The sequence below is a fragment of the Aspergillus piperis genome, assembly GCF_003184755.1.
Source record: "Aspergillus piperis CBS 112811 unplaced genomic scaffold BO85scaffold_27, whole genome shotgun sequence".
Taxonomy (NCBI): Eukaryota; Fungi; Ascomycota; class Eurotiomycetes; order Eurotiales; family Aspergillaceae; genus Aspergillus; species Aspergillus piperis.
This window is the reverse complement of record NW_020291617.1, coordinates 1-254,895: the sequence shown is the minus strand read 5'-3', so window position 1 is coordinate 254,895 and position 254,895 is coordinate 1. Positions and strand designations below refer to the sequence as shown.

The 254,895-nt window shown below is 50.2% G+C and overlaps 88 protein-coding genes across 88 annotated transcripts in view; 38 read left to right on the top strand and 50 right to left on the bottom strand.

Annotated features, from left to right (window-relative positions):
* The window catches only part of BO85DRAFT_453616 (putative chromosome segregation protein (Pcs1)), a 2,096-nt gene extending 2,041 nt beyond the window's left edge, over positions 1-55 (bottom strand). The window contains exon 1 of the mRNA XM_025661093.1: positions 1-55. This exon is cut by the window's left edge and continues 942 nt beyond it. The gene's annotated coding sequence lies outside the window, so the exon portion shown is untranslated.
* Positions 56-209: 154 nt separating this feature from the next.
* On the top strand, positions 210-1,911 carry BO85DRAFT_430627 (protein-degrading AAA family ATPase MSP1). The gene is made up of 2 exons (XM_025658296.1): positions 210-421; positions 478-1,911. The coding sequence occupies exons 1-2, from the start codon at positions 356-358 to the stop codon at positions 1,657-1,659; spliced, it is 1,248 nt and encodes a 415-aa protein (XP_025510879.1). The 5' UTR covers positions 210-355; the 3' UTR covers positions 1,660-1,911.
* BO85DRAFT_169925 (uncharacterized protein) lies at positions 1,846-2,611 on the top strand. The gene has a single exon (XM_025654279.1). The coding sequence runs from the start codon at positions 2,031-2,033 to the stop codon at positions 2,478-2,480; it is 450 nt and encodes a 149-aa protein (XP_025510878.1). The 5' UTR covers positions 1,846-2,030; the 3' UTR covers positions 2,481-2,611.
* Positions 2,612-5,018, top strand: BO85DRAFT_169954 (putative LysM domain protein). The gene has a single exon (XM_025654280.1). It carries the CDS (start codon positions 2,742-2,744, stop codon positions 4,656-4,658), a length of 1,917 nt encoding a protein of 638 aa, XP_025510877.1. The 5' UTR covers positions 2,612-2,741; the 3' UTR covers positions 4,659-5,018.
* A 752-nt stretch (positions 5,019-5,770) lies between these two features.
* Positions 5,771-8,074, top strand: BO85DRAFT_492620 (putative triacylglycerol lipase (LipA); the record flags this gene model as incomplete). Its single annotated transcript, XM_025663787.1, has 9 exons — positions 5,771-6,315; positions 6,370-6,484; positions 6,543-6,661; positions 6,714-6,781; positions 6,838-6,928; positions 6,994-7,247; positions 7,321-7,616; positions 7,708-7,843; positions 7,932-8,074. 9 exons carry the CDS (start codon positions 5,771-5,773, stop codon positions 8,072-8,074), a joined length of 1,767 nt encoding a protein of 588 aa, XP_025510876.1.
* Positions 8,066-9,169, bottom strand: BO85DRAFT_453612 (FKBP-type peptidyl-prolyl cis-trans isomerase). Its single transcript, XM_025661092.1, has 5 exons — positions 8,985-9,169; positions 8,754-8,818; positions 8,623-8,683; positions 8,444-8,506; positions 8,066-8,364 (listed from the first exon to the last, which is right to left on the bottom strand). The coding sequence occupies exons 1-5, from the start codon at positions 9,110-9,112 to the stop codon at positions 8,337-8,339; spliced, it is 345 nt and encodes a 114-aa protein (XP_025510875.1). The 5' UTR covers positions 9,113-9,169; the 3' UTR covers positions 8,066-8,336.
* Positions 9,170-9,814: 645 nt separating this feature from the next.
* BO85DRAFT_453609 (histidinol-phosphatase) lies at positions 9,815-11,282 on the bottom strand. Its single transcript, XM_025661091.1, has 3 exons — positions 11,100-11,282; positions 10,854-11,012; positions 9,815-10,784 (listed from the first exon to the last, which is right to left on the bottom strand). Exons 2-3 carry the CDS (start codon positions 11,010-11,012, stop codon positions 9,996-9,998), a joined length of 948 nt encoding a protein of 315 aa, XP_025510874.1. The 5' UTR covers positions 11,100-11,282; the 3' UTR covers positions 9,815-9,995.
* Positions 11,283-11,501: 219 nt separating this feature from the next.
* BO85DRAFT_453608 (holo-ACP synthase) lies at positions 11,502-12,210 on the bottom strand. Its single transcript, XM_025661090.1, has one exon. The coding sequence runs from the start codon at positions 12,152-12,154 to the stop codon at positions 11,687-11,689; it is 468 nt and encodes a 155-aa protein (XP_025510873.1). The 5' UTR covers positions 12,155-12,210; the 3' UTR covers positions 11,502-11,686.
* A 434-nt stretch (positions 12,211-12,644) lies between these two features.
* BO85DRAFT_453606 (ATP19 family protein) lies at positions 12,645-13,233 on the bottom strand. Its single transcript, XM_025661089.1, has 2 exons — positions 12,864-13,233; positions 12,645-12,768 (listed from the first exon to the last, which is right to left on the bottom strand). Exons 1-2 carry the CDS (start codon positions 12,980-12,982, stop codon positions 12,720-12,722), a joined length of 168 nt encoding a protein of 55 aa, XP_025510872.1. The 5' UTR covers positions 12,983-13,233; the 3' UTR covers positions 12,645-12,719.
* Positions 13,234-14,112: 879 nt separating this feature from the next.
* On the top strand, positions 14,113-15,418 carry BO85DRAFT_382659 (mitochondrial fission process 1 family protein; the record flags this gene model as incomplete). The annotated part of the gene is made up of 3 exons (XM_025656477.1): positions 14,113-14,249; positions 14,441-14,987; positions 15,056-15,418. The coding sequence occupies 3 exons, from the start codon at positions 14,113-14,115 to the stop codon at positions 15,416-15,418; spliced, it is 1,047 nt and encodes a 348-aa protein (XP_025510871.1).
* Positions 15,419-16,099: 681 nt separating this feature from the next.
* Positions 16,100-19,668, bottom strand: BO85DRAFT_169590 (putative mucin family signaling protein Msb2). The gene has a single exon (XM_025654278.1). It carries the CDS (start codon positions 19,548-19,550, stop codon positions 16,593-16,595), a length of 2,958 nt encoding a protein of 985 aa, XP_025510870.1. The 5' UTR covers positions 19,551-19,668; the 3' UTR covers positions 16,100-16,592.
* A 1,173-nt stretch (positions 19,669-20,841) lies between these two features.
* On the bottom strand, positions 20,842-21,531 carry BO85DRAFT_453603 (uncharacterized protein). Its single transcript, XM_025661088.1, has one exon. The coding sequence runs from the start codon at positions 21,081-21,083 to the stop codon at positions 20,859-20,861; it is 225 nt and encodes a 74-aa protein (XP_025510869.1). The 5' UTR covers positions 21,084-21,531; the 3' UTR covers positions 20,842-20,858.
* A 1,930-nt stretch (positions 21,532-23,461) lies between these two features.
* On the top strand, positions 23,462-24,221 carry BO85DRAFT_332344 (uncharacterized protein; the record flags this gene model as incomplete). The annotated part of the gene is made up of 3 exons (XM_025655442.1): positions 23,462-23,590; positions 23,916-23,962; positions 24,080-24,221. Coding segments are annotated over 3 exons (318 nt in total), but the record flags the coding sequence as incomplete, so codon positions are not given.
* Positions 24,222-24,611: 390 nt separating this feature from the next.
* On the bottom strand, positions 24,612-25,728 carry BO85DRAFT_453600 (L-PSP endoribonuclease family protein). Its single transcript, XM_025661087.1, has 3 exons — positions 25,314-25,728; positions 25,082-25,231; positions 24,612-25,026 (listed from the first exon to the last, which is right to left on the bottom strand). The coding sequence occupies exons 1-3, from the start codon at positions 25,476-25,478 to the stop codon at positions 24,922-24,924; spliced, it is 420 nt and encodes a 139-aa protein (XP_025510867.1). The 5' UTR covers positions 25,479-25,728; the 3' UTR covers positions 24,612-24,921.
* Positions 25,729-26,291: 563 nt separating this feature from the next.
* BO85DRAFT_505504 (uncharacterized protein) lies at positions 26,292-28,331 on the top strand (the record flags this gene model as incomplete). The annotated part of the gene is made up of 4 exons (XM_025664334.1): positions 26,292-26,625; positions 26,726-27,032; positions 27,108-27,249; positions 27,324-28,331. 4 exons carry the CDS (start codon positions 26,292-26,294, stop codon positions 27,909-27,911), a joined length of 1,371 nt encoding a protein of 456 aa, XP_025510866.1. The 3' UTR covers positions 27,912-28,331.
* Positions 28,245-30,927, bottom strand: BO85DRAFT_169561 (uncharacterized protein). The gene has a single exon (XM_025654277.1). It carries the CDS (start codon positions 30,625-30,627, stop codon positions 28,411-28,413), a length of 2,217 nt encoding a protein of 738 aa, XP_025510865.1. The 5' UTR covers positions 30,628-30,927; the 3' UTR covers positions 28,245-28,410.
* Positions 30,928-30,934: 7 nt separating this feature from the next.
* BO85DRAFT_430595 (ESCRT-II subunit protein VPS36) lies at positions 30,935-33,143 on the bottom strand (the record flags this gene model as incomplete). The annotated part of the gene is made up of 3 exons (XM_025658295.1): positions 30,935-32,712; positions 32,765-32,900; positions 33,043-33,143. The coding sequence occupies 3 exons, from the start codon at positions 33,141-33,143 to the stop codon at positions 31,078-31,080; spliced, it is 1,872 nt and encodes a 623-aa protein (XP_025510864.1). The 3' UTR covers positions 30,935-31,077.
* Positions 33,144-33,589: 446 nt separating this feature from the next.
* BO85DRAFT_169511 (SAC3/GANP domain protein) lies at positions 33,590-35,428 on the top strand. The gene is made up of 3 exons (XM_025654276.1): positions 33,590-33,742; positions 33,800-35,057; positions 35,111-35,428. Exons 1-3 carry the CDS (start codon positions 33,670-33,672, stop codon positions 35,325-35,327), a joined length of 1,548 nt encoding a protein of 515 aa, XP_025510863.1. The 5' UTR covers positions 33,590-33,669; the 3' UTR covers positions 35,328-35,428.
* Positions 35,429-41,185: 5,757 nt separating this feature from the next.
* BO85DRAFT_442762 (phosphatidylinositol-3-phosphate-binding protein BEM1) lies at positions 41,186-43,657 on the top strand (the record flags this gene model as incomplete). The annotated part of the gene is made up of 4 exons (XM_025658851.1): positions 41,186-41,191; positions 41,429-41,557; positions 41,911-42,666; positions 42,743-43,657. The coding sequence occupies 4 exons, from the start codon at positions 41,186-41,188 to the stop codon at positions 43,655-43,657; spliced, it is 1,806 nt and encodes a 601-aa protein (XP_025510862.1).
* A 903-nt stretch (positions 43,658-44,560) lies between these two features.
* BO85DRAFT_524028 (AFG1 family ATPase) lies at positions 44,561-46,510 on the top strand (the record flags this gene model as incomplete). The annotated part of the gene is made up of 4 exons (XM_025665393.1): positions 44,561-44,921; positions 45,054-45,498; positions 45,557-46,073; positions 46,157-46,510. The coding sequence occupies 4 exons, from the start codon at positions 44,561-44,563 to the stop codon at positions 46,508-46,510; spliced, it is 1,677 nt and encodes a 558-aa protein (XP_025510861.1).
* Positions 46,511-47,199: 689 nt separating this feature from the next.
* Positions 47,200-51,516, top strand: BO85DRAFT_492607 (putative di-, tri-valent inorganic cation transporter; the record flags this gene model as incomplete). Its single annotated transcript, XM_025663786.1, has 10 exons — positions 47,200-47,391; positions 47,458-47,883; positions 47,941-49,323; positions 50,201-50,245; positions 50,298-50,445; positions 50,494-50,574; positions 50,626-50,735; positions 50,789-51,017; positions 51,067-51,146; positions 51,205-51,516. 10 exons carry the CDS (start codon positions 47,200-47,202, stop codon positions 51,514-51,516), a joined length of 3,006 nt encoding a protein of 1,001 aa, XP_025510860.1.
* A 783-nt stretch (positions 51,517-52,299) lies between these two features.
* Positions 52,300-54,298, top strand: BO85DRAFT_382733 (fatty-acid amide hydrolase; the record flags this gene model as incomplete). Its single annotated transcript, XM_025656480.1, has 7 exons — positions 52,300-52,575; positions 52,631-52,729; positions 52,783-52,856; positions 52,913-53,012; positions 53,073-53,494; positions 53,548-53,671; positions 53,732-54,298. 7 exons carry the CDS (start codon positions 52,300-52,302, stop codon positions 54,296-54,298), a joined length of 1,662 nt encoding a protein of 553 aa, XP_025510859.1.
* Positions 54,299-54,573: 275 nt separating this feature from the next.
* Positions 54,574-57,774, bottom strand: BO85DRAFT_382704 (chitin synthase B; the record flags this gene model as incomplete). Its single annotated transcript, XM_025656478.1, has 4 exons — positions 54,574-55,477; positions 55,535-55,701; positions 55,762-55,946; positions 55,998-57,774. 4 exons carry the CDS (start codon positions 57,772-57,774, stop codon positions 54,574-54,576), a joined length of 3,033 nt encoding a protein of 1,010 aa, XP_025510858.1.
* A 107-nt stretch (positions 57,775-57,881) lies between these two features.
* On the bottom strand, positions 57,882-58,302 carry BO85DRAFT_382942 (uncharacterized protein; the record flags this gene model as incomplete). The annotated part of the gene is made up of 2 exons (XM_025656488.1): positions 57,882-58,017; positions 58,064-58,302. 2 exons carry the CDS (start codon positions 58,300-58,302, stop codon positions 57,882-57,884), a joined length of 375 nt encoding a protein of 124 aa, XP_025510857.1.
* A 1,500-nt stretch (positions 58,303-59,802) lies between these two features.
* BO85DRAFT_492603 (DUF1774 domain-containing protein) lies at positions 59,803-60,926 on the bottom strand (the record flags this gene model as incomplete). Its single annotated transcript, XM_025663785.1, has 4 exons — positions 59,803-60,023; positions 60,086-60,525; positions 60,622-60,832; positions 60,917-60,926. The coding sequence occupies 4 exons, from the start codon at positions 60,924-60,926 to the stop codon at positions 59,803-59,805; spliced, it is 882 nt and encodes a 293-aa protein (XP_025510856.1).
* An 872-nt stretch (positions 60,927-61,798) lies between these two features.
* On the bottom strand, positions 61,799-63,401 carry BO85DRAFT_168949 (inositol monophosphatase family protein). The gene has a single exon (XM_025654275.1). The coding sequence runs from the start codon at positions 62,960-62,962 to the stop codon at positions 61,904-61,906; it is 1,059 nt and encodes a 352-aa protein (XP_025510855.1). The 5' UTR covers positions 62,963-63,401; the 3' UTR covers positions 61,799-61,903.
* On the bottom strand, positions 63,402-65,371 carry lap1 (putative aminopeptidase). The gene is made up of 3 exons (XM_025654274.1): positions 64,955-65,371; positions 64,135-64,881; positions 63,402-64,075 (listed from the first exon to the last, which is right to left on the bottom strand). The coding sequence occupies exons 1-3, from the start codon at positions 65,147-65,149 to the stop codon at positions 63,842-63,844; spliced, it is 1,176 nt and encodes a 391-aa protein (XP_025510854.1). The 5' UTR covers positions 65,150-65,371; the 3' UTR covers positions 63,402-63,841.
* A 1,133-nt stretch (positions 65,372-66,504) lies between these two features.
* On the top strand, positions 66,505-68,615 carry BO85DRAFT_453587 (uncharacterized protein). The gene is made up of 3 exons (XM_025661086.1): positions 66,505-67,318; positions 67,435-67,945; positions 68,008-68,615. Exons 1-3 carry the CDS (start codon positions 66,901-66,903, stop codon positions 68,228-68,230), a joined length of 1,152 nt encoding a protein of 383 aa, XP_025510853.1. The 5' UTR covers positions 66,505-66,900; the 3' UTR covers positions 68,231-68,615.
* A 2,229-nt stretch (positions 68,616-70,844) lies between these two features.
* On the top strand, positions 70,845-74,045 carry BO85DRAFT_463453 (uncharacterized protein; the record flags this gene model as incomplete). The annotated part of the gene is made up of 3 exons (XM_025661930.1): positions 70,845-70,867; positions 72,749-73,786; positions 73,868-74,045. 3 exons carry the CDS (start codon positions 70,845-70,847, stop codon positions 74,043-74,045), a joined length of 1,239 nt encoding a protein of 412 aa, XP_025510852.1.
* Positions 74,046-77,133: 3,088 nt separating this feature from the next.
* On the top strand, positions 77,134-77,739 carry BO85DRAFT_463451 (uncharacterized protein; the record flags this gene model as incomplete). Its single annotated transcript, XM_025661929.1, has 3 exons — positions 77,134-77,194; positions 77,302-77,361; positions 77,585-77,739. 3 exons carry the CDS (start codon positions 77,134-77,136, stop codon positions 77,737-77,739), a joined length of 276 nt encoding a protein of 91 aa, XP_025510851.1.
* Positions 77,740-79,578: 1,839 nt separating this feature from the next.
* On the bottom strand, positions 79,579-81,652 carry BO85DRAFT_453583 (putative MFS transporter). Its single transcript, XM_025661085.1, has 9 exons — positions 81,514-81,652; positions 81,325-81,457; positions 81,203-81,278; positions 81,073-81,154; positions 80,926-81,028; positions 80,470-80,873; positions 80,249-80,418; positions 80,108-80,192; positions 79,579-80,044 (listed from the first exon to the last, which is right to left on the bottom strand). Exons 1-9 carry the CDS (start codon positions 81,574-81,576, stop codon positions 79,727-79,729), a joined length of 1,434 nt encoding a protein of 477 aa, XP_025510850.1. The 5' UTR covers positions 81,577-81,652; the 3' UTR covers positions 79,579-79,726.
* Positions 81,653-82,463: 811 nt separating this feature from the next.
* On the top strand, positions 82,464-85,441 carry BO85DRAFT_442749 (uncharacterized protein; the record flags this gene model as incomplete). Its single annotated transcript, XM_025658850.1, has 9 exons — positions 82,464-82,544; positions 82,610-82,860; positions 82,921-83,004; positions 83,085-83,405; positions 83,453-83,510; positions 83,558-83,635; positions 83,682-83,869; positions 83,921-84,055; positions 84,352-85,441. The coding sequence occupies 9 exons, from the start codon at positions 82,464-82,466 to the stop codon at positions 85,439-85,441; spliced, it is 2,286 nt and encodes a 761-aa protein (XP_025510849.1).
* A 74-nt stretch (positions 85,442-85,515) lies between these two features.
* On the bottom strand, positions 85,516-86,756 carry BO85DRAFT_168603 (AN1-type zinc finger protein). Its single transcript, XM_025654273.1, has one exon. The coding sequence runs from the start codon at positions 86,542-86,544 to the stop codon at positions 85,591-85,593; it is 954 nt and encodes a 317-aa protein (XP_025510848.1). The 5' UTR covers positions 86,545-86,756; the 3' UTR covers positions 85,516-85,590.
* A 9-nt stretch (positions 86,757-86,765) lies between these two features.
* BO85DRAFT_453578 (histone deacetylase hosB) lies at positions 86,766-90,449 on the bottom strand. Its single transcript, XM_025661084.1, has one exon. It carries the CDS (start codon positions 90,259-90,261, stop codon positions 86,944-86,946), a length of 3,318 nt encoding a protein of 1,105 aa, XP_025510847.1. The 5' UTR covers positions 90,262-90,449; the 3' UTR covers positions 86,766-86,943.
* Positions 90,450-91,104: 655 nt separating this feature from the next.
* BO85DRAFT_168563 (uncharacterized protein) lies at positions 91,105-91,864 on the bottom strand. The gene has a single exon (XM_025654272.1). It carries the CDS (start codon positions 91,639-91,641, stop codon positions 91,279-91,281), a length of 363 nt encoding a protein of 120 aa, XP_025510846.1. The 5' UTR covers positions 91,642-91,864; the 3' UTR covers positions 91,105-91,278.
* A 2,229-nt stretch (positions 91,865-94,093) lies between these two features.
* On the top strand, positions 94,094-95,240 carry BO85DRAFT_453575 (YggS family pyridoxal phosphate enzyme). Its single transcript, XM_025661083.1, has one exon. The coding sequence runs from the start codon at positions 94,182-94,184 to the stop codon at positions 94,998-95,000; it is 819 nt and encodes a 272-aa protein (XP_025510845.1). The 5' UTR covers positions 94,094-94,181; the 3' UTR covers positions 95,001-95,240.
* Positions 95,241-95,411: 171 nt separating this feature from the next.
* BO85DRAFT_463444 (AP-2 complex subunit alpha) lies at positions 95,412-98,262 on the bottom strand (the record flags this gene model as incomplete). Its single annotated transcript, XM_025661928.1, has 3 exons — positions 95,412-97,357; positions 97,414-97,748; positions 97,811-98,262. 3 exons carry the CDS (start codon positions 98,260-98,262, stop codon positions 95,412-95,414), a joined length of 2,733 nt encoding a protein of 910 aa, XP_025510844.1.
* Positions 98,263-99,299: 1,037 nt separating this feature from the next.
* Positions 99,300-100,323, bottom strand: BO85DRAFT_453573 (putative copper resistance protein Crd2). The gene is made up of 3 exons (XM_025661082.1): positions 99,888-100,323; positions 99,701-99,796; positions 99,300-99,646 (listed from the first exon to the last, which is right to left on the bottom strand). Exons 1-3 carry the CDS (start codon positions 100,045-100,047, stop codon positions 99,570-99,572), a joined length of 333 nt encoding a protein of 110 aa, XP_025510843.1. The 5' UTR covers positions 100,048-100,323; the 3' UTR covers positions 99,300-99,569.
* Positions 100,324-101,508: 1,185 nt separating this feature from the next.
* On the bottom strand, positions 101,509-103,432 carry BO85DRAFT_382866 (homeobox domain-containing protein; the record flags this gene model as incomplete). Its single annotated transcript, XM_025656483.1, has 4 exons — positions 101,509-101,879; positions 101,937-102,574; positions 102,639-102,776; positions 102,834-103,432. 4 exons carry the CDS (start codon positions 103,430-103,432, stop codon positions 101,509-101,511), a joined length of 1,746 nt encoding a protein of 581 aa, XP_025510842.1.
* Positions 103,433-112,520: 9,088 nt separating this feature from the next.
* Positions 112,521-114,971, bottom strand: BO85DRAFT_481499 (THO complex subunit THO1/HPR1; the record flags this gene model as incomplete). Its single annotated transcript, XM_025663062.1, has 7 exons — positions 114,660-114,971; positions 114,491-114,569; positions 114,320-114,438; positions 113,576-114,262; positions 113,373-113,522; positions 113,004-113,317; positions 112,521-112,953 (listed from the first exon to the last, which is right to left on the bottom strand). Exons 1-7 carry the CDS (start codon positions 114,897-114,899, stop codon positions 112,521-112,523), a joined length of 2,022 nt encoding a protein of 673 aa, XP_025510841.1. The 5' UTR covers positions 114,900-114,971.
* Positions 114,972-115,084: 113 nt separating this feature from the next.
* Positions 115,085-119,962, top strand: BO85DRAFT_453568 (RNA helicase aquarius). Its single transcript, XM_025661081.1, has 4 exons — positions 115,085-115,418; positions 115,483-115,583; positions 115,638-119,108; positions 119,176-119,962. Exons 1-4 carry the CDS (start codon positions 115,183-115,185, stop codon positions 119,628-119,630), a joined length of 4,263 nt encoding a protein of 1,420 aa, XP_025510840.1. The 5' UTR covers positions 115,085-115,182; the 3' UTR covers positions 119,631-119,962.
* BO85DRAFT_453566 (PaaI family thioesterase) lies at positions 119,881-121,311 on the bottom strand. Its single transcript, XM_025661080.1, has 10 exons — positions 121,219-121,311; positions 121,106-121,146; positions 121,009-121,021; positions 120,779-120,844; positions 120,688-120,730; positions 120,552-120,623; positions 120,452-120,498; positions 120,349-120,367; positions 120,217-120,295; positions 119,881-120,147 (listed from the first exon to the last, which is right to left on the bottom strand). Exons 1-10 carry the CDS (start codon positions 121,243-121,245, stop codon positions 120,066-120,068), a joined length of 489 nt encoding a protein of 162 aa, XP_025510839.1. The 5' UTR covers positions 121,246-121,311; the 3' UTR covers positions 119,881-120,065.
* Positions 121,312-121,330: 19 nt separating this feature from the next.
* Positions 121,331-123,388, top strand: BO85DRAFT_524004 (TFIIH/NER complex subunit TFB2). Its single transcript, XM_025665392.1, has 3 exons — positions 121,331-121,650; positions 121,709-121,796; positions 121,864-123,388. Exons 1-3 carry the CDS (start codon positions 121,524-121,526, stop codon positions 123,083-123,085), a joined length of 1,437 nt encoding a protein of 478 aa, XP_025510838.1. The 5' UTR covers positions 121,331-121,523; the 3' UTR covers positions 123,086-123,388.
* Positions 123,250-124,220, bottom strand: BO85DRAFT_505424 (uncharacterized protein; the record flags this gene model as incomplete). The annotated part of the gene is made up of 1 exon (XM_025664333.1): positions 123,250-124,220. The coding sequence occupies one exon, from the start codon at positions 124,218-124,220 to the stop codon at positions 123,528-123,530; it is 693 nt and encodes a 230-aa protein (XP_025510837.1). The 3' UTR covers positions 123,250-123,527.
* Positions 124,221-125,111: 891 nt separating this feature from the next.
* BO85DRAFT_472297 (fibronectin type III domain protein) lies at positions 125,112-129,055 on the bottom strand (the record flags this gene model as incomplete). The annotated part of the gene is made up of 11 exons (XM_025662546.1): positions 125,112-126,522; positions 126,582-126,812; positions 126,861-127,253; positions 127,329-127,601; positions 127,670-127,794; positions 127,855-127,926; positions 128,009-128,078; positions 128,134-128,154; positions 128,207-128,468; positions 128,540-128,611; positions 128,791-129,055. The coding sequence occupies 11 exons, from the start codon at positions 129,053-129,055 to the stop codon at positions 125,112-125,114; spliced, it is 3,195 nt and encodes a 1,064-aa protein (XP_025510836.1).
* A 1,915-nt stretch (positions 129,056-130,970) lies between these two features.
* Positions 130,971-131,705, top strand: BO85DRAFT_382852 (uncharacterized protein; the record flags this gene model as incomplete). Its single annotated transcript, XM_025656482.1, has 2 exons — positions 130,971-131,177; positions 131,220-131,705. Coding segments are annotated over 2 exons (693 nt in total), but the record flags the coding sequence as incomplete, so codon positions are not given.
* A 189-nt stretch (positions 131,706-131,894) lies between these two features.
* Positions 131,895-133,392, bottom strand: BO85DRAFT_524002 (uncharacterized protein; the record flags this gene model as incomplete). Its single annotated transcript, XM_025665391.1, has 1 exon — positions 131,895-133,392. One exon carries the CDS (start codon positions 133,390-133,392, stop codon positions 131,959-131,961), a length of 1,434 nt encoding a protein of 477 aa, XP_025510834.1. The 3' UTR covers positions 131,895-131,958.
* A 446-nt stretch (positions 133,393-133,838) lies between these two features.
* On the bottom strand, positions 133,839-135,231 carry BO85DRAFT_472295 (uncharacterized protein). Its single transcript, XM_025662545.1, has 2 exons — positions 135,223-135,231; positions 133,839-135,096 (listed from the first exon to the last, which is right to left on the bottom strand). The coding sequence occupies exon 2, from the start codon at positions 135,024-135,026 to the stop codon at positions 133,863-133,865; it is 1,164 nt and encodes a 387-aa protein (XP_025510833.1). The 5' UTR covers positions 135,027-135,096; positions 135,223-135,231; the 3' UTR covers positions 133,839-133,862.
* Positions 135,232-135,622: 391 nt separating this feature from the next.
* tof1 (putative DNA repair protein (Tof1)) lies at positions 135,623-139,506 on the bottom strand. The gene is made up of 4 exons (XM_025657348.1): positions 139,363-139,506; positions 139,061-139,298; positions 136,884-139,007; positions 135,623-136,834 (listed from the first exon to the last, which is right to left on the bottom strand). Exons 1-4 carry the CDS (start codon positions 139,450-139,452, stop codon positions 135,777-135,779), a joined length of 3,510 nt encoding a protein of 1,169 aa, XP_025510832.1. The 5' UTR covers positions 139,453-139,506; the 3' UTR covers positions 135,623-135,776.
* Positions 139,507-139,675: 169 nt separating this feature from the next.
* Positions 139,676-141,212, top strand: BO85DRAFT_406896 (3-hydroxyacyl-CoA dehydrogenase family protein). Its single transcript, XM_025657347.1, has 3 exons — positions 139,676-139,903; positions 139,972-140,071; positions 140,135-141,212. The coding sequence occupies exons 1-3, from the start codon at positions 139,775-139,777 to the stop codon at positions 140,863-140,865; spliced, it is 960 nt and encodes a 319-aa protein (XP_025510831.1). The 5' UTR covers positions 139,676-139,774; the 3' UTR covers positions 140,866-141,212.
* BO85DRAFT_168241 (BRcat and Rcat domain-containing protein) lies at positions 141,119-142,665 on the bottom strand. The gene is made up of 3 exons (XM_025654270.1): positions 142,313-142,665; positions 141,714-142,244; positions 141,119-141,651 (listed from the first exon to the last, which is right to left on the bottom strand). Exons 1-3 carry the CDS (start codon positions 142,573-142,575, stop codon positions 141,372-141,374), a joined length of 1,074 nt encoding a protein of 357 aa, XP_025510830.1. The 5' UTR covers positions 142,576-142,665; the 3' UTR covers positions 141,119-141,371.
* Positions 142,666-143,703: 1,038 nt separating this feature from the next.
* Positions 143,704-145,619, bottom strand: arp6 (actin family protein). Its single transcript, XM_025654271.1, has 4 exons — positions 145,015-145,619; positions 144,231-144,939; positions 144,109-144,171; positions 143,704-144,028 (listed from the first exon to the last, which is right to left on the bottom strand). The coding sequence occupies exons 1-4, from the start codon at positions 145,508-145,510 to the stop codon at positions 143,890-143,892; spliced, it is 1,407 nt and encodes a 468-aa protein (XP_025510829.1). The 5' UTR covers positions 145,511-145,619; the 3' UTR covers positions 143,704-143,889.
* Positions 145,620-146,375: 756 nt separating this feature from the next.
* On the top strand, positions 146,376-147,736 carry BO85DRAFT_453559 (uncharacterized protein). Its single transcript, XM_025661079.1, has one exon. The coding sequence runs from the start codon at positions 146,442-146,444 to the stop codon at positions 147,546-147,548; it is 1,107 nt and encodes a 368-aa protein (XP_025510828.1). The 5' UTR covers positions 146,376-146,441; the 3' UTR covers positions 147,549-147,736.
* BO85DRAFT_168032 (uncharacterized protein) lies at positions 147,676-151,036 on the bottom strand. The gene has a single exon (XM_025654269.1). It carries the CDS (start codon positions 150,785-150,787, stop codon positions 147,803-147,805), a length of 2,985 nt encoding a protein of 994 aa, XP_025510827.1. The 5' UTR covers positions 150,788-151,036; the 3' UTR covers positions 147,676-147,802.
* A 1,924-nt stretch (positions 151,037-152,960) lies between these two features.
* BO85DRAFT_492572 (60S ribosomal eL13 domain-containing protein) lies at positions 152,961-156,573 on the top strand (the record flags this gene model as incomplete). Its single annotated transcript, XM_025663784.1, has 5 exons — positions 152,961-154,367; positions 155,507-155,540; positions 155,647-155,693; positions 155,839-155,997; positions 156,139-156,573. 5 exons carry the CDS (start codon positions 152,961-152,963, stop codon positions 156,571-156,573), a joined length of 2,082 nt encoding a protein of 693 aa, XP_025510826.1.
* Positions 156,574-157,122: 549 nt separating this feature from the next.
* BO85DRAFT_453554 (uncharacterized protein) lies at positions 157,123-159,695 on the bottom strand. Its single transcript, XM_025661078.1, has 2 exons — positions 158,503-159,695; positions 157,123-158,447 (listed from the first exon to the last, which is right to left on the bottom strand). Exons 1-2 carry the CDS (start codon positions 159,390-159,392, stop codon positions 157,478-157,480), a joined length of 1,860 nt encoding a protein of 619 aa, XP_025510825.1. The 5' UTR covers positions 159,393-159,695; the 3' UTR covers positions 157,123-157,477.
* BO85DRAFT_453553 (oxidoreductase-like domain-containing protein) lies at positions 159,246-160,669 on the top strand. Its single transcript, XM_025661077.1, has one exon. It carries the CDS (start codon positions 159,688-159,690, stop codon positions 160,456-160,458), a length of 771 nt encoding a protein of 256 aa, XP_025510824.1. The 5' UTR covers positions 159,246-159,687; the 3' UTR covers positions 160,459-160,669.
* Positions 160,670-160,925: 256 nt separating this feature from the next.
* Positions 160,926-162,028, top strand: BO85DRAFT_406868 (DUF3245 domain-containing protein). Its single transcript, XM_025657346.1, has 2 exons — positions 160,926-161,146; positions 161,296-162,028. The coding sequence occupies exons 1-2, from the start codon at positions 160,962-160,964 to the stop codon at positions 161,810-161,812; spliced, it is 702 nt and encodes a 233-aa protein (XP_025510823.1). The 5' UTR covers positions 160,926-160,961; the 3' UTR covers positions 161,813-162,028.
* A 144-nt stretch (positions 162,029-162,172) lies between these two features.
* Positions 162,173-165,024, bottom strand: BO85DRAFT_167712 (HSF-type DNA-binding domain protein). The gene is made up of 6 exons (XM_025654267.1): positions 164,294-165,024; positions 164,077-164,175; positions 163,945-164,012; positions 163,539-163,882; positions 163,396-163,465; positions 162,173-163,333 (listed from the first exon to the last, which is right to left on the bottom strand). Exons 1-6 carry the CDS (start codon positions 164,641-164,643, stop codon positions 162,534-162,536), a joined length of 1,731 nt encoding a protein of 576 aa, XP_025510822.1. The 5' UTR covers positions 164,644-165,024; the 3' UTR covers positions 162,173-162,533.
* A 986-nt stretch (positions 165,025-166,010) lies between these two features.
* On the top strand, positions 166,011-168,121 carry BO85DRAFT_167955 (F-box domain protein). Its single transcript, XM_025654268.1, has 4 exons — positions 166,011-166,323; positions 166,435-166,600; positions 166,693-167,069; positions 167,155-168,121. The coding sequence occupies exons 1-4, from the start codon at positions 166,244-166,246 to the stop codon at positions 168,038-168,040; spliced, it is 1,509 nt and encodes a 502-aa protein (XP_025510821.1). The 5' UTR covers positions 166,011-166,243; the 3' UTR covers positions 168,041-168,121.
* A 364-nt stretch (positions 168,122-168,485) lies between these two features.
* Positions 168,486-170,278, bottom strand: BO85DRAFT_442719 (succinate--CoA ligase (GDP-forming) subunit beta; the record flags this gene model as incomplete). The annotated part of the gene is made up of 8 exons (XM_025658849.1): positions 168,486-168,620; positions 168,688-168,980; positions 169,033-169,079; positions 169,140-169,685; positions 169,745-169,844; positions 169,914-169,986; positions 170,055-170,138; positions 170,225-170,278. 8 exons carry the CDS (start codon positions 170,276-170,278, stop codon positions 168,486-168,488), a joined length of 1,332 nt encoding a protein of 443 aa, XP_025510820.1.
* A 640-nt stretch (positions 170,279-170,918) lies between these two features.
* BO85DRAFT_453547 (SDR family oxidoreductase) lies at positions 170,919-172,331 on the bottom strand. Its single transcript, XM_025661076.1, has 6 exons — positions 172,209-172,331; positions 171,905-172,129; positions 171,845-171,852; positions 171,640-171,791; positions 171,487-171,581; positions 170,919-171,418 (listed from the first exon to the last, which is right to left on the bottom strand). Exons 1-6 carry the CDS (start codon positions 172,250-172,252, stop codon positions 171,049-171,051), a joined length of 894 nt encoding a protein of 297 aa, XP_025510819.1. The 5' UTR covers positions 172,253-172,331; the 3' UTR covers positions 170,919-171,048.
* Positions 172,332-174,487: 2,156 nt separating this feature from the next.
* On the top strand, positions 174,488-176,126 carry BO85DRAFT_463419 (putative C4-dicarboxylate transporter/malic acid transport protein; the record flags this gene model as incomplete). Its single annotated transcript, XM_025661927.1, has 4 exons — positions 174,488-174,873; positions 174,925-175,230; positions 175,302-175,712; positions 175,778-176,126. 4 exons carry the CDS (start codon positions 174,488-174,490, stop codon positions 176,124-176,126), a joined length of 1,452 nt encoding a protein of 483 aa, XP_025510818.1.
* Positions 176,127-176,794: 668 nt separating this feature from the next.
* Positions 176,795-178,427, top strand: BO85DRAFT_430470 (xanthine phosphoribosyltransferase). Its single transcript, XM_025658294.1, has 5 exons — positions 176,795-177,090; positions 177,309-177,415; positions 177,479-177,791; positions 177,863-177,975; positions 178,038-178,427. Exons 1-5 carry the CDS (start codon positions 177,058-177,060, stop codon positions 178,084-178,086), a joined length of 615 nt encoding a protein of 204 aa, XP_025510817.1. The 5' UTR covers positions 176,795-177,057; the 3' UTR covers positions 178,087-178,427.
* Positions 178,428-178,877: 450 nt separating this feature from the next.
* BO85DRAFT_463417 (dolichol-phosphate mannosyltransferase subunit 3) lies at positions 178,878-179,367 on the bottom strand (the record flags this gene model as incomplete). Its single annotated transcript, XM_025661926.1, has 2 exons — positions 178,878-179,234; positions 179,320-179,367. 2 exons carry the CDS (start codon positions 179,365-179,367, stop codon positions 178,878-178,880), a joined length of 405 nt encoding a protein of 134 aa, XP_025510816.1.
* A 496-nt stretch (positions 179,368-179,863) lies between these two features.
* Positions 179,864-185,234, top strand: BO85DRAFT_472277 (ABC1 kinase family protein; the record flags this gene model as incomplete). The annotated part of the gene is made up of 10 exons (XM_025662544.1): positions 179,864-180,622; positions 180,708-180,842; positions 180,900-181,019; positions 181,076-181,210; positions 181,265-182,448; positions 182,509-182,605; positions 183,213-183,565; positions 183,628-184,967; positions 185,032-185,172; positions 185,216-185,234. Exons 1-10 carry the CDS (start codon positions 180,262-180,264, stop codon positions 185,232-185,234), a joined length of 3,885 nt encoding a protein of 1,294 aa, XP_025510815.1. The 5' UTR covers positions 179,864-180,261.
* An 868-nt stretch (positions 185,235-186,102) lies between these two features.
* Positions 186,103-188,754, bottom strand: BO85DRAFT_463415 (holocytochrome c synthase CYC3; the record flags this gene model as incomplete). Its single annotated transcript, XM_025661925.1, has 4 exons — positions 186,103-186,343; positions 186,406-187,079; positions 187,135-187,185; positions 188,122-188,754. The coding sequence occupies 4 exons, from the start codon at positions 188,752-188,754 to the stop codon at positions 186,103-186,105; spliced, it is 1,599 nt and encodes a 532-aa protein (XP_025510814.1).
* A 670-nt stretch (positions 188,755-189,424) lies between these two features.
* Positions 189,425-192,899, top strand: BO85DRAFT_430453 (Yip1-domain-containing protein). The gene is made up of 6 exons (XM_025658293.1): positions 189,425-189,500; positions 189,588-189,704; positions 189,812-189,998; positions 190,056-191,259; positions 191,679-192,039; positions 192,142-192,899. The coding sequence occupies exons 1-6, from the start codon at positions 189,468-189,470 to the stop codon at positions 192,742-192,744; spliced, it is 2,505 nt and encodes an 834-aa protein (XP_025510813.1). The 5' UTR covers positions 189,425-189,467; the 3' UTR covers positions 192,745-192,899.
* Positions 192,900-193,037: 138 nt separating this feature from the next.
* BO85DRAFT_382957 (putative ubiquitin fusion degradation protein (Ufd1)) lies at positions 193,038-195,365 on the bottom strand (the record flags this gene model as incomplete). The annotated part of the gene is made up of 2 exons (XM_025656490.1): positions 193,038-193,778; positions 193,836-195,365. 2 exons carry the CDS (start codon positions 195,363-195,365, stop codon positions 193,038-193,040), a joined length of 2,271 nt encoding a protein of 756 aa, XP_025510812.1.
* A 648-nt stretch (positions 195,366-196,013) lies between these two features.
* BO85DRAFT_442710 (uncharacterized protein) lies at positions 196,014-198,000 on the bottom strand (the record flags this gene model as incomplete). The annotated part of the gene is made up of 4 exons (XM_025658848.1): positions 196,014-196,064; positions 196,130-196,222; positions 196,276-196,323; positions 196,381-198,000. 4 exons carry the CDS (start codon positions 197,998-198,000, stop codon positions 196,014-196,016), a joined length of 1,812 nt encoding a protein of 603 aa, XP_025510811.1.
* A 4,286-nt stretch (positions 198,001-202,286) lies between these two features.
* Positions 202,287-203,620, bottom strand: BO85DRAFT_492554 (proteasome regulatory particle base subunit RPT6; the record flags this gene model as incomplete). Its single annotated transcript, XM_025663783.1, has 3 exons — positions 202,287-202,545; positions 202,622-203,297; positions 203,386-203,620. 3 exons carry the CDS (start codon positions 203,618-203,620, stop codon positions 202,287-202,289), a joined length of 1,170 nt encoding a protein of 389 aa, XP_025510810.1.
* A 953-nt stretch (positions 203,621-204,573) lies between these two features.
* On the top strand, positions 204,574-208,643 carry BO85DRAFT_167014 (calcium/hydrogen antiporter). The gene is made up of 6 exons (XM_025654266.1): positions 204,574-204,925; positions 204,983-206,823; positions 206,888-207,820; positions 207,883-208,046; positions 208,130-208,396; positions 208,468-208,643. The coding sequence occupies exons 1-5, from the start codon at positions 204,781-204,783 to the stop codon at positions 208,392-208,394; spliced, it is 3,348 nt and encodes a 1,115-aa protein (XP_025510809.1). The 5' UTR covers positions 204,574-204,780; the 3' UTR covers positions 208,395-208,396; positions 208,468-208,643.
* Positions 208,644-208,820: 177 nt separating this feature from the next.
* BO85DRAFT_472269 (FGGY-family carbohydrate kinase) lies at positions 208,821-211,159 on the bottom strand (the record flags this gene model as incomplete). The annotated part of the gene is made up of 4 exons (XM_025662543.1): positions 211,060-211,159; positions 210,620-210,890; positions 209,974-210,534; positions 208,821-209,876 (listed from the first exon to the last, which is right to left on the bottom strand). Exons 2-4 carry the CDS (start codon positions 210,839-210,841, stop codon positions 208,821-208,823), a joined length of 1,839 nt encoding a protein of 612 aa, XP_025510808.1. The 5' UTR covers positions 210,842-210,890; positions 211,060-211,159.
* Positions 211,160-211,707: 548 nt separating this feature from the next.
* Positions 211,708-212,413, top strand: BO85DRAFT_382899 (uncharacterized protein; the record flags this gene model as incomplete). The annotated part of the gene is made up of 2 exons (XM_025656486.1): positions 211,708-212,267; positions 212,350-212,413. 2 exons carry the CDS (start codon positions 211,708-211,710, stop codon positions 212,411-212,413), a joined length of 624 nt encoding a protein of 207 aa, XP_025510807.1.
* Positions 212,414-213,114: 701 nt separating this feature from the next.
* On the bottom strand, positions 213,115-217,846 carry ptpA (putative protein tyrosine phosphatase (Pyp1); the record flags this gene model as incomplete). The annotated part of the gene is made up of 4 exons (XM_025661924.1): positions 213,115-213,932; positions 214,062-214,675; positions 216,106-216,350; positions 216,416-217,846. The coding sequence occupies 4 exons, from the start codon at positions 217,844-217,846 to the stop codon at positions 213,115-213,117; spliced, it is 3,108 nt and encodes a 1,035-aa protein (XP_025510806.1).
* A 2,063-nt stretch (positions 217,847-219,909) lies between these two features.
* On the bottom strand, positions 219,910-220,401 carry BO85DRAFT_463405 (cytochrome c oxidase assembly protein COX16; the record flags this gene model as incomplete). The annotated part of the gene is made up of 2 exons (XM_025661923.1): positions 219,910-219,990; positions 220,042-220,401. 2 exons carry the CDS (start codon positions 220,399-220,401, stop codon positions 219,910-219,912), a joined length of 441 nt encoding a protein of 146 aa, XP_025510805.1.
* A 177-nt stretch (positions 220,402-220,578) lies between these two features.
* Positions 220,579-224,302, top strand: nic96 (linker nucleoporin NIC96). Its single transcript, XM_025661075.1, has 6 exons — positions 220,579-220,694; positions 220,791-221,262; positions 221,318-221,966; positions 222,015-222,996; positions 223,054-223,769; positions 223,830-224,302. The coding sequence occupies exons 2-6, from the start codon at positions 220,856-220,858 to the stop codon at positions 224,154-224,156; spliced, it is 3,081 nt and encodes a 1,026-aa protein (XP_025510804.1). The 5' UTR covers positions 220,579-220,694; positions 220,791-220,855; the 3' UTR covers positions 224,157-224,302.
* A 179-nt stretch (positions 224,303-224,481) lies between these two features.
* On the top strand, positions 224,482-226,973 carry BO85DRAFT_453525 (RibD family protein). The gene has a single exon (XM_025661074.1). It carries the CDS (start codon positions 224,704-224,706, stop codon positions 226,663-226,665), a length of 1,962 nt encoding a protein of 653 aa, XP_025510803.1. The 5' UTR covers positions 224,482-224,703; the 3' UTR covers positions 226,666-226,973.
* Positions 226,974-227,429: 456 nt separating this feature from the next.
* Positions 227,430-229,572, top strand: BO85DRAFT_505349 (Ran exchange factor Prp20/Pim1; the record flags this gene model as incomplete). The annotated part of the gene is made up of 3 exons (XM_025664332.1): positions 227,430-227,486; positions 227,538-228,317; positions 228,377-229,572. The coding sequence occupies 3 exons, from the start codon at positions 227,430-227,432 to the stop codon at positions 229,202-229,204; spliced, it is 1,665 nt and encodes a 554-aa protein (XP_025510802.1). The 3' UTR covers positions 229,205-229,572.
* Positions 229,573-229,638: 66 nt separating this feature from the next.
* Positions 229,639-230,530, bottom strand: BO85DRAFT_492544 (Chromosome segregation in meiosis protein 3; the record flags this gene model as incomplete). Its single annotated transcript, XM_025663782.1, has 3 exons — positions 229,639-230,166; positions 230,226-230,304; positions 230,358-230,530. 3 exons carry the CDS (start codon positions 230,528-230,530, stop codon positions 229,639-229,641), a joined length of 780 nt encoding a protein of 259 aa, XP_025510801.1.
* A 474-nt stretch (positions 230,531-231,004) lies between these two features.
* Positions 231,005-231,855, top strand: BO85DRAFT_430413 (putative NADH-ubiquinone oxidoreductase 21 kDa subunit; the record flags this gene model as incomplete). Its single annotated transcript, XM_025658292.1, has 5 exons — positions 231,005-231,083; positions 231,150-231,166; positions 231,220-231,425; positions 231,490-231,692; positions 231,775-231,855. The coding sequence occupies exons 1-5, from the start codon at positions 231,024-231,026 to the stop codon at positions 231,853-231,855; spliced, it is 567 nt and encodes a 188-aa protein (XP_025510800.1). The 5' UTR covers positions 231,005-231,023.
* A 201-nt stretch (positions 231,856-232,056) lies between these two features.
* On the bottom strand, positions 232,057-232,954 carry BO85DRAFT_382947 (nucleoside deaminase; the record flags this gene model as incomplete). The annotated part of the gene is made up of 5 exons (XM_025656489.1): positions 232,057-232,139; positions 232,201-232,298; positions 232,357-232,565; positions 232,716-232,820; positions 232,877-232,954. The coding sequence occupies 5 exons, from the start codon at positions 232,952-232,954 to the stop codon at positions 232,057-232,059; spliced, it is 573 nt and encodes a 190-aa protein (XP_025510799.1).
* Positions 232,955-233,567: 613 nt separating this feature from the next.
* On the top strand, positions 233,568-242,475 carry atrA (protein kinase MEC1; the record flags this gene model as incomplete). The annotated part of the gene is made up of 26 exons (XM_025658291.1): positions 233,568-234,215; positions 234,265-234,890; positions 234,947-235,251; positions 235,306-235,701; positions 235,756-235,908; positions 235,967-236,063; positions 236,144-236,623; positions 236,678-236,920; positions 236,980-238,209; positions 238,277-238,817; positions 238,868-239,348; positions 239,409-239,712; positions 239,766-239,863; positions 239,927-240,019; positions 240,075-240,236; positions 240,335-240,431; positions 240,481-240,675; positions 240,730-241,012; positions 241,063-241,260; positions 241,330-241,454; positions 241,513-241,595; positions 241,657-241,779; positions 241,835-241,922; positions 241,982-242,066; positions 242,117-242,235; positions 242,281-242,475. The coding sequence occupies exons 1-26, from the start codon at positions 233,630-233,632 to the stop codon at positions 242,473-242,475; spliced, it is 7,386 nt and encodes a 2,461-aa protein (XP_025510798.1). The 5' UTR covers positions 233,568-233,629.
* Positions 242,476-242,762: 287 nt separating this feature from the next.
* BO85DRAFT_430406 (RNA-binding domain-containing protein) lies at positions 242,763-244,009 on the bottom strand (the record flags this gene model as incomplete). The annotated part of the gene is made up of 3 exons (XM_025658290.1): positions 243,486-244,009; positions 243,319-243,424; positions 242,763-243,265 (listed from the first exon to the last, which is right to left on the bottom strand). The coding sequence occupies exons 1-3, from the start codon at positions 243,819-243,821 to the stop codon at positions 242,763-242,765; spliced, it is 945 nt and encodes a 314-aa protein (XP_025510797.1). The 5' UTR covers positions 243,822-244,009.
* A 324-nt stretch (positions 244,010-244,333) lies between these two features.
* BO85DRAFT_492540 (putative AAA family ATPase) lies at positions 244,334-246,638 on the bottom strand (the record flags this gene model as incomplete). The annotated part of the gene is made up of 2 exons (XM_025663781.1): positions 244,334-245,062; positions 245,112-246,638. 2 exons carry the CDS (start codon positions 246,636-246,638, stop codon positions 244,334-244,336), a joined length of 2,256 nt encoding a protein of 751 aa, XP_025510796.1.
* A 1,316-nt stretch (positions 246,639-247,954) lies between these two features.
* Positions 247,955-248,704, bottom strand: srgA (Rab family GTPase srgA; the record flags this gene model as incomplete). Its single annotated transcript, XM_025656481.1, has 3 exons — positions 247,955-248,277; positions 248,352-248,619; positions 248,675-248,704. 3 exons carry the CDS (start codon positions 248,702-248,704, stop codon positions 247,955-247,957), a joined length of 621 nt encoding a protein of 206 aa, XP_025510795.1.
* A 1,073-nt stretch (positions 248,705-249,777) lies between these two features.
* BO85DRAFT_463392 (NCA2 family protein) lies at positions 249,778-251,904 on the bottom strand (the record flags this gene model as incomplete). Its single annotated transcript, XM_025661922.1, has 4 exons — positions 249,778-250,018; positions 250,077-250,202; positions 250,251-251,831; positions 251,888-251,904. 4 exons carry the CDS (start codon positions 251,902-251,904, stop codon positions 249,778-249,780), a joined length of 1,965 nt encoding a protein of 654 aa, XP_025510794.1.
* A 1,349-nt stretch (positions 251,905-253,253) lies between these two features.
* Positions 253,254-254,537, top strand: BO85DRAFT_453515 (sterol desaturase family protein). The gene is made up of 2 exons (XM_025661073.1): positions 253,254-253,513; positions 253,572-254,537. Exons 1-2 carry the CDS (start codon positions 253,407-253,409, stop codon positions 254,134-254,136), a joined length of 672 nt encoding a protein of 223 aa, XP_025510793.1. The 5' UTR covers positions 253,254-253,406; the 3' UTR covers positions 254,137-254,537.
* The last annotated feature ends 358 nt before the right edge of the window (positions 254,538-254,895 follow it).

Below are 254,895 nucleotides of genomic sequence, written 5' to 3'. Positions count from 1 at the left end.
TGAATATAAAAAGACGGCGTGACGTGAATTGTGGGGTGAATGGACGCGACGAGGGTCACACTGAGCTCCGCGTGCGCGCGAGCTCCTCCGCCGCCCGACCGCAAACAACAACACTGTGGCAGTGAAGCATGTGACGGCGTCGGCAAAGCCACGTCTCCGACCGCTCGGCGCCACACCTGCGCTCGCTGTCGCCGACGGCCGTCCGACCCCCATCGCATGCATCGTTACAGCTTTAATCGATAATCTGCCGCTGCTGGACTCGGGGCATTCACTAACAGACGATAGCGTTGCGGATATATATATTAGATCTTGGAGCATCTTAGTGATCGGACATTTGCTCCGCTATCCTGTCGTCATGGCTTCAGCGCGCGGTCCCCGATGGCAGCAGTTCTTGCAGGAATTGGTGATGGTTGCGGGCACCGTGAGTCCAAATGCTCTGGCAGATTCGTTTTACGACTAACTCGTCATCGCTATCAGTCGGCGTCTGCATACTTCCTCATCCGATATCTCCTATCCCGCCTTGACTTCGACCCGGAGTCTCAAAAGAAAGAAGAACAAAAACGCAAGTCGGCCGCCATCCTACGGAAGCTTGATGGAGGAGACGAGTCAGATGAGGACTCACCGCGTCGCGGAGGAAAAGGCGGACGCCGGCCAAAGAGAGGGGATCTTGTCCTCAACCAATACGAACAGGCTATTGCTATGGACGTAGTCGCTCCAGATGATATTCCTGTATCATTCGAAGACATAGGAGGTTTGGACGATATCATCGAAGAGTTGAAGGAGTCTGTCATCTACCCTCTCACAATGCCCCATCTCTACGCTTCGACATCATCGCTTCTTACTGCCCCATCTGGCGTCCTTCTATACGGGCCGCCTGGATGCGGAAAGACCATGCTTGCGAAGGCGCTCGCTCATGAGAGCGGGGCATGTTTCATTAATCTACACATCTCTACTCTGACTGAGAAGTGGTACGGCGATTCCAACAAGCTGGTAAATGCCGTGTTCTCGCTTGCCAGGAAGTTGCAGCCCTCGATCGTTTTCATCGATGAGATTGATGCCGTGCTGGGCACTCGACGAAGCGGAGAGCACGAGGCCAGCGGTATGGTCAAGGCCGAGTTCATGACTCACTGGGACGGTCTTACTTCGGCGAACTCGATGGGCGAGCCGCAGCGAGTGGTTGTCCTCGGTGCCACTAATCGCATAGGCGATATTGACGAGGCCATCCTCCGGCGGATGCCTAAGAAGTTTCCTGTCGCTCTACCCCCTGCAGCACAACGGCTTCGAATCCTCAGCCTGGTTCTGAAAGATACCAAGGTTGATCGGGATAACTTTGACCTCGATTATCTGGTCAAGGGCATGGCGGGTATGTCGGGTAGTGATATCAAGGAGGCTTGCCGGGATGCAGCCATGGTGCCGGTGCGCGAACTCATTCGCCAGAAAAAGGCGGCTGGACAACAAATGACGGCCGTTGATCCCAAAGAGGTCCGGGGTCTGCGTACAGAAGACTTCTTCTCGCGCGCCGGGGGTGTCCGGGTTATTCCCCCAGCTGCCCAGCTGGCGAACAAAGCCAACTCGGAGAAGGAGTGGAGTACTGAGTCGGAGGCAGCGTCCGAAGCTGAAGCACGAACACCCGCGGAGATGGCGGAACCTCCCGAGTAGTTGCTATCAGCTTTCTTTCCAATAAGTATTGTATGGCTTTGCAGATTATCACACGTCCCTTTTGACTCAGTACTGCGTAAAGGGCAAGGCGTTGGGATTCTTGTTTGCTTTCTTTTTTTTTCATTGTGGATATACTATCGGGATTTAATGGCTGTGATTTGTATGTGGCTTACGTCCTCATTGGGGATGTAGAGAGTCGATATACCCGCTGATGAGATCAGGATTATGAATTTCACCATCCAGCCTGTTAGTACTGTATAAAGTAGATAGAATCCAATTCGTAACCAACCAGCAAGATCATGAACTGGGTCTACGTGGCCAGTTAAATAAGCCAAGTTTCAAGGCAACGCTGCCGATCCGTGGAGGTGGTAATGCCATACGGTAACTGTACATACTGTGTACTCTGGGCGTATCGGGACGCCACCGGCCGACGTCAAGAAGAAACAAATTACGGCCCTCAGCGATGGACTTCAGGGCACCGCTTCAGCTGGGAAGGCATCTTGCCGATCAAAACCCATTGCCCACCAATTTCTTCTTCTTCTTTTCAATTGCTGCAGTTGCCCGCTGAATTATCCGCAAGCACCGAAAATCCCCGGTTGCTTTCTTTCATCTTGTTCCGACCGGAGCATGAGACAGCCACCCCGCCCTGCCGACGTCTGATCTGCCGACTTGAGTCGTCATCACAGGAGGCTAAACTCCATACTTCTTCCTCTTCCTTATCCCGCGCCTCCTCCCACACATCCTCCTCACCCACCCCCAACCTCCCCCCCAAACCCGCCTCAGTTCGTGGTCATCCATCCCCTGGGTTCAAAGTTGGATAATCCTGCGGCTGGAATACTTCCCCGGTTCATCTACTCGAAACACTGGTGATCTCGCCGTTCCCTAGATCCCCGTGCTAGCTCCGAGCTTCAGGACACGGATGCGATAACTACAGCGCCCGGATGACGAATGGTCTGTCGTAGAGACCTCCGATGGCAAATTGTGCCTGGGCGATCTCACACACAACACTGAGCTTCTGCCGGTGACCTGACGACTCCCGCCCCTCCTTAAATCTATCTTATCGCCCCCCTTAGTCGCCAGGGATGAGTTCCAACGGCGGCTTTGCCGACCTCTTCAGCCTTGGGACCGCGAGCACGACAAATACCGGCCGAAGATCCACCTCTACCATTCGATCGCGCAACCGCCGTCTGATCTCATTCACAGAGGATGATGTCGACGAGAATGGCAAACAAATGCAGTCCTCCGGGTTGTCGTCGATGCTATCCCCCGATAACTCCGCTGTTCGCTCCCGCGGTGCTACACCATCGCCTAACCCGTCCCGCGGAGTGTCCCCCATACCCATGAGACATCCCTCTCGAGCAACGGAAGCGGCCAACCGTAGCAAGGGAAATAGCTCCTTAGGTGGGTTCTGCCGTGAGGAGGAAAGTGGAATGATGTTTGCTGAGTCGTCGCGAGCCGCTGTAGACTTCTTTGATGCATCATGGACCTCGCTTCAAAGTCTAGCCTCGTCGGTACTAGGGAGCGATATTGCACGACCGGCCACCACCAACGGAAGTACTAGGACGCATGTGAGGAAGCCCTCCCGTCCAGATCCTTATATGAGGCCCCCTGCACGAACGTCGACACCAGCAACCTGGGGTCCCTCTGCCCCATCTACGCCGGAAATTGGAAGCGGAACCCAGGAAGAGAGACAGGCACTAGTGCAGGCAAAGAAAAGGGAAGCCCTTTTATTAGCAGACACTGGCCCGGCTTGGAGTACAACCCCGCGACACAAACGGCGGGATTCCAGCGATCGGACGGGTCATTCGAATATTGATCCTGACCTCGACGAGGATGCCTTAGCTTATATACATCATGTACAGTCCACAGATACCATCACCGGTGTTACGATACGATATGGGTGCCAGCCCGCGGTATTCCGCAAGGCCAACGGCTTCTGGCCTAGCGATAGCATTCAAGGCCGAAAAACCGTTCTTCTGCCCGTTGATTCGTGCTCGGTCAAAGGACGGCCCATCCGACCTAGAATGGGAGAGGACCTTCTAAAAGATGGTCGCCAGGAAGGCGAGTCTTTGGAGGATATGAACGGCAGCTCAATAGCACCCACTCCATCGTCTACGTCTGTCGAGGGTGGAACATCTGCGTCTCCTGCGGCAGAGATTGAAGGTGACCGAATATGGAGGCACGAGTCGTGGGTACACATCGAGGGCTTTCCTGCGCCGGTTGAAATTGGCCGCGTCCCCCGCAGAGCATTGGGATTCTTCCCACGAACGCGGCGGAAATCGGTTTCGTATTCGGACTCGGTGTCGTCTCCATTATCTGGACGAGGCACAACCGCTCCCTCGTCGCCTTCGCCAATCGACTCGGGATTTACTCAGCCAGTCATTCCCAAATGGAGTCGCCCGCATGCCGATTCGTCTGCGTCACGTACCTCTTCCAAAGGCAAGCCGGGCATTCGCCATCAACGCCAGCGCAGCAACATCCATTTGTCGGGACCTGGCGTTGGCACTCTCGACCATGATTCAAATGCACCAGGCCCCGCCATGGACGGACTCAGCAAATTCTTTGCACAGCATATGCCGAATCTTGCGCCCGTGGCTCGCCCACCGAATTTCGAAAGCTCGTCGGAAAGTGCGTCGACGGCGGCCGCGAACACACCAACCAGCCTGGACAACCTTGGCGGAGCAGTCGAGTCGTGGGTCAGAAAAATGACAACTCGAGCCAAGGCCAGCTTGAATGAACTGCAGCAGACGCCTGGCCCGGCAACCCATGACCCCGCACAGGCCGTTGGACGACGCGGCAACGGCGATCTCATCGAGTTGAACGACGGGATGGAGTCTCGCAGCTCGTCGAATGCGATCTCCGAGCCTCGGTGGAGACCCGATTTGCTACGGTCGGGATCAAGCCTTCACGAAGGAACAGCGTTGCGGGGGCGTTTCCTCAGCCCTTCACCTGGGACGAGCCGGACTCGTTCTGGAGGGGACAGGGCGAAAGATGATTGATGGGCAAATACGCTCCGAGCGCGCCATCTCCGTGGCTCGGAAGCTTGCTCCTTGATTTGTTGTTTCATAATACTTATTTTTGCTCTTTCGCCCGAGTGCAGTGGTGGCTGCATGTCGGGCAGGTATTTAACTTGGGCGATACCAACTACACGTGTGCACTTGAAGCATAGCACGGCGCGGCGGGGATGCGCCGTCTTATGACTATAATTGATGTGGCCGACTGACTGTTTGGTGTTAGGGATCTTGTGCTAGTCTTGGTTTTCTGTATTTAGAAGAGAGTGCCGGTGGCATTGTGATTGATATAACTAGAGCAAGGCGTGTCTCCATTCGCATCCTCATCGGTCATCCCTTATACCCCGATGGCGCTGAAGGGTGAGATGTGGTGATAGCGAGAATAATATTCTGTGTATAATCTATCCTCCTTGTGCACTGCAAAGTCAGCCGATCAGCTCGTCATCACGATCATCCCCACTCAATCCTCCACTTTTGATCTTTATCCGAGACAAACTACACCCATCTCAATTTCAGCCCGAGTCCATAATCGTCCACCAACACCCCACAGCCAGGGTACAAACCAGGGTCTGTTTTCCGCCGGAGAAACTAGCACTTAGCTTCTCATTAGATCAGCCCATCGCGTCTTGGCTCCTCATCACCAACTTTCCACCTATAATCTGCCATCGACATGCTGCAAAGCCATGACAGCTGCTGGCAGCTGCATGCACCCCAACATTAACCCCGCAAAATACATCCATCCCTGAGTCAATCAAGCTTGACTGTCTTTTATTTCTTCGGAGATACTAACCATGAGCAGTCAGATTATCATTCCAGATGACATCAATCCCACTGATAGACGATCCCATCCTCCTCTATACCATGGGACGCCCCACGTCCATGTAAGAAAAGGCCTAGCTCTGCTCGGCGTTAATCAATTATGATTGCGAGTTTCACTTCCTTAGTCATGTATTATTATTCTTTCTCTCGGAGAATTGATTCAGCTGCTCATTGCCACCCCTAGGTCTCTAATAAAGGTCATCATCACTCGTCTCGTAGCTAGCTAGCTGGCTTCCTCTTCCAGTGACCGAGTCGATTGACAAGCCAGCAAAGTAGCAGCCATGGCGAGCGCACTCCTCTGGCTCTCCCTGCTAGGGAGCAGCACCCTATCTTCCGCTCTAGACACCAGTAATACCCCTACCATTAAGAGAGCAGACACAGGCAGCAGCAGCAACACCACCTCCTCAATCCCAACGGCCACCCTCAACAACACCGTCTTCGTCGGCCGTTCCCTGCCCGAATTCGAGCAGGAGTTGTTCCTAGGAATCAAGTTCGCAGATGAGCCCGGGCGATTCACCCCCTCGACGTTGAAGACTGCCTATCGCGCGAACGACAGCGACAACGGGGTATACGATGCCTCCTCGGCATCAGGGCTGCAGACTTCCTCAGGGACAGTGCTCTACAACGCCACCGAGTATGGGTATGATTGTCCCGGGTACGGATCCGACGAGACAGAGCTGGCGGAGGAGGGATATGCGCGGTTCGACGAGAACTGTATGAATCTGAATGTCATTCGGCCCAAGAGGGAGAACGAGGATGAGTTGTTGCCGGTTATGATTTGGATTTTTGGTGGTGGTTGGGTGCAGGGTGCGACTGCTGATCCGAGGTATGATTTGATTTTCCATGATTGTTGTGTGAGCCGATGCTGATATTGTGCAAGATACAATATGAGCTATATCGTTCGCCAGGGTGCGTTGAACGATAAGCCCGTCTTGGGTGTCTCGATCAATTACCGTGTGGCTGCGTTTGGATTCCTTGACTCTGTCGAGGTCATGGTGCGCTACTACCATCACCTTTTGAGTATTTGACTTTCAGCTGACATGACATCTGTAGGAATCCGGCAACACGAATCTAGGACTCCGTGACCAGCGCGTCGCCATGCATTGGGTTAAGCAGAATATCAAGGCGTTTGGTGGTGACCCGGACAAAATTACCATCTGGGGAGAATCAGCGTGAGTATACCCATATTCCATATATACAACAGCATTTAACATCCATAAATAGTGGCGCCTACAGCGTTGGAGCCCACCTCGTCACCAACGACGGCGACAACGAGGGCCTATTCCGAGCCGGTATGCACCTCACCCATCCTCCAATCCAGTCCACCCACTGACCACCCGCATACTAGCCATCATGGAATCCGGCAACGCCGTGGGACCCCCATACAACGGCACAGACTGGTACCAGCCGATGTACGACCAGATCGTGAACGCAACCAAGTATGCCCCATGCTCCAAGACAACACCTAACCCCCAGTAGTAACAATTGTACTAACTAAATCCAGCTGCACCACCTCATCCAACACCCTCCAATGCCTCCGCGAAGTCCCCTTCTCCACCATCTACACGGCCGCCAACCTCGGCCTAGAATGGTTCGCCACCATCGACGGCACCTTCATCAAAGAATACCCCCAAATCAGCTACACAGAGGGCCGCTTCGCCAAAGTCCCCATTCTCCACGGGACAAACACCGACGAGGGCGTGAGTTTCGGTACGACGGGCGTGAACACTGATGCTGAAGCTATTCAGCAGTTGACAGGTGAGCACCCCCTCCCCCGTTCAACCTCCAAACTATATCTAGTATGATACTAATGTAAAATGATGTGGGAAAGCATCCAAACGCTGGGTCCTAAACGAAACCCAAGCCACGACTCTCCTCTCCCACTACCCCAACATCTCCGCCCTGGGTTGTCCCTACGGATGGGGTAACACGACGTGGCCGAAACTCGGATATGAGTATAAGCGTTACGAGTCGATGGCGGGCGATCTGTGCATGGTTGCTCCGAGGAGATTGCTTTCCCAGAAGATGAAGGAGTATGATGATGAGGGGCAGCAGGTGTTTGCGTATCGGTGGGATGTGGCCGCGTTGAATGATTCGAGTACTATTGGAGTGGCGCATTTTGCGGAGGTAATTACCATCCCAACCGATCCCTTTTATTGAAAAAAACCTTATATATGATATGATGCTGATGATGGTATGTGTATATTGGGATGTATAGATACCATTTGTGTTCGCCAACCCCGTGCAGAACATCACTCCGTTGGGAAGTGATCCATCGAGACTAGAATTGGGTAATTTGGCCGCGAGGATGTGGACGGCTTTTGTGACGGATTTGGATCCGAATGGACATGGTGGTATGTATTCCTTCCTTCTTTCTTCCTCCCCTTCACTTTTCGTATATGCCGTTTATGGTAGTGTTGATATCTGATAATGGTGACATAGTCTCCGGTATCCCCACCTGGCCGAAATACAACCTCTCTGATCCTCAGGACTTTGTGTTCCGGGTACCGCGGAATGAGAGTTACGTGGAGAAGGATACGTTCCGGACGGAGGGGATAGATTATATTAATACGATTGTGCGGTAAAAACCATGATGATATTATCAGCATGATATATAGGGTAGATACTACTATATCAGGGATTAGACTAGTACCATCGACATACACTGTTCAACTACTACTTGGATAAGATAGGAATCCATTTCCTCGACTGATCGATTTGTATTGATCTAGTAAGTAAGTTGAGTAGTAGTAATGTAAAATCGACAAAAAAAGCCGCCGTTTTAAAAACCATTTATTTGATTTGCAACCCTGCTATACTATATGAATAAGTAATAGCTTGGTTGGTTTAGTTGATGCCGAGCAGCTCAACCTCGCTAGTGAGATATCAGTATTCCCTTCTTCAATGACAATGGGGGACAATGATAAAGTGATAGAGGGTAGAAGGTAACTTACAAAACGAGAGTCGAGTTAGGGGGGATCAAGCCGGGGAAACCACGGGGGCCGTAGCCGTAGTCACTGTACAAGATATATTAGAAGAAGACTTCATATTGTTGACTTTTGGGTAGTATATCCAATCCGGGGGATAGAAAAATCCCAAGAGATAGAGAGAAGAAAGAGGGAGGAAAACTCACGGAGAAATAGTCAGGATGGCCTTCTCGCCAACGCTCATCTGGGGGACGGCCTCATCCCAACCTGGAGATTAATTAGTTAGTCCATTTCATCTACTCAAATCTATATATATAGTCAGAGGCGATGAACATACCCTTAATGAGACTACCAACACCGATGGCAGTCTTGAAGGCACCGCGATCACGGGAGCTGTCGAACCTGTTGATTCAATTAAATTAGTATGATGTCAGATTCATTCTCTTTCATTTTCCTGGACCATTCAGAATGTCCATATAGCGAGGTACAGCCACTGCCATGGACATCTACTTTAAAGGCTGGAGAGAGAGAGAGAGAGAAAGAGAGAGAGAGAAGGGGAAAAACGTACTGCTTGCCCATCTTGTTAGGCTTGGACTCATCATACAAGCAACCAGTGTAGTGCATGGAGATCTGATCACCCGGCTTGGGGAACTGCTGGCCGTTGCCAGGGGAGATGATGGTCTTGGTGACACCCATTGTGCTAGATTGATTTTCAGGAAAATGAAATTTGATGGAGAGAGAGAGAGAGGGGAGGGGGAAAATAGAAGAAGAAAAGTGAAGCAGAATGGAAGGTAAAGAGAAAACGAAGAAAGAATCGGGCCAAGTGGGGGCGGGGAGGGGAGAGAGGGTCAGTTGGTTTGATTTATACTTTGGATTGATTTCAGGGCGAGAACCAATTACTACTGAAATTAATTTACTTTGGGTTGGCGGTGTATCTTTTTTACTGCTATTATTATTATTACTAGTATTTCTACAAGAAGAGGGGAGGGTGGCAGGGAGGGGGCAAAAAGGATAAGGTTTGATATATTGGGGGAAAGAGAAAGGGCATGCGATGATGATTGACTGATGATGATGGAAGACTCGCGCCGCCTGTGTGGGTTCGCTTGGCGCGGAAAACTCCAGTTAAGTTACGTTACTACGTTTACTTCACTACTTACTTATTAATTGCCTTCTCGCTGTGGCCTCATTGCCCCCCCGTCTGCAGGTCTGCAGCTAAAAAGTGCTGTTCCAAATGGAAGGGCTACTTGGATAGTACTGGCTGCCGCCTGTGCCGCCTGTTTTATTTATTATTTATCTACTACATGAATTGATTGTCTGCTCTACTAATTAGTATTGTACTTAGCTGGCTGGCTGGCCGCTCATCGACCACTACGGAGTACTTCATCAGTAATCAATCCATCAACATCATCAATCATTCACATTTATTTCTTCCCGTGTGATATCTCAATGGGGAAAAGCAAAAAACTAAACCTAACCAACTGTCAACGCATGCAACCCCAATCCCCGTGCATGTGATGCATCCTGTCAACTCCCCCCTCCCCTCAAATCAATTCATGACTTCGTGGCTCTGCTCCATTCCTTACCCCCAAAACGACATCTTCTTCACCTCCTCCAACGACACCTCCTTGATCTGCGTCCTCGGAAACCGTGCATCAACGGGCGCATCATCATCATCACCATCACCACCACCCGCCCCCAATCCCAGATAATGCAGCTTTGACACACCCACCTGCTCCAAGAACGGCACCACGCGATGGAAATTCAGCCCAACCTGCTCCAATCCATGACTATCATCCGACAGACAAAACCTGCCCCCGCGAGCCAGAAATTCCTGACAAATCTCCCCGTTCGGATACGGCTCCTTCATGCCCTTCCTCAACGCCGCCGAATTCACCTCCAACAATCCCCCATATCCCGCCACGTAGTCCAAATTCCGTAGAATCTTCTCCCAGACCCGAGGATACTGCTGAAAGCTCCGATCGGGATCATCGCTCTTCAACCGGATCAGATCGAAATGCCCCACTACTACCGGCTTCACCTGCTTCAGCATATCCAGTTGCTCATCGAAGTATGCCTCGAAGAGCAACTCGTCCGTCCCACCGGCTAGCGTACGCGCCTTCTCGTACAGCGGCCGGTCATAGTCAATAGGGACGGTGAGCGTGTGGTGCACGGAACCCATGAAGAACTCGAACGGGTGCCGCGATAGAGATTCCTCGATTAGCTGTCGCGAGCCCGGCCGGATCCAGTCGATCTCGAACCCGATGAGGATGTTGATTTGACCGGCGTATTTGGTTCGGAGGCGCGTGGCTTCGGCGAAGTAGGCTGCTTCGTTGGCTACGTGGCTGGATTCGGTGTCGCCGGCTTCGATCTGAGTTGGTTAGTTATTTAAATGGCTATAGGGTAAGATAAGACAGTATATTTGGGGGAGATGGTATACCTCTTCTGGGTAGAAATCTTCTTCATGGCGGGGCATATGCTCCGTCAAGCAGAAGGTGTGGAATTTCTTGGAGATGGCCAGCTGGATGATTTCTTCCAGGTTGTCTTTGGCATGGCCGGGGCAGAATTGCCCGGAGTGACTGTGGTGAGAGAAGGGCATCTGGAGAGATATATTAGCAGGTGAAGTAGACTTGGAGTGTAGATGTTGTGATTGAAGTCGTGATATGATGCGATGAGTATCACTTACCGCGGCCGGTTACCCCGCGATGGAGGGGTTGCTGTTGTTGTTGTTGCTGGTATATAAGGGGAAGCAAGCCGGAGCTCGTGAGTGTCAGGCTGATTATAACTGGTCAGCCACTGACAAACTCGCTTAAACGTGAACCTGAACTAGGGTGGTGAAGAGGACCGTGTGAAGAAACAAGGAAGTTGTTCGCGGCGAGTCAATCTGGACGGATGATGTTCTGCTCGACCGGCAGCTCCGCCAGCATCTCCGACTCCAGATACGAGATGACGATCACGCTGTCTACAGACTATATTCCAATATATATGCCATTTAATATGCATCCATTACTATTGTATTCTAGTATACATCTATTGATACACTCCAGTGCGCACAAAAGCTAGCCAGCTAGCTTTGTATCTTGCCCCTCCCACCAAGCAGGGCTATCTTCACACTTCCTCTATCCAAATATTACCCCATCGCAGCTATAGCCACTATTCAACCGTCTCAGCATCTCACTGAACTGTCCAAATCCCGTCCCAGCCCATTAACAACCAAATAATCACCCCACGTAAACCCTTATGAAAACCCATATACCCCTAGAAGGATAAACCTCACCCCGCCGCCACCACCATAGCAACCACATACTCCCCATCATGCGATATGGACAATTTCCCTACCCTCCCAGCCTCATCCCCATCCCCATCCCCATCTAAATACACCACCTCCGGCCTCCCTCCCTCCTCCCCCACCGTAACCACCACATCCTTCCAGCTAATATGCGCCGCGCCACGGGGCGCCGCTTTCCGCGCTGCCTCTTTGGCCGCGAACCGGCCGGCGAGCCACCGCGTCATGTCGGGGGATATACTTATGCTTGGAGTAGTTGGAGATTTGGCTGGGATAGAAGAGGGCATTGGAGGGAGGGAGAAGCGGGTGCGAAAGTCTTGTTGTTCGCGGGCGTGCAGAATGCGGTGTGTGAAGCGGGTGAGGTAGTTGGGGCGGGCGAGGAGGCGGGTTATTCGCGGGAGGTGAACGATGTCGGTGCCGATGTTGAGGGCAAAGGGGAAGGGGGTCGGTTTCATGGTGGTTGTGTTCGTTGGGTGGGTTGGTGGGAGTGGTCAAGTTGTGGTGGGTTGGTTGGTTGGGATTGTTATTGTGAAAGGTTGGATATGGTCAGGTGACTGGTTGGCTGTGTGACTGGTAGGTATTGAGTGATTGGTGGGTGTGGTTTACTACAGGCACATATTGTAAGAATATGTAAACCAGGATCGAATTGTAGTGGCCAGTGGTGTTTATTCCCAGTCAGTACTGGATACTCTTGGTTGTAGTGATCTGCTGGCTGTTACACGCATGCTTACTTCTACACCGATATAGGCACCTCTTTGTAAAGATTTTACCAGTTCCAGACACGGCAAAGTTGGAGAACAAACGTTCACGGTGTATACTCTATATGTACAGATTCACACCTCCCGTGGAACCACCAAACCGTCCCAGCAGGCAAGACTTCAAGGACACACACTGCCCGAGCCCGGCAGGGTAGAATCCAGACCACCCTGACCAAAGACCCATTCGGTCATGGATATCATGCATCGAGCATCTTCAATTAGGTTGTTTGTCCTCGACCGATTCCCGTATTAAAGCGGTATTCTAATGGTCCTTCTTTTTCTCGTCTCCGTTCACTTGTTTCAAGAAGTCCCTATATTAATCATTAGCTTGCGTTCCAGCACCCCAACCAGATCATGCATAGTATTGATTGCAGATATGTCCATCTGTCTCAGAGGTGAAACGTACTGGATGAAGGTCTCCTCATCCTTGGAGGAAGCCTGGATGGGAGGGGTGGCAGGCTTGGGCTGGCCACCACCACGGGTAGCAAGACCAACACCGCCGAAGAGAGCACCGAGAACGCTCATGGCGAGCTATACAGAGTCAAGTAGTCAGTGTGAGAGTTCCCAGGCAGCTGGCAGGGTGTGCCATCGGCCGATGTTATGACCTCGGCAGAGATTGGTCCCGGGACAGGGGAGAATTGCAACGGGGCGGCAACGGAGACGTACAACGTGGGAGCCGACCTGCTTGCCGGCGATCTGGTAGTAGACGACCATGATGACGGATTGGAGGAGAGAGTTCAATGGAGAACGGTCAGGTCAGAGCGGCGGATGTAGCGGTGCAATGCGAGGTCCAGCGGGAATCAGTCGTTGGACGGCAGCGATGGAAGTTGCGGCTATGGTCCTTGCCTTTTTGGGACTGGCGTGAATGCTGAGTCAGAGATGAGTCAGACACGTCCAAAGCGACTTGCTAAGTCAGTAATGAGTCAGCCTAGTAATGTGTCACGCGAGCTAGCTTGCATTTCACGTGATGTCCCGGAAGTGCCCGACACGTGAGGGTCCCGGGAAGACATCACGGGATATGATGGCATGATTAGAGATGCCCTGAAAAGAAACGAAGAGTTGCGGTATCACAACACCTGCAGATGCAAATACAAAAGCTACAGCCAACGTCTGGCCACCGAGGACTTTGTACACCGTAGAGGCTAATTTACCCACCAACCTGCTCAACTATCATAGTATGTGGCGGTGTCATCACAGCTCTCTCTCCAGTAAACTTAGTTTATAGTTGGTAGAAGCTCCCCCCATCCGAACCTCGGGGGAAGTGAAATCATCCCTGGACGAGACGTGGAGATTTGCCCCGGCTATGAGCTGAGAGCTGCTGCTGGTCGGTTACTGCTGGCGGTTATTCTTGCAGCGAATCGCCGGTGCTATAAGATGCTGCCAGTCCATGGTTTCTTTCGGCCCTGGATTTGCTGGAGCTCCTGTTGACTTTCTAGCTGTCTGCATTTGAAGTCACCATCTCTTGCTTCTTCTGTTTCTTCCCCCTTGATCTACTACTTACTACTAATCTCCATTCCTCGCTTCAAACTCCCTTCCACATTTTTTCCAGTCTGCTAGAAATTCATTCCTTCTTCTCTCTTCCCTTTTTTTCTCACCTCTCATTCAAGCGCTTGTCATTACTCCAACCCACCGCATTTTATCCCATCATCCTCATCATGTTCTGGGGAAAGCATCACGACGACACGCCCGAAGCGGCCCAACAACAGCCCATTCCTCGCAAGAAGCTCCCTTCACATTTGCAAAAACTAGCCGACAACGACGACAGTTTTTATGATGACATTTATTCCTCATAGTAAGCGTGACACTTTCCCTTTCCCAACTTTAGTGTCGATGTATCGGGAGGAAAGAAAGGCACTCTTTGCATCTCCGCGTTGTCTCCCCGCATTTCCCGATCCCCGCAAGAAAACCACCAAAAAAGCAACTCTCATCCACACCACCATCCCCAAATAATTCCCCATGGCATACTAACACCATCAACTCCAGCTCCGTAGACTCCACCGAAACCCCCTACCGCTACGCCGGATACGCCAACCGACTCCGCACCGTCTTACTCTCCGCGCACCGCTACGTCGCCTACACCTCCGACATAGGCGAATCCTTTCGCCCCGTGGCGCATCCCTGGCTAGTGCGATCCGCCTACGGCATTTCCTGGACCTATCTAATCGGCGATGTCGCCCACGAAGGCTACAAAGCCTACCTCCGCAATCGCCGCGTCCTAGCGCCTCCCTGCGAGGCCTACAAAGATGCCAGCGACCTTACCCACGAGCAAGTCGCCAAGGGCATGGTAACCGGCAACATCGCCGGCTCTTTAACAGGCAGTAGCAGCAGCAGCGATACGCTGATGCCATGGCCCACGACTCACGTTCCCCTAGCTGAGGACTACCGCACGGTTATGGCCCAGCGCGCCGTGTTCCAAGGTATCGCCAGTATGGGTCTTCCGGCCTTTACCATCCACTCCGTGGTCAAGTACTCTGGGCGCATGCTGAAGAACTCCCGGAGTGTCTTTTTCCGTACTTGGGCGCCTATCGGGGTGAGTCTGTTTCTCCAATTGTGGTATAGAATTATATTCCGCTGACAAGGGCAATAACTACTTACTAGCTCGGTCTCTCCGTCGTGCCTTTCCTCCCATACCTATTCGACAAACCCGTCGAAGAGGCCGTCGAATGGGCCTTCCATACCGGACTTCGTGCCTATGCCGGTGAAGATGCCGTCCGTCCGTTGCCTCAGGCCGTGAGGACGCCTCATGACGAGGAGACCTCCCTCAGCCATTTCCTCCGGGCCCAGGCTGAGAAGAATAATGGCGAGGTCATGGGCTACGACGCTAATGTCTCCTGGGAGAAGTATAAGGAGGAACGCCGTCGAGCGAAGGAGCAGCGCATGCAGGAGCGTGAGCAGCGCGGCGAGAGGGGTCCGTTGGCGTTGTTGGGTTTCGGGTCGAATTCGAAAGAAAAGAAAGAGTGATTGAGTGATTGATCCCTTCCTACACTTTCGTCCCAGTATCTGTTCATTTTAACTCTGTTTTTTTCTCTTGCCCGGGGTTTTCTTATGTCATTGGCGATGGAGGAATGGAGGGATGGATGGATGGATGAAATGGTTCTTCTGACTTCAATATTATTCGCCTCTCTCCGCTGCATTTTTGTACTGTACATAATAGTTGTCTCTTAGCGTTTTTTCTGCTCTCCTTTCAGCCAAACATCATCAGTCATCACGAACCACATCATTCAAGGGCCAGGTCAAACGCATCACTTGCTACTTAATGGTTCCTCCGCATTTGCCTATCAACAGAAACAATCCCTACCAAGGTACCTGTGCAAAATACCTGCAGACCTCAAACCATCAAACTACATCCTACATCTCTACAAAAGAATCAACCACATTTGAACATTTTCATTCAGCCCAACCCAACCTAGTCAGATTTAATCCAAACTAGCTGGGCTAAGCTAAATAGCTAGCTTTGCATGCTTGCATTTCGGTCTACTTTGATAAAAATAAGGAGAAATATACATCTGTACACATAGCGAGATATAAAGAAAAAAGGACGGACAAAGAGGTAGATAAACAAAACGCGGGGTAGGAGAGTATAGCACGGCGTTCACTCGTCACAGCAGATACCTACCACCCAATCATTAAAGAAAAGCGTAGGGGAGAGGGTGAGTTCAGTCAGGAGGAATAGGTAGGATCCATGCCTGAGGGAAGATGGATGATCATAGGGAGAGGATGGAAAGAAAATATAGAAAATGGGTTAGAAGAAGAGTAATAAAGTGATTGCGGTGGCAGGTCTTTTTTTCTGTGTCACCATAAGGAGAGTAAGAATGGTATGGATGAAAAGGTAGTGGATAAAATGGCACAAAACGTGTGGGGAATAAGAAGAGTAGAAAAGAAAAAGAAAAAGGATATAATCAAACAAATGCCAGGGAAATGAGGACGCGATGGCATATCAAGATAAAATGTGAATACAGTTGGGAACAAATGGCAACATCAACAACGCTTGGTATGTATTCCACACAGATTAGGGGCCCAACGCCCCCAACAACCTCTCTAGAGCGTTGCGTCATGGCTTCGGCTTATATTTTGGCCCTGTCTAGTATTGAACAAAGTACACGATCCATGGTTTATAGGAGAAATACTGATGGGCTTAGTTCCAGCCGAGCGAGTTCTCGGCCATCACCGGCGCGCTGATCATCTGGGTGCGGCCAGTGCCCCGGCTGTTCTGGCTGTTGCGGGAGAGACGGCCACCTGCGCCGAAGACGGACCCAGCGCCGCGACCTTCGCTCATCTGGTCGACGCTCGAGGGGGAGCGCTGGTGCAACTGGCGCTTCTTCCGGTACCGACGCGCAACCCAGAACATACCAGCACCATATGCTGCAGCACCGGCCACAGCACCACATCCGATACCAACGGCACTAGCCTTGGTGGTTCCAGATGAGCTGGTACCAGCATCGCTTTGGTCGTAGCCACCGTCACTGCCATCGCCGTTGCTGCTGCTGCTACCCGATCCACCGCTGTTGGACGAGCTGCCACTGGAAGAACCCGAGTCGCCCACCAGAAGAGGGATGGAAGGGTCGATCATGGCCATCAATGTCTTGACCGTCTCGTTGGGCTGCTCGTAGAGCCTCGAAATGGGGTTGTGGAGCATCTTCCTCAGGGTGTCAACGTCATCCGAAGGGATGTACATCAGCGCAACGGTAGCAATGTAGCCAGTGCTTGCCGAGTTGTCGTAGGGTTGGAGGTCGTACATGACCACGTCAGAGTCATTGAGCTGCAACGCGTAGCCCATACCCTCGGGAACATACATGAAGATCTGGGAGGAAGACAAGGGTGTTGTGGCCACAAAGCTCCAGCGCAGTTTGCCATTGAATCCGATTTGGACCAAGGTATCGTTGGCCGGCTGTTCGGGAAGACCACCAGAAGGAGAGATCGATCCAGGAAGCTGAGGAGCAGCAGTGCTGGTACTCGAATGGGTAGCTGTGCCCGTGCTCAGTGACGTAGTAGTCGTGGGCTCAACCACGAGAATGCTTGACGGCAGGTAGTTGTCAGAATCGGAGGTGGTCGTGGTCGGTTTGGGGGCTACAGTCGTCTCAGCGGCCGAGGTGGTCGTCGTGGTGGGTTGGGCGATAGGCGTGGGCGTTTCCTTGCTGGTAGTGGACGGGGCATAGGAAGGCGTCGCAGATACCAGACCCGAGGACTCCTTGGTGGAAGTGATCAAGGGTATCGAAGAGGCAGGGCCAGAAATGGAGGTAAACTTGGATGCAGAGCTGGTGCCAATAGCAGAGCCTGAAACGGATCCAGAAGCAGATCCCGACACAGATCCAGATGCAGAGCCAGGAGCCGATGTAGGAATAACACCTGCAGATCCCGAAACGGATCCAGACGCCGACGTAGGGAACAGTCCCGCAGATCCAGATACAGACCCAGATACCGATGTAGGAATGACGCCTGCAGATCCAGAGGCGGATTCAGAAGCCAATGAAGAAGATGCTGATTCAGAAGTGGTTCCAAAAAGACCCGTCGAGGCAGATCCTGAAACGGAAGCAGAAGCAGATTCAGTCGAAGTGGGCATGATGACAATGCCACCACTGATGATAGGAGTCGAGGCTCCCGCTGAGGAGCTCTGGGTTCCGCTGGAAGCCCCGGGAATAAGAGCCGTCGAAGTGGCCGAGATACCCAGGCTGATAGCCGAAGGTTCCAAGGAAGCGCCTGAGGATGTGCCAAGTAGGGCAGAAACAATATTGACCGATCCAGAAGATGAGGCAGGCGTAACCACAGGAACACTAACGGAGATGGTAGGGAGGCTCAGAGGGAAAGCACTGGAGTCGGCAGACTCGCTTGCACTCTTGCTAGTAGCAGAGGCAGATCCGCTGGAAGTGGTGGTAGTAGGGAAGAGGTCCGAGAGGAAGCCGAGGACACCTCCTGATGATGAGGGCGTGGAAGAAGAAGAGGTCACGTCTTCAGATGCAGACGGGATGAGGCTCGAGGATGCTGACCCAGTAGTCTGAGAGGCTGCGCCTGACGAGGTGGCCTGAACAGATGTAACCTGACTCGAGGAGCTCTGGGTTGAAGACTCGGACTTCGAAGTAGACTCAGCCAGAGGGACCTGAGCGGAAGAACTCTGGGCAGATGCGCTCTGGCTAGTGATAAGCTGACTCGAAGTCTCTGCCTTCGAGCTAGGAGTGGCAGATTCCGACTGCGAAGCCTCGGCAGAAGACTCCGTAGTGGAAGCAGGGGTCGAGGATGCTGGGCTGGATGAGCTTTGAGTGGTGGAATCCTTAGCCGTAGAACTCTCCGAAGTCGTCGAGCTATCGCTTGTAGAACTCTTGCTTGACGTGACATCTACAATGACGCCAGCAGAGCTTGAAGCGGGAGCGGGGGTTGCAGAGCTGGACTCGGCTGGCGATGCGGTAGGGCTGGCCGTGGAGGTTGCGCTGGTGCTGGTAGAGGACCCCAAGATACTTGAAATGAAGCTCTCCCAGGAGTCAGCCAACGAACTCTGGCTAGATGTAGTAGCTGCTGCTGCGGCCGCTGCGGCCGACGAAGAAGCTGTCTCTGCCGTCGTTGCTGCTGCTGACGAAGAAGCTGCCTCTGGTTTCGCTGACGATTCAGACGCGGAAGTGTGCTTCTCGGATTCGGAGGTAGACTTCTGCTTTTCCGAGTCACTGGTAGTTGAATCCTTGTCGGATGTTGTCGCGCTCGCCGTAGAAGTAGCAGCAGCTGCCGCCGGGGTACTCTCTGCACGCTCAAGGGTAGAGCTAGTTGTCGTTGAAGCACCGGGAACGTTGGGTGCCGTGCCCACAATAGTATGCGTAACACCATTGGCGTCCACGGAAATGGTTACAGGAACAACGATAACAGCAGGTGAAGGGTCAACGATCGGGCTTGTTTGTTCATTGTCCGAGGTGGGCGCTGAATCATGCGTGCTCGTTTCGGACCTGGTTGTCAACTCGACAGGCGTAACGGGCTGGGAGGAACCAGGAACGGCGGAGCTAACCTCACGCGCTCCCAAGTCCCGGATCTGTCCTGCCTCCCGGGCTGCGACGAGCTCGAGGCCGCCCAAGGACAGGAACGCGGCCAACAACGAAGTCGTGGGCGCAATCATATTGATTCGAATGGTTGGGTAACAATAGCAGGCGATAAAGAGTGGTCAGGTGGTCGAAAAGACCGTAAAAATGCTGAAATGAATGGACAGAGCGAAGGCTCAGATGGGAACCTCCAAAACCAAATATCCCAAGGCACGGAGTATTCAAACGTCAAGGATCAAAGCCAGTCGTTGAGATTGCTGATGCATGGGGTCGGTGGTTGGAAATTCGAATAGTCTAACCCCCGGGCTATATAGATGTCCTATTCCCGGCGTTTTCGTATATCCACCTCTCCACAATTTGAACCACTTGAAGCGAACTTATCTCAATCGAAGGATGGCGCGAGCGATGGCGATATCCCGAATCGGTCGACGGCTGGGGATGCGATGACAACGGTCGGTAAGCTTCCTGGTATATTGAGTCGAACAACAACCAGAAAGTTTGCAGATATCACAAAACTATATCACCAAAAAAATTCTCCGAATCAAAAATATCGATAGCGACAAGCTCTAGTAGTGCACTGACAGCTGACGGATGGATGTGCGCGCACCAACGGCGGGAGTTCGGTATAAACAAAGCGGGTTCAAAGAGCGGCAGGGGGTGTGGTCGATGAGAAACCAACAGTAACCCCTCACGAAAACTACCAGCAAACAAAACAATAACGAGTGTAGAGGCGGTAAGGAGCGAGCGACAAGATCTAAGAAAGGGATGTTAAGTGAGAAAAACGGCCGTGGAGAGGGGGAAAGGTGGAGGTGGTAATGGTAGTGGAGGAGGGGGGGGTGGGTTGTTATGGTGAACGGCGGTTGGAGGTGGTGGTAGTACCTGAAGAGGGCGCGCGACCGTGGGAGGGGGATGGGATGCAAGGAGAGAAAGGCTGAGGATGAATTGGCAAGTCCCAACGGCTCGTTGACGTAGAAAAGGTGTTCGCAGGTGGGCTACGTCAACGAAGCACCGGCGCTGGCGAAGCAAAAACGGGGCGAAGAGGGGGGAAAGAGAGAGGAAGAGAGAGGAGGAAGGGGGAAAGGATGGTAGTAAAGAATGAAAAAGATAGGCGATGCAAAGTGAAGAAGCAGAAGAAGAATAATAATAATGCCAAAGGAAGGACGGGAAAAATCAAAATCAAAAAAATGGTGGTAGTAATTAGGAACAGTAATAATAACAACAGCACTAAAATGAATGAAAGGAGAGTGAGAGGGAAGGGGAGATTACTTCTGGCTGGCGGTTTGGATTAGTTTGGCTTAGTTGGTTTGCCGGTCCGTGTCATCGCCTTTTTTTGGTAGATTTGATTATTTTGGGGCCCGGCTTTTACTTTTTGACTTTACTTTACTTTACTTAGCTCTTACCACCACCACTTGGATTTCCGGGTTGGGCTGTGGGAGTTGTGGTTTGGTACCACTGGAAAAAAGGGGGGGGAGGAGGGAAGGAAGGGAAAAAGGCACGGCAGGGGAAAAACGAGGCACACCAAAGCAGAGGGGGAAAAAGGCAGGAAGCACGCGGGAAAAGCAAAGGAAAAGGCCGTGGCTACAATGCCAACCACCCCATGACAAGGCCATAAACCACACGCACCGGGTAGAAGGTGGGCCCCCTTCCACTTCGTCCCACCTCTTGCCGTACGGTATTGTACCTTGGTTGCCGTATCTTCACCTCGCATCCTCATTATCCCAATTGCACATTTGCTCACTCACTGACGACAAATGCCCGCAACAACCTGGGGTTGAGCATGTTCTAGGTCTTTACTATTTGATACTGGAGTTGCTGTCGTTGCTGTCGTTGCTGTCGTTGCGTGTCACAGGTTCTGGACTCTCTGCCTACACCTCATGCACTACAAGTCATTACATCCCGGCTAATATGTAAGAGTGTATTTACTAATGGCCGAATGAATGAATGAAATGAATAGTGTGAACGGACAGTATGTGCGTGTCTGGCCGGAGGAACGTCCCAATGGAGAAGGCATGTACGCATGCCGTCCTGGTCGAACCCCCCCCATCAAAAGGTACACTAGATGCCAAACGATCAATAGTATACGGAGAAGAGAGCTTATTTGGGTACTGACCATGGCCGCACTCCGTTTATAGTGCAGTATCTATCTACAACGGCGCACATCAAGACCAACTCCAAGCTCGCTACCGCTGGAACTATTGAGAACACCCTCACCCCGAGCGGTTCAGGCCATAGATCGCATGATATGCAGTGGACAGAACTCTTTCTTTGGGAGTCTAGACGTTGAAAGAGGGGTAGCATGGTGTATTTCGATCGACATACTAGGGTCTCGTCAACCGAACAGATATGGAGCACAAGGTGTCAATCAGGTATCTCCTCTTCACAGATCGGGAACTCCTCCGCGCACTTTGTGTGCAGTGTAGAGCAGAACAAGGCAGGGTATAGTGTAGGCTGCGGGCTGTCATATGCCCTGGCAGTTTGCTCGAGGCTGGGTTGATGCCGCAGCATGCAGAAGGTGCATAGAATCAGGAAGAGGACACAGCCCGGCAGTTGCACTACCTCACGGAGACAGAGAATGATTGGTGGCCATGTTGACAAAGTGTCCAATCATTCCGGGATGTCGCAGGGAAATATGGTAAGGAAATTAACCCATCAAAGTCGGCTCGTATGGGGAGATAATGATCGCGGTCTAAGGAATGGGGGAAGATTGATGCTTAAACTTGAAATGGGATCCTCAAATTTCAGGCATGTCACGAAGGACTCAAGGATACATACTGGATAGGTAGCACAGCGTAAAGTGGCCGGTGAAAGTGGCCAGGGACAATTGCCGATCAGCAGTGGTACGGCGCGCATCGTAATTCCCGCCTCGCACGCCAGCCTCTTCTGCAAAGGGCATAATTCCGTCAAGGTTCGGACCACCACAAGGCCTAGACTGACGGCGTCGTTTTAGTGTGGGTGGTTCCTGGATGGATGTGGGGATAGCCCCGGTGCGTGGTGATACGGGCAAAATAAGTTGCTGCAGCCTGCTCGACGGGCTGGCAACTGAGCAAAAACAACTCCAGGCAAGGATCATCAAGAGAGAAAGAGAGAGAAAATCGCATGGCTTGGTTCGGTTCGAACAGGCGAGCAAAAGGGATTTTTTTTTCGTAACTTGGATCGGAGGAATGTGATAAGCATGGGGTTATGCACCTGCCAGCCAAGATAATGCGGTCGGGTGCATTTCCTCCTCCTTGAGAAGGAAAGCAGTGTTTCTTTCCTCTCTGCCTAACATTACAACCACCAGCAAAGAAATTATAAAATCCAAGAAAATAAAATAAAAAAGTAAGATTATTGATGCCCCTTCCCCTCCCGCCCGCCGGGTTGAGTCAGTCACAATGATGGCCATCCACCCCCGGCTGTCTCACCATCCCTTCTTAACCCCAAAGCATCCAATACCATCCGTGCCTCGTACGGAGCCACTACGTATGCGCACCCGTCCCATCCATTCTACCGGTATGCAACAGGCCTTACTATATTCAATATGAGATACCTGTAAAGCTCCTCCATGACATGGGTATGTGGTGTGCTAATATGCTGGTAGCACTGCATCTTGGGAAATTCTAGTTGCTGCCTTCAAGACCATCCTCTTCCATTCAGAAGCTAGTGGCGAACACTATTGACCTCAGGGCCTTTCGAGAACGTGCTCCATTCCGTTAGTCCTGGGCTAATTTCTTAGCCTACTCACGAAGGATGGGAGGAGGGGCCTGCTCAGACTCCAGCAAGACCCGGCCCGGTTAACGCTGGGCGAGGAAGACGATGGAAGGCATGTTCATGTCTTACACCACGTGCATGCCCAGCGGCGCCAACCGTCACAAGCAGGGAAAAATAAGAGTTGTACGTACTATCTTCTACTTCTAACCCGCCAGTCGGTGCTGGTGCTTTTTGACAGCGCGGCAATCATCGATCTTTTTCTCCCTGACATGATTGGAATGTCAGAAATGCAGGAGAGTCGCTCACAGCCCCTGCTGGGGGGGCCGCCGTCAGGGCTGAAACAATGGCTCTTTCCATCCCTTCGGTCTCAGAATTGCCACGAACAGAATCGTACAAAATTCCACAGATCGCGTATTGGCTGAGACTCTTGGTACCCAAGGCCAGCACAGTCAGAAAGGATTTGCAGGAGCGCCCCCATGGTCATTGATTCTTCGAGTGTTGGATCTCACGAAGAGCATGGCCTAGGACGATGTGCGACTCTAGAAGGCTGACGGTCAGAACTGCTTCAGCAGCATATGCAGATCGGGAAAGTCAAAGCTTCGATTAAGACCCAAATCCAGATGGGTTCCTCTGTAATACTTAGGAATTGGATCGTCGTTCGCCTGAGTTGACTAGAAAGCTAGATGAGTCGTAGCACCCACGGAACTTCGTCCAGCAGTGGCACCATTGTTCGCGTTGCTATTTTAATCTTGTAGGCTGAGTCCATTCAAAGAGCGTCTTCGAGTCTAAGCCTTGGACGGACGTAAGACCACTCACTGACCATTTTTACTAGGCCATTGTATCTTGAGGACCTCTAGCGCTAGGCCCATCACATATATCTCTATCCTGATACCATTATATCATATGTAAATGCGACCAGTTCCTGGGACGGGGGATATGACCCTGAATCTAATGAACCATGGACAAAAGTTGCCAACGATCCAAGGACTGGGAAATTACTTCAAGCAGGCACTAAGCCTGTTCCTGACTGCTGCCCCACCGTGGCCCTTGGTTCCATTGGTTGGTGGTCGGCTCTTGGCGCGTGCATTGCCCCCATGCGGACTAGCCTCGCCCATTTTGAGGCCAGCGATTCCCTCCATCTCCAGCAGATCCAATCCTGGAGACAGTCACGATGTTCGGATCAGAGCCTGAAAAAGGTCGATCAGTTCAGTAGTTGCAGTGGACTATCCCTGAACTGTTCCAACTGCAAATCTTTATAATTCAGCTTCCTACCAGCTTATACGGAAGGCCACTCTGAGATGGAGAACCATGCTAATAATAGCAGATCAGTTCTTATTTGATCCATGACCCGTTGGAGCTGAATCTGTGCTTTTACCGACCCAGCCGATCTGAGACACAATGGTTCGCTTAGCTACGATAGAGGATCCAGCATAGAGCACGGAGGACGGAGTAAATAGCACGAATGATCTTCTCGCATCAGCCATCTAAGCTGCATCCGACAGCCGGTGTCGCATTAGACATAACTAAGCCCAGCTGCCGCTCGAATCCATGCATAAAGTCACCGTTGGCATTCCGATTGCTAACATTAGAAATCGGGCTTGTCGACGCATAGGCTGTTCACACCAGGCTCGCCGGTCTATCCGTTGCCCCCAGCCGAGATGCAGAGTATATGCACATAAGCAGTGTTTGTCTGCATTTGTCCAGTTATGTACTCGCATAGCATCACATTCATATCCAGGAATTTGCATCATTGCTTGCTGCTCACAGACGAGACCCTCGACCTGGCACACTGCTCACCACCCCAGCACACTCAATCTCCACATCAGTCCCCATTGGCAATGTCTTGACCGCAACGCATGTACGAGCCTAGGTTTATCAGTAAGTATGTGACTCTGCCCAGGGGCAATCAGGCGAAACGCACCGGTTTCGGATCCGCGAAAAAGGAACTATAGACTTCATTGACAGCGGCAAAGTCATTCATATCAGCCAGGAATATGTTGACTTTCACGGCATCCTGGAGACTAGAGCCGCCTGCTTCAAGGACGGCACTCAGGTTGTTGAGGATTTGTTTCTGGACCTCGTTAGCTGAGTAGCTTTAGGCACACCCTTGGTTAGGGATATTTATTTGGGTTATGTAGGAATGAATGATGTACCGTTCTTTCTTGGATTGATCCCTCAACCATCTTGCCTGTAGCAGGGTTCACGCCCACCTGCCCAGAGCAGTAGACCATGTCGCCGACGACAATGCCCTGGGAGAGGAATGGCGGTGGGAGAGGGGCCTTTTGGGTGCGGATGGGGATTCTGGTTGCTTTGGACATCGTGAATATTGTAGATGCTATAGTTTCCTCTTTCTGGCAGTTGATATAACCTATATTGTTTCCTCGAAAGGCAGTAATGCTTCGGAATATATACCTGGGGAAGGGCGAAGGTTGATGATAAGCGGGGAAGTCGGAGGAGTCGCGCTTATCATGAGTGGTGACCCACCGAGATGTGACTAAGAATGCTGGCGATAATGAGGAGATCATGCACACCACAGAGATGGTACCTTATGACAATGGCAGATATTTGGGTGTAGGCTCTTGAGTTTCTGATACTATGAATAACATTGAGACATACCAATCAAGTTGGGAAGGGTTGTTAATAGATCTGACAGTACCAACCGGTTAGACCAACTGATAACCGTGCCACAACTATATATCTTCTTCACAACCGCCAATGTTGCTCAACACCACAACCCTAGATTTCGTGCTCTGAAGCACATCACGCAAACACCATTTAGCTCGAGAGAACCTCATTAACATAGTTCACTTCTGTAAATCTAACACAATGACACTCTCCTCCAGCTGCATTCCAACGTCACATTCACAGATTTCATACAACGCAACCACGAACTTCCTCATCTTCAAACATCATAAACGGATCAGTCTCCGCCAGATGTCTCCGCATTAGCAGATATCACAAACGGTGCACGCAGATTCACTCTCTTAACACAAGATGGCCTTTGCCACGACGACTGAACACGTCCACAGCTCATCTTTTGAATGCACTCTGTGCTACAAGATGCAGCCACGTCCCTATCCTTCTCATCATCCTCATATTCCTTCTCTGCATTCGTGAACTACCCAGAGATCATGGATCCCCGGGGTATGCGGAAGAAGGTGGCCGAAGCAGCGGCGCGTCTCAGGCTCTCCAAAGCTAGGAGGGACCTCGCGAAGCTGAAAGCTGCGAAAAAGATGATTGAAGAGCAGCGAGCAGAAGCAGCTGCAGAAGAAAGAGCTGCCGCCGAACTTAACGATACTGAATACATCAGATGGCCAGCCTTCAGAGTCATGGAAACGATCCCCGAGATCTCTGAGACAAAGTCCGTTGATATCCAAGTCCACGGCATGAAAGCCAGGGTTTATTTAGACCGTCCTGACGAAGATATCGTGCCGCTGCGGTACCTCAAAAGAGCAGACAAAGATAGTGAGTATATATACCCATCCAAGCGCATCCAATACTCTCCATATCATGTCACATAGGTAGACCATTTCCAAAGGAGCAAAGCTAATTAAAATACTATTAGAGATCGTCCACCGCGCTGTCTGGATCTTCCGCGTCGCCAGAAATGGACGTCGAGTCAATCAGAATAGATGGCCTACCCTCGAGACCATTTTCTTCGACGTCTTCCGTAACCTCAAGAATTCTCCTCAGTGGGATAAAGGTCTCTTTGAGGACGAGGCAGGCAGTGCTGCAACCTGTCCAACCAATCTTGAATTCAGACAAGCACGTTACAACCAAGACAACGTACTTCATGCTCTCATATCCGAGCTGTTCTTCAACGTGGATGTCATGCACCCGACTTCAAAGCCTATGCTTTGGTTCCACCTCTAGTACGTAACAACATCAACCCTAACAGACCCTACACAGCAACGATACACTAACCCCATCCCCTCCCATCCAACCAGTCCGAAGGTCATGGGAGAATATCTCGAATATTGGACCGGATATAAGGAGAAACGTCAAGACGGACCTTGTACCTCCGGCCGCGTCGTCGTTGATTATTACCCCGATGCTATGTACGCACGCACCGTCCTGCCAATGACAACTGTATAGTCCACCCCCCTCAACCCTCATATGCCACCTCCCCCAAAGACCAACCCAACCCACTAACGCACCCCCAGACCCTCACCGACAACCAACCCCTCCACAAAACCCTCTCCCAAAACTTCCAACTCCACCTCGGCCAACTCCTAACCAACCTGCACCACATGCACATCCACCGCCACCACCTCCCGGACCAAGAAGTCTTCCTAATCAACCTCCACGGCAGCAGACTCCACGTCCAACGCGCCATATTCCCCAGTTCCAAGATCTCACGCATCTACTGCAAGAAGTACAAGCCCGTCGACACTTCCAACACCGAACTGCACACTTTCCGCGCCGGAGACGCCACTCGCCGCTACACCGAGCAAGATCTCGAGCACGATATTGATCAACTCGATTGGCTACACACTCTCAAAGAGGAGAGAACCGAGGCTCCGGACGAAGATGACGCCCCCGTGTTTCGCGTGCTCGCTAGCAAGGAATATGATCTCTGGAAAAAGACCGATTGGCATGCCGCGTTGAAGCTGTTGGCTGGCCTCAATCGTTATTTGATGGGCGGCCGCGCTAAGTGTGGTGTTATGCAGAATATGTTTGAGAAGTTTCCGCAGGAGGAGGAGGTGTCGCAGCCTGTGGAGTCGTCGTCGTCGTCTGCGGCTAGGCGCTGAGGGGGGTGAGGGATGGATGGATGGTGGTGGTGGTTTTTGCGCTGCCAGTGCGATAGGCGTTGGGGACGGGACGTGTGTTCAATCTCTCGTCTTAACTTTTCTTTCGGTGCTTCTCTTTCTTTCTTCATGGCTTGCACTTTGCTTGCCCTTGGCTTTGCTTAGCTTTGCCTTTGCTTGTCTTTTGCTAGCTCTTTGCTTCGCGTTTGCTTGGTCTCCGCTTAGCCTTTGCTTGCACTTTGCTTTGCATTTACTTTGCTTTTGTATTGCCCTTACTGGCTCTCTGCCTTCGTTTCTCTTTCACGTCTTTTGCTCATACCAAATTGATGTACCCATAGCATAGCGGGAAGATGGCGTTAATAGAGCAGATAGCGTAGCTTAGTTTCCAATGATGAATGTAACTCTAACTACTGAGAGGAGACGCACTACATAGTACATACTCGTTGGTCATGGCAGAAATCAGCTCAAATAGTCATACAGAATTGTGCGAAGACATCCAAATTTAGTCTCCATGACGCCGCTCAGACTCAAAAGCCGTAAAAGCATCAATGCCCCGTCCGTCTTGTCCTCCCGTGCGGAAGTATTCAACAACAACACCTATGGCGTAGCATGTTCCTGCGGTAGCTACGCCACTGAACAACATCCTGCGCAAAGCTTGGCCAGCTCTGGATTGGCGTTTCGAAGAAGAGTCTTTAGCTTGTGAAGTCTCGTCTGGTAATTCGGTCTGATGATCAGGAGCTTGGCCGGAGAAATGTTCCCGTGGTAGCTGAATAGGTGATGTAGACTGTTTCAGGGTTTCACTATTTCGGCCGTCGAGGCTAGCTTCAATTTTGTCCGCTGCTTTGGAAGGGGGAGCGGAATTGTCATGCACCGAACTGCTGGATTTTTTAAACACAAGAATATCCCCACCACCGGAAACTATTTCGTAACCATCGGTACGCATTCTTGCAAAATGGGGTAAGAACTTGGCAGGGGCATTTAGGCGACCTAAAATTTCTGCCGGATGGATTGTCTCGTCTGAAGCCTGGAAAGATGAGCTTGTCTCTGCTTCGTTTACTTGAAGGGTCGAGGGATCATATGCAAGCACTCGATAGGTTTCGGTCGATGGGGTATCAACGTGTGGCTGCTCAATGGTAGCAGATTGATCGAAGTTCTTGGTAGCTTCCTGCTTTCCAGACTGGTGTACCTGTGAAGCTTCCCGACTTTCTGCAGTTTGCTGATTGGGTTGTACACCAACGTCTGATTTCTCTGGCATGACGGACTCGTCAGAGGCACCGACAGTCTCATGCTTTTGAAACTTGCTTCGAACGCTCTGGGCGTCAATGTCACCAGCGGGATCGACAAATGAATCGAACTTATCGTCGAGAGATTGACGGATCTGCTTCTCAATCTCAGGATCAATACTAGGCCTAGCCAAGTATTGGGAACGAATATCACTGGCATTCAGGAGGTCTAAATCCTCCTTCCTCTCTGCTTGCACCCTGTCCTGTTCGTGTGCTGTACTTAGCGGACTTTCAGGCGTCTCTAGAGATCTCATCGAAGCCTCATTGCTTGGTTGATCTCCAAACGAACGACTGTTGACCGGCGCTTCTAGGTGATCATAGGTGACGCGTCCGCTGCCCATTGTGAGATCCTGAAGCTTAGGTTGATCGGCCATGATCGCTTCTGAGAGACTACTGAGTTTCTCAGAAACATCTCTCTGGTCTTTCATAGTATCAATTGATGGCTCCAAAGCTTTGTAGCAAACTTCTGTTGGTGAATCCGATTTCTGCACCTCAGGGGTTTGAAAGGGCTCATCCGCGACTGGTGCCACCTCAACACGTTGTTGCGATGTTTCTTCTGCGCTATCGTTTCCTGCTTCTGTTGCCGGCTTAGGTTCTGAAACTGATCGTTCGAATGGGGATAGATAGCCGGTGGGCCCAGAAGGAGGCTTCTGGGTCCCGGCCAATGTATCAATGTCGTTCCCGCGAGAACCCTTTGCTGTGGCCACCGGCTGCTCAGGATCCTTGGGTATCATACGACCACTAACAGGATCGAATTCATAGTCTGGTCGACCCGTCTCTGATATAATCTCGTCTGAAGATGGGACCCCGCCACTCACGTCTGATTGTGGCTTCTTGGGCGATTCCGAAGAGTCCTTCGAGACTGCAGTAGTGGCCTTCGGGCGTGCTGTTGTATTCATGGTACTTTCCGACTTGTCAAGACCTAGGAAAGAACGACAAATGGAGGTAAAGGCATTATCAAGCTTCTCAAAGGAGCTAAATGGCTGCAACCTTCTTCCGAACAATGCTGCGTAGGGATCCTTATCAATCTCCCTCTTGATCTGGTTCATTCTCTCCTTGATGCGGGACCTTTCGGCCTCCCAAAAGTCACCCTTAATACCATTTCGATTGTAAAATTGAAAAGACTTGTCTCGATCATAGCCCGGTCCGTAACCTCGGAACCCCCATGGATTCTGACTTTCGTACACGTTCGCTTTCCGCGGACGTGTGGGCTTTTCACGAAGCTTCGAAAGACAGTATCGTCTGTGCTTATCTATCTGCTTCTCCAAATACTCGTAGTTTATCCTCTCGCCCGGACCGCGCCATATGTGACGGCGCTGGCAGGAGGACTTCAGATGTTGAGATGATGCGAAGAGTATGGCTCGGGGATAAGTTCTGGCCAGGGCCGTGGAACGTCTGACGGCCCTGATATCTGCAACTGCGGTTGTATATATCATGGTGAGACTCGCAAGGGCCCTGTGTTTGGAGTATACAAACTAGAATGGAAGGACGCTAAGCAAGGAGTGATGAAGCTCTTCGACCACGACGTCAGACCGGATTCGGACGGCCACTGAGCTGTCTTCGGTTACATCACAGGGGACGATAAGGGGTCAGGAGGACCGCTACAAGGACAGTAACCACAAAGTAGAATCTTTTATCAGAGAGATAGCTAATCAGTTTATCGGAAAGAGAGCTAGAATACTGATGAACGAAGCATGGAGTGACTTGGAAGTGCAAGGGAGAGAGGGAGTTGGCAGCTGATAAGGCGGAGAGAGCTCCGATAAGCCAATCACGGGGCAAACGCGGGGTTGTCGGTCTAGAACCGTGCCTCAGGCAGAAACTCAAAGTAGATGTTGCTCGCTCAGAATCATCATATGTGGGATTCTTAGTCAAGATCCCCGTCATATCTATATGTCATGGTTGTCTATGCTAACTTTTGCAAGTCCTAGATCATCCACTACCTGCAGGCCTGGGTCAGATGAAATATAGTTAAACCAGAACCGTAGCCCCTCAATTCCCTGTTCTCTGCAAAGGACTCCCTTATCCTCTGCCATCTCCAACTCCTCCGCTGCAACGCCCACACTCCATTTGAATCGCTGTGCCGCCTCCTGTGCGGTCACGGCACGTCCAAACAGACGCCAGTCCCAGGCTACCGGCTCCGTGGGTGGCACTTGACGGAGCTCTGCCATCCAGTCTAGCAGCTGCCGAAGGGTCTTCTCATCAGTCCAGTCGTATCGTTGAACAACGAGCAGTCCACTCTTGAAACGACGCAGACGAACTGGCAACTTCAATTTCTCCCACAGTTCCGCAGCCTTCTGAAAGTCCGAAGGACTGACGAGCTCGACCCCGTTTCGGGACCGGTTGAAGATTGCCCATAAGTCGATAAGACTAATAATCCCGCCTTCTTTCTGTAAGACACCCTTACGATCGTCGGTTAGATATTCCGCTAAATTTCGGGACAACTCCGACAGATATAGGCTCTCTGCCCCAGACCCGAGCATATCTTTCGTCGTCACCATACCCAACGCCGCCGCTGATTCCGAAAGGACGGCGCTAGTTTCAGCAGAGCTCTCGTCACTAGCCATCCCAGACTCGCGGGCTAGCGTCTCAGCAAGCGCAACAATATGTTTCGCCGATGCCATAAGCGCTTCGAGATCCTCGAAAGCATTGCCAATGACGAGCTCATTGTTCTTACGAGCCTCAAGGCCTCGTCGCTCAAGCCCCGCAATGCCAACTCCCGGTGAGCGAGGCTGTGATGCTCCAGGGCCGTTCGCTAATGCAGGCACGGCTAAACCTTGAGCTTCGAGGCTTGACTGCGATGGTTGTTGTGGCACAGGCGGAGCATTGTAAAGAAGCCATTTCCGCTGGATCAAGGCGCCCTTCAACCTTTCAAGAAATATCTTTTCGCCGCCTCCACGGAATGACAATTTCATGCAATCTTTGATTTGCTTGCTCTTAATACTGCCCTGATCAAAAACAGGGGCCGGGGATTCTGCACGGTAGTGATCGCCATTGGTGACTTTGAGGATATTGGCAGAGACCAAGGAAGCTCCACACATTTCACATTCGATGAGAGACGGATGGTTGACGAATGTGCAGCGTGGACATGACACTTGGGCGCCATTTTGTGGAACCGTTAGGTTCTTGGGGCCATGATTCCCAAGTAAGGACTCTTGCCCAGGTTGGGGGATTGGTGGCGTCGCAACAGAGCTCTCACGACTTGTTGCAGCAGTGATTGCAGCCTTAAGGATAGTCGCAAGAGGGGGTTTGATACCACATGCCAGGCAAGGAGGTATCGGCGTGGACGCGGTAGCGGTGGACGGGTCGAAATTGGAGGGCACGGGATTGGAGAAGGTGCATATAGGGCATACCCATGTCGCATTCACGGGTGGAGGAAGTCCCGCACTAGGATGAGACACGGACTTTGGGGTCAGGGGCGACTGCGATCGAGAGGGACTTGCGCCAGCGCTTTTCGACCGGTCAATGTTCTTCAGTGGCTTAGGGTATAGCGTAATCTTTGGAGAGGACTTCCAGAAGCTTGCCTATAATACATTAGATTTTCAGGCCAGTTTGCACGATTAAACCAGCACGTACTTGGTACTCTGTTCTATCAATATCCTTGAGGTCAATGCCAACTGAGTATTTCCGCGGCTCATCAACTGCTACATAACAGACACGATGCGAGGTCAAATAGGCATGGCCATTCTGATAATTGGGGATTTTATATTTTCTGATCATGCAAGAGACATTAACAGTCAGCAATTGAGAAGATATATACTGTGTCACTAAGGCTCGGTTCCAGAAGAAGTGACATAGACCCAAGCATGGAGAGACCACCGATGCAGCAGGTGAAGTAACAACCGGCTACTCACCCTTCGTACAACCCCACCGCATCCTGGACAAAGAGTAAGGTCTCGTCGGGCAACAGCGAGGGGCGAAGCGCAGTTGTCAGATCCAAAGGCTTGAAGAACATCTAGTAAGATCAAGCAGCATCTCTTCACGATTGAAAGGGTGAAGAGGGGCAGAGTATACGAAAGCGAGATGCCTTGGCGCTGCTTGTATTGCTCGTTATCAGTCCAGATCGGCGTGCTGATGTAATATGTCTGTTTTGGGTAGGCGGTATCTTGTCCCCGTGCCAAGACGAAATCTCCGCCACCGAGACAAGTCAAGTGGGATCCAGCGTCACTAAGCGAGTCTCCCTCTCTCTCCGCTCATCATCCTTATTCACTCACCCTGAAGCCCGGAGAACATACCCCTGTGGATAACTTACATATCATCTTGCCCCTTGTCTCGTTAGAAACAGACCTGCCGACCTTATTTTTCTCTTACATTCAGTGATACCTACTCGGCTCTGTTGGTGTAGGAATATGTTCTGACTGGCTCGAACCAAATCATCCGTAGTTAATACCTCTCTTTTCTGATCATCATCACTCTTCGCATTTCTTTATTGTCCCCTTTTGCACTGGCCCTTAAAATAGATCATCGTTTCTTCATTCATCATGAGCTCCGGCATCCCACCATGGCGTGTTGCGGCTTCAGCCACCGCTACCACCTCAATTCACTCTGGTCATGGTATGCTTCTCTTCCCGCCCGTGATATTTGTTCAGACTTGACTAACGTGGTCAGCAGTGGCCCCAGCTTATATCCCAGTGCAAGCACGCCGTAGTATCGCGCCCACAAAAGCCACCAACCCTGTTCCTTCTACACCCCCGACGACGTCTGCCGATGCCGCCACCCGCAAAAAAGTAGAATTTCCAGAAGCCGTCCGCAAATATGTGCAACGCAGCTTTGCGCCTGAAAACCGCCTTCCCACGGTCGACCGGAGTGAGATGGAGGCGAAACTCAAGTCGGTCATCACGGAGGCAGCAGAGGGTAATATGCTCGATAAGATCGACTGGGAAACCCTACCTCTGCCGCAGGTCATGGTTCAAAACGACCGCAACATGGTGCTCGCCAGCCCAGGTGTCTCGACTTGGGCCACATTTGGGACACATTCGCCGAAGAAGTCCAGCACTCCATTGGTTGACCTATCGAAGAAGAGGAAATCGGTGGAGTACCACGGAGACGCGAGCAGCTGTCCACCATGGAGACAAACTAACAACCAGAATGCCTTTGAAGACCGAGTCACTTATCCTTCCACAGACAAGCGGCAGAAGATGGACAGTAAGAACCCAAGTAAGTCAAAAGCTAATCTGGAGATGCGGAGGAAACGTTTCGAGGACGCACAAGGACGACATGGATCTTCACCCTCATCCCGCGGTGCATCACCGACCCCCAACGCAAACCAAGGCCCTGTTGTCGGAAGGTGCCAGGAGCTCGAGAAGAACTACTTCCGCCTGACTTCTGCACCGAATCCGGATACCGTCCGTCCCTTGCCGGTCTTGATGAAAACATTAGACCTACTGAAGAAGAAATGGAAAAAGGACAACAACTATGGCTATATCTGTGATCAGTTCAAATCCCTCCGTCAAGATTTGACTGTACAGCATATCAGGAACGAATTCACTGTCAGCGTCTATGAAATCCATGCCCGAATTGCCCTAGAGAAAGGTGACCTTGGTGAGTATAATCAGTGCCAGACTCAACTACGAGCGTTGTATGCACAGCAACTTGGCGGTCATCCTACGGAGTTCAAGGCCTATCGTATCCTCTATTTCATCCATACCCGCAATTGGACGGCCATGAACGATGCCTTGGCCGATCTAACTGCAGCAGACAAACGGGATCTTGCTGTGAAACATGCGTTGGATGTCCGTTCCGCTCTTGCTCTCGGGAACTATCACCGTTTCTTTCAGCTTTATCTCGATACCCCGAATATGGGGGCTTATCTAATGGATATGTTTGTGGATCGTGAGCGACTTTCTGCACTTGCAGCAATTTGTAAAGCGTAAGTTTCTCTCCAGACTCTACGTGTGGCAGCCACTGACCTTGATAATACAGGTACAAACCTGACGTAAACATCCGTTTCATTACTGAAGAACTTGGTTTCGAGTCCGACGAGCAGAGCGCCCGCTTCATTTTGGACCATACTTCGGAGGACCTCCTCCAAGAGAAAGATGGCGTGGTGAGACTGCTTACGGGTGGCAGGGCCGGCCAACTGTTCGAAGGAGCCAAGGCCGAGGCCCACCGAATTGTCGATATCAAGGGACAGATCTAAAGTCCGTATCTTCTCGATTTTACTTCCTTTCTTCTATTCCTCCTTGCAACCTGCGGTTTCACTTTCACCTTCCGACACCCCTTTCACCATTCTGGATACTTCTAGCACACCCCAGCTTTCCCCTATTCTGTTCGTTTCTTCAGGGCGCTTGGAGTTCTGTTCGTTTTATTTCCTTGCTTCCGGCATTAGAGGCGTCCTGCATTAACCGCTTACGATCTGAGTACATATACCCATTTTGACTTGAGGAGGATTGGTAGTGCACAGAGAGGGAAAAAAAGTCGATGGATGGAAGGCAGAAGTGGGTATAAGGGAAGGGGCGTCTGACGTTTGTTTTGATAACATTTCGGTAGCGCAGCTGTCAATACAATGATCATTGTCAATTCTAAAACACGAAAAGTATGGGCAGCAGCCCCATTGTACCCACCACGGCGTCAACTGATACAAGTCTGTCTCCGGTAGTATAAGAACAGAGACGGTACTCATTATCCTGCCCACTGCGCCAATTTCACCCCCCTCATGAACCTTACCACCCACCCTCAAGCCAATAAAAACCCACTCCCTTCAACATCAGACACATCCATTCATCCTAACATTATGTATCCAACAGGACATACAAAGTACTTACCACCACAATCGACCCACAAATGAGGGGTACGTCAAAACAGTTACTAAGTAGTCACATTGATACCCCGCACCTCATCAACACAAGCGAGATGAGATCAAAGTTACATGAAAGAGGAAGTAAGTTGACCGTTAGAGGAAGATCGACAGTGATAAGTCAACAATGATCTATGTATGTACTCCGTATGTATGTATGTATCTACTATCTATCTATCTATCTACTCTCGTACATGATACATGACACTATACTATACCCAGCTAGTTACATATCTAATCCACTAAATCTGACAAGTCGATCTCTCCCACTCCTCAATAAGTAGATAGTCCTCCCTTCCCCACCGATCTAGACCCGTACTTTTGGGCCTCTCCATAAAGTACTCAGTACGGAGTACTTACTGTGGCACCTGAGTGAGTGAGTGACCATGCATATACTTTCCAAACTAAGTAGGTAAGTAAGTAGATAACCGTTATTTAGTATCCGATGGTGGCAAAACCCTGAAAAGACGAGACGAGACGGAAATCAAACCCGATGATCAGCTGTAGATCGATTTCGATCATCGCGAGTTAGATAACTCCTGGGGGCCGGGTTGATGCACTAGTATCAATTGCTTACTACTATATAGCTTGATTTGATCGGAGGAGGGGAAAGGAAGGGTGGTGCATATGACATCTGGAGAATGATATATCAGATTTGCAGGATGGGTTGGGGGTTATCTGCACGAGGCTGAAGATGGTATATGGTATAGGTGCTGCTGTTTGGATTCGTCAGATGAGGGTTGTTTCAGTGCTTGTTTCATGGTCTATAATATTGAGGGACTGAAACAATATGATTGTTTGGTACTTTTCACGTGGTGGTGGTGGTGGTGGTGGTGCGGGGTTTACCAGAGTATACACAAAGTAACAGCAGGACATGATCTATGGATCCGTGCTTCACATAAATGGGCTGAAATTACGCAATATACCTGTGGTATTGTGGCACAAAGTAACTACAATCAGCTGTTGTGCTTTTTAGCTCAGCTACAGAGAGTACTTAACTCAGCTGGCTAGTGGGTTCGATGGATGGGTCGATTTTACCCACATACAATCCAGAGTGGCGAATAATAAAATGATCTGATCAGCTGCGCGCTTATTCGGTCCAGCTATCTAAAGTACCTACTAGATACTTTTGTAGGTAGCTAAGTTGCTGCAGTGTGCCTCGACTACTGTATCTAGTTAGTTAGCTACCTTTATCTTCCATTGGCTACTAACGGTAAGATGGATAGACTGAAATTCTAAATTGTGGCGTGGCGTTGACTTCAGCTTTCGCTTGTTCGCACGTATCGTTTTCTTTTTTGTTTTTCCCCTTATTTCTTATACTCGCATATACGAGCAATAACCTTATGCGGACGGCGTCTGGAATAAGCCCAGTTAGGGATTTGACTGGGTGCAGTGACTGGGCTGTCTACTACCTGCAAGGGTGGTGTGTCTGTGAATGTGGATGAGGTGCAGGGTGTACAAGGTTTTCGAGAACTGGCTTGGGGGAGGAATGGAATGGATCTAGATGATCTGTGTAGTAGAGTAATATCTTGCTTGGAGAATCCATGTCATACTCTGCAGCTGGAGTATGCCACTACTGTAGGTACTGGAGGAGACAGAGATCGCGTGCATTACCCTATCTACAAAAGTAGATACGGAGGTAAATATATGAGGCTGGATGCAAAGTACTTGACCTTTTTATAATAATGCAGCTCAGTCGTCCCTTACAGTTTTCGGTCATATTGGAAAAAGTGCGGTTATACCTCTTAGCCTTGCCAACTAGCTAGCATTTGGGTTACAGCATTTTTGGGATCCAAACTAATCCATCTTTGAGGCGGAACTCCGGGGGATTCTCTTCAGACCTGATCGTCTTCCACCTATACTAGATGGAGAAGAGACCCTGTGCCGATCCAAACTGATTTAGAAAAAAAAAGTGTAGCAAATGTAAAGTCCGGGTTGGGTGACTGGATTGGGTAAAATCCAGGCATACAACCATGGATGCATTTCCAGCCTAAGTACCTTTTTTCCCCGTCCGAGCTCCCTTCGCAGAGTTTCAGGCTCGGAGGTACAGCGGTACAGGGGAAATGATAGTCCAGGAGATGGGTAAATTGGAAAAAGATAAAAATTGGGAGCAGTTCGTCCCTTTCCCGTTTTCTTTTCTCCGCTTAGTAAAAAAAAAAAAAAAGAAAAAAAAAATTATGAAGTCGTCGGGGTTAATTAAACTCTGCTACGATTGATCGAACAAGTCTAGATATAACTAGATACTCTGTAGAACTGGTTACTAATTAGTTGTTAAAACTAGTTGACACCTGAATCAGCCGGCAGTTGGCAGCCCTCCGTTAATTAAAAAGGAAGGGCACACAGACCACAGGAATGTGTGTGTGTTTGTCTGTGGTGTGGTGTGTGGATGGGCAAACTCGGTGTGTGTGTTTTGAACCCACACACACCTTCTTCCTTGCCCACCCGAGCAGCCCAATGACCATTCCTGCCCTGCCCGTCGCAACTCAGGTACGCTGGACCGGGGGCCACTTGTGGCCCATACACAGTACGTACGCGCTGGGCTTTTGGTTTGTCTCCTGCAGAATCTGGGACACTCACGCACACCACAGTGACCACACACAGGGGCTGCGAGCCATGGTTGTCTTTATTTCTAGTCTGTTCGGCTGATTCTTATCGCCTATCGATCGGGGGGGTTTCCAGCTGGACGGTGCCGGCCTTCTATACCACACCCGGTTTAATGCGACGGGGGGAAAAGGGAATTTGGGAGGGGCGGTGGTTCACTGCTGCCCAACTGCGCCCAGGGGGATAAATATGAAAAGTAAAATAAGGGAAGTGAATCATGAACCCACCTTAAACTAACTAAATAACTAGTAACTAAAGGGAAAGAGAAAGGGGAAAATCATAATCAAGGAATAAAAATCACTAACAAGAAAGAGGGAAAAGAGTCAGGGATGACACTACCAACAGGGCTGGAAGCAGAAACGAACTAAGGAGTCTCAGCTAACTAAAGTATTTACTTCCTAGTTCCTTAGCGACCAACCAGGATGGACATCGGCCGTCATACCTTACGCGGTGCATCCATGCAGACGGCCGGGGAGCAGCTCCCGGTCTGCTGGTTGACTGGTGAATCGACTAAATAAAGGATTTTTAGGCACACAACCACCTGCTTTGGCGTCGAAGCTGAAGGAATTGACATTGGTGGGTGAGAAAATTTATTGGATTTTGTAAGGTGAGTGAGTGACTGACTGAGTCTGTATGGTGTGCTTTGTAGAATTTGGGTCTTGATTGTTGGGATTTGATTGATGTATGGTATGTATTGAGGCAGGCAGCGTTGGGTTATAATATCATTATATTGTCTCCTTCTGAACCGCTCTCTTGTCTTGTCCTTGTCTCGCAATCTTTTTGATTTTCCTTATGGATGATTTGCCCCCATCACTATCACAATCACAATCACTTTGCACCAAGCAGTTTGAGTTTATCGTCATTTCCTCTGTTAGTCTAGGTTTAAAAAAAGAAAGTGAAGAAAATAGACGCACTAGCTTCAAGGACCAGGCGATCCGAGCAGAAAACTAGTCCAGCCAGCCAGTCCAACGTCTATCACGATCTGCTACAAACCGGACATTGCCTTCCTTTGTTGGTAAGTGTATGTGCCTTCGACCGGCGGATGAAGTACCGCGCTCTGCCTATTTTCACTTACTTTTTCACCACCACCTCCTTTAATCCCAGTCATCTGGTTTTATACCCGCTTGTAACCCTTCTTTGGATCCTTCCTCGAGTTCGATTTACTGCCACGAGGACAGAACCGACGCCATACTAACCTCCCTCATCTCCAATTCGCAGGTCGGGGAACCAACCAACCGGGAACGAGGGTACTGGAGTACCCGCCACAGTTGAACCAGCAGTTCAATTTTCTCGACGGCTTCCATCCTTCACACCCCACGACGGTCCATGCCATCCGGCCACTAATCCACTCAATCCACTTATTTGCCTCTCCTTCGTCTGGGTCACAGCCACCAAGTGCTCCCGCAAAGTGGTGGTAGGAGTCAGGACGGCCCATTATTCTCCTATCGCCGTCCCTTTGACTCGACCGCTTACTACTACTTACTTCTTGCCTCTCCCACCACCACCATCATCATCGTCATCATCGCCGCCAACTTTACTATCTCCCGACTTCCATAACCAGGTGTGTCGCAAGGAGCAGGCGAACTATCTGGTAACTCAAAGAAAAGGAAAAATATTAAACCCTTCTGCTGGGGGGAGGACCTTCCAGAACACTGCAACCCTGGGAACCTTCCGCCGAGCTGTCACGCGTGGATCCTCGTCATTGTCCACCCACTGAACCACTCCAGCGCACCCATTCTATTCCCATCCACCCATCCATCCATCCATCCTCAGGGGCGGGGGGAATACCAAAGGAAAGCGGGCCGCTTTTTTTCTGTCCCAGTCGTCGCAATCCAGAACTCCCCATACCGGCTCGTCCGTGGTAGTCCTCCTCGTTTGAGGGCGAAAAATAGGCAAAGAAAGGCAAGCAGAAATTAGGAGGCCACTGCACTGTCACACTTGTCTGGGTTACTTGCAGACCAGCGTTTAGGGAGTTACTCTAATTTTTCTTACTATAACAACATATCGCCGCTGACAACCGTCCGCTCTATTTCATCCATTGACACACTCTCTTGTCCCTCTCTCTCTCTCTCTCTATTTCCCCATCAAACCCCAGGCTATTTTGTCTGTTACTATCTTTTTTACTGTATCACTTTAAAACGCTCCTTCATTGTTCAGATTTAAAGTTTTCGTCTTACTATATATTTTTTTTCTTTTCTTTTACTCATCTACCCTGTCTCTTTTGCCTCATTCGTCTCTCTCAGCTGCTACCCGGGATTGCCGCCCATTCTCTTGTTCTTTTGGTTTCTTTGTATTCCAACACATCCCATCGCCGACAAGACCTTCGAGTTTACAGTGATACGCCTGGACCGGGGTGGCTGACAACGGGCATAAAGTGGATGATCAGATCTTGTCTGCTGCAGGCCTCGCTCAAACCACCAAACCCTACTCGTCCCTGTACTTATTACGTCTTGCCTTGCCTCGGCGGCTGATCTGGCGTTCCCGACCACCTGTGGGCACGGCCTGGCTAGGTTGACCTGCCTAGGGAGTATTATTCATTGATTCATTCCGACGTTCATTTATTTAGTTTCGCCCGGAAGGAGAATTTAGCAAACTAAATAATGAAGGTACGTACATCTATCTGTTCCAAGCTGGCAAACCCGCCCTGCAAGCAAACCCCTCGTTTTCCCGCCCCTCGTTTATCTCGATTGTCGCTTGTTCCGAGCGCCCTCCTCCCCGAAAAATTAGCACCTTGATTGATGACTGTGGCCCTTCCCTTTCTTCTTTCTGACTGGGAACGATACATTATTGCCGCGCGCAATCTATCGGCTCTGGACTAATCTCCAACACCGCCAATTAATTAGGCCATTCGACGCTCTCTCAAAGGGGAGAAAGATCCCAAACCCCACCACCACCACCATCTCAGTCACCATAGTCACCACCACCTTTCTATTACTCCAAAGTCCGCCATCGCCATCCTTCCGCCGAAGAAGGTGTGTTACACCCTTTCCTTTCTTTAATTCTACCCTTCACTTTTCACTTTTCTTGTTTCCTTTCCATTTTTATTTTTTTCCCCCCCATCCCTCCCCCAATCTTCAATTCTATTTCCACTCTCTCCATTTCTTTGCCTTTCGGATCCCTGGTTGATCCCACCCTCCCCTCCTTCCCCCCCTGCCTTTACCCCTCCTTTTCTTCTATAGTCGCATCCTTCAAAAATTCCATTTTGGAGTTGTTTGTCGATTGTAATTGATTTTTTCTACGTGTTATTCGCTTTCGTTCGCCGACATTAGTCGCGCAGCCTATCCTTGGCGACCCGTTGTTGACCACATCCCTGTGCTGCGCGTAGGTCATCAAAGCGCTCTACGATTACCAACCGGAACCCGGGAACTCGCAGGAACTCGCCTTCAGCAAGGGAGACTTCTTTCACGTTATCAGCAGGGAGGACGACTTGGACTGGTACGAAGCGTGCAATCCGCTCATCCCTAGTGCGAGGGGGTTGGTTCCCGTGTCCTTCTTTGAAGTGATTGGCAAAAACGAGAGACACAGCGCCGGATCGGTGGACCATCATAAGAAGAAAGAGCCGCACGACTCAGGCTTCTCCGATCGAGCTGCCTTCCCAGGTACAGACTTCATCAGCAATTCCTCCCGCAATAGCTTCCAACCCAGGATGTCGCAGTTGGGGAAGGGCTCGAGTGCCATGGTCTATGGCATCGTTCAGTACGACTTCCAGGCCGAGCGACCGGACGAACTAGACGCCAAAGCTGGCGAGGCCATTATTGTTATCGCCCAGTCGAACCAGGAATGGTTTGTCGCCAAACCTATCGGTCGCCTGGGTGGCCCGGGTCTCATCCCCGTTTCCTTCCTCGAACTTCGCGATATGCAGACAGGTCAAGCGGTCACCGATCCGCTTGAAGCTGTGAGGCGTGCCGGCGTGCCGAAGGTGGAGGAATGGAAGAAGATGACGGCCGAGTACAAGAACAGCAGCATCACGCTGGGCAAGATCGATTCCGCTGGTGGCTCGTCGATGCAGTCTGTCACGTCGAGCATGGACAAGATGTCCATCGGACGTCAGAGTCAAATGAGCCAAAATGGCCAGTCCCAGGTAAGTCACCAATGTTTTCCCATGTTGTCGCATCCATCACTCGTGAGGACTGTCGCCCTAACCTTCCGTGCGATAGGGCTACCACACTCGCAATGCCAGTAAAGGGTCTCTTGTGCAACAAGTTTCGCATCAATCGCAGCAGAGTTATCACCAGTCATTGATGGCGCCCATCGCGGCGTCTATTCCCCGGTACTGCTTTGACAACGACAAATACTGGTACATCATCGAGGCCAAAATGGAGGACGGTCGCTGCTGGGAGTTGGCCCGCTACTACCACGACTTTTACGATTTCCAGATCGCACTGTTGACTCAATTCGAGGAGGAAGCCGGTAACCGTGGCAAGCCGCGCACGCTGCCGTATATGCCCGGACCCGTCACCCATGTCACGGACGCCATCTCCAACGGCCGCCGACAGAATTTGGATGAATATATCAAGAAGCTCTTGGCTATGCCGCCCCATATCTCTCGCTGCCAATTGGTCCGTCAGCTCTTCGCTCCCCGCCCCGGTGACTTTGAAATCGATCCCAACGCATTTGGCGAAGAGACCCGGTTCTCCGGTGGCTCGCATCATTCCTCGGCGAATGAGCCGTCACGGAGCGTGTCGCGCCAGTCGTCGCAGGCACCGATTGCTGTTCACACAGAGCGCAACTCGCACCAGCGCGGTCAACCCTCCCTCTCACTTTCCAATGGCGCACCACCCCCGATGAACCGCCAACCTAGCTCGTTAACGCAGGTGTCGACGTCGAGCGGCGGTGCCATGAAAGTTAAGGTTTTCTTCCAGGACGACCTCATTGCGATCCGGGTCCCGAACGACATCAGCCTTCAGCAGCTCAAGGAGAAGCTCACGGACCGTCTAAAGATTCAGGATGAAATTATGGTCCAGTACAAGGACGAACCGTCCGGGACGTACGTCGACTTGGCCACGGACAGTGACCTGGACACGGCGATCCAGCGGAACTCCAAGCTCACACTATATGTTGGACTTGCATAGAAGCGTTATTTTATCACCCTCCGTCTATATCCCGATAGATCTGTCTGTCATTTTTATCAGTTTTCTTTTGTTGTCCGAATATTGCACCCGTTTGTGGCGGTGTATCGGGTGTCCCGGTGTTATGGTTATTTTTCCTGTTGTCTCTGGTCATCAGCCTCTAAGCGGTTGTTATTGAATCACGAGGTTGATGCTTTGACAAGAATGACATGTCTGAAACGTTTACGCCATCATGTACTCTTTGTTTGTTTTTTTGAAGCTGCACTTTTCTGTTGTGTGGGCCATGGCTGATTGTTTACCCTCCATACCCTGTTACTGTGATGTGCTATTGTCTTTTGTACATAAGTCTTCTCTTGCATATATATTCTAGCCGTAGGCTACGACACCTACTGTTTACCGTCTGCTTTTTGTGCCAAGTAGAACACATGGTAGGGAACCAATTACCGTTCCGGCGTTCACAATAAACGAATGATCCACTCGGCCAAATAAGGCTTTGTCGGCTCTAAATCTGGGGGCCGATCAGTTGCCGCTCTCCGAGTCACATGACAGACCATCGGAATGCCTTTTCTTGTTGCTTCGGTTCCTTTTCGCCGCGGAGTTCTGCTCTTCCGGTCAATATCGGGGCTCTTCAGAGGACTTTCTTTCTCACTTGCATACTTGCATTCGACCCGTTGAGTTGAGTCGACCTGTACATACTTGTCAGCGCGTGCATTCCTGTTGCCCTCTCCAGTGTCCACTTGTCTGTCCCCGCTTCTTCGCCGCGTGGGCGCCGCACTTGACCGTCTCATTCGCCGAGTATTTGCCGACCGAACAACCTCGGGTTTAAGTCTCCACGACTTTGTCGCAACGCACATTTGATCAGACACACACCATTTTCCCATACAGTTTTCGTTATACGCAACGTCCATGAGCGGATCCTCGGCGAAATTGTGCGCGGACTACCTGCCCGGCGCACTGAGGGCTCGGGGCCCTCTTTTGCGTGCCGTTCCTCGGGGCACTCGCCGGCCTGGCGCCAGGGAGTATAGACGGGGTGCTCATGGCGCGAACAACTCTCGCTATCGTCCGTCGGTGACGGCTCACCGGGTACCGGTCCGTGATACTGTCGATGTGAGGTTGTCGCAGGGCCAGTATGCGCGCCGCTTTGCGACAGCCGCCGAGGGGAAGGCTGTGGAGGGTGACGCTGCAGCTGGGATGCAGGGTGGTCCGCTGGTGGAGTATGATGCCCGTGTACAGCAGGGTCGCTTGCGAGATGATCCGTATCAAAGACGTATGTTGGATTCCCATGTAAATTGGTTGTCTCCGGTCGAGCGGAGGTCACTCCCGTAGGGAGGAGGGAGAGTCTGAATTAATATCCTTATCTCGATTACACACGCTAACATGCTTGAATTACAATGAACAGAAATCATTGAGCAACTGCAGGACCTGTACGAACGACTGCGATCCTACAACCCCCCGCCGGTCGTCCAGCCAAGCATCGAATCCCTCGACCCCAAGCCCAAGTCGTTCTTCGGCTCGCTGTTCAATCGCAACGCAAAGCAGGAACTTACAATCCCCGAATCCCTCCCCAAGGGACTGTACATGTACGGCGACGTAGGATGCGGCAAGACCATGCTCATGGACCTGTTCTACGAGACCCTCCCACCCAACATCAAGACCAAGACCCGCATCCACTTCCACAACTTCATGCAGGATGTGCACAAGCGCATGCACGTCGTCAAGATGAAGTACGGCAACGACTTTGATGCGCTGCCTCTCGTGGCGGCTTCCATCGCAGAGGGCTCGAGCGTGCTGTGTTTCGACGAGTTCCAGTGCACAGATGTCGCAGATGCGATGATTCTCCGAAGGTAGTACACCGACCAGCCTCACCCAAACCACAACCATTACTCACGAATAAAACAACAGACTCCTCGAATCCCTCATGTCCCACGGCGTTCTCCTCGTCACCACCTCCAACCGTCACCCCGACGACCTCTACAAGAACGGCATTCAACGCGAATCCTTCATTCCCTGCATCAACCTCCTCAAGACCGCCCTCGACGTTATCAACCTCAACTCTCCCACCGACTACCGCAAGATCCCCCGCCCCCCAGCAGCCGTCTACCACCACCCGCTCGGCCCAGACGCCGACCACCACGCCCAGAAATGGTTCGACTTCCTCGGCGACCCCATCAACGACCCCCCACACCCCGCCACCCAAGAAGTCTGGGGTCGCAAGATCCATGTGCCCTTGGCCAGCGGCAAAGCCGCCAAATTCAGTTTCCAGCAGCTCATCGGCAGCGCTACCGGCGCAGCAGATTACCTAGAACTCGTCCGGAACTACGAAGCCTTCATCATCACCGATGTGCCGGGCATGAACCTTACCCAGAGAGATCTGGCTAGACGGTTCATTACTTTCATCGATGCCGTCTATGAGAGTAGGGTGCGTTTGCCTCCCCAACCAAACCTTTCCCCCCTTAAAACAACCGCCCCATACCAGTAAAACTAACGAAATGAATCAAACAGGCAAAATTAGTCCTCACCACCGAAGTCCCCCTCACCAACCTCTTCCTCTCCGCCGACGACGTCAAATCCACCCTCACGGACGGCAGCAACGACGACGGCGCGGACCTCTCCGACGCGATGCGCATGATGATGGACGATCTAGGCTTGTCGATGCAAGCGCTCAAAACGACCTCGATCTTCAGTGGTGATGAGGAGCGGTTCGCGTTCGCGAGAGCATTGTCCCGTCTGTCTGAAATGGGAAGTAAGATGTGGGTGGAGCGCGGCTTGGGAGTGGGAATGGATGCGGATCATGGGAAGAGTGAACATGATGCGTATTTGAAGGCGAGGAGTCGCTGGTCGGAGGATAATATGTAATCTTCCACCATCATCCTTTTCCTGAGTTTTAGAGAGGGGAGATGTTGTTTCTAGATGGTTGTTGGGTGCTTTATTGCATATATATACTTCTTCTATACATACGTGTATACATTTAAAGATCATAGACTCACTTGGATTTGAAAAGCCGATATGAATACATCTTTGCATTTCTCATCAATAAGTTATGTTGTTAGTGTATACAACAGTTAGTCAACAACTCGACAGACCCCATCCCATGACGTCATCAACCAGGAACGCAACAAACAAGTCAGTCTGTCTATCAGGGACAATCTAAGTTTTCTCCACTCTCAGCTGAAGTGCTCCTGTCACTTTTTTAATGATTCAATTGCCATTGGCCGAAAGCATAGGCGATGGCTCCTCTCACGATGGAGACTGTTAATGTAGGGAGTGGACTCTAGTGGCACATCACTGACATCATGAGTTCCTTCTCTTCACACCAAAACTGTGGACCATTGACAGCGTTGCATCATGGTTCCGGTCCAGACTAAGTCCCTGATCGACTGTAGTATTACAGGTGCTTAGAAATATATTGGTCGTTGATGGGGCGGAAGGGTATTTAGTAGATAGGTGGTACCCCCGGCGAACTACTTCTATTCATCACTGTATCTGTAACCAGTGTGTGAAGAAACTGGAAATACATACATACATACATACATACATCCTTCACCATGGCCAGCGAACGCTTCAACATGACCACCAAACAAGACGATCTCGCCCGGGACACAATCCAACTATCCGGCGTTCAACCCATGACCACCGATTACGGGATCAAGATCTCGGATCCGGATCATTGGCTTCGCGTCGTCGATGCGCAGCATAATGGTCCTTCGTTGCTAGAGGATCCAATTGCGAGGGAGAAGGTATGATCCTTCCCTTTCTTATAACACAGTCAGTCCTCTGCTAGAGTATCGACTGACCCAGTGCAGATCATGCGCTTCGACCACGAACGGATCCCTGAACGAGTCGTGCATGCCCGTGGCGCTGGAGCCTTCGGAACCTTCAAGCTCCATAAAGCCATTCCTGATCTCTCCTCAGCCGGTGTCTTGAATGACACGGAGCGCGAAACGCCCGTTTTTGTGCGGTTTTCTACTGTGCAGGGTAGTCGAGGGAGTGCGGATACTGTTCGGGATGTCCGGGGCTTCGCTGTGAAGATGTATACTGCTGAAGGGAATTGGGATATTGTGGGGAATAATATCCCTGTCTTCTTTATTCAGGATGCTATTAAGTTTCCTGACGTTATTCATTCGGTTAAGCCGGAGCCGCATAATGAGATTCCCCAGGGACAGAGTGCGCATAATAACTTTTGGGACTTTCAGTATATGCATTCGGAAACGACTCATATGCAGCAGTGGGTGGGTTTGTTTGGTTTACTTGCTGAATGAGCAGCTGGCTGATTGGTTTGTTGCTAGGTCATGTCGGATCGTGCTATCCCTCGTTCGTACCGTATGATGCAAGGCTTCGGTGTCAATACCTACTGTCTTGTGAATGACAAGGGGCAGAGGCATTTTGTCAAGTTTCATTTCACACCGGAGCTCGGGGTTCATTCTCTCGTCTGGGACGAAGCGCTGAAGATCGCAGGTCAGGATCCTGACTTCCATCGGAAGGATCTGATGGACGCCATTGAGGCAGGCCACTATCCCAGGTGGAAGTTCGGCATCCAAGTGATTCCAGAGGAGAAGAAGGATGACTTTGAGTTCGATATCCAGGATGCAACCAAGATCTGGCCGGAGGAACTTGTACCAATCCAGTACATTGGACAGCTGGAACTGAATCGCAATGTTGACGAGTACTTTCCCCAAACCGAGCAAGTGGCTTTCTGCACAAGCCATATCGTGCCCGGTATTGATTTCTCGGACGATCCCCTTCTTGTGGGCCGCAACTTCTCCTACTTCGATACGCAGATCTCTCGTCTGGGACCTAACTGGCAAGAATTGCCAATTAATCGTCCCGTATGTCCGTACATGAGTCTGGTCAACCGGGATGGTCAGATGAGACACCGCATCACAAAGGGCAAGGTGAACTATTGGCCTAACAGGTTCGATGCGAATCCCCCATCCTCTCCAGCCCATGGGGGATTTGCGACCTACCCTGAAAAGCAGCGGGGCGTGAAAGCACGTGCACTGTCAGACAAGTTCAGCGAGCATTTCAACCAGGCTCAACTGTTCTACAACTCTCTTAGCCCCATAGAAAAACTCCATGTCTCCAAAGCATTCTCCTTCGAGTTGGACCATTGCGATGAGGAGATTGTGTATAAGCGTCTCTCGGAACGACTGGCCGTCGTTGACCTCCAGCTGGCTAAGACTGTTGCGAAGAATGTCGGAGGCAATACGCCGACCAAGGCACCAAAGGAGAACGATGGAAAAACATCGAAAGGCTTGAGCCAGTTCGACTACCTTTCTGACACCGCGCAGATTACTACTCGTCGAGTTGCCATCCTCGTAGCGGATGGCTTCGACCTCAACTCATACGGGGACATGAAGAGCGCTTTGCAGCAGCAAAATGCATTTGTATTCACCATTGGATCCCAGCGCCAGGGTGTCACCTCTGGATCAGGGGAGAAGGTGATTCCCGATCACCACTTCCCAGGAATGCGTTCCACGCTCTTTGACGCGACTTTTGTACCCGGTGGAAAACACGTTGATGTGCTGGCGAAGAACGGCATCGCTAAGCACTGGATTGCTGAGTCCTTTGCACACTTGAAGCCTATTGCTGGCGTAAACGAAGCAGTGGACTTCATCCGGAAGCAAATCAACCTAGATGCGGTCAAATATGCCTCGGATGGTCAGGTTAAGGTGAGCTATGGAGTGGTGACTGCCCATGGCGCACCTGCGCAGCTATTGCAAGTATCGTCCAATATTGGTAGCGAGAGCAAGGGATTTATCGACCAGTTTATCTGGCAAATCTCAAGGCACAGGAACTGGCAGAGAGAGTTAGATGGCTTGGTGGATGAGATCGCTGCATAGTAGAATGTCGGTCAACAAGTATTTATGAGATAATGAATAGCGGTCCCTGATGTTTGTCACAACATGGTTTGTAGTAGACTCCCAGTAAGTGAGAAGCTGAGAGAATCAACTCTAGCAGCAGTTACAATTGGAATAAAATGCCGAGATTGCTACGTCAGCTGCATATGATGTGTGACATGGGTAATGGTGTGAGCATGTCGGAGCTGGATGGCACAACAGTCTAGACCTTCACCCTCAGCATAGAGACTTGAGAGTAACATGTTTGCCTAGGTATAGACACCCTAGAAAGGGCCCCTCACAACATGTTCGACCAGCCTGGTTGGTAAAGTTCATCGCATTCCAGGCCGGCCCGATTCTAATGTAAGGGGTAATAAGCCGGTAGCCTCACACCTGGCCGTGAGTACTTCTACAGCAAAAGGTCGTCTGGGCTTTGTCTCATTCTCATCTGAGGGAGTTCGGTATCATGGTGCTCAAAATATCACGCGCCACGCGATTGACGGTGGTAGTTGTCATCTCCTCGGCATTCTTTGTGGCTGAGATCTCAGGTTGGCTCCCCTCTATCCCTCTGCAGATTGCTTCATTGCAAGCCTGGCTGACGCGACCGTACGGTAGTTGGTTTTTACACACATTCCCTTGCTTTGGTGGCCGATGCTTTTCATTATGTATGTGTGGCCCATTGTTGCAAAGCGGTCACTTATGAATTTAGTTGAACGACCTGGTCGGGTTTGTTGTCGCGCTCGTTGCTCTCAAGGTAGTCCACAGCACGGTCAAGAAAGGTGCAGCAGGTACTGAGTTCACTCCAGGTATCAGAAGCAGACGAATCGCCGAAAGCCCTATCTTTTGGCTGGCAACGAGCCCAGTTGCTGGGCGCCTTCTTCAATGGCGTCCTACTCTTCGCGCTTGGGATTAGCATCTTCCTACAGTCCATTGAGCGATTCATCACACTCCAGCGTTGGTGCTCCGTCCTCCTGTCAAACTCATCCGGTTAATGTGCAACAGGTGTTGAGAATCCTAAGCTCATGTTCATCATGGGAGCCATCGGACTGACCCTGAACCTTATCAGCGCCACGTTTCTCCATGGTAATTCCGGCTTCAACAGCTAATGAGGCGGCCTCGGTAACTGTTTTACAGAGCATCATCATCATGATCACGGACATGAACCTAGTTCTGTGGCTCTGGAAGAGCTTCCGGTGTCGACGACGGATGACATCACAGTACCGGAACGACCAGGAAGCCCGAACGTTAGTACTTGAGCAGAACACAGAGCTTTCAGCTGGCTGACTCTACTCTGTAGCACGATAACCATAAACACCTTTCGCATGGGGCTCGGACAACCTCTCACGGACATGACCTAGGAATGCTAGGGGTCTTGACCCATGTTATAGGCGATGCGGCCAATAACCTTGGGGTGATGGCAGCGGCCTTGGTCATATGGTTCACTCACTATGGAGGGCGATTCTATGCGGATCCAGGCACAAGCATGGGAATAGCCATCATGATAATGTTGTCTTCAATTCCACTAGGTATGTCCTTCGACGTTGTTTAATCCATAGACACTGAATCCAATGATAGTACGGCGATGCGGTCTCATCTTGCTAGAAAGCGCGCCTAATGGAGTCGACGTCGAGGATGTGAAGCATGATCTAGAGAAGGTAGGCCACACAGAGACTATACTCATCGAGTAACTTCTCACCATTTCGCACTTGGCAGATCCCCGGTGTCCTATCAGTCCACGAGCTACATATCTGGCGCTTAAACCAGCACAAGGCGCTCGCATCGGTTCATGTTATGGTATCCGATTGCTCAGTGCCGAGCTTCCTGAAATTGAGTAAGACCATCAACGAATGTTTCCACGCATACGGGATCCATTCCACCACGATTCAGCCGGAGATGGCCCATCCGGAGACGATCGCAGTCGGACAGCCGGCAGTGGAAACAGAACGGGCTTCACAGATTGAAATGTCTGAGAAGTGTCAGGTGATATGTGGAACATTATGTGAAGAATTGACGTGTTGTGGATAGAGGAGATACAGTATTTGGATATAGGGATGATTGAGAAAGTATGGAGTACAAATGAAAAGAGGAGAAGAGGGAGATGAAAATAAAGATGAAGATGGCAAATGTCACGGGGAGGCCGGGTCATCTGACTTGGCTGTTACTAGTTAGTTGGCTAATATCCCATCACTGAATGCTTCTCCTCCTTCCTCCGCTTCATCCATACTTATTTACTCGCATGACTGTCGCTTTTTTTTGTTGTTGGTCCGAGTACCACTCCACTGATGTGATGTGAACTCCATCTCTCGCCCCCAACTAATTAGTATGCGGAACATATTCCGCCTGGGTCGTTTAAACCTTCGGCTGTGCTTGTGTGCCCACCTGTGATTCCTAGCAGATCTCCCCCGGTACTGACTACCAATGATTAATAGTGTAATAACTCCAGATAGGCAAGGTCGGCACAAGAGCTCCATTCAGCGTTCATTTGCTAATTGCCGATAGACGCCATGGCCCTTGATAGGCAAGTGCTCGCGACCAGATAGATAAGAGGATCTCCACCCGAGGCGTATCTCCTCCCTGGAGCTAGGAGCTGCAGCGCAGCTGGATGCATACGGGCTATTGATCGTGATTGGACTGCATTCCGATTCCGAGATGTAGACTCGTCCCCAACTCCTCATTTGCCTTGTCATGGAAACCATTAGTGCTTTTGTCTGCCGGTTTTAAACTGTGCACACTCCCCACCTTTCCCATGCCGGTCACATCTCCTCTATCACCCAATTCTGAACCTAGTGCCCGCAAACATCTTACACTATGTCACTCTCGTGGGAGCTCCAGGCACAAAAGGCCAAGGACATTCTCCAACAGTCAATCCCCAAACAATGGCTCCTCCCCGCACATAAGCTACCCTCGGCCGACCTGAAAAATGTGGAGGACTTTCCCCGCAAAAGCGGCCTTCTCTCGGCGAGAGAGCTCAGTATAACCGACATGTCTGCCGCTACCCTAGTGCAGAACATGGGGGCTGGGAAGCTCACGGCAGAGGAGGTGGTCGTGGCTTTCCTCAAGCGAGCCGTATTGGGCCATCAACTGGTAATGCTTAACTATATCTTGTTCAGGTTTCTGTGCAACTAATACTTGTTGTCAGCTTAACTTCGCTACAGAGTTCCTAACCGACCGAGCAATCGGTCGAGCCAAGGAACTAGATGAGTATTACAGGCGAACCGGAAGGCTAGTTGGGCCTTTGGTGGGACATCCTTATCAGCGGTACCGTACAATCCATAAACTAATAACTCGCAGCACGGTGTCCCGATAAGCGTGAAGGAGCATGTTGGAGTCAAGGGCCATACATGTAATGCCGGCTATGTAGCCTGGTATGGCTCCGTTATTCTTCAGATTCAGTATCAAATCCAGAAACTGACAGCACCAGGGTGGACGACATTGCAACAGAAGACTCCCTCATACTACAATGCCTCGAAAAGGCAGGTGCCGTCTTCCACGTACGGACCAACCAGCCACAATCTCTCATGGTACAGCTACATTCCTACCTTGCCAAAAAAGAACATTGCATAGCTAATCAACACATAAAGCACCTCTGTTGCAGCAACAACCTCACCGGAACGACGCTAAACCCTTACAACCGCACGCTCAGTGCCGGTGGTTCCTCAGGTGGTGAAGGCGCTTCGACCGGCTTCAAATGCGCTCCCCTAGGTATCGGCACAGACATTGGAGGCTCAATCCGATGCCCCGCTGCATTCTGTGGCTCCTATGGCTTCCGCCCAACAGCCCTTCGCAACCCATTATCAGGTGCAAAAGCACCCAAGGAAGGCCACGAATCCATCCGCGGCGTAATCGGACCTCTCGCCAGCCAGAGCGTGGAAGACATGGACATCTTCCAGCAAGCCATCATCGACCAAGAGCCATGGGATGTCGAGACGTCTCTAGTTCCAGTCCCATGGAAAAGAGCCAAACCCACCAAAAACATGACCGTAGCCATCATGTGGGATGATGGGTAAGCCAGCCAGCAGCCACACCAACGCATACAAGTACCCTAACAAACACCAGCGTCGTCCGCCCTCACCCCCCGATAACCCGGGCCCTCAACCACGCCAAATCCAAGCTCCTAGCCGCCGGCATCAAAGTCATCGATTGGGAACCATATAAGCACAAGCACGGCTGGGACATCATCGTACGTCACACCCCAACCCCCATCCAACATACCAAAACTAACCACAACCCCCACCCCCAGTCGGCAATGTACTTCCCCGACGGAGCCCTCAGCCAGCGCAAACTCATCGCCCAAACAGGCGAACCAATCCTCCCCTTAACAGCCTGGGCCTTCGACTACAGCAGTCCCACACCCCTAACTATGGCCGAATCCTGGACCCTCAATGTCCAGCGCGACGTATACAGAGACGAATACCACGCGTTGATGAAATCCAGAGGCGTGGACTTCATCCTCTGTCCCGTATACGCGGGCGTCGCCTCCGTTCTCGGTGAATCCCACTACTGGAACTACACCGCGGTGTGGAACATTCTCGACCAGCCGGCCGTGGTATTCCCATCCGGCCTGAGCGTGGATGCACAGCTGGATCAATTGACCAGCGAGCATAAGACGTATAAGCCTCGAGACGAAGTTGATCAGCGCGAATGGAGTAAGTATACCGGTCCGGAACGGTACGAAGGTGCGCCTATTGCGTTGCAGTTGGTGGGAAAGCATTTCAAGGATGAAGAGACTCTGGCTGCTGGTGCTTTGGTTGATGGGATCTTGAAGGGAGGAGCAGAGCGGAGCACTACTACTAGATCTAGGCTCTGAGCTAAGCTACGCTGAGTGAGAGAGACACACATAAATTGAAATGAAATCCGATATCATTCATAAATTTGATCGATCATTTACAATCCATTATATCCATCAATCATAACGAAACATAAATACATACATGAAAATCCCAATCATCCATCATCAATAAGGTCGTAAGGAAATGAGAAAAAGAAAACCAAACAAATCTATCTCATCACCAGCAAGGAAGCCAGATCTGGAATCGATGAGATAGAATATAGAGGGGTATACCGAGAGATAAAAAAAGATCATCACTTCCTCCAAAACATAGCCTTACCCGCCACTCTCTTCGCAGACCATTTTGCCTCAGCAAATTTGTCCTTGAAACTGACTCCGCCACCATACTTAAGCGCAGTACTACTCCTTCCACCGCTCGAGCCAGAAACATGGCTCATATTGGCCAAATTGCCTGCATCGAATTTGGTCTTGCCCTCGACGATCTTCTGTACGACAAGCAAGATCGCATACGTAGTGGATCCAATAACACGGATAAGGGCCAACACTACCACGGACCACAGGATGATGGCGAGGTAGACGTTCGTACCGCCGGCGTCGGGACCGTAGACTTCGGAGATGGCCATGGCCAGAACGACGTTGGCTACCATCCAGATAGAAACCATGTATGTGCGGACGGCGCGGTAGTAGTCTTCTTGCATTTGGCTCTCGGTGATGGGGGTTTCGGGGACTTCGACGCGGTCGCGGAGGTTGCGGAGCGCGGCGTCGTAGCCGCTGTCGATGTCAAGTTGTTCGGAAGGCATTTCGATTTGGACTGTGGTGCCGTTGATAACGCGCGCCGCTCCCAGATCCATGTTCAGGACGTTGTCACCTTTTGTTCCCCAGGAGACATCGTGCGTGTTGCAGAAGGCGTAAACTTGAAGGGTGCAAATATAGCTGGGTAACATGATGAAGTAGGCTGCTGAGGAGGTGAACATGTGCCAGGGGTCGAGGTAGAGGAAGGAGGCATAGAAGTATAAGCCCACTGTTGACAAGAGGGACATGACGATATTGACGAAGAGGCCGTCGCTCACTTCGAGATCAGTATCAACGCCCACTCGCGCTAGAATTTCGATCACCACTAGGTACATGGTGCAGAAGATCGTGTAGAACATGATGATTGAGTAAACGATGATGCCGGACAAGTATAGCTTTTTGGCACTGCAAGGGTTGAGGTTAGCTAGCTATCCATGAACTGTCCTGGTATGGATTACTCACCCTTGCGGTCTATTACCCATTGAAATGATGAACTGCAGACACATGACCAGAATACAGGCGTATCTCAAAATCACGAAAATGTATTTGCCGATATGGTGACCAAATGGATCGATTTTGTCGTCGGTAAGCGAGCCAGCGATGAAGTAGAATACCAGGTAGAAGTTTGCCTAAAGGTGAGTTGAAGGTCAGCGAGGTTTTCTCGGACAGCCGGGTATTATAAGACATACCAAGCCAAAGTACGTGAAGATCAACTGCATGAATTGATAGGCACCCTCGATCTGGAGGAGAATCTTCCGGGGTAGCGAGTGGTCCGTTTTCCAAAGTTGCTTGGCATTGACGATAGAGTACACGGCCGCGAAGAAGGCACCGTTCAACCAACGTCTTCTCTGTGAGATGAACTCCGGAATGGAATCTAGCAAAATTGTTAGCGGCTTTACATCAATCGCTCGTCTTCATGGCTTACCTGGCACGTCGGTTTCACCAACAGCACTCTTCACGAACTTCAAAACCCAGCGCTCTTCCCTCTTGGCAACCAACTCCCAGCAGAGAATACGATCTTCTGCCAGGTACATGTTGGCAGTGAACACATCTGCATCTTGTCCATGTAGTGTTTCTCCCTTAAAGTACTGATTCAGAGGGCCATTACCCTCCGCGTCGTTCTGCAATGCGAAGAACCGATATGCACTGAGAGCTCCGGGAAGCACAGTAATATATCCGAAGACAGATTCCAGCGGCTTGTCCAAAATGTTGGACATCTTGTACTCGAAGTTTTGACTGGCAACCAGAGGGTTCAAAAGACCGAGCATACCCTTGCCTTTACCGGCCTTAATTTCACCAGCCGCTCCAGCGACGTTCGAATTCTGGTCGAACGCTTTCCAGAGGTGGTAGAGTGCGGTAGGCGCAGGCTTGGTACCCACATCGAGCAGGATGCAAATGTTCGGCTGTAGTGCTCGGCCAAAAGCGTTGAAGAACCAGCGGTGCGAGTTCAATTTCTTTTTGTTGTGTTCTTTCAAACAGAAGAGCACCTGGCACGGCATGATGCCCTTCTCAGCACCCTTGAACTTTAGGTCGGGATCGAGCGACACTTGCGTCGTGTATTCGTAGACGTGTGCGTTGACCTGCTTCTGGTTGACGACGTTCTTGGCGATACCTTCCTGGTACACACCCAAAGCCGCCAAAGCATTGAGGGTCCGCGGATGCACCTTCTTACGACCGTCGGCAATGATGCAGACCACAATCTTCTTCCAACCATCCTTACCCCAAGTACGGGACTTGGATCGCGAGCAGAGATGGGTAATATTCTGCATCACGCCATGCATAGTCCGAGTGAAGCCAATCTCATCCTCGTTGTACATCGTGATACAAATCAACAGCTCGGTCTCACGCATAGTGGTGCCAATCTGTTGGCGCAGCTTGTAGCCTCGCTGCGTGAAGTCGTCGGGGTCACAGGTCACTGCAGTGTACCGCATATGGGTGAATTCTCGGTCATCACGACGAGGCAAAAAAGAGTGCAAAATAGTTGGGATCTTGCACTCCAAGATCAGTTCACCGTTGATCAGCTGGACTTCCTTGGTGGACATCTGAGCCTCGCGAACACCTCGACGGCTCTGCTTCTCTGGGGCTGGACCATAATGTATGTTCGGGTCAACCATCTCATCTGTTTCTTCCATTTCATCGTCCAAGTCAACTTTCGACATGGCATCCTTCTCATCTGTAATAATCGTAGACTCGCTCATAAAAGACTGCATGCTGGCTCGATTGTCGGCTCTAGGGTCGATTGTTCGCCCACCTCCACCGAAGACATCATCGTCGCCCGCGTCATTAATCGGGATGTTTGCATCGTGTCCACCAGGGGCGGAGAAAAGTGGTGCTGGGGGCAACGGACGGCGAGGGCTTCCCCCATATCTTGAACTGGGAGTGCCTGGTCGTGGACTACCATTCAGATCTGCACGTTCATATTGCGAGCTTGCGACCGAAGGGGGAGCTGGAGGTCTAGCCCAGTTCCCGACACGGTTAGGCGACCAAGGCCGTGTGGGAGAGCCCGGACGAGAGGTATAGTGTGGGACATCTACCGTTGATGCTGCCGGCGGGGGAATGGTTGGTACGTTTCCCAGACTCGATACAGGCCGGGAAGGAGACTCGGTTGGCTCATAGGGATAGTATCGCTGGCGTTCACTTCTGCGGTTGTTTTGAGCACGCGAGTTAGCAGCCCGCTTCATAACCATCATTTCGTATATCATATTGGAAGTAGTTGTGCCGGATGTCCATAGACATCCCAGATATACGCAAAAAAGCGGAGACAGTGTTGGCCAGGAAAATCACGGCATGCAAACTGATTGAGTATTTCTCAGTCACCAGACTTGAGCTTTCCCCAGACAGCGGTTTTAACAGCATTGACCATGTCAACAACGGGAGAGATGGTATGGAGCTCCACGCCGGAGGGCAGATACCAAACAAGGTCATCGGAATGCCAGAAGCCATAGCTTAGTGTGATTTAGGGGAACGGAAAAAAGAAAGGCTACTACTTACTCTCCGTCATCGACAAAAGGATCCCCATAGTGGTACTCTGAGCTAACTCCCGTGTCGGCACTCAAATCACTTTCTACAATTGTGCTGGTGGGCAGCAATCGCATAGTAGCTCCATGCGCACGGGATGCTGCCGGAGGAGAATCATGTTCGGTGTAGTATGGGTCTCCGTACGTATCATATGCCGGCGGCTCCTCTTCCTGGTTATGCGCCGGCACATACATCCGCGACGAGTTGTTCATGTTTATCTGCTCGTAACTCAATCGCGCATAGTATCCGATGATCAAACGTAGTGGTGGAACAAAACGATTTCTCAGGTATCTGTGTGGTTACGGCCCTAGCGGTTACGATGACCTCAAATCCAGGGACGTAGATAGTAGTGGCCTATGGATTCCTAAAGGTACTGGGTTCCACGGTTAGCACATTTGCATCGTCCAGACAATTCAGGATCCGGGGTGATGGGGAATGCCACTTACTATCCACAGGGGGGGCAGTTGGTTGTCTGGTAGTACCAGTAAACAAACCAAAGTATGTCAGAGATCAGGAGGAATGTATCGGGGCAACCAAGCGATTGGATAACGGTTTGAAGAAGTCGAGTAGAACCTCGGATGCGAAAGTCGAGCTTCCTTATAAACAAAGGTTGTGATCCACACCACAAACGCACACACAGAGCGTTCAAATAGTGAATGATGGCAGGTTGATAAAGTCAAACAGATCCGATCAGTTCCGCCCCAGGCACTTCTTAAGAAAATCACCTTGGATACGGGCGCCTAAACTGCCGTCGTAATCAGACTGCGCTGACGAACAGCAGCGCCTGGAGAGCGTGGATATCACCAGGGCAACGGAAGCTTTGGAGGAGCGAGCGGGGCGACCATCCTTGCAGCTGAGAGACATCGCATGGATCGAGTGATCGTGCTAGGAGAGATGAGGACTCCCAGTTTGAATGGTCATTGGCTCTGGTTGTCATTTGTGGGTGTCTGGTTCCTGGCGATGTTCCGGATATTCAGTTCTGGTCCTTACTTCCACTTTCTGGCCATTTCCTCGTGTGGTTTCCACGGCTGAGATCCCGCCCGCTTCCTCAGGCACCACCACCACTCATCACCCCCTCGCCAACTGCATTACCCTACTAGTAAGTACCGAACCGTGGAGCTTGGCTTTATTTGCGGTCCGTGCGGGTTCAAGGAGCGCTGCACGGTCTTGGGACACAATATAATCCTTTGATCACAGTCCATGTTTAGTGCAGATTTACAATTAGCAGCGATATATAACCCCATCTGCTGTGGAGAACTCGATCGTAAACAACAGTCCAGCCCATACCACCTTTCGCGTACCCCGATACGATGTATTTATTGACTGTGGCTCACTTGTACTAGTAGTTTGATCATGATACCAAATATATCATGCTGATGATCAGAGTAAACAATCAATTTCCCAACGACAACAACAATGTCTTCATCGAATTCACAATCCATCGTCGCCATATGACACTAACAATGTTATAATCCATCCGTCGACTTTCCGTAATTAAATAAAACAAAATAACTCCTCCAGTCTTACAGCAGTAAATTAGTTGCAGTACTATCAGAGCACAAAATAAATTTTGGATGGACAAACCCCCCACTAAGACCCGAAAAGAGACCTTGAAATCAGATCCACTGACTCACTATTCAGTGGCATCCTGTGTTCTCAAAGTCACCCTACTTTCTGACAAGCGCGTAAGATGGCGTTTGGTCACTTCACACTTAGGCAGTTTGGGCTGGCTGGGTCGAATCGTTGAGCAACGGCTCCCTCTCGCGATCGGTCACCGGCGCCGGCTGTCCAGCCCTACGGAAGAAGATGTTGCGCCCAGAGTACTTCGTCAAGGAGATATAGAGAGACTCGGCGAAGAAGACGGCAAAGATAACAATGGCAAAGATCCACTGCAGGGAGATGATCTTGACGCCGAACTGCTTGACGGCCAATGCTGCAGAGTTGTGTTAGCGCTGCGACGGCACTTCTCTCAGAAAACCTTGTGCTGATACATACCCAGCGTCAAGAGACTCAGGCTGTAACCCAGAATGTCATCCTGGGTAGACAGGATGTGTGTGGAACCCAATGCGAATAGCACCCAGATGAACACATTAGCAACGATCCTCGCTGGCAGGCTGTTGCTGTTCACGGCAACGGCTCCGTTCCAGAAGAGCGTGATCAGAGTCCAGGCATAAGGCGCTGCGACGGCGGCAAAATGCGCCAGAGGTGGCAGTGTACGATGCCGCCAGTAGGTCGTCTTTTGGTTCAGGAAGTGCGCGATCAGGATAATCTCTGATCCCCAGAAATAATTGCGAGTCCATAGAAGAATCCAGGCAAAGATGAACAGGTTGTTCAGGATGAAGTGTGACCCTACATTGGCGGCGGCGGTGGCCGTCACCGCGTCGTTGGAGAAAAGATGGTAGACAAAGCCGATTTGAGAAAGGAGTGTTATGATCCTAAATAGCAGGTCGTAAGAATAGGGTGGCAGTCATAGGCAGAGTAGGTAGCTCGATTATTAAAACAGCCATATGAAGAAAGCCAGGAATAGTTACCAGTAGACACCAGAAATAACCGTGCTCAAGCTAAACGGAGTAATGTGCTTGTTGGCTTGCTTCCAGATAGTATGGCCGTGCTTGACATCGGGGGCATGAGAGGAGTAGTAGATGCCGACGACCACGACGAGTAGCCACGACAAGGGAACGAGGACGCGATAGGTTCCAAGTGAGAACCGGTCGTGCGACTCTCGCCTAGCGAATGGATTATCTAGAACATTTCCCAGTCAGTGACTGATGAAAAACGGTGTGTCGCAGGTGAGAGTGTCTTGGGAATCAAGGGGGAGGAACTCACAGGTCGACATAGCGACTGCTATGGATTAAGAGGTAGGGATGGTTAGGGTAATGGGCGAAGGAGACCTAGAATCAAGAAGAGCGAACTCTGATCCCGACCGGGGGGGAGGGGATGGACATCCGGTTATATTGCGTAGCGCAGCAGAGGTGAAGGACTTGCAGCGACGAAGCAAGAAGCAGAAGAAGTACTTTAGTTGAAGGAGACTGGAGGATGTCATTGGAAGGAAGACGGCAGCTCCCCCGCATTGCCTGATCTCCTGACAGCCTTTCGCGTCTCTCACTGGCCAGTCTCCCAGCCATCACGGGACTGCCGTGCTTCCGGATGTCGTGTTGGGTAGTATTACTCGTCTCTCAGATGTTCTTCTTTGCTTAGCTCATTGCTTGAAGCTGGTCTAACTACGGTATGTGGGGGCCTCTTCCCTGGTTCAGCACAATGAGGTGACGACTAGTATCTATGACATCATCCTAGAAGGTATCGCTCTCTATCCAACATCCAAAGACGTGATAAAACGCTAACAGTGGTACACATGCAAACAAAACGCATTATAGAGGCACTGCATGCTCCTGTCCTCCTTCCGTCATCGCCATCTCGTCATTAAATAGTCCTCTCATGCCATTGATCGCCGTCCCCACGTTGTCGATCAGTGCACGGTCCTGTTGGCGCATGCAGCCGAGGGTCTCTTCCGCCAGTGATCAGACAAAGTGCAGCAAGAGTACCCTTTTCAAATGCATCTCCGCGCAAATACGGCTGGGTGTGTAGTTTGTCTTGTGGCAGCATATGAAGTAATCCTGGCCCTCATGCACGAACCGTCCTGTCAATCCACTTGGGAGCTGCAGAGCGAGGGCTTACTAGTCCGTAGCCTTTCTCTTTCATCAAACACTAGGTGGTGCAATAAAACTAGTGGCTCCGAATAAAAAGCAAAAACCGTAAGCGGGGACTGTTGAGACAGCTCATCCGCCAACCCAGACCCCGGATTAACCGTTTGTCTTACATGATTTGTTTCACTGCCTCCACGAGCCGGCTGTGGATGGACGAAGGTGCAACGATCATCCCGTAGCAACCAGACAGGGTTCTGCCCAAGCTGCAGTCGACTGGATTACCCGCCAGATCGCTAACTGTACAGCCAAGTTCTTCGGCAATCAACATGCCGCCTGAATGATCCCAAATTTTCGACCGATAAGAAGGGTTACGCGGAATCTTTATCATGACATTACAGCCCCCAACTGCGATGGCGATGTATCGCAGCTGCGCGGCCCAGAGATCTGTTGAGGCCGGCCAAGGTGCACCTAAATGCGATGCAAGGCGGGCATGCATGTTCCTGTCGGATGATGTTGCTGACACGCAATCCACAAAATCGATATCTTTAGGATCCGTAATCTGCGCCTTTGGCTCGATCTTGCGCGAGGGGAGGAGAGCTCCCGTTCCCATTTGCCGAATAAATGCGCCTTGTCCGGCAACAGCGAATACCTGATGGCCATAGCCATCTCGGTCAACGATGTTTTCATGTAGGCGACCCGTCTCCAGGTTCATATTCGGACAGCCCAAAACGCCAACCTTCTGGTAGCCGTTTTCCACCAGTGACAGACAAACAGCGTACTGCTGACCCTGAATGAAGGTTGCTGTGCCGTCAACGGGGTCCAAAACCCAGGCACGGCTCTGCTTGCTACAGTTGCCTTGAGCACCGAGGTCAATCAAATCAAGCATTTCCTCCTTGCTGCTCGGGGCGTAGAGTAGCGCATCGCTTTCCTCGTCTAACAGGCGCGTAGAGGAGACCAGCTCCCAAGTCCTGTCAAGGAGAGCAGGATCGGATCGAAGAGCATCTGAGCTCTCTTCGCCGACAAACTCATCATCGGGGAATGCACGGTGAATGGCAGCGATGATCAATGCCTGTGCAGCAAAATCAGCAATTGTCACTGGGGTGGCGTCATTCTTGTCGAAAGACCCCTTGTCCACAGCTTCCAATAGCTTTTTCGTCAGGAGCGTGGCTCTCTGGACTGTGAGACAGGCGATCTGGAGTTCCTTTGCGTAGGGGTTGGTGGATCCCATGGTAGCCGTATGTACCGTACCACTCGATAAGAATTTGAGTTTTCAAATGGTTATTTAGCCAGGATCCTTTACGCTGAGATCTCTGGGATGCAGTTCGCCTCAATTAAGCGTTCTTTTCAGTCGTCTCAAAATCAACGATACTCGGAGGCTCAGAGAAGATGTTGCAACGTCTTCCGAGATCACACACCGACTATTATCGGATCCAAGGTCTGATGGTGGGGTCTTCCTTGGAGGGGCACCGCTGGTGACGTAGGCGATAGATAGGAGCGACAGGCGAAGTTTTGCCAATTCAGTCAAAGCAAAGATATGTGAAAATTAGATGGTCTAAAGAGCGAAATTCCTGGTGTCAGGATCTGTTCTGAAGGGGCAAAAGTAGTGGTAACAAGGAGGAAACAAAAGCAGGAATGACTCGAACATGAAGCCAGTGGAAGTGATCGCCCCGGCGGAGTGACCGTCTTTCTGTTTCAGGCTAGTGTGACTTAATCGAGTATGGTCGGATCTCCTTCGTTTATCTTATCGGGCCATTCTGCAGACTATCATCACGCCACCCATAAGAGTCACCGCGTATTTCGTTTGTTCGGAGTGAATGTATGAGCCTATTGCTGGTACAAAGTAGGATGTTAATAATAGAAAGCCCAGTCGCAGGCTTATTCTCGGATCAACAAAACCAATCCAATTAATCTGTAATATATAGGTAGGGTCCCTTGCAGACACTTGACTTCAGACATCTATTCCATTACAGAATGGTGAATTGGTTTGCTCTGTAACCTCATTCAATGCCACAATTAAATCCGACATCAGGAACCTGAACATATGAGCCTCACTACTTAGCCATACTCATCTGCTCGGTCCCGTAATAACGTAAAATCATGAAGGACATTAGAATGGAGCAAAAGCCAGCTCGTAAGCGAAGCCAAGGGTCAACCTCGCATGCTCCAGCATATGATCGAAGCTTAGATACCGGATGCTGTCATCAGTCGTGTGGATCCTCTTGTTGCTATTCTCCATTTCGGACTCCGTCGCCATAGCTGCGGGATAGCCATATTTGCTTGCGGATGTGTGGTCCGAGCAGGCGTAGCCACATCTGGTTTCGATGTAGCCGATACCACAATACTTTAACAGGAATCGTTAGTCATATGTTTTCAACAGAAGAGAAGCGGGACAGAATTTACCTCAGTGGTGACATCTTTGAGGAATTGTGTCAGTCCCTCATCAACGTAGTCGACCATAATCCCGATGGCTTCTTGACGACCGGCGTCCAGAGCTCCCTGAGTATAGCCGGTCATATCCTGTTGAAGCATCGCCTTGATATCTCGCTTATCCCTCTTGTATTGAGAGAAAATGGCCTGCGAACCAAGCATGCCACCTTCCTCTGCCGAGTACCAGTGGAATTCGATAGTGTTGGAAGCGTTGCCCTGAACAATGGCGTCTGACTGCAGCAGACCACGCAAAGCTTCGAGGATAGTCACAGTTCCACTTCCGTCATCATCGGCACCAGGTGCAGCTAGGATAGAGGGGAGAAACAAGTTGATGCTGTCCTGATGGGCACCCAGGACGACAGTTTTGTTGGTCTGGCCTGGGATGCGAGCAATGATACTGAATTGGCCCCATGAGTGAGCAAACTGCTCCACAGTCGCGCCGTACTTCGCTGCACCCGACTGCTCAATGACATCGGAAACTCTACTATATAGCCACTTTGCAGACTCAATACCAGTGGACGACCTATAGTAGCGAGTATGAAAGGATGTGAACTTGTTGAGATTTTGCTCCATGTTATCCTTGGAGAGACCCCGCAGAAGGGGGACCACCTTCTCTGCATGCTTCATCGTGGACGGATAGTGAACATAGCTACCGGCGTGCAATGTCGGGTAGAACCCTGTGTTTCGCTCTTCAGTAATATCGATGAAGTTCACGCCATCCTAAGGAGCATCCAACGAGATATTAGTAAGATGTGCTACCGTGACAATAACGAAACGGGGCATGTTGCTATACCAGCTTCAGGTCCCACTTCTCTTCCTCAGTAACCCATCTTGTCTGATAGGGAGCCAGCTCGATCAAGAACTTCTCCTGATGGTGATGAGTGGGGGGATCTTGAGGGGTTATCAGCGGTTCTTGCTGCGGTACCACGGCTGCCAACACCCCCGTCGAAGCCGTTGCACCGAGTGCGAGAGCTATTGAGAGCTTCATGTTGTCTACGATAAGCTACCAGCTCAATAGATTGATGGAGAGAGAAAATAAGGATATAAGATGATGATCAATAATGATGATAGGAAATCAAATAGTACAGTTGCTGCTGATGAACCTCTGCACTTTCAATGAGCTGTCCAAGGCTGACCCGCCCGAATACCTGTCGGCAATTGATAAGGCTCCAAGGGTCACAGAAGGCCGAGGACTGAGCTGGTAGCAGAAGAAGGAGAACTGCTTTGCAATATTAACTTGACCGGAGGACTGCTCCGACAAAAGATTCGGGATGATGCTAGACAGACACGGGGAGGTCGAATTGGATGCAGCCGAACATGCAACCTAAGAGCTGAGAACCCCCCTTTGAGACCGTTGCGTCAGAGGTGCGCGCGCGGCTTAAATAAGGAACACGCGCTGGTCGCACAACTCATCACTCCTCGGCCGCCAAGGATGCCTGTGAGACCCCGATCCGACTCTCTGCTATCCCGCACTATTGATAGCTGGTCTGACTTGACTTTTAGCCGTTGACTCTTATTGGAAATGGTTCCTGGACCGAAATCAAGGCAGACTAGCCGCCCCTGGCAGCGGGTCCGTTTACCATCCAGCCTGGAGCACTTGCACTATACTCCGTTGCAACTACCTATCCTCTCCAGGGAGAAAAGGGTCCTTAGCATGCGCTCTGAGACAATATCATGGCAGACACTGCTCTGGTCACATAAGCCGACTCTTGTAGCCTGCCATGCTAATGTAGGTCCCGTTGTGCGACCTCACGAGTCTGTGTGCCTGAGCCCGGATCATTGCTGGCTGCCGCGAATCGTGGGGTAGGTACGGAGCCTGAGGCACCAAGCCCCTTCTGATGGGTTGCTCTCTATCTTACAAGCATTGATAAACCACAAGGAATATACAACGACGTTGAATAGGTTCCCAGTTATCTGGGGCTACTCATTCCTGCTCAATATTCGATCTGATCAAACAAAAAAGGTTGCCAAACGAACCCACATATTGTTCGCCGATAAAGCCATGAGTCTAATGAGGGGGGCGCGTGTCCGAAAGCCATTATACGGGTGCATTGTTAGGGTCTTTCGCACGTTGCTGCTGTAGAGAGCGATTTACTGAGGCGCTCCACATCGCCTTGTCATAAAGTGTATACACAAACCTGGGTGAGGGATATCTGAATGATAAGATGACAATCCGAGGGTCCCATTTCCAAGGTTCAAGGGTTGTTACATCACCGCCGCGGGTGATGCGGATAGACGCCTGTCGCGTGAAGCACACGGCTCGCGAATCAGGGCGCCACTAGCAGTCACGATGACTCACAGAAGGTTCCTGTCTCAGATCCCATTCAGGCAGGTAGGGCTAGGGTAAGCGTCAAGGGCATCCAATGACCAGCCATTGAAGATTCTCGTGCCCCAGTAGGAGTCAACTGGTGGATCCGAGGCCGGAATTCTCAGCGCTTACCGTATTGTACCGACTGGGCTCGACCGCCGAACGCGACCGGACTGGAGGCGGCGGTTATCTCCTCTTATCTGAGAGCAGGGCTTCCCTTCGTCCTCCCCCCCCCGCCTCCCCCGATTCTTGTCGGTCTTCTCCAGAAGTCACTGCCTTAGTGGTCTCTTCCTGGAGTACTACTTGATACCCTCGCCTCAGGCTGCGACACGTTTTCTGTGCTTAACCACCCCCGTCCATCCATCCCGCTTCTCCTGTCCCATAGGCCTATCCGTTATCGACAACCGTCCGAACCGCGCTGCGCTCTCACCATGGCCATTCATCCGAATTTCCCATCTGAAACGAATCCGAGAGGATCTCTCTCGCCACAGCAGGCTCGCGCCATCTCCGCTTGGACTGAACAGGCAGCTGCATCCTTGGAGAGTCTGACTCTCTCGGAGTCAGTACCGATCACCGATTCGAATGTGGTCTTTTCCCAGTCCACTCCTACGCGCGCAAGCGTGCGCGGCACCACAGTCTCGCTATCAATTCCCCTAGATGACCCAGTACCGACAGTGGGAAGCCCTTCCGCGCCTAAGGTCAAGGTCCTAGCCCAGCCAACCAAGGAGACCCAGGTGGCGTCGGTGAGCTTCCGGCGCCGCGAGCCGCTTCGCCGTGATAGCCTCAAGAGGCGCGAAGCCTTGTTGAAGGGAAAGGATGGTAGTCGTCGCAGACAGCGTTGGGAGAATGGTATGTCTTGACATATCGGAATCACGCCACTGGCTGGGCTTCCGCGCTTCTCCTAGGCCGGGCATGCCTTCGTCTTTGCCCTCGATAGATGCTGACAGGATATGCTTCTTGCAAAGATCGTCTTCTGAATAATCCGTGGGCTGAGCCACCTTCCTCCAAGGATTGGGATATCCAGGCCACCCACACTCGTCACGACCCTATGCCTTACTACCTTGCGCCTCTCTGGGACAACCACTATGCGCATCTGGACCATAGGTCATCCCAGCAGATGGAGACCCGGACTGAGAAGCATCGTGTTCCTAAGGAGCTGCGACAGCGACTAAAGCATGCACGTGCCGCACGTGGTATACTTCAGGATATTGAAGAAGACATCAGACAATTCATCCAGCGATGGAACGAGAAGCAAGGTTTGCTGAAGCAGGAGGGTCTGGCAGATGCCCCACAGTCATCCGACAGTGAATCCGAAGACGAGATCGTGTTTGTGGGTCGAAACGGCCTGATGCATGACTCGTCCCAGAGAAGAGCAAGACTGCAAAAGATGCGTGAGGCAATGAGTGCTCATCATGAGCATGATGGGCAGAAGATGGTGTTTGAGAGTCTGGTCGACGACCGGGCAGCTGGATTCGGGTAAGTGTAGAATTTCTTATCCAGAGCGTCGATCCATGCTTACCGTATGTTCTCACCTTCAGTCGCTGGCTCGTCCATTCCATCGCGTCGTATTACGGCTTGCACACTTGGTCTGTCACCGTCGGGGAACCTGCCCGCCGCGAGGCTTACGTTGGCTTCTATCCGCCAGCCCCAGGCAGTCGAGCAGGACCCGTATCCCCACCGGCCGGGTCGAAGGCATGCCGTCAGGAAGCGATGATTCAGCTCGGCGACGAACTGCCTCAACCGCTCTGGACGCAGGTGTGAGCCGTTGCTCAGAATGTCCATGGACTTCTGACCAATTCAAATCAACTTTCACAACTTTGCATTTTATCCAGAGCTTCGATGCGTTTTGATTCAAGGGTATGTTTCGGGACTGATTCTAAATAGTTATCTCTTGTAATATTGGCGTCGGTGGGATGTCTACATACTGCCTGCGGGGATATAGATCCTGTATATAAGGTAGGATAGACCAAGACCTACAATTGATTTGGGCACATAGGGAAGGTGGCGACCCGCATGGGATTTGTAGAGTAAGTATCTTCATGACGCGATCATCTTCAACACATTATTCTATCCACTGTAAGACAAAAGAAGATCTCTTATCTATGATCAATCTCTCCTATGCCATTACCTACCTACAGAATCGTAGCCCCCCCCCCCCCCCCCTCCCGATTCTCCAATTCTGTCTCGGAAGACCGTCCAAGGAGAACTTAATATGGGCACATATCTCGGAAGTTTGCAGTAAATTTGCAAGATATATGGGTGGGATCCCCACCTACCATATGGATCGGGATCTAGTCTTGGATGAACCCTTAGTGGACCTGAGAGGGATAGCGAGGTACGAAATACTCAATATTGTGAAGGTGAAGTTTCCCTTCAATGGCATTGAATGTGGTGAAGTAAAGATAATTATCCTTTCGTTTTCAACTCACTGGCCTTATTGTACTATATTAATATCAGTGTATAAGAAGGCAATTAGGTATGCTCTAGTACTACTTATGGGGGCTCCGGTGAGCAATTGATATACTTACTATTGTACTAACTACTAGTCTCTAGCTGCTACTATGGAGAATACAAGCGTAGTCAATTAGCGGGACGTATCTATCATAACGATTAGGTTGGGTTGTGGTGGTAGTATATTTAGTTGTATATAAATATGTAGACTCAATTTAATTACAATTTCAATTGGACTGATGATGACACCAGTTAAGTTAGCCTTGGACATTGATGGAGACTCGCGTCCCTTTTCCAAGTTCCTATTACTACTTATGTGGTATGCATGGTGCTAAATGGTGCCTGAAGCCTGATAGTATACGTGTTTACATATCTTATCTGTTTCATGATGTAGGTTGGATTCATTTAAGAAAGGGCATGGAAGATTATGGAATAGTAGACAATGGCACGTATGCTATTAAACATGATGTCAATCGTTAGTGCAACTACTGAAGTAGAAAGCACCCAGTATATTCATTCTCATCAGGCAGGCATGTTATGTTGATGATGATGATGTCTCCAGGTGTGACTGTGACGTATTGGTATGTACCAGCCAAGTCAATAGTAGTAAGATAGCCCCCTCCTTCTTCTCCATCTTTTCCTGCCTTTGACATACCTGTGCTGATTCATGGATTGATGAGATCGACCAAGGCAGAAAGCCAATTGCACAAGTCAGTGTCGGTGCCAGTGGCATTGTTGGAATCCTGTACCACCGTCAGCCGTCAGCTTACATGTTGATCTACGATACCGGTTTTAGGTCGGTCCGGTGGTTCCGGGTCTAGATGGTCTAAATGATGCTGCTATGCAGCAGGCTGTCATTGAGAAAAGGAGAGTAGGGTACGGTTGCTGTTGACAGCGTGGATATTGCGTAGGGAAAGGATACGGGAGTGATTGAACACAACAATGGGGGGTGACGTATTATGCAAAGACAGTAGTACTTCTTTTGTTGGTTCTGCAACAGCAGATCACTTCAGACCTCGGGTGCATGTATGGTGCAAGGGACTGGGTATCATCTATCTGCTACTGGGGAGTAGTAGTAATGTGAAATGCTGTTCACTTACCTGATTAGGAAGTATCCGATGGATGCTTAATTTAGTAGTAGACTGACTGACTGACTGACTGCACTGATGCCTTGGTGTCGATATCTCCCGTGCGCACAATGAATTGATTGGCGAGAAAAGGGAGAAAGATGATCACAATCTCAGGTGTCCATTTAAGCGACTGTGGAATGTCAAACCATCTCCGATTTTGCGATGGAGAAAGGAGAGCGAGAAGAGAGGAAATAGAGGCATCCATAGACAAGCGAGGCAAGGGCACTGACCGCGCCCCACTTGGGAAGCCCCATCGTTGTGGGGGTCGTCAAGGAGAGAAACCGGAATAGGGTTCGTGTTTGAGTTTTTGGGTGGGAAAAAGACAACACAGAAGCCCCCCAAGCCCGGAATCCATCTCCCCACGTCTTCGCCTCCAAAAGTCGTCGCCTCTTCTCACATGTAATTCCCCGGTGATCGGTATATCTGAGGTGTCGCACCACCTTCACCCTCAATTTTGCTGGCTATGTGGCGAGATTGATTGAAATGCCTGAAGGGAGAAGACAGAGTGAGCATGGGCGATTATTCATTCGGTCCGATCCGAGGAGGCGAACCCCAGTCGGTTCCATGGTACTGTTTCCCACCGTTGGGTCACTAAGTACTGTATAGTCAGGCATCGATCTGATAGATGTTGTGCACTTGACCATTGGTATTTCCCTGGTTTCTCGTTTACTATTTACCTCCTTGTCTCCGGTGACAAAGTACTATTTTCACGCTGCAAGAAAAAGAAAAGCTAAGCAGACGAATTGTTTGTTGATAGGTTGTCGGCAATTCTCCAATCCAGCGTTCGGTCAGCAATGAACATTTCTCACTCGACACCGCGGGCGAAGCACCAAGTAAGTCGCCGATTCCCTGCAGGGACAACGCCCAGTCTGCGCCGGATCGTGTCTTCCGTCGACCTTCTTGCTGCGACCTTAGCTATACGGGTAGAATTCACATATAAACAGGCTTTGACTGTCTTGGGCTACGGCACCAGTCAGGAAATGCCCGCATTTGGGAGTCTCGGAGAATATCCTGGACGCATAGGAGAAAAAGGAAAGGACCTGCCGAGAAATGCCTTTGCAAGGAAAAGGTAACTCAAGATAAGCAGTATAAACCTTGTCTGGGCGATTCTAGAACCTCGTGGTCGTAGCGGTCGGAATAAGGCACGAGTCATCCCAATTAGGCTGATGATGTAGCAGCCATAGTCTGAGACATAACAATGATGCTTGGGGCTCTGTAGATGCGCATGGACTGTCTTTGCAATTGAAGTCACTTGGTAGTAGAAGTAGTAGTAGCACTACCGTCAGCCAAGGTCTCAAGGGCAGTTGAGTCAAGGCTGTAGGCAGAATCCTTGCTGATCAGTCAGTCAGTCAGTCAGCCAGTCTTGCCTCTGGAAGATTGAGTACCGACTGGATCTGCTGATTCCGAGGACAACGAGGATATTGCCAGCATCACCAGTACAGCATCACCCGCACTATTAGTGTGGGTGAGGAAGAGTAAAGCACAATCTGAAACTTTGTGCTGTAGATGAAGTTTAATGCTCTGTCCTTTTTCTTTTATTCTTTTCTCTCTATTTCTTTCCTTTTCTGCCAAAAGGAACAAATTCCGATGACCAAAAAAGGTTAAAAAAAAAAAAAAAAAAAAAGGAAGCAACTGGGTCAACCAACAGGAATGTGAGAGGGAGAGAGAGCAGTGAGAGATGGCCAAGTCAGTCAATCCATCAGTTGGCTGGTTGGTTCTCCGCTGGCCGACGTGGCTGCCCTCGCCAGGCGTTCATTTCCCATCCTCCATTCCGTGCTTTTTGCCCTTTGGCTCTCTTCTATCTTCCGTTGCGACGGACTTTCTGCGCCACGCGCATTTCCCTTTCCCTCCCACTCACTTGTATGTAGGTGGGAGGATGCCGTGTGTCATCTCGGTCGCTTCATACCCTGAAACCCTCCCTTGTGCTGCAAAGCCTGGCGTCATCTGCTATGATCCACGGCCCCCTTCCACATTCCCTCCATTCATTCGCTTTCTCACCCCTCTCGGATTGTTCCAGGGCTGAGTTCAGTTCACAGCCTGATCTTGACCTCGGATTCCTGCCCGCTCTTTGTCCCGATTCACGATTACTGTTCCTATTATTATTCTACACCCGTGTTTATTCTTACGCCAATTCCCTCCCCTCCAATCCCTCTCTCACCCTCTCTCTCTTTCCGTTCAATCTCGCCTGTCCCTGCCGCCGAAACACCCCTCCCTTCTCTTCATCTGACCCAAAATTATCCTGCACTTGGATGAATTTTGCCTCATTGTGCACTGCTTTTTCCGAAATCTCCTCACGTACGGTTGTCTGAGACGGCTGGGGCTGCTTCTTGTACGGGAGAAAAGTTGTTTGGACCACGAGATCAGGCTATGATTGAAATACAACATATTTATCCCTACCTCATCCTGTGTGCTTAACTCGCTACCACACTCTTTGAATTCCTCCTTTCCCACCCCCTATATGCAACTTATCCCTTAAGCTTGCCTGGATTAGGATTAAAGTGCTACTGTCGGATCGGCTCGGGTATCGAAACAAGTCTCTTGTCACTCTTCGACCGGCCAGAAGGATACCCAAACTATACGCCACCATCCTTGCACGCCTGCTTGGTTATTATCACTTCACAACCTATCCGACGGCTCCCTATCACATTAGCGCCGTCATGGGATCCCATGGTGCATCGTCTTACCGGAATGGTTCGAGGACCTGTGGCAGTTCCAGTTCCACTAACAGTGATGTCTCGGAACGCTCGAAAAGCACGGCCCCTACGATCTACAGCGATCGACCCACTCCCCTTCACAGAGGAGGTATAGACATGGACATTTACGATGAAGAAGATCCTAAAGCCTCGGTGTCGACCTACGCCTCTACCATCCCGTCGGAAGATGATCCCCCAGAGACCCCGCGCTACGAAGTAATCGACCGTCAGCTGGACGTGTTCTCAACAGATGTTGTCCCTTCCGACCCGTCGACTTTTGGGCAGCTATTCCCTTCCTCTCGACGACTCCTGATTCGACACGACGATGCGACACTCGATGGAAACATGAACCTCCGCGTCGACACGATGGTGCCGCAAAGAGGTGGATATCAGCAAGATGTAACTTTGTTCCATCTTCGCATGTATGACCTGTTTACGCGAAAGTGCTCCTTCCGACGCTACTGTCGAGACTCTGGGCGGGAAGTGTGCCACTCAGAACGACGGCCTGTCGCATCGAGTTCGGACAGGCATCCGGTGTTTCGACGGTCGTGGGGTAGTGTGCTGGCTAGCTTGCGGCCGGGTTCAAGTGGCCACGGATCACTGCCTAGCCACGAGCATAAGCGCCAGGACTCGGGCTATAGGTCGGCGGAAGATGATGAAGAATATTTTGAGTACAAGCACTCAGAACACAGGGGTGGCGGGGATCGCCATTTTGTGCTAACTGATAGCACTTTACTGGAATTTTCAAATTATGCTCACGTAGAGCTGAGGCGCCGAGGTGCAGGTCTCTCCAAGCGATATGAATTTGAGTACTGGTCGACCCGGTACCAATGGAGACGCGAGTGTCGGAAAGATGGAGACTTGCGCGAAGTCTCCTATCACCTGGTTAACACACGCACGTCCAAGACCGTCGCTCATATCGTCCCAGAGATCCTGACCCCGATGGAGGCAGCTGAGGAGGAGAAAAAGGGAGGATGGGTTCCACCATCATCCATGTGGATCAGTGACCCGTCAGTGTATGAGAAGATGCCCGACGTCGCCGAGTAAGTAATTCAGTTCCCCTCTACTTAGTGTCGGGTCGAAGGTCTTCCTTTTTTTAGAGTTTGGGGCTGACTAGTGTACAGTGTGTTTGTTGCCACAGGCCTAATATCTTTTGTTGACGATTGCATTCGCCGCCGATGGCACGCGAAGAGACCGTCCCAATTCATCCAGCCGATGCGATCAACCCTCTCGAAGAGTATTGAGCTCATGGGTCCCCGGCGATTTCTCGATGAGGTGTTCCACCGACGAGGGTCCGCATAAAGAATGATAGGCTATCGATGGAGGAAAAACGGATGGTCAAGGGCGACACGGCGGCAACACGTCATGCCATTGTGTTGTGAGGGGAAAGACCGGTTTGCAACCGGCGCAGTTTTTCATTGACAGGGGTCGCTAGCCGACCACCTGGCTCTAACGACGATAACGACCGCAAATGATGATGGGATCTCCTTTTTCCTTTCTTTTTTTGTTTTTTCTTTTTTCTAATTTTCTCATTGGGAATTAGCAGGGGGGTGGTTCGCACTGAATTTTGGTTGGCTCATGTGCTCTAAATTTTTCTTGTTTACTTCTTCTTGGTATTTGCGCAGCTGAGGGGAAGAGGGGGTGGTACATTTGGGCGGTTGCCGGAAGGACAGACCGGCATGATTGGCGATGATGTGTTACAGGAACCGGAGGGTCGTGCAGGTTCGGATGAGGGAGGGGGTGTTGACTGACGGTGGTGTTGGTGATGGTGGTGGTGGCAGTGGTGCTTGCTGGATGTAGTTTAGTAGTTACTTACTACCTAGCAGTACTTAGTACTAGTAGTACTAGGCAAGCAAGTGGGTGGTGGTGGTGCTGTGAACCTGAGTTGGCTGCCTGTTTCAGCCTCACCTTTCCTCTCTGCTGGCATCTTCCTGGTACTATTTTGAATTATGATCAGCATTGATCTTGGGGATGACGCTTGCGCATGTCAATTTAGAATGCTGCATATCTCATGAACCTAATGCCTAGCCAGCCAGCCACCTTGGACTTTTTTATTTTATTGTTTTTCCCTAATTATTCCCGCCAGCTAGCTAGCTGTCTGTCGACTCTTGCTGTCCCGGCCGGGGAACAGGACCCGCGATTATAGTTCGTTCCTTGTCTGCCTGACTTGTTCAACCCCTGGTCTGGACCAGATCAGATGGCAAGCGAAGTGGACAACATGCATGATCTGGCTAGGCTTGAAAGGGGAAAACAATTTGAAAAATTATCCAAGAAGATAGTACTGCTGTGCTGATGAATGTACACCAGAAAGGGAAGTGACGGAGTTGAGTGGCAGCCAGGTACACATCCACTACTACTTACTACTACTACTGTTCCAGTATGTTACGGGACAGTGACATGATTACTGGAACCTGGATGACTTCTTCTATTCTTCGATACTATCTTCTCTACCACTGCCCAGCAATCGTTCTAATACTCTACTCAACTCCATCTCCAAATGAAACTCCGCTCCAAACTACGATGATGCGGGGCAGATCGAGGCTCATCGCCAAAAAAGAAACGCAACGGCGCGTCGAATCAACGGGCTGGTCGCCGCCTCGAAAAGCGGTTCGTGGAAACGTTCCAGCCTTCCCCGTTGTTTGGCGCGCTGGTTATCAATCTTGCTTGCTTATGCAGGTTCTTCATCACTTTCCACGATTTCCTTGCTGCTTCCAATAAACTAACAGAGAAAAAAAAATAATTAACACAACACCCCCCGGTCTCTTGTCTACCCCCTCCCCTCCCCCTTCCCTTTCCCCATTAAGGTGGTTCGCAAGTAGTCGCATATTGCAAGCGAAGAGAGATTGAACTGAAATGATGCACGTATGAATGCCCAACACAATGCCAGAAGAAAGCAACGAATCATGGCATCTCAGCTGCCGGAAATGGTCTGGGTCAAGCATACCCAGCTCGCTCTTCGCTGGCAATTTGTGTCTCTCTCAGAGTGATTCTGATGCACAAGCTGGCCTTCCAACATTATTTTCTGTTTCCAGACCCCTGCTGAAGGTTTCGCTTTTTCCCCCTTCCGGGTTATAGTGATGCCATCAAGCAAGCTCTGGCCACCCTGGAATCTGCAGCCCCCTTCCCGATAACAAGTACCCATGCAGAGCGGCCCGGTCAATGACCGTTTCGTTCTAGGGCTGAGGGTAACCATTTGATGGGTCTAAAAATTGACAATGGCTCGAATTTTTCTGATTCGAGTCTTTTTGATGAGCTGGCATGCTGGTCTTTGGGCCCGCTTCCAATATTCTGAGTGGCCCAACTGGTCGACATAAAATTATACTCTGGCTTCGATTCGTCACTATTCGGTCTATGGGTCCCCCTTCCTCCGCTTTTGGGCAACTACTAGGCCTTCCAGGTTCCCCGTCAACCGTCCCATGCCTTCCAGAAAGAGACGGTCCTCCTTCCTGAAGAGCGTCTATGAGGCGAGTGGCTTGTTCCTACCCGATGTATACATCGTTTGCGGCACAGGAGATACAGAACTCGAGCCACGATGACCGGGAGTCCAGGCGTCCTTTCTGAGTTGTCAAACAACACTGGCTGCGAACTGGCAGATTTTCGGTTTTACCCCCTGTATCACAGCTTCATTCCTTTGTCTTGGATTATCCCCCCATCACACCCCCCTGTCTGTCAGTAGATCTGGCCTAGGTGGAGACTAGCGGTCCTATTCCCTGTCTCCTGGCGTTTCTTCAAGGGCACACATTCAATCGGCGTGCGCCGGCCCGTTCCAGCTTGCAGCCTCAAAATGATCCGCATGTACTCCATGCAACTGGCGTTCCCTGAGTGGAGGAGGATAAGGAGGGGGAGAAATTGCTGACACTGTGCCATGTCCACATCGGCATGCATAAGCCCGTCCGTTAGGTTTGATGATTAGGTTCCGTGTTTGTCACGCCAAACTGGTCCTGCTTGCACAGTGACAATTTGGGGTTTGGGAGAGTGGCCCACAGTTTATATGACTCCCCGCTTCCCAGGTCTATCGACGCTGTTCGATTGAAAGGGCAGACCAGTTCGCAAACTTCCCCAAGCAAAGTCAAGACGAAGCAACATAGCCGGGCAAAATTTTTCTACCTTTTCATCTTGAACCCTCATTAGTCCTGTTCATTTCTACTTTGACAGATTTGACCATTCATTGGTGTTGTGTGGTCGAAAACACCCCTTCCTATTATTTTCAATTACTCAGGGTGTGAAGTATTGTCTGCCGTGTGAGAGAGTTTTGTTCTCCAACCGTTGTGGGATATCGAACCCAAATCAGATCTGCGCTTTGATTTCTCTTTGGTGAAAACCCAAAGCCAGTCATTCTTACCAATTGTTTTCTCTACTACGAAAAACACACATACACACATCCTTCATCATGGCCACCAAGACTTCGCAGGCCGCAAAGGAAAGCAAGCTATGGCAGGACAGACTTAAGAGTATGCCCCACTCCGCTGCAATAATCTTCCTCTCTGCACTTTCGACTTAGCCGTTACGGCGGCCCCCTTCTTCGTCCAAGTCAACTAACCCTGATTCCCTCACAAAGTATACTGCCTGGAGAACAAATTGGAGGAGCCGTTTTACAATTACGAATCTGATCGTCGAGGTGAGAAGCCCTTTCTTCCTATCCCCCTCCCTCCCCCCCAGCCGTCAACTCTCCTGATTACCCCTCGTTGTTGGGAGTTCCTTGTTCTTCCCTTGCCCCTCACTGCTTGCTGTTGCCCACAGTGTGCCTGTGATGGCAAAGCTAAGCTCTGCTTCACCGACTTTTGAGCCTCCCCATTTCAAGCAAAAGGTCTGGTTATACTGACGGGTGTGTCGCTGTTCAGGAGGTCGCACAGCTTGGACCTCCAAGGTCACCGTTCGGCACCATGTCCCTGGAGTCCCGTGGACGATTGCGGGACGATACTTCTTCGATGGTGATAATAATGCCCGAGAAGATGCTGCTGAGGTCGCCTGGAGGAAGTTGACCAACAACCCTTGATGTCCGTCGAGAGGCTGTATTTCTAGATCTTGTCTGGATGTTTACCGAGAGAATGACTCATGTCTCTCTCCTCTCCCTCGCTCTCGTCTATTCCGGTTCTTTTATGATTCTTTTATTTTCTACGCTCAGTTTGCTTGTTATGTACGACGCCATCCGGATTGATGCCTACTCCTCGGGTCTCGCAGACATGTACAACACTTCGGATGTCGACAATTGACCTTTCCTTCTTCGTTCTCGAGACTTGTTTGCTCTTCTTCCGCTCGATTCCCTTGATTATTCCCCAACGCAGAATGGCACGACAACGGTATGGGGTGGAATTTGTGGACATGGCTGAGGCTCACTTCCTGCGGGAAGAAGGTTACCGTTGAGCGGATGAACCTTGGCCCCTGTCTGTTCTGCAGTGTGCCCTTGCCGGAGTCGGCTCGGATGGTCCGGTCATATTGATTTGATTCAATCCGCAGGCGGCGAGCGCATTTGACAGTCCTGTTGTCATCTGCGCCAGTTCTTAAATCCGACAGTCGAGCCCCGACGAATGCTTTAGGACGACAGAACAGATTCGTGCGATGTGCGAGCTTTTTGGCATTTTGACCGAGTTAGTTTTGAGGCCTTTTTTCTCTTTCCTCCTTCATCATGGTAGCGATTCATACTGCCGGTCTTTTTTTTATCTTTTACTTTCCCTCCCATGCCCGCTTGGCCATGAAGCAAAGAGGCGCCCATCGCCCATGCATACAGGACAAGCGATCGTCAGTGCGGAGCAGAAGCGACTTGCTGTGCGCCGACTGAATGCTGGTAGGGGAGGGAGAGGATTTGACAAAACAACGAGAAAAGAAAAAAGGGAAAAAAAATCTTTCTCTTTTTTTCCTTTTTAGTTCTCACAGCGTTTATGGGCGGAGTTGAGGGAACATCTCGGGAATTGTTTTCTTTTCATCTATTCCAGACCGTTGTGTCTTTCTTATTTTTGGCGACAGTGCCTGGTTGGGAATAGCCCCTCCATGGATTGGTGTAGAGACTAATGTCTGCCGGGGTTCAAATTTTTTTTACTTTTATTTTATTCATATTTTTATCCCATCTATTTTTGAATGAAGTCATGCTTTCTATTTAAACAATTTTGGTTATCTTTCTATTTGGGAATCGAGCAGTTCCTCAAGACCAGTCCAGTCAATCAGTCCGTCAGCGCTAAGTGAAGAAAAGAAAAGTGGAAGACCCTCAGGTCCCACCGCCAGTTCGGGAGTTTTGTCAGACGCGGAAATATCCACAGCACCCAAACCCCTGGGATGCCAGGCCTGGATAGTGCTTAGCGGGTGGTGTTCAATAGTGGTTGCTGGCCCCTATAACTCTCCAGGAGAAGGGAGGAAACCTTAACTTTTTCTTACCTACTGGATATTGGCAAACCAGACCTCTGGTTTAGCAACCCGTCATGGCCCTGAGCTTAACCTTATTTTCTTCACGTGTTGTGCCCGCCCGCCCGCCAGTCTCTCCGGTTCCATGGTTCGCATGCCAATCATTCATTTATTATTCTCCGTGGGGACCCGCGCACCCTTAACACCAAACGGTAGATGGCAATTAGGTATGCCATGGCGTCTGCTATCTACTTTTGGAGACAGTCTTCTCTGCAATATGGGGCACAATTGCTCCAATTGGCATCAACTGGCATCCACCGGATTCCTTGTTTTCAGTTGGCGAGAACTAACTGCCTTTTTCTTTCTAGTCCATTTTGCTTTTTTCCTTTTCGCACTAGCATGACTCGTTCACCGTCCTACCTCTCGAGACTTGGGCACGAATTACTCTAATTGCACAATTGGCGGCCGAGTGGTGCTGAATCCATTCTGAGAAGAACCTGGGAAGTAATATGGTGGATATGAACCATTGTTGCTGGTGAGTATGTGCCTCCAATACAGGAAGACTCGCCAGACTGACAGATCTCCCCAACTTCAATTATATACTATTCATGATATACTAACATGATTACTAGCACGCAGTCAATCAATCAATAAGCGAACCTTTCACCACCCTTGGTCGCCTTGTTCCTCCATCCATAATACAGTCGCAGCAGAATACACCCCACCGTGACCATCAGCAGCAGCGCAGCATTCGTCCAATGTCCCGTCGGATAACCCTTCTTCTCCTCGTCGGACTTGTATATCCATACCCCTACAATTTGTCCCGGCGCCCCGAATGACACGTTCAATGCAATGGCTAGGCCGGTCCCTGCTGTCGAGCGGATATTGGCAGATAGCCAGCCGAGTAATGGCGGGATGCAGGCAAAGGAGCCGCTTGCTGCGACTACAAGACAGCCGTATCGGTGCTGTTGCCGGAATTAGTGGATGGTCTGGATAATGGCTTGATTGGGTTGAATGCTTGCGCGTACCAAGTATGCGTCTGCGGGAAGGACAGCCGATGCGAGGAAGCCCATGGCTCCGATAAAGGCAAAGAGGGCGGAGTGCAGACCACGGCTGTGTTTCGGCTTATATATCAATATCTCTCTGGTGGGAAGTACATGACTACATACCTGTTGAAGTGGTCGGCGGACCATGCAACGACAGTAGTCACCACATAGGCAGCAGCCCATGGAGGTACTGTCATGAGTTGGGCCCGCAGATCCGCATATCCAAGGCCACTGACGATGGCAGGAGTGAAGAGGGAAAGGCTGGAGAAGGGGGTCGAGATGCCGAAATATACCTATACCAGCATTGTTAGGGTCTGTTGCTGATTCGTGCTGGGAGGACTAACTATATAATGCGCGTATAGTCTCCACTCCGTCAGGATCTCCTTTGCTTCTTCCCAGCTCATGGCCTTGGCCGCTCCATGGGAGCCTTCCTCTTTCAATCGGTGGATAGCAAGATCCTTCTCTTCCGGGCTGAGCCACGAGGCCGACTCGGGATAGTCAGGGAGGAAGAACCAAACGAGGAATGCCGAGGCGCACGACGGAGCGCCTTCGATGATGAACAGCCATCGCCATGCTGATAGCCCGCGGACCTCGTTCATATGCCCTACGCCGTACGCAATGGCACCGCCGAAAGCACCCGCGAGGGTGGCGGATGCTAGGATGAGAGCGACGCGCATGGACCGCTCTGAATTGCGATACCAGAAGGTCAGGTAGTAGACGAGTCCGGGGAAAAGGCCGGCCTCCGTGGCTGTCATGTCAGGGTCAGCAGGTCTCACAAAAGTCGATGTCCGGCTATTTACCTCCGAGCAGGAACCGAATACCAGTCACTTGGGAGAAGTTGTGCGAGCCGCCCAAGCCCATTGTGGTAGCTCCCCAGGACAGCATGAGGAATCCGATCCATCTCTGCTGGCGTTAGCCTTGCTCTGACTGGGATGGGTGTGACTTACGCTGGGCTTCAACTTCTTGAGCAGATAATTGGAGGGCACTTCGAACAGCGCATACGCGATCAAGAACACCATGAGCGCGACACTGCAAATTAGCAGTCGTCCAGTCAACTTGACCAGCGGAAATACCTACGTGTACTGGTACGAAGTCATATGCGTCTCCGAGAGGAGATCGTTGCCGGTGTCTTGGTTGAGGATTTTGGCATTTCCTAATATGTCAGTAGACTGTACTGCATGCCCTAGGATGTCAAGTACCTATGTTGGAACGGTCCAGATAGCAGAGAAGATAGATGCCCGCGCAGAGTGGCACAATTCTCAAGTCTTGCTTCCAGACCAGGGCTTTCTCGCGAGTGCTGAGATCTATCCCAGTGTAGCTCTCTTGCGTTACCTTGAATTGCTGTTAGGAGACCGTGATGTGAGTAGGAGGAGAGCCAGAGAGCTCACTTGCGGAGCAACTTCAACATCCTGGACGCTCTCAGCATGGTCCAAGTTCTTTTCTCCACTCATTGTGGTGTCTTGAGTAAGACGGGCCTGTCGTGAAGCTCAATAATGGTGAATCAGTAGCAGCACCCCTCGTCGCAATAGATCACCACGTAAATCTCCGTGACTCGACCGTGCGTCAGAGGGAGACAGACAGGAAAAGAGAGTGCAGAAAACTTCCACACGAGAAGACCGACAGACCGGCTGACTCCAACTTAGTCCAGCTTAGCTAGCCCCGAACCGGCGGCAGACCGCCATCCCCAAAGGCGACTTGAGCTGCATGGCTGCTTGCTAGTGGCTGATCGGCAAAATTGGCTCAGTTGAGCGGAAGTTCCTTTTGCTGCGGGCGAGTCAGTTGGGTATGCAAGGTTTGTTTGCCATTGATTGATTGGAAGGAAAGAATTGGGCTTGTAATCTTTCATTCTCTTGAGCAGTTGAGAATGCACTCGTAGGTAGATGTGGAGATGTCCGTCCTGGACTGTCATGGAGATGAGAATAGATCGTCTTCTCCAGGGAATCCTCCGCAGGGACCGGCAATACTTAGAAATGGGGGGAGACGGAGTAAATGCGGGGAAGATGTCTGTATTGTAATTCTGTATGATCGTGACAGCATTCCTAGATATAATACCAATCGATGCAAAACATACAAACAAGACAAACACCACTGATATTGATCCAAGACAAGAAAGACAAAAAGAGTCGCTGACAGACCAGAGAATGCCATGCTTCTGGGTATTACATGAATGTATGCCCGAGTCACCCCGCAGAATTGGATAAGAAGCTGCCGCTCAGGCACCATACTATCCACCACTTCTGCAACCTTATATAAATTGGCAGCAACATCAAGCCTTGCCCGCATCACACACCCACCCTCGTCAGCTCCAGCTCCGAGCGGGGCTCCTACTATCGCAACCATGTCGACTGCCACGACCACCACTCCCACGCGCAAACCCATGCCCTCGGCATTGACCTTTGACTTACATGCCAAGTGTTCAGTATGCTTGCTACTCCGATCATGTTGAGAGCAAAACATCGTATACTGACTACTATCTATACCTAGACAACAAAAGCACGCGCCAGTACCCTCCGCCTCCCCCATGGCGATGTCCCCCTCCCTATCTTCATGCCCGTCGCGACCCAGGCCTCCCTGAAGGGCTTGACGTACGACCAGCTCCGACAGACGGGCTGTCAGCTCTGTCTGAATAATACCTACCACCTTGGATTGAAACCCGGGCAGGCGGTGCTGGATGCCGTAGGCGGGGCGCATAAGTTGCAGGGATGGGATCGGAATATTCTTACGGATAGTGGAGGGTGCGCTTGATATCGCCTATACCTTCTCCGTGATGATCGGGATTAACTGACGGAGCGCAGATTCCAAATGGTGTCCTTGCTTAAACTTGCCACTGTTACGGAGGAAGGTGTACGGTTTTTGAGCCCTCATGATGGCACACCGATGTTAGTTTATCCCCTTTTCCCCGGGGGTTAGGCTGTGTTTTGTGGTTGGCGAAAAGCTAATGGTAGTTTTATATATAAAGGCTGCTCACCCCCGAACATTCGATCTCGTTACAGAATTCGATCGGATCCGATATTATCATGCAATTGGACGATGTGATCGCAACCACTTCGCCGGACCGGGAGAGAATCCATGAAGCCATGGAGCGTTCCGTTCGCTGGTTGGATCGTTGTATCGATGCACACAAGTACCCGGAGAGACAGAATCTGTTTTGCATTATCCAGGGTGGACTGGATTTGGAGATGCGGAAACAATGTTGCGAGGAGATGGTGGCGCGAGATACACCGGGTATTGCCATTGGTGGTCTTTCTGGTGGTGAAGCGAAGGAGGACTTTTGCAGGGTGTATGTTGTATCCTTTATCTTATGGGGGGTTTGGGCTAATAGGTTAGGGTGGATACTTGCACGGGACTGCTCCCGGAGAAGAAGCCGCGATATGTGATGGGAGTGGTAGGTTGTTCAGTTCAGAGGGTGTATGTGCAGGCTGACCTGGTTAGGGCTATCCGGAGGACTTGATCATGGGAGTTGCGCTTGGCGCAGACATGTTTGATTGTGTCTGGCCGACACGGACGGCTGTATGTTTTAAATCCCCTTCTGATGTACCTTGACTGATTTCTTTAGCGCTTCGGCAACGCCGTGGTCCCGACAGGGACATTGAACCTGCGCCACCGGTCTTTCGCAGAGGACTTCCGGCCGGTGCAGGAGGGCTGCACCTGCAGCATCTGTCTCCCGAAGGAGCAGGGTGGACTGGGTATTACGCGGGCATACCTGCACCATTTGGCGGCGAAGGAGACTGTAGGAGCACATCTGTAAGTTGCTATTCCAGACGTGTGTATTGTATGATGTATACTAATGAACAGGCTTACGATGCACAACGTGCACTATCTGCTGTCGTTGATGGGATTGGCGCGACAGGCCATCATAGAGGACAGGTTCCCGGCGTTTTTGCGCAACTTCTTTGGGAAGTTGTATGGAGAGAAGACTGATTACCCGGAGTGGGTAGTAACTGCACTGCGGGGAGTGGGAGTAGATTTGATGAACTAAGATACCAAATACCAGTGGAATAGAGTCGTATGCTACTGTTCCATCTATAAGATCTATACTTTGTAGCTCCGAGATCGGATATTACATCCGACGACACGGTCACATGACCACGTGGCGCGTCGCGGGCGCGTCAATCCATCATTTACTCCTCCATCCCACTTCACTCCGACACATTCTACACATCACTTATACCCCATATCAAGATACCACAACACATAACACACACACACAAAACATCAAGAAACAGCCACTACAGAGAACTATACAAAATGGCCCCCTCAGCCGAAACCCTCCCCACCCAGGAGTCAACTCCCCAACCCACTACCACCACTACCACCACCACTCCCCAGCCCATTCCCCACGACCCAACCCACGAAGAACACCAATACCTGAACCTAATCCGCCGCATCCTCGCAGAAGGCGAGCACCGCCCGGACCGCACCGGCACCGGCACACGCTCGATCTTCGCCCCTCCGCAGATGCGCTTCTCTCTCTCCAAACCCTCCACCACCACCTCAGAAGAACCATACACCCCGATCCTCCCCCTCCTAACCACCAAACGCGTCTTCCTGCGCGCCGTCCTCGCCGAACTCCTCTGGTTCATCTCCGGCACGACCTCCTCCGTACCCCTCAGCGACGCCGGGATTAAAATCTGGGACGGCAACGGCTCGCGCGAATACCTCGACAAAGTAGGCCTCTCGCACCGGGAAGTCGGCGACCTAGGGCCGGTGTACGGCTTCCAATGGAGACATTTCGGGGCTGAATACGTCGATGCCAAGACAGATTATACCGGTCAGGGCGTGGATCAGTTAGCCGAGGTGGTGAAGAAATTGAAGGAGAATCCGTTCGATCGGAGGATTATCATGTCGGCGTGGAATCCGAAGGATATGAGGATTATGGCTCTGCCGCCTTGTCATATGTTTGCGCAGTTTTATGTCAGGTTTCCGGATGCGAAGAGGGATGAGAGGACCGGGGTGGTTAGGGATGGGGAGTGGGGGAAGGGCCATTTGGATTGTTTGTTGTATCAGAGGAGTGCGGATATGGGGCTTGGGGTGCCATTTAATATTGCTTCTTATGCGTTGTTGACGCATTTGTTGGCCCATGCGGTTGATATGGTTCCCGGCACTCTGGTGCATACCTTGGGTGATGCTCATGTTTATTTGGATCATGTGGAGGCGTTGAAGGAGCAGATTGAACGCGAGCCCCTGGCGTTTCCGGAGGTGAGGATTAAGAGGGACGATAGGGGTAGTGGGGTTGTTGATGGGTGGAAGGAGGAGGAGTTTGAGGTCATTGGGTATAAGCCGCATAAGGCGATTAAGATGAAGATGAGCGTTTAGCTGGTACTATACTGTGTATATAGAATTAAGACAGTGAGTGATAGACAAATATGTTTAGATAGCAGCAAATAGGTAAACAAGCAAGGGTATATACTCTACATTCCCCCCTCTACACCATAGATCAAAATCCCTCCCTCCGGAGGGTTTCTCTATAAAATTACCCCCGCCCCCCTCAACAAAACAACCGTATCCCCAGACTTCACCTTCGCACCCACACTCTCCCCAAACTCCAAAAACACTCCCCCCTCAACATGAAACACCCTCAACTTCTCCTCCTCCCCTCCGCCCCGATTATTCACATTCTCCACCTGCAACCGTCTCGCCGCATCATCCAACACCCTCCCCACCTTCCACCTCTCATCGAAGAAAAAGTCTCCCCGCGGGGGATCCGTCGCCGGCTTATTTGTCGTCTCGCTCGTCCCCACAACATGTAAATAGATCCGTTTGTCACTGGGGATGTTGTTCTCTCCCTTGGCGGTGCGTTTCATGCTGTTCAGTTGCACTGCCCGGCTGGGTGGTTTCCTCCCACTCCCACTCCCACTACCACTACCACTGGTAGAAGCAGAAGAGGGTTTATTCCCCCAAGCGCGCAACTTCCCAAACATCGACTTCAGCGTATCCGTCCCTCCCCCTACATTATTCCCTCCTCTAGCACCATTCCTACCATTAATAGAGACAGGCCGACAATCATGCCCCTCCCTCAACCGATGTCTGAGACAATACTCTTTCCGACACTGATCGCACCGCACACCAGGGTCAGTGAGAGTATTAATGAGTGTCTTGCACGAAACATGCGCGCATTGATCTGCGGTGTATATATTGGGTTTTTGTTGTTGTTGTTGTTGCTGAGTTTTGGAGGTTGTGGACGGTGAGGGTGAAATTCGGGCATTCGGGCATTTATGCGCTGTTTCGGTTCTGTGCTCGAGACAATATGTCCCCTTGCAGGAGGGGCAGCGGAATGGGAGAAAGTCGAGTTGGTTGCAGGTTGGGAGGGAGCAGTGGGAGCCGATGGCGTCGAGGTCGGCGTCTGCTGCTGCTGTTGCTGTTGCTGTTGCTGTTGATGATGAGGAGGTGGGTTGGTTGGGGGTGGGTATTGGGGACATTTTTGGTGGTTTTTCTGAGTATGGGTTTGGTTTGAGAGTGGGAGGTATGGAGAGGAAAGGTGAGGAGTTAAGATATGTGAAGGGAAGAATAGAGTAAGTAAATGTTTAATAATGTTCTTTCTGGCAGATGCTGGAAGCGCCTGGCGGCGGGAGTCATGCGGAGAGAGAGAGGCAAATGACTCAGCGTGGCGGTGCACAATTTTATCTGATCGGATCGGAGATTGCTCGGAGATATGTGTAGCATTCAATCGATTAATTATTCTGCTAAATTTAATTCTTTCTGACATAGAGAGGAAAGAAGGAATGACATGGAAAACTCCAACACGAGGGGTATATCAAACAAGTATCAAAGTATCAAGTCCAACACAAGGAAAATCAATGAGTGAATCACAACGATAATTAAGTATTACCTCCCTTCTGCTCCTCCCCCTGCTCATTCCTCCGTACGGCTTCTGCAAATGGTATCACCCCGCTCGACATCATGACCGGCAATCCATCCCGCGCCAGTGTCATTCCGGGAGGAGAATATAATGCCGATGGCGGACGGCCTGGTGTCAATGGTGGCGACATGACCATGCTAGCTGCAGCCTCGGGTTCACTTCTGTCCCAGCCATGGGTGGTACTGCTTTCAACTTTGCTCACGGACGGCGGTGACGAGGTTACAGGCGTGACGATTGATGGCTCGTCCTTGGCTTCGGTCTCTGATTGAACTGCCACTGGTGTGGGCTTCGCTGCAGACCGACCCGCCTTTGAAGCCGAGCTCAGTGCCCGACCAGCGGGCTTGCGAGGCGACTTGGGGGTCTGCGTCTGCGTCTGCGTCTTTGAACTGGCCTTGGAGGCCGCGCGCTTCCGCTCTTCCGCTGCTCGTCTCTCTCTTTCTCTCTCCCTGGCTGCGTTCTCTTCTGGCGATGGGACCTTCAACTTAATATGCAGCTTGCGAACCCCGGCTGTCAGACCGTCCAGATCATCTTGGGGCCCATCAGGATTCGGCGACCCTTCGCTTTCTGCTGGAAGAAAAGCCGGCGGCACTCGCGGCACAGGAGGCGTATTCGGACTCGAGGATAGTCGAGGTGTGCTGGATTGTGAAGTACTGGTCTTGCGCACCGCGGCACTCGACGCGGGTCTGGGCCCGGTCGGTTCTGGCGTCGATACTGCTGACCCGGCTCCTGCACTCTTCCTGCGGGCCACGCGACCGGGTGTCTGTACTGCAGAAGCTGTGTCTGGCGCTGTGTCGATGGTGGTTCTCCGACTGCCACGAGCTGCAGGGCGCTTGACAGTCTCGGCCGGAGGCGAGGCAGGCAGCGAGGGCTTGGGCTTCCGCACGCGGAGCTTCATCCGGCTGTCTTCTGCGGTCGACGCTGTAGCCGTAGCTGTAGCCGTAGCTGTAGCCGCAGCTGCAGCTGCCACCGCAGCCGTGGTCGCGCTTGTGGAGGCTGCATCCGCTGCTGTCTGACGCTCCCGTCGCAGGCGCGATGCCTCGGCATTGAGCTCTTCTGGCCGACAGCTTGTCGTCTGCCGACCGGTCGGGACCAGGACCTTGCATAGTTCATGCGTGGCAGTCGCCCAGCCGACTGGCGGGGGTGGAGATGGTGCTTCCGGCTCTGGGCTCGAGTGCGAACCGGTCGACCTGCGGTCTCGTGGGGGATTGACTACTTTGGCAGAAAATGACTGCGTTGTGGTTAAGTAGGTCGGTACAGCCTTCTCCCGGGGCTTGACAGGTGCAGCCGGCGAATAAACCAGCGCCTCCAGTTCCTCCAGCACGCCTGGTGCCCACCACTCACTGTTGTACATCGGTTCAGTCACCGACCGCCCCTCTGTCGAATCAGACAGGCCCAGACGATCTGTCATTTCCGCTGCGAGTCGATCAATCTGCCGCTCATCCAGATCATGGGTGCTGCCCTTTGCATCACCCAGTCCAGATAAATGACTGAGCACACCGCTGGTCAATGCACGATTGCTGTAGCCGCCCTCGAGGACACTGATGATTCGCCCATCCGTCCCCAGGCCCTCCTCGTTCGCCATCCGCACCACGTCGGCCGTGAACCTGGCATAAAACTCGGTGGGCACGTTTACCTGGTGGCGCTGCATGCCGGCGCCCTCCCACTCGCTCGCGTCAAACCCGGCTGAAATAAAGATGGCTGCCTTCGGCGGAGGTCCATTGGGCGTGTTGGCCAGCCGCTCGGTATGCATACGCAGGAACGCCCGCGCCTTGTCGATCAGCACAGTGTACTTGGCAGCATACAGGTCCCAGAATTCTTTTTCCGACTTCCACGGCTCCAGATGCACGTTCCAGATGGACTGGCCATGGGCCTTGTCAATACACACGCTCGCATTGCGCACCTTTTCCGGCTCCCCCATTTCGCACGGATAGGAATTGATGTCGTGCAGACTAAAATATCCCACCATGGTCTTTCGATGGGCGGCCGCATTCCGTGGCGCGGTTACCGCTTTGTGATTCTGCTGCCAGGCGATATCTTGTGATCCGTCTCCATGATGCAGATCAAAGTCGAGGATGGCGGCATGGGTCAAGCCATGGGTCATGGCCGCATACGAAATGCCCACATGGACGTTGTTAATCCAACAGAACCCTGACGGATGACCTGCAGAACAATGATGACCGGGCGGGCGGATGCAGACAAACGCTCGCTTGGTTGGGCCCGGACCCATGACCGCGTCCACGCCGTCACTGACACCTCCCAGGGCGCCTTCGAACGCGCTCAAGGATTCCGAGCACAAATAGAGGTCTCCTTCGTGAAAAGCAGGGGCATTCGTGGCGGCGCTGTCCTTGCCGGCGCTGCGAGGGCGGACCAACTCCTTGCCGTTCAACGCAAGCCGGGATTCGGCTGCATCGCACATGGTCTTTAGGTCCTCCATCCACTTGGACCCATGCACGTGCGTGACCGCAGGCGAGCTGAGCGACAGTGTCCGCGCCGTCTTGCGAATATGGAATGGCGGCACCGGCAGCTGCTGCGGATTGAGGTCAGGGTGAGGAGCGAACGTGCCTCCTGCATGTCGCCGGGCTAGTCGAACATATGCGGCCGAAATGCCCAGCACGCTGGCCTGGATGCGCTCGGGACGCTCGACGATAGAGTTAAGCGCCGCGCGGGAGGTTCGCGGGCGCGAGAAGCGATGGCCATAACACGCATCATGGACGAGCACGAGTGTCTGCGACTGTGGCTTTGCGGACTGATGCCAGGCCACTTCTTTGCGAAAGGACTCTGCTGCGATGGATGCTGCTGCTGCTGCGAAAGAATGCTCCGCCGACGCTGTCCGATGAGCCTTCTTGGCCATGTTTGGGTGGGTGGCGGACGCGCTCGTCGGGGAGGTGCCGAACGAGGATGAGGAGTGTCGCGATAAGCTGGGTCGGGGTGAAGTGGACGCTCCACGGTTAGAACGTAGCGACGCGGTGGATGAACGTTTCTTCAGGCTGGGCGAGGACTTGCGACGCTCATCGGCCAGGGAGCTGGAGCTGGGAATGCGACGTGGGGTGGGGTGCGCCTGGGTCGCGACAGCACGCGCAGGGGGATCGGAGGGCGACAACAAGGCGGCTGACGAGAGTCCAGGAGATGAGGGAGGCAGGGACATGTCGTGTAGCGAGGGATAGCTTAGTCTCTGAGTCGAGGTAGTCGCGTCGTCTGTAGACAGCGGGGGCTCGGTTGCTGGGGGGGATGAAGCCGTAGTGAATGAGGTGGGCTCATGGCGCTTGGAGGGGTCCATATTGGGCCCATCGGGGGGTTGTTCAGTGGATGTTCTGGTAGGTGGAGTAGAGAGGTAACTTGGATTGATAGAATTATAGAATTATAGAATTTAGATAGAAATAAAAGAGAATTATATTGCGATGAGAGCTGGTAGGTGAGGAGGGAGTTGAATACTCAGGGATAGATAGGGAGGAGGAGGAGGAGGGGGGAAGGAGGGAGAGAGGAGAGAGGAAGAGAGACAGAGAGAGAAGGAAAGGGAGGCAGACAAGATAACAACAAGCACGGGAACTCAAACCCAATACCCTCCCTCCATAAGTCAAATCATTCAATTTGCATTCCATCAAATCAATCAATGCAATGCAGGGTTTCCCCTCATTCTTCAAGCTTCAACAATCAAGCTTCCAACTTTCCAGGTTCAGGGGCCGGCGATCCATCCGGGATTGCGCTCCACTTGGCCTCTCTACTTAATCTCTACTTCTACGTAACTGGAGATACTCGATACTCCTCAAGTCACTACTGCTGCATCTAAAGTAGTTCTTCCAAGGGTGTCTTGCAGGAACTTGTCGAGAATGTGACCCATCATCCCTGACCGGAGCCAATGTGGTTTCCAATAATCACTGGTCAGACAATAGTCGATCGTCTTATTGCTGCCCCCAAATAATCCATGCATCATCCGGGGTTCGCGCATCACAATCAGATCGTTCCCGATCCGATCGGAGCAGTCAATCTATCTACAATCCCATCCAGATAACATACATTGTCACCCCAATGTATAAAACCCCTCCCAAAAATAAAACACCAAAGAGAGGGTATGAAGAAGTCTCTTTTTTCTCATCGGGATTTGCAAAAGTCCCCCGCCCGACCTTGTGAAAAGCAAAAACACAATAAACCCCGAGAAACGCCCGAACCGAACCCACCCAAAGGAGAAAGATGATCCATGCATCCAAACACCGGTGCTGATGATTCACAGAATAACCCCATTCACAAAGGAAAATCAAACGATTGCAAAAACGCACTCGGCCACGTCAAAGACAGCTTAAAAGGTCCGCGACCGTAAGCTAGCGAACAAGGACCATCGCTTCTTCCGTGGAGTCGGCAAGCTTTGCTCGCTGGTCTCGCTGGAGGCGCTGGGCTCGCTCCTGTCGCTCCTGTCGCTCTTGTCTGTAAAGCTCAGCATTGAGAAGCGTTTGCGATCCTGTTTGCGCTCCTGCTTGCGCAGCTTGCGCTCCGACTTAAAGCCGTGGGTTGCGTGTCCGTAGCAGAAACAGTGCATGTGGACCAACTGAATGGACGTTTCGGGACAGTAATTGTTCTCATTGTTGCGCGAGGAACAGAGCTGTTGGCCGGCATCTTCTTCACACCGGCACCATTCATAGACCATAAAGTACTGGCGACACATCTTGGAAATGAGGGGGGGGGGAGTAAGAGGGCAGAGAAGCGGATAGTGTGATTGATGAGTTGGTGATGGGAGGCAGTGCAGAAAAAGTAAATTTCACAAAATAAGAAAAGAAAGCGAGAGATCAAATGTGCCGGAAGTTTAAACGGTCGAATCTAGATCCACCAAGAAGCAATTCGTGCCCAAAGACCGGCCGCGCTGAAGAGGGTTTGAGTCGGTGTGGATTTGGTGCGGGATTCTTCTGACTCCGCGGTCTTCCGGAGAGGGGGTTGAATAGAGAGGTGCAAGAATGTACTCGGTCGTACTCCTTTTTTGTGTGGTGAAAATGCGGGTAGTAACACTGCTTTCAAAGCAGTGTGGATTCTTGCTGGCCGTGTCTCGTAAGTTGAAAATCTATTCTGCGTAGAAGCTGGTGGACGAGAGGCGGTTTATAGTTAGGATATACACTAGATGACGATGGAGGGATGGAGATCACTCGGCGTTCCGCGGGTCTGGACTGGGCGGTTCGGATTGAGGGTCAAGCGGTTTGTTGGAAGAGTTGATATGACGCACTTCCAGCACAACCAGGCTGGAGGGATGACAGTCTCCGGGACTGTTGTATCAAATTCGAGGATGGGAGGTAAATTCCCAGGTTCATCAATGCGTGTTCAGCAAGAAGAGGGGGAAACGTTGTGAGGAAGAAGAGGTGGTGGGGAGGAAGAGGAAAGGCGAAGGGGAGCAGAGCGTTAATGAGGGCAAGGGAGCCAGTCAATCAGTCAGTCGGTCGGTCAGTCAGCGGAATTCTAACCACCACTCCATTCAAGCCGACTGGGATGATCAGTGAAGGCAAATGACGGCAGAGTGTTTCTTTAAAAAGAGCCAGCATGAGAGAAAGGGCAATGAATGACAATGCAGCAGCAAAGAGCCGTCCAGACAGTTGGTGCAGAGCGAGTGTTTGACGTCAGCTGCAAGCGCTGTGGTGGAGTAGGGCGTTAAAGAGTGTACCAAATGGAAGGATGGAATGATGGCTTCATGCAGGAAGGGAGGGAAGGGAAACGGTGAGAGATGCAGCAACCCTGGTTCATCATGACGAAGAGGAATCGACGACTACTTTTACAAATGCTCACTGGCCCGGCTACCACGGAGAATGAGGGATGATCGGACTGTCGTATCGATCGAAGCCCAAGCCAACTGGGACCTAGTCTACTAACTGCATTGCCTAATTCGGATGGCTCCTGAGTCCTTTTCTTACTTAGTGTTACCCTTTTCATTTGGATTTTCTCTTATAAATCGCTTTTTTTGTTATTTGTTCTCGAAATTGTTTGGTTCAGTTCCGTGATGGTTCCCCGGTCCATCCGGGTTTTGAATGTCACTTCAGAGTTGTGGTCAGTGGTACGTCAATTTATAAAAGGAAACATCAAACAAAAAAAAAGGCACAAAAGGGTAGCAAAATCTGCTTCAACCATGGAAAGAAACGAGAACGAAGAGAAAAAAAAAAATGTATTAATAATAATAAATCAGGGGGAGTATAATTTGTTTGTGTGCGCGTGCATCAGGGGGTTAAAAAAAAGGGAAAAGGAACACCATTATGAAAGGAATAAAACGGACCGGATAGGAATAGCAGTCGAACATCCGGCGAGTCGAGGTCTAGGCATCTGTATTTCTTTAGTACTTACTATGTTTAATAAGGAGATAATGTCGGACATAAAAGCCCCGTGTTGGTTTAAGTTGGTTGCTAGACCGCTCCGAAGAGAAAGAGAGGGACCGCGACTATTGTTTATTACCCACGAGCTCCTCCTTCAGCCGAGATAGTCAACACTAATGGTCTCGGAAGACAAATAGTCCCTTGACGAAATGGAGCCGGATGGAGTCGATGGAAATTGGCAGTGGGTTCGGAAGTAAGACGAAGGTCTGACTTGACAGCACCCCCTTCTCCGGGCGGCGGTTTTGGGAAACCAAAACGGGCTTCTTAGTGTGATCTACCGGCAGAAAGTGGAAAAATAGAAAAAGAGAGGGGTGAAAGGGGGGAGGGTAAGGAACAACGTGTGGCTTTGTCGTTGCATGCTGAGATCTGGAGGGGAGAGAGAGGGAATAATGACATCAAAGAGTGGCATAATAGTAGATCATCTAGAACAACACCACACACACACACGTAACCACGAACTCTAACCCCAAACCCATGGACTGTCGACTTCTTCCAATCTGCAGAATGACGACACGACTGATTGATTACTGATTCCTGATTAGTTAATCTGGAACTAACCAACTAGCTAAGCTTAGTTAGCACGAACTGTCCCCCCTCCCTCCCCCTCTTAGTCAGCCACGTGCTCTTCGGAACAATAAAGCCGAATCCGAATTGAACCTCACTCCATCACGTGTAACACTAACACCCAAACCAGCCTAGCGTGGTAGCTCTGCATCGGCCCGAACAGTCAATCTTATCATCACCTGTTACTGTACTCTGTAACTTGGACTACTGTTCTATCTCCTCATCCAACCTCACGAACCAGAGATCCCCATATAACACAACCCAACGGAGGAGGGAGAAATTAACTACTACAAAAATGACCACCTCAATCCGCCCCTCCACCCCCACCCGCACCACCACCCTCCTCACCAACCTCGCAACCGTAACAGCCCGCATCAACACCGCAACCACCTCATCTCCAAAATCCACCCCACCCCGTCTCGTCGCCGTCTCCAAACTCAAACCCGCCAGTGACATCCTTACCCTCCACACTACCAACCCACCCACACATCAAACCCACTTTGGCGAAAATTACCTCCAAGAACTCCAAGAGAAAGCCCGTCTCCTCCCCACCACCATCAAATGGCACTTCATCGGCGGCCTGCAGAGCAATAAATGCGTGACTCTGGCGCGAGATACCCCCGCGCTCTGGGCCGTCGAGAGCGTAGATAGTACCAAGAAGGCGTCGTTGTTGGATAAAGGGTGGGGGGAGAGGAGTGCTGAGGTGAAGGCGACGAATCATGAGGAGAGGTTGAGGGTGTTTGTGCAGGTGAATACCTCTGGGGAGGAGAATAAGAGCGGGGTGGAGCCGGGCGATGGCGCGCTGGAATTGTGTCGCTTTATTAGGGATAAGTGTCCCCGGTTGCGGTTGCAGGGGGTTATGACCATTGGGGCCATTGCCAGGTCGAAGGCTACCACGCCGGAGAATGAGAATGAGGATTTTGTGTGTCTGAGGGAGACCAGGGATCGTGTGGTCAAGGAGTTGGGCTTGCTGGGGGAGGAGGCCAAGTTGGAGTTGAGTATGGGCATGAGTGAGGATTTCGAGGGCGCTATTGCTCTGGGTAGTGATGAGGTTCGCGTTGGGACGACTATCTTTGGGGATAGGCCGCCCAAGGATCAGGCCAGGGTGGTTTGAGTCCATTAAAAGGTGTTACGATTCACGACGTGTTCTATAAGCATCATGCATTCTTAAGGGAGGAAAAGTGATGGGAGAGGAAGGGAAACCAAGACAGTAACTTCGACTGCTGCCTGTTGTACATTAAGATGAAAGAAAAGAACAAGCGTCCCGCATGTCCCAGGTATATATGTGCGATATCAATAATAAATACACCCCCCGCCAACTGCCACCTGGCGGAGTACGAAGAATCAAACATGCAGCATGACACACCCCGAGCATCATCGCCCACTGTCTCCTCGCTCTCCCTGTGACAGCTTCTGTTCCATCAGCTTGGCCAATGCCTGCGGCACCGATTCCTGTGTCGCGCGGATCGTGATGCGGTACATCTAAGTCATATAGTCAGCTCACTCCTTGCAGTCCTCGACGGGATTAACATGGTGAAGGGAGCAAACTTACCGATCTCTCATAGTTGGGCTCCAGTCGCAGGAGACAGCCCGTCTTGCCCTCAGCAAACTGGTACACTGCGCAGCCCACGATGTTCTTCGCATTCGGATCCACGTTGTCCAGGATCTTCCACCCAAAGCCTTCCACCACCCGTCGTGTGAACGACTCGCCAATTTCCTTGTGGCGCGCCGTAACGCCAAATGTTTTCTGTGCCTCCAGCGGGCCCCCACCAATCTGCCGCCAGCGCTTGAAGAAATCTTCTGCCGACAACGCTGATGGCTCCATGTATCGGTGCATGAGAATGGGCAGCTGTAACGTGTATGCCTGGAGCGCTCCCGCAAGATATGAAATGCGGATCGTCGGCGCTTCTGTAAATGGCCCACGCCCCTCAACCAAGAACGTTTGCTGCGTCTGACCCACGGCAGGCACCGATGGATCGGGAAGACTCTTCGTGTCAATCTTTAGGTTCGGTGCAGCCGGGTTATCCACCGTCGTCGTGAGGGACCCGATAGAGTAGGACGATTTATTAGAGATGTAGATCTTCACCACACCCATATGCCCCCGGTACTCGGAACGCAGACCAACTTGAATTTGCGCATCCTCAAACAGCACACCTTCATCGCCAAAGTAGAGTCGGTTGTACCCGATATCCCAGTCCGGCGTGAGATGAGCCGCACTGGCCATGTTCGGCGGCGGGCCTGATGGGGCGCTAAGATCCAGTCCTGCTAGGTCGCCCGATGCCCCCGATGTGGCTGTCGTGCCATTGGCCCCGGTCTTGTGGCCATTGACGATTGTGGTGAAGCTGCGCTTCAGTCCCGTGTTCTGCGCCATGAGCACCTCTTGTTTGTCGGCGTTGGCATCCTTGCCGCCCACCACCCACGTCTTCTTCTCTGTCGTGCCGGCTGTCTTCTGGTGCAGCCGAGAGAGCAGAATCGAGGCGCGCTCTGAGAAGGGTGGCATTTCGTCGCACACCGTCCGCAGAAGGTCATCGGTGGGAAGCGTCGCCAGCGACAAATATTCAAAAGCACGCTGCTGCAATTCAGAATCTGGGGAGTGGCTATACAAACGGAATATGTGCAGAAGTTGAGGTTTGATCTCGGGGAAGAGGTTGACAAATTTGACAAAGGAGGACAGAATCATCGCTCGTGTCGTGTCGGTGCTGGTGATCATCTTTGCTTGCAGCGCCAAGAACTGCTCAATAGGACTTGAGCCTTGATTGTCAGCGATCAGATGGCCAAATTCACCCAGAACATAGCATCCAATCTTCACCAAGCTCTCGTGACAATCGGTCTTCAGATATCCAAGCAAGTTGTGCGCTGCATAAGCCTGCAGCTCTTCGTTGTTGGTCACGATCTGGATTACTCGTTGCCACACTTCCTCGTTGACGTGATCTCCAGCCAGCGACAAGAGCTTAAGGGTCATGTCAATGTACCACTGCGCGTCGGTGGCATACTTCTCGGTGAGAATAGCAACCTTCAGCACCATCTCCTCGCGGATGGCGTAGTCGGCCGTCTGAAGGTAACGCAGTAGCTCGTTCACAATCGGACCGGCGTTTGTGGTGTCGCACATACTGTAAACCAAATCCAGACCTTTGCGCCGAACACTGATATCGCGGTCCCGGAGCGATCCGAGAATGATATTCTGGTGCTTCTTGATCGGATCTAGAGTCTCGGCCCGAGCCGCGAAATGCGTCATGGCTTCCAACCCCAAGTACCGAACATTTGTTTCTCGCGACTGGATGTACTTTCCAAGACGTGTAGATATTTGCATCATAAGGCTGTGCTCGGTATCGAGATGGATGAGGAGATTGATCGCCTCGAAAAGAACGGCATTCTGGGCATTGTTCTGCTGGACATTCTTCGGTGCATCCATGGCCAAGTTCATGATTTGCTGTAGCGACTCACGGATAATCTCGCGAACATGGCTATCCTCTGTTCAGTAGTTTAGTGGTGCACATACAGCCGATAATGATACATGGAAGACATACCTGCTGGAGGATAGTACTGAAGCAACCGCAACAGCTTGACCTGAATCCAAGGACATGGCACGCGGTAGTAAAGGTAGTCGGAGGCAATGTCGTTATCCACCACTATCCTTTTCAGGCGATGTGCGGCCTTGACGTAGCAACCTTTGTACTCATCGGGTTTATCCTGGGCCAATGCCATTACAAGCGAGGTGACCGAAAGCGTGACACCCATATCGGGGTCATCCATCAAGGAGATTATCCGTTCCGCCCAAGCGTTCTGTACAATGTCGGGGAACTTGCGATACAGTCGAAGGAGGGTCAGCGCAGCCTTCTTCTTGACAAAGGCCTTGGAGGTACTAGATCCCAGTCAGTCAGACAGGCAAAAGGCCGACGACAGAAGGACCGTAGAGGCACTCACGGGCTAATCAGGAGCCGATGGACGTCTGTCGAAAGCGCCTCGCCCATTTCTCTTCCGCCGACGTTCGCAACCGCGTGCAAGGCTAGACAGTTATTCAACTCATTGTGATCTAACAGATCCTTCCGTATACTGTTGACAACCAGGTGGAGCAGTTCATGCTGCTCGTGTAAAAAGAGAGTGACCGCCAGGTAACCGATCTGCTTCTCGGAGTATTTGGTGGAGGAAATCAGGTTCACGGCCTCGAGGTGACCGAAGTCGACATCGTATCCTTGAATGTAGACGTAGAGCAACTTGCAAACGTATTTCTTCTTCTGATAACCATTTAAACTGCCACCCTTGAACTTCTGCCGAATGTTGGCCAATTCCTTATTCACCCGCTTCTCTTCGAGTTCGCGCGCTCTTGCATTTCGCAAGTCGGCGATGAACTGAACCAAACCTCGCATAGACGACATGTTGACCGATATAGCATATGACGTGAGACCAATTAAGGATCAATTATTAGAGCAGGAAATCAAATCGAGAGCTGTCGAATTCGTCGTTCCTGAACTTCAAGGAGTCATGTAAGCGCAAACACCACGCTAGTGAGAATCCTCCAAATGAGTGTATGTCATACAATCATGTCCAGTCCCTCCTTTCGGGGTTGCTCGTTGTCAATTCCGCTTTAGTGGCTATGGTGCATGGAGCATGGCGCAAGGGCAATGGTGAGCCAAGTGGGAGAGCCGAGATCTGGAGGAGGAGGGGGGGAGGGGGGGGGGGGGGGCCTTTCGGGGAACGCGCGACAGGGGGAAAAAAAAAAAAAAAAAAAAAAAAAAAAAGAGGGGTAGGGGGGACTGTCCAGAGAGTTAGAAGAGCAGGAAGATGGTGAAAAGCCCGGTAGATGGCTCCGATCAGAAAGTCGAGCTCTCTGGGACAGGGACGAGCAGATAGACGTGGAGGCAGTCCGGCAGCGGAAAGGAGGGAGAACGAGACCCTTTTGGTCCAGGAGGGAAGCTGCCTCAGCCACTTCCGCGGGCGATCCGGCGGAGACCGGGATAAATGTTGTTGCGCTGTGGCGGTGCATCTGTCAACCCCATTTATGGAATAGGAGCTGCTGCTTATCCTCCTGGAGGAAAAGTGAAGAAAATCATTGTTTATTTTGGAGTTCTATGTTGGATGATCGCTTGCTAAGCTATATCAATTTTTACGACAGTGGCGTTAAACTTCCTACACACACCACCCACAAACTGCATTTGTGCTCAAGAGGAGTGGTTCTAGATCTACAGGAACCTTATCGGATTTCAAGGCACTGCAATCGGGTGGGGATACTGCAGCAGGGACATCACTCCGCAGATTGATGGATCTCCCCTGCTATTTTTCATTTCCGCTCTTGGCTCAAATTGAAATTGTCCTTTTGCATGTCGGTGAGAGTAATTGCCCTGCTACTGGTGACGAAGAAACCAGGAAATCTTCGAGAAACAACTCCTACACGCATCTCCCCACTAAATTCGGGTTTTCAGACAGTCATCGCATTAGGTATAATTCTAAGACATAATTGGATTCTTCGTCACTGATCCTGCGTAACCTCCCGCTTCCCCATGAGAATAGCCTATGGCAATGCAAAATAATTCAGAGTCAAACACCCACGCAACCATGAATCCGGTCAATCTCAGCCCCCGAAAACTCCGTAAAGAACACCGGTTACCCCAAAGAGCATGCAATTTAGTAACAGTCAAGAAGAACTCGATCAAGAACCTCCGCACAAAGGTGTAGGAGTGGACTTTTAAGCCCGGGTGGTGAAGTCAGTCTCGAGACCAACAGCAGCGTCAATGGCGCTGGCCTTCTCACAGGTGCAAGAAGCTAAGGTCTTTGTTAGCTCGGAATCATCTCGAAACCAGACACTTCAAAACTTACTGGAAGACCTCTTGCCGCATGGGCAGGCGGCTCCCGTCACCGGGTGGTTCTCAGTTGCCGAACGTTCACAGGTACATTCTCCGGCAGGACGAGCTCCTGGAGATGATGTTAGCGATTGGTCCACAGAAGCACCAAGCTGAACGCATGTGTGTCTCAAGTCTGCGTAGACAGGGAGAAAATGACTTACTGCAAGAGCATCGGGCGCCGCTCACGGTGTTCTCGGTGGAAGCCTTGTTGCAGGTGCAGTGGAGGGCGTTCTGCTTGCCGCAGGAGCACTTGGCCTGGGCAGCGCAAACACAGCTGCCATCACCAGAGGTCTTGCAGCAGGTGGAGGAAGGGTGGACCATTTTGACTGGATATTGATTTGACTGGAGAGAGGTAAAGAGACGGAAGACCGTTTGTTGTAATAAAGTAGTAGTTCTTGATCGGTAGACCGAGGGAGCAAGGACTATGTATGACGTAATCAAGGACGGAGCGGAGACTAGTTTAAGTAGTAGTCTTCAGAGTATCGATCTTTCTAAGACTTCACGAAGAACGTTTTGTGATCAAAGAGAACGAAGAGTGTGTAATATAAAGAAGCGATTCAAGTGGATTTCCAAGGCAGAGAAAAATATTCGAATGATGTATGCTGAAGAAGCAAAGACGATGGGGTTGTAGCAGGGATTTATACTTGCCGCAGTCGAGTTCTGCTGAGCGGCGGATCGGGCGCGATTAGCAATGTCCGCGCTCTCATTGGCCCGGACGGGGGCGATCGCGGACTGCTGACCATCTCAAAGCATCAGACATTGCCTTTCGCCCTCTTCTGATTCGACAATGCCTCCCAATATGGATCAATGCTCAGGCAAGACAGATCGCTTGCGTTTGTAATCCACGAGCGTAGACTGGTGGTGGCATGTTTGCTTATTGCCCAGTCCTTCTTCAATCTTGAGCGTTGTCATTGGTCGCCGCACAACTACTTTACTAGTATTACTTTAGTATGGTAGAGAATGATATCATCCCATTGGCACAGCAACTCACTTTGTCCTGGATCGTTTGTTCAGGTATCCTCCGCCCTAGTAGGCAATAAATCACCTAGCCGGTGGATGTTCCAAACTCTTATCGAAGGGTCGATCCGGGAACAAGCACCGACTGTTGGATCGGCGCGGGAGCTACAGTATATCTCCCGAGCAGTCAAATGCCGTAGACTCTATGCGGCGCTTACTAAGACCTCAATGTAGGAAAAGGTCGAAAAGCATTAGCAGGGAAGACAGTCTTGGAGATTGCACCATTCGCCGGTCGTTGCCAGTATCTTGTATAACCTTTAATAATTATCAACTAGAATATAATGTCCATGTACAGGTGTAAACCGACGGCAGCCTCCTTGGCCCACCCCCCAAAAAATAAACACAAGCTAGGTGGGCAGCAAGACCAGAGAAACAGAACCAGCAAAGGAATGCACGCAGCCCGCCTAGAAGAATTCAGAAATAAGAGAAGACTGGAGAGAAAACAGGCTGAAATCAGACGCCACTAATGACCCGCCGAAGAAAAGCTAGCTGATTTTGAAAGATACATGCATTTTTCCGCCTCCGAGATAATATGGAATGCAAGTGCAGAGGAAGCGGCCGAGAAAGAAAAGTCGGAAGAATGGGAAGGAGGAAAGAGATTAGGAGATGATAGTCAGGCTCCTGTAATGGGTGCAAAAGCCAGGAGCCAAAAGGAATGTATGTAACCGCAGCCGATTAAATGAGGTAGAGTTCCGTAAGAATTATGGGATGCACTGCGATTGTTGAAGCATAATATGGGGCTTCCATTTCCACAGAAACCCTGGATTATAGGTAGTTTGCGTATTCAAAAGTTTGGCCGCCAAACTTGGCCCTGGCTGGGTCGATTAGCTGTGGAGGATGGTTCATTCGGTCTTCGGCGGAGGTCGTAACGGCCCCCTGGGCGGTATCGGAAGGAAATGAGGCGGGAAGACTCATGCTGGAAGCATTGGCTTGCGAGTATGGCATCGCGTGGCTGATGCCGTATGGATGATGGTCGTATGAGTAGGACCGGTAGTCAGGCGCGTCTGAGACTGGCACGGATTGTAGGGCAGGCATCTGCCGTCCATGTTGCTGTAAATGAGAGTTTATTTCCATGCCACCATACCCCTTGGGAGCTGGCATGGCCAATGAAGAATGATAACTAGGTATTTGCTGGTCTGATGCCGGGATATGTCAGTTCACTGCTCATCATGGCTCTAGAGGGGAAAACATACTGTGACTGTCCACATTGTAGTGGATTGACTGATCGGGTGGACCTGTGGGTGATACGGAGCCCTCTAACGCCCGCTGGTGATCGTATCCAACGACCATGCCGTTAGCTGGCCGACCCAATGCGTAGTCTACCGGACGGCGACCATAAGCCATGCTGGGATGGCTCAATGGCTCCACTCCAGGCCTCGAAAAGCGCCCAGGGAAGTTGAGCCCGCTATTGAAGGAGGACTCAGAAAAACTGCTCGATCTGGGAAATGGGAAAGCACTGCGATTATGTCTGTGAAGGTCTGACAGTGCAGGGCCTCCTCTCCCGGGCATGACTCCAGGTTGAGCATAACTTTCGAAATGCCTGTCTGCAGCCGCCGAGAAACCATTTGTTGTTGAAGCCGAGCTCAGAGGGGATATAACATAATCATCATCATTTAGTCGGGGCAGGCCATCTGTGAGTAACATCTTGAAGGAGTTAGAAGCAGGATTACGTGCCAGAAGGGTTCGGGGAGACGCAACTGGTGCCTCTGCTGGTGTTTTATGGTCGAACGGAGTGCGTAGCACTTGAGTGGTATCGAAATCGTCGGGCAACGCTCGAGATTTCAGGATACGCTCTCGGTCGTTGCTTGTAAGCCGCTTGAGTTTGGCTCGTCTGCCACATATGCGTTAGTGACCATGTACGAGTGGCTTCTGTAAATATGAGTTGTGGGTAATACCTATTCTGGAACCAAACCTGGACTTGCCGTGGAGTCAAACCAGGGATCTCTTTCGACAGTCGCTCTCGATGGGCGGCATCGGGATGAGCCTGACGTGTGAATTCACTCATCAAAAATCGAGTTTGGTTGTGAGTGAGTCTACAAAGAATTGTTAGTTCAGTACACAGCCTCTGATGAGATCAACCATTTGCTTACCGAAAGCGCTTCATCTTTTTCTTTTCACTTTTTGAATCTGATGACTGTTTCTTGTCACCGCCTACTGACGACCCTGCCCCATCATCGGAGGAGAGCATGTCGGCGTCACCATCATCCTTCTCCTTTTCATGCTGTACTGCAGCTTCCCTGTCCTTCTGCTCCGGCGTCTTCTGGGTTGTGACCTGGGGACTGGCTGTCTTTTGGGGCCTTGGGAGCTGAAGTTCGTCGTGACCGTGCTTCTCCATCTTCACACGTGAAGCATCGCCCTCTGTCTCTGTGTGCCGATTCTCACGATTGTTGACGGAAGCGGGCCCTGTAGAACGCTGCTGTACCGGGCTCGATACATTCGACGGAGCCGCAGCTGTGAAGGCATTCTCAGCCTTGAGCACAAGTGGTTGCATACCGCTGGTAGACGGCTTTGTTGGCTCGCCCTCCTTTTCCCACGACCCGGGCAGCCTGGAAGGCAGGGCCCTCGGTCTTGACGATGCCTGCTCACTGTTCCAGGAAGCTGTCGACCAATGATTCGTTATGGCGGGTAAATGGGAAGTCGAAGGTGGCGACAACGAGGACAACCAGACACACGGTCCGCTGATTGACATGATAGAAGTAGAGTCTGCTATCCCCAAGAGCGTCACAACGGGGCAAGTTTAGTGCAGGTAGGTCCAAAAGGACAGAAAGATCCGGTGCACTGCTGTATAAATCTGACTATGGATGGAAGCTGCGACCAGGATCGCAGCCAAGGGAGAGTAGGGTGGGTCTGCACGAGCAGTCGGGGCGCTTGCTGAAGAAGCGCAGGATCTCCGAGCCGTGGACCGCGAGATGAAAGACGGAGGGAGGCAGAGAATAAGAACCTGTTGGCCGGTCCTCTGCAGAAACTTAGGGAGTACGGAGTAAGGAGACAGAGAACAGATGGACACAAGGCAGGGTTGGCTGTGCTGATAGTAGTGAGACTTGTGGACAAGCCGCAACAGATGAACCACGCTGCTCTCCTACTTTAGACTGTTCCCCTTGACTTGCCCCCGAAACGATAAAGGAGAATCTCGGCCACCGCTGGGACCAACGGCGAACGGCAAGAAATGAAGGTCGATCCCTTTGCTGGGTCCTAGGATACGGCCGGGGCGGGGGGTGGGAAACACTACCGGACGGTGGGTAGAAGGTTATAGAGCAGATTAACCCGTGCTTAGCCCAAGCCGGAAACAAAAGCACGATCACGGTAGTGGAAATAACGCAGGGCGTTAGACAAACGAAAGGCCTTGGTCACGGCCAACCAGAGATCCACTTTCAAGTTGGCCACCAAAAGTAAACAGCACCACAACCACCCTCGTCGTCGTCGTCTTCGGGCTAAAGATGCAACACCGAGGGCACACGACGGAAGGGTTCGTCGGTGGACGAGTGTCGGACCTCTGAAGGAACGAATGGCCTTCAGTCCTGAATACAGGGAGTATTGGCCAACGATAGGCAGATGCTTGATGCTAACGCGGAGGAACAAACTCAAAAAAAAAAAAAGAGTGTGTGGGAAAATTGGGGAAATGAAAAATAAAATAAAATAAAAATAAAATAAAACGAATGGAGAGAAATAAGATAAAGGAACGAGCGTCAGAAAACAGGAAATTGGATTGAACGGGCCACAGCTTAGATGTTCGGTACACGAAGATCTGGCACCATACTACAAGTGTCAACCCAACTTAATTCCCCAGAGGTAGGTAGGTGTACATCAGGCTCAGAGCCAAAAGAGAGTGTGAGAGTGAGAGAGAAAGAGAAGCAATGGAAATGATGGAAAAGAAGGGAACGGGGATCGGAGATGTTTCCAGGTTGGACCAGCTCCCAGTCCAATGCCCTAGTAGATCGCAGGACGACTAGTAGTGTACCCCTCTGGGCTAGACAGCAGAACCAGCAGTAGTAGGCCCGGATGTTGTCATCGGACGTACTGGCCAACGAAGGTGCTTATGATCACCACGCTTTTTTGAGGGCAGCAGGTAGTCCGCAGCTTGAACGTCACGGAGGGGATGAGAAGACTATGAGTTGTGCCTTACTATTCGATAGGGGTTTGAACCACGGTTGCGCAGCCGCGTTCGATCTGATATGGAGGACAGACGGGAAGAGAAGGAAGAAAAAATGAGATAAAATGGGAGAATTAAGAAAAAAAAAATAATATAAAATAAAATAGAAATAAAATAAATAAATTCGAAATCTAAAACAAAACAAAATAAATAAAATTAAGGTGGAAGACGGGAAGAGATCGAGGATGGCATGTGCAGTGGGTATCATGGATGGAAAGACAGCAACATCACGGTACATCATTAAAGTAAAAGTGGCGAACTGATAATCCACAAGAGGCCAAACCGACTCGGGCAAACCTGAATAACAGCCATGTACCCGGTAATTCAGTGACTAGACAAGAGGGCCGCCAGCTCGTGTTCGTTCATGAGCGAGGTGCTTCTTCAGTCGAGGTAACGGGTAAATCTCTCATGCATGGAGTGGACGAAACAACCATCGACCGTTTCTAGTAATCTCCATCCGGCATACTCTATTGCTCGTAAATTTTCCGACGTGGAACCGGCAACCCCGTCCGCGGTCCATTGCATCCCACCGTGCGGGTCAGTGGAAGTCTGGGACGCTGAGATTTCCCTAGCTCGAAACCCGCAAACCAGCGTGTGCTTGTCAGCCAACCGCGGCCTCTCAAGGGGCAATACTGCATATTACAGAATACTAGACCCTGGTCGCCGGCCTGGAGCCTGTCCTGAGTCATCCGAGACAACCGTCCCTGCTACAGAAGCGGCGGCAGTAGGCACACCATGTGGGAGACTTAGTCTACCGACAGCACTAGTCGGGCGTTGGCTCCATAATCCGCCGGACACCGGTCATGGATCGAGGCAGACGGATTAGGTTCGGAGCCACTTAGCGAACTATCCGCCACCAGCCAGGGAAGACGTTCAGGTGATTTGTTGGAGATGCATGGGAGTCCGAGCTGACGGATGAGCCTTTGAGGAGCCAAGAAAGATAAACAGGGGTCAGGGATTTAAATTGAAAGGGGTGATGGGTTTGAACAACACAATTAAAGGTAATAAAGTCCAGGAACGACCCCCCTTCAACAGGGGCAAAGGACGTAGGACTGGCGCGAAATGGCTATAGTGGAGGCCGGCAGCCATAGAATGATAGCAGCTCCTCACTTCTTGGGACCGATTTGCACCATCCTGGATAGCGTAGCTGTCACCCAGCTTAGGTGCCGACATGGATCGGACAGATGATGATTATAGGAGTAGTAATAGTGGCATGTCTGTACGGAGGAGTTGCTACTGAGGTCAGGAAGTGCATTTCCGTCGGTCCCACTGCCCCAAACGGACGGGCAGGACGGAGTACCGACGAAGTACAAAGATCGTGTATATGGTACGTGGAATTGTCGAAAGAATGACTATCTTGGGTTGGCAGTCCAAGGACTGGCAAATGGGGCTGACCTGGTTCGACAACCTTTTTAACCCAAGGAAGCTTAGACAGGGAAGAGAGGGGGGAGGGAGGGGGTTAGGGGAGAGATGTGTTGTTGGGTGGGTGAATGGATGGATGAAAAGGATAGGCAGGGTTTGCGGAGAAACCGATGAGTGTTGTCTCCGAGAGTATTCGAACCTCTCGCGGCCGAAGCAGAAGCGGTACGGCGAATTGCAGTCGCGCCGTGGTGGTTAGCGCCAGTGGACTGGCTAGAAACTAGCGTGTCTGTTAGGATCCTGAGGAACGAGGCTGGAATGCACCGGAACGCCAGTCAGGGCCACCAGGCGGACCTTGCACCAGGCGAGCTGAACGGGCTTTGAACCGAGCGTGACGCTAAAAGCCTTGCAGTCAACGGTTGTCGACCGTGGCGGATTTCATGTGCCCTCTCCACCGGACAGAAGAAAAGAGGGGTGGAAATTATGGGAAAGAAACGGACGGATTGGAAGTGGAAAGCCCTCCTGCTCCACTTCAGACGCTTGTATGAAACAACTCGGGTGATATTCGGCAAGAAAAATAGAGAGAAAAGCTGGAGAGAGGAAGGTATAGAAAGTACTTACCCAATTGTGACTTACTTTTGGGAACAGAAGGTAGTGACGCGGGGGGGCACAGAGTAGCATCTATACAGATGATCCGAGCGGGGGGTGGGCGATGGAAGACCAAAGGAAGATGGGAAGAGGAGGAGGAAGAGGAAGTCAGGTCAGTTTTTGGGGTGGAAAAAGCAAGTGGTGAACTTTCACAGGCTGGCTGGGCTGCAGGGTAGTGGAAGGAGAAGGAGCGATGGGTGGGGTCACGAGCGAATGAGACGGCAGAACAATGTGACCCGGGTACCTTGGTCTAACTGAAAGTAGATTGGGATAGATACTTAGTTAGTACTGGCTGTACTGGAGGTACCTGCTCTCCCAGTATTTACTACCAGAAAACACTAGAGTTACTGATAGGTGTTCAGTACCTCAAGGTACCATACCATTTACTACTGCTACTACGTACTTACTAATTGGCCTCGCTCCCAAGGAACCTACGACCTGCCACCTACGCAGCATAGTGAACCTTGTACCTATGGAAGGATAATAGGGGATTCGAGTATTCGTAATTTTTGCCTAAACTGGTTTAGAGAGCTATGACTCTGTTTCTGTTTGATTCTGTGGGGAAAGGGGAGATTTTGAAAAAAAAATTGTAAAAGACAACAAATTAATCGGGATACTTAATTAGAATAAGATGGAGGACGACAGGAAGACGGGAACATATTGCACTGGATACTAACCAATATCCTGATCCATTCTGGTAAAATTTCAGCAGTGATCCTTATCATGAGGATGTCTGCCGCAGGTACGGAGGATACTCTCCTCCGATCAACTACAAGGGATTACCCAAAGAGAAAAACAAATCCAATCCGTCTAGCCAATAGGCCGCCCGATCGGAAGGGGAATAAAAGATTTGACGAAAGCGAATGAGGGGAAGGAAAGAAGGAAAGAAAAGACAGAAAAGCACAACCGCAGGGACAGGGACAAGACGGCCATTGAACGATTCCGACAGGTGGAAATCCCCACTGGGGTGGGTCGACGGGGTGCGCAACCAAGTCCGTCTTACTAGCCTTAACTAACTAAACCACTTCCTACAAGATACTTACTAAAGACTTAAGGATGGAGACATTCAGCAGGCTGTCTGCCGCCTTCATTGGCCCAAGGTAATTTCACCGATAATCAGACAATCAACAATGGATCGTTATTATCCAGATGAAGGGTGACTGGTGGAATTCCAACTGGAGTTGTACTGACTTGCTTCATTTCATTTCATTTCCATTTCCCTTCTGCAAGCGCCCTACTATCGGAGCCCTGCAGTGCCACCTGCCTCTAGTAGATAAGTGTACACAAGATACTGAGTGACTACTATCAGGACAAGCACAGCTTGGCGAACATTTCGTAGTGCTACTATGTACACTTCAAAGTGCGCTCTTGAATATACCAACTGCAGTGGATTGAATGGCTAGCTGCCGAACGAGCATCAAAATCTCCAGTGATCTAGAGTTTACTACTACGCGGCAGAGTAGTAGGAGTAGTTGTCTTGGCAGATTTCAGTGCGACATAATTGTTAGGTTATCCTGGTTTATGTCGATCAATGACGCGCATTATATATGTGTTGACTCGGTGGAGGGGATTTTATCTACAGTCCTGAGCAGACAAGTTCCTATCTGGGAGTACGGAGTACGCCGGAGTATTTGATACATCGACATCTGCAAGGCGTGCATGATGCATTCATGAATCAGAACCAGTGCTGACCTGGTGGCAATGATAGGTCAAAGCTGAGAGGATAACATTTGGTGTGGTAGCCAATTAGATGCTTGGGATGTTGAAAAAACAAATCTGAAAGAGATATTCTTCTTAACATTAATCAATGTCCAGGAAATCCAATCTTTTGGGACCCAACGAAGCGGGGGCGAAAGGGAAATGAGCAGAAGCGAGCTAGGGAACAATAATAGGGCTGTATTGAAACCAGAAAACCAGAAGATTAGTGCGCTTGTCATGAGTAAGCACATACTATCTACGCACCACGCAATACTACGTAGGCATCTGGCAGCAAGTGTATCAGGTCCTGCTTCGGTTCAAACGGGGACACGGCATAATGCGATGCCTCCTCCCCTGACTCTGGGAATACAGGACAACGGACTATGAACTGACGCAAGTGAAACTGAAAGACCCAGACAAATGAATAAGATCCCGCGCGACGATTGCCCGATGGATAAGTTTTTACGCCTGGAAGGCAGGGTTTACTCCTGCTTTCGTAGGCATCGACTAAAAAGCAGGCTGTGTGGAAAGAGTGCGTCGTCGTGTTTCAACCCCAACCTTAGATAGGAAAGACCGAGGTTTAGGGATCCAGAGTGTAATTTCTTCTTTCTCTCGGAGCTCGCTTGAGAGTTCGGCCGCAAGCCAAAGCATCATCAAATCGGGCTTGTTCATGACGATGATTCGGTCGGTTGGGTCTGCATCATGCATTGCTCTCTCTCCGAAAAATTCGCTTTCCATCTCTAATTTCTCAGTCAACCCTGGCCCTCTTTTTTCTTACTGGCGTAACTGCAAAGGACCGATCTGCTGGACCCTCAGCTCCTGCTGGCTGGATAGTGGATCCCCTCGCGCGTCTGCGATCTCGGGGCCCTATTATTCACAGTAGGCATTCGAATGAGCATCTCGGGAAAGACCTGGTGTGGATAATCCATGGCATGATCCTTCAGCTCAGCACGGGAGCCGCCACCCACTGCGGTAGCGAAAGGTTGAGACTGGAGGAGGAGGGAAGAAGAGGGCCATCGTGGGCAGTGGATCGAAGCTCCAGAAGAGGATCCAGCTGAGCCCGTCTCTGAGCCATGAGCCTTTTCGCCCTTTTTTCGACGTGTAGCAAGTTGGCAACGGTGCGGGGAAAGAAGATCCCAAAGCAAATCGCGGCCGATCGAGCGAACCCGAGTGGATGCGAAGAGATTGGGGAGGACCAACTTTAATTTCTCTCTTAAGGCTTTTCAAGTCATAAGAAACGCCATCGCGGGCCCCTTCAATTTTACCTGGAGCACCGACAAGGCCTTTCCCGAAATCACGGGAGTTTAATAAACGATCATATTATTATTGCCATCGATCGTGAAGGATGGGCGCCAGATGGAACGGAAGGAGAGGATAAGCAGAATGCAGATAACTAGACTAGTCTCCTCCTCTGGCTTGGGGCTAATGACCTTTCTAGGAACGGCGGTGGATAAGCGCCAATGCCTTCCATTACGCAAGCTCCGCGGGGGCGGCCGTCAACAAGTTTCGAATACCACGCACAAATTAAATTAACTTAAGACATTGTATCGGCTGGTGTGGATAGGAACGGCTGGCTGGGTTGGCTGGTTCACCATACTCTCATCTTCTCATGGTAGTCATTTTCTGAGGTCCCAAAGTGCAAAACAATGGCATTCACTAAACCACAATGATGATGATGATGATGGCAACAGTTCAAGAGCGAGCAGGAGACACAACCAACAATTACAATAATCAACAACCAATTCTCAAGGACAATTGCATGACTCGGGTCGCTACCGGGATCCATATCCTAGTCTAATCGAGCCAGGTTCCGGAAGCCATCCATACTTTTTCCATGGCTCCAGCGCATCTGGTCCGTGCGGGTCATCATCGGCTTTAACATGAAACATCGTTTACAACGGGATTCCATGGGTCCGTCCGTTCATGCTCCTTCCTTGGACATCTCACTGTCTTCGATGATTCCATGTGCCCAATTCCTCTCAAGCTCCTTTCCACCCCTGAGCCATACACGTATTGGACTTGCAATCTAGTACGGAGATAGATGGTACTCATATTAATGAAGTCTTCATCCACACAAGGTCAGAAAAGGGGGCTGAAAAAGGGGGAGTATAGGAAAGTGACAGTGAAGCCGAAAGACACTGAACACTACGTACGATCGGTAACGATGTCATGGATATGAAATCATGACTCTCAGGGCCGCGATCCGGTCAGTATCGTCAATTGACGTCTATGCTTTAGCCATCATCGATCTGGCAGCTCTCACTCGGTAGAACCAGATCCTTGATCCCGGCAAGCCAAGCAGCGGTTATTTTGCTTTATCCGATCATCATCAGTCGGGGTCATCTACTAGTCACTACTCGGTAATTATCTACTGTGTCGGAGCTGCTGAGTTACTACGGTATTGCACCGGCCACCAGTACACTATTTACCCAGTAGTTGCACATCGATCACGACCACTTCTCTACTAGTTTATACTACACTAGGCAATAAACATACTTCGCCTGGCCTGTGGATGTCCCTGGGGGTTTCTGACTGAAAAAAAAAGTGATCGGCCTCGCGATCCGTCCAGAAGGACCCTGACGACAAGTCATACATTTGGCCCTTCTCCCCCCGCCGACTGGGCCTCCTCTAATTTAACTAATTGGAGCCAAATGGATAGGTCGTCTTGACACTTGATTGCATTATTGCTTTTTGAAACTTAAGGCAATATTCTATATGCGCGCACTGGCCCCAGCCATGGCACTGCAATCTCGCATGACAGGTTTTTCTCCGGGAAAGCCCAACTCATCCGCGAACCCACAGCGCTGTCAAGCCGTCGTGCGAGTGCCCTCCTCCTGTCTCGAACAACAGGACCGAGCTTGATGAGATTATGCAGGAACTCCCCAGTGCAATTAAAGTTGCTGATCAAGGAGGGTTTTGTCCCCTCATAGCTTAAAGCTTTGGGTCACAATTGACTAAAGGGGTTCTTTCATTATTCAGTACGCTGACTATCCTGATCACCCGAAGACCACCCGATGTGGCCACTTGCAGTTGTGCACACAATTTTGCACACGCTCTTACTCGAAAACGTCAGAGGGATCCCCCAGTCGCGCCTGCGGTGGATGCCCGGTGACCTTCAATTTCCGGTGGACGACGCTATCATGCAGTCCACAGCTTCCCACCTCTTCTTTACCCCCTCCCCTTAATATCCTGGTCGGTTCTGAGCAACACTTCCACCCATCAACGTATCTAGAACACCCCTGAACTCTGAAGAATGCAAACAGCAAAGAGGGGGGTGAAGGGGGCTATGCTGTGGCCCCGCATGCAGACACAGAAAGGAGGGGCAGGAAAAGACAGCAGAGACAAGAAAGGAAAAGTATGCGCGAAGGCCAACCATAGACGGATGCTATCCTCGTTGTCGCCACAGACTAGGAGGAATATCTCGAAAAAGGATAGGGTGAGAGTTGGGAGCGCTGCCTATGAGTGGCTGCTGATGGTCGCGACCAAGTAGGCCCTTGGTGTCCCCTAGTAGAATGACGAAGTCAAGACGGTTGCTGCCAGCCTCAGGACCAGGCGCCGCAGGAGGCCAATCAATCCGACCATCATCCCCGCCGTAATCTCCCAGTTAACTCCCTCGTGACTACCACCGCCTTCCTTCCATCCACCTGATCGCGCCGTTCATGGCCTCATACTTCTCTCAGACTGGCACTAGGCCAAAGCAATGCAAACGCACTGGCTAAACCTGCAGTGGCTCAGGCAGCCAAGGTGCCTGCAAGGCATCTCTTTTAGTGTTGTGATTCGGTTGCATATACCCAGGACTACCATGGATCACTAACTGCATTGGATCCAACGCAGGACCGTGTGTGACCGATCGTCAGAAAGCGTCAGCTAGAAGCCAATCATAATCATGTTCATTGCCCCGGTCACTGCTTTTCAGAGAGCGCTAAGTGGCGTTATTCACATCGTTTGGTTGTTCTGGGGCAGCTGCTTCCACCGAATTAGCTGGAGTCTGTTCGGTGGCAATAGCGGAGTTTTCATTTTCGGTGCTGGAAGCTCCAGGCTCCTGCCCATGCCCAGTGGACTCGCTTCCCGCTGGTGGCTTCTCTGAGGCTTGAGGTGTACCTTCTAGAGCCTGCGGTGTACCGTCTGACTGCTGGGGGGTTTCGAACAGAATCTTCAGGTTTTTGCCGTCCTCAATTTTCTCAAACTCAGCAAGTTTGCTTTTCGCGGACAGCCGTAGTATGCGCCAGGTTTTGCTCGATTTTGACCGCATGGCATATTCTCTATCCTCCTTCGTCTGTGCGGTGTCGATATCTAACTCGTCGTCCATGATTCCCATCATCAAGGAATCAGCAGCAGGAACGGAGAATCTTACGCTGCGTCAGCCCATAGCTAGCGGATAATTCTACGGTTCGGGGACACCTACCTTTCCGGATCCTTGAGTCTTTCCAGCCCTGCCAGCGATTCACCCTCGGAGAGAAACTTCAGATCAAGTGACCCCATAGGAGAGGTACGGAGGCGCTTGTTTGCATAGACCTTTGTGGCATGCTCACGAGCGCCTAGGTATTCCGATACAGAAACGGGCGGCCTCTCGATCAACGGACAACCTTCTGCTTTCCAGCGCACCCAGTTCTTGTCCCTTGAAAGAACGGTATCCACCATACGATAGTAGAATTTACCACCGATACCTTCCTGAAGATATTCCTCGATCGCCTTCCTCATCTGGACAGCCCATTTGGCCTGATATCGTTAGCAAGCATCCTAAACAACGGAACATCACACAACAGAGCCTCACATCATCGTCATTCAATACAAAGCCGTAAAGGACAGACTTGTTGGTCAAATCAGCTAGCTTGGCTTTTGCCTTTGGCGTAAGAGAAAGCATGAAATCAAGAAGGATGAGAGCCTGGACAAGAACATGTCTCCTGAATGCCGTGTCATTGACCTGCGATAATGTATTAGTGGATGGTTCGAAAAACTTGAACTAACATCGCGTACCTCGAGGTCGAACAAGTCTCTGCTTGTCAGGTACTTAGGATTGAAGCTGCTCGCGATTTCCTGTCCATCGGTAGTCCGCTTCCGCTTGGTGGACTTTCGAATTTCCTCCGACATCTTGCTGTTGCTCGAGTTCTCGAGGTCTGTGTCCACATTCCTAAAAGCAGAGAGGGTCGCTTCCAGCCCGGTCTTGAATTTTGCAAAATGTTGAGGATCAAACGTCTTGGTCGGGGCAGAGAAGTAGGCCTGCAAGCCCCAGAAAATGGGATACAGATCATCAAGATCCACGCCTTTATCCTGAGATTCATCTTTACTGCTAGAAACGACCACCCGTGGGGTTTTAGGAGGTTCTTGCGCGGGTGTATGGGATTCGCTCGCAGATGTTGTTTGAGCTTCACTGTCCTCCTTCAGGCCTTCGGTCGTTGTTGGCGCCTCTGGTTCATCTGTCATCTCCACATCCGGATCGGCGACATCCTTTGCGGCGGCCTTGGTAAGTTCATCATAAGTAGTAACATTATCCGTATGGTATTCACCCCGAAGGTTGACAGCACTCTTATCACCGAGGGGGAAGCTTTGGAAGAGGAAGATGAAGACGCGCCCGCAGAAGACTGTATCTTCAGCCCGTGAAAGCCGGCGTAGTAGCTCGTTGCAGGAGCGTAGGATGATTAAACTCTTTTGCTTAAAGTGTTTCTGCGGCGATGTTAACAGATGCGACGCAAAAGACAATGGCTCAACCAGCGAACCTACCTTAGTATTCCGCTCTCTTCGTGATTCTAGATAATCAAACACCTTCCGACAGCCGTCAATGGTTTGGCTGTCAAGTAACTCCTCGATCAGCCAGAAGATGAGGCCGGGCTCACACTGCTCTGCGAAGACGTCAGGGCAACATTCAAAACCACAATTCCACCAGGAACTGACCATTATCCGAGAATATTGAGATTATATCGAGTAGGTTCCATATGCGGATAAACGAAGGGTCTTCGATCGAGGTAGAAGCCTGCGGGTCAATTCCTGATTAGCCATGCTCTTGCTTCCGCGACGTTGTTGTAGGAACTGGGGTTTGAGTGTTGGGAGGGGATATCAATACAAGGAGACTGTAAAACTTCTCCCGGAATGCGATTTCTACAGCAGCAAACTGAGTCTGCTGGCTGAGACCTTCTGCCAACTGTTCGTCGTCTCCATGGATGAGCCAGATTGAATCGCCCAGCTGCGATTCCGTCAGAGGGGGTTCGATGTGATTGTCCGGTTTGGCACGTTCTGCGCGATTTAGGAGATCGTCAATCAGCCTCCTGTAGGCGTGGATCGCGCCGACATCAACGTCCGCCATGCTGAAAGCTAGAGGACTGGATGATAAGTCGTTGCGAGCGTAGAGAGGTAAAAGGAGGATCAAGTGTTAAAGAGGGAAAGGGAAGAAAGCAAGCAAGCAAGCAGCTGCGGCTCTGCGGGTTCTAGCCGCCGGAGGTTTAACTAAGGAAACTACTAACAGTATCGACCGACACGCGCGCGCCAGAAGCTTTCCCAATCCCGCCGCCCGCCACGGACCACTTGCGCAGATAAATCGGATCCGCGCCCCCGGAGTCCCTTCAAGCAATCCTCCCCAACGTCTCGGAATGGGCCTACAAACTCGTCAGGCAATGGCGCAGGGCCTTGACTCCAGACCGACTGTGGAGGACTTCCGCGAAGACAGCGCATGGGTGCGGTTAGCCAAATCCCACTGGCTGGACGGTTCCAAGGCCCGCAAAGTCAAGCAGGATGTTCTTAAAAAGGATCTCTGGGATCCCCTCGAGGCTGAGAATTTCAGCTTCCGGTCGCTTCTGACGCTAGAGAATCTCAATATCCTGGAAAAGTGCGCATCTCCCGCAATGCTTCTTCAGACTTCCCCTCTTCGACAATGCCTAACTCGCGAATAGATTTCTTTGGCCGACCTACACGGAAGATGCCTCGAACTACCATGTGCTCCTGCTTGCCTTGATTGTGAGCGTCAAGCAGCGGGAACATTTACCGATATGGGGTATGTGAATGGTTTGCACTACTGGGACGATTTGAATTGCTGATGAAGGATCAGATACCTTCTCCGATCGACCGGCGGATTTCTCCAACCTTTTCCACCGTATCCTTTCAATGAGCGTCGATCCATCCCTCGGAACTTCTTCCCGATTGTCGATAGTTTCTTTCATCATTAGCGCCTTCCAGTCCGTCGAGAATCCGTTGATACGCAAAGAATGTGCACCACTGGTCTCGATCTCCATCTGGCACAACCTATCGAGCGAGGAGGCAAGAGATCGCCTATTGGCGAGGAGTTCAGGACTGAAGAAAGCATGGAGAGCCGCAGGGAAACGGTACGATGCAGGAGATGACGCAGGCAAGGCCAAGATGCGCTTTGAGCGATCGTGGCTATACACCATGCTTTTGGATTTCTTCCGGAGATTGAATGGACCCGAAAGAGAGCAGGCGGATAATCTGCGGTACTGCGAACGACTACTTGAATTCCTTGTGGATCTAGAAAGCCAGCCTCCTACCAGGCGCTATGTGAACACGCTCTTGAAAGACCTCAACTTCCTGTCCGTCATCCGCCTGTCGCAACTATACCGCTCTGCAGACAGCGCGCTGTTCCGTGATCTATGTGGTCTTCTGGGACATTTCAGCGCATTTGCAATTGATGACTTCACCGGGGAGGCTCTGTCACCCCAGGCTATCTACGATGCCCACTGCCAAGAGTTGGCACGTCTGCAAAGGACCTCTATGAAGTATTTCAAGGACAAGTTGATGATTTTGGCTCTTTCCAATTACGGATCGATTGAACAACGCTCTGAACTAGAAGGTCAACTAGCTACCTTGGAGGAATCTGAGCTTCGAGATTTGTGCTCGCATCTTGGTTTTCGTACAGACTATCCGAAACAGTCTCAAATAACGCCGGATCGTCATCTGTACATGGAGGTTCTCTTGTCTTTTTATGAAAAGAAGACGACATTCCAGGAAGCTGCCTCCCAGCTCAGCATTGTTCCTACCGATGAAAATCTCTACGACCCTACTTTGCTCCGCAACGAGACATACGATGGATCCAAGCCACTTGCCATTCCCAAGCTAAACCTTCAGTATCTTAGCACCGGTGACTTTTTGTGGCGCTCCTTCTTGCTCTATCGGTCAGAGGCATTCTTCCAAATCCGCAAGGATATGGAGTCGATCGTCAAACGCATGCAACCTCGGGCAAGCCGGGACGGCAAGACATTGAACTTCGACGGTTTCTCAAGGATGGCCATCCCCATTACGAAGCCTGCCATCATCGAAGTGGCACCTCCCAAGGTCGGATCGGCAAAACCTGCGTTCGTCAGGGCTGAAATAGCTATCGAAGTGGGTAGACTGGCCGACCACATCCGAATGGAGTGGGAATCACTTCGCCCAGATGACGTGGTCTTCTTGTTGGCTGTGCAGTCAGATGATGCAGGAAAGCCCGGCTTCCGAGAGCCTGAGACCCCCGGCCTGAAGTATCTTAGAACAGCAGAGGTTGTGCAAGTGCTTGATGAGAACGGTCGTCCATTGCGCGAGCCTGCGTCAGGCCAAGCGAACGGGCACAGATATAGGCCGCGTGTGCGGAAGTTACTGGTCAATTTGGACTCTGCTGCCTTCAAAGCAGACAAAGACGGCCTTACGCGAGGAAAGCCGGATGTATACCCGTTGATCAACGTGGTAGCCAGACGGAAGGGGCGAGAGAATAACTTCAAGTCCATTCTTGAGACGATGCAGAAACTCATTGTCTCGGATATCACCCTTCCCTCCTGGATACAGGATATCTTCTTGGGTTACGGAGATCCGGCTGGTGCTCAATACACACAACTGCCTAACCGATTGAGGTCAGTTGATTTCCGGGACACGTTCTTGGATTGGCAGCATCTCGTTGAGAGCTTGCCCGGTTCAACCATAGAACCATCCAAGGAGGAAGCATCAAGCTTTGGTCCCCCGTACGTAGTTGAGTACGTTGAAGAACCTTCTAAGACACCTTCGGCGGAAACATCGAAGAAGCGACGGAGGGAACAGGCCGAGAGAGAAGCAGGACCCAAATCTCTTCGCGTCTCGACATACAAGCCACCCAACCCAGGCCCGTATCCAATTGACGCGCCCAAACTTAATACCGTTCGATTCACCCCAGCGCAGGTGGAGGCCATTGCTTCTGGCACTCAACCAGGGCTGACCGTTATCGTCGGGCCTCCTGGAACAGGGAAAACGGATGTTGCGACGCAGATCATCAATAACATCTATCATGATTTCCCCAATGAACGCACGCTACTTATTGCGCACAGCAATCAAGCACTGAACCAGCTTTTCCAGAAGATTGTCGCGTTGGACATTGACGAACGTCATCTTCTCCGTCTCGGTCATGGTGAAGAGGAGCTGGAGACCGAAACCAGCTACAGCAAGTACGGACGCGTGGAATCTTTCCTTGAGAATCGCAATCACTTCCTCGGCGAGGTCATTCGGCTAGCAGCATCCATTGGAGCACAAGGTGCCCATGGCAATTCGTGCGAAACTGCCGGATATTTCAACACAGTCTACATCCAACCTGCGTGGGCCAAGTTCTGGGATCAGGCTCGCAGTGAAAGCGCTTCGACCGAAGAAATCATCTCGGCCTTCCCGTTCCATACATACTTTGCCAATGCGCCTCAACCTGTCTTTGATGCGACAGCGACAAAGGAGACACTCCTTGACGTGGCTGAGGGATGCCAGCGGCACATTGACAAAATCTTCTCCGAGCTGGAAGACATCCGTCCATTCGAAATCCTGCGTCAGCCCAAGGATAAGGCCAACTATCTACTTGTGAAGGAGGCAAGAATTATCGCAATGACATCAACGCATGCTGCCATGCGCCGCCAGGAAATCGCCGATCTCGGCTTCCACTATGACAATGTGATCATGGAAGAGGCGGCTCAGATCACGGAGATCGAGAGCTTCATCCCCGCTGCTCTGCAGAACATGAAGAATGGCGAACTTCCTCTGAAGCGAATAGTCCTTTGCGGTGACCATCTCCAGAATTCTCCCATCATTCAGAACATGGCTTTCCGACAATACGCCCATTTTGAGCAAAGTCTGTTCCTCCGGTTGGTGAGGCTGGGCGTTCCTGTTATCACACTGGATCAGCAGGGCCGCGCGAGACCCAGCATTGCGGAACTCTTCCGGTGGCGTTATCAGCAACTTGGAAACCTGCCTGCCGTTGAGACGGCGCCAGCGTTCAAGCAAGCCAACTCCGGTTTCCAGTACGAATATCAATTTATCAACGTGCCTGACTACCAGGGCACCGGTGAACGTGAACCTACTCCCCACTTCATCCAGAATCTGGGAGAGGCCGAGTATGCCGTTGCCATCTACCAGTACATGCGCCTCCTTGGATACCCGGCCTCCAAGATATCCATCCTTGCCACGTATGCAGGCCAAACGGCATTGATCAAGGATGTCTTGAATCACCGCTGTGCCAAGAACGGACTATTTGGCATGCCCAAGATCGTCACGACGGTGGACAAGTATCAAGGTGAACAGAACGACTGTAAGTTTTTCCACGGAGACAACCCGCCCCGTACAAGGAGACCTTACTGATTTATACCTCAATCCAGACGTTATTCTTTCCCTCACCCGAACCCGCACCGTCGGCTACCTCCGTGACGTCCGTCGTCTGACCGTTGCACTCTCCCGTGCCCGTCTTGGTCTGTACATCCTCGGTCGTCGCGAGGTCTTCGAGTCATGCTACGAGCTCAAGCCCGCATTCGACCTACTCTTCCAGCGCCCAGACAAGCTCATGCTTGCCCCTGGCGAGATGTTCCCGTCTGCGCGCTCCCTGGACGACGAAGTCCAAGGCACTCCGATGGAAAGCGTCGAACATCTCGGCCAGTATGTTTTCGAGATGACCCAGGCAAAGCTCAAGGCCATGGGTGGAGAAACCGCTGTCAACAATGAGATGGATATAGGAGGCGACGAGGAGGTTGTGATGGATGAGGATGAAGTCATGCTTGGGGCTGGGGAGGAGGGCGATGATGATCCTTTGCACGAACATACTTTCACTGAAGCGTGATCTGTTTCTTGTTGCTCTTGTTGTTTCTCTCCTGGCCCGGTCATTCCGTATGTGTGTATGCATGCTACATGCTCTTCTTTTTTACTACTGAGAACCCCGATTTTTATCTATTTCTGAGGAAAAGCCATACATGGATGTACTTGGATGGCTGGGCTTCTATTTGAATGACTGAATGGTTGTGATGAGGCTTTTTTCTATTTTTTTGCTACTTCGTGTGCGTCGGTAAATCTGCCTGATAGCAGGATTAGTATTACTATAGAAGAAGAGCCTGTAGAATTGGCTATGTAGTTCCGCTCTATATACATAAAAGACCTCTATACCCCATTCTAATCCATGTGCTCTAGCTTGCCCAGCCAAAGAAGAGGCCGGTGGTTGATGCAGTAGCAAACAATAAGCTCGCCCTAAGCAAACGCACCAGGCATGTGTAATAACTACCTAAGATGATGAGGACTCAGACTCAAGCTTCTTGATCTCCTCAACAATATTTTGAGGGTCTTTCCATGCAAGAGCGACAAACCTGATAGGATATTAGTACATCAATGCCTTCTGTGAGTGAAAAGACATATGTTTGTATGCGAATACTTACTTGGTGTGGCTTCCCCTGGCGAAGACTTCACCCTTAGTGTTCGCGAACTTGATCGACGTGTATGCAAGGGTCTTGCCAACTGCAGATGACTGTAAGTATATGCAGCCTTTCAAGTGGATTCAGGGAACTTACATTTGTCACAGCTGACCTCCTGTTACACATGCAGCGGGTTAGCTTGGACATGCCTTTCCCCCCTTTTGTCATGACTACTAATAGAAAGGGCATATAAACATACCGCTAGGATCTTGTCTCCTACTTTGCCACCAGAGCTGAGGTACGTCACTGTATAATTTGTTAGAGGTCTTCGGGTAAAGCAGAAGTTGCTGTCTGCTCACCATTCAGGTCGGTCGAGACACCGGTCGCGAACAGACCACGGGAAGCGACAGCTAGGGAGCCGCCAAGGTCCACTTTGTGTCATTGGGTGTCAGCAGAGGCGTGTTCAATGTGAGACGGTGTTTGCATGTGGCCTACCCATGCTCGCAATGGTGCCGCCATGGAGGATGTTCAGGCGGTTCTGGTTATTGTCAGTCACCAAGTAAACAGTGTCAGGATTCTGGCTTACCGTGTGCTCCTTTTTAATATCGAGCTCAAAGTTGACCAACCCAGGTTTGGCAGCAGTCACACGAAGCTGGGTGCGATAGGAATCATTGTTAGTATAGAGTTCCGAAGCATTTAGCCGGTATCAACGGGTGTCCCCGGGTCCGATTTGGAGTGAAGCCTCAGCTGGACGTGTATCCATTGAGGATAATTCTGGATGACGCTGGTTGTGCCATCCCGGCATAAAAGACTTACATTGTCTAGCAGACTAGATCGCCAATTCCATTGAGGTCCAGTCAGTAAGCTGAACCCAGAACAGGCATGAATAAAGCAGTCTGCCTCTATGACTTACCGAGGCTCTAGCCCCGAATTAGCTCGAAAGGACTCCCAAACCTGCAAATATATATTGTTAGTACAGGCATAATTTCTCAATGTAGTGCAACACTAAGTAGGTAAGTAACTCACAGAGCGGACAAAACGCAAGGCAGTCATTTTCTTTCGCTGAAACGGAATTGGGGTAGAGGGGAGAGTGAAGCTTCTTACGAAGTAGATAGATAGATAGATGATTGTTTAAAGTGAGATCATCGGCCGCGGCCGCTTCATTGCGCTTGGGGCCTGTTTGGCGCGCCGGAGCAGCTCCGCTTTGGGGCCGATCGTCTCCAACTTTCAAATCCCAGGCGTTGGTTGGTTTCTTCTTTCTTTGGCTTCAGCTCCAACGCCCCATTTCTTTCCCGCCGCATCATGCTGCAGCGGTGACTCCTGCAGACAAGATGGCTGCCGCACCATCTTCTCGTCCCTTTGAATACCTCGAAAGCCTTGCTGGCACCGTCTTTTACAAACTTTACCAGCAGCCATCGACGGCTCTCGCCATTTTCAGGCGCATGCTGCCTGATCTGGGTATGTGTCGCATGTGCATTCACCATCCCAGTGCTTCATCAACTGACTGCGTGACTAGCAAAATGCTTTGTCATGGCACTTCTCTACCTGAAGGATCCGCTCCCCGCGGCGGATCTGGAGGCTTGGGTTAAATCAGAAAGCTTGAAGTAAGTGCAGGGCAAGCACCCTGGAAGGGTCTCCGCGGTGATTGTGATTAACACAAGCCTCACACAGAGAACGCGACAATGCGCTCTCCATCCTAGGGAGACTGCATATCCTCTCCAACACTGTCACAGCGGATAACGTCCGCGCCTACAAAGTCACCGACCCGTTCGCCACCTCATTGCGACATGCCCTCACCGGCGCCGACCAGACACAATCCTTTGGCGTCCTCTCACACGTGCCTGCGGGCTCAGAAGTCTCAATATCCGATCTCGATGAATATGCGCGACGACAGTGGGAAGGAGTGCTGGGATACATGGTCGGTACCGGAGGCATGGGAGCTCCCCAAGTGACCCTCAGCAAAGGCGTGAAGGAGCTCCTGCAGGCGGGTCATCTGGTTGAGATCCGAGATCGTCGTGTCGAAATCACCCAGGATGGATTCGCCTTTGTCCTGCAAGACGTCAGCACGCAGGTGTGGCACATATTGATTCTCTATGTCGAGAGCGCCAGCGCCATCAAGATGGACAGTGTCGAGGTCCTCTCGTTCGTGTTCCTTCTCAGCAGTCTCGAACTCGGAAAATCATACGAAAAGAACCACCTCAGTTCGAAACAACTGCGCATGCTCACCGACCTTGCCGACTTCGGTATCGTCTATCAAGAATCGCCCGATGCACCGCGTTTCTACCCCACCCGCCTTGCAACGACGCTCACATCCGACTCCAGCGCCTTGAGCAACCCGCTCTTGGGCTCTCTCTCCGGTCCTGCCGGCGAAGCCTCCAGCAAAGCGGGCACGGGCTTCATTATCATCGAAACCAACTACCGTGTATACGCATACACCTCATCCCCCCTACAGATCTCCCTTATTGCTCTGTTCACTACCCTGAAATACCGCTTCCCCAACCTCATCACCGGCAAAATCACCCGCCAGTCCGTCCGCCGGGCCGTCGAGATGGGCATCACCGCTGACCAAATCATCTCCTATCTCTCTACTCACGCCCATCCGCAAATGCGCAAGCACAATGTCTCCCGCTCGACGTCGAACCAAGCCGGAATTCCCCCATCAGTCCTCCCGCCCACCGTGGTGGACCAGATTCGTCTCTGGCAGCTGGAGCGGGACCGTGTTAAGGCTACATCCGGATTCTTGTTCAAGGACTTTGTCAGTCTGGCAGAATACGAGGCCCCATGCCGCTATGCAGAGGAGATTGGTGTTCTGGCATGGAAGTCGGATCGCAAGCGCATGTTCTTTGTAACGAGGCATGAACAAGTGGCTGCGTTCCTGAGGAGCCGCAAATAAAGATATGAGGGTTCATCAACCCCCCACTAAAAAGGTGTTGGCTGAAAAAGTTTTACGGGGCTGGAAAAGGAATATATTATTATAGCAAACTTATGGCTTCTTGCGTTGCATAGAGGTACGGCAGCTCGGCGTTCTGGCTTCTCGGGACATTTTTATGAAACTGATGATATATAACCCACCCAATTCGGAGGAATGCAATTGTGAGGTGGGGTCTTACAAAGTGTATAATAGCTGGGAAAATCCAAATAGAAGAAAAGGAAGTGTGATATTTAAATGAAATAGACAAGGATCATTAATAGTGATATGATGGTGACTATCTGTCCGTCCCTAGCACAAAGCACAGCAAGACCACCACGCATCTCTATATACTAATACACAACTCTCAACCTCACGACCTCTCCACCAACAACGGACTAAACAACTTAACTCTACCATTAGGTTATCAGTCCCTAAAACGCTGACCACAAGGTCCATGAGCCTTTTCAAACGCCAATCCAAACGCCCTATAACTCCGCGTCGCGTCTTCCGAACGACACGCATCCTCCAGCATCATGAACGCCCTCCTAAATCTCCCCGTAACGCCCCTATCCAACCCAGCAAGAGCCGCTGCCCGCTGGGAATACCCATGCCTTGACACGGCCAGCGAGAATACACTTGGTGGGCGAATTCCCGTCACGGGATCCGGTGCATTGAACAAGTCTGCGTAAAGTATAGCGTTGAGGACGGTCACGAGTCTTCCAAGCCAGTAGGCGTTTGATTGGGCTCCATATATCGGTTCGAGGCGTGTACGTGGCGGTGTGGGCTGTTCTATGGTGGTAGATGTTGAGGTCCTTTGGGGAAGTCGTGATGGGATGGGGGAGTCGAGACGGTGACGTGGAAGTGGTCGTGCTAGTTGTTCGGGCCGTGGTGGTGGTAGGGTTCTTCTTCTGCTTCCTCTGCTGGATGCTGGGTGAGGGACGATAGGTCTTGGGAGGTGTGAAGGGAACGGGGTTGGACGGCGCCTGGTGGTGGAGGTGGGAGTGGTGTCTGGGTTGGGATGGGCTTGAGGTCGGGGGGTGGTGCTTGTGCTTGTGCTTGGGGCTTCTCTTTCTCTTTCTCTTTCGTGTTGGTCTTCGCCTTTGACTTGAAGTTGCATTTCTGATAGTATAGATCTTATAGTTGTGTATGTCTAGTTGGCGGCGGTGGTGTGGCTTTTTTGGAGGTATTGGGTATAGGAATAGCTAAATTGAATCTGGTTTTTGATGGCTCTGGCGATTATCTGAGTCATATTGATACTGTTGAGTGAGGAAGGTTAATTTTCTGGTTGATGAATTATTATTTGATGCCGTACTCCTGGTCAAGGAACGTGTTGTGTTTGGGCTATCTGCCCTGTGAACGAACCACGAGTCGATCAGTATAACATTTATCATCCGAAGTGAGGAAGGACTACAGTCACTCCCACCTGCCCTTTTAGTGTCGGTACAGTGAATATGTTTGTTCGTTTGTTTGTTACTCTATCACATCGTTGGTGGTCTTGCTGGTTATGGAAAGAATTAATAGTTCCGAGATTTGTCTGCTCGGATATATTCGATATCAAATGATGGTGTGAGAATCTGAAAGATGGAGTGAGTAGGTAGCCTGGGTATATCACTGGAGCATGGCACAAATAAATGTAAGTAGCATCCAATGGGTGAGATTGGAGCAAACTATTTGTCTGTTCCCATTGTCTCATTTACTTGTGTTCATTGTCAATCACTGTTTCAAGGACAATCGACAATAGGAGTTTGAATAGTGGTGAAATCAATCTAGCAAAACTCCAGGTGATACTTCCACTGTTATGGCCTGGTTGCGAGCCATCAATATGACACTTTGTGAGTACTAGGAAGCAGTTATCCACCAACGTTGGCTATTGTCACAATTGATACGTGCCTGCCTAGCTTGGCACGGTTTCGAAGTATGCAACTCTCATATATCCACAGGATAAGGTAGAACGTTAGAAGTCAATTATATCTAAATCTATATGCTGCATATATCTAACTCCAGCTTCTCAAACGTCTATCGCGTTTACTCCAGAATCCCGATTATCACATCCATAGTAGTAATCTACGCTGACCAGGCAGCCATTCCCAAAGTGCTTGCTGCCACATTTTTTGCACCCGCCAATTTTGCGGATATCTTGATAGGCCTCCCACATCTCATCGCCGGTAATAGTACAGTCCTTTCCGTTCTCGTCCTTGCCACGGATCTTCACCGAGCAGCCGAACTGCTCCCAATTGGCCCAGCAGTTACCAGACAGCGCGAGGGCCTCTGCGTTGGCAGTATAGAGTGTCGAGCCACGATTCATCTGGTTGACAGCCTTGTCGCACCACTTGACATTCAAAGTACTGCAGAGTGTCGCGCCTTTGCAATCGTACGGTGAGTTGCCCGTGCAGTAGGCTCCGCTGCTGAGGGTGGCATCGTCCCAGGTACTGGGGCATGGGTGGAAGACATTGGTCAGGGGTCCATATCCCTGTGCCTCAACGACAAAGTAGTTCGTGTCCACAGTATCAGATCCGATGGGAAGCTCCCACGTCCAGGTGTAGCCACTCCGAGAGATGGGGACAGTGCCCATCGAGGTCCACGCCCAGGGATAATTGGTCTGTCCGGCCGGCAATTCGGCACCACTGTATTTGAACAGAGTTCCGCTCTCAACCATGTAGTGTGTGCAAATGTAATTGCCGAGATTGTAGTTGATGGGCCACGCCGGCATCTCGCAGGCGGTGTCCGGGTCGGTCAAGAAGACGCGTTGGAAAGCAAAGGGAATAAGGATATCGGCCTGGACCGTAGTTTTTGTAGCGGTCGAGCTGCTCTTTACGTTGGTGACGGGCTGGTTGTCCGGTAACTCAAGCGTCGTTGCCTCGACCGAGTTTGAATCACCTGACGCGCTCCCCCCGGACCCGATAGCCCTCACGGTGAAGGTAATGGAGGTACCGTGATCGATGTTGCCGATGGTAACCTTGGTCATGCTGCCCGGTAGACGGGCCACTTCTTTCCCATTCTGATAGATCGAGTACGCATAGGGAGCAGGGGAACTAGCTCCCCAGCTCAGACTCACGGAGGAGTAATCTGAGGCGGTCACTGCTAATGAACTGGGAGCAGGTGCAGACTGGCCGTTCTTTTCATACGCGGTGGGACTGGAAATGGCCGGCATGCCACCTTCAAGGGCGCTCATGATGACCTGCATGTAGTCATCATCAGGGAGGGTATCATACGGATTGGGGAGGTTGTCGTTGGTGATATGGATCAGGCCAGCTCCGCGCTTCAGGGCCAGCTCAGCAACCTTGCCCACACTGTCTGAGGGGACATTGTAGATAATGTGCCAGAGCTTACGCGGATCGCTAGGTGTCCAGTCAGGATTTGGTGAGTAGTTGTTCATGTATGTATCGTAGCTGTTCTCGAAAGTCATGAGTGTGTCGGCGCTGTTGACCATTGTTAGCGAAATCTTCTTATGTTTCTAGCAAGGGGATATACTACATACCTATGCTCGAAACACTGTGGCATAGTAGCCCCGGGATTGAGGACGGTAAAGGCTCCTGGGTGCATGCGCTTCGTATAGTCAGTGATAAACCGATACAGATCTGAATATACATTGTCGTCGCCGCATTGGTTCCACCCTTCGTCGAAGAATATACCGCCAATCATGCCAGGGTATAACGTGTACCACAGTTCGACATCGGTCTGGATCTGTGAGACCCAGTCGGCCAGACCGCTCGAACCCAGTCAAGTCTGGAATTGATCTTGGCTCAGGCCAAGATACCCTGTACGCACATAGCCGAGAACTCGTTTACCCGCTGCATTGGCCCGGGAGATTACCTTCTCCCAATCCTCATCCACAGTCGTATCCGGTCCGTTGAGGACGTTGGCAACCAGAACGGTCACCTTGTCGGATGGGTAGTCGATCATCCGAGTCCATGCAGTGGGGTCGGATAATGGATTGATGTACGATGCCAAAGCAATCTGTTGACCTCCTGCATCCATTGATTCGTCATCGTCGACGTCTGCCGGTGTCCAAGGGCATGAGTCGAAAGTGAATTTCTCTGGAATTTCTGGATACCCATTGTCCATCTCGTTCTTGTTGGTCATCTCATAGATGACTAAATTGGCAATAAGCTCATGAAGCTGAACCTGAGGATGGAAAACACGTCCATATCTGAATTAAAAGATAGTTCAGTCGTCAGGAATCCATCAACAACACGTTCCGCGAACAAGGCGAAGAGCTTCTTACCCGTCTGGCAGCACATTTGGAACTTCGATATCAGAAGATTCGGACACAGCACTGAGAGATAGTTTCGACTCCACAAGAGTCATATCAGTAGTATCGTCAGACACCGAGGTCTGTTTGGAAATCTGAGCGTCCGGATCGAGGAGTTTGGTAATCTCCGCATATTCATTCACAGAGCCCTCAAACGTTCCCTCTAGGGGACGGTCTTGGCTTCGTTTGTGAGGATTAGAGCCGAGGGGATCCCACGTGTTTAGCTCGTAGAACATTAGACCCTCTCTGTATGTCATGTCAGTCTACCCAATGGCTAGGCTATTTTCCATTCATGGTGGACTTTGAGCACCCACCTTGTGTTGCTATCTGACGTCGATTCATCGACACCGGCTTCACAAAATCGGCCGTTGAAATAGCCAACATAAGAGTCATAATCGACAAATTTGACCTGCGCGCCGGCTCTTTCTACTGCAGACGACTGTAAAAATAGAAAATTAGCATCAGCTTTACCCGACAAGGGGTGGGTGAAAAAACCAACAATCTTCTCATTGACGGAATCCACAAGGTCATTCATTGTTTTGCGATGAGCACTTGTCAGTGTCTCTGTATCCTGAAATAAGTTGTAGAGGTTCTGTCAAGGGCAATCAGTATCTCTCTGGTTGTTACTGGAGAAGATATTGAGTTTCACTCACATGAATCCAGGTTGACCAGCTAACCTTATCGCACGCAGGTGATAGATCTTCGGCCCAGAATTTGGCATAACTGCATCACGCTTCTTAGTGACTGCTGGGGACGATGAAACAACATGGCATCTTACCCCGTGTAGTAGATCATACCACTGCCTTACAGTTAGAAACAAGCTTCCGAATTAGGGTATTCCTGGTACTCACTTTGATCCTAGCTTTTTCTTTGCCGCCGCAATGACGTTGTCCAAGCTCTTGCTGAAGGCATCTCCATTAATGAGACGATTTGTATGTTCCAGCTGCCCATCGCAGCCACGGGCCAATGCATCCCAATCGATATCCGCCATCCAACCATATTCCAAGTTGGCAAGGGCAGCGGCCTTGGCTACTAAGACCTGGGTGGGGTTTAATACGGCCCATTGATAAATGCACTGATTAAGGATGTTGGAGAGCTCAGCATCGTTACCGCCTAGGGCAATATAGATGTTAGTTGGATATGCAGAAAGGAAAGGGAGATAGATAGATAACGTCTGGCCATACCGGCTGATAGCAGAATGACTTGCTGGTCCCCATTGAGATTAGGGATCTGATCGTTGATGACATCGGAGATGACTGCACCAGAGCAAGATTCGAATTGGAAGGTTCTTGTTGCTGGATCTCCCAGGCGTTCATCATTATTGATAAGAACAGGATACGCCTGATCATAGCGACTGCAAGCCCAATCTGTGTATTTTTGACAGACCCATCAGTTCACGGTTCAAAACACCTTTGAAATCAAGGAACTAACTTACTACTCTTCGAGTTGAGCGCTTCGCCAATATTTCCAAGTCGGCTTCCAGCACCTATTCCGGCCGAATGGGAGTCGCCGATAGCAGCCAGCTTTGTTATGTGGGAAAGTTCGGCCGGATCAAAGTCGTCTGTATCTCTTATGCCCATCAAGTGTGCAGATTGCATGCTTGCATTTCCACGCAGTTCCCAGGGTGCAAGAGGACTTGCACTAACGCAACTGCCGATGGTGACAATGGCCACTAGGCCATGCCATGGTTGCGTGTGCATTGCAGATAAAGAAGCTAGGCAGGGTAGGGGGTGGAAAAGAAGAAAAGAAAAAGAAGCAAAAGAGAGACTTCACAGATATTCAAGAACTATTTAAAACCTACAAAGGGCATAAAGGAACTTCTAATAACTCATTACATGGGCCATGACCTAGTCGAGTTGTATGGTGCGCTGGTGGACTTTCACATCCCATCATCTTCCACGAGAGGAAGACCACACTTCTACGGTGCTGTCCTCACATCTTGGAAGGTCTGGCGAGATATACTGAGGAGCCAAAGGTCCACCGGCTGTATAGTGTATTGTAGTAGTTCGATGGGGTGCTTTGTGGAAGATGGACATTGTCATTGTTTCGGTTCACCGATCTCGAAGCTATCAAGCTGGACTGGTGCTAGCTGCTCAACTGAGACACAGCTATATATGAGCTGACCAATAGAAAGACATAGTATCAGTACTCTTGCGGTGCTTATGAGGTTCATTAGTTTTGTCCACAGACTTTCGGAGACTTTCAACTTGCCAATCTTGTCAGACATGTCCTTCCTTTTTCTTACCAGGTACTATATTGCATCATCTAATGCCCACGGCAGAAAGAATCAACGATTGTCTAATGCATAGACGCTGTAGATAGGTCAATGAATTTAGTGACAGAGTGCCAAAAAAAAAAATTGTCTGCTATGCCACCGGGCCACTAGACATCAAAAGACCCCCCGAGACCCGCTGAAGCAATCTGTAGGTAGATTAGATAATAGGAAACTTCTTCCGGGGGGTCCAGAGAACAATTCTGCACATTGTAGACATCAGACTGGTTGAATGATGGGAGAGGTATTCCCGAAAAGAACCCGAGATTAGAACCCACATGTGGTGGAAATTTCCGAGACTCTGACAGGGCCGAAGCTTGTGCAGTCCCACTTGATAGTAATCCAGGGTCCACGGATAAGGTAAAACACAGAATCGATAGTTCAATCTAGCTCTTATTGACAGTCCTGGTCCTGAACTAGCGCTGCCCTAAACTCCATATCCATCCAGCTAATCTCATCGGATGCCAAGGACTGTAATTCCAGCACTGCTATCGCGAACAGCCTTAGGGCATAGGCGTCCAAGTAACCCATATCGGACAATTCTTGATGATCCACCGTCTACAGAAAATACTTAGTAGCGTAGGGGAATCTTAAAAGTGGATCGAATATCCCTGCGATATAGTGATTTGTCTCTCCGTTTGTCCTCTCATAGGCCGTGTCTGGAGGTGTTCATTAACCATTACTGGGTTAGCACCGTCAATTATCTCAAGATGAATGGGACCCTTAGATGGGATATCAAAGTAGTGACTCAGATTAGGTAACTCTTCACGGTTTCCAATGCCAATCGAGCCTCCGATGTTGAAGCTTTGCGACAAAAGCTACTACCGTATGCCTCGAGTGCTTCTATTCTGCATGGGTACATTATATGGCTTATTTAGTTAACCCTAATCTTCCTCATGTGAGGCTCATCCCTAGGTATCCCACTGCCTGGGTCGACCCTGCGCTAGTTTCAACGGGAAATGATCAATTACTACGAAATTACTACGATATGCGCCAAAGTACAACGCTTCCGAGTAACTCCGCCCTGTATAGCCCCAGCAAGCAAGCTATCGTACATTGCTAGTGTGAAGAAAAATCTGCAAGATTTGATGACTATGGGGCCTATACTACTGCAGTAGAAGTTAGCCTATTGCAGTGTAGAGACGAGTCTTCTATGATGAGAACAGGCAGGTGTAGCGAAAACACTATAGGTGGTTTAAAACCAATGGGATTGTTAGAATCCCATTATTAAATGCATTTGTAGGTTCAAAGATTTTCAATTCAAATCCGATTATCATGAAGTTCCAAGTAGGAGAACACCTCTCTCACCATCATATTTCCTCGTTGACCAAGATACCTCCAAACAGGAAATTAAGAGAGGGATATCAATCCCCCGTCTCTCCCACTTCCTCCTACTCATTCTCTTCGCATTCAACTCCCTGGTTAACGCAGCCTACGACATCAACGATGGCGAAAAAGACTTCGCAAAAGAAGGTGACACAGCCCTAGGCATCAAACTTGATCTCAACTTCGCAAGGACCTGGCCAAACGTGGATCCAAAGGACTCAACGGTCATCCGAAATTGGGTCTTCAGCAGCCATCTCAAGTTCAAGGGACTGGTCAACGATGAGACGAATGGTATCGAGGATGAGCAGCTTTGGCAGATCGCACTCACGGGATACAATGAGATGCAAGCAAACCAGGAAGCTTACGGGATCCCTAAGAGGCAGAGAAGCAAAGCTATGACAGTCCTTGCATTCGATCACGAAATCATACTCGCTTCGTCGCAGAAAGGCGAGTCGTTCTCGTATTATTATACGGATACCCCTGTTGCTAAGGCTCTGGAGCGGTGTCAAGTTACTTGGCGGAGGGATTTTGGGAAAGAGTCGATCCATAAAAATGAGGGCAAGTGTGGTGAGGAAATGGCGGCTCATTTGTACTACTTGGTTCATCCGGGCAAGTCTTTAAGTTCCCAAAAGCCAAGGGTTGCTACTATTGTGGGAGGTAAAAGGACGGATCCTTGTACGGATAATAAAGGAGTGAGTGGATGCATGATTACCCTTCGACTCCTTCCTAGAATTCTGGTGGCTGGGTGCTAATCGATATGTTCATAGGAAAAATTCGGATGCAGCACATTTGTTCAGGAGTACGACATTGAAGTCGTAGATGCTAACAAAGAGTTCAACGAGTTCAGTCTGAGTGAGATCGCGGGTGGCATAGAGAAGAGGAGCCAGATCCAGTTATGCTACTCTCCCGATACGAGCAGCAACAGCAAAAAATAAAGGATTAACGGTCATAATTTGGGTTGCTTTGAGTCATATGGCCTAGTGGCTCTGGATGTATGATAAAGTTTTACCAGTCGCGTTTCCATTCGATTAAGTCGAGGGAGACTCCAGCTTGCGCACCTAGCTCCATGAGTTGGTGCCTCAAGTCCGGGGGCCATTCCCCACTGTTTGCCTCTATATAGTCGAACAAGATAGATATTCCACGAAGATGAGGCGTGCAGGATCTCCAATCCTCCAGCCATGTCCGAAGCAAGGTCAGAACGGCAGAATCCGTCCATTCATAGATCGGCCAAGCACTATTATAATCTCCGTCGTCATTCTGTAGGCCTAACTCGTCCGTAATGGTTAGGAATTCGATATTCCTTGGGACCACATCCTGCAATCTCTTTGTTGTGTCTTCGACAAACCCTACGAGGAATGCCAGGGGAATCCGAAGTCTCTTGAGATCGTCGAAATTATTGAGGGCATGCAGCGAGCCCTCCATCTTGACAGCGGGATAAAACTGCTCATTGCCTCCAATTGGGGCATCAGCTGTGATTGTTAAATCCGTTAGAGTACTTCGAACATGACATAACGCGGCCGCGACCCTCTCAAGATTGACGATAGGCGAAACGAAGTCATCCTCGACGCCATAGTCGTAATACCAGGCCCAGCGAAGGGTTTTGAGGTTTGGCGTGACTGACAGCAAGTCACCGAGATAGGCTTCCCGTACAGCGGTCAAATCAAGCGAGGTAAGATTGGAAGGCTCAGGGAAGTGCGCTGCAGGCCATGTGAATACATCCGGGTTTTCAACAGTGACAGACATGCTTTGGACGTTCGGGAGATAAAATAATGGTAGGACATTGGCGGTGTTCTTGCTTCTATCTCGGGGAGTCATTTTAGGCTTTGTGCCGTCGGTTCCCACGACGCGGTGGAAAGACACATTCCGGAGATATTGGAAAGTAGGTAGCCTGTAAGTCTTAGGTCTGCATAGGGCTGAGTTGAGAACCTTCCCGACAAACTGACTTTCTTTCGTGAAAATCGGGCCAAGATACAAGCTCCTGAGATTCGAAAGTTGTGCTACCAGAAGAGCAAGAAGAGCATCAATAGTGCCCTGATGTAATTCGCGTATCCAGCGGTCGCTGTAGGGTACTCCAGTTCCCTGGACGACTGCAGTGTATTCGGTCAATTCGGAGCTGGAAATGGGAGTCGTGGGAAGAGAGCCTGCCATATTGCGACCTCTGATGCGCATTCCATCTAAGTGAACATTTGTGATGTATGCAGCCAAATGTGGCCTGCATGAGATTGTGCGTAAGAGTTGAGTGATCGGGGGAGGCGAAGGAGCTTCCTGCCAAAGCCATTGAATGTTTGCGTAAAGGAATGGCTCAACTTGGGTGCGCAGCTCTTTATTGACAAGGCTAAGCGCACGCAGTTCAGCCAGCGAAAGTAACTCGAAGACCAAATGTAACACTTCGACTGGGAAGCTCAGGATCCTCGATGCCGTCTTATGTTCGGACGACATTGGGACAAGATTCACGAATATTGAAGGAGACCTGCGACTGTTGTAGGAGGAAGTAGAAGATGAGTAGAGAAGACTAACACGAGAAACCTGATGCTCTAGTGAGGTGAAACCCTGAATAATAGCTCCATGTCTGGAACCCTAGCTGCTAACTAGATAGATTGATGGAGTGGATGGACTCCACTGCGTACTTGGAAGAGATCCACTCGGCAATCTTCCCGGATTCACTCGATTCATGCCTAAGGCAGGCCGTCCATTGCAACCCCTACTTCGTCCCCATCAATGAAATTATTTAGTTTGTATTGAAAGATAGGGAAGTTTAAATATTCGGTTTGCATTGTAATTCCTTAATATTAGACCTATCTCATTTGTACCTCCGTTTAATACATGCTTGGAGGATTCATTGTGCAAGCCGGAAAGACCTTACAGCACCTCACAAAGAGAGAAGTGGGCGAGTTGATGAAGTTGGTCGGTCAATTCAATTTCAAGAAAGACTGTACTGCTGCTTCTCCAGACTGCTTCTCCTTTTTGTCATTCTGTGCCCGCAGGTTCTCAAATTTATTCGTTAACCGCACCCGCCTCGGCAGCGCCCTTAGACTCGATCTCGCCAACTCTGCTTCGGATGTGGGCGTTGCATCTGAATGATGATCGTGTGCCTGCATTTGCAAGCCAAGACCAATATTGTCCTCAGTCGGTATCAATCGCAAGAACTGCTGGCTGTCTGTGTGGTGCTCTCCTGAGCATGGCCGGGGTGCATCTGCTGCATGGGCGCGCGTGAGATCTGAGCTTAAGCTTGAGTTTGGATTTGCCTTCATCTCGGCTCTACTATGGGACACCTCCTTCCGACTCAATACTCTTTTTGACGGTCGACCGGTAACAATAACTGGAAGCGACTTGCGGGCATTTTCTGGCTTGCTGCTGCCATGGTCGCGCGTTGAAGCCGGAAGTACATTTGTTCTTCTCAGCTGGACTCGCTCACTGCTGTGGCCTCGCTGTGGGAGTGGTAAGCCTGATGGTTTCTGCTCAGATGCCCCCGTACTGCTATCATGCATGCTGTTGCTTCGGCTGCATACTCCAGGACTATCCTCTGATGAACCGGACCTCAGATCCCCTCCGCCATACCGTTTTCCAGCAGTATGAGGTGCCCCCAAAGAGGAAAGCACACTCCGTCTTCCTTCATGCTGGTACATCTCATGCGAATACAGATTTGACGTCGGTGGCTTGACAGGAGTGGGAAGTCTAGAATAATTGGCATAGTGAGCCTTTTCACCCGCAGCCTGATGAGAGACAGGGAACGAGGTCTCATGCAGGATCAGAGGTTGTCTTTCCTCCTCCTTCTGGGATACGGAGATCAATTCTTCATTGCAGTCTCCAAGATGACCTTGCCCTTCCTCCTCGGCTTGGGTGGAAGGCTTTCCAGCGTCTGTTGTTGTGTCTGAAGATAGCATCACTGCTCGCCTGATTCGTTCTCCACGTAGGGAACGTAGCTTCTTGGTTGGTGTGGATGCCGATGAGCTGGTTTCTGTGGCAGATAATGGTGATCTGGGGGTATTTGGTGCAGGGCAGATCGGCTCGTTGATTGTGCTGTTGCTACTAGTGTCCTGGGTGCGGTTGCTGTGGCTGGCTTCAGCATTCATGTTGCCTGAGCGGCTACGTCGACTTTTGAATGCACATTTGAGAACTTGAAGAGAACTGGCAAGAAGGGATCTGCGAGTTACCCGATCAGGCATCATGGATTTAGTACGGCGCTGGATCTTGGGAAGGTGAGACGTGTGATTCAAGAGTGCTGGAGACCAGCGTCATCTGCACTGCAAAGCATAGAAAATGGCTTACTGTGTTACGAGTTTTGAGCAACGATAACAAGTTGCGTGCAGTAGGAATAGGAACGCGCGTCGCCACTGTATTCACTTAGACACGGGATATCTTGTCTTCGAATTCACGTATCGATCCCGTGATCACGGAGGCAATATTCTCATCAGCATCTAAGACGCGTGTAGGTGTGATGCCTAGCTCACTGGTCAGTAAATAAGGCTTGGCTCCTAAATGTATGGAATGGTCAGGGTGCAATACGTCGAGGACATGCCTTCATGCAACTTCGCTGCAGCCTTTTTAATCACTATAAAGACCACTTCGATAACGCTTTCTGAACAGTTCAGGAGAATGGATAAAGCCGGGGACTGGAAGGACCCTCAGCTTCACCATCTCTGGAACCAGAGGGCAGGAACTTTCCATTATTGCCCAGTAAACCAAGGGTATGCATTGTCTATCCATGCATGCTAATCCATATACATACAGATGCCAATTCAAACAATGCCTATATTCATGCTCGACACCAAACACCGCATCAAGTCATCATGCCATGAAAGTAAATAGAGCAGACACCCGTTCTACTCCGAGTCACTATCCACCACGAAGCCCGCGCGCATGCGTCTGCGATTTGTTGCTACAACCGGTGCGTCATCATCGTCTTCGTCCTGCGCCATTGCTTCATCAGGCTTGCTCGAGTCCTGGTCTTCGGTCCCAGCAGAACCCAACAGCTTCTCTCGATCCCGACTGAATACCAAATCGTCATCGAAATTGAAGCCATCGTCCGCCTCCTCAGATGGCGTGCCCTCTTTTTCCGACATAGGCGATGGGGCATCCATGTTCCCCATCACGACATCATCATCTTCGTCCACTTCATCAGTCTGCTTCCCGCGTCGTTGCCGCTTGCTCTTGGCTTCACCTGTCCGGGTGCGATTGGTTTGGCGCTTGCGTTGACCTTTCTTATTGGTTGAACCGTCTCCGTCCTCGGTCATGCCGGTAAGTAGTGCATGCCTGATACGCTGGGCTTGTTCTTTACGTCTCTGCTCCTCTAGGAGGAAGAACTCTTTGTCTCCTTCTTCATCGGTGTCTTCGTCACTCGCGTGCACATACAGATCACTCTTGATCTTGGCAAGACGAGCTCGACTATTTTCCAAGCGCGCCCGGCGACGCTCCTCCAAGGTCTCCTCATCCACCGAGTCGTCCTCATCCTCATCATCCGGGTCACGTTCTTTGCGCTTTTTCTTCTTGGTTGGTTTCTTGGCTGGATTTGGCGCTGCCCGAGGGTTCGGCGGGAACAAGGGCCCGTCTGGTACCTCGTCCTCGCCCTCGGAATCATCCCCAAAGTGAATATCAGGGTTGTACTGGTTGTCTGACGACTTCTTTCCACCACCGTATTTCCGTCGGATCAGCTCACGGGGGTCTCGTCCAAGTGTCCCTCGCTTAGCTTTCTCGAAGTATTTGTCGATAAATGACTTCATCTCTCTGAGATCCTGGGCCTTTGGAGCAGAAGGAATGACCCAGGCTGCTCCAGGCACGTCCTCTGCACCAAGTCGTTCAAACTTGACCAATGTCATCAGAAGACGGAGCTTCGCGTTGGAAAACATGGCCTGCTGGCATGCATCGTCGCGCGCTTTCACAGCTGCAGAAATGTTAGCTTCCAGTTCATATATGAGTAAATAAAAACATACAAATCATAGGATTGGGCATTCTGGAATTCTCCGCACCCGCCTCGCGCAGGGCCTTCTCCTGGGCTTCCCAAGCCTCTCTCTCTTCCACTGCCGACCCCAACACATCGCTGACCCAACTGACCAGATCTTCCTCCCCATCCAAGACCAATGCAGGCACCATGATGCTGATTTTCTCTTCAATTGTATGAGCCTGTCGGGGGTCGATCTCTAGTTCTGCTGGAGCCTTCCTGGCACGGGTGACTGTCTGCCGCTCGTGACCATATTCGAGGTAGAATGTAGTCGCGTTGATCTTACTGAACAGCAGCTCCACGAACAGGGCAGGCCGTTGGTCGAGCCTCTTTGTCAATCGCCGGATAATCTGACGCACAAATTCTTCCCACTCTTTGAAGATCGGTTTACTCGAATCTAAGGCGCCTGGGCCTTTAATCATCCGGTAGAAGAGGTTGATGATATCGAGTCGGAATAGCAGAACACTCAGTTCTTGCTTGAAAGCAATTCTGTAAAAGTAACGGTGGGCGCGTTTTAGCTGCTCAGTGTTCAACTCCTTGTAGTGCTTAGTGAAAGCAACAAAGGTGTCAACGCATTTCTGATTGCAAAATTTGGCGGCAAACCGTCTGAAATCGAACTTGCGCTCTTTGGACACTCGTTCTGCTTCCATGCGATCTTCATCTTCGGAGCCATTCTCTTCATCATTCTCGTCATTACCAGCACCTTCTACATCCTTGACTTTGCGTCTGGCACGTCGGCGAGATCGCACTTGCATATCGAGGTTCTCCTTCGAATAACGCTCCAACATTCGCAAGAAGACGTGAGTGAGTTCAGTGCACGCATCCAGATACCCAAACGGTTGATCCTTGTATCCACGAATAACAGCGAGGACGCGGTCATGGGTTGTTTCTTCGTAAAAGATACGATTTTGGATGTTTTCAGCAATCTCTTGGTCTTCTTCGAGCGGAGACTGGGCCATGTCCTGCACGGTCAACAAGATCTGGGTGAAACAGCGCATTCCAGCGTTGAGATCTTCCCAGTCCTTGTTATCCAGCGCATACTGCATAGCGCGATTCAAGAAGACGAACGTTTCTTGATTTAGGACGCCCGCAACTAGACCGAAGCTATCGGGTTCAAGCTCCTTTGCCGGCTTTTCGCTCTCTGCATGCTTCTTGCGTTGGCGTGCCCGACGTGCGCGCTCCGCTTCGAGAAACCAGGCAGTAGTGTAGAGAAACTGGCGCGTGTTGATGTCCATGACCCGGTCTGCTTCACGTTCGATTGCCTTTCGTACATGAGTGAGAAGGGGATTGAAGCCTGAGTCCAGAAACTCTTCAACGAACATCCGCAGTTTGTTGGAGGCAGTCGAGTTTAGGTGGACCGGAGTGCTGAAGTCATTGTGCACAGTCAAATCTTGTGGCTTTCGCCGAATCAGTGGCTTGTTCCACTTCTTGGTCTCGTCCATCTTTTGAAGGGTCGCCTGGCTGTCTTTGAGCACGTTCTGCCCTGAGACGGTCGAATACTTGGCGTCATCACGCTTGACCCAGATCATGGTTCCAAAGCGTCCATGTCGAGTTGGTGCGTTCTTCGCGTACTCTCTCCGCAAAGACGACTCCTGGCGCAGCAGGTCGTCTAGCTCGTCCGTCCGTTTCGCTGTTCGTTGCTCATCATCCATGAATAGCTTCTCCACATTAACACCCCTTATCAGATGAAACAATATCTCCAGAAGAGCAACATCTTGCATGGTGAAGTCGTCGCCAACGTTGGAGCACATAGTCAGAAGCAGAGCGAAGACATCCTGATCCTGGAAGGCGTTGATTGTTGCAGATCTCGAGGTTTCCTCCTCGTCGCCTTCCGCCGCGAGACGAGTATTTGGGGTTATCAAAGCAATATTCCGGAGGAGATAAAGAAGTAATTTGAGGATGCCTTCGTCGCGGGTCGTTCGCTCGGATCGCGGGATGGCCATGCTCGGAATGCCGACGCGGATAATAGTTCGAAGGTAGCTGGTGCTAGCATGACTTAGTAGGCCTCGCTTGTATGAAACGTGGACATGTTGTATGTATGGTATATGCCGATGATGGTTGATTGTCAATTCCCCGTGTAGTTCTACCGGCCATGTCAAAGGGACCAGCAGCTCTACTGCTCTCTGTTAGATATCGTCGCAAAGAACTGTAGCACATAGTATCACTTACAGCATGCCAATGCGATCCTAGACATGTATTTGGTTTGTTTCTTGCTGCTCGCCCAGACTGCCAGGATGGGTAGCAAATCTCCGTTAACAAGATTGGCTTCTCCCAAGCACCGTGCCACATCCATCCGGTTGTGTTTCTCATCGTATAGCTTCAGCCAGCGTTTAATATCCCGGAGACAAGCCAGAGCGTCATCTCCCAGCACATACTTGTCTGCATCTTCGCCATTGAAACCACCCAACTATGAGCGAATAATCAGCTGTGTTCCTATCCTATTGTTCAGTCCTGGAAGGGGGTTTACTCACGGCAGTGACGAGACTATAGACATGGGCGCGGACATCAGGGTCCACTACCTGCACGTCCGGTGCAGACAGCACTGGTTCTTCGTTCTCCATGCTGGGCTTGCACACCTTGTATCATTCCCCCTTCTCACTATCATGCTCTGCTTGGTGTTCTTGCGCGCGCATCCCTAAATTGGCCATCAACCAATAATGGCGCGTATCTCACGCGTCTACGTGTCACCGCCTTTGAAAAATCTCGGATAAACGAATCAGCCGAGAAAGCCGCGGGTAGCCGATGACGTCGGATCACATGAGATTGGCCGAGGCCCGATGCATCTCCGTGCGGCCCTCTATTTACTATCGGTTTACTACTTCCCCTCTTTGCTAGTTCTGCTTCGTATCCTGTATCGAGAGTCTTCGTACCCAAGTTGACAATATGCTGTCTTCATCATTGCGCTCTCTCTGCCACCGGGGCCCCTCAATGGCCTCGCGGGCCTTCAGCACCTCGTCCGCCGTCCATGCTGCCGAGGTTAAGTCGCTGGGTGTGATAGGAGCTGGGCAGATGGTTAGTGACCCTGACCATACGGTGTTCGCTCCAACATATAAAAGTTCCATGCAACTAATGTTCTATAGGGATTAGGAATTGCTCTAGTAGCTGCCCAGAAAGCCCAAGTCCCAGTGACCCTTATCGACAACTCCCAAGCTTCCATCGACAAGGGACTCAAGTTTGCCGGTACATAGCACCCCCTCACCACCATCCCAGCCCCATCAAACTAAACCATCCTTATTCTTCCAGACAAGCTCCTCGACAAAGATGTATCCAAAGAACGTCTCACCCGGGACGCCGCCGACGCCGCCCGGGCGCGCATCACCCCGAGTCTGAAAATGGACGACCTTTCCACCGTCGACTTCGTCATCGAAGCCGTCCCCGAGATCCCCGACCTCAAGACCTCTATATTCTCAAAACTCGCCCAAATTGCTCCTAAACACGCCATCCTCGCGACCAACACCTCCTCCATCTCCATCACCAAGATCGCAGCCGCCACCACAACAGACCCCAGGGACCTGCAGGCCCCCTCGCGCGTCATCTCCACGCACTTCATGAACCCAGTCCCCGTGCAAAAGGGCGTAGAGATCATCGCTGGCTTACAAACCTCCCAGGAAACAAAGGACACCGCTATCGCTTTCGTCCAGCGTATGGGCAAAGTCGCTTCTGTTTCTGCGGACTCGCCTGGTTTCCTGGCCAACCGGATCCTCATGCCGTATATCAATGAGGCGATCATCTGTTTAGAGACCGGCGTCGGTGGTCGTGAGGATATTGATAACATCATGAAGACGGGCACAAATGTGCCTATGGGTCCCTTGGTGCTGGCGGACTTTATCGGTCTGGATACTTGTCTCGCTATCATGAATGTCTTGCATCAGGAGACTGGTGATAGTAAGTATCGGCCGTCCGGGCTGTTGAAGCGTATGGTTGATGCTGGGTGGCTGGGCAAGAAGTCTGGAAAGGGCTTCTACGACTATTGATTGATTGATTGATTGATTGATTGATTGATTGATCCAATCAACTCTGTATCTATCCAAGCGAATGTTGCGATATCCCTCCCTTATATGCTGTGATGTCTTAGAATATTATGTACCCCGGTTTGGTGTGTCTTGCTAATGACTGATTCGGATTGCATGTACATTTAACTTCCGGTGACCGAGAAGTAGCCATACTGCATGCAGCAAAGACAGCACACAGCATTAACATTATACACCTAGACATACATTACCATTAAGGCGTCTCAGCAACACTTGTACCAGCTACAAGTCACGACTCATGTACTAACTATTCGTCATACGCTTACAAATCAGACAACAACATCATATAGAGTCAATAATTCATTCTCATAATCATAACACGCTAATTGAACACGACTAGACAAAGGAAAAGTTAAGGAGTGTGCCGCCAGGATACATTTTCGAAAAACAGAATGCCTCCCTCAAGTTGAAATAATCAATTTGGTTCCTATCCACCCAATACTCAGAGCCTAGGAAACCCTCCTAGCCCGAGTCGCCTGCTGCGGTATCAGCAGACTTGCCCGACTTCTGTTAGCGCTTCCCGCCTTTTCCTTCATGCCGCTTTGGGTCTTTGCCAATTCTTCATCCCGCAACCTTTCGTTGCATAGGATGGCAGCCACCACTGCGGCGAGTTCGGCCTCCTGGTCTTTATTCACGCCGCTGTGGCCGATGATAAAGGTGAGGAAGTCGATGGGCCGTTGACCTGGTTTGGCGCAAGTGCACGATAGCCATGGATTGCGACAGAGGTTACTGTGTCTCAGTTAGGATATCTAAATGCAGCTTGTGCTGGGCAGGGTGAAGGGGGAACCTACCAAACTTGTGCCTTGCACCGACACGTAACGTGATCACAATTGAACAAGAGGTCCACCAAAGAGCCACATTTGAGACCCCTCTGTGCTTTACCGAGTCGCGGATCTTCGAAGACGGCCATAAAGCCCGGATCTTTCTTCCCAGTCGAAGTACTATTATTGTACTCCGGGCATCTGCAGCCAGAGCAGAACGTCGTGCTGCAGTATGGGCAGCTTTGAGACGAGAGCTTGCTGTTCAGATGCTTCGGTGGGATGAACCGGCCGCACGTCGGCGCAGGACAGTACCAGCGTTCTCTGGCTGGGGTCGCATACTCCTGCACCTTGGCGAAATATACCGTCCTCTCCTTCGGTGTCAGCACGGGGAGGATGACCTCCGTTGGGATCTTCTGCTTGCAGCATCTGGGTGGGAACAGTCCTTCCTCCGGCATAACTGTGAATACCAACTTCTTCAAGCATCTGCTGCAGTACTTGTGCTGACACGGCATGCTGATCAGGCATTCCGCAGGCATGATATCCAAGCAGCATGCGCAGGGTCTATAGAGTGAGTTAGCGCCATTATCAAAAGTAAAGGCTTGGATGGAATATCTCGATGGGATACTTACTCGTCGATTACCTCCCTCTTCGCAAGACGCTTCGAGAACCGCCCTCGAACCTTCTGCACAAGCCGACTCATCTTCGACTTGTGGCGGTGTTCGTCTTCACTATGTGACATGGTTCTCATTGAATTGGTGTCCAGACTCGAGACACGGTCCATGGGCAGTGGCTCCGTACTGAAAGTGCTGCCCCGGGCCTCGGTCTTTTGGCGGTGTTCCGCGAGGCGCTGGGCAGCGCGCGCAGCCAGATCTTTGACGTTAAACGCAGTCATCTTGACTTCCGGCAAGGATTCTCTTTCAGTGGCTGTATTTCCTTCTGGCTGACCTACGAGATAGAGCGGTTGAGGGTCGTACACTTGGGGACGGGGTCGGTGATGGGGAGGAGCAGATCGGACTGAATGATTGCTGGGTGCAATTCCGGGACGCTGGAATCCATAATCGCTGGTTTCGACTTTAGAGAGTAGGGCACGAGCAACGAGCAATGGACAGTAGTAACATAATACTGAGATCGATGGTAAGGGTCTTTGAATGGAGTTGTAGTTCTGAAGTTATGTATGTATGGTGTAAAATTGAGTTTTGTAGGAGATAATAACTAGCATAAAATCGCCGGCAGCCGGCGCGAGAGCTGCCAGGGTCTTTATAGACATCTTTCGGGTTGTTTGTTGGACTGCTCGGCATATCATCCGGGATGACCAGAGTGCCAGACAAGAGGAGGGTGGGTATATCGCGCGACAACTAAGCGACCCATGCCATGGGTAAGGCAGTCGAATGCCACATGTCCACCGCCCATTATTCGCTAGAGATACCTCTCAGACAACGCTTTCCTGCTAGATAGTTTGACATCATTCATCCGTGTGCAGCTGTAGGGTGACCTTGAGCAGCGGGGCACCACCTGGTCCATGCTAGTCTCCTCGACCAACCGCGAGAATACAGAAGGGAGAGATGAGGACTATTGGCGACCGGAATTCGGGATAGACGACGAAAAGAAAGTAAGCTGGCGCATGGAGCGCGACCATGCGGTTGACCGTCGGTTGAGGTTGTCGACGTGTTCGACTGCGGGGCGAGCAGGAAAAGCAGATCAGGTAGCAAAGCAAAGCCCATCCCAGCCTCACCGCAACAAACTACTACTCTTTCCCCCAATCCCCTCCATGACTCACAATCACTTGCTCGCTCGCTCACCTTCCTTCCTTCCGATCGTCACCAAACTAAACTAGCCACTGCCCAACAGCAGTCCGAAGGCTGGTCGTCGGTTCAATGTATTTGGTCTCTTGCGTGGTCGAGCAGTGCATGAAAACCTACTAGCGCTGCTTCTACCTCTCACCATTTCCCTGAGCAAATGATAAACCAGCATCGCTCATCCCCGTTGGGAAATGACATAATGACATTGTTCTATGAATTCCAACTGGCTTGGGATGGGCCAACATCTTCGAGGGTATCACAGAGGATCGCTAAAAGCATGAAGACAAACACCGAACAGCACCCTAGGCAAGCAAGCAGGGAAAGCAAGCATCCCTCATCAAAACCCCGTAACGCTCCAATCAATGCAAAATCCTGAACTCCACAAGACAGCCATTGCCCGCTGAACTTTATATAGCACCAGTAAACTTCCGGCTTGCCCAAGAAGAACCGTGCTCTTGGTACTCTTGCCGGGTGATGGCGACTTTCCGGAGTTCGTCTTTATTAGTAGCAAATCGGGACGCACCCAACCAGGCGGAGCGAATCGGACTGTGAATAGAAAGATTACGATCATCAGCTCGTGGTTCGAAGAGACAGTAGTCAGTAGTAAGTAGGGCAGCAGCTCTTACTCTTGCGGGCATTTCACCCGGACAGCGCATTCCGCGGAAGCCAGTTGGCGCAATTCCGACTCCCTGCCACCCAGTTAGCAACAAGATGCCAATCCGCCAAACATCTCAAGGCCATAACTTACAGTCTGTCCACAAATCCTGGGAGTAGCGCATTGCCACCGACGACCAAAATGTTGGCCAGAAACGCGGGATGCAGTCCGGTAGGCAAGACAGAAAGACTTTGCATGATAATATCCGGAATGCCGGCCTGCTTCATGCCAATGTCGCTGGGAGTGAACAAGATCTCCGGAACAGCGAAGCGCTCGTTGCCCAAGACCAGAGCGTCTTCCGATAGTGCTTCCGTGCTGGCCCCCGACAATCCTCCTTTCCGCTTCTTGGCGTTCAAGAGAGCGTCATGCGGTCGCATGAAGCCCTTCTTGCCTGCATTGGGATCAGGAAGGACATAGTCCACCATCACCCCCTCGCTGGGGTCCGGCAGGCCGCGTTTCCGGTTGCCTTTCCACGTCTGTTCCATGTCGCCGACGAAGTTGTTGCTAACGAAGCAGACAGCTTCCTTAACCTCATTCATGATATAAGTCTCGTCCACCATGTTGTACTGCCGTACTGAAACCATTTCCTTCAGGTAGTTCGTAAGATGCTTGCCACCAAGGTCGAGTCTGCGAATGGCACGTTGAAGCGGCTGTCCTTTGTAAATCGGTGTCACGGTGGTGTGAGAGTAACCCGAATCGACCACCAATAAGCATTCCTTTGGAGACACCGTTGTGTTTGCCTCCTGCACAATAGGATCCCCGAACAGCGACTGGACATCATTCCAAGCGTTCATCGATGGTCCTAAATGCAATACGCGTCTCTGTTAGCAATCACCTTTCTCCAAGCAATTAACGTACGACCACCTAGCATCCTTACCAACGCATCTAAGATACCCTCCAAACCCCCACTCCTCCATGACAATCTCATCTGCATTCTTCTGCAGCGCCGGCAATGCATTCGGCGCCTCCGTCAACAACAACGTCGTGTCCTCGGGATCCGTAATCCGCAGATCCTTACTGCGCACGGTCTTCTCATCGAAAAACGAGTGCTCCCAAATCTCCTTCTGAGCCTCCCAGTTGACAATGTAGCCCTTCTCAACGGGACGACGAAACATCATCTCGTTCCAGTCCGTCACATGTGTGTTCAGCTGAGAGCCGACGTAGATCTTGTTGCCACGGGTCTTGACGATCGCATTTGGAATTTCGGTGCAAGCTGCGAGCGCTTTCGATTGGTCCTCTGGGGGTGCAGAGTCCGGCGCATAGCCGGCCTTCAGGGTGTATGCGCCATTATCGATGACGAATGTCTTGTCGGGGAGAGATTGGACCTTGGCGACAGAGGCCCTGCCGGAAGGGCGAGGTTTTGTGGTGCCCATTTTTGGAAAAATGAGGTTAGGTCATGAGAGTTGATACAGAGGGCATGGGCGGTTTTAATTAGAGAGGTTAAATGCGCGGGAAATAATTGGTGAGAGGGTTGCTGGAGATGGAGAAGTGCAGACAGGACTAAAACCAAGATGGCCCGCGACGGAGCTTTCGGTCGGCGATCGGAGATGCCAAGCTGTCGAGCTCCCAAATCGGTAAATGAGGGCACAGGCTTAGGGCATGGATTTTGGTCGCTCAGGAAGGACTATACTTATCTCTACGTTCACATGAAATGCCTTGGTATTACATTGGTGAGGTCTACTATTGTGCCTGCCATGTCTGACAAACTTGTTGCTTTCATCATCGTAGTGGTTGGTGTGTGTTGGATTTTCTTCCATGGTTAGTATTGACACGCCTTCAGTCGATAAAGGCTAGGGGTAAGAGAAAAATGAAATGAGAAAAGATCATAGCCCCTCTGTATGATCCTATTCAGTTTTGTCTCACTGGTTAGTCAGTTGGTATTGTAGTACATTCAAATACATCATTTGGTGGAAATTGCAGGTTTTCTGCTAGCTATATATTTCGACGGGTTATACATACAATACAGCCTCAGAATGAAGTACTGAAGTAAGAAGCCGCCCACACGTATTTTACTATCACTACTAGTAGTAGTATTTTCAAGAAAACTGTACGCAAGTATACCTATAATCATATCTCAAATCAACGAAAAGCATTTCCAACATCAACGTTAATCTATATAGTATCCAGGTACATCCGCGGACAAACCAACCAGCCGCAGGTGACCCCGCAGAACCCTAATCAGAGGAAAGTTGAAGGCGCCCCGCAGCAACAAATTTCTCCGCCCGTCCAGTCCATCCGCATCGCTTTCCTTCCAATAAGCCAGTCAACAAACCGGCTCGATCCGAACAGCGCAATCGCTTTAAAATGTCGCAGAAACTCCAATCCACATTGACGACGAGCTTGACGCTCCTGGAACAATTTCAGGGTGCCCTTGCCTCCCCTTCCAGCGATATTTCCTCTTCCACCGACCTCTCCGCAAAAGATGCTTTACCCCTCCTCTCCGCCGCGTCGACAACCCTGAAGTCGCAAGCCACCAAGCTCTCGCTCCTCGCGATTACTTCTCCCTTCACCCCCTCTGCTGTCACGAGTGTTATAAACGCCTTGAATGAGTCTGTGCTGCCCTCCCTGGTCGCCGCAGCACTCCTCGTCACCCCGGCCCATCACACCAAGGCGTTCCAATCCGAAGTGCATGCTTTGACCCAAACGGCACTGAAAGAAACGACAGTACTACTTCAGGAGGTACAGACGATTGCGAACAAGGCGGATGATGCCCAGAAGAAGGAAGCCGGCTTGTCGCAGTCAGAGAAGGATGCGGTCACGGTGGCGGCCGGGCGCTTGTGGGACTCCTGCGATGTCCTGATCGATATTGCAGCGAAGGGTGTGGTCGGGTTTGTGGTTCGACGTGTGGAGGAATGGAGAGATCTTGTACGGGATGCGGTCCAGGAGATTGAGGAGTGGGATCCCGATGAGGAGGGCGATGATTTCTTCGATGACCTTTTGAGCGATGACGGGAAGGGCAAGGCCGATGAGGATGACGATGAGGAGGATGATGACGATGATGATGAGGATACGGCAGCTCTTCACGAGCAGAAGAAGTCGGCTCTCCGGATCCTGAAACCGGTCTCCCAGATATACCCCACCATCACGGCCAATCGACTAAAGAAAACTTCCGATTCGCCATCACTCGTCGGCAAGTTGGAAAACCTGATGAAGTATCTGCAGCGTATTCCTGGCCATATTGACGAGGTAGCCGGCGCGTTGTACGAGGCGAACATAGAGAAATCCCTCGAATACATGCGCAAGACAAAGGATTGCGCCGTCAAGGCCGTCGACCTAACTAGTCTTCCCTTGGATGTGACTGATTCTGCCGATGCGCCGCAAGAGAAGGAGGACAAGTTCACCACTTGGGCCAGGACTTGGCTGAAGGTCATGGACCAAGTTAGCAAGTCTGTTATTGACGCGACGCACTGAATAGGCATGCGCAACATCTTCCATAATTGAACCCCAGTATAGGTTCTTGAGTTATATGTTCATGTAGCAGCAGTGAGGTCTTCCGGGAGAGTACATAGTCACGATCAGGTTGCGAGATATTAGATACCAATGCTTTGTATGTATGTGCGCTTTAGATGGTATAATATACATGAGTCAAGAAGCCGAAATCAAGTGTCCTCCCAAGCAGATCTCCTCGATCTAAGTTGTGCCTAATCACACATTATGCTGCAGATTTACTCATCGTTCGATTCGTCGCCCGATTCCCACTCGCGTAGTTCATCTTCAGAGATACGATCTTTGAGCCATTCGAGAACCGCATCGGTCCCCTTGGCTACCACCTGCCAACGCGGAACCCGGAAACTATTTCCTGCCACTTCGAAGCGTCGCAAAGGTGAGCCGTTGCCCCAGTTCTTGCTAGACCCTTCGGCCCTTAACAGGCCGAGCTTCGGCGGCAGGACGCCAATATCGTTGTTTCCTACGTCTAGAACCTGTAGACCCTGCACAGCTTCAAAGTCGAGACTGCTGATTCGGTTGTCAGAAGCCAGTAATGTTGTCAGGTTCGGGTAGCTCCGGCGCATGGCAGGAAGCGGTCCGGAGAGGCGGTTGGATGAGACATCTAGGTAGGTGAGACCTGGAGCAGTAAGGCTATTTAGTAGCGGCTCAAGTGTAGTCAAGCCGGCAGCGGTTATGGTGAGATTCTGAAGAGAGGGAAGGGAAAGGGGCCCTGAGAAGAGAGATGCAGTATTGAGCGGGTTATTCGAAAGATCCAGGTCGGCTAGGTTAGATGCGAGCATGCTGAGCGCTGGAACAGGGAAGCATTGTAACTCGTTGTGTTGTAATTGGAGGCATCGGACTTCGGGGAAATCGATGCGTTCCAACTCCTGTACTTCTACATCCCGTAGATCGGTGTAGGACCTGTCGACGACACCACCAGACTTGATTTGCCAGGAGGCCGTCTGGACCGGTGTTTCTGGCGCCAACGTAAACTGAGTCGCAACAGAACCTTCGTCGTCTGTATCTTGCGGTTCCGGTTCGCATCGGTTACGCAAATCGCGCTTCAGGTCCTCTGTGTTCATGCTCAGAAACTTGCGCTCCCGCAGGGGGTTATTGGCTATGCGGAAGGTGACGAGACTCTCCATCAAGCCGATCTTTTCGTCCAGTCTTGAAATATCGTTACCAGTGAAGTCCACATTCCTGATATTTTTCAGGTCAGTGAACCCGTGAGGAAGTTCTGATAAACTGTTATCTTCCGCTAACAAGGTCAGGAGAGCTTGCCACGATGAAACGTCAGGTAGAGATTGAATGCGGTTCGTGTTGATTGCTAGAGTCTGCAGATTGGGAAGTTCGAGGCCATTGTTCTCCGAGAGGCTCACCAATGCGTTGCTGGCTACGTCCAAGATTTGTAGTGTCTCGAATTTTGGCACAGAAGCTGGCAAGAGAGTCCCCTTCAATTTGTTTTTGGGGGCGTGGAGCTCCTTGAGCGGGAGCATGTGCAATTCTTCGAATGGTAGAGTGCTTAACTGGTTATTTCCCACGTTTAAGACTCGGAGGGAAGCCAGTTTTGCTAGCTCTCCAGGAAGCTCTGTTAATGAGTTCTCGTGCAATTCCAGCACTTCCAGGTTGTAAAGGCGTCCGATATCCGGAGTGAGACCTCCTTGAAGCTTGTTCCTGGCAAGTCTCAGATCCCTGAGAGTTGATAGGTCCATAACAACATTTATGTCGTCCATACTGAGATTGTTGTTTGATAGGTTCAGGGTGTGCAGCCGCTCCAGCCTTCTGAGGCCTATTGGTAGCGATTGCAGAATATTGCCATGAAGGTCTAAAAGTTCGAGCCCGCCAAATTGATTCCCCCTTTCGTCAACTTCTGGGTCTAGCTCGTGAGCATCGATATCGGGAAATGCATCATCGGGGAGCTCCGTGAATTCGTTATCCGCAGCGATAAACTTAACAAGGTCCACACTTTCATACCAATCGGAAGTGGAATTGGTATCGAAGTCGTACATTGTCATGACTTCTTTCGGCAATTCTTTGAGAGACATAGCCGCGATATTCAAGTGACCGGAAGTTCGACCTGCATCAATGCGCTTTCGCAGAAGTCCATGGTTTGGATCCTTAGGACCTTGGTTGAACGGATCTTCCGTATCAAAATTAAACCCATCGGCTGCAGTTGTCGGCTGCGCGGCTTTCTGAGCCTCGGCCTTGCGCGCGGCTTTCGCCTTTGCGATACTTTCCCTCAGGGCGCTAGATGATTTCGAGACCTTTCTTGTTTCCATCTCAGTCTGCTGTTCCGGAGTAAGATCTGATGAAGTGGATTTTGCCGATGGTGACCGTGTACCCATCAAGGATGGCCTCTGGGCCGAGAGAGTCTGCTGGACCTTCCGGGTTTTCTTCACTTCGAGGCGTTCCTGTGGAGCATCTACAGTAGGTTCTGCGGGCCTCGTAGACACCCTGGTAGGTGCTTGACGAGGGTTGGAAGCGGATGTCACGTCGCTTTTCCGGCCGTAGGGTGTTATCCTAGTAGAAGGCGGTTTCAATTTCGATGGACTATCTGTGTTTGGAATGGAGCTTTGATCGGATGCTGCACTGTTCGCAGAAAACAATGGACCACTCCTCGACGGAAGACGCATGGACGAGGATGGACGGGAAAGGTAGTCGCTTCCACTTGGTTGGCGAGAAGATGACCTTGACGGCGACCTTGAATAGCTTGTCATTGCAGACGGCGGACGAGACGGCGAGCGCATGGGACTAGTTGCACCGAAGAAACTACTGGATTGTCTGCTCTGCGGTCTAGGCGAAGGAGGGATTTGGGAAAGAGTCTCGATTGTTCGTTCGGACAGCGATGGTCGTGTGCGACCCCGAGGCTCTGCATCATGAGCCGGTGCATAGTCGGCCTCCGGATAAAGGGATTTGTTGTATGGTGCCCCTTCGGGTCCTGTTCCCCCCGCATCGCTTGTCCTTGTCTGAGAGATATCTCTTTCTTGTCGCTGAGTACCTATGGGCTTCTTTGGCACCGTGTATTTCGGTAGGGGCTTTTTGAAGACGGGCTCCTGAGAAGGTCTACTCAAACGACTGGCATGGAGACCTGGGTCGGTTTGTAGCTTCTCGCGTGAGGGGGAGGGACGCAGGGATTTATTGGCGGCAGACGTCGGTAGAGGTAATCTGGAGGCCAAGCGAGGTATGCCACTCGGTCGGCTGGGGGTCTTCTGTGGGTTATCCATGTTTCCGTGGGTTGTAAATGGAGATTAAGCACTTGTGGACGAAAGTGCCAGGTATGGTGATGCGGATTGTGAGAGTTATAGTTGGTGTAATTCGCTCACAGGTAGAGAGACATGACGATTGGATATGGCAGTGGGACGGACGCTTGAGTAACAGGACCGGGATGGTGCGATATGCGAGCGCAATAGCGATGATTCTTGCTGGAGTGCTGTCCTCAGGGACTTGAGGCCGGAATGAATTATTGTTTACAACTTCCCACGAGGGGGAATCGCCGCATGTGCTGCTGCCTGAGGCCGCCAGATCCCTGATCCGCTCCCCACATCGGCGTGATCGTCCCGATGGAACTGGAGGAGACCCAGGACAGGTTTGAGATATACTTTGCTCCTTCAGCTTGACTAACTAGCAATAGCAGCTCTATAGTGCAACTTGATGGGCCTACAGGCAGGCAAGATGGTTACAGATGTGACAAGTCGCTGACATTATCATTCATGAGGACCAGTCTCCATAAATAGATAGTGGACACTGCTTCTTCAGCCTGTCGCTAAACGAACCTGTCACTAGCAAGAAGCCAGCTGTATGTCATGGTCAAATATGGAGCCTTACTTTATCTAGTACACGGAAGTACTAGTGGCTCCGCGTCCCATATGCCATGGTTACGAATAACTTGAACCTTTGCTTAGGCCTTATCTACTACCAAAGTCTGAATCTCTAAGTGCTAAAATCATGTAACAAGTGATGATATTTACATTATATGTCAAGTTTCCTCGTGATAGCGTTGGCATTTAAGCCCAAAATTGCACTTTTTAGAAGCATACTTCATCAAAGTAACTCACGTGGAATGCCTGGTGTCTGCAAGTCTAGACCGTACTGTTCCAATAGCTTCGCATTAGTTTTATGGATGAACCAATTCCCAGGCCCGATTTACTTAGCCTGAAATCTGGAATATTCACACCGACATATTCTGGCGTCGACTCCCGATCTCTGAGGCATTCACTTAACAGCCTATGACCCTATCTTCTCCCAACCATTCCCATGCAAATCCCCGGGCGTTGAGTAATTCTTCTGTGTCGGGATCGTCTACTCTAGTATATAAGATCACCATTTTTGAAATCATACGTATCTCGCATTAAAGGAGAAGAGCTGGGAAACGGGAAAAATGAATACGTAGCGTACATTCCACAGCCCCATAATGTTCTCTACTGAGTTGACATACGGGAGATTTTGAGATGGGAGGAATGTTGCTAATCACTTGGCAAACTAAGCATGTTGGGCCGTGTTTAATAGAACCTAAACCATTGAACCTATCAAAGAAGATCTAAATACTGAATCAGGATCAATATGAATCCAGTGCCATCGGTTGCCCGAGTGACGATAGCTGTGGCCCATGGGGTTCGGCTTGTGTTTACCTTTTTCTGAGCGTCGCGGATCTGGACGCTAGCTGATTCAGGCAAAGTGAAGGATTAGCGCGCGGCTGGGCTCACGTGGGAGCGGGTGGTTGGTCGTGGTTGGTCGAGGCTGAGCATCGCAAGCGACTTCCCAGCCTCCCCGAAATGCGCATTGCCCGCAACAAACATCCTTAAGGCATCAAACCGTCCCTCCGCCCGGCGTGCTCCTTACTTCCTTCATCTTGTTCACCTATCTCTATCATCTGCAATACCCCTCTCCGATTCCCCTTGCTCTCTGGAAACGTCTTCCATCAGTCTTCTATCACTCCCTTATCTTAGGTCTTCCGCTCGGGACTCTTTGCTACCGCCTCCTTATCGCCTATTAAGTGCCTTGCTTCGGTCCAACCAACGTGCTTCAAACGGCCCTATCAGTGATAAGCGCACCGACCCAGCTATCCATCATAGAGCGACTCGAGCACATCCGATTTGTGGCAGTCAATCCTCAATTGCATCGTGGTCTTGCTCCTTCTAGGATATCTCTCTTCTGCTTTCCGCTCCTGCCCTTAGGGGCTCTACACAGCAACCGAGCTTAAACAATCAAATTCATCCTGGCGAGCTCGTCAAACTAGCCGTAGTTTTGATCGATCGTGTTTCGGATCTGGTATGCGTCTGACCGCCCCACGACAACTGTTTAATACAACGCATTGATGCAGCCAATGCTGACCTGCTTCTAGTCAAACATTCCTGTCGACGGGTATCACTTACCTGTTTCCACATATTGATATCTGTCATGTCGCAAGATCCTGATTCTCAGCTCTCGCAAGGCTCCCTTGCCCCTCCTGCAGAGATCACCGGCCCCGCAACGCCCATGCAACGTGCAAGTCTGTCTGCATCCCCAGACCTGAGTGTAGGCGCTGGACTGCCAGTATCACATTCCGACCAGAGTAAATCTTTATCACCCTCGTTACCTTCATCTGATATGACGCCGCCACCATCATCGCAAATTCCCGGAGCCCCGCGCCAACGGTCAAGATCTACTTCGAGCTCCTTGCTAGCTTCTCCTCCCGATATGCAAAAGACCCTCTGTGTTGCCTATGGCGCCTCAGAAAACCTTCCTACTGCCGATGATCTCGATACCGCCGATGAGTCGAAGCTCCGAACGATGGCAAAAGACCTGTTGAGTGTTGCCCAAGAGGCTCGCATGTCAGCTTTGCACTTCAAGCTACAAAATAGTCTGCTATCGTTTACTAGTAACGAAGCTATCAAGCGTGCCGAGGTAGAGCATCAGCTTGCTAGAAGAGAGGTCGAAATCATTCAGAGCTCTGAGTATCGCAGCCGTCATTGCCAACCTGAAATCAAAGCAGTGCAGCAGATTTCTAATGTGGAGCTAGAGCTTGCCCTTAAGCGCAATCAAGAGCTTGGAAGAGTAAATGCCACACTTGATCGGCGGCTGCGTCGGGCTAAGAAGCTAATTGAGCAAGAGAAGGAGAGGTCAGACCTTCTTGAGGAAGAGAACAAGTTGCTGAAAGAGCGTATCAGAGATAACCGGAAGCATTTCTCTCAGATGATTGAACATGGTCCAATGTCACCCAGCCCCCAGAGAGAAATGCAAGCTTCTCAGAGGAGGCCTGTACCACACTATGTGGAGCACGATGGCCATCAGATGAACGGTAGCGATAGCCATGACCCGTTTGCGCAACTCCTTGCTGCCGACCGTGTCCTCAATCGAGGATCGCCGAGTGTCACATCCATACCACACCGGAACCGTACTTATAAGCAGCATAATGATGGCCAGATGCGTGGAAACCACACACTCGCCTCCGTTCCCGTAACACCGTCTCGTGCTCGGATGGCCTCTGGAGGGAACCAATATAACACACCGGGCAGGGAGTCTCATGATAGCCACCGTGATCGAGACAGCACTATATCGGCGTCCGACATCGAGGAAGCTGAGACGGAGGAAGACATCCCTGCATCAGAGGCTGGAGCTCTTGCTAGCAGCATGCTTCGTCCCCACGCTTTCAGCAACCGCCGTGAGAGCCGAGGCATCGCGAATGCACCCAAGTCCAGCACACTGTTGCAGACCAAATTGTTTGGCCAAGTGAGGAAGTCAGGTGTTGAGCGTCCATCGACTGGTCTTAAACGCAAGGCGAGTTTTGATGGTGCGTCTTCGAAGAAAATGAAAGCGGAGGAGAGGGTGGGTCTCGGCATTGACACCTGGAATAAATAAGCATGACCCGTGCACAACCATGGAGCGTGTGTATCACGTATACCGGGCTTCTAGCTGTCTATCTACTTTCTACTTCCTCACCGCCACGACTCCTAGTCGCCTATCACTTTTGCGGGTCAAAGCTGGTTATGGCTGGATATGCTTGCTATTCAAGACGGGTGTCACTTGGATCTTGGATTTGTTTCTTATGTACTTTTCTTCCCTTCCTGGGGGTCTGTGACGAATGATGATGAACTGTAAAATCCCATGGGGCACCGGGTGTTTTTTTAAGGGTACTACGACTTATTGGCAACTGGTTCTGGGACTTATCACACAGGAGTATCTCTATGGTTTCTCAGTATATTGATGGCTTCAATACGAATAGTTGGGCAGATTTGGACATAACGTCATCATGAATAAGAAATTGTTAACTGATATATTATCTGCAATCGGTCGAGCAAAGAATTCCATATACTGCTTTGGTAGATGGCTTGCAGAGGAACTCCCGATAACTTCCAAGTTCGTCGAACCGCCAAGTCACATGGGTCTTACTCAGCGTGTAACGATGTAACAAGCGTGTACGGCAACGAACTTACCTGGAAGTAACTAGTACCAGGGAAGAACAATACAGTACGGGCGGTCGGTCGCAAAGAGTAGAAGCACAGCCTGAGTCGCAACACTCCAGCAGCCAGTGAGCCTACCACCAGGCAATAAGAATGAAATTTGACGTAGATACACATGTAACATAAGACTCCAATCATTCTAGTCGAGTCTGGATGGCAGTCCCAGATCCCACGAACCGTTCTGCCACGGAGAAAGTCTGGGGGTGACCTTCCGAAACGGGTAAGCAGGGTAGGGCTCGCTAAGCGAGGCGATGCGGCTCTGCGCGGTTGGCCACACCAAAAAAAGTTCCACCTAATAGTGAGACGAGGAGTTTTGAGATACGACCAGCAACCACCCACGACGACGACGACAATCTCCCGGCCTTGATCCCCATCCGTCACAATGGTGCGTTATTCTATCCAATATTGTTCAAATGGCGTCGCTAGATTATCAAATTGATGATCAGACGCTATTTTTTCGCAAAGGACTTCATGTGCTGACCTGGGACCTCTTGGTGGATATAGGCGATCAAGCACAACAACCAGATTCTCAACCAGCGTGAGTGAACCTGCTCGAGGAAGGATACGATGGTGGATATTGTTCAATATATCGGGTTTCGAACTGGCCGGCTGGAATAATATGGACTGATGGGTTTCGATTTCAGACTTCCACAAGGACTGGCAGCGTCGTGTCCGCGTGCACTTCGACCAGGTACGCTCTCGAAAATAAATCCTTTTACCCAACCGATTCCTATCTACAACGAGCGACTCGCCTATTTGGAAAAGAATACGGGATGGGAAAATTTTTTCCTATATGTGTGGTGGACTGACATGTGTTTTTTTTTTTGCTTCAATAGCCTGGCCGCAAGCACCGCCGTCGTGAGGCCCGTCTCGCTAAGGCCGCCGCTGTTGCTCCTCGTCCGGTTGACCAGCTGCGCCCCGTTGTGCGCTGCCCTACCGTCAAGTACAACCGCCGTGTCCGTGCTGGCCGTGGTTTCACCCTCGCTGAGCTGAAGGTAAATTCGTCCCTTGTGTGCAAGACAATGTCACCAGAAAGAAGAAACTGGTGATGGCGTTTGGAAATTAGCCCTGGCGACTGGGCAGGACGAATATATTGGACGGAGGCTTACACGATTATTTTTTTTCTCGCACTATAGGAAGCTGGTATCCCCAAGAAGCTCGCTCGCACCGTCGGTATTGCCGTTGACCACCGCCGTGTCAACTACTCCAAGGAGTCGCTCGTCGCCAATGTTGCTCGCCTCCAGGACTACAAGGCTCGCCTGATCCTCTTCCCCCGCAAGAGCGGTCAGTTCAAGAAGCTTGACTCTTCCGCTGAGGAGGTCAACGCTGCCAAGGCTGCTTTCGCCGAGGGCAAGACCGAGGGCTTCGCCACCCGTGTCGGTGGTGCCCTCCCCATCAAGAACGCCACTCTCGCTGAGGCCGTCACCGAGGTCAAGCGTGACGACCTCCCCAAGGGTGAGGAGGCTGCTTACCGCCGGCTGCGTGAGGCCCGCAGCGAGGCTCGCTACAAGGGTATCCGGGAGAAGCGTGCTAAGGCCAAGGCTGATGAGGAGTCTGCCGCCAAGAAATAGATATCTTGAATCACAGCTAATGATGATCGGGTCAATTTTCAAGTCGGGGATTAGTACCTTGTGTGGCATGGCGTCGCTCCTCTATTTTCCGTTTTCACCTTTGTCCTTAACATAAAAAGCTCCGAAACCCCCTCGAAATGCAAATGTCCCAAATTTTCATGTCTCCAGAAAGCTACTAGCTCCCCACCCTAACGTGAATGAAGTGAAGACCCCAACCTTTTTTTTCTGTCGTCTTTATCTTTATGTTCCTTCTGGACGATTTTGCCCATTCGATCTATCTACCGAAGGACGCGGGAGTCGGGCCTCAGGCTTCGGGTTCACCTCAACAAATACCCCCACTTGGAAACGGTAGACTTGAAGCACGCAGAGGCACGGAGCAAGCTAGTGTACAAATGCGATGATATACGGAGTGTATTCTATGTGACCACCTCGATATCTTGTAGATGTTCGTAGTTTCGACATGAATGTTAACTGTATGTGGATAACTGTCATGCAGCCTAGCTTGTCTGATAAGATCCTTACATATACTATTCTTACGGTCATGTATACTTGAGAGGATTTAGTATCGTAATTAATACTATCAGCCAGCTGCCATAGCCTAGATCTTACACACTTCCTCTGCAAGCCACTCAGGTAGATACAGAGTGCCATCCAATATAGAATCCATATCCAATGAATTCACCGGGCATGAGATGCCAGGTCAGGAGCGTATAAATTACATGAAAAGAAAGTGACCCCGAAGGATCGATAAATTGATAAAGACCGCTGAACGAATTAGCCGACGACGCCCACGTCGACAACCCCTTATCGCTTTCCATCCCATCCAAATTGAGAAAAAACGCCGTTGGTATCCGTCTATTCCAATTAATCTAGCACTTGATTATAACATAAATGATGCGGGTATTCATTTCATGGAGTTAGTACCAAGCAAAGCGCGCAAGACGCAGTCTGTAGCTCTTAGAATTGCGCCAGCAGGAACTCCGCTGCCGCTGCTTCCAGCTTGGTTGTTCTCGTTCGGATTCAAGATGGACTGGAACAGCCGTTTGGATTCCTGATCCACCTTGCGCCTGGAGCCGCTGTCGGACTCGGATAACAGAGAAACGCTGAGTCCCGGTGCTAGTTGTGGCTCACTTGTCCACTCGTCCAGTATTAATCGGCAAGTTACAAGAACTTTCAGTGAGCCGCTCTTGGATTCGAAGAGCATAGACGTGCGCTCGAGGTGCGGGAGAATTTGACGCAGTTCTGACATGCCAAAGGGTTGCGACCTTGCGCTTTTCAGTTTAGTCACATGGTCCCGTTTCGCATGTCCACTAATCAGTTCTGCATGTTGTTCCTCCATATGTAACCATAACTCAGCACGCGATACCATAGCCTCCCAGTATCGGTTAATGCCCCAGCACAGACCTGTGACATCTAGCTTAAGCAACGGATTGGCAAGCCTGGTGTCGACCCAGCGCCGTAGATCCTCTGGAGTCCTTGTATCTTCTCCATTCGCCTGTGAAGCAAATGATATGGAGACCAAGGTTTGTTTTTCTGGGTTGACGTCGAAGGTTACAGATACTTTGTAGCGGTTGGAAGGGAAGGGAGGCGGGGCGGAAAACTGAAGAGTATGTCTCTCTAAGACAAGATCAGGCGTGGAATTAGGTATGGTTTCAGAGTAGGCCGTAAGCTGTAACGGCGCAAGGGCTGTTAGATATGCTTCTGTTTGCGCCTGCTCTCCAAGCGCAAACGGGTTCACTGGAGGGGCCTCGGGTGGGGGTTTCGGGGGTCCCTTGGTGGCAAAAGGGAGCAACGAAGAGATGAGAGACGATATGGAGGATTCGCCTGAGGCCGTTGAGGTCGATTGAGGAGGACCCGTTGCTGCTAACAAAGTACTGTTGGCCGGTCAGTGGCAAGTCATTGACGGCGCCACAAGCGTGTGCAACTTACATTAACCCGGTCAAATCTCGCTCATCACCGGCATCATCTTGCGCCAGGTCTTTCGACCACGTCTCCAATTCCGAGATTTCGTTCCTCAGTTGCTGTAGTTCAGAAGTGAGTTTGTTCTTCAATTTACGCTTCGTCAAGATCTCCTCCGGTAAGGAAGTCCGATCCAACAAGAGGCCTGAATCCGCGGATTCTCCTGCCTCGCCATAGTCGACTTTCCTCAGCTTTGACGGGCTCTGTTCTCGACCATCTGTATTCCTTCTTTTCCCCCACTTTCCCTGTTGCGAGCTTGGGCTACTGCTTAGAAGTCCTTTTGGCCGCCCGGGAGGCCGTTCCAGGCCCAACTGGGTCGGCGTTGGTGGCAGATCTGGCTCGTCTAGGATGTCCTGGAATGATGGCTGTGGTAAAGCCTCATTCGCATCTATATCACCGGTCGCGCTGTCCAGTTCTGATGCCAATTGGTTCTCCGGGGTATCGGTAGGTGGTGGTAATTTTTCTGTGCTCTGTTGGGATGCAGACGGAGACCGGAACACTAGATCGGAGGCAGTAATCCTTGTTGAGACTCGCCTTGGAGGCGCTGCAAAAGCGGCCAGGCCGCTAGAGCGACGGCCAGAAAGGGATGATGCAGGCGACTGTTTGCTACCCTTGAGAGAGCCCAGAGGGCTAGCAGTCGAGGTCAAGGACGGTCTCAGGGCCTTGCGGTCTCGTAGACCGAGCGCTCTTGTTCGGGCTTGACTCGGTTTCTGCATAATTTTCGCCGGGGGCTTATTATTGTCAGTCTCGAGAAGGGTGGGATGCGATCTGGCTAAGCTCGCTCTAGTGGGAGCTTGGTAGGACATCCGTTGACTGGTGCGCTGCTGGGGGTCATCCTGAGAAGGCGCGGGGTCTTTCATTTGCGACGCGGTGACGGGGATCGCGGTCGGGGTCGCTTATGTAGCGGCTCGAGAAGAGGTGAAAACAGAACACCTAATCAGCCGTCCATGCGAGATTTAGAAGCAGACAACCTCCGCAGAGGGGATAGAGGAGCGTCCGGGGGAAAGCGCCATCACCAAACATCAACAACATCCACTGCTTTGCCGGTTTGCACTGTTTGCAGCCTCGGGATTATGACATAACCGCCGCTTTCTCATCTTCAGCCCATCTCTTTCCGATCTTCCCTTTTCTTTTTGTCGCAACTCCAACTTCACCATGGACGCTCCTTGTCTGGCGATTCGTTCGCCCCTCCTCAGACGCTGCCATGTCTGTCTTTCCGGTCCGCGCATACCCGATGCATCTCGCTTGACCCGACCACGTGCCGTCACCCCATTCATTCGCCGCTCCAGCACCCGCAGATATGCCACCGTCCAAGACACACAGGCGGACAGTTTGAATGACTCCAAGTCCCGTCAAGCGCATCCGCTATCGGGCTATTACTACGATATTTTGTCCACTCGCTCACCCTACCGACACCACGCGACAACCGATACCAAGACTGAAGAGCCCAAGCCAGAGGCGCAAACACCACAGGAAAAGATGGCCATTGTCTTCGGCACTCGGTTAGCTGGTCCCGGCAGGTCCTCACGCTACGATCCGGGCTCCGCACCGGATAAGACATGGAAAACCATAAACGGGGTGGCCATCCCTCCTCGACCGGAGGAGCCCGACAATTGCTGCATGAGTGGCTGTGTCCACTGCGTATGGGACGATTTCCGAGACGAGCTGGAGGACTGGGCCTTCAGGCTTGAACAAGCCAAGGCGAAGGGTGCGAGCAAAAGTGATGCCTCGGATATGCGGCATACCCCACGAGCGGAAGTCCGCTCAGCTAGCATGAGCATGGATGACGATGGTGGTGGCAGTGAGACCAATTGGTCGGCGCCTACTTCGGACGATGACTTGTTCGCGAGTATTCCTGTAGGGATTCGAGAGTTCATGAAAACGGAGAAGAAACTGAAGCAACGGCATCAGCAGGAATCAGCGTGAAATGATGCCCGGTACATTTCTTTCTGCTTAGTGGCATTTTTTCTCTTCTCTACTACGAATACCCTTGTGTGATGATTGATGTGGATTAGCTTGGTGTTTGGACTAGATTTGTACATACTTAGACTATACTACTGCTGCTTAGATGTAGATTGTATATATTACTCCGCCATGGTGGTGTTTAAATTATATATGCAAGATGATCCTAACACGATTGAGATTGAACATTCACACATAAATTATAGTCTCCCAATTAACGAAATCTAACTGTCATACACTACATACCGGATTGAATTAGTATTCTCCCGATATGACCAAGATCACAATCCCCATCAATAATATACTACCTCTAATACCTATCAACCCTCCCAAGCAGCAGTCCCGCACTCCACCGCCCAGAAATTCTGCCACCGAATCCCGCCCTGCTATCGCAAAAAAGTCCCATCCATATCGAAGCAAATCAAACCACCGAACCCCAATAACAAACTAGACAAAAGCAGAACAAAATGTCAACATCAAAATCAGAAACAGACATTATCCTAAATAAGGCCAACGTAGCGCTAGCTCGGAGCCAGCGTCTCGTTGCCTCATGGCTACCTGCACCGACGACAGACGATCAAGCGAACAGCAAGAAAACCGAAGAGGAATTACAGCGAGAAGAGGATGAGATTTTCACGGCGGTTCCGGAGACGTATGATACATTCTTTTTGTTTTCTTTTTTTTTTATATCCCTTTCTGTCCCGTCTATGCGGCTCTATGGAGTATCTTCTGACCGGAGGGGACTGGCTACGAACAATAATTGATGGACATGTCATAACTAACAATGGATTCAATGTATAGATTAGGAGTCGGTGCACCACTCCCTACTAAAGCCGTGGACGGAAGTTGGAATCGGACCGAATTGGATTCGAATGACAAATTACGGAAACAGCTCTTGGGAAGGAATTATCAGAAGGTTATGGCTGCGAAGAAGGCTTCGACTGCGAAGGGAGGCGGTAACGATGCTGCTGCTGCGGCGTCAACAAATCCCACTAAGAATGGGGTGGCGAAAACGGAAGAAGAGGATGATGATGACGAGGAAGAGGGACGGACGGCGGCGATAGGGAAGAAGAAAGCTATGTTAGCGAAAAAGCGCAAGGCGCCTGAACCGCAAGCTCAGACGGGATCCGAGACGGTTGGAGGTGAATCCGGAGAATCAAAGCAGACGAGTGATGTCGGTGATGGCACTGAAAGCAAAGCCGATCAGTTGGACAAGCAACCGGGAGCTTCATCACGGCCCGCTAGGGGGAGAAAGAAGGGGACGAGCTTCTTGGATGAGATCCTGGCTGAGCGGTCGAAGAAGAGAAAGAAGAGGTAAACAAGTATATTTGTGATACCCTCTCACCTCACATTAACGGAGCCCAGTCTACGATGTATAACCTCGAGGAAATGAATATACCCATTTAGTTCTCTGTGTACAGTTATTTGTGAATACGTCAAGAATTGTTCATCTAATCCAAAAATAAAATCTCATTGATTGTGCGCCTGCAGCCGGATATCACTATGTCCTCTGCAAATCTAGATTACTATACTCACACAATATCGTGCACCACCACCCCAAACCCAGGGTATATAATATAACAACAGGAAGGCGGAGCAGCCGAGAATGGTTCTCTGTGCAAGGGCCTTCCACCATCAGAAAGCAATGCTGTCCAAGAAATATAAAAGAAGAAAACAGATTAGTGCCGTCCAAACCATGCCCGGTAAGCACGGGTTCCACATGCTGGAATCCATGTATGTTGTGTCAATTGTACAGTAGATGTTCCCACCCAGAAAGAAGATAAACACAGAAAGTACAGATGGGCAATACTCCACAAGATGCAGTACCAGTCCAGAAATGAAGGCTGAGAGGGAGTTTCTCCTGGTGATATGCTTTTCCTTTACCCCTTTCCAAATATAAAAAAACGTGCGCCCCGAAGAACAAGAAGTCTATAGCTCCGATTCCGGTAGGGTCCCGATTATCAGCGCCAAGCAATGCTCCTGCGAGAATCCCCGGATCAAGGATATGAATGAAGCAAGTAATAATGATGAAGTTGAGTTTATTCCAATCGCTTCCGTTTCCGATCATCGGCCATAGCATGCTGGTCTTCGTCCGGCCTCTCAGCGGTATCAGCTGGGTTCAGAAGCGAATGAACATTGCTGGCCATGCTGGAACGTCGAGTTGCTGGCAAAGACGATTCGTGTCGAGGGAATCTAGGTCCCAAAGACCAGCCGTTATCGGTTGGGGGGTTCTGATCGGGGTGCAAAGGGGGAGTTGGGTGTCGATGTTCCTGCAGACGCCGCGGTGCACCCATTTCATACTGGGCTAACACATCTCGGACCGATTGTTCACTTGACGTCGGAGTCCGGTGTCGAGAGGGAGACCAGGGATTCGTTGGCTGCGGGGGGTGTGCGGAAGGGAATGGCGACACTCCCGGTGGCGGCCAGCCATGCTGTCTAATGTCCGCCGAAGTGTGCCGGCGCGCAAGATTGGGCCCAGGCGGAGAGGATACGGACGAAAGAGGATGAGGCATAGGTTGCTGCGGAGTGACGACCGCTGGCACTTGCGGACGATTGTAGCTGGGGGAAGAATTTCCAGCGCCAATTGACCCGTACCGCCGCGGAGAGACGGCCAGATGAGGGGGGACAGGGGGCCGAATCATACCGGTCCTCGAGGGGTCCAGCATTGATGGGCGGCGACTCTCTTCCGGGGGCATTTGGCGCGGCGACAGCGGCGGACCTGCATCGCCAGAAATGCCGGTGACGTAGGGTTGTCGGACGGCCAAGTATGGGTCCGGAGGATGCTCCAGGGCCCGCACAGCCTCGAGGTGCTTCTCCAATTCCGCCTGCATGGAGGCCACTACACCAAATTTCGTTAGTCAATCATGCAGATGGGGCTATCAAATGGTGGATAGTCCTCACCGTCTCGATACAGAAGGCTCTCGCGATCGGGGATCATGCCTTGGAGGAAACGTGAAATTGAGTGAGTCCACTGGACGACGAAAAGAATCAGCAAGCATGAAACCACTAGATGTCGCGACCGCATTGGAGGCCCGTCAACTTACGTGATAACACCTGGTTAAGCTCTCGGCCATGGATTGACATCTTGCATTAAGGGTTGCATTTCCTTCTTCGGCGTTCCGTAGACGAGCATGCAAGTCATACATAGAGTGCTCCAGGTTCATCAAGCGGGACTCGGTGACATCGGGAACTGGCTCAGCGGGGGTGCCGGGCTGGGAGGCGGCGGCCTTGTGACCAGGAAATGAGTCGCGATGGATCAATGCATGACGGGATGCGCGCCGCTTGATCTCTCGCAAACCCACAAGATCTCCGCGCTTGAAGTTGCCATTCCCATGTTTAAACTCCCACAGAGCGGAGTCTGGCGAACCGGTGTGGAATACATCGCTCACTGGGATCCATGTGTATCAATAACGGTCGGGGCAATGCTATTTGCTGTCTCAGCCCGCATACCTTTATGAAATCCGTACATATTCAGCTGCCTGACGAAGGACGAAATGTTGGTGTGCTTGAAGTATTGACTGAGCTGTTCGTTAGCAGCTAGTTCCCACAGAGCGCGATAGGCTACGATAGGGGAAGACTAACGCCAGGACTTTGGAGAATTCGGAAGTCGGGGACATGACGAAGCTATCATTCGTACTCGACCACGAGATGAGGTGCTGAATACTGGGATCCTCTAGCATACTATACAGTGTTGTTAGATCGAGCCCGTTACCGTGAAGGGTTAAGGGGAACGGGGGAGGTATTCGAAAGGAAGCAACAAAACGGAAGACTGAACGACAAAAAATGGCCTCCGACGTACTTGTAGAGCTTGTGAATAAAGGCCGTCTGAACGACCTTTGGCTGCTGAGCAGCAGCAGCCGCACCGATGGCTTGAGTGGGAGCGGCATGGTGGTTCACATTGGAAGGTTCAGTAGAGCCATTGGAGGTGGCGGTGGTGTTGCTTGCGCCCGCCCGATCGCTATCGGGACTGCTATGGATGGGGGGCGCAGCGCCCGAGGCAGGAGGAGTAACCTCCATGGGATCACCGGTGGACTGGCTGGAGGGAGGAACGGAGGAGGCAAGGACAGGAATCTTGCGGGTTTTGCCGGGCGCATCGATAGCAGTGAGGATAAGCGGACTTCTGGACGGGGGATCGGCGAGACCGCTCATCTCGCGCGGCGGAACAGGGGGGGAGGGAGGAGGGAGGAGGAGAAGCAGGAGGAGGAGGGAGGGAGGGGGGGAAAGAGAGGAAGAGAAGAGGAGGGAAAAGAAAAGGAATGAGAACGGGGCGGCCGAGGAGGGAGCCGCAGCAGACGGAGAGAAAGAGAGAAGAGAGAGAAAAGAGAGCGAGGCAGAGAGAAGAGAGTAGACGACGGGATTCGCGTAAAGTGAAAAAGTACTTAATTCCTTTTCTGCCCTTTACTTTTTTGAGCCTTAGAGAAGAAGTAGGCCAAGACAGAGAGTTTCTTCAAGGCGAAAGGAATTAAGTAAATTAATGAAGGGGAATAATGCAATCAACTAAAAATAACATCGAAGAAAATAATTATATTAAAGATGGGGAAATTTGTTGAATAATAGGAAGTAGAAGGGAAGAAAACTAAATGATAATAGGTATAAGAATAGATAGATAGATAGATTGGGGGGGGGGGGGGAAAGCCTGCCAGTTTCTTTTCTCTTTCCCGCAAGAACAGCAACCAGCAGCAAATCCCCGAAGAGTAAATAGTAAGTAGTTTAGGAGTACTTGGATGGGGTTGGAAGATAAGAATGGGAATGGATTTGGGGGAAGAAGATGAAGAAGAAGAAGAAGAAGGTGGAGAGAGGAAACTTGGGAAGGAAAACAAGAAGAAAAGAATGAAGAACTAAATGACCAGCCGAGTAGTTCTAGTTCAATCAACTTAGTACTTAGTTACTGGTAAGTAGTAAAATTGCAGGATGGGGGATGGAATGGTAGTTCGAGTACTGATGATGAACCAAGAAGAGTCTGGGCCAGACTGGAAGTTGAGGATCATCGCCAGTCAAAAAAAAAGTGTCTCCGCTTCCCGAAGCATCGCCGTGCTCTCCATTGGTCCATCCATTCATAAAAACCCAACTTGTTCCCTTCCTTCCATCCTTCCTGTTGCTTTTTGGCTTTTCGCCTTCCGATCGCCTGCTGGGGCTGCGCCGTAGATCGATGACCCAGCGTTTCCTGTTTTCCCCCTCGTCACTTTCCGATCGACGTAAGCCCTTCCCAAGGTCTGTGAAGAAGAGTAAGAAGCAGGAGGAGGGGGAAAGAGGAAGAGGGAACGAAACCAAAAATTAAGGTCGTGCTTTGCATAGTATTCATTTATTGGTGGATGGATCAAGATTGCAGTCAGTGCTACGGAGTACTTTAGTACTCACTAGAAAAAAGTTGTCGGTGCCTCTAGATAGGCACTTGGCCAAATTCTCGAAAGAATAAGTAATGTGAGAAACCGAAGAGATCCAAAAAGTGACTAAAACAGAAACTCTTCCTTTCTCACTTTAATAGAAATAATACAGACAAGGAGTTAAAGATGAGAAGAGTGCCTGCCTGCCTGCGTGCCTGCCTTGTCTGAGCAGCTCCAGACCCTGCAGGACGGCTCGCCTTAAACTACTCCCTACTAACTAACTATCGGACTTCCCTTTCCTCTAGTACCATCCACCACCAGAACCCAGGCTGTCTAAACTACCCAAACTACTATCCATCTATCGTCCCCTCCGTAGTTGAGACTCTGAGACCTCGTCTTAGAATAGCGTCGACTGGCCGTCAGCCATGACCGCCGATGCCTCTTCTATACAGCAAATCATCACCCTCTTCACTCATCTGAATACGAGCTCAGCTCGACAGGATGCGTATGACCATCCATTCATCCATCCATCCGTCGTCGATGATCTTCCTTTCCCCCTCTTTTCCCCTTCATAAACCTCAGTCTTAGATTAAGCTCATGCAGCCCTTCCCGACAGGTATCATCGCATTCTAGACCTATTGAACCCCCATGAATGGCGCGATGTACAAAAGCGCACCAGTCAGCGCTCCTTTCAAATGGATATTCTAGCGGAATCCCCCCCAGAAATCGCAGTTCAAATCGCTCAGTATCTCGACCTTTCTGACCTCCATATCCTCCACAGAGTATGTTGCCATCCCCCCCCCGTGGCCTTGAAAAAGGTGACCAGCCACCCTTATGACCCCCCCGAGACTGAGTTCAAGCCACATTCCACCAGGTCTCTAGAAAGTGGCGCCAGCTACTCTCGTCAGAATTGATCCAGGGTGCTGTATACCAGCAATACACAGGGCATGTGCTTGCAGCGGAACATGGCCCAGCTGACCACTTCACCCAATATGCCAAGTATAGAATCCGTCTGGAGCGTGGTCTACCCATCTGCAATCTCCAGGCTTCCAACCTCTTTCCGACAGATGGCTCAAAGCTTGAATGCCTGGATTACGCCAATGGAAGGTGTGCTTGGCTAGACAACGGCACCCATGTCGTCGTGCACGATCTCTGCAAGCGCTCCACCCAGCGGTTCTGCACGGAGAATCGAGACTCGTTTTGGGATTTGCGTCTCTCCGATTCCATGGTGGTCGCAATCAGCGCGCGTGCGTAAGTACACATAAGATAAACCACATCTTGCGGTGGTTTCGCCGAGAAAGGAACACTTTAGACACCCAGCTCATCCCGAGTCTAGATACTGCCACGCCTGGAACCTCGAGACGGAAGAACACGCCTCGTTCCGTATCCCCGCTTTCAGCTTTCGGATCTTCGTTGTTAATGGTCTCAAGGTTGCTCTGAGTATCAATCACTGTTCTGCAGCTGGTGACGAGGAGAACAAGATCTATTACTGGGACATGGGCTCGCGAGCTGCTCGTACCATCGAAGTAACTTCCCACCTGGCATTGATAGGCCTGCAACCCAGCACCAACAGCGTGACCACTCTCCTCGAAAAAGGAGATGATCCCATGAACGTTCACCCTTCGCCTTGGGACAGACTACGTGTCGTAAAGCACACCTTTGATGACTACGGCCGCATCACCAGTCCATTTCCCCCCTATACACTACACTTACCGTCCCCCATTCAACCCGACTGGAGCATTGCCGATATATCAAACAGTTCTGCTAGCAACTTAGCTGTCTTTGTCTGCAAACCGCCGTCTCAACTCAATACACCGTCGTCGACAACGACAGCGTCCAACTTGCACCATGTCCTTGTAGTTTCATACGACCCGCAGCGGGACAAAATCCACATGCACACATTGCTCCAGGAAGAATGTACACCTTACTTCCCCTTTTGCACGACCGTGCTGGACGGCGATCTTCTCTACTATGTGAAGAGCGATAGGGGGAAACCGGCTATCTGGATCTTCAACCCAGCGTCCCGGATCCCTCATCGCCCGGCCAAATCCATGAGTCTCGGGCTGCCCCGAGAAGCCTCGGACGGCATTTACTCGAACCTCTTCACTCTCCGCGGCGATAGGGACTTCATTCTCCTGCTCCACGAAATCGATGTAAAAGTGTGGCGGTTCAAGGACGTACATCCTCCAGAGTCTACCAATCTGGCGCTTCCAGCAGCGTGAGGGAGATTATCACCCAACGACACCAAAGAGGGCACAGAAAAAGGGAAAATACATTTGACATAAGAAAATGAACCTAGAAATGGACGATATACAGGACCATCAAATGCTCTCTATAAAGATACCCCTCGTGCTCTCTCTGTCTGAATCCGTCTCATTTCACCATTATAGCAACTCGTTTGTGACAACCCCTATGACCGATCTTATTCTAGGCAGCAGGAGTGCGTTAGCATCGTCGACGAAGCCCGTGGTCACCAACCGTCGGCCTATTGCTCCGCATCTCGCTGCACCATCGAACACGCATAAACCTTCTGAATCCCCGGCCATCGGAGTGGGGGAAAGCAAGAGGGAAGTAAGGAAAATAAAAGGAAAAATAAAAAGAGTACAAGAGACAGTGGAGCAGTAGACAAGGTGTGACACATCTATAAATCCAAATCCGACTCGGAGATTAGATACCAAGGGTGAACTCAACGCCAACGTCGATCTCGCGGGCCATCTTGACGACCTTGGAGAACTGGACAGACTTCTCAGCAGCGCTCTGGAGATCCTCAATGGAGAAAATCTTGAGGCCGGACTCGTTGATCTGCAAACCACGTCAGTTAGCTTGTGTTTTCGTTACGCTGATCCCCCGATAAATGGTAAGAACATACCAGCTTGTGAGCCTGCTCCATGTTGGTACCCTGCAGACGGGCAACGATGGGAGTGCGCAGACCCATCTCCTGCACGACGTTGATCAAACCCTGGGCAATAGCGTCGCAGCGGACGATACCACCGAAGATGTTGACGAAGATGGCAGTCACCTTGGGGTCGCTGGTGATGAGCTCGAAAGCGGACTTGATGGCGGCGGGAGTGGCACCACCACCGACATCGAGGAAGTTGGCGGGGGCACCGCCGTTGAGCTTGATGATATCCATGGTGGCCATGGCAAGACCAGCACCGTTAACTATGGCGACCGTTAGCATAAATCATATCAGTCGAGTGGGATGGACCCATACCCAGGCATCCAATGTCACCGTCAAGCTTGATGAAGTTCAGACCGTGCCTATGCCGTAGATTAGAATGCTTTCGAGCGTTGTAAATATGAAAGCCAGGAAGATCTTACTCAGCAGCCTTGACCTCATCGGCGTCTTCCTGGGTGGTGTCTCTCCAGGAGAAGACCTCCTTCTGGCGGAAATCGGCGTTGTCATCGAAGCCAAGCTTGGCATCCATGGCCATGACCTTGTGGTCGGAGGTCTCAGACAGAGGGTTGATCTCGATCTGGGTAGCATCCTTCTCCATGAAGACCTTGTAGAGCTTCTGGATGGTGTCCTTGGCCTCCTCGACGCACTGCTCGGAGAAGCCGAGCTCGGTGACGATCTTGTGAGCAATGGCATCGGTCACACCGACCTTGATGTCAATGGGAGTGGTGATGATGGCCTCGGGGTTCTCCTTGGCGACGGCCTCAATGTCCATACCACCTTGCGACGAGGCGACAATGACGGGGCTCTGAGAGGCGCGGTCCATGAGGACAGCAAGGTAGAACTCGCGGCGAGCGAACTTGCGCTCACAGATGTAGACAGAGTTGCAAAGACGACCAGCAGCGCCAGTCTGCTTCGTGATCAGCTTCTGTCCGATCATCTGGCTAGCGAACATCTTGGCCTCGGTAGGCCTAAAATTTTATACAGATCAGCGCAAGGGAAGACTCGGAATAACGCGGGTCACACTCACGAGTAGATCACGCGCACACCACCCTTAAGGCCATTGTCGAAAGTACCCTTACCACGACCACCAGCAAGAACCTGGGCCTTGATGACCATGTCGTCATTACCTATAACATCCCCGTCTTAGTAGCCGTCGCGACTTTTGGGTTGGAGCACGGCGGATCACAAAAACGTACCGAGGGACTTGGCAACGGCCTCAGCCTCCTCCGCGGAGCGGGCGACTTCACCCTTGGGCATGCCGACGCCATACTGTAGTATCGTATTAGTGATAATTGCAAGGCGAAATTTTACAGCAGAAATTTGGGTGCCCGACGCACCGACTTGAGCAGGTTCGCAGACAGGTATTCGTGGATCGACAGGTTTCTCTGTTGCTGAGCAACACGGGTCTGGACGGAAGATTCCTGTCAACAACGGAGATGTTAGCACGCCGATCTGCCTTTAGAAGATTTGGCAGGAGGTAAGGGCAAAAGGGCCCAGGGATGCTTACCGTCGCAGCCCTCAAAGCTGTCGTAACCGGTTTGCTGCGGGCAAGCTTGAACATGGTGACTGAGGTATTTAGAAGAGAGGAGAGGAGAGGGATCAAAAAAGTCTTGTCGGGGAGAGAAGGGTGACAAGAACAAGAGTATCCTCCGACGTGAGGTTATGCGGGAGAAGATGGGGGAAGTATTTGGGGTGTTGATGGGAGAACAGCTTTCTTTTTCGCGGCTGCGCTTCTCGGGATGATAATTGCCTTGGGAGTAGCCATCGGCAGTCACCTGACGGGCCAACCAGCGTGCGCCTCGGGATGATTAAGCAGCACAGTTTCCGACGCGAATATCACGGAACGGGGCCATCCTCTCGCCTGGTCCCTACCGCGTCTGAAGCTCGTCGATGGCCTGTTTGGGACGGTCAGCATGGATCTGAACCCGTTAGGCAACATCAGTGAGAAATATCTTGTGCAGAGGCAACCATGATATCTCGGCTTCGTTCGTGAAGTTACTATGCCTCTCGGGCAGCTAGTTCTTCTACTTGGCGCCTCGCCCCGAACCCGAACCCTGAATCCGCCGGCTTATCCTCCTAGCCCGGGGGCATACGGCAAATGGTTTAAACGGTCTTACGACGTCGGCATGCACCACTGATTGCCCTACGATGTCGAAAGACCAGTCTTACTGATGTCAAGCAACCGGTTCAAGCAGAGAAGATGACATCCCAACCAGTAAACGCCGTGTTTTGGAATGCTAATACTACACTTGGAACGAATGACCTGAAGGATCGACGTGAACCCCGTCCAACAGAACAGATTCATCCGTCCTTACGCCATCCCCTCTCCCTTCATTTCCCAGCAGCTCTTCTGAGTCTGTTGAGTTTGAACATCTTCGTCACAATCTTCCCAGACAGGCCATTCCAAGCCCATCCTCCCATAAGCAGCCAGATCAACCAGCTTTTGTTACCTTCCCAGATCCAGTTCTTCCGACCTTGCGCCCAGGGCCAAATCCAGCGCCATGGTGCAGACCCATAGAGAACCTGTGTGACCACGCTGCGAGCGTATGCTTCGTTTGGCATGGCCCCAGCCTGGCTATGTACCACCCGTCGGTTATATTCGTCCTCAATTGGTGCATAGATTGAGCCGGGAACCAGAGTACGCTTGACACGGGCGATGCGAGATTGCACACCCCCGGTAACGACGGTAGTGACGTGCACACTTGATATCCTCGTATCAATAAATCTGTTACAGGGCGGAGGGGGAGGGGGGTTATTGAAGTAACATACCCGAACGGAGCTAGTTCCACACGCAAGGCATCGCTAAACGAGTGCACGGCAGCCTTCGAGGCGTTGTATACGGACCCGAAAACGTAGGGAACAACCTGGACCAGTATCAGCACAAGGTAGCTTCCCTTTAAGCTTATCTCCGAGCACACTCACCCCAGCAACAGAACCAATCTGTACAATAGTTCCCTTAGCCTTCATAAGAAGTGGTAGGAAGGTCTGGCAAATGTGTACAACCGCGACAAAGTTTGTTTCGAACGTGTCACGGATTTCGGAGAGCTCTGCCTCCATAGCTGGCACAGTATAATCTATCATGCATAAGAGAGGTTCTTAATGAAGTCATAAAAATTATCATACGTACTCCGGCCACTGGCGACTATATCAGCTCATGATGTGTTAGAATAGAAAGGTGACAACTTACGCGTTATTGACGAGATAATCCAGTCCTTTCTCCCCAAGCTTCCCTTTTACTTCTTCAAAGCATCGTCGAACGCTTTCCTCATCGTCAACAGTAAGACTCAGAGTCTCAACCCCAATAGACGATAGATCTTCGATTGTCTTTGAATCACGGGCAGTAGCGAACACACGCAGGCCATTACGATGGAACTCACGGGCCATAGAGTTCCCAATACCGCCAGGAGAGCATCTGTATGATTAGGCGGCATAAGTAATATGTCAACGGAGATAATATTCATAAGGGGATGACGATCATGTGCAACACCTACCCTGTAATCAGCACAGACTTCCGTCCGTCTTCGGTTCCTCTCATTGTGCTTTAAAGCGGGGCAGATGGAGAATGACTGTCGAAGGGTGCGGGATCTGATGTATCTTAATGATCTGTCACAAATATAGGCTAAAGTTGGAAGTCCTTCTCCGAGGCTTCCTGCTATCTATGTACCTTCCCTGCCGATCACACTAGTTCAGATGCAGAACCTCGGTAAGATTACCACATGTAAAAAGGAACATATACCTTACTCCCGACACATGCTGCCAGCTGCTCAACCTCCCGGCGGCATTTCGCTTTGATTAGCATTCTGTATCTTTGACCTTCACATTTATATTGAAACCCTACGGAGAAGATGCTGTAGCTTTCCTTCTATGCATGAAATATAGATTTCAAAACTGATTACCCGAACTTGACACGACACTTACTGCATACCCAGATAGCCACAGTTTCTCATAACTCTTTTGGAATTTTTAACAGCACTGGGGTATCATTTTGGTCATTTGTATTCTAGAATGGTTGTATCCCAGAAGTGTTGCTGTTGTAGATGTTGACCCGGAAATACAATATTCCGGCAGGCTTCTGAGTAGGGAATAATGTACTCGCGAAGGTATACTATGCACTCTACTCAGGAAGAATTCTTATGAGACTCTAGATTAATGTGACAATACGAGATCTGGATCTGAGAGCCAGCCTCGCGCATGTATAATAACCACGTAGTAAGTGGCATATGCAAGATGAGGTGTACCTGCAGGCTTGAGTTTATAACTATCCATCGTATCCCATGCTAGGGATACAGATAGCTAGCTCTCTGACATCCATCTCAAGACGGGTCATAAATGGGTCGTCTTTACTTTATGTGTCTCAGAATCTCTCAGCTTAGCTATCGTGCTGATTATGGGGTAGGGTGTGCTTCCTTGGGCAGTCTCGACGGAAAGGGTTAAAAGAATCTAGCTGTGCTTTCGCCGATTTGTTCAGGGTTGGCTAACGGGGAAATAATTGAATAGTATGACGGACAATATATAATCGACTGAGAAAATTTGACCTAGTTACTGCGCAGTCACTAACTGATCATAGCCTTTATTGGAGAAGTCTTGAGGAGTCAGTACCTTGCAACGCAACGCAACGAATCACAATACTTTCTTTTTTATTTGCCGCAGGATTGATGAATACGAGAATAGTAATTTGTCAGTACCATGCAGGCAATAATTGGGTGACGAAGACTATATGTTCTGATCTAGTGGTACATAGTCGGTACCAAGCTTTCGGGCTACTAACAGTACTAGATACTAGATCCGTATAGATAGTCGACGTATGCTTCCCGCTTCCCGCTTCCCCGCTACGAAAATGGAGGCGTGCCGATATCCGAGAGGCAACAGATTGATTCATTGCCTGCCCAATGTGTCGCCTTCGGACTTACGGCAGTGATACTGTCCTCCACAGTTTGGAGACCAAGAACCAGAAGGCTGCTCTAGACAATCACTTGCTTGCATCTGCCCCGAATCAGCTGTGTCGAAGCGTCTTTGACTATTGACGGCCCTTTTCGCTCACCCGCTTGGCCCCGAACCACCCTCCTCAAACAAAGTCCACCGGGAAGATCCCATTTGTGTGATTGGTGCCAACACCCGGCGAAGTGGACGGCGGCCTCCTGTTAGCAACTTAGCAGAGGAAAAGCAGTGCCGCGATGATGACATGCGAGGAGCTATAACTACTAACTAGTTGCCCCGTCGAATCTTGATCGCTGCCGCACTGGAGTCGCTTGTTTCTGAATTTTATTTTTATTTTTATTTTCTTCGCTTTATTAACTCTCACTGTGGTGGCTAGTTTCCCCTTGCTGTACTTAAACTACTTACTATATACGTCCTCCAGCCCTATGCGTTTCAGTTCCAACTGTGTGTGAAACCAGTCTTACGCGTGGGTTTTCCTGGCTTTGTCGATCTGGGGCCGATCTTTCCTCTACGTCATTTTGTATCTCCTTTCCCTTTCAGCTTTGTATCCCTGATTTCAAGCGATTACTTCTCTTTAAGACGAAAAGCAAATTTGTGTGGTCGTCATCACCCTTTCCCCCCCTAGCAGGCCGACTCCTTGTGTATGTGTTTCAGACCAAGTTGTGAGGTATATAGTTGGAGACCGATATTCCCGACCTGAGGAAACCTTGCCCAGCAAGGGAAGTTGCATTTCGAGGAACCTGTTCCAGAAGAGATCAGCAGGGGATCTGATCTGAGACTTTGTCCAAGAAATTACAAGCATGACTGCGTCGTTACCCACAGAGAACCCGCCATGACTCCGGATCGCTTGTTTCCCAGACACCTAAGAAGCCCAGGGGATGATGGCTACCGAACCCCAACCATTGAAGATACCCAAAATGACCTTGCAGGAAATACTGGCGGCGATTCTTACTTTCACCCCAGAGGATCTATAATAAGCCAGGCCCACACCTCGGCATTAGACGCCATTCACAGCTCTTCATATCGCAAGTCTGAAGGAGATGGAGACGAGGGTGTGGATGGAATGGCTTACCCCCAGAGTGAAGCTGAAACCAGACCAACTGGTCTTGGATGGAAGAAGCGTATTCGTCACATTACCTGGGCATTTTTCACCCTAACTATGGCGACTGGGGGAATCGCAAATGTTTTGTACTTTGGTGAGTGTGTCCCTTGTCTTAGGTAGGTATAGGGTAAATGTACTGATCGCCAGCATGGAACAGTACCCTATAGATTTCGCGGCTTGGAAACCATTGGAATCATCTTCTTCCTAGCCAACTTGTTTCTCTACATCTTAATCTGGTGCCTTTTGATAACACGTTTCTATCTATACCCTTACACTTTCAAGGCATCCTTTCTGCATCCGACAGAGTCATTATTTGTTCCGGCTTCGCTGGTCTCTTTTGGGACGATTTTGATTAATATCTCACAATATGGACCCAACCACACAGGGCCCTGGCTTACATATGCGGTCGGAATCTTGTTTTGGATTGATGCAGCCCTGGCAGTCATCTCTTCTGCCGCTATTTACCTCATTCTGTGAGTACAAAGAGGCCCTAATATTAGAAGTGTGAGCCTAGAAACCAAGCAGGACAACTAATGAGCTGTAGGTGGTCGACCCAGACATTTACAATTGCACAAATGACACCTATTTGGATCTTCCCTGCGTACCCAATGCTTATTATAGGCCCTCATGCTGGGATCCTGAGCTCCAAACTTGAGCCTGCTCGCTCTTTGCGAATCATAATTGGTGGTACCACTATCCAAGGCGTTGGCTTCTTGGTATCTCTGATGGTGTACTCGGCTTTTATCTACCGGCTGATGTCGCAAAAGCTCCCCCGAGAAAATGTCCGACCAGGTATGTTCGTATCGGTTGGTCCCAGTGCGTTTACTGTGTCTGGGATTGTCAACATGGCAGCCCATGCCAAAAGAAGCTTCCCGGAGGATTTCATGGGCAATGGTGCATTAGCTGCAGACATTGTGAAAGTTGTTGCTAACTTTTCCTGTTTATGGCTATGGGGGTAAGAATGGCTGGCCCCCTTTACATTGGATGTCACTACGAAACACGTACTGATATGCGCTTCAGGTTAGCAATATTCTTCTTCTTCATTGCCAGCTTCGCACATTGGTCTGCCATTGGACCGGGCCGGATGGTCTTTTCGATGGCATGGTTTTCATTCGTCTTCCCGAACACGGCACTGATAACGGCAACCTTTGCAATTGGAAAGGCCTTTTCTTGCAAGGCAATATCCATCATCGGCTGCGCTATGGTGTTTCCGCTGATCTTGATGTATATCTTCGTCTGTTATATGATGGTGCGTGCCATCGTGCATCACCAAATACTTTGGCCGCAGAAAGGAGAAGATAAAGATGAAGGAGGCTTTGAGGTCAACCGAATAAAGCCTGAGTCGCCAGGTGAGAATACACCTGTATAGAGGGGTGCCAACGTCTCGCTCTTTCAGGCAAATAGAAGTTGTTATTGAGATGGGATGAAACCTTCGATGGTTTTCTTGTTTGGGTCATTTTAGCGCAGCATATATACCCATAAGATGCATATAATCGGGTACCGAATGACGATAAAAGTTCTCTTGGTCAAAAATTCCTATGTGTAGTAAGTGAGGGGGGAGACTCCCACTTAGTGGAGGGGTCCGAATACCCCGCCACAGAACTAGATAGGGAATTACACTACTCCTAAGGTTATGAACTAACCTAAGTTAGGTGTATATTTCGAAATTGCAGTATGAGTTTCCCGTAATAAGCATAGGATCTACGTAACTAGTAAAGAAGCTTGGTACAGAAGAACGCAAGAGTACGCATATCAGGAACATCCTGGTTTGGAGGCCGCCTAGTGACGGAGACCTCCGTCCTCCGCCTCTCCAACTGATTTCCATTACTGATGGCAGAAACAGACCATACTAAATTAGGAATCAGACCCCCTACTAGCGCATAAAGATACACCCTGATAGGCCACCATACAGTCCCCGCATCCCGAATATGGTAAAGTCCCCCATGGGCCCATGATTTGATCTGTCTCTGTCGTGTGGCAGCCCGGCGGGCAAAAGTACTCGGCAGAGAACCTTATCCCGTTATCCAGCTTGTGACGCAGGTGTTCCTTTAATCCTAATTTTAAAAATTTGAGTAAAAAAAACGAGGGGTAAAAAAAACGAAAAGGAAAAAAAATTTCTGGGTTCCAATTTACCCCTCATATGTGATCTTGCCATCTCCGTACTCACTAGTATCCTCACCTATCCATCTCACTTGTACACGCTCCTGACTTCCGGTCAAGCCTTTTGATCATCTCCAACTCTACTTATCATATCTCCTCAATCGGTCAATTCCTGCGAACCCCTCGCACCCGCCGTCAAAATGCCGCAGAAGGTTTATGTCACGTACAACCAGGTATGCAGCTTGCTTTCGAAATCTCTACATTTTCCAAGCCCAGCCACATGTAGATGGTCTTGGTTTTCGTGCTCGTGTGAGGCGTATCTGCCATTGCCGGTCTTGCATGCACATTTCTCGGTCATTTGGCCAAATGCCTACGTCGCAGCCTAGCTTGGCCGTCACACATTTGTCCGTTCAGTTGCAACAATCCGCTAACATCCGAATGTCCTTGGCAGGTTCACAAACTATGCCAGGCCTCCGCTGACAAGATCCTGGACACTTTCCAGCCCAATCTTATGATTGCTATCGGCGGTGGTGGCTACATCCCTGCCCGCATTCTCCGGTTCGTCGGAATAAAACACAACCTCATTTAGGAACCTTATTCTGACACTTATATTTCACGCAGTTCTTTCTTGAAGCGCACTGGCGAGCCTAACATCCCCATTCAGGCCATCGGTCTGTCGCTTTACGAGGACCTGGGTCGTGGTGATGCTGAGGAAGTTCCCGGAACCAAGGTCACCCGTACACAATGGCTGGACCTGAGCTCCTTGGAAATGGCCAACCTCATTGGCAAGAACATCCTCATTGTTGACGAAGTTGACGATACCCGTACCACCCTCGAATATGCCGTCAGCGAGCTCCAGAAGGACGTTGAGATTGCGCAAAAGCAGCTCGGCCGTGAAGGCGAGAAGACAAACTTCTTCGTCTACGTTGTTCACGTACGTTTATTATCACGATTTCGTGACTTTCGGCGAATCTATATCCTTCATACGACTAACAATTTATTCAGAACAAGGACAAGCCGAAGAAGGGTGTCTTGCCCGAGGATATGATGACTTCTGGCCGTTACCACGCCTCCGTCACCACCGCTGATGTCTGGATCTGCTATCCTTGGGAAGCTAAGTACGTCATTGGACAAAACGCCGGACTATAAATATATATATGCTAACATATCCATCGCACAGGGACATTGACGAGCACGACAGACTGGCCCAGGAGAACCCTCTCGTCTGAGCTTCTTCTACTCAGCGCGATATTGCTCTCGCTTAGCCACTTCTTTTTTACCTCGTCTCTTCATGCCTAGAAATCCTGGCTAAGCCATCCACGCATAGATACCGGCTCTCGTTGGTTGCATATATGCTGCGTTCCCCCATTAGATATTGGAAGAAGAGTTTTGCATGTTTCAGGTTTGCTACGGAAAGGTGTTTTGATGGGTTTATTTGATAGAACAAAAGCAATTTTGGTACCATGAATGATGAAGATCTTAGCTTATATCTTGCTCAAGAACAGCGCCTGCGTACCTTTCAAATCGCATAGACTGGTGTTTGCCTCTTAATAACAGTTACGATTCAGGTTCGCTCACACAGAATTCGAACCAAATCGTTTTCTCCATGTTTTCTCCATGGCGTTCAATATAGAATATAGATGGCAATGTGTCATAATGCAAGAGTCCCCAGATAGGGGAGTAACACCACAAATCAACAGTAGTTCCAGAGTAATACACATGCCATGCATAGACGTACAAAAACACAAGATCGAATTCGACCGCTGAAACCCAATTACCCAGACTAATATAACAGCTTACTTCAGTGTAATGGTGTGAAACACACCTCCACATGCAGAACATCAAAGGAACAATGCTCCAAGGGCCCCTTTTGCCCCAGGAAAACCTAACATTGAAAGAAGCTAGTAGTAATAAACCGCCCCCATCCAAGTAAACCAGACCACCATATTGCACAAACCAGCCGAATCAACAAGAAAAATAAAACTGATATGGTATTGGGGAAGTGAGGGATTTGCTGTTTTTAATCGACATCGACATTCGCTCTGCGCAATTCGGCCTTGGCCTGTTCGATCTCCTTTTGTAGCTCTTCATGCGCCTCGGGCACGTCATTGAAAGTGAGGATGGCCAGACCCAGTCGACCGAGAAGATAACAGCCAAAACATATTAACGCGTAGAATGGGAGCTGTAGAAGATAAAGTGTGATGGTTAGCAAGTTGGGAGTATGGAATTGCGGATCGGAGATATTGTAGATGAAGGAGGGGGTGATATGGGTTGTTGGTCGTAGAGGTAGGCGATGGGGGCAACGTACAACAGGGATGACTTCAGTCTGGACGGTTTCGTTGAGAGGAACGAGGCCAAGGTAGAGGACTAGGTAGAGCTGGACATGGTGGAAATTATGCTGGTTAGTGACGTGGTTTGCGACAATTGTACAGCGTGTTTGTTAGACGGAGCTAGTAGCATACCGAGGAGACAAGTAGGAGAACGGAGAGAGTCTGCTGAGCACGCGTCATGATGATGATTGTGTAAAGTCGAGAGAAAAAAAAAGTCTTGGTCAAGATGAACTGAAGTTAAAAGAGGGTAGAAGTGATGTTACAATGTTGCCCGGGTTTAGAATGAGAGACTGCGGGAGAGTTAAACTGGTGTCTGTTCTGTCTGTCTGTACGGGAGCGCCTGGCCAAGTTGCCATATCGGGGCGGGTCTGGACTTGCGGCTCGGGGCTGGTCAGGTCGCCGTACGCCATCCCAATCCGGGTTTAGTTTGTTACTCCTTGGTTATGGACACAAAATTGATTAATCAATTATTATTAACTAGACTGCAGGGTACCTGACAAGGTAAGTAAGGGTCAAGGAGGGGTAGATTTACTTCCCCCTCTTATGACGTTGGGGGGTCAAGTCTCTAGAAAATAGAGACCTGCGTCTGTCCCGTGGTTAGTTGGTATGTTGTGAGTGCTGTGTGCTGTGAGGTATAGAATGTAAAAGCATGGATTATCTTTGCAATGTTAGATTTGGCATGATGAATAAAGAAACAAGTAAAAGGATCCCAGAGATTGCCTAATCTGGATATTTTGTCTCTTCTCGCAAGTAGAGCCTCTGGAGTAGCAGAGAGTCAGTACTAGTACCTACTTACTACTTTCGAGAATACACCACCTGCATTTTATTTGCTCTACCTGCACCTTGGATTCCTCGGGTGCAATAGTTTCTCGCGCTAACTCCGATCAGGTGAAGACCACCATTGTCGCTCGATACTCTATAGAATTCATCCTAGCAATCTTTTACAACCTCATGATTGAGCAGTTCATAACTCTGACATAGCCTCAAAAATTTAGGGGACAGCGCCTTTTTATTGTCTTACAATAACCACCTTGCTTGGGCTTGCCATATCGACCAAAAAGCGGGCTTCAAGAAATGGAACCCCCTAGTGGCAGGACTGACGTCCCAGGGAGCATGCAGAGCAACGACCATCAGTCTGATTTGAACCCAGGGACAGTTGGGAGTGCTCATAGAGTACAATGTCCCCCTCTCAGTCAAGTTCTCTCCGAATTGGCTTCACTGCCACCGGCCTCCACACTTGCGGCAACTGAGCCGTTACCATCTGAAGAACAGAAGAACTTGTTCGAGTCCCTGCAAAAGTGCCTCAAAGCTGCGGAGAATGCAGACGTTTCGGACGCTCTGAAAGAGACTCCAGATATCCTTCAGAAGCTGTGGAAGTGCAGATCACCTTACCTAGTACCAGCTGCAGAGGCTATGGCGAATGGCAGCAGAGCCCGTAAGTCATCAACCACTTCGGTGGTATCATCATCACCATCAACCAAGCACTTTTTGTCTTGTCACCTAGCTAATATGTTTGATAGCCTTATGGCGGGTATCCTATGGCAAGACTGGGGTTTTCGACTTCTTCCTTCAGCTTATAGCGTCGAAGGAGACCATTGATAACAAAGTCATCCTCCATGCGTTACGGCTCGTCGGCAATTCCTGTGCTGACACTAGTGAGTTCCCTGGCCCCTAGGGAAACTTGAAGAAAGCTCAATTCTGAATGTTCCCAGATGAGAATAGAGAGACTGTAGTGGAGCACAATTACACGGCGGCTATTGTACAGCACTCAAGCAATCCCGACTTGATTCAAGTGGTAATCCCTGTCCTGTATAACATTTGCATCGACTTCGGTAATTGAAACTCTTGCTCGGATTTCAAGGCTAGCTACGATACTGACGATTTATAGGGCCTGCTCAGACACAGTTGGCTGCCGATAAGATAGTCTATATCCTCTTGAAACTAGTAAAAGATGGTGCATTCAAGGACAAGGATGCCCTGCTTCACTACGTTTTTGAGCTTATCGAGTTGGTTGGAGAACAAGGCATGATTTCGCTTCCCCCTTTTGCATTTATATTCTAACTGTGGGAATGTTCAGAGCAAGGAATCGCCTTGTCTCCCGATGGGACTATCTCACTTCTTGTAGAACTTGCTCTTGACGAAGATGTCGCTTCCACCCCAGCCCGTTTCTCCGGTCTTGTCAGTGGCCTGGCGACATATTTAAACAATACGCGCTTTCAAGAAATCTGCATATCCAGTTACATAGTGCCCGACATTCTGGGGGTGCTCAGCCGGTCACTGACCTTTAAGACTGAGTCATCTGCTGAGGATACCCAGGCACTAGCACAGTCACGGTTGAAGATCAACCAAATCCTCGCGGAGATCTCTGGATCCACCTCATTCGCGCAGTACTATCCGCTGGATTCCCCTCTGGCCCAGTCTCTCAAGACGTGGCTAAAGTCGACGGATGACCAGCTGCAGATATGCTCCTGTGTTATCCTGGGCAACTTGGCTCGCTCAGACGCGACCTGCGAAAGGATGGTTCAAGATCTGAAAATACATGAAGAACTAATATCTATCCTTAAGAGTGATGTTAGAGGCGCGGTCTTACACTCTGCGCTTGGATTCTTGAAGAACCTTGCGATCGCTGGTAATAACAGGCTGGTACTTGGAGAGGCTGGCATAATCACAGCGGTTTCACGTCTATGGCAATACGAGTCCGTCCCCCAGGTTCAATTTGCCGCCACAAGCATCGCACGGCAGGTGATAGTGGCAGCGGTTGATAATATTTCTCGTCTCCTAGAGGGACTCCCCAGGGACGGCACTGATTCTAACGACGAACGGACGTACTTGTCTTTGCTACTTGCTCTCTTCCAGAAGACAGATTCTACTCCCATCAAAACAGAGATTGGACGCACTGTAGCCTCCATATGCCGTACTTTGGTGCCACAGTCTCGGGAAGGGGATCCTACTGCTGTTGCCCTGCTGGACAGGTTCTTCGACTTACATGAGGATATCGCGCTGCCGGTTGGTGCTATGATTGCCCAATCACAATGGCCTGTCGTCCGGAGTGAAGGCTGGTTCGCCATGGCCCTTATGGCATCCAATAAAGCGGGCGCCATGGCAGTTTCAAGATCCCTGAAAAGAATGGAGATCCTTCCACTGCTTGAGAAGACGCTGAGTGCAGACGCCTCTGAACCCACGGAGGAGATCGAACAAGTACAGACAAAGAAAGATCGCGACAATATTTCTGTCCTGGTGCAGGAGTTGCTGAAGAGCGATGTAAGTCTATTCTCAGAACCAAGATTTTAGCCATGATTGGTATTGACGCCCCCTTGCCAGCCCGACACGCTTGCCGAAACCGATAAATCTACCATGCAGCAGTTAATGCACAGCCATGTGTCCAGACATCTTCAAGACTCCAAGCCAACAGTAAATGGTTAGATCTAAATTGTTTGGGACAGTGGCTTGCCGGTCGGTGTTGTCTGCGAAGATTTTGTAAGCTCTGCATGAGCTTTCCTAGTCAAATGGATAAAACCGGGTTATTAGAAGACTCCATAGAATGGAAGATGATCGCGAAACGGGCGCATGCATGAATGTGTAGAAAGTGTATAACCTACTAAACCATAACTAGTAGATAGCAGTGGGCAAGATCAAGTACTGCTCGATGACGTCGCCCCACGTGCTTGGCCCGCCGGCTGGGCTTCCTGTCCATCCCGAAACTCCAACAAATAACCAAGCAAGCGCATCTCTTCTTCGCTCCCTCCCTCGCCTTTATTATGAACGCTCAGGCCAGCTATTCTGCTTTCGATGACTGATTCACCTGCCCTCGAGCCGGTGTCTTTACGAGAACATGAGGACGGCCGTCCTCGCGAGCCGTTTCTGTTTAAGCCGTGGTAGAAATCCACTACTACTGTCCCGCCTTCTTCCGCAGCCTCGATTGCGTTTCGCGCGCAGGCCATTATGGACGCAGCAGCCTTTGCGAAGACCCCCGAGGGGAGGTCCCTCGATCAGAACTGTTCTCATTGCTGCTATGACGCCTGGAGCATTCCTACAACTGGCCGAGGATGGAGATGACGACAACGGGAAGACCGGCGAGATGCAGATGCTAGAAGTCTCGCGCCAGGAGGTACGAAAGACCGTCGACGACGATGCGCGAGGCTTGAAGCGAATCTGGCAAACACTCTACGTCTTTACATACTGTTACATATATGATCCGATTGCGACGGGCTTCCGGTTTGTCCATCTCGTCATAATCTTCCTACCTGTCATCCTTACGGCTCCGACGATATGCTTTGGAAAGCAGTTGAAGGATCGCGAGGGCATACGCACAGGGACTCTCTGGTGGTATAGGTTTTTGGTCCGATCTATGGAACGCGCAGGCCCAGCGTTCATCAAGGTAAATAATTAGTCGTCGAGCTCTTTAACTCCGTGCTTTACTCATTCGCGGTCTTCATCTAGCTTGGACAATGGGCGGCCTCACGTACCGATATCTTCCCACCGGAACTCTGCGACATCATGTCATCACTGCACTCCAATGCACCTGCACACTCATTGCATCAAACGAAGCGAACAATAAGGAAGGCGTTCAATTGGCTGCCATTCGAAGACATATTCGAGGAATTCCAAGAAGAACCATTGGGCGTGGGCGCTATCGCGCAGGTATACAAGGCGAAGCTGAAGCCCAATCTTGCGGGGACCGATGACGATATCGACCTTCATCCACATGGTCTACGAGACAAGGTACGAAAGAACGTTGGGGCGTTAGTCAAGAGCTCTCCCCAAAGGGTACCGTCGTCCTATGTAGCCGTAAAGGTGCTTCATCCGAGGGTAGAACGCGTGATTCACAGAGATCTGAAAATCATGTCGTTCTTCGCATCCTTAGTCAACGCCATACCTACCATGAATTGGCTATCTTTACCGGATGAAGTTCATCAGTTTGGTGAAATGATGAAATTACAATTGGATCTACGCATTGAAGCCACAAACCTCGTCATGTTTCGTGAGAAGTTCAGGTCACGCACCACAGCCTGGTTCCCATACCCGTATCTGGACTACTCTACCCGCGAGGTGCTCGTGGAGGAGTTTGCACAAGGTATTCCACTATCGACCTTCCTCGAGGTAGGTGGAGGTGTCTACCAAGAAGAGATCGCGAACGAAGGCTTAGATGCCTTCCTCCATATGCTTTTAATCGACAACTTCGTTCACGCGGATCTGCACCCCGGAAATATCATGGTTCGATTCTACCGGCCGAGTGAATTGGACCTGTCACTGGGAAATAAGTCTCGCGCATCGGAGGCACCATCTGCGGAAGAGGTTGATGTTACAGAATCTGTGCTTGCACGGTTGCGCCCACATATCAATAATCGGCGCGACTGGATGAAAGCGCTTGATGATCTGAATACTGAAGGCTATCGACCCCAGCTCATATTCATCGACACTGGACTGGTGACTCAACTAAATGAACTCAACCGGCGCAATTTCATTGACCTGTTTCGCGCCATTGCCGAGTTCGATGGGTATCGAGCAGGTGAACTCATGGTCGAACGATGTCGTCAACCGGATGCAGTGATCGACCCATATTACTTCGCCCTGGGCATGGAACACCTGGTGCTAAACATCAAGTCACGCACGTTTGCCCTCGGTAGCGTCAAGATTGGAGATGTACTGAGTGATGTCCTATCAATGGTCCGTAAACATCACGTTCGACTCGAGGGGGATTTCGTCAACGTCGTCATCTCATGTCTTCTCCTCGAGGGCATTGGACGTAATTTGGATCCCAACCTTGATCTTTTCAAGAGGTAGGTAGATCCTCTGGCTTTGTCACTTGGAATGGCCCACTGACTGACACGTTTTGTTATTTAGCTCCCTTCCCATTCTACGGAAATTGGGATCTAACACTACCTCTTTCAAATCCGTCCGGTCCGGCGACATGTCCATGCTTCGCGTATGGGTAGGGCTGGAGGCGCGCGGATTGCTCCAAAGCAGTTTCGAAACCGTCGAGCAGTGTGTCAAATACGATCTCTTATCGCCTAACATATGATTGCAGATGCAAGGGCAAGGATTGAACAACATAGCCAGCACCCGCATACTTCTCCAAGAGGTTCAGGGTCAGAACACACAAAATCAGCCCAATGATGGTTGAACGGCGTAATAGGAATTAGGGGTGCGATGTATACCCTCGGTTCTATACGCACAGGGGTCGACCTTGATACCTATCTCGCCGTCAGGCACTGAGCGACAGATACCCATAATAGCACGGGTGGTCGAGCTTTCCACTACTCCCCTCAATTGGCACGATTAGTACCGATCTTCCTTATCAGTCGTGTTTCGAGTGATGTATTCCCGGAATACCTCACGCAAATGACGGATTGAGCTGAAATAGTTGCCGAGGCAGACACATTCTGTACAGTATAATAATCTATAGTAGCCAGACACTTATGCACAGCATTACGATAGAGAGTTACAAACACGAATTGTACCTTCCATATCACCGCCCACGATTTGATGGCAGCATGAATTCATATATATTACAAATCAAGATAATTAATATCAAGACATATTCCACATGAAGGGAAGAGGGTGGAGCTGAGAGGGTGGCACTAAAAGCCCAGAAAAAGCATGCAACCAATAGAGAGAAATAACCCCAGTCGTCTGATTTGACGACGAACTTTCCTGATACTCCAGCATCCACATGACGTTATAATAAAGACATAGCCGAAATGAATAGAGAGGGGCGCGCAAACCAAGTGATCCGAACGAACAAGAACATCAATACTATAGCAGGGCGGTTCCACAGAATGGAAGAAGAACCGAGACCAGACGCCTGCGCCTTCCCAGAGTGTTAAGAGTATCCTGCTGAACGGTATCGACGAATGTTGCGGCCATGCGATGCTAACGATAATCAACCGATTGATAGATCATTCAACCAGTCGGTTAGTTTTCCCGAACGGAGGCGCCACTGGCACGCCACCAGACATCCCCTCCCCATCTCATTAGTCGCTCAACAGCGGCAGTTGGGGTGTCCAGAGCCGGTCGGATATCCAAGTAGAAAACAGGCTCTCCGGTGGGTTCGGGAGGACCGGAATAGTAGTCAATAACATAACGGACTTCCTTAGGACCGGATGGCGTCTGCCGCATCACAAACCAATCGTGGCGATCGAAGGGTGGGTTTGACCTACAGTAACGGGCAAATGTTAGTCGAAAATAGAAGAAACAGGAGCTAATGGGAGTACTGACTCGAATTTGGCAGGATACACCCAGCCCAAAGCCTGAAGGATCCGTGCCTTGGGCGTTAGGTCGTGCGGGCGACCCTGGAATCGGATGAGTCGCGGTGGAGGAACATCCTGCTTGGGAGCCCTGGACATCTGCTCCTTAAACTCGTCCATCGCAATGTTCTCCTCTCCGCGACGACATTTCTCCCAGCCATCTGCCAAGCCCTTGGAGAATATGCGCTCCCACCGAACAATCTCGTCCCAAGCGCCCTCATTCAAGAAGTTGTGAACAGCAACCATGGCCTCGACGGCGTCCTGCGGGGTATCGGTGTAACCTTTGCGCAGCATGGCATTGTACATCTGCTGGGGGGAAGGATATTCCCAGTTCTCATTCATATCGGATCTGGGGATAGACGAAACTTCTCGCTCCACGGGGAGATCCACAGTCTGGTTGGGCGCCCTTTCCTGGGAGATCGAGGCGAACATGTAGTTGAGAGGGTTCAGCTTTGACAGCGTAGATCGCGAATCGGAGCTGGGAGCTGGGTTCGAGGGAGGCTGCGACTCAGGGGACTTGGACTTCGGAGGCACATAGAACGGGGAATCTGTAGACCGGACCGGACAGGCACTGGGAGGTTCGGAGGCGGATGACGGGGCTGGCATTGCCGGTGTGGTGTTAGATGCGTGCATAGGACATCCTGGCTATAAGCATCCGTCAGATTTCTTGCATCTGCGCCTAAGTAGCGTTTTTACTTACGGGAGGAGAGGCGTCTGAAGATGGCACAGGGTGCGGAGCCGCGGGCGCGGGCTTTGCTTGAGAGTCTGCCCAGAACCAACCCATTATTGATGCGCGATGAAAGAAAAAGAAAGTTTAGGCGAGAGGAAGAAGGTGTTGAAGACAGGCTGCCGGACGAAATATGCTAGGGAGGGAGTGGGGGGCCGTCAGAAGATAACTCCAGCAAAGGGCGAGGACGAATGCGATGATGTATAGCGACGGTATCGACAGTAATTTCGGCGATACGAAATGATTTTATTTGCAAGCCGGAAAATTCCCGCCCGCCGCCCACGTGATTCCGGTTATCTCCGCCATTGTCTGCAGCCAATCAGGCGTGAGCTGATTGACATCCCTCTGCAGGCCTGAGGCACTGCTGCGGTCAGAGCAGAAACAAGTACTTGGTACTGTGGAGGCCACCACGCCTGGCAGAGTGATCCTTTCTAACTATTACGCAGGCTTGCTTATGTACAAGTATTCGCTCCATCTGGATCCAAACCATCCTCACCATTATGCTTGGGCGACCTCTTAGATAACAACAGTCGCATGTTCCAAGACGCAAAAGGCTGGGATAGAACAGACTCAACGACGAACGGTTAAGAAGTGATAAATGATCTGATGAATGTCTCGAACGCCACATGAAATCCCCCGACGCCCTCCAGTAGCTGAAAAATCAGATAAGCCCATAAATATCTGCACAAACTCTCCCGGACCACTATACTGAAACAAGAAAACTGAGACCCGGGGTCCCTGAAAGAAATAGGTCGATCAGAAACAGCACTGGCTGGGAAGGGCCAAAAGAGGGAAGAAGAAAAAAAGAAAAAAAAGACAGAATAAGAAAGGAAAGGGAAATCGTTCGGGGGTGTCTGCATGTCCGATCAAACGCTTGATTGGGTAATCTGAAATATACAAAAGGAGCGGAAAGCCGAGCCAGCTCGACCTTGTCAGCCATTAGCCTTGGACATCCTTCACCAGCCTGGTCAGAAGTGCATATCCGAATAGAATTGCAAACCCAAGCCAGATCTTGTTGCGGCGGACCCAGCTTTGGCCTGCTTCTCGGGCGACATGGCCGCCTTCCATCACCGCGCCGAGTCCCGGAGCGCTACCATTCGGTCGTCGGCGAAGCGCACTTGTCTCTGGAGAGCATCTAGTCGCACTAGGATCAGGCATGAGCTGACCAGTGTTGGTGTCAATGCGACTATCCTTCATCCACCTCCAATTTTCTTGGTCAAGCTCGGGCCACTCCGAGCGAAACTTTAGACCGCCGTCTCCAGCTTTCACATTGTTGATACCCTTGGCAGTAGGGGTCACGCCTGGGGTCGCGCTGACATGGGAACCACCACCAGTAGAGTTCCACCACCTAGACCGCGCCGCCAGCACTCGTCGCTCTGCCTCCGATGCGCTCACGCTTCCGGTGGTCATCTCCTCGCTCGTCATAAAGGAGAGCAAGCCGATGAGAATGGTAGAAACCTCCCAAGCGGGATTGAATGACTTTGGATGGAAGTCACTGATGCTGAGGCATAGCCGAGTTGATGGTTGAAAGCGACCGCTAGGAGTGTGCATGCGAATAGCTGGAGGAGCAAATGGGTACTCGGGAGGGAACATTAGGGTACCCCAATACTGGCCATTTTCATACGGTGTGCCCGGGGGTCCCGTGAGAATATAGTGCCATCTAGATGAAAGGTCAACTTTATTCGCAACAGACGACGCAGGTAGCGATAGTGCTACAAATGACGTACTCGAGTATATTGGACTCCGACGGATGTGCCACAATGTAAGGCGGGGGGTTCTTTTGAATGTTCTGGTATTCGCGAGTAAGCTGTTCATCTGTTAGTTATATAATGCAATGGAATGGTTCCTTTTTGATAGGGCGCAACGCACGCGCTTGAAAGCCGCTTTTGTCGCCATCCTTTTTATAGTTCGTTCTGGCCTGTTTGCAATAAGATCGGAGAGGGGGGCGAAGTACGGAAGGACAAAAGAACGAAAGTAGCGAAGGTCAGGGGCGACAAGGGTAGAATTAATAACAAAGACTGAGCTGTTGGGAACTGGCCCGAAGTCAAAAGGGGCGGACAGGAGCAGATCGCAAGGCAAACGCTATCTGACACCAAGGCGATGGCGGAATGGGGGAGAGAGGGGAGAGATGGAAGATCTGGGTCTATAGTTGGTTTTAGTTGCGTTGCGGCCTGGCTTGTAAGGAACCCCCCGGAGGCACCTCGGGGAACGGTCACGTGCGAGGGCGGATGGCTTCATCTTCGCCGCTCCGGAAGGGAAAGCAGGAAAGGAAAAGCAGGTCTCATCTGGCCATTGCCGCCGCAGCAATGTCCTCCCCACTTTCTGCTGATGACGAAGATGTTTGTGATGCGTCCCCATTAGTTTCACACTGAGGAATTCCCCCGGGCACTATGCACTGACCACAAACGGCGTTCTCTGTCTTCTAGATCTTCGCGCGCCTGCAACAGCGTGCCGATCCGAAAGTGCTGAATGAGCAGCAGCAGGCAGTTGATGAGCGTGTTCGTGCCATTTATCAGAAGGCGCAGACTCGCCTTGGTGAATTGGTAAGCTACTGTTCCCTCATGGTTAGCTGTGGGCCATGAATATGATCATTACTACTACTATACATCGTGCGTCATGATAGCTGACCTATGAGCTTGCATAATATCAGCTCGACCAAAATTCCACCTTGCCATGCACTATCTCTTCGGTAGAGGTTCACGGCGCTCGCAACACCCGCCGAGGCTTCCTGGAGCGAATCTTCGATCCCCTTCTGAGCAGTAATCAAGACAGACCCTATACGCTCTCCGAGGCCTTGCGGGAAGTTTCGGCACGTGCGGACAAGCTCAACAGATTCGGTTCGTCCCTTCCCTGACGATAGCTAGCTTGAGGCTCGACTCTAATTTCATGATTAGACATCTTCCAACAACCCGTTTCGGTATACTTGGACCAGTCCGAAGTAGACGGGTCGGGTATCCCGAGCATTAAAGTTCATCTCTCCGGCAAAGAAAGGTCCCGCGTGCTGTTGAAGACAGGTACTGATCTTGGAAATGCCGAAGGTTCGGCTTATGGCAACCTCCTGTGGCGTAATGTGTTCGGAGGTGCAGAGAACCTGAACCTAAATGCGTCTCTGGGCACCCGAACAAGGTCTGCCTATCAAGCCACCTTTGACACCCCAGTCCTGAGTAACCCAGATCTCCGTCTGGAGCTTGGTGGTATTGCCAGTTCCACGCAGAAATCCTGGGCGAGCCACGAGGAGGTGCTTAGAGGAGGATGGTCCAAATTCCGCTGGGCAAGTCCTTCCGGTCAACAACATGAATTTGGCTACAACGGTTTTTGGAGACAGATGACTGGACTTGCCGAGAACGCATCCCCTACTGTTCGAGATGACGCAGGCGATAGTGTCAAGAGCAGCGTGTTCCACAGCTGGACCAAGGACCGAAGAGATAGCCCGCTTCTTCCCTCTCGTGGTTACTACGCGAAGTTGTTCAACGAAGTGGCTGGCTGGGGCCCTCTCAAGGGCGATGTCTCCTTCTGGAAGTCGGAGATTGAAACGCAAGCTGCAGTTCCCATTCCGATTCCTGGCATCAAAGGGGACAGTGGTATCAGCTTGACTACTGGCTTCCGCGCCGGCCTTCTTTACCCTCTTGGCCTCGATAGTGACTCCAAACCCCAACTCTCTCGCACGAACGACCGGTTCCTACTTGGAGGCCCTACGGATGTCCGTGGATTCCGTCTCTGCGGTCTTGGTCCCCATGATGGAGCAGATGCTGTCGGTGGTGATGTCTATGCTGCAGGAAGCGCCAATCTTCTGTTCCCGCTCCCCAGGGTAGGCGCGGAGAAGCCTCTCCGCTTGCAAGCTTTTGTCAACGGCGGACGGCTGTTGTCCCTCCGCACGGCTGACAAGAACGCACCTACTTCGGGAGCGGAGGTCCAGAATGCCATGGCTTCCACAGTTTCCGAGCTAACCAACGGTCTGCCTAGCATCGCGGCGGGTGTCGGACTTGTCTACGCCCATCCAGTGGCCAGGTTCGAGCTCAACTTCTCCCTACCCCTGGTACTTCGCAAGGGTGAGGAAGGCCGGAAGGGGCTGCAGTTTGGAATCGGCATTAATTTCCTGTAGAAAATATTTGACACTGTAACAAACTAGATAGAGGAGGGGGAAGGGAGACTGTGGAGAGTTGCTCATATTTTTATTATTTCCTAAGGGAGTTTCCCATTCCTGTTAGAAGCATGAATCAATTAAGCGTTGATGTTCTACGATTATTGGCTTGTTAAGTATACAATTTATATTTATATCTGTAGCGATATGAAGGAAGCGATGTGGCTGGTGGCCTTGAGGACTCAGGCAACTTATCTCACCGCCCGCCAGCTGTTCTCTCTCTACTTGCAACTCCTCGTCTCCATCTCCATCCTCAACTTCCCAAATCACTGTCTCCCCCTCTGCTTACTCTTCTAGTCGATAGTGTGACATTCCGACACGTACACTACGTTCTACAGTTTCTACTCATCTCTTCAATCCGACATCGACCCCAAAGCCTGGCCGCAATGGCCCAGTATTACCCCCAGCAGCAGCCTTACGGCGTACAATCATCGGCGCAAAACCTCCAATTCTACCCTTCATCCTATACCTCCGTCTCGGGCCATACGACCCCGTCACAGGCATCCTACGGCGGTTTCGGTGGTGCGCCTAACCCAGCATCTCAGGCATACCCCGTCGGAGGGGTTGGTGGCGGATATGGCGGCTTCGGGTCCCCTTCTGCGGGAGTCAGTGGACGGATGGGTGAGCAAGGAGGACTGAGGACTGGATGGCTCGCTGCATTTGGCACGGAGGGCTACGATGGGGAGCCACCACTTCTAGAAGAGTTGGGCGTCAATTTCGAGCATATCCGCACGAAGGTGTGTACATATTGCAAGCCCCCCACCCCCGGTCTGATCAACCAGCTATATACAGCAGGAGCTCTAGTGAAACCCAAGCTTACCATTGCTCCTACCTTATAGACCCTAACTGTGCTTAATCCTTTTGCGCGTATCGACCAACACCTCATGGATGACAGCGACCTCTACGGAGCCCTTCTCTACATCGTTCTATATGGAACATTCCTGCTCCTCTCCGGCAAGGTCTTCTACGGCTACATTTACGGCGTCGCAGTCTTTGGGACCGTAGCTTTACATCTCATTCTCAGTCTGATGTCTCCCGCCCTCGATACGGCCCCCATCCCCAACGCCGCAGATCCCGCCAATTACTCTCCCCATCACAAACCCACGATGTCGGACTCCTCCGCTGCCGGCCACTTCTCCGCTACTTTGACCTTCCCTCGATCCGCTAGCGTGCTGGGATACTGTTTCCTCCCGCTAGTGCTGACCAGCTTAGTGGGGATCCTGATCCCCATGGACACTCTGTTCGGATACTTGTTGACTACCGCCGCCGTGGGGTGGTGCACGTACAGCTCCTCCGGAATGTTCTGTGCTGTGGCGCGCATGCGTGGAATGAGGGGCCTAGTCGCGTACCCACTGGCATTGTTTTATGTGGTCTTTGGGATCATGGGTATCTTTTCGTCTCGGGGAAGTGGGACTCTGGCTGCTAAGACGGGCGCGGCGTGATACATATTATACATGCAAGCATGCACAGACGATATCTGATTGAAATCATGACAACGAATCATTAAGCTCTCCCTTTCTTCTATACATATCATTTAAGGAGACACGGATTGTTCCTTGAACTGCGTAGATTTATAAATTCTGAATATAGATGTCCACGTAAAGAGTTCAAATATAATATCAAGTCTAAGGGATATCTTCCAGCCATAAGTGCGTAGCAGGCCTCTTGAATAGTATCGTTGCCTAAGTGGCTGATAATATTCTGCATGGTATTGACAATATTAACAAATTTCTATTTACCGCTGAAGCGAATCCGTGCCTTCCCCCTGCGCAGGCGCCCAATTTTCTAACCACTCTCGCGCCTTGTCTAGGTTCCCCGCCGTGGTTTCAACGGCGGAAACGCACCACGGCAATGCATAGGTCTTGCCGTCAGCTACTGCGCCCTCAGCTGAGAGCATTTCTGCAGCAATGCGACGTTGCTGGCCTGCCTGATCCGTGCAAAAGTAGAAAGGAGCGGTGTTCGGCGCATCTCCTTGAAGATTGACGGCGTCAAGCAAAGGCCGCACTGCGGCTAGAATAGCAGCCGCGCCCATCGGAGCAGACACACCAGGTGTGGAAGACGGTCTAGCTTGCTTGCCCGTCTTGCAGTATTCGTTCTGACACCATGATTTGCCGCAGCCGCTCATCATCTGAGAGAGGTAGCGGCGCTCGATGCGCCGCCGGAGCGCTTTGCCTTCGGGATCGTAGGTGTCTACGTACAGTGGACCAAAGCAGATGCTGCATAGACCGAGCTTGACTGCAGTCTGCGTACCGCGTCCGTCAAGAGTCCGTCCGCAATTTTTGTTTAAGCATAGGCGAGGAGTGGGTCGAGACAGGCGTTCTAGATCATGATGGCGAAGGTGCATCTTCATGTCGCGAAGACGGATGATTTTGTCACAAAGGTGGCATTCGGTTGTCCGGCCACCGTCCACCAATTCATGTGGTGTGAGGCCGGAGACTAAAACGTCCGGATCATCCATCTCAGGGTCTGATTCACTCTTTTGAGGGACCACAAGATGACAAAATTGGCACAAAATGGGCTTGGCCGGACAGACAGTTGTGCGGTGTTGAGCGAGACGTGGGAGGTCCTCCGCCTCAAATCCACAGCTACTACAGGAGCGCTTGCTGTGAAAAAAGAGATTGTGTCGATTCTTTTCCGCGTCGCCGGTGCCATAAGCCGAGTCATGAGGACAATGCCAATGATTTTGCCATTCCGAAGACCGCTTCTGGAACACGTTCTGGCACTGGGGGCAGAGGATGTTGTTTCGAAGGCAAAAGTTCTCATGTAGCATCAATGTCCGTTCAGGTACCCATTGACGACAGTTCTTACACTGGACATCACCCGGTTCATGGCTTTCTGGCTCGATGCCTGCAGCATTCTCAGCTTGTGCGGGTGACGAGCCCACATGAACCTGTAGGCTATACGGCAGCGCCGAAACTCCAGTTTCTGAACTGGCGGTGGAAGTGGGTGCATGTACCGATATGTACAGCATCTCAGCGCCTTCCATATCCACATTCGTCGGTTGGATCCTAATCCGTTTAGTCGGCCGATTAGATAGGTCACTGAAAACATGCTCATCTTCCCGCGGTCGGTTCCTCTGGTGAGCAGAAAGGGGACTGGCAAAGAGGCAGAGACCTGCCTCATCGGCACCCTCGACAGATACTTCCAGTGCATTCGTAGGATCCCATTTGTGGACCTCGTAGTCGACATAGTCCCCAAGCGCAACCTGGCCAGTTACTACTTGACCAAGTCGCAACTCGCCCCCAACAGATGTGCCTGCCCTATTCCCAGAGACAAGAGCAGATTTCTCCAATCGTTTCTCCAACGTTTCTCTGGCTTGATCCTCCGTCAAGGCGACAATATCCACTTCCAAGTCTGTATCCACAACGCAGATGCCATTGCCATGAGGCTCAACTTTGTCAACCAAGAACTGGAATGACTGATCGCGCCCCCCTGCAACAGTGAGGACCTCCCCAGAGGTTAATGTGGTGTAATTATCCCGCAGCTGTTGTTCAAGCAAAGCCTTCCAATTCCCCGGGTCGTATCCAGCTTCTAGAGGGCGCAGACGGACATAAGTACCTTTTGGTAACTGCTGCGCATGGACCGTGACCGTGGTCGGGGCGGCTGGCGCATCGTCTGTCACTTCACCATCAGTACCATCATCATCGTGTGGTGACGGTCGTCCAGTGGCATCAATGCCAAGTGCCCCGCGCAAAAAGGTACTGAGACCAATCTCGTTCTCCGGCGCGGAGAACTCACGAACGCCAGCATATACCACCCGTTCGTTCTGAGGGTTCACGATGCGGAACGTAAGCGGATGGGGCAATTGCTGCTGGCGATCCACCGCCCGTTCGCGCGCCTGGGACTCGGCGGCGAAGGTGTGCGGATTGAAAGGATCGAAAGTGCTGGTGTATGGGCGTGCTGGACCTGAGGAAGTTACCTCTTGAAGCGGGGCAGCCGCGAGAAGCTGCTCGAGCGCGGATGGCGGCAGTATGATCTTATCGCCGGAAAGCTTGGGAATTTGCTGGGCTGGAGCAACGGTCAATTGCGACGACCAGCGCAAGGAACCTTGGTTCCCCGTCATGATATCCGAAGCGGGAGGGAAAGAGGTATGTGAGGAAGCAAAGGGAAGGAGAGTGTGGAGGGGAGAGTGGAGACGAGGGCAGTAGCGGAGACCATCATGGGTCAAGAATCAGAGATTAAGAATGATGGTGGGCGGGGGGGGGAGGCGATGAATGATGAAAAGAATGCATGCATACATCAGCCATTGCGGCTCATCTCAGGTTGCGAAACACCGCGTGCCTTCTGGAACTCCAAGCGCCGATTTGTCATCTAACTTCAGGCTGTTTACTGTCCACTTTCCCTACTACTACTCCATCTTACTACTACTTTTTGACAGTTAACGATCATTATTTTACCTCCTCTTGCATCCTTAGGCCTACAACCCTTTCAAGCTAGATACACTCAAATTATGGCTAAATCATACGCGCTGCAGTGGTATTCTGAGTGGCGAGAAAAGCACGCCGGCTAATATAGTACTACCAAAAGAAAGAAAAAAAATATGAAGAAAAAATGAAAGAGACGAGATCGTGAACCCTAACGGATAAAAAGCCTCAATATAGCAAGATGAGATCAGGCTGAGAGAGGTTGAGAATACTTGAATGTTTGAAGGATCTCAGAATTGCGTGTCTGCTCCAAACTAGCTCATGGGAGCCTCGACTCGCACAGGATGTCAGTACAGTTCTCTCACCCGATGCCGGGTACTGGCATTGCACCAATCGCACTGTGAGATTGTCAACAAGGTCAATGTGAGTCGCAAAAGGGGTTTGGGTGACTCAAGGAGCATACCATCGTCGACGAACATCCCTCATTGTGCTCAACACAATATTCACCACGGCAGCTTTGGCAAGTTCGCTGGCATTCCGTCTTGCACTGGACACACTGCACAAGCTGTTAGAACAGCGGCAAACATAACTGTAGTCTCATTGACTTACCGTTGGACCGCATTCCCAGCAATCTTTGCTTACACCGCGGCTGAATTGCTGTTCAATCTAGTCAGACAATTTTTCTACATCATACGGCGCCTCTCAGATACGAACCCTATGATCTTCGGACTGTTCAGTACTACCCAGATTGCTCTGCGGGTTTCTGAACGCTGTCTGGTGCGGCGAAAGATTGTTCCGTACACGCTCTGGATGAGGCAGGCAATCCTCACAGAACCATTTATTGCAACGATGGCACCACCGATCTGTCAAGCAATCTGTGCAGCGAGCGATTAGACTTGGCTGCTCGTCCGGAATCAACACCGGCCTTTTTGCCTCGACTACAGAGGAAGAGTGGAGCGGTGGCGGCGTCAGCAGGGGAAGGTTTTCATCCGGGGACTGGCCCCAGAAAGTCGGGCCTTCGGGTGATGTGTGGCAGCCATCGCATCCTCGGGGCCCTAGTGCAACAGTTGCCAGTTTTGGCGCAAGCGGCGGCCGGCCCTCTGGCTGAGATGCACTCTGGTCTTCCGGCATGGGAGTGGAAAGATCAACGTCGTGACGAGGACCACGGCACAAAACAGCGTCAAATGCAATGATACCTTCGCACTGCTTGATTGTCTCTGCCCAGCCATCCTCAATGCTCCGCTTGAAGAGCTGCCCGGACGAGCGATACCATGCATCCTGTTGCGGTGTGGCACTTTCAGCAACTTCACTAGTTGCAGACCCGTTTTCCGGACTCGGAGTAATGGACGATTGGCTGCCACATCTCGAGCTCCACCAGTCGCGGTATCTGCTGCGGATCACCGCACGGGACTGTTGGAGGGGAGTAAAGTGATAGATTCCTTTAACGCGGGGTGTGCCCTTAGGACGAGAAGGCCGTACCGCATGGGTCAGCACCTGCATCAGTTTCCGCTCATTGAGATGGCGGCACTCCCTTATAGATAGAATGTTGACGTTGAAGCGATCTGTGAGGATAATTTCCGCAAGCAAATCCGCTGGAACGGACAGCCCATCCAGAACCAATGTGCGCACGTCCTGCAGGATCGACTGCCTTTGGAGACTAGCAAAGATGCCCCTCAGAGGCGCAGAATGAATTTCATCCTCGACTGCGGAGTCTTCCCCTTGCTCACCACTCCCTACTTGCTCCGCCAAGTCTGTCGCAGATGTGCTGGCTGGTTTCGCACCACGACATTGGGTCAGATCAAGGTGGCGGAAAATGTAGGGAGTGTCCACTATCGATGACCGAACCTGGCGTGAAGTAGATGCTAGAGCCAACAATGAGGAGGTTGACAGATATGGGGCCATATGGTCGAGGATTAGACTGTTGGATAAGACATCGGCCAAAGAAGCGCGCTTGGGCGCAATCGGCTGGACAGGCCGAAGGTGTTGCTTGGACGAGGTCTTTACATGATCATCTTCATCATCGTCCGCCTGTACTTCGCGGACAGCTGGGACAAGTCCCAGCTCCTTGGGGGTCAACCGACTCGCGCCGTAGAAAAAGTCCGGCGCGCGGTCGATGAGACTTTGACGATATGCTGCCACGGCACCCAAAGCGAGCTCATCTCGCTTCGTAAATAAAGAGGATGCCGTAGGTTGGATCTCATGGAGCGCCGCTCTAGCCTTGGCTAGTTCTGTCTCCAGAAGATCGATGGTCGATTGAAGGATGATGGGCATGGCTTTGGTACTACCGGGATCGATTGCGGTGACTAAAGTGGACCAAAGCTCACCGCTGGACATACTAGGGAGTTATACAGAGGCTCTGGGCGTCCAAAGAAGAAGTGTCACGGGGGGGCAGCGAAAGGAAGAGTGGCAATGCGACAAGAATGAGATCACCGGACTAGTGGACGACGATCAGGAAGTTGTTCGTGCGCAATCTGCACCACTCAGGCCAGCTGGTTGGGTAGTTGGGCAGGGTGGCTAATAATAGGATCTAGAAATGCTATATAATGCTTGGATGTATATAGTACTTCTTTCTCCTCTGACGGGCTGGTCGGGCCGATTTGCGCAGGACAGTCAATGTGTATGCTGCATCACGATAGGATGAAGTATGAGTGTTCTCTGTTACTAGTTCGCGGATGTTGAAACAAGCACGAACAACGAAATATTACCTACCCAGTAGACAATGGAAGTGACTGAACAAGCGTGTCCGTGGGACCCTATTGGGTGAAAGGACCGGTAGGCAGGAGGAAGGCTTCAAGGGGAGGAAAGATGGCTTCTAGAATGCCGGTGGAATTGGGGGGTGGGTGCCTCTAGAGCTTATTTTTCAAATACGGGGAAGGGAGGGAAGATAAAGAGCCGTAGATAGGGGTGCATACGAGCCTGTAGGCAAGAAGGTTTGGGAATAAAAGGAAACCTCGTTGACAACAGTAGCCGGGGAGGAGGCAGTTAAATACTTATTCTTATATAGCGAAAAAAAAAAAAAAAAAGAAAAAAGAAAAGAAAAGGTAAAAGAAAATTAAAGGAACAACACAGACGGCAATGAAGAGAGAGCCAAAAGAAGGAAGCCGGTGTGGGAACCCAAGAGGATAGAGCAGACTAAATTCATGCAACCACTTGAAACGGACAACGGGCAAGAAGGCGAGAGGATGGCAAGATCCTCACCTCAGCAGCGGCCTACATGGGGGGAGGTTTACCATGCGAGCCGAGCCAGTGATCTACTTCGGATGGGCCTGAGAGAATGAATAGATAGATGGGAGCTGCAGGTTGTACTCGGTACTCCGGCCAGATCATCAGACGGGCCAAGCATTCATCCAATCCGCCAGGGTGGGTCGCAGGTTGGGGGTGAGAGTGGGGAAGGAAGGCAAAGGCAAAGAAGAGGAAGAAGGAGCAGAAGAAGCAGCCAGAGATCACCTAATTAGCCAGACCATGCATGACTCCAGACGGACCGGAAGGATAGGCCCACACCTTTTTTACTTCCCCCCGGGGGGAAGGGGGTACTAAGAGTTGGGTAATTGGGAAAGATTGAGAACAGCTAACTACGTACTTAGTAGATTATGCATTGGCCATTAGCCAGTCACCAACTTACTACTGTACCACGCTGTAGAACTACTATGACCACCTACTACTATCTGCTATCTAAGAAGGGGGGTGGTAGCATCGGTGTGATTGGGGGTTCTAAAAGGACGGACCATCTTATCCGGATGGAGAATGCATCTTGCCTCCTGTCCAGCCAAGCCCTCTTTTCCTCCGATTATCAGTAAGTAAAAAAGGAAAAAAGAGGACAGGGGTGAGAAAGTTCAAGTCGGATAAGGTAGTACTAGATGGACTACATAGTAAACCAGAAATGGTGACGGAAAATGAAAGCCGATAAGCATACCCCAGCATAAGTCGGATAACAAGCTACTAATGACATAAGAACGGACAACTCTCTCTTATTGGAAGAGATAACAGAGAAATTAAGTAAGATAGTGAATAATAATATTGAATCAGAAATAGAATAGCTAAGACAGGGCTCTAAAGTTTAGGTTGGATGATGATGATCTGGCAAAAGAATAAAAAAGATGGACGGTGACCAATGCATGGCTGCCGAGGCCGGCGTCCTGGCAGATTACCTATTTGGGCTGCCTTGTCCCAGATGGGTTGAATTCCGTGGGGAGACGAGGGAGAAATTTGGGGCAGATGGAAATAATTTCTCCTAGAGTCTTCATCTTATCTAGAATACCATGGAATGACTAGTATTTACTGTAGTACTAGTAAGTACTCTACTACCAGGTAGAAGCACTACTATAGTGGAAAGAAAAGTTGGAGGAAGAAAGAGTATAATGAAATACTAAAGATATAGTAGTAGTAATGTGTAGGTAAATTTGGGAAAGTACAGCGAACTGTGCCTTCCTAATCGTCCAATAGTAGAAATCCTCCCCGCTTCCCCCAGGAGTTCCATTAATTCCACCCCATTGCATCTCCCGGTTTCTCGTACGAGACTGTCTATTATGGAGTGGAAAAATGGAGACCTAACTGTTAGTCCATAACCATCCAGAAAGAAAAGGGGGGGTGGAAAGGAAAAGTGATCCACCTTCTGGGAAGGTCATCAGATCTGGACTGCCCCACTTGAGCCGAGACCCTGCGCATTTTCCATTCAACAAAACAATACTAGTACTCAATAATCCACGAAGTGCTTACTGACTATAGTTATTTTACTGTACAGAGTAGTAATAATTCATCCCCATCCCAAGAGACTGCAGCACAAAAAGTTGATTATTAAGACAAGGACCCGCTGGTCACGCGCACGTCAAAGTTCTTCCTCTCGACGCGTCAACCGGAGATCAACCGGCCAGTCGGGATTCTGGAAAGCCGCTATGAAGCCTATCATTACTCCGTACCTGAGTTTCGGACTTTGTGCTCCGGACGTCCAGACGATGCTAGGGATGAGAATACATTTAGGCGTTATGGGCACTGCTTTAACGCCGAGCGAGTCTCTATAGTAGTCCGTTACACGGAACATATCTATCTACACGATCCACAGTCCTAACTTCCCAAGTGAAACTATGGCGAAGTTCCTTGAAAGTATCTTTTCAAGTAACTATTAAGTATTATTTAGATGTATAATAGGCGGTGACCTGCTCATGTTTTCTCCGCGTAGATGCTGGCGATCCACTGCCAACACAAGCAACAAAATACATGTCATGCCATCTCCTCCTGTGCAGTACTATGGCCTGACCCAAAACCCCAGACGTCATCCTGTAAAACCCCCAGAGTCACCATAAGATTTTTGCCTTTCATACTTCCATACTAATTGATCACGCGGAGCTTGAAAGTAAGATGTGGTAAAATTGGCGAAACCTTCCTAGCCTTGCAGCTGCACACCGTACATGCCGAAGTATGTTTATGGGAGCCTATTCCATTGTACAGGCTAATTCAGATATACGTGTCTCACAAGAATTTTACTATATCTGCCTATCACCTCGCAGTCAAACTTCCTCCCCTGCAAACCCTACTTATTCCAGGTCCATCTTGGCGGCTTGGCTGTCGCCGAATCCATGTTGCCCATCCCTCTGCCAAGCCTGGTGTTGCACAAGATTCCTGGCGATGGACAGACAGAGAGTAGGTAGACTTCGGCATAGTGTACATATCAATCTAGTACATAAGTGTACTATACAGTCAGTAGTGGATTCTTGGCGGTCAGTTGAGCTCACTTGCTACCATCTTGTCGATCACTGCAGCACACAGTACTAGTACTTACTCACTAGCTGATCTGTACTTCCCTTATAAGCCCAAAAAGAAACTCTTGCGATCACGTAAAGAGGCAGGTAAGCAGCCACAGTGCATGTGCCTTGACCTTGATAACATTTCACTAAGACCTCACCCTCCCCTGATCGGTCTTGAAGAAACATGGCGCTGCAGTCTCCCCAATAAAAGCTTCCTTTCCAAACGGCATACGTCATACAAGCATCCGGGGAAAGGGGAGGCGATTGTGGCACATCTCCCCGGGTTAGGCAAGATATTGGGCATGAATAAGATCTATGACACGATCATCGAAGCATCATGTAGTTCATCCATTCATCCGCCAGTAGACAATGCCAGACTTAAGACCAAATAGATATGGTAATCACGCAGTAAGTATTGCCCAAGTACTACAAAGTAGGCCATGCCTGACTATGTGAAGTAGATGACGAGATGATCATCTCCTGAGCATCCAATGAAAGACGCACTTCATTGGTTTGCTACGCCTTACCCTTCCGGACTCTTAATAATGGGCCGTATGTCAACCAACTATGTAGTCACAAGGGTGTACTTATGCCTAGTAGTACGGCCAGATCTGAGACTTATTCTTCGCGTTCACCCGACCGCTAACAAACCCCCGATTACGATACTGTATGCGCACAGGGAGGCCCATCTTAGACCTCAATGTCACACACAAACATACCCGTTCTTCAACAGGGACAATGGGAAAAATTATGTGTGGGTGTTAAGGATTGAAATACATACGTGGCGATGTCGCCGAGGCGGCCATCAGACAAAATCGAAAATAAATGCCAATAGTTCTTGCTGTAGTAATCTGGTACTATTCACACGCCAACCCTTCTTTACTTGAAAAGCTTGGAGACCGCGACTTCTTTGTCGTCGTGCTTGTTGAGAATCTTGGCGGTGGCTAGGTCGAAATCCTCCTGAGTAACATGTACTCGCCGCTCTCGCAGAGCGTACATGCCTGCTTCCGTGCACACACCCTTCAGTTCAGCTCCAGAACATCCGTTCATCTTCTCCGCAATCTTCGTTAGGTTGATGCCTCGCGTCAAGTTCATCGACCGCGAGTGGATTCGCAAAATATCGGCACGTGCTTCCACCCTGTAAGACGGAAATCGATTAGCAAACCGTAACATAATCTTCACCTGACAAGAGCCAAGTCACAAGGAATACTCACGACGGCGGGGGGAACTCAATCTTCCGGTCAATCCGGCCAGGACGTAACAAGGCCGGGTCCAGGATGTCAAGCCGGTTGGTGGCCATGATGATCTTGATGTTTTTGGTAGGCTCAAATCCGTCCAATTGATTGAGAAGCTCAAGCATCGTCCGCTGTACCTCTGAATCACCCGAGCCCGCCGAGTCTATGCGGCTGGACCCAATGCTGTCGATCTCATCCATGAATATGATACTGGGAGCATGCTCTCGAGCCATTACGAATAGCTCGCGAACCATGCGGCTACCTTCACCGATGTATTTTTGCACCAATTCCGATCCGCTCACTCTGATAAACCGACAATCGGTATGATGGGCTACCGCTCGGGCAAGCAGGGTTTTGCCGGTTCCTGGAGGTCCGTAGAGAAGTACTCCCTTTGGCTGTGCGATACCAAGCGACTCGAACAACTCCGGATGTTTTAAGCCAAGCTCGATGACTTCCTTGATTTCCTTGATCTGCTGGTCGAGTCCACCAATCATGTCATACGTGCTGTCAGGCACCTTCTCGACCATCATTAGCGACACCAGCGGGTCAACCGACGAGGGTAGCATCTTCTCCAACTTATAGGAATCCGAGAGTAAAGCGACCCTCTTTCCTACAGTGAGCTTGCTGATATCAACGCCATCCGCAATGTCCACCACTATAGTGTCGCCAAGAGAGGTTAGTAAGAGACGCACGGAGTTGAGCGAGCAAAGACTCGAGCTGAGCAAATTGCAGAGGGGGTTTACCATATTTGCCCTCGGGATGCACTTTGACGAGGACTTTCTTGGTGCTCATCACTTTGACTACCTCCCCGACATAGGATCCAGGCTGTTGAAGCAGGCCGAGTTCTTCCCGAAGTAACCGCACCCTCGAATTATAGTCATTGCGCTGTGCTTCCAGTCTTCGTAAGACAGCCTGACCCTGAATGATTTCGAGCTTCATGCTCTCAATCTTGTTGCGATAATAGTTGTCGAGCGCCATGATGGACTGCCAGGTATGACGCTCCTAGATACGGCCACAGCGAGGCGTGAATCACGAAGAACTGGGCGTCGGCGACCTATTCGATTTGGGGGCAATCTCAGGAACCACTAGAGTCCTTTTTGAATCGGATCTGAGAAATCGGAAGAAAACAGCCGAACTGTGAGGCACAGTGAAGGTGATGAAAGGCGTGGTTATGGTAGCTGGGTCGAGAGAGCTCTTGCGGGATAGGTACCGCAGTTAGCTGTTAGTTTAGGTGAGGTAACCCGAAGTAGGCTACTAGCTGATATCAGCAGAGCGCTTCGGACAAACACACGAGCCACAAGGACTGAGGCTAGTGCAGCAGGTCATGTGATGTAATACTCTCTGGTTACCTAGTAGAGTGGGTAAGCCACCCAACCAGGACTGTTAGAATAATATGACACCATTCCAAACACACATGTTAACAACAGTCACGCTGGATTTAGGCCCATCTTACAGTAAAGAATAGCGGCACCAACAGCATGAAGCAAAGCAATAGAATAGGCCATTCAGGCAGATCCGATGGGATCCCATATCTCGTATGGTGAATGTATGTACTGTACGTAACGAGGGGGTACACGCATTACGTAGCTGGTCAGCGCTGTGGTACGCAGTAGATACACATCCACATCTTCTCCAGTCAAATGTTGATCAGCTTCAACCCACAGCCTACCCGGGTCAATCTCTCGGCATCCAGCTCAATTACTATTGCTGGACTTGTCTTTGAAATTGTGCAATCCTTCTTGGTCGAGTCTGTGACCTGCATATCTAAGGTCTCAGCTGACTGCGGGGATGCGAGTGAGACCTTATCTCATGATCTAACTAACTAGCTAGCTGCTTTTCTCATTTCGCGCCTGCTTTTCTACCCTCTCGCTTTCTGTCCGTCCCGGATTGTTTTTTTTTCTTGGGCTTACTCCAACATGTAACTTAGTCGCTTTTTGGTTCATGTTAAAAGAAAGATATCTCCGTTTCTGTTTCAAGTGCAGGCCACTCGCTTTTACTAGTGTTTCTCGAACTATCCTTTTCCTGGCATCCCCCAGCCTCCCTGTTTTTCCAAGATCATCACAAAGACGGTCAAAGGGGGCTGGTAAAAAAAAAAAAAGTTGCTAAGAAAATCGAGTCTCGAAACAAACTGACCAACCATGTCAAACAACGACGAAGGGGAGGGTCAGGGTCCTTCTCATCCCATCGATCCCGCCGACTCATCGTCAAACGTCGATAACGAGGATATGTCATCTGGAGCTTACCGTCAGCAGAGGAATGCGATACAATCCAGGCGGAACTATGGTGCGCTCTCTCGCTTCTTTGCCCCGTTGTGATCCAAAAGACTAATTTCTCCTGTAGGGACCTTGGATTCTCCCGCAAGGATGGACCTTGATCCCCGTCTGGAAGAAAACCAGCCAGAAAGCTCGAGTCGCATGCCTACCTCTCAGTCGACTTCCACCCCACCGCTGCAGCCCGACAGACCGAGGAAACCATCTGTAACACGCCGTATGTCTTCTAAGCGACAGGTACCTCACAAGGGGCAGGAATTTTCTACGGAGGATGATGTACAAGAAGTAGAGGAGGATATAGCTCTGCAACACGCGTCCAATCCCCAGTCATCGCCTAGGATACGTCCCTTGAGAAAACAAAGCTCGACTCTGCGACGAAGACTCAATGCTCGCATGAACAGCCCATTGATTCAACCGGAAACCGAAAACGAAAGCGAAGAAGTGACTGGCCTGCCTGATCCGGGTACGGAATTAGAGCCTTCGGCTGAACAGTCGGAGAGTGGGAGCCCTGATAGTAACGATAACAATGATGAAGATGAAGCAGAGACTAGTGATGCCGAAAGCTTCACGCTGAAGGATCGCCAGCAGGCCATCAACGAGACTCACCCTTTTGGGATAAGGCTCTGGAAACCTGCCTTGTACAAAAAGAGCCGTTCGGTAGAAAAGACCGCCGAAGGCGATATCCATTCGTCGCCTGGCGGTCGCGTGGGCAACTTGTTGTTCTTGACTAACCTTCTGTGGACAGTATTTTTTGGTTGGTGGTTAGCCCTGGCTGCGCTTACAGGTGCTGTCGCTTGTTTCGTCTTCGCATATTCACCCAGCGCACTAGAATATGGGAGAGTCTTCTCGGGACTTTCGTGGTACTTGATATATCCATTTGGCTCCTTCGTCCGTCTGGACACGGACGAAAATTACGCAGAAGAAGACGAGGGTGAAGGCCGCAGCATTAGTGAGTACGAACAATGGCAGAATGGCGACTTAGAGCATGGCCGGCTGTTCTTCGGACCTCGACGCGATCGGTCACTGGTCGGGAGAAGAAGAAACAGTGTCGACTCGGCCAGCGAACAAGATAGTCTTCTCGGGCGAACGCAAAGGGGCAGCCCTCGAGAGAGTCCCCTTAGCCATCCTAAGCGGCGCCTATTCGGTCGTGGCGAGTGGACGCTTGGCCGCGTCGTATTCTTCGTCTTTTTCTACTTTCTCGTAGGGCCTCTAATGCTTCTAGTCTCGCTGCTTTGCTGGTTATTGGTCTTCTGGATTCCCATGGGACGTGTGACCATTATCCTTTTTGATCACCTTCGTCGTCACCCCTTGGCTCTGTCGTACCATTCCGACACCACCTACACCAGACTCAGTCCCGGGTCCTCCTCATCCGTCCTGTTATGCACCTATCGTGCAGCAGGATTGAGGTATTGGAAGTATACTGTCGGCGGGACCAACATTTTCTTGATCAACCTTCTTGGTGTCGTATTATTTGTCATTTTTGACTACTTTCTTCTCAGCGAGACACTGGGCCTCCAATCTGCCATCACGCACCCAGGTCTTATATTCACCCTTGCGCTTGTCTCCATCATTCCCTTGGCCTATTTCATTGGACAGGCCGTTGCATCGATTTCCGCTCAATCCTCCATGGGCATGGGTGCAGCTGTGAATGCCTTCTTCTCGACCGTAGTTGAAGTCTATCTTTACTGTGTTGCTTTAACCGAAGGCAAAGGGCAACTTGTTGAGGGCAGCATTATCGGTAGCATCTTTGCAGGTATCCTATTTCTTCCGGGACTTTCCATGTGCTTTGGCGCTATCAAGCGCAAGACCCAGCGGTTCAATGTGAAGTCTGCGGGCGTCACGTCGACAATGCTGATGTTTGCGGTTATTGCTGCGTTCGGACCCACGCTCTTTTACCAGATATATGGCAGCGTAAGTGTCACTGTCTGCTGTGTGATTGTCCATCTAGCACTTTCGCTGACAACCTGGTTTTTAGCATGAGCTCAACTGCCGCTTATGCGTTACCACTGTAGGAACAGAGGACAGCGATTGTCGTCGCTGTTATTTTTCTCAGACGCCGGCCGTGAATGACAGCTTCTTCCGGAAGGCCGTCCAGCCATATTCGTGGTTCGCTGCTATATTCTTGTTCCTGTCCTACGTCATCGGGTTGTGGTTCACGCTGAGGACCCATGCTGCTCTCATCTGGGCGACAGAAGTAGAGGAGAAGAAGGCTGTAGCTCTCGCAAACGAACAAGCCGCCTACGAAGCTCGACACGGCGATTTCCCTCACATTCAGGCTGGGAGCACTGGTGGTTCCATCACCAAGGGCTCGGTTCGGGATTCTCAACTGTACAAGCGCATACTGGGGCAGTCTCTAAAGCAGGTCGGACTATCTGAAAACCCCAATGATCATAACGCCCAATCCGACTCTACCTCCTCTTTGCAAGGAAAGAGCACAACACCATACCTTGTGCCCCCTCGGACGGAAGGCGACGATAGCAACCCCAGGCTGAGAAATTTCACTGGTCTGTCCAATGAAGACAATGAGGATCTTGTGCGCCAGGTGACAGAGGTTGCCGCAACGGCTGCTGCTGTTGCCGCTCGCGATGCGGCCCGAACAAGGAAGCCCTTGGCCCAGCAAGCAAGCACGCGTCAAGCGGCTAAAAGTCCCGCTGATCAAGTGAAGACCTTGCTTGAGGAAAGCGAGGATATCGGGTTGGAGCCTGGCCATACTAGCGGCGGTCATGATGCACCCAACTGGAGTAAAACGAGAAGTTCTGTAATACTTCTGGGTGCTACTATTCTTTATGCTGTCATCGCAGAAATCCTCGTGAACACGGTGGACGTGGTCTTGGAAAGTGTCGACATCGATGAAAAATTCCTTGGAATCACGCTCTTTGCTCTGGTTCCCAACACAACAGAGTTTCTGGTATGTATTCCTCAATAACCGCTGCCAGCAAGATCAGATTAACTTATTCATCTGGCCCACAGAACGCTATTTCGTTTGCTATGAACGGTAATATCGCGCTGTCCATGGAGATTGGTTCAGCCTACGCTCTCCAGGTCTGCCTTCTGCAGATTCCTGCTTTAGTTCTATTCAGTGCTCTCTACGCCCGCGTCATCGATCCTTCTGAGCTACTAAGCCACACCTTCAAGTATGTTTGATCATGCCGTACTTTTTGTCCCTTAGAAACAATATGTGAAGCGAGAAACCTTGCTAACAACCTTTCCCTTACAGCCTTATCTTCCCGCAGTGGGACATGGTGTCCGTGATCCTTTGTGTCTTTTTGCTCTCCTACGTGCACGGCGAAGGAAAGAGCAACTATTTTAAGGGCTCTATCCTCGTTCTTACGTACCTCGTGGTTGTGATTGGATTCTATCTCTCTGGCTACAGCAACTTGGAGACCATGGGTGTCGATCGTTTCGATACGCTGGCCCTTGGTTCGAGTCCAGTCGAGAAGTATTATACGATCGGTAGGACCAGGAGTGGAAGGGCTTTTTGAGTGTAGATTAGTTTGTGTGTCTGCCTGTCAAATCCTTGGTGAGGGCTGGAAATCCATCCGCCTGAGGGTTGAGGCAGACACTTTCGCTGCGGATTATGCGTGCATTGCCTCCCGTGTTTTAGAGTCTGACAAGATTGCCCGAAATTGTTTAACATTTGCGTGCTGGTTGGGCTTTTCGAACATGTATATCTGCCACATTATTGAAGTTGTATAATTAGACTTTCATAATCGTTTACTCATGGTCTGTTTGCATGTCTTGCGTAATATTCTATGGTAGATGCGTGTAACATGTACGGCTATCTTTGCACGCTAGTCACTATTGCCCGCAAGTTTTGTCATGATCTCTCTGCCTCCTTCGGTAAAACGAAAAGAGAGACTGTAATTTTCCGCAACACGGAAAGAAACATTTTGATTGGAGAAAGTAGGTTAGGACTTCCAAGAGGCCACGGCTTGGTCTACGAGAGCTCGGTACTCCTGCTGCTTGTAACATTGCTCCAGGAAGACCTTGTATTTGGCGTCAAGCAAGGCCTTCTCCGTCTTATCCGTCGTTGGGACGACTTTCTTTCCTGGTTTGCTCATGCGGTCCATGATAGACCATAGATCTTCTGTCTTGCCTTCTGCGTCAGCACTAGCGGCTTTTGCACCCAGCATGGCTGCACCATGGCAAACAGCAGCATGAATATAACGAGGTATAAGCACAGGCATGTCACAGGCAGATGCTATCAGTTTGACCAAGATGTCATTCTGGCACTGAGAGCCCGACATGAAAATGGAGGTGAGGCTATGGCCTGCTTTGTTCATTGTCTCCACGATTTGCCTGGTTTGTAGCGCGATAAATTCGAGCGTGGCATAGTAATGAATGGTGAGGCCATCCACCGACTTGTCACTCGTCATCCCAATCAGAGAACCTGTCATTGCAGAGTCTGCAATGGGGGAACGGTTGCCCCAAAGATCGCCGTAGAAGAAAATGTGTCGGCCTAGATAAGAGATACTAGGAGCCTTCTGGTCATGAACCATTTCTCGAAGATGCTCGTTCAGATATTCATATATATTGGCGTTGTACGACTCAGCGATCGAGAGTGCCTGATTGAACGCGGGGTGGGTCTCGATAACATGCTTGAGCAGCTCCCCGGTTGCGGACTGGCCGCCCTCAGCCATCCAATACCCAGGCTGAATAGTATCGCGGTAAGGCCCCCAGACGCCAGGAACAAAAACTGGATCTGGGGACATCGCAAGATGGCAGGTCGATGTTCCAGCGACGGCGGCCAAGCGAGAGAATGCCTGCGCTTTATCGTTCTTGGCGATGTCAGAGCTCAGCTGTTCCGACTCGAGATCAACCTTAGCGCCGACGGTGCCAATCCAACCTGCACAGGCATCGATGACGCCGCTGCCGATTGCAATCCCCGGGGGCAGACCCAGCTCTGAGGCAGCTCTGTCACACAATGTGCCAACCAGTTCACCAGCGCTAAGATAATTGCCATTCTGAAGCATCAGTTAGCCGTCAAACTCGTTGCCAGGTAGGATGTGGGATAAGGGGGAACACGTGTGGTTGTTAGGATCATCAAAGAAAAAGGCTCACCACCCCGTCGACACCGCCCATTCGCTTAAAATCATCCTTTGACAGGTCCTCCAGACCAATTTGCTTCAAAAAGTCTTCCTGCCAACCTTTTACGCTCCCGTCCACTCCTACAGGAACATATCCCTGCTTGCAGACTACACTACAGAAGCTTCTCTGCTCGGCGCCGGTGGCAATGTAAGTTAGGGCATCAGCCAGGTCAAAGAATTTGCACTGGTCAAAGAGCTCTTTTGGCATATGGTTTTTCAGCCACAGGACTTTGGGGATCTCCATCTCGATGGACATCTTTCCGCCCACATAGCGGAGCAAATTGTGGTTTGTGGCATTGATTCTTTCGGTTTCCTCCACTGGGCGATGATCGAGCCAGAGGATCACATTGCGGTCCGAGTTGAAGTTGGGACCCGTCACGGAGATCGGTTCGTTCGTCACATTAGAAAAAACCGACAATGAGCATGTCGCATCGAACCCGATGCCCCTCACGGTCTCTGGGTCAATGTTGTGCTGACTGATTGCGCGCTGAACAGCTACACAAATGCATCGCCAGATATCATTCGTAGATTGTTCCTGGACGACAGGGGAGTCAATCGGAGGCCACACATAGCCTTACGATAGTGACCAGGCAAGAGGAAGTTTGGGCACCAATACGTACATAATATCCTTGTTGAGGTTGCCAAAGACCGATGTTCTCGGAGGCTAGGCCGACAATATCGCCTTTGCTATCGATTATACAAGCGCGGGCACTACCAGTCCCAACATCAATTCCAATATAGTGGTCTACGCGGACCTGTATCTCATCCCGCGTATCTATCGACGCCTGCCTAGAACCCTGCCGAGAGGGTCGTCGATAAGGCATTTGGGGTATAGAAGCCATGGAGTTGGGATAGGAACGGCGAGAGACACTGGGATCGAGCGGAAAGGGTCTATATTTGTACGATAAGGAGGGGCACAGATTTTAGCACGGCAGCTGTAAAAGAGACAGGCGGAAAGGACACAACTGGATGGGAGAGGGTGAGGTGGGGGATTTTGTGCGATTGATGGGTAGATACTGCAGCCAATTGATTACTTGGGTGACACAGACTTGGGACTTACACCTGATTGACGGACTATTATGTTAGGCACCTGCGGGACGAAGGAAATGGGTTAATTGGAAGATTGTGAGAACAAAAAGGGGACAAGCGGCAGTCAAGAGAGGTTAAAATAATCGATTGGGTGCAGTGCACTGGTTCAAACTCCATGAATTTATCATCCGGTAGAGATTATTTGGAGAGCTCCCCCCACCCTTCATAAGAACTAAATACTATGCCGACCCACTTCCCTCCTCTTCTTCCTATTTATGTTCCTGCGGGGATGGAAGGGGAAAATAAACATTTGTGAATAGCTGCCAGTGGATATACCTACAGTATTTCAAAGGGAAGAAAATGTATTAAACAATAGGCCGCTCGATCTGTACTTGTATAAATATTATTTTGTTTATGATGAGAGTATGCGGGGAACTCACATCAAATCAAATCAGTAGTAGTAATTTTAGCGGGTAACTCTCCGCGCTAATCAAAACATTCCACCGCTCGCTGCCCTCCGGAGCTTGGATAGTCTAGATGCAGGAAAGCTAAGCTGGTTCCAAACCTTCCCGCCTTTCGACTTTCGGTTTTCTTCTTCTTTGTCTCAAACAACGTCCTCCCCTCAAAACTTAAAACCTCGCCTCAATCAAGAAACTGTTTTATCTGCAGCTCAGAAATCATGCGGTCATCCTACTTCAATTTCCTGCCTGCGCTCTCCCTATTCTCCCTCTCCGCGGCCATCTCCTCATCCTCTCAACCACAGTCAGCCGAGATCCTATGCTGGCCTGTAGCTTCTCCCGAACCGTCCGTCCTGGCTCACGTCTCCTACGATTCGTCCACCTTGCAACCGGAGTTCACCTTTTCATCAACGAATATAGCCGCAGCGTGCGGTGACAACGAACCGCAGGATGTATCCAATGACTTGATCCGCCTGGGCTTGTACACCTCGACGTCTACCAACACCAAACAATGGGTAGGGACTCTCGCCTCACGGTCCTCCCTCATTGGGAGCGAGAACGACAGGCCAACGCTCCGGCTTCACGTCGGCCCATCCAACAATATCTACTACGTTGACCTGCTGCCGTCCATCTCGTCAACTTCTTCTTCTACGCCAGTAAGCCCAAAGTTGGAGCTGTTATCTAGTCAAGCGGGTCCACGCCCACATCTCAATCAGCCTATTGTGCTTGGTCCGGATGGCAAGAATGCGGAGGAAGTCGTCGAGAAAACCATTTTCCAAAAGTAGGTCATCCCACTGACTGTCGCCTCCCGCCCCCCACCACCTCTTGAGTCGTCCAGGCTGAATGGTCTAACACGTATCTAGATACTGGTGGGTTTTCCTCATTGTCACCTTCTTGGCTATGTCTGGCGGTGGGGAAAGCCAGTAGATTCTTGACACAATCATTGCGTAGATCAACTGTTCTCCCTTAGACATGGTATACTAGTGTTTCTTGGCTAGGTTTGTTGCTGGGTGCAAACCCCCCAAGATTTATTTTAATTATGAGCAAATCAATGTGGTCGTCCCAGCCGGTTATGCGTCCCCTCTAGAACGTCTTCAGCTCAGCTCATATGCCACATTCATATTCCAGTTTCGCCAGATGCTCGGTGGGCTCTGGCATGAAAGGGAAAAAAGATCCATGCTGCAACGTGCGAGCGTGTCCGGCATCAGCTATGCGCAAATAGGTGATGTGGTGTTATCATACATCTCCCTTTGATAACGGGGCTTAGCACTGATATTATTCGCCTCCCAGAATGGAGAGTCAGAAGAGGTAGGCCAGATGATGTCTTGACATGGTAACTTGTAGCATGCGCCCACTCTAACCGGAATCGGAGCCTCATGTCTATATTATGATAAAGTGCACTGGATCCGTGCTATAATTAATTGGTTCATAATAGCAGATGGAACATGTTTGCTCAAATTATCGTCCCATCTTTGTACTTCGCAGTTGATGTACTGCTTACTGTTGATCCCAATCTCTAATTGTCACGATCACATATGCAATCAGTGACAGATGATTTAGAAGGAGTGTTAGCAGAAAACAATTTTGCAATTTCTGATCACTTGAATATAAACTTTGCCCAGAAGCTCTTAAGAACCCGGTGCATTTTCCATGCCCAATTGATAGATTGTTCTGTGACTACCCCCGGACGGGTCGAGATCACAGTATACGAGACCTCTGTCTGTAATGGCTACCAGGTCATTTTCACCTAAGCCAAAGCGTAGCTGAAAGCATACAGCATCAAGGGAGATGGTTATAGGCTGCAAATCTATCACCTCGGAGCCTGGTGGCCAAGATGAGGCTGGGTAAAATCCGGTTGCATTATGTTCAATCAACGCGCCTGGCTCCAGCGCCCAGATATAAATTGTTTTCCAGTTCGCAACAGCTATGCGAGTTCCTAACTTGGAAGCTGCAACTATGCAACCAAGTGAGGTATTCGAGTTCTCAAAGCCACGAAGACGAGCCACGATCGTCCAGTCCGGTAACCGCCGTCCGCGCTCAAGATGTAATTCATGCTCGCAGTTACTGGCTCGACAAATAGCCTCAGAGGTCAGGAGGCACGCGACAGTCCAGTCCTCTTCACGATGTGTGGCTATTCCAAAAGAAAGGTATTTCCAGTGGCATCTTGAGAGACCATTCTGCACCCGGGTTTCATGTGTACCAAAAAATGGTATTCCAATGCCGAACAGCAGCGTCAAATAATCTGAAAATTGCACGGGGCATGAGTTTTCATACAGTACAGACTGAGTTGGAAAAGGCAAGAGATCGATCTTCTGGAATGAACCGTACAAGGCTTGTGCACGGTACCGATATAGCAATTGACTAGATCTGTCATTGAACGCAAGTCCCACCACGGGCCCTTTTCCGACAAGACAGTTCCGAGTGTTTCTAGATTGGGCGAACCTATCTTCTTCATTCTGCTCTCTCGTCCTTTCCAGAAGGACGCAAGAATCGTAACTAATATCTGAGGTTGCGTCAGCATAATCAGGCAGGTCTGGCGAAAGTTTCATGTTAATTGAGAAAGAGAAAAACGAACCGATGACACCCGACTTTGCACTGCTGTGCGGATTAGTTGAAGCCGTGTATAACACGACTTCATTGTCGCTACAATCGTAATTGTGCTGCCACGAAATAGCAAAGCTGCCGCCTTGCATAGCTGCAAGCGCCAGAGGCTTGTAATTTGCGTGATCTGGGAAAGCACACACTCGAACGGGCTCGCCAGGCGAGTCAAGGGAGTGGCATGAGAGGTAGTTCATTCCGTTAATGTTAGACTGCATTGCTTGCTTGATAAATGGGTGGTTTGCGTTTGTATCAGTCACGTCCATGGCAGGCACAAACCGCTGAAGGACGTAGAGGCCGCCATCTCCATCGAACGCCGTCTGGAGGACTTCGCATATCCCAGGGCGGTCACAAGGGAGATTGATCTCTCTTAGGGGTCGGAGCTGGCCATGTTCAATGCGAAAAATATAGACCTTCTCCCGGCCGCGCGCGACAAGAGCAAGGGTTTGGTGATCGAAACTTGAAAAGGTGGATGCTTTGACATCGAGAACATCGTTCCCAAAGTCATAGATTACACGATCTGCATGATATTGCGCACCATATAATTGCTGGAAGGCATGCTTTGTCAACAAGCGAAAGAGTTGTTTTGAGCTGAGGGAGCGTAGGTCTCGATTGACAATGCCCGGTGTTCGCCGTAGGTGATGCAGAAGAACCTCTCGGCAAGTGGAAGCGATCTCATGAATAATGCGACAGGAGAAAGCTGCCTCTAAGAACGCAGGTGTGTTGCAGTTCTGAAGAACCAGTTGAATCAGTTCAGGTGGGAGTTTTAGGATCATGACACTAGATTCAGACTAAATCTTTGAGGCTGAATGTCAAATGAGGATTCGGAAAGGTCGCCCAAGTACTTCACTCAAGAGGGTTGAAATGAGATTGTACAACCTGGTGCGAAGTAATGCCTTACGTTTCAGCTCCAAAATAGAACCGGAAAGTATTGTGGATAGTTGGGGACGAGCTTTGCTTAGTATTTGCTTTGGGGGTTGCTCGCTTTCCTTATATGAGCAGAATCTCAGGCAGCCGCCGCCGCCGCTGCCGTCGTTACCTGTTGTTGCCTGCCTGTCTCGACTCTCATAAATTTGCATTAAACCTCCTGGCTTCTACAATCAATTATCTTGTTGCGGTTTAACTAGAGACCTTGAATATAATGCGGCTCTAAAATGGCAGGATAGTACTTGATAAATGTAAGGAAGTATTCTAGAGACTTAATGTACTAGTGAAGAGCACACTCGCTATGTTGTCCGGATCCACCCGCTTTGACCGACCAATATATTATACAGAGTCTCTCAGGAAAAGTGATCTACAGGGCTTATCAAAAAGCAGGAAAGTTGGAAGATTGTAACCGGTGACGGGAAATATTCAGTGTCTTCGCTATGCTGACATGTGCCTGATCATTCGAAGAAGACGGGGAAATGAGGGATGTACAGAGGGCCAAAACTTCATTGCTAAACCCTGTACGCAGATGACATAACGAAAACTATATCCAAGCCGTCTACTATCACGACCATCCCCAGTGTCTAAACGTCTAACCGTGATGAAAGACCCCTCAGCAACCTCCTATATCTTGCTCTTTCCCCATCTGCGCAAGTGTCCATTCCAAGACGCTCTCATAACACAGAACAAACTGGCTCAAATTTTGCACCATGCTTGGCCTCTGCTTTCGAAAGTCGTCTACCGTTCTTTCGATGAGATCCACATTGTCGGTCTGGGACCATTGATTCATATTTCCACCCGAGGCGTGCGCTGCACTGCGTTGTCGTTTCAACATGTCCAGCACGCTATCCACTGTGCAGAATGTCCCAGTACGGCCACATCCTGCGCTGCAATGCACCAATACCGGCCTTGAGTTTGCGCGTCCATCGCAAGAACCCTGATGTGATCCAGTTGTTGCTGCTGTAACTTTATCACACTGCTCGATAAGTTTGAGAAGGTGTGCTGGTTGAGATGTGGTCCCAAAATCAGGCCAATGGGGATATTGTAGCTGCGTTACTTCGCGCAAGGGTTGGAATGGAAATGATGAGTGCGACAAGCCGAAATGCCTGACAATGATATAAGGACTGCCAGAATCATCCGGCTTGTCAAGCTCCATATCAGTTGGCTGCGGATCTTGCGCATCCAAATAGATGAATTTCTGAGAAAAGTTGTTGACCTGACAAGGTCCATAATTGCCCGATTCCCAGTAAGGGTGGCATTTGACATGTCCCCGTTCAACTTCGGCAGTCAAAGAAACCACCAGGCGGACATCCTGTTCCCAAACAACGCGCCAAAAGTCCTGTGAGACGAATGAGCATTCAACACGTAAATATGTGCGTTATCCCACGAAAGGCATATACTTACATTGAACGTATCAGGTACGGGTGCTTGGGTAGCTATGTAATGTTTACCACTATAAGCTGCCTTCATGTGATTTGCGTTCACATAGTCGCAGTCTCCGGGTGACACATTTTGCAACTTCACCCTGGAATGATCGAATGGGTAAATGTCGTTGTATCTATTCTTTGTGCCTTTTTCAATTCCCGCCACGCGAAAGTTTTCCGAAGAGTCATTCATTGTAGCGGCATCGGTAGACTTCTCGTAAGACAATGCCTTCTTCATACGTTCCAGCTCCTTTTTCTCCAGACCCAGAAACTTTTCTGAAACTTTGCGGCCTTTATCTGAGGACTCTGACACTTCGCGCAGCCAAGGAGGGAGTAAGCGTTTCTTGGTTTCTGAAAAACTGTGAGGTACTTGAAGTGGGATCTGACCGACACCGCCGATGAGATCCATGTGTTGTCGTATGTTCCCGAAGAAAGGGATTGCGGCATGGGAGGACTCGGGGAGAGCACAGCCGCCTGCAACAGGGGCGACACTTGGAAGATCAATATGCATTCGAGATGGTCTTCCCGCGGGTGAGTCGGATACTGGAACTTGCTGTCCTTGAATGAAAGTGGGAAAGCGAGATGAAAAAGCTTTGTAGCCCCCAAGAAGTATTAATCCCTCACCGCTCCACCCTTCTGCAGTAAACTTTTTAAGAACATTCATCAGCGAACTGGCGTCTTTCATGTCAGATGTGGCAGCATCATAGACTATTATGTAACGACATCTCCTCCACCCCGCAAAGCTCTCTTTGTCAGCTTCATTCGTGAACGTATTTGTTAATTTTTGCGTGTCGAAGGAGGGTCGCTTGAGAAGGGTTGTCGGAATACAAAGGTTCAACGATCCTCTAATAGACCCCTTCGCGAAATGCGCGTAAGGCCTTACATCCAATAGCATGATGTCCCTATGAGAGGACCCGAGAAGTTCTGCGCAGCGCTCAACCGAAATGCCATGCCCGTGAGTAGACGTCTGCCTCAAAGGAGATGCATCCTGTCGGGCAGGTATCGGACTCCGTCTCTGTAGGCTAGGGTTCCAGGAAAGCCGAAATACCGGTGATTCTCTGTGTTCGTCATCGGCCACTACCCCGGTCTTCGGCAGGCCCACATAATCCTCAAAAGCTTTGTTTTTGGATAAGAGCTGTGCTTTGGGACTAGAAACCGGGGGCTGAGTGTATGATATCGCATCCCGGCTTCTCCTTGGATTACCAGGGCTTTCCACGCTAATAGAGAAGTAATTGGGACCTGAGCGTTCTGCTACCGAGTTGTGAGGATTGATACCATGTCCTAGCGGGGACATTTGAGATTCACGCAATGTGAAAAGGGCCGATGGGGTAGAGGAACCCTCGAGCTGCAGGTTTTGACACTCCGGAGGCCAAGGGGACGTAGGTGATCTTGTACCTGTCATGGCCGACATGACTTTCAAACTCTCAAGGAAATATCAGTGCCTTCCTTCTGCTTGCCAGCTTGTTAGATGACACGTCAACATTCAAACAGTCATTGCCATAGCGCGATGAATATAATCTCCGAATGTGAAGAACAATCTCAGAAACCGTGAGCGAGTTTAATTTCTCCGACAACTGGCGGGGAGAAAACACTGCTTTTCCATGAAGTATACACACTGGTCTGTCTCAGTATGTCAACAGAAATCCAGTGGCTACTCATCGAAGGCGTAGATACTAAGCCTGAATGAGAACGTAGGCTTCTGAAGGAACCCGTCGTCAACCTGTCTTCGAGGGGTCGGGCTGAGAAGAGGGTCTGAACGGGTAAATGCGGAGGGGCAAATACAGAGATAGCTGGAGGCGATGGTGGCCACACTGCGTAATCGGCCTGGTGAGATGCAAAATCTCAGAAGATTCAGATGCAATAGTGATATCCTACTGAAGGAATGAAATGGATTCGCGGGTAAAAGCACTCAGTGATGAGAGACCTAAGTGACCGATGAAAGGCATGAGGAGGTCGTGCTCTCCTGACCAAAGCCGCAGTTGCAGGATCCCACGTCTCACTGAAGGGGCCCAAAACTCGTACTTCCAGCAGAGCAGAATTCTAAACCAATGGAGGACTTGAGGGGAGGAAAGTGGGGGACACAGGGATATGACTGATATCACTGATCCACAGCCATCATTTTCAAGCACGTAGGGAAATCGGGGGCCAACAACCGAGAAGGCTGCGTGGAAGAGCGAATGGGCTGGTGAGAAAACCGGAGGGAACGAAGTCGTTCTCTGGATATGACGTTATGGGTTGGTGGCAGAGGCTCGGGAAGCGGCAAAGTGTGCAGAGCCACTCGTTACCCACGCAGCAGCGGCCGGTCTGGATCGCTCAGAGCCACCAGGAACCGGGAAGGATGTGGCGAGTCCATCATAACCCCAGCACTCATTCCCCCCCAAAAGCCCATCCGAAGGGCGCAACAGGAAGGCGAGACTTCATCATGAGTAGTACAGCGATTTAATTCAGAAACGAAACACTCAAGAATAAAAGTGTAGAGATGTGGAAGAGCACCCATATTGGTGACAAACAGATGCTTCAATATCTGCTAAAGTGCCTCCCTTCTTGTTTAGTTCACTTTCCCCCCCTTACTCTACGCATTTCTTTGATGATGGAAGGGACCTAGTTTCCTCCCCCACATCCGCGTAAACTCCCACGACAATAAGTCGTGTCAAATTCGTAGGCATAGCGCGACTACGCACTAACAGGTGGCAACAAAGCCTTGATAAAGCAGCCAGCTGACTTGGCTCTAGCTGCTACTCTCCATCGCAGAATAGACGAAATACATAGTACATAGCTGGGACCATGTACCCAAGGTTACTACTAGCTGCCTAAGGCTGCCTAAGCTGGGAGACGCATGACCTCTGTAGGTGGGCTTGCGTATCATTGGAAAGAGTAGGGTGTAGTTTATGCGCAACTATGGTGACCTTGGTGCTGTGCACGATTTTGACCCAACATTTAGGAGGATAAGCCAGCGGTTCAGCTCGGGTCTTTCTCGCACATTCATCCTGGGAGGTATGGAATTTCCAGGAATAGCTTCTTGTCAATCATGAATAGTTGCTGGCTGGACATGCTTCGTTTGGTACGGGACAAGTGAGGCATTAGTAGAAAACAAGTAGGTGCTTGTGGTGTACAACTAAGACTAACATACTTACTAACATACATGAAGTCGTATCAGCGTCTGCTGCGACGAGGCGAAACTGCAGATAGCACCAAGAAGGCAGCATGATATAGAACCTCCATAGTCTGGCCCTTGGAAGGAATACTTGTCGACTCTATAAAAACGGTTCAATATCAGTGACGTTCAACAACTTCACATTGCAAACGCGTGACAATCATTATCATTACATACCAATGTGCGACCATAGGTAAGACTGAGCTACATCGGGCTTTTTAGGGGGGCTTAAAGGGAAAAGGAAGTCGCATGTATGTGTCTATCGCCAAAGAGTGGTTCACATCGGCTCAAGGTCAATTTGGAAGCAAACGTGGCGCATCTCAAAGTTTTCCATCAGGCTCGCCTTTGAAGCGTTGTACTCTTTTTTGCTCCCAATCATCAAGATCTTTGGCCATAAGCCGCTGTAGCAATGGTACCAGGTTAGCTGCTATCCCACATCCCAACTAGATTACGCAGATCTTGCTTGACCGATAGGCGTGTATACTGACATAGTATTCCTCTCTTTCGTCACCAATAACTCGTCGCCGTGGATTTCGCTTGATGCCCTCATCGCCATCGGGCCCTTTGAGGCCTAGATTGATCGCTTCCTCTTGACTCAATTGTTTAACTTTGCGATCGTACCGCTCGTACCTCAGAGCGGCAGCGGGTGTTAATGCAAAAGACCCGGAAACTATTATCATAATGAAAGGAAGGCCGAAGAGTAGGAATGGGCGTTTAGTTAGATGAGCCCGGTAGGCCGCGCCGATTCGTTCTCCGAGAGTAGACGATGCTGTTGTTGCGCGTCGAAACGTCTTGGCCTGAAATACCGGCATTGTGTAGCGGCACGTCAAGCCTTCCCTTGGGATGGAATTGGTTATGCTAATTAATGTGCTGGGCCAAACACGCGCCAATACTTGATAGCGACTACCCAGAATTGGAAAGTGAATAGCAAATTGAAGTGAGGGAAAGCGGTCAATCATTGATCTCCGGTAAGCCCGACAAAGCTCGGCAAAAAAGTAAGTCCGACATACCTACGGAATCTGGGACTGCACGCCAAAACAGTTTATCAACCGACTTGTCGAATCGCAAACCAAGCGAAGACAGTATCAGGGTCGATCTCGAAAAGGTATCATATTCATCTCTTCTTACTTCATTGACAGTGAGCTGCAATTTCCTAAACTTACTTTAAACATAATCATGCTTATAATATCTATTTGGATAGCAATCACAGTGGACGTTCCGTGACTGCTGGATAAACACAGACAGCATTAGCCCCATATCCTCCTAATGGCCTCCACGAACACTGGCTCTCTCTTTGGAGGGGGTGGCCTAGGAGCTGCTACGCAATCATCGAGTCTCTTTGGGAATCAATCTGGAACGTCGGGCCTTACAGGTGGAACAAATTTCGCAAAGCCGTCGCAAGTGCAACAGCAGCCTACTTCGAGCTCGGTCTTTGCACAAGATCAGGCACAAGCCAATGCAGCGCCACCGTCCAGCCAGACGACCCAGCCGGCTTTTTTTAACAGTTTACTAGAACGCGGAAAAAAGAGACCAATCTCTGCAATTGCTCAAAACGGCAATTTCGAGGAGCTGCCAAGTCTTCAATTGGGTCTTGACGACATTCGCAGAAAAGCTAGGGAACTTGGTGCTGGTGGCTCAAAGGAATATCAACCTCAAGTACCACACAGCAAAGCGTAAGTTAACCTCCTTCTGCTCAGATCTTGTCGGCTGATATTTTATTTAAACCAGCCATTATCTGCTCGCGGCTTCGGGTGTATCTCCTGGCCACGCCTTGCGGGACCTGAAGGCTTTGGACCCTCAAGCATCGGTATCGACACCACTGAGAGAACAAGATACTTTTGACCCAGACAACCAGAAATTTTTAAAAAACATACAACAGCGTGGTCGTCAAGTGATGATCAATGAGAGTCTTGCTCGGACCCAGAAAGATTTTGACTCATTCTTGGAAGAGAAGGTTGACATGGACTGGGAAGAACAGCGCCGGAAGATATTCCAGCACTTCGGGCTAGCGCAAAAAGACGATGGCGCTGGCGATATAAGAGGTAGCTTCGGACGCACGATGCGGCGACCTAAACAGTTCGGCCCTGCATCCACAAATGGCCCTACGCCTTCAGGTCGGCGAAGTGTATTCGGACGCTCCGCTTTAGAAAAGTCCGTCATCGGGACCCCAGGAACAGGGACGGCAAGCCTCCGGCTCTTCGAAGATTCTACGGAGCGCAATGAGGGTGCGGGGGGTCACTCTGATCTTCGCTTCTTACGAGAGAAAATGGGCTACTATGCAGACAAGGTTCGGCAACTAAATTCTGCTAGGCTACATACTAGGGCATTTCCGATCCTTCATGAGTTCTCCGATGTTGAAGGGCATGCTGGCGGCGATGTAAGTTTCTTAAACAAAGCCCCGTACGCGGTTGACTGACTCTACCAGGTACCTCGACAATTATACGATGCTTATAGAGCTTTGATAAGCATTGTTGGGGAGTCTCCAGATGCTACCACCATGAATGATCCCTCGGCTCTCGTGGAACGTCAGTTTGCCCAAGATTATATGGATGAGAGCCCAAATTCGCGCAGAGCAGTAAGTCTGAGAAAACGGATTGTTGAGGGCTCTAGGTCTTTCCTGGAAAAGCTCTTTTACGACGAGGTTGAAAGTGTGATTACCAAAAACCCTCGGGAGGCGCAACTCGGTGGCATACCAACTGTGACCAATAAAATTCGTGCCTATATTCGGCTCAGAGCGGCACGGAAAGACCTTGCTCCTGATGGTACGGAGTTGCAGATGGTTGGCCAGGATTATTGCTGGATTCTCATTTTCTACCTCCTTCGCTGTGGTTTCGTTACCGAAGCTGCAGAATACGTGAGCCAGGATCCCGGCTTTAGGTCTCTAGATCACAAATTTGTGACATATATGACTACATATGCGCAGAATCGACGGTTGCCTAGAGATCTGCAACAAAAGATCAACGGCGAATATCAACAACGGTCTCGCAATGCGCCTGATAACACAGTTGATCCGTACCGTATGGCTTGCTACAAAATCATCGGACGCTGTGAACTTGGCCGCAGGCGCTTAGACGGTATAAATCAAAGTGTTGAAGACTGGATGTGGTTACAGTTCAGTATGGCTAGGGAAGATGATAGAGCGGAGGAGATCGCCGGCGACGTCTTTGGACTCGAAGACATTCAAACTGATATCACGGAGATTGGTCAGCGAGTATTCGGAAAAGGCCAAGAGGGGCCCGGAGGCTATGGAACCTTTTTCTTCCTGCAAATCTTGGGAGGAATGTTTGAGCAAGCTGTTTCATACCTTGGTTCTTATGCTCCAATCACAGCTGTGCACTTTGCCATTGCCTTGGCATATTATGGTGTGTTGCGCGTCTCAGACTTTTACACGTCGGGTGAAGAGATATGTGAGTGGAAACCCGATATGTCGTGATAAATGCTATAGGCAAGACTAACAGATACAGTGTCCTTTACTGTGAAGCAATACCCACAGATTAATTTCGGCTACCTAATCACGCAATACACGAGAGAATTCCGGACGGGATATGTGGAAGCGGCCATTGATTACTTTACGCTGTTATGCCTCAACGCCGACCTGCCCGGAGCTCTGGGTAAATCCCAAGCTTCTGTATGCCACGAAGCATTACGGGAATTTATCCTCGAGACCAGGGACTTTGCTAAACTGCTGGGCGACATCAGGTCAGATGGAAGCAGAATCAAGGGGCTGATTGAACAACGTATTAGCTTGATCAAACTGGTCGACCAAGATGAGTTCCTCAAGACGATCACTCTGCAAGCAGCAGCTATCGCCGATGACAAGGGCCTTATAACGGACGCGGTCCTGTTGTATCATCTTGCCGAGGACTACGACCGCGTCATTGATATCATCAATCGAGCGCTATCTGACGCCGTTGCTGTAGAATTGGGTGGACCCGCCTTGAAATTGCAGCCTTTGAGGCCTCGGACCGATGAACATGAACTGGAGGCCGGCGGCAGTCTCAGCTTAACAACCGTGGATAATCCGGTTATTCTGGCAAGAAATATGATTGGGTTGTATAACGCAAATGCGATGTATTACCAACGGATCCGGCAAGTCAATCGCGATGCATGTGGATTGTTGCTTAGGATGATGGAGGCTAAGGTGGAGGTTGAGGCAGCAAAATGGACGCCGGCTTTGGATGTAAGTTGATCTTTCTACTCGGGTTGATAGGCAGCGACCAAACTAACGGTTTCCGTCTAGGCTATTAATGATCTGAGCATTCTTCCATTGCGGGCCCGAGGCTCTGTTCCCTACATTAGGAGCGCTGCCCAAGCCTTCTCGTCCTTCCCGCCAATAATTTCCCATAATGTCGGCCATGTGATCATGTGGTGTATCACATGTATTGGCCACGAAAGGGAACGGCTGAACTCTGGTACATATGAGAACGAGATTAGGCAGGGACTGGCGGATGAGTTGCTCGTCATGGCCAGGGATTTAATGATTTTCTCGGGGATGGTCAAATACAAGCTGCCGCCGAAAGTATATGAGACGCTGGCGCGAGCTGGAGCAGAGATCGGCGCTTATTGAGAAGCCAGCCCAATAGGAGGTTGCATTGGGCTTTAGCGCGTTCTTGACTTCTGTATTGGCTTGTACTCAAGTTAGATTCTACATGCAGTTATTTGTCGGCGACTGAGGTAGATGCTACAACAACACAACGTAATCGTTACTCTGTAGCATTCATTCGATATCTAAACTATAGTTTGTAGAGCTGCATATTTACGACGCGTACCAATGAATGACTATAAATGGCGCTTGGTTTCCGGCAAACGCGGGCACTTTCCGCAAGAGAGGGTGCCAAGAAACGTCGGCTGGATGACGGAGGGAATTGACAGCACAAGGCCTAATCTGACCCTGAACACTTTTAGTCAAGGAAGAGCGCCTAGAAGTGAGTGGCTCGCATTAACAGACAACAGGCGTCACGTATTTACCACGATAGCAGTCCGACAAGTGCATCGTTTCTGAGCCATGATATGAGCAGGCTAGCTGCGGGGCCTTTTCGACCCGATATTGGACCACACCGTACGTGTCTCTCAAGCTGCCCTTGGTCTAGCCCCAGGAAACTCCGATGTTCGACATGGAAAATGACCGCTCAGACGCGTCTGATACGAGTACAAAATCATTATCGCCCGACTCTGGGTCGGGCTCATCGTGCGATGATGCTCCGAACCGTGCAAAAGATGGACTGGAAGAAGCTCCATTGAACGGACGCATGGTGGCTTTCTACGAGAATGATAACAACCGCAACGACGATAATAATACAACGCCCGCCGACCTCATACCCCACGATGCGGTTCTCGAAACCGACCACTTTTCTGGGAATGCGACGGAGTCTGTAAGACCAGAGGGATTGGATATACAAGGACCCGTGCAGATAGGAAGCGACCACAATTCCGCGAGCGACGATATCCCTAGAGAAGCAGATGTCGACGATCCCAACTGTGACTCCCGGTCAAGGGACTCAAGCTCGGCCACAAACCACAATCTCATCAATAATCCCCCCAATCTTGCAAGGATACGCCAAGTGATGTTCGAGTGCAAGGATCCCATAGAGATTAGCTTGGAGGAATTTGAGACTTATTGGCCGTTTATCGACAATGTATGGGTCAAACAGAGGTCTAATTCCAGCAAAGAAGGGCATTGCACCACGGACTATTATATGTGTCGTTTGCGACGCCCCACTCATCGTACGTCAGAAACTCGTCCTCTTCCTGAGGGCAAACGCCCCCGAAAGAAGAGAGTGCGGGAGGGTGGTATCTGCAACTTCCAGATCAAAGTTGTCAAGTTCGAAGGAGCATATTCGACGGTGACAATAGCGAGAACTCCAGGGAGCAGTCGGGTACATTCACATGACCTTGATTATATTGACCGGGTGAAGCGAAATTCTGGATTAATGGAGTTTGCGCGGAGGGAAGCAATCAAGGGGTATCTACCTTCCTCAATTTTCACGAAGTTCCAAGAAGAACCTGAAAAGCTTGTTGAAGCTGGGGGCAAATTCTGTACAGTGACGGACGTGCGCAATGTCTCGGCGAAGTGGAGGATACAGAACCCCGACGTTAAACTTGTGGCGCATGAAGGCTATGAATATCATAAGGGTCACGGCATTGTAAGGATGCGAGCGGCTGGTGGTTTCAGCAATACTCCGAGCGACAAGTTACTCTCGAATACAGCCCTACACGCATCTTTGCCGCCGGATACGCTCTCCTTCCCTCGGTTCCCTCTAGATTTTCTTGAGCCTTATCTCCCAAAGCACAATGATCGCCGCCAGTTCCCTCATGTCACCCTGTCCTATGCATCGTCGATGGATTCTAAGATATCACTCCTGCCAGGCATGCAAACTGTGCTATCCGGGCCAGAGGCTAAATTGATGACCCACTATCTCAGGTCACGTCATGACGCAATCCTCATCGGAGTTGGAACAGTGCTTGCAGACAATCCCGGGCTAAACTGTAGGCTGGAAGGCGCAGGTGGGTTCGGTGGCCTTGGAAGGATGTGGCAACCGCGGCCAGTGATAGTCGATCCCACAGGACGATGGCCTGTACATCCAGACTGCCGAATGCTGAGGACTGCAGTAGAAGGGAAAGGCAAGGCGCCGTGGGTAGTGGTATCCCCAGGAGCCAGGATTGACCCACAAAAGTTGATGATGCTGAAGGGCTACGGGGGCGATTATCTCCGTATCATGGAGTACAATCAGAACTGGCGGCTGCGCTGGGAAGCCATACTACGTGCGTTGGCATCTGAGGGGATCAAAAGCGTCATGATCGAAGGCGGCGGGACCGTTTTGAGTGAGCTTTTGAACCCCGAATACACCGAATTTATTGATACTATCATTGTTACTGTCGCTCCAACCTATCTTGGCTCCGGTGGAGTAAGTGTGAGCCCAGATTCCAAGCGGGATCAAGAAGGCAAGCCAAACGCTGCTCTGAATCCTAGGGACGTGAAATGGATGCCCTTGGGTCAGAATGTTATTATGTGTGGAAGAATTCGGGTTGCGCCCTCTACTGAGTCTCCTACTACTACTACAAATGCCGAGTCGTAAAACACACCATTGTTGCTGAGAACAAAAATGTATCCCCCCAAACCCAAGGTGGCTGTCAGCGAAGTCACGATGGATGTTTTACAGGAACAGTTGGGAGGACCGTCTACTGCTACATATGGCAGCTTGGCAAGACATAGCAGTCCCTACTACTAGTAGTCAAGAATGCCTGAGCAATGGAAGAAGTTGAGTCCTCGGAATTAACCAACTTCATGCATGCATAATTCCCAGGCCGGTACTATAGCTTATTTTGTATTCAAGGGCACCGAAATGAAATAGTATATTTAATGAAGATTAGGGGAGAAGGAGGGAGAACAAAGAAAGAAAAACAAAGAACCGTCCCTGGGATGTGAATGACCAAGAAAAATCTTGTAGCGAAACATATAAATACTGCTAGGCATCTTTTTTCTGAGTTGGTGTTTTCAAAGAATGGGTTTCTTTGTTTAACGGGTGCCATTGTTCTTTAGTGTTGCTCTGAAATCAGATCGCAAAAACACAAGAAGTAACAACAATAACACCAGAGCTCTTATCGCGTAGGCGCATTCCCCACCCTTTCTTGTACCTTTTTCTTTTCAAATCGTCCAGCGCCTCTTCGGTGGCTTTTCTCTTCCCCACCTCCTTCCATCTTCTTTCTTTTTTAACAGCTCATTACCTGGGTCACTGGTGAGCCTTTTACTTTTTCCAACTCATTAAGCCCCTGATACGCTTCCGGTGTACCACTGCAACGGCCAATCAGCCAAGACATAGTTGTTAATCTGACAGCGACTATGCCGCCCAAGAAAAGCGCACCCAAGCCGGCTGCGGCATCAGCTGCGGCGGCAAAGGTTAAACAGACCGCAGCAACTACAACTACTACGACGAAGGCAGCTACGAAGGCTAACACCAAAACAACGACGAAAGCGAAGAAGACAACTGCCACGACCAGTACTGCTCGCAAAGCTCCAACTGACAAGCGAGAGGCCCCTGCGAAGCCCAAGAAGACCACCAAAAGACAAACCGCGAAATCTGCCACGGCTCCCAAGAAGGGCGGTGGAACGGACGACAACCTTGCAAGCAAGAAGCGTGAAGTTGAGCCTGCGAAACGTGCAAAGCGGAAGGCGGAAGTTGTCGATGAAGCTCCAGCTCGCGATTTGAAAAAGGCCCGCGTTGCCAAACCCCGGGTTACTAAACCGAAGCCGAAGGTGGTCATCAACCATGCGCCAACCACTCGACTAAATGTCTATGTGTGCGGCGAAGGCAGCTCTGGCGAGTTGGGCCTGGGATCTGCTAAGAATGCAATTGACGTGAAGCGGCCTCGGTTGAATGCCAACTTGCCAGCGGACCGTGTCGGTGTCGTGCAGGTCGCTGTTGGTGGGATGCATTGCGTTGCACTTACGTATGACAACAAGATCCTTACATGGGGTGTCAATGACCAAGGAGCCCTTGGCAGAGATACTACTTGGGACGGTGGGTACAAAGATATGGACAAAGCCGACAATGAGTCAGACTCGGACTCCGATGATGACATTGCTTTAAATCCCCACGAATCAAATCCCACTGCTATTCCGTCAGAGGCTTTCCCAAAAGACACCGTCTTCGTTGAAGTTGCTGCTGGCGACAGCTCAAGTTTTGCCCTTACGGATGATGGTCAAGTCTATGGTTGGGGAACATTCAGAGTAAGTCAACCTTTGCATATTCTTGTATAAAGAACTGCTTAGGCTAAGAGGCGAATTAGAGCAATGATGGTATCTTAGGTTTTGATGCCACCAATAAAGTCCAGCTTACGCCTAGTCTGATACCGTCTTTGAAGAAAATCAAACACCTGGCTTGTGGCGATAATCATGTCCTGGCACTGAACGAAAAAGGTGCTGTATTTTCATGGGGTTCGGGCCAGCAAAACCAACTGGGCCGTCGTATCATTGAGCGAAACAGATTGAACGGCCTGCAGCCGCGCGAGTTTGGCCTGCCGAAGAATATTGTGCATATCGGCTGTGGGGCTTTTCACTCTTTCGCTGTTCATCAGTCCGGAGAGGTCTACGCATGGGGTTTGAACAGTTTCGGCGAAACGGGTATCAGGGCTGGTGCCGGTGACGATGAAGCTGCAATTGTGCATCCCACCGCCGTGGAGTCGCTATCTGGGAAAGCAGTTACACAGATCTGCGGCGGCGCCCATCATTCGCTTGCCATCGCTGATAATGGAGAGTGCCTTGTATGGGGACGATTGGATGGCTACCAAACAGGTCTGAAAATCGACAGTCTACCTGAGGATGCGGTCATTAAGGACGAGCGCGGACGGCCTCGTATCTTGATAGAGCCTAAAGCTGTTCCTGGAGTCAAAGCCAATACTGTTGCAGCTGGTTCAGACCATTCACTCGTCATTGATGTTGATGGTCGTCCTTGGTCGTGGGGATTCTCTGCCACCTATCAAACAGGCCAGGGTACACCGGATGACATTGAAATAGCGACTGTCATCGAGAATACTGCCGTTCGTGGGAAAAAGTTAAACTGGGCCGGCGGTGGTGGACAATTCTCCGTGTTCACTGAGCCGGCAACATTAGCATAAACGAAAAGCTAGTGCCAGGGAAAAATTGGAGATACACCGGCACTTCATCAATGAGCCCCGCGCAATGGCATGTTTCATGAGCCTTACCAATCTTGTAGATTATGCTTAGACCAGTTGATAAACCATTGCAGACACGAGAGGGGAAGAAAAGGAGAAGAGAAAGTGAAGAAAGCACATTATGGTGGTATCTGCTGAAGCACCGCATTTTCGATAATACTTGTACCTTATATTTTACGGTGACTATCAAGGTAGAGGGAAAGAGCAAGGGTTTTTTCGAAAAAGGAAAAAAAGTGGCCGGCTAGACCGTGTCTGCGCCATGTAGAAATAGAAATAGTTAGTCCACTGTACGAAACATTCTTGGTGCCCTAAGTGGTTGTATTGCTCGAAACATCAATATTGTCTATAGAACCCAGGCTACCCATAGGCTTATTGCCTCAAGCCCATGCATCTGGTCCTGCCAGATTATGATTATCAATAATGCTATCCTCGTGCTCGCGAAGAAGTGCTTCCAGCTCATCATCATCATCATCATCATCATTATCATGAGTACCTTCTATGATTTCTCTTGGGACACTCTCATCATCCGACACAAACAAATCTCCCTGCTGAGGAGCGTCTCCTAGCGTAAGTGAGGATGGCTGAGCTCCGATGCCATGTGTGGGAGGCGACTGTGCCACGCTATCTCCTTGGCCAAAAATCGCGTCGGCTTCATTTAGATGCCTAATAGACATACTATTGTCATGGACATGTGGAGCCGAGAACCCCGTTTGTTGCGCATCTTCGATGTCGGTTGCGGGGAGTCTCGGCTTTTCCTCGTCTATCCATTCTCGTCGCATCGTCTGCAAGCGTTTCGAATGACCCAGTTTCTCTATGATAGCCAATCCATCAGCGAACTTCGCGCGAGGGAACAAATCATCGAGCCATAGTTGGTAGAAGTTTAATAGTCGAGCGGCGTCCGAAAACTTTGAGAAAGTTAGCTACGCAGACATCCCTCGGCGACAGTATGAAGGGTTCAGCAGACCTCATGTCCTTTCCCTTTGAACTTCAATTTAGACTTCGCCGTAGAACGCAGTTTTGGTATGCCGGCTTGTGACAGTAATCTAGGAAGCAATAAGCATTGTATTCAGAGCGCTCCCCCGGTTGTCAGTCTTACCGGCCCTCATCCAGCTTGACAGTAGATCGTCGCTGCTTAGTGATTGTGACCTTTTCATCCAAGCCTAACATAGGTGCAGCAATGGGCCCACCTCTGTTTGAATCCACAGTTATATCTTGCAATGTGCTCTCTAAGCCGGCATCATAATCGAACAATGCATCATCATGGCCCATTGATGGGTTTGAGTAGCCCACATCTTTCTCCATCATCCAACGAACCTCCTGATGACTTGTAAAATAGTGAAAATGACAATCTTCTCATAAATCCCGGTTATTGTTGGCTGAACAAGTAGTACGCATACTTCGATGAAAGTCCGCAAATGACCATCTCGAACAGCTGTAAACGGATAGCGTTACGCGTCGCTCAAGACGCGTGCCAGGTTCTCAGCCAATTTGCCAGAAAAGGTAAGATCAGTACTATTAGTATCATATCATCAAAGTAGGGTAGGCGGTCGGGCTAGCGTGACAACGGGTTACAAAGCCTTTTCAGCATAACTGTAACTAACTACGCATTACCTAGGCTTTGTAATTATGAATACCCGCTAGTCTTCAATCGGTATGGCTTTGGGCTTGGCATAACTCCGTCCGACTTCCATCTCCATTGAAGCGGAAGCCAATCCAGAAACGTCCATTATAATTCATCCTCCACTGTCCCAGCCCGGTCACAATGGCGACTGATCACAAGTCAATTCTTGTTCCCCCAAAGCGGGCCAATACAGACTACCCGGTAGGGTTGATTATTCTCTATCCGAAATGGAGTTACAGATCTTGCGGCTAACTTTGGCTTTTGTAGCTAATTGACTCCGACCCGTATGGACCAGCTTGACGTTGCCATATTGCAATTGACTCACTTTTTAAATCAGGCACTTGAGACGAGTTTTCGGATATGCACGACCCTCTGACTACGCAGTGGGCGGCGGAATGGCCGCTGCGTCTCCTCTTGCGTTCTGGGTTATGGAAAGAGTGAGCCCTTCTCACGTCGGCAGGGGAGGGTTCGCTCCTGTGATGCGCCTAGCAACAGCCATTGGCCTTATTGGAGGTCTCCACGTGGTCTATCAGAGATCCTGCAGTCAGTGCAACCATGGAGCAGTTGTTTTGATCTACGCCCTTGTAATACTAACGTTCTTGTGCAGACCGCTTCTATGGCTTCACGGAGAATTCGAGGGAAGCTGATATGGATATGAAGGAGATGGTGGACAAAGTCAAGAAAGGGGAATCCCTATATGGCACATCTAAAGTCTCTTCATACCTGCAAGGCGTTGCTGCTCGAAACTCTAGATACTCTGAGCTATTCATCCATGTTCTTCCATGGTTCAACCTTGTCAACCATGACCAGGTAAGTACGATGGAAGAGCCATCACCTTTCATACATAACCATCAGCGTCGGGTATAAAACTTGTTACTAACTGCAATACAAGCATGGCGTCGACACGGCCAAGTACTATCAGCAGGCCGAGCGGGAGCTGGAAGCCGAGCGGTTGAAGCAAGCTAGCTCCTAAACTTGTGACATGAAAGACGGTATAAGGATCGGCTCGTTAACGTTTCATTGGCTCTTGCGCGATATTGTATATTTAGTTCCTGAAACAACGCAAAACCTAAATGGAACCTTTCCCTCACTTCACCTTGATCGCTTCTACACGACATCGAAGATGCTTAGCCCTCAGCTTCCTTCATTGAGCGTAAGTACAACCCGTTCCCGCTCAAGGTATCGGGGACGCAATGAGGACTTCCTGGTCGAAATCCGTTTTCAATTCACGGTGCTTTTTAGGGCGGGGCTTGGGCGCTGCTCGAAAGAGTCTGTTAGAAGGCTTCCTTGTCACAGTTGTCAGAAGCTAGCTACCTACCCTTCTCATTTTCTTGTATGTAGAAGCGCCGAAGTAACATGATAGCTTCCTTATGGAACAACCCGCCTTGCACAGGGTATGGTGGATCTATCGAGCGACTAGTATGAATTAGTTCTAGGTCATAGAGTGTAGGTCCGCGGGAAGGCAAGAACGGACTCGGCATGTAGTGATAGAATGCTACCGGTTCCCCCGAACCTGTCATTTCCACAACCGAAGTATACTTTTCGTATCTGATATTGTCTCAAAGCAGATGCACACATGACACACGGTTCAACAGTTACATAGAGGTCTGTTGAACGCAGTGCTGACCTAGGATAAGTTTGGAGCATTTCTCCGATGGCAATGAACTCGGCATGTCTTGTACCCTGATAAGACCGGCTAGTTTTAGATTTCACAAATGCTTTCTAATTTTGCTTTGATGGGGACTCTCCCAAGGGACAAGAGAAATTGAAAGATTCATTGAAACTTCCGAGGTCTCCATGGGTTTTGATGGTTCAGGCAGCTGGCTCACCTACATTCATAGATTTGTTTGTATCATTCATTCCAAAACCAACAATCTTGTTGTCATACACCAGAACACAGCCAACCGGGGTTTCACCAGTTGCAAGGGCTTTTTCTCCCTAGAGCGAGTATAAGAATACCAATCTCCAGTGTCACTAGGGCAAGATACAATTACCATCATTAACGCCTGCTTCATGAAATAAGCATGTTCGGCATTGTTCTCCAGCAACTCAGGCGGCATGTCACCAGACATCTCCATATTTCATCCGCTAGACTGAGAAGGGCTTTGTGAGATTTTTGCTGGGAGGTGTATTAGCTGAGTAGTAGTAGTCGGCACTGATGACACCAGGAATAGGCTTGACAACAAGTATAAGAGTCACCCGAGGGGGTCACTCTGCATGTACAAAGTCACTGAATTTGAGCACAAGTTTTACTAAGTTTCTAGACCTTATGTTTCCTTTTGTACCCCACCTGTTTCTACACAGGAAGCGGAAGAGAAACTTTCCTTGTAGAGCTCTGTGAGCCCGTAGATACCAGGATTTTGCCTTGAAAACCCATTTGATTACCCACCGCCCGGAAGTCCGCTTATAGTAGTAGTAATGATACCACCGCTTCCAAGTACTCCGTATACGATTACTATTCTGCAACCGTGCACATAACAAGTCGATACTTGATGGTATTCACTTTGATAGCAATTGATAAGCGGGGTTCATGCTTTATACCCACATTAACTCGTGCATTAAAGAATCTCAACACCTCACTGGATGGATAGACTGTGGGGAAACCATACATGTAACTTACACCGTACTACGCGTCACTGAAACATACATGAGTATTACTATCCGTAGATCTTAAGCCGGTCTGATCACCACTCTTCGCGCTCAACGAGGCCTGGGAGAAATCAGGACCATGTATAAAGGCATCGCCAATGGCAACTAATAAGCGCAAGGAGTCTCGTTTACCTATTCCTGAGGTTGCAGATTGGAATCCTGCAGAGCCAGTTTCCTCTACGCTCGCAGCCAACCTTGCACCACACCTTTCATCACAGGGTGATGGGACGCTTGGTCTAACTAAAGAGGCATTTTCGCAGCTCCGGCATGAGTTGCTTGAGGGGAAATATAGTCATCTTCAGCTTAATGATAGTATTACTGATGTTAAGAAACTGATTTGCATCGTGCTGAAAGCAGGTCTAGAGCCTTGTATCAGAGATGATAGGTCGGAATTGCAAGGTCAACTCCTGGACTGCTTGGACATCGTCCAAAATGCTGTTGACAAAGCCCCATTAGCGCTTTTGGAGATGCCAGAGCCAGAAGTTCTGGGAAAGGATGCAGCAAGTCCCCTGTACTCGTGTCTAGTCGTCTGGCTAGTCCATCTATTCTCTACCTGGGACAGTGAGCCTGTCGAAGATAGAATCGGTGGCATCCTCGCAAGTATGTTCAACGCTTCACACAATCATACGAAGCTATGGTCTTCGTTTGTTGGTATTACTGCCTTTGTTCGGGCCTGCACTACTGGTTTGTGAGATTCCTCGGCTAGATCTGAGTCCTATACTGATCACTCCAGAACTCCTTGATGCTCTTGACGCCTATCAGTCTCGAGCTCGGCTTACCCATGTGGCCGGCTCCCCTGTAGTATACCCGAAGCAGCCTTGTACTTTGGATCTTGACAGACTTGGCCTGCGCTGTGGATCTCTGAAGAGATTGATCAGACTTGATAGCTGCGCTCAAACAGTCCGTCTATGCCTTGATATGCTCACATCTACAATCAATGCTCACGTTTCTTATAATATCCCCTCTAAACGACAGGACTTGGCATGGCTCTCTAATAGTTATCGGCGCTTGTGGAAGCTCGCTGTGCTTTGGCGCTCCAAAGCAGATACTGAGGACGTCACAAACCAAGTGCAGACCTTTTCACAGTTCCTGAGGTTCATAAAAAGATTTTGCGACCATGTTCCACATACATCAGCGAAACAGAGGCTAGCATACATTTCCCTCCAGACATTCGCAGAAACCTTTGCTCTAGAAATGCTAAATCAGGCTTCTGTTCTCCAATTAAGCCTAAGCCATGCCATTGACAGCTTCACTAAGGCTTTCACATCCGAAAAGGATATAATGCAATCAATGGGGGCTACTGTGCTACCTATTAAGAGTAACCTCGCATTGTTCAGTTCATTCGATACTTGTCTTCAGGTATATCATCCCGTATGGCCCTCACCATAGCTACCGTCTGGTTAACTCAAAGCTAGGTTGCGATCGAATGCTCCCTCGTACATTGTCCCATGACTTACAATTCTTCCAACGCGAAAGGTGCAGAGGCAGCTTTCTGCGGGGGGCATTCAACGGAAACGGTAGCTATTCACGAATTCCCGGGTTCTGACCACTCTTCCATTAGTGGTGTTGGGGCTGTCCGGATGGCCAAACATCGCTGTCTCCCGCGATTGGATGCCTACAGAGAAGGCCGAAATGTGGCAGAGAGGCTTATAGCCAATTCACTTGAACTACTCGGCTGTGATCGGAGTGGCACCCTGGGGGATCTGAGCTGTGCGGTTCTGTAAGTCGACATGTATTGCCCCCATGAATACAATTGTTGACTGACAACGGAAAGTACATCATACATTGGACTATCGGAGCAGGACAAACTAAGATTCTTATGTGTTCTGTGCAATATCCCCTGTGCATTGTCTGGAAACCTGGTAGATATGTTGAATGTCGATACAGAGGACAATTTCAACTGTAGAATCTGTGACTCCAAATGTCGTGATATCGAACCAGAAAGCAATTCCAGCATTCTCAAGAGCGATGAACTATGTCAGATCTTGAATCACATCATTTCGAACCTTTCACGGACTGCAAATCTGAGGATAGCTGCGACAGTTGCGTTAAGAAGGACGTTGATGCATACTTCCGACCCAGCTCATATGCAGCTTGCATCTTCTGCTTTCGGCGAGTTCTGCCTCAATTCTCTCAGGAGCTCTGTCAGAGAGCTACGTCTTACTACAGGGTATCCTCTATTGAAAGATCTTGCGAAAACTTTGAAGTGCTGACCACTCTTCAGGCATTCGATAACCTCGTTCGTTCGTAGAGATCTCGACCACGAAACCCGACGAGGTAATTTCATTGTCATTCTGGACTGGTTGCAGAGCCTCTCTGAGAAACAGGAGACGCCATTACATGAGACATGTATTCTTACTTTATGTCATCTGGCGCAGTGAGTTTGATCCTGTCAAGTGGTTGTGAGCATTCGCTAACATATCGTATATCTACAGGTTTTCTAACGACGAAGAGATGAATATCATACTTCTTCGTCTGGTAGAGTACCTTGGACATCCGAACCCGTTTATAGGGGCGGTGGCTTATACCGAAGTACGTATGGACCCTGATATTGTGATCATATACTGCCTTCCGCATGTGACTAGATTAGGCCATCATCTAATAGAACTTAGCTCTCAGGGCTTGCACAACATCTTTCTGTCACTCCGGCCGCCTTGTTCAGGCCTTTTTGGAGGACCTTGTCAGTGACCGTTGTGAGGAATTTTCAGTCTCGCCCCTACATGGCAGAACAGCTCTGCGACCTCCTGGGTATGAAAGTGGATGACTTCCTCAGATTGACAGAGACCTATGTCCTTCCATATCTGGTACTTACCCGGAAGCGCGATGTGATCGTCAGAGTTGGGGCAACGTACAAGGACGCGAAGACACCATTCGACATTTGCTCAGAGAAGAACAATCTTGCATCGATACTCGCTTTTTTGCTGAGCCAACCATCGCCGAATCCAGAAGAATCCGTCATGTCCGCTTTGTCGGAAGTTGATGCTGCCTTTAGGGGCCGTACTCTGGCTGAGCTTTTGAGGATTGAGCCGATACTAATTGCCTGTGACCTACTCAAAGGCCTTGGCGACTTGGGGGAGGACAAAGGCAAGAGGGTAAGTCATTGCCGATTCCACAGCGCGATCGACGTTGACACGAAGGAATTGTAGTTTCTCCGCGCACTTCATCTTTTAGCCGTCCTTGTTCCACGAAAGTCAGGTCACACACCAAAACGAGCGAACCTTATAGGATACTTCATTGAGGAGCATGTCCTTGGAATCATTACACAGTTCGCTCATGCTGTAAATGACTTTCAGATCAGACAACCTCTGATTGAGAAAAAAAGGAACATTGCAGCGATTGGAGAGATGATAAAGGTTGCTCGTGGCCATATCAGTAGCGCCTTACCTCAGGTTCGTACATATGTCAGCTCATATAATGTGATTTTCAGTAATAAGCTAAAGTGACATAGATATGCGCATGTTTACGAGCTGCTCTTGAAATTCAAGAGCTGTGTAATAATGCATTCATCGTCTGGAGAGTCCTGATCATTTCCCTGCAAGAAGAGGAAGTTGAGCCCCTCATTGATCAGACACTATCAATTGTGATCAGATACTGGGACATGTTCACTGAGGATACAAGGAAGCAAGCGCACGAACTCGTTGAATACATCATGCAGTCTCACCATGAGTTGGTACGCGATATCTTCAATACCATGCCCTCGCTAGCTTCAATTCCAATACTCGACAAGCATGAAGCCACGCTAAATAGCATGAAAGAGAAGATGGATGTACGAAGCCATTTCCTTGCATTCATTCGTCGTTGTCAGAGTGATACTGCAACGGTTGTTGAGCAATCCTTGCACGAGCTAGTTCCTTATCTCTCCCAGAATGAAGAGTTCATTCATAGATCTGTTCTCAGTGAGATTCCAGATCCAGTTGTTGCACAGCTAACACGGTCATTGCTTGATTGTTGTGTGAAATTTAACACTAGCTCGGATGTTATAACCAAGTTATCGGCTGAATGTCTAGGCTTGATCGGCTGTCTTGACCCTAACCGAGTGGACACGGTGAAAGAAAAGAAAGGGATTCTGGTTTTGTCCAACTTCGACAGCATGGAAGAGACCTTTGACTTCATACTTTTCTTCCTCCAGAACGTGTTAGTCGAGACGTTCCTATCAGCTTCTAATACTAGAGCTCAAGGATTTCTTGCATATGCGATGCAGAACCTACTCAGGTTCTGCGGTCTTGATTCAGCCGTGGCCAATCGATCGCGTGACTTCCGAGCAGATGAGAAATATCAACGCTGGCTAGAGCTACCTGAAACTGTTCGCAACATTCTAGCACCTTTCCTTACCTCAAAGTATACAGTTACCATTGGGACCCTAAACACTAACTGCAGCTATCCCTTGTTCACAGCTGGATTGACACATGGCAACTGGCTACGGACCTTTGTGCAAGATCTATTGCAAGCTGGGAACGGTGACAATGCGAAATTAGTATTCAGTGTTTGCAGCCGTATTGTGAAAGGCCAAGACATCTCAATAGCATCTTTTTTGCTGCCATTCGCGGTCCTTAACCGTACGGTTTCTGGGAGCCCACAAGAGAAAGAAGATCTACGCTGTGAGCTAGTGAATGTCCTGTCACACCCCTTACCTGACACACACGACTATGTATATGAGAACATCATATTGTGCAGTCAGGTGAGTAGCGTATTTCCATTTATTTGTGCAGATTCGTTTGATTGTTGTCTCACACTATTCGAAACAGAGCATTTTCGAGGTCCTCGACTACCTTTCAAGGTGGCTACAGGGCAAAAAGAAACAGATAAATAGTCTCAGGAACCCCAGCCATCCTTCTAATCGTAACCACAAAGGAACATCTCGCGATGCTTTGTTAGACACCTACCATTCGCAAGCCAAAGCTGTGGAGATACTTCTGAGTTCGATACCTCCAGAGGTCATCTCCAAGAGGGCTGTTGAATGCAAATCGTTCTCACGGGCTCTGTTCCATTGGGAGCAATACATCCGACAGTGGAAAAACCAGCATTCTAAGCAAGGAGGCGCCGCCGTCGAACCTCTCTACCAGCGATTACAAGATATCTACAGCCGGATCGACGAACCAGATGGTATCGAAGGAATTTCAAGCCATCTGCACGTGTTAAACATTGATCAGCAGGTACTTGAGCATCGAAAGGCAGGAAGATGGGCTACCGCACAAAGCTGGTATGAGTTGCAACTTGAGAAAGAACCAAATGATAGCGAAGCACAGTGGGGTCTACTCGCATGTCTCAAGGAATCTGGACAACAAGGTATTCCCCTAATCAATCCCCGTCCAGCCGGTCTACTGACACATTTTTAGATGCCATTCTCACACGGTTCGAGATCTTGAAAGCAAATAATTCGTCTAGAAAGTTTCTACCTTTTGCAGTAGAAGCGACCTGGATCACAAGTAATTGGGGAAAGTTAAATGAGTATCTTCAGCAGCTCTCGCGGTTGGGTAGGGGGGAATTCAATATTGAGATTGGATTGGCCCTCAATGCGTTCCGGCAAGGCAAGTATACGGAATTTTGGGAACATATAGAGGCCTTACGACTCAGTGTGGCCAAGTCCCTAACAGCCAACTCCGTGGTTTCTTTGCAGTCATGCCATGATAGCATTCTCAAGCTACATACTCTACACGAGGTAGAGTCTATAGCTCGCGCTAAATTCGAGGATAGTGAGAGCAATGACTCGCGCACAAAACTACCTGATATACTGGATCGACGTTTGGATATCCTTGGGGGCTACATCTCTGATAAGCAATATCTCTTAGGCCTTAGAAGGGCTACGATGGAACTAACGTATGTCACTTTTGCCCTCTTTATGAACTTTCTCTAGTCGAATGCTGATAGAGCCTTAAGGAACGAATTTACCGATTCCGACATAGCTGCTGCTTGGCTAACTAGTGCACGTCTGTCGCGCAAAGGCAACTTCACCAATCAAGCCTACCAGTCGATGCTACATGCGGCTCGTCTTAACGATCGATCTGCCACTATTGAGCACGCACGGCTCCTCTGGAAAGACGGTCATCATCGGAAAGCAATACAAACACTGGAAGGCGCAATTACTGCTAATGAGTTCTCGTCAGAAACAGCCACATCTCAAGAGCGTACCTCATCGCTAATTGCAAATAATGGTGAACATCAAAATATGCTCTTGGCTCGAGTATGTCACCGTCCACAGGCTACCGACACGATCTGACTGTAACAATCATATAGGCACATCTGCTCCTGGCCAAGTGGACAGACAGGGCAGGGCAAACGCAATCAGATGCTATCGTCCAGAGATACAGGGAAGCTATAAAGCTCCACCCTAGGTAAATTCTATGTCCCAGAAAGGTACGGCAGGTGTTTTGAAGTGGAAGCTAACTGGTTCTTAGGTGGGAGAAGGCTCATTACTACCTAGGCAAGCACTACAACAAAATCCTGGATTTGGAGAAAGCAAAACCTCTGGGAAAGGAAGCACAGATCTAGTCAGCATTCCTATCCCTGACCTGCAAAATGATCAATGGCTCATTTTTTTCCCAGCTTGAGTGGCGAGGCCTCAAAATTAGTTGTTGACAATTATCTCCGGTCCTTGGCCCATGGCAACAAATACGTATTCCAGTCCTTGCCCAAAATCTTGACACTCTGGCTAGAACACGCTTCTACCGTCGACCAGCCGTTTGATCCTAAGAGAGGCGACAACGAGTGAGTAGTGAATATTTTCTTCGGGATCTAAGGATTTCAACTCCCGTTACCTTCACCTCGATTCGCATGCTGACTGGAATAATCGGGACGACTTATAGAGATTTCCAAAAGCACACTCTGAGTCAGCGAAAAAAGAGCCTTGATGATATGCATACACAACTCAAGAAATATGTGAACAGGATCCCGGCTGCGCTGGTTGGTAACAAAGTCGAGTACCATATGAGAGCTTGCTAACTAGAAACAGCTCTTCACCATTCTCCCTCAAGTTGTTGCTAGGATATGTCACCCAAATACGACGGTATACGACTTATTGACCAAGATCGTAGCCAGGGCAGTTAATTCATTTCCTCAACAAGGGCTATGGACTGTCCTCGCAGTGGTTAAGTCCTCTTCCAAGGACCGGGCATCTAGAGGAATAAATTGCCTGCAGAAGATTACGGTAGGTCAAGAAAGAGAAATCTGCATCAAATCAGTTCGAGCTAATCTCAAGCAGGAAGTCAACAAGAAACTGAAAAATCAGCCATCGTCAGATATGCGTGGCATGATAAATCAAGGACAGAAATTCTCAGAGGAAATGCTAAGGTTGTGCATAGCTCGCATCGAAGACAAAGTCCTGAGAGTCAGCCTGCGTGATCTGAAGTTCAGTCATAAGGTGGCGCCTTGTAGGCTTGTGGTGCCGTTCCAAGCAATGTTAACGCCGACGCTACCAGCCAGCCATAAACCTGAATACCTGAAAGGTTTCAGGGCCTTCCCTAGGGATCCTACGACTATTGAAGGTAACGCTTCTTGATTTGACTTCTGCGAAAATCTCACTGACTGTTGATAGCCATACTGGACGATGTGCAGGTCTTGAATTCTCTCCAGAAACCGCGAAGGATAGGGATCCGGGGCTCAGATGGAAAAGTATACAACATTCTGTGCAAGCCCAAGGATGACCTGCGCAAAGATCAACGGCTCATGGAATTCAACAACATGATCAATCGGCTCTTCAAAAAGGATGTGGAATCGAGTAAACGACGGATGTGTAAGTACTCAAACGTCTAGCATATCCTCTGTGTTCCATTATCCTCTGACCGAGTGATCGCTGTGGCAGATATTAAAACGTACGCTGTGACACCGCTGAACGAAGAATGCGGGCTAATCGAATGGGTCGATAACCTTCGTGCTTTGAGGGACATTGTTATCAAGCTCTTGAGAGAGAGAGGCATCGCGCCAAACGTAAGTTTTTCAGCTTCATGATGATAGCCATACAGCTATTGAAGTGATTCTACTATAGTATAATGAGATCAGACACGACCTGAACGAAGCATGCTCCGACAACTCAAAACTCCATCTTTTCACAACAAAAGTTTTGTCAAAGTAAGTTTTCCGAATGCACTTCCTCTTGAGTCACTCCGTTCCAAGACTAATCTCGATGCAGGTTTCCCCCGGTTCTGTATGAATGGTTCATTGAAATGTTTCCTGAAGCAGGATCATGGTTTGCTGCCAGGATTCGCTATACTCGTTCCTGTGCTGTTATGTCCATGGTTGGGCATGTCCTAGGGTTCGTCAATCCAAACTTTGCTGATATATGTCCCTTTCAGCTCATTTCTCTGCAGGTTAGGTGATCGACATGGTGAGAACATACTGTTCGAGGAAGGCACGGGAGGTGTTTTACATGTCGACTTCAATTGCCTTTTCGACAAGGTTAGGCGCCCGAGACCCAAGACAAACCTGCCTTGCATCTTTTTGGCTGACATGGATAGGGATTGACATTCGATATACCTGAATTGGTTCCGTTTCGTTTGACCCAAAACATGGTTGATGCGTTCGGTGCCTATGGATACAATGGTTCGTTCTAACCGACCTCTGAAACGTTCATGTGCTAATATCATTGATAGGTCCGTTCCGCAAGACATGTGAAATTAGTCTTGGTCTACTTCGCCACAACGAAGACGCACTCATGACCGTTCTGGAGACGTTCTTGCATGACCCTACCACGGACTTTATCGGGAAGAAGGTAAGCACCACCCAAGATGTATACGGCCACGTTGCTGATGAACAGAAGCGTCGTACACATGCCAATGCCCCAGAGACACCTGCCGGTGTTCTGGAGAATGTTCGCAACAAACTTCGTGGCCTTCTACCTGGTGAATCAGTCCCCCTTTCAGTGGACGGTCACGTAGACGAATTAATTGTACAAGCAACGGATGTAAAGAATCTAGCCGCTATGTATATTGGCTGGTGCGCCTTTTTCTAAAGGTGCTTCTCGTCACTGACCCTGGTCCTGGGTGATTTGTGATTGCTGGAGCTAGATTGTGGATGACTTGGGTTTCCTAAATTTCTCCCGTGCACAAGATAACTTTACATTATTAATTATAGGACAAGGCTTCGAATTGATTCGAGTGTAGAAGTCCACCGGCCTGCACCCCATCATCACTCTGCCAGTCCCCTGTAGTTGAACGACGCCAGGAACAGTAGCTTCATTGTGACATCCTATAGACTATCAAATGAGACCAAGACCATATCGTAAAACAATCCTGGGTTTTAATGATGGTCTCTTCTTAGGCTCGCGCTCCGTTCCCTATCGCTGCGACTGCTATAGCCATAGCTGCTGTAGCTCGGGCTACGGCGACGGCGACGTTGGGAGCTGTCCATACGCGAGTGTGTCCGCCTTGGCGGTGGTGAAGTTGAACGGGATTTGGAAGAAAGGGATCGAGAGCGGCGTGGCGACCTGGAGCGCGACAGAGAGCGAGGCCTATAGATGTCATGTCTTTCCATATGCCGAGAACGGCGATATTTCCTAGCCGGTGGCGGTGACCTTGGAGCGCGACTATCCGACGGGGGTCCGCGGCCATGTCCTGGGCGGCCAAAGCTTGCTCTGCTATGTTGAACTGGTGGTGGTGAGCGAGAAAAAGCTCTCCTAGGAAGAACAATCGACACATTCAAAATGGCACCATCTAGCTGAGCTTCATGCATATGCGCGATGGCTGCCTCTGCATCCGCAGGATCGTGGTAGAGTATGTATGCAGTGCCCCTGTTTGTCATGACTAGTAGAGCGTCAGCCTGGGCATGTAGGAAAGCATGAGTCTATAGGACTTACAAGCTTTATTCATGGGAAGATCAAGACTTTGTATGTCACCAAAACCACCAAATATCTCCCGAAGATGTGATTCGGTAACATTCTTGGTCAACTTTTCAATAACTATCTTTGATTTCCGTTAGTTCTAGCATAAACCTACAGACTGGGATGATGCGAGCGCAACCGACCTTTGAGCTTCTTGAAGCATCGGCAGAGGGACTCGGGGTCCGACTGAAGTCTTTCTTTCTGTAACGTCTGGGAGCTTCGCTTCGGCTTCGGCTTCGGCTTCGACTTCGGCTTCGACTACGGGATAGCGCTCTGTTGTGCGACGGTGACCGCGACCAGCTTCTGGAACGGTGACCATTGCGGCGAACAGCACCACGCTCCACAGAACGCCTCCGGGGTGTGGTGTTGAATCTCGATTCTGAGCGAGGGGACAAAGAACGCTGCAAGGATGGGGCCCGATCAAATTCCGAGGATGGCAAACGGCCACGAGAGCGGCCCCGAGTGTATTCTTCTGGCATCCTACAGGATCCACTTGGTGGAGGGAGCTTTCTAGGAAACCACCAAGGGCAAGCTGAACAGATTGTAGCAAGAAATAAGTCTGGGTAAGCGAGATATTAAGGGAGCGAGACGCATCGACGAAGGTCTGGTTTTGAGTGGGGTTGCCCAAGACGGATCAGAAGTTGCAGAGTAATTGGCAGCTTGTTGTGTCATGTATGAAGGTCAGAGCCAGGTAGGTTTGCTATCCGCACGATAGGCGGGTCCCATGTTTGTTATCCTAATCCCCTGCACATCAAGAACCAATGCTAAAATATCATTAATTTTCTTTCTTTCCTGTTTTCCTTTTTCTTTTTCTCTTGCTTCTACTTTCTCGGTCTTGATTTCTTGCCTTTTCGTCTAAGAATAAGAGAATCCACATGTTAAACAAGGTACTCAGTCAACTAACAGCAGCTCCATGCTTGAAGATTGGTTTATTACTTCCAAGTCGGAATGATCGCATCGTTATATAGTTTCTATATAGAGACAATTGTGCTCATATGTCAACAGAGTCACCCCACTGTTCGTACGCTTCAACAACAGCAGCCGTTATTTGTCTCTTCACCTGCTTAAGCGCATACTCGAAATGCTCCCATCGGATATCTTGCGCTTCGCCGGTCTCCTCTTCTGCATCCAACGCAGCATCACCGGCTGTCTCACATATGCTCACGATCTCAGCCCCTGAATATCCGTCAGTTTTCATGGCCAACACGTCCACCTCAACTTCCGGGTTAATGACGGATTTGCGGAACCATATGTCCAAAATCTCCTTCCGCGCCTCGTAGTCGGGAGGTCCTATGTAAAGTATATTGTCCAATCGACCGGGGCGCATCAACGCCGGGTCTATCACTTCAGGTTTGTTTGTAGCGGCGATGACTAGGACACTTTTAAGCTCCTCGATGCCATCCATTTCATTGAGAAGAGTTGTAAGAACATTAACCCCGCCTTGTGATGAAGTGCCACGTTTCGAGGCGATAGCGTCTATCTCATCGAAGAATATGATGCTGGGCCTTGCAGACCGAGCTTTTCGAAAGATTTCCCTTAATGCTCGTTCAGATTCTCCGACGTACATGCTTAGGATCTCGGCTCCCTTGACTGCCAGGAAGTTGAGCCCTGCTTCCGTGGCCAATGCTTTCACCGTCAACGTCTTAGAGCATCCAGGTGGCCCGTAAAGAAGTACACCTTTCTTGCTGGTCAAATTAAGCCTCCTCATTCGCTCGGGATGCTTGGCCTTGTCAGAACTGCAACAACACAATCTAAAGGTGCGCGCTTACCTTCAATGGACGCTCCACTGCTTTCTGCAAACGTCTCTTAATCTCGTGCTGCCCACCAATGTCGGACCACCTGACCTTGGGCGTCTCCAAGAACACTTCCCGCATAGCAGTAGGTCGAGTTTCCTGTAGGGCTGATAGGACATCAACGTCCTTGATATGTATAGCTATGCCTGTTTCAGGAGTGGCCAGACCTTCAACAGCATTATCGGCAGGTATGCATTTGTCACTAAAACAAAGCTCAGGTTCCAACATCTGTCTTTGCCGTGCCTTGCGACTAATCAATTGAAGCAAAGCGAAGAGATCGGCACCCACGTAACCATGGGTTTTCTCCGCTATCAAGTCTATGAGGGTATCGCTCAATGCTGGGGATGGGGATCCACATATAGCACGCAATATTTTGGCTCGATCCTGTGCTGTCGGAATATGCAGTTCAATCTCAGTTGCTAGTCGATGCGGTGTCCTCAGTGCATCATCGACATCATTCGGATGACGGGTTGCAGCCACGATCAAAACGAATGCATTCTTTGTAGCGTCAATGCATTCGCATAGAACCGATGCCAACGACTGGCTATCGAGCGATGTCCGTCTAGGCGCAATGAACTCCACCTGGTCAATCAGGATTGCACTGGGTTGAGAACGCATTGCTTCTTGGAATATATTGCGCATCTTGGATTCGGCATCTCCAATATTGCGGCCGAAGGCTGAGGACCCAATATGAAATGTTTGCCTCCACCCTGCTGCTTTAATCTGTTCCAGAAGCGCCGTCTTACCTGTTCCCTTCGGACCATAAAGAAGAATGCCTCGACTGTGTTCATAGAATGAAGGCATTACTAGATTGTCTAGACCAGGGTTAAAGTCAGCAAGACTTTCATTGATACTCTCGATTTGCCGGTCCATCCCTCCCAGCCCGGTCGGCCGCACTTGGATATTGGAGGTTCCGCGCTCTGGAGGTTTCTTAAGATCTTCGCCCATTATGATCTCGCTGGTTTCAGCGAACCTGAAGAGAGTACAGGTAGTACTTCCATCTTCACCTGAGATATCTGCCACTCTGAAGCTCCGGCGTTGGCCCCTAAGCTCTACCTCAAATACTAGGCCAATAGTAATGCCATCGCATTTCAGAAGAGGAAACTCCAGGGACCATGACCAGTGAATTATGTCAGAGGGTGGAATCGCGCCGTATCTTGCAATCCTATCACTATCTGAACACTCTATAATGGAGACTTTGTCGATCTTATTCAGGGGCCCATCGACCTTGCATATTGTAATCTTCTCCCCAATTTTGAATCCATAACATTCCTGAAGAGTTCTTGAGGTCTGCACAACCGTATTCTGAATGTTCTCGGTCGCGTTCCAAGCTATTGCCGTTCTCGATGGACCGTCGGCGAGACTAATGCTGCACACATCTCCAGCTCTGAGCTTCAGAAAAGCCAAGGACGACGAGGAGAGATAAACGCGAAAGGCATCTCTATGATCAGTTCTTGTTTGTTTTGACAGCGGTCGAACTGTGAAGGCTCGAGTCTCGGACATTTTTTTAGCGGTAGCTGAAGGCCCCTCCAAAAGTAACGCCTAGTGTCCCGCGTTCCCACTACTGCAGCTGAGTATACCTCCTCTCTACAGTATCATGACCTGCATAATGATCTTTTTGTAAGCAAATCCTAGGCATCGGAAACGATGAATTTGACGTGTCGGGAAATTTTGACTGCCTTGACTTACAGATAGGTGATCCGAGAAAGGCGTAAGTAAACTGGCTGCTAAGCGCGTATACTGGATGAGAAAAGCGGGATCGAAAAGAAAGATTATTAAAGTCCGATAAAGGGAGTACCAACACAGTTTCAGGAAATTTCCCTCTTTTCTATTGCTGATATCCTTGACTGATTCATACGATGGTAGAAAGACAAAGGATGGAGAAAACAGGGTTCCGAACAAAATCTGTACTCCGTAAAGTGCTCGTTCACAAATAATGGGCCATCTCAAATGGATATCCACACAGCCCCACTTTGAGAGGAGCAGAAGATACAATAGTAACATCATGGTCTACTATACCGGCCGCAAATGTTTCCAAGTACACGATAGTAACTTTTTTCCGGCACAATGAGAGAATGGCAATGCCAGTGCTAGTGTCAGTGCTATATTAAGTTACTGAATGAGATGTGTTCAGACCGTACAGAGAGGATTAACTCTCACAGAGGTGCACGTTACCAACGAACTTCATGCATTCTTCTTTTACCTATCCAAGTAGCTTAGACACCATCATCTTTGATTAGGTCAGACCATGATCCTCCAGGGACATCTCTTTTCTGGCCCGCGTTTGCTATCAACACTCCTAGTGTGGTGATGCTCAATACCTCGGTGCTCTCCCTATTCGACGATCTTCAATTTATAGTACGACCACCATCATACTTGTCTCCGGCTGCAGTCAACTTTTGCCAAAACCATTCAGATACGGACATGCCCCAAGTTTCCTCATGTTTATTGGGAGATGCTGGCGGGTGATGTATACCGCACTTGCAAAAGACTGTTTATGCTATACCTAATTTCACTTGCACAGTAATGAATACAACAGAGAAACGCCACCTGGGAAAATTCAATCGCAGTAAATGGATGACGACCCAAGACAGAACAGAGAGAAGAATGAAGGCATTCACGAAAACCATAAGCCCCTGCCTTCATTATCAACATACATGGGTTAGGAGCAGAATCAGCCAATTAGCTTCCCAGCATCTATTCGAACCGTGAACATAATGATGTATTGAAGCCATGGCACACAAACCTGTAACACGCAAAGACATAGAGTCATAATGGAAAGAGATAACCCGAAGACCAAACGAGAGTGTACTAACAAATCAACAGCACTTCCCACCCGCATTGCCGTTCAACCCGGAACCTTGCTGGTCTATGCTCACGCCCTGGGAGCCGACCTGTTCGGACTTCGACGTATCCATTCCTTTCTTGATATCGGATGCGAGATCATAAAACGCTTTCTCGATGTTGATGTTGTTCTTAGCTGATACTTCAAGGAATGGTATTCCCAGCTCATTGGCCAATTGCTGCCCTTGCTCAGTTGACACAGCCCTCTTCTCTTCCCAATCACATTTGTTGCCAATAAGGATCTTGTGAACGCCTTCGCTCGCATGTTGCTCAACATTTGAGAACCAAGTGCGAATGTCTAAGTAAGGCGATTGGGCATTAGCATCATATTATCTCATGATCCACCTCGGGTTTAAGGAAAGCGTTTCTCACTTTGAAATGATCTTTCGTCGGTAACGTCGTATACAAGAAGTATACCCATAGCTCCTCTGTAGTATGCGGTAGTGATAGTTCTAAATCGCTCTTGCCCAGCTGTGTCCCATATCTGGAGCTTTACGCGTTTACCGTCCAACTCGATGGTACGTATCTTGAAGTCGATTCCGATGGTAGTAATGAACGACGGAGTGAACGAGTCTTCACTGAATCGCAATAGACAGCATGACTTTCCGACCCCAGAGTCACCAATCAGCAGTAACTTGATCTACAGAGACCGATATTTAGCTTATTGATTTCTTGGGGCATTAATTAATACTCACCAGGAAGTCGTAGTTCCTTGTACCAGCCATCTTGTTGTTGCAGGCTCGAGGTATACAGAGAACGAGGGATGAAAGCCGTGATAGTGAGTTTATGTTCTGCGTTGTGCTAATCCCTACTCGATATTCGTCTTAGTTGGGTTTGACGTTATTCTCCCCTCTCCTCTGTTGGTCTTGCGTGCCCCCTCTCTTTTCTCCTATCCCTTCCGATTCCGCTTATGGTTTCTCGACAAGTTTGTGTTTGGCTGGAAACAAAATTTCACTTCACTTGGTTTGTCTGCTTGTCTCCGTCAATAATACCGACTGTAAGAGAACTCAAGTCTTCGAATAGTGGCAGGTGCTGGATTCAGGATCTTCCACGGAACCAGGAGCCGGTCCGGAGAATGGGGTCAGGGGACGGGACGGGACAAGACAGGTGTTGTATCGGAGACCTTTTGTTGAAGTAAGAATCGGCGACGTTGGACACGTTCAAATTCGGAAAGTTGCTGGGGAAATAATTTCATTCGATAGACAACAGTAGCACGACTTATCTTTGGGAACTGATTTCTTTCCAAGGTTTATCAGGAAGCTGGCAGCAGTATATGCACGTACAGTGAGTACATGATCGGAGTAGTATCCCGGGCACTTGTGTAATCGCCTAGTATCGTCCGGTCTACCCAAGCGCACCCCACAGATGAAAGTATTTAACTATCAGCTTTTATACCACTTTAAGACAGCTACTGTTCATTTGTGGCTCCAGTCAGATGTTCCAAACACGACAGATAAAAACAATAATAAAATCAAAAGTATTACTTGAAGATATAGCATCAATACCCCGTAGCCTTGATCATATCCTTGGGTATTGAAATGGTCACTAACATCGAACACGTCATTTCACCCTGTTTACACTAGGATTGTCCGAGATATACCAAGGCGTAGAAATGAGCTCCCTTGTACATAAGCTTGGTGTAGATTGGACCACCACAATATCTATCATTGTTCGACAATACGTCTACGACAGAATGTAAGAGATAATACAGTAATACTTGTCGAGAATATTGTCAGCCGCCAAAGTCAAAAGGCATGAAATATATTTTCCACCAAAAGAGTGAGCATAACGGATTGCATCAAATCCATTTTGAGTAGACCCAACCCATTCGTTCAACAACCTTGAGTTGCCGGTCAATCGTATCCCGCTCGACTAATTCATTGATGTCTTCCTGGAATGAACGGAGATCCGCGCCTTTCAGTATGATCCGCGCCTTTGAGAGTAGGACTTCGGCGTTGCATATGAGGAGACCATAGTCTCTAAATGCCAGCGCATTGCCAGGAGTGGAGGCAGATGATGTTAAAGTCCGATGTACAATCCTACAGCGATATATTAGGCCTAAATCGAATTGTTCTTTGGGACTAGGCCAGAACTTACCGGAGAGCATGTCTCAGTTCGTCCTGCTGCTTACCCATTCGGAAGCCCCTTCGACTGCCCAGCAAGCCGTAAAGCCAACGAAGAGTCGCAAATGACACCATTAAGCCTGGGGTTAGTCCAATAAACCTATAGAAAGTCAATGGCTACTCTGGTATTCTTGGCCGGAAGTCGTACCCAAAAACCAGCTCTTGGCTTTTCAACAGAGCGTCAATTCCCCCTATCGCAATTTCAACATCTACTTTTGTTTTCTGTATCTGTATTAGAAGTGCTCGCACCAAATCACCCTTGATGGTCCCGACAAAAGGACTACGTAGGTCATTTTCATATGCTTTCAGCACTGGTGTCAAGTCACCTTCCCGGACTTTAGCAGCAATGACATGGGTATCAAAAGCATCATAGTCATTCTTGTTCGGTTCACAACGATCAAGAACGAAGTCCACAACCATTCTTTCCAAACTCGCTCGATCGGCTTCCAAGCTGTTTCTACTCATCAATGCAATTTCACTCTTTTCATCATGTCTTATAGTGCCGATAAGCCTGCGAAGTGGGTCTACAACCCAGTTATTCCAAAACTCGATAGTGGTTGAACCGAAGTTGGCAACCCATTCCAAGAGCTCATGGCGCCTATTCCGTAACAGCTCCAGTGATGTACTTGTCGATAATAGTGCAAGGGTCAAAGGTAGCCAAAAACGTACTAGGTAATGAGGGCGTCCAGAGTTGTTGATTGTGGTGGCTGAAGCTTTGGCATAGGCCGGTAGAAGCTGTTCAAGTATATAGCCCAATTGGTTCATGACAAATCTCGGACCCTCAGATGATAGATCACTGCAGTAATGCATGCGCATCGACGTGACTTCTTGATTGATCGCCATGTTTATGTGCTCTTCATGATTCCACGGGACACTTCCCTTTTCAGCATCTTCGAGAAGCAATTTCATCAAGGCCACACTCTCAAGGACGTTGATCTGCCAGCTCTCAGTGAACATACCATGGCTATTGTCACCTGTAGAATTGTCGCCTGTAAAATTGTCGCCAACTGCGCATGAGAAACTGTTTCTTATGAGGATCCCTATGCTACAAGCATTCATATCTTTCAATGAACTCAATGTCTTCTGCTTCTGCCGTACATCTGACTTCGCTGTTGAGAGTGGTGATAACATCCTTCCCCGCCAAAAATGCAAATTTTGGGGAAGGACACACTGACGAACAGATTCGTAAAATTGCATCCAGCTGGGTTGACCGGACGTCCGGGAATTGTTCATGGAGTTAGCATGGTGCCAGACTTTTCGGGATCTGTTCCAAAGCACTACTGGCGAGGTTTGGAGCATGTAGAGCCCAAGTGACCAGGGGGACTCCAAAACACTATCCCAATAGAGCATCTCGTCATTGAGGGAGAGTACATCATCTGATAGCGTATTCAGTATAACTCCGAGAGTCTGGACTGCAGCCTTAGCAGCTACGAGCCAAGAAGTGTCTACGACGTGTGCCATGAAAACATTCACGTCTGGCAGCGTGGGATCAGCATTGAGCACATCATCGGGGTATTCGGCAATTATTTTCAAAAGCCTTTCCGTCTGCAGTAACGGTTGAGACTTGGATGTCACGGAAAGTGAGTCCATGAGCTTCTCCAGTTTCGCGACATTCTCAATGGGGTATTTTGCTTGGCTTGCGTGTTTGTAGATGTCTAGCGATTTCGGATAGGTATTATCGCTTATTTGCCGCCACAGTTTATCAAAATGTGCATCCAGACCGTATGCCCTACGGTGACAGTGTCAATACTCCCCTCATGCTGACAATACAACTGAGTAACTTACTTATTTATCGCATACATTGCGAATGGTGAAGCAAACGGCAGAGTAGGGCGAACAATGAAAAATAAGTGGAATAACCAGAAGAAATACTGATCAAGAAGTTCGGGTTTAAGAATAATGGCGTCATGCGCACCAAGCAAATCATGCAAACACCAAGCCCACTTTCACCCTTTGCATCATGTACTCTCTTCTCTCTTCAGACCAGATGATATAATCAAATGTATCAGTTGGTGTATTATGGCAGGGTAACACGGTGTTCTGAGCATTACCTAAATTGCTACTACATCTATCGTAAGTCGATTGAACTCACAGTGAGTCAAGCTTGAGGTAGGAGATAAATAAGTCCAATCAAGAAAAAAACATCCATCTGCGGAGGGCTGAATATATTGGGAAATCTATATAAAAGTACAATGAACACCGGACACGGCAGTGACTATAATACAAGTAATAACTTATTTGTGTGATATGGAAGCTGTGCTAAGCACGCCCTTCGCTTTTGTAGTCCTCGGGCCACTGGTTATGGCTTAGTAATCTGGCCCCTGGCCCCCTGTCTGAAATCTCCCGAACCAGTTGCCTCCATTCAGAAGGGCAGGTGTATGTACGTGTTAATATAGTGCGCGGAGAGTATGTCTCATTAACCTACCCGGGTGCTGCCTAGATCTAATCCAGTCCACCAATATATACAAAGCAAATTCTCTATACAGTGCAGTGAGGAGGTCGCTTTGATTAGCTGCTAGGGGTAGGAATAATAATATAATTAGATAATAATAAGTAGCGAACATACTAACTAGCGTATCTACCAAGGAATACAGACTAGTTTCCAAGCAAGTGGAGCTAACTAATATCGGTCCCAGTCGGCTAGCCAGTGGTGCCAGAAAGGTCCAAGGCCAGGGGGAAAAGGTCTCGCCACCTCGGGAGCGGCTGTCCTGGTCGCGCGCTTCTTCCACAAGTGTTCCTGAAATACCAGCCAACCTCTCACAGGCAACATTCCTTTAACAACTACTTAATTGTTGCTACAACGCTTTTATCCTCGTTCATAACATTGGTCATATGCCAATCGCATAAACACGACTCTCTAACCTCACATACCTCTGTCGTCTACGTATTCTCGCTCTGATAGCGAGGGTTTATTGAAGGAGAGGTGAGAAGAAAAGTGCCAAGGGCAAAAGCCGGCCTGCGTCCCTGTACAATGTGAGCAGCTTTTGATGTACCACCCGTTCTATATATGAGTTCTTACAGGACATAGGAATTCCACCTTGCTGTCTACGCCAGAATCATACTGGGGCCAGTTTGAAGAAATCTCCAAATACAATACTCATCTGAACGTGGTCGAAAGACTATGGACAGCATGGTATGCCTGGATGCAAAATGACGTTCTTGCAACTGGAATCATGTCTTTTGTAATGCACGAAATTGTATATTTCGGGCGTTCCCTCCCTTGGATCTTTATAGACACTCTCGGTTTGTTCAAGAACTACAAGATACAAAGCGTGAGGCTCAGGATCACCGAAGCTTACTTGCCATGGTTCTAATTGGGTTACAGAGCAAGATACCATCCTTACGAGAGCAATGGGATTGTGCTAGATTTGTGCTACTCAGCCATTTTACCGTGGAGCTGCCACAAATATGGTGAGAAATACTTGATCTTCCTATGGGCCATTTGTGATGGCGTTACTAACAGCTCTAGGCTTTTCCACCCGATGGCCCAGTTTTTCGGCCTCTCCACCTCTGTACCTTTTCCCTCTTTGTGGACCATGGCTTATCAAATAGCGATATTCTTTGTCCTGGAAGACACGTGGCATTACTTTTCCCACCGTGCTCTCCATTGGGGTCCACTGTATAAAGCCATCCACAAGATTCACCATCAATATTCCGCACCTTTCGGTATGGCAGCTGAATATGCTTCTCCAATTGAAGTCATGATTCTTGGATTTGGTACTGTTGGTTGTCCAATTCTATGGTGTGCAGTAACCGGCGATCTGCATATTTTTACGATGTACATCTGGATCGTCTTGCGGCTTTTCCAGGCCATTGATGCGCACAGTGGCTATGAGTTTCCATGGAGTCTTCATCACTTCCTCCCTTTCTGGGCTGGCGCAGACCACCATGATCTCCACCACGAGAAGTTTGTAGGAAATTATTCCAGCAGCTTCAGGTGGTGGGATTATCTTCTGGACACCGAATACTCCCCGGAGGCTATCAAGAGGAGAAGGGAAAACAAGTCTGTGAAGGATACCAAGAAGGCTCAGTGATATTCCAGTCTTTGCAATGCCTGAAATAAATGTGACCTGTATGGGCCATGTCTCAGGGCCATATGGGCTCTCTGGCGACACGGCCATTCGGCGGGACTTGACCATGGTTATCGACGACGTGATACATCATTTTATGACTTACACTTGCTAATATAGAGATATGGATTTTAATTCAAGTTTTATTCTTTTGGGTCGATTGACTAGCTGAGGGGTGTCATGGCTAGAATTGAACTATATCCCTTGCCTTGAGCAGACATGTAATTTACTTTTTGAAAATAGTTTTATCTCCTTGTCATATATGTTCTTTAAATTCTAGTTTTGATCCTTATGATAGGAAAGAGGAGCAAGGCTGTTTAAGGGGCGTTGTTGGAGATGTGTTAATGTTGGGCTTACATCATAATAGCAACTAATATTTAGTTACCCTAGACTGATCACTTATCCCCGGAAACACCTAGTGACCTAACGTAATGTCCGAATACGTTCTTAGTGCGCCTTAAGGAGTGATGTTATAAGTGGAACATTCAGCAAGCACCAGCAGATAGCTTATTGGTGCCGGCACCAACACTGTTGTCACTCTAACCCTATGGTCAGATTCCACATTGTATTATGCCTACTGTGGGAGCCAATCAAACGTATCTCATTCGGTGCATGTAAACTAAAATATTAAATAAAATAAATAAAATAAATAAAATAAATAAAATAAATAAAATAAATAAAATAAATAAAATAAATAAAATAAATAAAATAAATAAAATAAAT

Coding starts and splice junctions, on each gene's coding strand:
- BO85DRAFT_406896 (XM_025657347.1), top strand. CDS start 139,775: ATGCTGTCTTCATCATTGCGCTCTCTCTGCCACCGGGGCCCCTCAATG. Junction 139,904..139,971: donor TGATAGGAGCTGGGCAGATG/GTTAGTGACCCT, acceptor AATGTTCTATAG/GGATTAGGAATTGCTCTAGT. Junction 140,072..140,134: donor CAAGGGACTCAAGTTTGCCG/GTACATAGCACC, acceptor TTATTCTTCCAG/ACAAGCTCCTCGACAAAGAT.
- nic96 (XM_025661075.1), top strand. CDS start 220,856: ATGGCCTCCACGAACACTGGCTCTCTCTTTGGAGGGGGTGGCCTAGGA. Junction 221,967..222,014: donor AAGGGCATGCTGGCGGCGAT/GTAAGTTTCTTA, acceptor TGACTCTACCAG/GTACCTCGACAATTATACGA. Junction 222,997..223,053: donor CACGTCGGGTGAAGAGATAT/GTGAGTGGAAAC, acceptor TAACAGATACAG/TGTCCTTTACTGTGAAGCAA.
- BO85DRAFT_453575 (XM_025661083.1), top strand. CDS start 94,182: ATGACCACCTCAATCCGCCCCTCCACCCCCACCCGCACCACCACCCTC.
- BO85DRAFT_168563 (XM_025654272.1), bottom strand. CDS start 91,641: ATGTGTCGCCAGTACTTTATGGTCTATGAATGGTGCCGGTGTGAAGAA.
- BO85DRAFT_167955 (XM_025654268.1), top strand. CDS start 166,244: ATGACCGCCGATGCCTCTTCTATACAGCAAATCATCACCCTCTTCACT. Junction 166,601..166,692: donor ACCTCCATATCCTCCACAGA/GTATGTTGCCAT, acceptor ACATTCCACCAG/GTCTCTAGAAAGTGGCGCCA. Junction 167,070..167,154: donor GTCGCAATCAGCGCGCGTGC/GTAAGTACACAT, acceptor TCCCGAGTCTAG/ATACTGCCACGCCTGGAACC.
- BO85DRAFT_453600 (XM_025661087.1), bottom strand. CDS start 25,478: ATGTCCAAAGCAACCAGAATCCCCATCCGCACCCAAAAGGCCCCTCTC. Junction 25,232..25,313: donor GATCAATCCAAGAAAGAACG/GTACATCATTCA, acceptor AACGAGGTCCAG/AAACAAATCCTCAACAACCT. Junction 25,027..25,081: donor TTTTCGCGGATCCGAAACCG/GTGCGTTTCGCC, acceptor TGATAAACCTAG/GCTCGTACATGCGTTGCGGT.
- BO85DRAFT_524004 (XM_025665392.1), top strand. CDS start 121,524: ATGGCTGCCGCACCATCTTCTCGTCCCTTTGAATACCTCGAAAGCCTT. Junction 121,651..121,708: donor GCGCATGCTGCCTGATCTGG/GTATGTGTCGCA, acceptor CTGCGTGACTAG/CAAAATGCTTTGTCATGGCA. Junction 121,797..121,863: donor GTTAAATCAGAAAGCTTGAA/GTAAGTGCAGGG, acceptor AGCCTCACACAG/AGAACGCGACAATGCGCTCT.
- BO85DRAFT_167014 (XM_025654266.1), top strand. CDS start 204,781: ATGTCAAACAACGACGAAGGGGAGGGTCAGGGTCCTTCTCATCCCATC. Junction 204,926..204,982: donor ACAATCCAGGCGGAACTATG/GTGCGCTCTCTC, acceptor TTTCTCCTGTAG/GGACCTTGGATTCTCCCGCA. Junction 208,047..208,129: donor CTACTAAGCCACACCTTCAA/GTATGTTTGATC, acceptor TTTCCCTTACAG/CCTTATCTTCCCGCAGTGGG.
- BO85DRAFT_430627 (XM_025658296.1), top strand. CDS start 356: ATGGCTTCAGCGCGCGGTCCCCGATGGCAGCAGTTCTTGCAGGAATTG. Junction 422..477: donor TGGTGATGGTTGCGGGCACC/GTGAGTCCAAAT, acceptor CATCGCTATCAG/TCGGCGTCTGCATACTTCCT.
- BO85DRAFT_168949 (XM_025654275.1), bottom strand. CDS start 62,962: ATGGGATCCACCAACCCCTACGCAAAGGAACTCCAGATCGCCTGTCTC.
- BO85DRAFT_169561 (XM_025654277.1), bottom strand. CDS start 30,627: ATGATATATACAACCGCAGTTGCAGATATCAGGGCCGTCAGACGTTCC.
- BO85DRAFT_453609 (XM_025661091.1), bottom strand. CDS start 11,012: ATGCCCTTCTCTCACCACAGTCACTCCGGGCAATTCTGCCCCGGCCAT. Junction 10,785..10,853: donor AAGATTTCTACCCAGAAGAG/GTATACCATCTC, acceptor TAACCAACTCAG/ATCGAAGCCGGCGACACCGA.
- BO85DRAFT_453559 (XM_025661079.1), top strand. CDS start 146,442: ATGTCGCAGAAACTCCAATCCACATTGACGACGAGCTTGACGCTCCTG.
- BO85DRAFT_453547 (XM_025661076.1), bottom strand. CDS start 172,252: ATGAGAGGAACCGAAGACGGACGGAAGTCTGTGCTGATTACAGG. Junction 172,130..172,208: donor AAGTCTGTGCTGATTACAGG/GTAGGTGTTGCA, acceptor CTAATCATACAG/ATGCTCTCCTGGCGGTATTG. Junction 171,419..171,486: donor GTGGAACTAGCTCCGTTCGG/GTATGTTACTTC, acceptor GAGGATATCAAG/TGTGCACGTCACTACCGTCG.
- BO85DRAFT_453566 (XM_025661080.1), bottom strand. CDS start 121,245: ATGACTGCCTTGCGTTTTGTCCGCTCT. Junction 121,147..121,218: donor CCTTGCGTTTTGTCCGCTCT/GTGAGTTACTTA, acceptor ATATATTTGCAG/GTTTGGGAGTCCTTTCGAGC. Junction 120,148..120,216: donor GCCAGGGGAAGCCACACCAA/GTAAGTATTCGC, acceptor ATATCCTATCAG/GTTTGTCGCTCTTGCATGGA.
- BO85DRAFT_453578 (XM_025661084.1), bottom strand. CDS start 90,261: ATGGACCCCTCCAAGCGCCATGAGCCCACCTCATTCACTACGGCTTCA.
- BO85DRAFT_453568 (XM_025661081.1), top strand. CDS start 115,183: ATGGGCCTACAAACTCGTCAGGCAATGGCGCAGGGCCTTGACTCCAGA. Junction 115,419..115,482: donor AATCTCAATATCCTGGAAAA/GTGCGCATCTCC, acceptor ACTCGCGAATAG/ATTTCTTTGGCCGACCTACA. Junction 119,109..119,175: donor TCAAGGTGAACAGAACGACT/GTAAGTTTTTCC, acceptor ACCTCAATCCAG/ACGTTATTCTTTCCCTCACC.
- BO85DRAFT_453553 (XM_025661077.1), top strand. CDS start 159,688: ATGGACGCTCCTTGTCTGGCGATTCGTTCGCCCCTCCTCAGACGCTGC.
- BO85DRAFT_406868 (XM_025657346.1), top strand. CDS start 160,962: ATGTCAACATCAAAATCAGAAACAGACATTATCCTAAATAAGGCCAAC. Junction 161,147..161,295: donor TTCACGGCGGTTCCGGAGAC/GTATGATACATT, acceptor TTCAATGTATAG/ATTAGGAGTCGGTGCACCAC.
- BO85DRAFT_430453 (XM_025658293.1), top strand. CDS start 189,468: ATGTCCTCCCCACTTTCTGCTGATGACGAAGAT. Junction 189,705..189,811: donor AGACTCGCCTTGGTGAATTG/GTAAGCTACTGT, acceptor GCATAATATCAG/CTCGACCAAAATTCCACCTT. Junction 191,260..191,678: donor GGAATCGGCATTAATTTCCT/GTAGAAAATATT, acceptor TCGACCCCAAAG/CCTGGCCGCAATGGCCCAGT.
- BO85DRAFT_169590 (XM_025654278.1), bottom strand. CDS start 19,550: ATGATTGCGCCCACGACTTCGTTGTTGGCCGCGTTCCTGTCCTTGGGC.
- BO85DRAFT_168032 (XM_025654269.1), bottom strand. CDS start 150,787: ATGGATAACCCACAGAAGACCCCCAGCCGACCGAGTGGCATACCTCGC.
- arp6 (XM_025654271.1), bottom strand. CDS start 145,510: ATGGGCACCACAAAACCTCGCCCTTCCGGCAGGGCCTCTGTCGCCAAG. Junction 144,172..144,230: donor CCAGGATTTGTGGACAGACT/GTAAGTTATGGC, acceptor ACTGGGTGGCAG/GGAGTCGGAATTGCGCCAAC. Junction 144,029..144,108: donor CGGGTGAAATGCCCGCAAGA/GTAAGAGCTGCT, acceptor TTCTATTCACAG/TCCGATTCGCTCCGCCTGGT.
- BO85DRAFT_169511 (XM_025654276.1), top strand. CDS start 33,670: ATGAGCTCCGGCATCCCACCATGGCGTGTTGCGGCTTCAGCCACCGCT. Junction 33,743..33,799: donor CTCAATTCACTCTGGTCATG/GTATGCTTCTCT, acceptor CGTGGTCAGCAG/TGGCCCCAGCTTATATCCCA. Junction 35,058..35,110: donor CTTGCAGCAATTTGTAAAGC/GTAAGTTTCTCT, acceptor TTGATAATACAG/GTACAAACCTGACGTAAACA.
- BO85DRAFT_430470 (XM_025658294.1), top strand. CDS start 177,058: ATGCCGCAGAAGGTTTATGTCACGTACAACCAG. Junction 177,091..177,308: donor TTTATGTCACGTACAACCAG/GTATGCAGCTTG, acceptor TGTCCTTGGCAG/GTTCACAAACTATGCCAGGC. Junction 177,416..177,478: donor ATCCCTGCCCGCATTCTCCG/GTTCGTCGGAAT, acceptor TATTTCACGCAG/TTCTTTCTTGAAGCGCACTG.
- BO85DRAFT_168241 (XM_025654270.1), bottom strand. CDS start 142,575: ATGACTGCGTTTAACGTCAAAGATCTGGCTGCGCGCGCTGCCCAGCGC. Junction 142,245..142,312: donor AAGAGGGAGGTAATCGACGA/GTAAGTATCCCA, acceptor CTCACTCTATAG/ACCCTGCGCATGCTGCTTGG. Junction 141,652..141,713: donor CGGTGCAAGGCACAAGTTTG/GTAGGTTCCCCC, acceptor ACTGAGACACAG/TAACCTCTGTCGCAATCCAT.
- BO85DRAFT_453587 (XM_025661086.1), top strand. CDS start 66,901: ATGGCCATTCATCCGAATTTCCCATCTGAAACGAATCCGAGAGGATCT. Junction 67,319..67,434: donor CAGACAGCGTTGGGAGAATG/GTATGTCTTGAC, acceptor CTTCTTGCAAAG/ATCGTCTTCTGAATAATCCG. Junction 67,946..68,007: donor GACCGGGCAGCTGGATTCGG/GTAAGTGTAGAA, acceptor TCTCACCTTCAG/TCGCTGGCTCGTCCATTCCA.
- BO85DRAFT_453515 (XM_025661073.1), top strand. CDS start 253,407: ATGGTTCTAATTGGGTTACAGAGCAAGATACCATCCTTACGAGAGCAA. Junction 253,514..253,571: donor GTGGAGCTGCCACAAATATG/GTGAGAAATACT, acceptor TAACAGCTCTAG/GCTTTTCCACCCGATGGCCC.
- tof1 (XM_025657348.1), bottom strand. CDS start 139,452: ATGGAGAACGAAGAACCAGTGCTGTCTGCACCGGACGTGCAGGTAGTG. Junction 139,008..139,060: donor TAGGATCGCATTGGCATGCT/GTAAGTGATACT, acceptor AACAGAGAGCAG/TAGAGCTGCTGGTCCCTTTG. Junction 136,835..136,883: donor AATGCCCAATCCTATGATTT/GTATGTTTTTAT, acceptor ACATTTCTGCAG/CTGTGAAAGCGCGCGACGAT.
- BO85DRAFT_453603 (XM_025661088.1), bottom strand. CDS start 21,083: ATGGCCTTGTCATGGGGTGGTTGGCATTGTAGCCACGGCCTTTTCCTT.
- BO85DRAFT_169925 (XM_025654279.1), top strand. CDS start 2,031: ATGCCATACGGTAACTGTACATACTGTGTACTCTGGGCGTATCGGGAC.
- BO85DRAFT_453606 (XM_025661089.1), bottom strand. CDS start 12,982: ATGAGCGTTCTCGGTGCTCTCTTCGGCGGTGTTGGTCTTGCTACCCGT. Junction 12,769..12,863: donor GATGAGGAGACCTTCATCCA/GTACGTTTCACC, acceptor TGATTAATATAG/GGACTTCTTGAAACAAGTGA.
- BO85DRAFT_167712 (XM_025654267.1), bottom strand. CDS start 164,643: ATGAGCGGTCTCGCCGATCCCCCGTCCAGAAGTCCGCTTATCCTCACT. Junction 164,013..164,076: donor GAATTCTCCAAAGTCCTGGC/GTTAGTCTTCCC, acceptor CGAACAGCTCAG/TCAATACTTCAAGCACACCA. Junction 163,334..163,395: donor GAGCCTTCTGTATCGAGACG/GTGAGGACTATC, acceptor AATTTGGTGTAG/TGGCCTCCATGCAGGCGGAA.
- BO85DRAFT_472295 (XM_025662545.1), bottom strand. CDS start 135,026: ATGAATGCTGAAGCCAGCCACAGCAACCGCACCCAGGACACTAGTAGC.
- BO85DRAFT_453608 (XM_025661090.1), bottom strand. CDS start 12,154: ATGAAACCGACCCCCTTCCCCTTTGCCCTCAACATCGGCACCGACATC.
- lap1 (XM_025654274.1), bottom strand. CDS start 65,149: ATGAAGCTCTCAATAGCTCTCGCACTCGGTGCAACGGCTTCGACGGGG. Junction 64,882..64,954: donor AGAAGTGGGACCTGAAGCTG/GTATAGCAACAT, acceptor GATGCTCCTTAG/GATGGCGTGAACTTCATCGA. Junction 64,076..64,134: donor TCAAAGATGTCACCACTGAG/GTAAATTCTGTC, acceptor TTCCTGTTAAAG/TATTGTGGTATCGGCTACAT.
- BO85DRAFT_453612 (XM_025661092.1), bottom strand. CDS start 9,112: ATGGGTGTCACCAAGACCATCATCTCCCCTGGCAACGGCCAGCAGTTC. Junction 8,819..8,984: donor CCTAACAAGATGGGCAAGCA/GTACGTTTTTCC, acceptor TTGAATCAACAG/GTTCGACAGCTCCCGTGATC. Junction 8,365..8,443: donor CCTAACTCGACTCTCGTTTT/GTAAGTTACCTT, acceptor ATATCTCACTAG/CGAGGTTGAGCTGCTCGGCA.
- BO85DRAFT_168603 (XM_025654273.1), bottom strand. CDS start 86,544: ATGTCCCCAATACCCACCCCCAACCAACCCACCTCCTCATCATCAACA.
- BO85DRAFT_453525 (XM_025661074.1), top strand. CDS start 224,704: ATGGAAAATGACCGCTCAGACGCGTCTGATACGAGTACAAAATCATTA.
- BO85DRAFT_453554 (XM_025661078.1), bottom strand. CDS start 159,392: ATGAAAGACCCCGCGCCTTCTCAGGATGACCCCCAGCAGCGCACCAGT. Junction 158,448..158,502: donor CGAGATTTGACCGGGTTAAT/GTAAGTTGCACA, acceptor ACCGGCCAACAG/TACTTTGTTAGCAGCAACGG.
- BO85DRAFT_169954 (XM_025654280.1), top strand. CDS start 2,742: ATGAGTTCCAACGGCGGCTTTGCCGACCTCTTCAGCCTTGGGACCGCG.
- BO85DRAFT_453573 (XM_025661082.1), bottom strand. CDS start 100,047: ATGGTCCACCCTTCCTCCACCTGCTGCAAGACCTCTGGTGATGGCAGC. Junction 99,797..99,887: donor CGGCGCCCGATGCTCTTGCA/GTAAGTCATTTT, acceptor CATCATCTCCAG/GAGCTCGTCCTGCCGGAGAA. Junction 99,647..99,700: donor ATGCGGCAAGAGGTCTTCCA/GTAAGTTTTGAA, acceptor CAAAGACCTTAG/CTTCTTGCACCTGTGAGAAG.
- BO85DRAFT_453583 (XM_025661085.1), bottom strand. CDS start 81,576: ATGAGTGGAGAAAAGAACTTGGACCATGCTGAGAGCGTCCAGGATGTT. Junction 81,279..81,324: donor TCTGGACCGTTCCAACATAG/GTACTTGACATC, acceptor CTGACATATTAG/GAAATGCCAAAATCCTCAAC. Junction 81,029..81,072: donor TCAAGAAGTTGAAGCCCAGC/GTAAGTCACACC, acceptor TAACGCCAGCAG/AGATGGATCGGATTCCTCAT.